This window comes from Sceloporus occidentalis, unplaced genomic scaffold (assembly GCF_023333645.1).
Source record: "Sceloporus occidentalis isolate IW3139 unplaced genomic scaffold, rSceOcc1.0.p SCAF_1, whole genome shotgun sequence".
Classification (NCBI taxonomy): Eukaryota; Metazoa; Chordata; class Lepidosauria; order Squamata; family Phrynosomatidae; genus Sceloporus; species Sceloporus occidentalis.
The window spans coordinates 222,115,561-222,403,918 of record NW_028316981.1 but is presented as its reverse complement, the minus strand read 5'-3'; the positions used below and the strand labels follow the sequence as shown (position 1 = coordinate 222,403,918).

The following is a 288,358-nucleotide window of genomic DNA, read 5'->3' as shown; positions in this document are numbered from 1 at the left end:
AAGCATGGGCTCCCTCACTCAGTTGCAACCCTTCACACAATACTGGACTGAAACCTTTAAACAAAGCTCCTCTTTCAGCTCCAGGAATAAAAACCTACCTTCAACACAAAGACCCTGACTTCTGCAGCCCCAGAAAGGCCTCTTCTGCAGCCCTTTATGGCCGGAGCTTCCCCGGGTCAGAGGCCGTCTCCTCAGCCATAAAGAAGGGTTGCTCTGAGTGCGAAGGAGGAGGAGGTCCACAGGGCTGAGGGAGGGAAGGCAATGGGGAAAAGTTCAGTGTCAATGGCCATGGAGGGCAGAAGGTAACGCCGAGGAGGAAATTCCTCTGAGTCCCAGCCCTTATAGGAATGAGTGGCAGTAGTTAGTCCAGGGGGCTGAGGGGGTCTCCTTTCCCAAAGGGGGAGGCAAGGACCGGTGGGCCCCTCCCCAGCTAGGGCCGAAAGGGAGGGTCTCTTTCCCCACCTCTCTCTCCCAGCCCCCAAAGCCCAGCCTCCCCACTGGCCCTGAGTCCCCTGCCTCCCCTTCCTCAGACCCCCACAGGCGCCTGCCTGCCTGCCTTCCTTCCTTCCTTCCTTCCTTCCTTCCTTCCTTCCTTCCTTCCTTCCTTCCAAATGGAGGGCCCGAGGCTGAAAGGACACATTTCCTTCCTTTTGGCCCAAGGAGCCTGGCCTCTTTCTCGCTCTGGAGCCTCTCAGTTCAACTCAGGAGGCCTCAGGGAAGGTTCTGGAGCATTATTCCCCAAAGTCACAAGCAGGACCACAAAATGGCCGCTTCAGCGCTTGGCAGTTGGCAGTTTGAGGCCTTCAGGGAACCCAGACTCTCTGAGAAAGTCTTTATAAATAAGTCTTTATAAATAAATAGAGCTTAAAATAATAATAATAATAATAATAATAATAATAATAATAATAATAATAATACAAGCAAGAGCTGGTTCTCCCTTTGGCTGTCCCCCAAGGCTTCTGCGCATGCCCAGGAGCCCCCTTCTCCTTCTTCTTCCCCTGCAGGACCCTCATCCTTCCTTTTGGCCCAAGGAGCCTGGCCTCCTTCTCACTCTGGAGCCTCTCAGTTAGGGTTGCCAGAACCCGTCTGCAACTGGGATTATCCCGGTTTTGGCGGCCCTGGGCCCTTCCTGTCCCAGGTGCCGCCAAAAACCGGGACAACCCTGGTTGCAGCTGGGTTGCGGCGCTTGACCGCGCTGCCCTCCTACTCCTCCACCGCGCGGAGGAGGAAGAAGGGCCACGCGGCCCAGGGCGGAGGAGGTGAAGGGGGAAGCCCCGCGCCGCCCTCCCCGCCTCCCCGCACAGCCCCGCACCACCCACCTCCTTCTCCTCTGCCTCCTCCGCCCCGCCCCCTGGCCGTGTGGCGCATGGAGGAGGGGGGAGGAGAAGAAGGAAGAGGAGGAGGCAGAGGAGGAGGAGGAGGAGGAGGGGGGGAGCAGAAGGAGGAGGTGGTGAGTGGCCAGATGTCTCAAGGTTTTTTTAATTTTATTTTGCGTGTTTTAATTGCTAACAAGTCTCCCTTGCTTTGACAATGATAGTGTGATGATGATGATGATGATGATGATGATGATGATGATGATGATGATATGAGTCAGCTTGAGAGGCATGCAGGCACTGTTTCTGAAGCCGAGAGAGTGTCACCTTCCAAAGTGTGTTTTGGATGCTTTTAATGCTAACATGTCTCCCTTGCTTTGACAGTGATAGTGTGGTGATGATGATGATGATGATGATGATGATGATGATGATGATATGAGTCAGCTTGAGAGGCATGCAGGCACTGTTTCAGAAGCCGAGAGAGTGTCACCTTCCAAAGTGCCTTTTCTGTGTGTTTTTGGTTCTGAGGCATGGTCAATGTAAATTGCTGTGATTTTTACAAACTCATGCAGTGAAGAAAAACCAAAGTCCCTTGACCAAGTACACACTTCTGAGAAGTACACTTGGTGCAAGAACTGTGAAGCCACCTTGACATCATGTTCAATATGCATAGCCATGTTAAACCATGCTAAGTGTTAAACCCAAGGGGTTTGGTTATGGAATAAGACTCTGAAATATGCAAGTGGCCATGTTAAGTAAAGCCATGTTCAATGCCCAAATGTGCTGTTGTGTGTGTTTTGGAATGGAGGTTGGGGGTGTTTGGCAAGAAAGGGAAGTACATTTCTGCCATCTGTCTAGAAATAATGCCAAAATGTCCTCCATTCTGATCATGCCTAAGAAAACCATCAAATTTTTTCACGTGCCCTACATTTGAAAATGTTGTCCTACATTTGTCCTGGTTTGGAGGTCGTGACTTATGGCAACTCTACTCTCAGTTCAACTAAGGAGGCCTCAGGGAAGGTTCTGGAACATTATTCCCCATAGACCCCAGGAATAAGGTCCATTTAAGGTCCACAATTTTTCTTAATTGTCCTACATTTTGGGCTGAGTTTTGTCCTGCAGTTGTCCTACAGTTTGGTCTAGAATTTGTTCCACATTTTGTCCCGGGTTTTAGTGGACAATTATGGCAACCCTACTAGGAACACAAAATGGCCACTTCAGTGCTTGGCAGTTGGCAGTTTGAGGCCTTCAGGGACCCATAATGGAGGATGAAAGGGCCCCAAAGTCGGAAGGGACCCCAAACAGGGTTTCCGAACCTTAACAAGACCTGAAAGTTTCCCTGATGCTTCTATTGAAAGGAGCAATCTGGTCTCCCTCCTTAATTCCAATCCACAGTGAAAGATATTTCCCCCAAGAGGCCTCCAGGAAGGGCCCCATCGTCCACAGCCAGCTCAGTCTGGGATGCTCTGGGATGCTCAGGGAGGCCAGTCCAGGTGCAGGGTGGCCCTCCGTCCGCCCTCCTTTCCTTCTGCATTCCTCCCCTTTCCCCCAGCAACAGCCCCTTTCCCAAGAAGGCTGCATCCGCACAGCAGGAATAAGGCACTTTGACACTGCTTTAACCCCTCACTGCTATGGAATCCTGGGATTTTCCCTTTGGGACACTTAGCCTTCTCTGCCAGAGAACTCTGCTGCCACAACAGACTACAAATCCCAGGATCCCACAGGATGGAGCCAGGAAAGTTAAAGCGGTTGCAAACTGGATTATTTCTTCAGTGCAGATGAATCGGTTTCAAAAGGATAGAAGCATCCAAGTAGAATTTTTACCCTCTTAAAAATGGTTTTCCTTTTAAAAAAAATAAACAGTATGTTTTTCTGTCCAATCCTTATTTTTGTTCTTGTTTGTTTCAGTCTTGGCCATGTGATTTAGGTCTGGTCTGTCAACTTCTCTCTTGCCTGAAAATCTCTTAATAAGAAAACTGGGAAGGCTTTTCAAACCTCCCAAAGGAGCTACTTTTGGCTTTGTTTGGGGGGCAAGCCTCCTCTTAGTAGCCAAAGCCCAAAGTTTGTGAAGAATAATGAGGCTTATATTAAAACTATCCTCCCCATTTCTGACCCCTTTTAAAAGGCATGTTCCCCAGAAGGAGCAGAGCTGTATAAGACACACACTTCCTTCCTTTTGGCCCAAGTAGCCTGGCCTCCTTCTCGCTCTGGAGCCTCAGGGAGAGAAAGAGGGGCCTCTTGGTTCAGTTGGGGCCTCAGAGAAGGTTCCAGGACATTATTCCCCACAGTCACAAGCAGCACAAAATGGCCACCCAGAACACAAAATGGCAGCCTCCGCCTCAGCGCTTGGCAGTTGGCAGTTTGAGGCCTCCAGGGAACCCATAATGGAGGATGAAAGGGCCACAAAGTTGGAAGGGACCCCAAGGAGGATTTCTGAATGATAACAACACCTGAATGTTTTCCTGATGCTATAACAGTGATGATGAACCTTTTACAGACCGAGTGCCCAAACTGCAACCCAGACCCCACTTATTTATTGCAAAGTGCCACGTCCCTCTGGCTTTCTAGTAAGAAACTCTGGCAAACTCTGTGCTAAGGCAGCAGCATGTGTGCCCACAGAGAGGGCTCTGAGTGCCACCTAGGTTCGCCATAGAGAGTCCCTGAGACATTCAGTGTTTGCAAGCAAAGGAGGGGGCCTTGGGAAATATAGTTCTTTCAGAGTGAGAAGGGAGTGGAAAGGAGATCTAGGCAGGGATGGGGCCTTGGGAGATATTCATTGTTCTCTTCCTAAGGAAAGGGATTTTGGCCTCAAAGGATTTGGGGCAAACTGGATCTGAAAGGCAGTAGTAGCCTTTTCTCTTGCCAATGGGATTTAAAGTTTATCTCTTGTATTTTATCTCTCAGCATCCACATGGGCAGAAAGAGGAGGGGGTGCTGCCCTGCAGCAAGGCCCCTCCAAGCCTTCTGAACTGAGAACTACAACTCCCACATCTTCACCAGACACACCGGCCATATCTTCCTTCCTACTTACCTTCCTAACTTCCTTCCTTGCTACATTCCTATCTTCCTGCCTTCCATCTGCACCATTTTCAACCCCTTCACCTGAGGGAGAAGAAGCCAGTGGTGCTTGGAAGGCTTGCAACATGTATAATGTGCCTCTTGTTTGGCCCAATGAAGGCATCCATCCCAGAGTCGAGAAGGAAAGCAACCCATGGATGTCCCGAACCCATTGCAGGGAAATACTGGAGGGGATCGCATTGAACTGCATCACCCCACTCCTACCCCCATCCAAAGCCAAAGGGGTAGATGCCAAAGCTGTGGATCCCCCCCAACAAACATTATTGTTTGTGAACAATAATGAGGATTATATTAAAATTACCCTTTCATTTCTGACCCGTTTTAAAACCGATGTTCCCCAGATGGAGCAGACCTGTATAAGTAAACCCTATCAGAAAACAGAGACACTTCCTTCCTTTTAGCCCAAGCAGCCTGGCTTTCTTCTCACTCTGAAGCCTCTCACTTCGGAGAAGGTTCTGGAACATTATTCCCACAATCACAAGCAGGAACACAAAATGGCCCCCCAGAACACAAAATGGCTTCCAGAAGACAAAAGGCCGCCTGTGCCTCAGCGCTTGGCAGTTGTCAGTTTGAGGCCTTCAGTGACCCATAATGGAGGATGAAAGGGCCCCAAAGTCAGAAGGGACCCCAAGGAGGACTTCCAAAACTTAACAGCACCTGAAACTTTCCCTAATGCTTCTATTGAAAGTAGACACCTGACCCCTCTCCCTAATTACAATCCATAGTTAAATATATTAATATTTTCTCCCCATCAAACCACTACCTTCAACTCCCAGGAAGTGCAGAATCAGAATAAAATTAGTAGATCAATATCTATGGGACTGAGAGAAGTAGATCGCCACGGTGCCAAGCCGCTTCTTCCTCCTCCCGGCTTGGGAGGAAGCCTCGGCATGCTCCCAGGCAGGGAAGGACAAGTTACTACTAAGGGTCATATAGGCCAACCCTTTTCGGCCGTGCAGGAATACATAAGATCCTAGAGCTGAAAGTTACTACTAAGGGTCATATAGGCCAATCCTCTTCGGCCGTGCAGGAATACAGATAATTCAAGACAGTGGGAAGGGAAAAGATTAACTGGGATAATTGGAGAGTTTGCAATGGAAGGAAGCTGAGGATGAAGTGGAAAAGGGAAAGAGAAACTGGTACATTATTAAAAGCAGCTGAGAAATTGGGAGGTCAGAAGGTCTGAAGAAAAAACAAAGCAAAGTGCATGAACACATAAATTACTATTTAACATAACCATTTTTTATTATAAAATAACCATACTAGAACTGTCTTTCGCCAGCCTTTTTGGACTCTGCGCTGCTGGTTTTGCCTCTTTGGCCTGCTGCTGGGCTCATCAACAGGGAGCTGGTTCATCATCATCCTCCCATTCTCTGCTGCAGATGGCAAGCAGATGGAAGGAAGGAAGGAAGGAAGGAAGGAAGGAAGGAAGGAAGGAAGGGGAAAAGGAGATTTCCCCCTGAGACTGGAGCTGCCTCCTGGACAGAGAGGAGGATGGGAGCAGAAAAAGGGCCATGCCAGTCTCATGCACCAGCAGAGACCCATCATCATCCTCTGCCTCTGGCTCCCAGAGTCTAGTTCTGGATTATTGGGAGCCCTCCTCTTTCATGGTAAGAGAGGGAGGGAGAGGGGAAGGGGAAAAGGGGAAGAAGGGAAGGAAGGAGGGGAAAGGGAAGGAGTGAAGGAAGGAGGGGAAGGGGAAGAAGGGAAGGAAGGAGGTATGGGGGAAGGAGTGAAGGAAGGAGGGGAAGGGGGAAAGAGGCACGACAGAGGGAATGAAAGAAAGACTTAAACGGAAGGAGGGGATGAAAAGGAAGGGAGGGAGGGAGAAAGGAAGGAACAAGGAAATAAAGAAAGAAGGAAGGAAAGCAAGGAAGGGAGTAAAGAAGGAGAAAAGAAAGGAGAGAGGGAGGGAGTAAAAAGGAGGAAAGGAAGGAGAGAGGGAGGGAGTAAAAAGGAGGAAAGGAAGGAGGGAGGAAGGAAGGAAGGAAGGGACTAGAACTTCTTTTTGGATGGTATGGATATCTATTTTATACTAAATTAAATTCTAAGACGCAATTAAGAGTATTGGTTGAATATTAAACCTAAATGTTGTCCATTCCTTCCGAACTGGGCATCCATAAAGGAAGCGTTTTGTAATTGGGTCTAGCTAAGCCAAGAAAAATGGGTAAGGTGTGAAGATCTGATTGATCAAAAAGGCAAAAGACATACAAATAAAGTCACAAAGCAATTGATATCACAAGGTCTTAGCTGTACCTGGTTTACTTATAGACAGATTAGGGAAAGGTTTATAATGGATGTTAAGACTTTAGCAATTGGCGAAGCGGATATGGAATGGGGAAAAATTGTTCAATAAGAAGATAATCATAGAATCAACATTTTTTATAAAATATGGGAAACTACTATTTTATAAGATTTCAGCTGGCAGAATGGTTTACACTCAGAAGTGGAAAATGAAGACAATACCTAATGTAAAGGACTGGTTGATAAAATTGTATGATGTTATAGAAACTGATGAATTAAGACATTTATTAAAGAAGAATTCAATGAATACGTTTGAAAAGCAATGGGAGCCTTTGATAAAAAATTTAAAAACAGAATGAGGAAAAGACTTTACTTTTGGACTGGAGTGATAAAAATATTTGTAAAGTAGTTAGTATACTTTAAAGCAACCACAAATAGATGGACTTTACAATCATGTATGCGATTCTAGATACTTCTTGAAAATGGAGTATGTTTACTTTTAGATTTTAAGTAATATATTTCACTGTTAATAATGTCTGGAGACCTCATTTAATACTAGAAGGCAGGAGATCTCAAGTAAAAAGAAAGAAGAGTTTGATATGGTTTAGACATATAATTAGATTTCTCTGTGGTTTGTTATGAAAGAAAATAAATTGTATGTGTGTGTTTAAATCTTATATATTATATCTATTTAAAAATGTAATACTGAATATTTTTTTAAAAAAGAAAGAAAGAAGATGATGAAGGAGAAGAGGAAAGAGGAGGAAGGAAAGCAAGAGAAGGAAGAAGAGGAAGGAAGAGGAAGGAGAGAAAAGAGGAGAAAGAAAAGAGGAGGAAGGAAATGAAGGGAAGGAAAGAGGGAGAGGAAAGAGGAAAAGGAAAGAGGGAGAGGAAAGAGGGAGAGGAAAGAGGAAAAGGAAGGAGGGAGAGGAAAGAGGGAGAGGAAAGAGGAGGAAGGGGTGGAAGGAAGGAAGGAAAGAAGAGAGAACTATATCCCCCGGCAGCCCCTGCCCACCATGCCCTTCCATCCTGCCACTGCTGGTCAGTTGGCTGGGCTCCCCTAAGCGCCAGCCAACTGACCAGCAGTGGCAGGATGGAAGGGCATAGTGGGCAGGGGCTGCTGGGAGATATAGTTCTCTCTTCCTTCCTTCCTTCCACCCCTTCCTCCTCTTCGTTACTTCCTTCTTTGGTTAAGCCGAGGTTTGAATCCAGCCAGAGCTCAAAGCACCCGGCTGTACTCTGAGAGTTAAAGGCCCACAGTTAAATCCAGGCCCGGGTTGGGGTGTTAGTGCTCCCCTTGTCTTCCCCATTGTTGCAGAGATGCGTCCCGTCACTTGAACCCGGCAAAGGTAGCTCGACCTGGATGGCACATTATAAGCCTGGGTGGAACCGATGGGATTGTCCTGCCCCAAATAGGGAAATGTCCACACCCAACGTCCGAGTGGCACAGCTTGGAAAGGTATGATGGCATCCTTCTCCTGCCACGCCCTCCTGCAGCTGCCTGGCCTCTGCTGCCTTCTGTGCCCCTGGTGGGGTTGGCGGAAGAGGGAGGGCTTGCTTCTGGCTTGGTTGCTGGTCTTCCTGAGGGCTGGAGGAGTGGCTTTTGAAGCTTCCCACTCCTCCTGCTGCTGCCTGGCCTCTGCTGCCTTCTGTGCCCCTGGTGGAGTTGGCGGAAGAGGGAGGGCTTGCTTCTGGCTTGGTTGCTGGTCTTCCTGAGGGCTGGAGGAGTGGCTTTTGAAGCTTCCCACTCCTCCTGCTGCTAACCTGGCCTCTGCTGCCTTCTGTGCCCCTGGTGGAGTTGGCGGAAGAGGGAAGGCTTGCTTTTGGCTTGGCTGCTGGTCTTCCTGAGGGCTGGAGCAGTAGCTTTTGAAGCTTCCCACTCCTGCCATGCCCTCCTGCTGCTGCCTGGCCTCTGCTGCCTTCTGTGCCCCTGGTGGAGTTGGCGGAAGAGGGAAGGCTTGCTTCTGGCTTGGCTGCTGGTCTTCCTGAGGGCTGGCTTTTGAAGCTTACCACTGCTGCCATGCCCTCCTGCTGCTGCCTGGCCTCTGCTGCCTTCTGTGCCCCTGGTGGAGTTGGGGGAAGAGGGAAGGCTTGCTTCTGGCTTGGCTACTGGTCTTCCTGAGGGCTGGAGGAGTGGCTTTTGAAGCTAACCACTGTTGCCATTCCCTCCTGCTGCTGCCTGGCCTCTGCTGCCTTCTGTGCCCCGGGTGGAGTTGGGGGAAGAGGGAAGGCTTGCTTCTGGCTTGGCTACTGGTCTTCCTGAGGGCTGGAGGAGTGGCTTTTAAAGCTTTCCAATCCTGCCATGCCCTCCTGCTGCTGCCTAGCCTATGCTGCCTTCTGTGCCACTGGTGGTGTTGAAGGAAGAGGAAAACCTTGCTTCTGGCTTGGCTGCTGGTCATCCTGAGGGCTGGAGGAGTGGCTTTTAAAGCTTTCCAATCCTGCCATGCCCTCCTGCTGCTGCCTAGCCTATGCTGCCTTCTGGATTATTGAGAGCCCTCCTTTTTCATGGGAAGGGCGGATTGAGAGGGGAAGGGGAAGAAGGTAAGGAAGGAGGGGAAGGGGAAGAAAGGAAGGAAAGAGGGGAAGGGGAAGAAGGGAAGGAAGGGGGGGAAGGGGAAGAAAGGAAGGAAAGAGGGGAAGGGGGAAGAGTGAAGGAAGGAGGGGAAGTGGGAAGGAGGGAAGGAAAAGGGATGTAGGAAAGGAAGGAAAGAAAAAAGAGGGAAAGAAGGAAGGAAGGAAGGAAGGAAGGAAGGAAGGAAGGAAGGAAGGACAGAGGGAATGAAACATATAAAGAAAAACGGAAGGAAGGAATGAAAAAGAAGGAAGGAAGTAGGAAAAAAGAAAGAAGGAAGGAAAGCATAAAAGATAGAAAGGAAACAGAGAAGAGAGGGAGGAAGTGATGAAAGGAAAGAAGAAGAAAGGGAAGGGAGGGAGGCAGGAAGGAATGAAAGAAAAAGGAAAGAGGGAAGGGATGGAGGAATAAGGGAAAGAGGGAGTGAAGGAGGCAAAGAAGGAAGAGAAGGGAAGGGAAGGAGGTCGGAGGGAGGGAGGAAGAAGAAAAGAGGTAGAAAGGAAGGAAGGAGAAAAGAAAGAAAGCGGGAGGGAGGGAAGGAAGGAAGGAAGGACAAAAGGAAGTGAGGGGGAAAGAGAGAGGGAGCAGAAAAGAAGGAAGTAGAAAAAAGAAAAGAGGGAAGGAGGTAGAAAGAAAGGGAAGGGGAGGGAAGAAAGAAGAGGAGGAAAGGGAGGGAGGAAGCAATGAAAGAAAGAAAGAAGAGAGGGAGGAAAGGAAGGAAGGAAGGAAGGAAGGAAGGGAATGGGGAAGGAAGGGAGTAAAGAAGGAGAATAGAAAGGAGAGAGGGAGGGAGTAAAAAAAGAGGAATGAGGAGGAAGGAGATGAAGGGAAGGAAAGAGGGAGAGGAAGGTGGGAGAGGAAAGAGGGAGAGGAAAGAGGAAAAGGAAGGAGGGAGAGGAAAGAGGGAGAGGAAAGAGGAGGAAGGGGTGGAAGGAAGGAAGGAAAAAAGAGAGAACTATATCTCCCAGCAGCCCCTGCCCACCATGCCCTTCCATCCTGCCACTGCTGGTCAGTTGGCTGGGCTCCCCTAAGCGCCAGCCAACTGACCAGCAGTGGCAGGATGGAAGGGCATAGTGGGCAGGGGCTGCTGGGAGATATAGTTCTCTCTTCCTTCCTTCCTTCCACCCCTTCCTCCTCTTCGTTACTTCCTTCTTTGGTTAAGCCGAGGTTTGAATCCAGCCAGAGCTCAAAGCACCCAGCTGGGATCTGAGCGTTGAAGGCCCAGAGTTCAATCCAGACCCGGGTTTGGGTGTTAGTGCTCCCCTCGTCTTCCCCATTGGTGCAGAGCTGCGTTCCGTCACTTGAACCGGGCAAAGGCAGCTCGACCTGGATGGCACATTTTAAGCCTGGGTGGAACCGGTGGGATTGTCCTGCCCCAAATGGGGAAATGTCCACACCCAACATCTGAGTGGCACAACTTGGAAAGGTATGATGGCATCCTTCTGCCATGCCCTCCTGCAGCTGCCTGGCCTCCTGCTGCCTTCTGTGCTCCTGGTGGAGTTGGCGGAAGAGGGAAGGCTTGCTTCTGGCTTGGCTGATGGTCTTCCTATGGGCTGGAGGAATGGCTTTTGGAGCTTCCCACTCCTGCCATGCCTTCCTGCTGCTTCCTGGCCTCTGCTGCCTTCTATGACCCTGGTGGAGTTGGGGAAAGAGGGAAGGCTTGCTTCTGGCTTGGCTGCGGGTCTTCCTAAGGGCTGGAGGAGTGGCTTTTGAAGCTTGCCACTCCTGCCTCGCCATCCTGCTGCTGCCTGGCGTCTGCTGCCTTCTGTGCCCCGGGTGGAGTTGGGGGAAGAGGGAAGGCTTGATTCTGGCTTGGCTGCTGGTCTTCCTGAGGGCTGGAGGAGTGGCTTTTGAAGCTGACCACTCCTGCCACGCTCTCCTTCTGCTGCCTGGCTTCTGCTGCCTTCTGTTCCTCTGTTGGAGTTGGTGGAAGAGGGAAGGCTTCCTTCTGGCTTGGCTGATGGTCTTCCTGAGGGCTGGCCTTTGAAGCTTACCCCTCCTGCCATGCCCTCCTGCTGCTGCCTGGCCTCTGCTGCCTTCTGTGCCCCTGGTGGAGTTGGGGGAAGAGGGAAGGCTTGCTTCTGGCTTGGGTGCTAGTCTTCCTGAGGGCTGGAGGAATGGCTTTTGAAGCTGACCACTCCTGCCACGCTCTCCTTCTGCTGCCTGGCTTCTGCTGCCTTCTGTTGGAGTTGGGGGAAGAGGGACGGCTTGCTTGTGGCTTGGCTGCTGGTCTTCCTGAGGGCTGTAGGAGTGGCTTTTGAAGCTTGCCACTCCTGCCATACCCTCCTGTGGCTGCCTGGCCTCTGCTGATTTCTGTGCCCCTGGTGGAGTTGGGGAAAGAGGGAAAGCTTGCTTCTGGCTTGGCTGTGGGTCTTCCTAAGGGCTGGAGGAGTGGCTTTTGAAGCTTGCCACTCCTGCCATGCCCTCCTGCTGCTGCCTGGCCTCTGCTGCCTTCTGTGCCCCTGGTGGAGTTGGGGAAAGAGGGAAGGCTTGCTTCTGGCTTGACTGCTGGTCTTCCTGAGGGCTGGAGGAGTGGCTTTTAAAGCTTACCACTCCTGCCATGCCCTCCTGCTCCTGCCTGGCCTCTGCTGCCTTCTGTGTCCATGGTGGAGTTGGGGGAAGAGGGAAGGCTTGCTTCTGGCTTGGCTGCTGGTCTTCCTGAGGGCTGGAAGAATGGCTTTTCAAGGTTGCCACTCCTCCCATGCCCTCCTGCTGCTGCCTGGCCCTCTGCTGCCTTCTCTGCCTCTGGTGGAGTTGGGGGAAGAGGGAAGGCTAGATTCTGGCTTGGCTACTGGTCTTCCTGAGGGCTGGAGGAGTGGCTTTTGAAGCTGACCACTCCTGCCATGCTCTCCTTCTGCTGCCTGCCTTCTGCTGTCTTCTGTTCCTCTGTTGGTGTTGGGGGAAGAGGCAAGGCTTGCTTCTGGCTTGGCTGATGGTCTTCCTGAGGGCTGGCTTTTGAAGCTTGCCACTCCTGCCTCGCCCTCCTGCTGCTGCCTGGCTTCTGCTGCCTTCTGTGCCCCTGGTGGAGTTGGGGAAAGAGGGAAGGCTTGATTCTGGCTTGGCTGCTGGTCTTCCTGAGGGCTGGAGGAGTGGCTTTTGAAGCTGACCACTCCTGCCACGCTCTCCTTCTGCTGCCTGGCCTCTGCTGCCTTCTGTGCCCCTGGTGGAGTTGGTGAAAGAGGGAAGGCTTGATTCTGGCTTGGCTGCTGGTCTTCCTGAGGGCTGGAGGAGTGGCTTTTGAAGCTGACCACTCCTGCCACGCTCTCCTTCTGCTGACTGCCCTCTGCTGCCTTCTGTTCCTCTGTTGGAGTTGGGGGAAGAGGGAAGGCTTGCTCCTGGCTTGGCTGTGGGTCTTCCTAAGGGCTGGCTTTTGAAGCTTGCCACTCCTGCCTTGCCCTCCTGCTGCTGCCTGGCCTCTGCTGCCTTCTGTGCCCCTGGTGGAGTTGGGGGATAGATGGAAGGCTTGCTTCTGGCTTGGCTCCTGGTCTTCCTGAGGGCTGGGGGAGTGGCTTTTGAAGCTTACCACTCCTGCCATGCCCTCCTCCTTCTGCCTGGCCTCTGCTGTCTTCTGCTCCCCCATTGCTTAACCACCCACGTCCACGAACACCAAAATCCAAATCCACAGAAAGACTCGAGGGCCCCATGGCAGATCTGTAGACGGAAAGATTCTTCTTCTGTAGTGGGGGCTTCTTGACCTCTCAGGCTGAGAACCAACAATGGCAGAACCAGGAGCTGACGCAGACTGGATCCAGCCCTGTTGGTTTCTCAAAGCCCAACTGCCCAAGTCGATGCATTCTGGAACCTTTTGAGCCACGTCGCTGAACTCCCATTGTGAGTTCTTATGACTTCAGGGTTCTGCTGTGCTGTCATCGTTGACTCAAAGATATATGCCCTTGTTACTCTGCAAAATCAGTGTCTCACAGCTCCTTTGAGACTGAAAGAGATAATTTGGCAGGAGGAGCTTTCCTAATGTCCAATTGCATGAGGCCACTATGACCACGATATGGATATCTGGTCTTATAGGATAAGACCGTAACATCTGTTTTATTCTATTGATAAAATCAGTTTCCCCTCCTTCTCCGTGGATTCTCCAAAACAAACCAACTTATTTTTATTTTTATGTGTTTATGGTATTTCTAGCCTGCTTTTCTCCTGGGTCAGGCTATTGGCTAGGAGTGGCTGATCTGAGGCAGAGAACATGGGAAACTCTCTTTCTCTGTGTCCATCACAAGTCACAAGATGGGAGCCCCTTGCCGTTTATCGGGATTTGCGGAATTAGCAAAAGCATCCTTCCTCCAGACTTTAAAGCAGAGCACTCCTTAACGCTGTATCTACATCACATGACATCCCATTATTAGATCAGTTTCATAGCAGCTGAGCCTCCATCCTATGGAATCCGGGGAGTTGCAGTTTTCTATGATATTTTAGACCTCTCTCTCAGAGAGTTCTGGTGCCACAGCAAACTACTGCACATCTCAGGATTTCAATCAGATGGAGCCAGGGCATTGTCAAGCTGCATTATTTCTACAGTGCAGACGCACCCAAAGTTAAACCTACACTGGAAACGTGGGCTGTAGCTACACTGGAAATGAATGCAGTTTGACACTGCTTCAAGCACCGTGGCTCAGCGCTACGGAAAGCCTGAGATGTGTAGTTTTTGTGAGATGGCTTTGGTGCCACAGCAAACTGGGCATCCCAGGATTTCCATATGATGGAGCCGTGGCAGTTAAAGCGGTGTCAGGCTACACTGATTCTGCAGTGTGGCAACAGCGTGGACTTGAAATGGAATTGCTGCTGTGAGGGCATTTCCCATTGTCAGCTCAGTTCCCAAAGAGGGATTCTGGCCGGCCAGAGCCGCTGGGGCTCTTAAACGGCTGGTCTGATCTGGAAGCTGAAATGGATGAAGGCACTTCAGATGTCAGGCAGAGGTTGTTCACCCCTCCCTCAGATTCAGCACGTGGCCAAGGGCCTCTTTGCACCTCTATTGTGGTTCCATCCAATTTTAGACCAAGTGCTTTGAAGTCGTTTCCAATTTATAAGGGTGCTTCCTTGGCATCTTTCTTCGGGAGGGGGGGGGGGTCTTTGCCATGGCTATTCTCTGAGAGAGTGTGCCTTGCCCAGGGTCACCCACTGGGTTTTCATGGCCGAGGCAGGATTTGAACCCTTGCCTCCCAGGAGTCTTAGTAGACCGTCAGTGTGATGCTTCAGCTAAGTCCGTGGATGCTCAAGCCCCTACTGTAATGTCACAGTAGACCCTGAGGTGAAGACGGATATTGCAAAAGTACTTAATTATGTTCTCCACACATGTAAGTACCATTACAAAGACCCAAGTCCCATGCTAGGTTGCAGCCATATTCTTAGAAACTAGGAGCAGCCATAGAGAAGGCCCTGTCCCTCATTCTGATTAAGTGTGAAGGTGGTGGGATCCAGAGTAGTTTCTCCCCTGAGGATCACAGCAGCATTGGATGTTTTATGAGATCAAAATCCTTACATCTGATCACCAGTGCTTAATATATGAGAAGAAATTTGTTAGGAAGGCCATGATACCCAAGTGACCAGATATTCTAAACAGAAAGGAGAACAGGCTCTGTGAAATATAGGGCCTTCAACATGCAAAATGCAAGCTAAAAACACTAATACGGTCAGCCCTCAATATCCAGAGATTTTTTTTTATCCACGGATTCAAGTATCCATGAATTGAAAATAGTCCAAAAATATAAATTGTTTGAGGTGCAATTGTTTGTAATCGTATTGTAATCAGCTATCATATACTGGCCTATTACCACAATAAAACATTTACTTACTTACTAGGAGACACATAAATCAAATAATTGTTTCAAGGTGTGGGGGGTTTCAGGGTTGGACTAGGATGCTGGTGGCCAGAATTCAAATCCAGCTTGGCCATGGAAACCCACTGGGTTCCTCTCAGCCTCAGAGGATGGCTGTGCCAAACCCAGTCTGAACAAATCTTGCCAAGAAAACCCCATGATACCTTTGCCTTAGGGTTGCCATAAGTCAGAAACACTTTGAAGGCACAGAACAACAATAACAAACAAGGTGACACATAAATAAAATAATTATTTCGGTAGGCATGTGTGTAGAAACCACTATTTCTGAACTCTCCAGGTGCCTGTTCCCAGGAGAAGTAAACCTAAGCTTGCAGCTGAGCCTCACCATCCTAATACTTCGATGCCAGTCCCAGCCAGTTGAAGGCAAGCACGCCTGCAGAGTGGGAAGTCAGCCCTGCTTTCTCTACATGCTTTTTGAGTGCCATAGTGGTTTGAGTGTTGGCCTATCACTCTGGAGACCAGGGTTCAGTTCCCCGCTTGGCCTTGGATTCAATGGGTGACCTTAGACAAGTCACACTCTCTCAGCCTCGGGGCAGGGCCATGGCAAACCTATTCTGAACAAATCTCATAGAAGCATAGAGCTGGAAGAGACCTCAAGGGCCATTATTACATCTAGTCCAACCCCCTGCCATGCAGGAAGACATGAACAAAGCACTCCCGACTGATGGCCATCCAACCTCTGGTTAACAAGGCTGTTAGAAAAAAGGTTACTCGCACTACCGATGATGTGGATCTTTTTAAAAAAACTCCTGCACAGACAAACACTGTGAAAATAATCCAGGAGGAATCTGAATTGAATCTCCATTGTTCGCTCGCATCCTGAACACACTAGATGAAGTTGGGCTACCATATAACCCCCTCTTTATCCAGATAATCAATATTGGGTTTCCTTCTGAGTTTTTTTTTTTCTAAAGCTCCACATCATCATTAGTGTGAATAACTGATGCAAACGGACCTGAACAGACCTGGGATGAAACTCTGCATCACTGTTTGGTGGATTGTTTGAATTTACTAGCCCTGTGAGTCATATGGATGGAGATCTTGTGGCACCATTAGAGACTGACTGAAAGAAAGCAGTGGGCAGCATGAGCTTTCCCAGGCTTTCCTTTGCATGTATTTGGTGGAGTGGAAAACCAGGGATAGGCCTATACAGCGCCGCGTGGGGGAAAGCGATGGCGTGCGTGCTCATGGCATGTGCACCGCATCAAACCGTGAGCTCACGCCCCATTGTTTTCAATGGGGCTTCAGCACACACACTTTTTCTCTTACTCAGGGGTCCAGAACAGATCCCCCACGTAAGGGAAGGACCCCTAATGATAATAACAACAACAACGGGAACTCCATTTTAACAGACCAGTCTGTTTCTGTAACAGAAAGGGTGGTAAACAAAGACAAAAACTAGTAAATAAACATGTCCTTTAAAAGTCTTCACTGATGTTAATATCCATCCATTTGTGTTTTTGGCGATGAATGACCGTTCTTATAAAAATTAAAAATTTGGTTACATCAGCAGTAGTAGTTCATTAGACCCATCAGTGCAGTTGTGGCAAATCGGATGGCTATATCAGGCCTGCACAACATACGGCCCCTAAGGGTCCTATAGGGCGGCCCTTTTCGGCCGTGCAGGAATACATAGGATCCGAGAGCTGGAAGTTACTGCTAAGGGCCATATAGGCCAACCCTCTTTGGCCGTGCAGGAATACATAGGATCCGAGAGCTGAAAGTTACTACAAAGGTTGATATAGGCCAACCCTCTTCGGCCGTGCAGAAATACATAGGATCCGAGAGCTGGAAGTTACTACGAAGGGCCATATAGGCCAACCCTCTTCGGCCGTACAGGAATACATGGGATCCGAGAGCTGGAAGTTACTGCTAAGGGCCATATAGGCCAACCCTCTTTGGCTGTGTAGGAATACATAGGGTCCGAGAACAGGAAGTTACTACTAAGGGCCATATAGGCCTAGCCTCTTTGGCTGTGCAGGAATACCTAGGATCCGAGAGCTAGAAGTTACTACTAAGGGCCATATAGGCCAAACCTCTTCGGCCGTGCAGAAATACATAGGATCCGAGAGCTGGAAGTTACTACTAAGGGCCATATAGGCCGACCCTCTTCGGCCGTGCAGAAATACATAGGATCCGAGAGCTGGAAGTTACTACTAAGGGTTATATAGGCCATCCCTCTTTGGCTGCGTAGGAATACATAGGGTCCGAGAACTGGAAGTTACTACTAAGGGCCATATAGGCCTAGCCTCTTTGGCTGTCCAGGAATACATAGGATCCGAGAGCTGGAAGTTACTACTAAGGGCCATATAGGCCAACCCTCTTCGGCCGTACAGGAATACATGGGATCCGAGAGCTGGAAGTTACTGCTAAGGGCCATATAGGCCAACCCTCTTTGGCTGTGTAGGAATACATAGGGTCCGAGAACAGGAAGTTACTACTAAGGGCCATATACGCCTAGCCTGTTTAGCTGTGCAGGATTACATAGGATCCGAGAAATGGAAGTTACTACTAAGGGCCCTATAGGCCTAGCCTGTTTAGCTGTGCAGGAATACCTAGGATCCGAGAAATGGAAGTTACTACTAAGGGCCATATAGGCTGAACCTCTTTGTCTGTGCAGAAATACATAGGATCCGAGAGCTGAAAGTTACTAGTAAGGGCCATATAGGCCTAGCCTGTTTAGCTGTGCAGGAATACATAGGATCCAAGAGCTGAAAGTTACTAGTAAGGGCCATATAGCCCTAGCCTGTTTAGCTGTGCAGGAATACATAGGATCCGAGAGGTGAAAGTTACTAGTAAGGGCCATATAGGCCTAGCCTGTTTAGCTGTGCAGGAATACATAGGATCGGAGAAATGGAAGTTACTACTAAGGGCCATATAGGCCTAGCCTGTTTAGCTGTGCAGGAATACATAGGATCCGAGAAATGGAAGTTACTACTAAGGGCCATATAGGCCTAGCCTCTTTGGCTGTGCAGGAATACATAGGATCCGAGAGCTGGAAGTTACTACTAAGGGTCATATAGGCCAACCCTTTTCGGCCGTGCAGGAATACTTATAATTCAAGACAGTGGGAAGGGAAAAGTTTAACTGGGATAATTGGAGAGTTTGCAATGGAAGGAAGCTGAGGATGAAGTGGAAAAGGGAAAGAGAAACTGGTACATTATTAAAAGCAGCTGAGAAATTGGGAGATCAGAAGGTCTGAAGAAAAAACAAAGCAAAGTGCATGAACACACAAATTACTATTTAACATAACCATTTTTTATTATAAAATAACCATACTACAACTGTCTTTCGCCAGCCTTTTTGGACTCTCTGCTGCTGGTTTTGCCTCTTTGGCCTGCTGCTGGGCTCATCAACAGGGAGCTGGTTCATCATCATCCTCCCATTCTCTGCTGCAGATGGCAAGCAGATGGAAGGAAGGAAGGAAGGAAGGAAGGAAGGGGAAAAGGAGATTTCCCCCTGAGACTGGAGCTGCCTCCTGGACAGAGAGGAGGATGGGAGCAGAAAAAGGGCCATGCCAGTCTCATGCACCAGCAGAGACCCATCATCATCCTCTGCCTCTGGCTCCCAGAGTCTAGTTCTGGATTATTGGGAGCCCTCCTCTTTCATGGTAAGAGAGGGAGGGAGAGGGGAAGGGGAAAAGGGGAAGAAGGGAAGGAAGGAGGGGAAAGGGAAGGAGGGAAGGAAGGAGGGGAAGGGGAAGAAGGGAAGGAAGGAGGTATGGGGGAAGGAGTGAAGGAAGGAGGGGAAGGGGGAAAGAGGCACGACAGAGGGAATGAAAGAAAGACTTAAACGGAAGGAGGGGATGAAAAGGAAGGGAGGGAGGGAGAAAGGGAAGGAACAAGGAAATAAAGAAAGAAGGAAGGAAAGCAAGGAACGGAGTAAAGGAGAAAAGAAAGGAGAGAGGGAGGGAGTAAAAAGGAGGAAAGGAAGGAGAGAGGGAGGAAGGAAGGAAGGAAGGAAGGAAGGAAGGAAGGAAGGGACTAGAACTTCTTTTTGGATGGTATGGATATCTATTTTATACTAAATTAAATTCTAAGACGCAATTAAGAGTATTGGTTGAATATTAAACCTAAATGTTGTCCATTCCTTCCGAACTGGGCATCCATAAAGGAAGCGTTTTGTAATTGGGTCTAGCTAAGCCAAGAAAAATGGGTAAGGTGTGAAGATCTGATTGATCAAAAAGGCAAAAGACATACAAATAAAGTCACAAAGCAATTGATATCACAAGGTCTTAGCTGTACCTGGTTTACTTATAGACAGATTAGGGAAAGGTTTATAATGGATGTTAAGACTTTAGCAATTGGCGAAGCGGATATGGAATGGGGAAAAATTGTTCAATAAGAAGATAATCATAGAATCAACATTTTTTATAAAATATGGGAAACTACTATTTTATAAGATTTCAGCTGGCAGAATGGTTTACACTCAGAAGTGGAAAATGAAGACAATACCTAATGTAAAGGACTGGTTGATAAAATTGTATGATGTTATAGAAACTGATGAATTAAGACATTTATTAAAGAAGAATTCAATGAATACGTTTGAAAAGCAATGGGAGCCTTTGATAAAAAATTTAAAAACAGAATGAGGAAAAGACTTTACTTTTGGACTGGAGTGATAAAAATATTTGTAAAGTAGTTAGTATACTTTAAAGCAACCACAAATAGATGGACTTTACAATCATGTATGCGATTCTAGATACTTCTTGAAAATGGAGTATGTTTACTTTTAGATTTTAAGTAATATATTTCACTGTTAATAATGTCTGGAGACCTCATTTAATACTAGAAGGCAGGAGATCTCAAGTAAAAAGAAAGAAGAGTTTGATATGGTTTAGACATATAATTAGATTTCTCTGTGGTTTGTTATGAAAGAAAATGAATTGTATGTGTGTGTTTAAATTTTATATATTATATCTATTTAAAAATGTAATACTGAATATTTTTTTAAAAAAGAAAGAAAGAAGATGATGAAGAAGAAGAGGAAAGAGGAGGAAGGAAAGCAAGAGAAGGAAGAAGAGGAAGGAAGAGGAAGGAGAGAAAAGAGGAGAAAGAAAAGAGGAGGAAGGAGATGAAGGGAAGGAAAGAGGGAGAGGAAAGAGGAAAAGGAAAGAGGGAGAGGAAAGAGGGAGAGGAAAGAGGAAAAGGAAGGAGGGAGAGGAAAGAGGGAGAGGAAAGAGGAGGAAGGGGTGGAAGGAAGGAAGGAAAGAAGAGAGAACTATATCCCCCGGCAGCCCCTGCCCACCATGCCCTTCCATCCTGCCACTGCTGGTCAGTTGGCTGGGCTCCCCTAAGCGCCAGCCAACTGACCAGCAGTGGCAGGATGGAAGGGCATAGTGGGCAGGGGCTGCTGGGAGATATAGTTCTCTCTTCCTTCCTTCCTTCCACCCCTTCCTCCTCTTCGTTACTTCCTTCTTTGGTTAAGCCAAGGTTTGAATCCAGCCAGAGCTCAAAGCACCCGGCTGTACTCTGAGAGTTAAAGGCCCACAGTTCAATCCAGGCCCGGGTTGGGGTGTTAGTGCTCCCCTTGTCTTCCCCATTGTTGCAGAGATGCGTCCCGTCACTTGAACCCGGCAAAGGTAGCTCGACCTGGATGGCACATTTTAAGCCTGGGTGGAACCGGTGGGATTGTCCTGCCCCAAATGGGGAAATGTCCACACCCACCGTCCGAGTGGCACAGCTTGGAAAAGTATGATGGCATCCTTCTCCTGCCACGCCCTCCTGCTGCTGCCTGGCCTCTGCTGCCTTCTGTGCCCCTGGTGGAGTTGGCGGAAGAGGGAGGGCTTGCTTCTGGCTTGGTTGCTGGTCTTCCTGAGGGCTGGAGGAGTGGCTTTTGAAGCTTCCCACTCCTCCTGCTGCTGCCTGGCCTCTGCTGCCTTCTGTGCCCCTGGTGGAGTTGGCGGAAGAGGGAAGGCTTTCTTGTGGCTTGGCTGCTGGTCTTCCTGAGGGCTGGCTTTTGAAGCTTACCACTGCTGCCATGCCCTCCTGCTGCTGCCTGGCCTCTGCTGCCTTCTGTGCCCCGGGTGGAGTTGGGGGAAGAGGGAAGGCTTGCTTCTGGCTTGGCTACTGGTCTTCCTGAGGGCTGGAGGAGTGGCTTTTGAAGCTAACCACTGTTGCCATTCCCTCCTGCTGCTGCCTGGCCTCTGCTGCCTTCTGTGCCCCGGGTGGAGTTGGGGGAAGAGGGAAGGCTTGCTTCTGGCTTGGCTACTGGTCTTCCTGAGGGCTGGAGGAGTGGCTTTTAAAGCTTTCCAATCCTGCCATGCCCTCCTGCTGCTGCCTAGCCTATGCTGCCATCTGTGCCACTGGTGGTGTTGAAGGAAGAGGGAAACCTTGCTTCTGGCTTGGCTGCTGGTCATCCTGAGGGCTGGAGGAGTGGCTTTTAAAGCTTTCCAATCCTGCCATGCCCTCCTCCTGCTCCCTAGCCTATGCTGCCTTCTGGATTATTGAGAGCCCTCCTTTTTCATGGGAAGGGCGGATTGAGAGGGGAAGGGGAAGAAGGTAAGGAAGGAGGGGAAGGGGAAGAAAGGAAGGAAAGAGGGGAAGGGGAAGAAGGGAAGGAAGGAGGGGAAGGGGAAGAAAGGAAGGAAAGAGGGGAAGGGGGAAGAGTGAAGGAAGGAGGGGAAGTGGGAAGGAGGGAAGGAAAAGGGATGTAGGAAAGGAAGGAAAGAAAAAAGAGGGAAAGAAGGAAGGAAGGAAGGAAGGACAGAGGGAATGAAACAAATAAAGAAAAACGGAAGGAAGGAATGAAAAAAAGGAAGGAGGTAGGAAAAAAAGAAGGAAGGAAGGCATAAAAGAAAGAAAGGAAACAGAGAAGAGAGGGAGGAAGTGATGAAAGGAAAGAAGAAGAAAGGGGAGGCAGGAAGGAATGAAAGAAAAAGGAAAGATGGAAGGGAGGGAGGAATAAGGGAAAGAGGGAGTGAAGGAGGCAAAGAAGGAAGAGAAGGGAAGGGAAGGAGGTCAGAGGGAGGGAGGAAGAAGAAAAGGTAGAAAGGAAGGAAGGAGAAAAGAAAGAAAGAGGGAGGGAGGGAAGGAAGGAAGGAAGGACAAAAGGAAGTGAGGGGGGAAAGAGAGAGGGAGCAGAAAAGAAGGAAGTAGAAAAAAGAAAAGAGGGAAGGAGGTAGAAAGAAAGGGAAGGGGAGGGAAGAAAGAAGAGAGGAGGAAAGGGAGGGAGGAAGCAATGAAAGAAAGAAAGAAGAGAGGGAGGAAAGGAAGAAGGAAGGAAGGAAGGGAATGGGGAAGGAAGGGAGTAAAGAAGGAGAATAGAAAGGAGAGAGGGAGGGAGTAAAAAAAGAGGAATGAGGAGGAAGGAGATGAAGGGAAGGAAAGAGGGAGAGGAAGGTGGGAGAGGAAAGAGGGAGAGGAAAGAGGAAAAGGAAGGAGGGAGAGGAAAGAGGGAGAGGAAAGAGGGAGAGGAAAGAGGAGGAAGGGGTGGAAGGAAGGAAGGAAAAAAGTGAGAACTATATCTCCCAGCAGCCCCTGCCCACCATGCCCTTCCATCCTGCCACTGCTGGTCAGTTGGCTGGCGCTTAGGGGAGCCCAGCCAACTGACCAGCAGTGGCAAAATGGAAGGGAATAGTGGGCAGCGGCTGCTGGGAGATATAGTTCTCTCTTCCTTCCTTCCTTCCACCCCTTCCTCCTCTTCGTTACTTCCTTCTTTGGTTAAGCCGAGGTTTGAATCCAGCCAGAGCTCAAAGCACCAAGCTGGAATCTGAGAGTTGAAGGCCCAGAGTTCAATCCAGACCCGGGTTTGGGTGTTAGTGCTCCCCTCGTCTTCCCCATTGGTGCAGAGCTGCGTTCTGTCACTTGAACCGGGCAAAGGCAGCTCGACCTGGATGGCACATTTTAAGCCTGGGTGGAACCGGTGGGATTGTCCTGCCCCAAATGGGGAAATGTCCACACCCAACATCTGAGTGGCACAACTTGGAAAGGTATGATGGCATCCTTCTACCATGCCCTCCTGCAGCTGCCTGGCCTCCTGCTGCCTTCTGTGCTCCTGGTGGAGTTGGCGGAAGAGGGAAGGCTTGCTTCTGGCTTGGCTGATGGTCTTCCTATGGGCTGGAGGAATGGCTTTTGGAGCTTCCCACTCCTGCCATGCCTTCCTGCTGCTTCCTGGCCTCTGCTGCCTTCTATGACCCTGGTGGAGTTGGGGAAAGAGGGAAGACTTGATTCTGGCTTGGCTGCTGGTCTTCCTGAGGGCTGGAGGAGTGGCTTTTGAAGCTGACCACTCCTGCCACGCTCTCCTTCTGCTGCCTGGCCTCTGCTGCCTTCTGTTCCTCTGTTGGAGTTGGGGGAAGAGGGAAGGCTTCCTTCTGGCTTGGCTGATGGTCTTCCTGAGGGCTGGCCTTTGAAGCTTACCCCTCCTGCCATGCCCTCCTGCTGCTGCCTGGCCTCTGCTGCCTTCTGTGCCCCTGGTGGAGTTGGGGGAAGAGGCAAGGCTTGCTTCTGGTTTCTCTCCTGGTCTTCCTGAGGGCTGGAGGACTGGCCTTTGAAGCTTGCCACTCTTACTGCTGCCTGGCCTCTGCTGCCTTCTTTGCCCCTGGTGGAGTTGGGTGAAGAGGGAAGGCTTGCTTCTGGCTTGGGTGCTAGTCTTCCTGAGGGCTGGAGGAGTGGCTTTTGAAGCTGACCACTCCTGCCACGCTCTCCTTCAGCTGCCTGGCTTCTGCTGCCTTCTGTTGGAGTTGGGGGAAGAGGGACGGCTTGCGTGTGGCTTGGCTGCTGGTCTTCCTGAGGGCTGTAGGAGTGGCTTTTGAAGCTTGCCACTCCTGCCATACCCTCCTGTGGCTGCCTGGCCTCTGCTGCCTTCTGTGCCCCTGGTGGAGTTGGGGAAAGAGGGAAAGCTTGCTTCTGGCTTGGCTGTGGGTCTTCCTAAGGGCTGGAGGAGTGGCTTTTGAAGCTTGCCACTCCTGCCTCGCCCTCCTGCTGCTGCCTGGCGTCTGCTGCCTTCTGTGCCCCTGGTGGAGTTGGGGGAAGAGGGAAGGCTTGCTTCTGGCTTGGCTGCTGGTCTTCCTGAGGGCTGGAGGAGTGGCTTTTGAAGCTGACCACTCCTGCCACGCTCTCCTTCTGCTGCCTGGCTTCTGCTGCCTTCTGTTCCTCTGTTGGAGTTGGGGGAAGAGGGAAGGCTTCCTTCTGGCTTGGCTGATGGTCTTCCTGAGGGCTGGCCTTTGAAGCTTACCCCTCCTGCCATGCCCTCCTGCTGCTGCCTGGCCTCTGCTGCCTTCTGTGCCCCTGGTGGAGTTGGGGGAAGAGGCAAGGCTTGCTTCTGGTTTCTCTCCTGGTCTTCCTGAGGGCTGGAGGACTGGCCTTTGAAGCTTGCCACTCTTACTGCTGCCTGGCCTCTACTGCCTTCTTTGCCCCTGGTGGAGTTGGGTGAAGAGGGAAGGCTTGCTTCTGGCTTGGGTGCTAGTCTTCCTGAGGGCTGGAGGAGTGGCTTTTGAAGCTGACCACTCCTGCCACGCTCTCCTTCAGCTGCCTGGCTTCTGCTGCCTTCTGTTGGAGTTGGGGGAAGAGGGACGGCTTGCATGTGGCTTGGCTGCTGGTCTTCCTGAGGGCTGTAGGAGTGGCTTTTGAAGCTTGCCACTCCTGCCATACCCTCCTGTGGCTGCCTGGCCTCTGCTGCCTTCTGTGCCCCTGGTGGAGTTGGGGAAAGAGGGAAAGCTTGCTTCTGGCTTGGCTGTGGGTCTTCCTAAGGGCTGGAGGAGTGGCTTTTGAAGCTTGCCACTCCTGCCTCGCCCTCCTGCTGCTGCCTGGCGTCTGCTGCCTTCTTTGCCCCTGGTGGAGTTGGGTGAAGAGGGAAGGCTTGCTTCTGGCTTGGGTGCTAGTCTTCCTGAGGGCTGGAGGAGTGGCTTTTGAAGCTGACCACTCCTGCCACGCTCTCCTTCAGCTGCCTGGCTTCTGCTGCCTTCTGTTGGAGTTGGGGGAAGAGGGACGGCTTGCGTGTGGCTTGGCTGCTGGTCTTCCTGAGGGCTGTAGGAGTGGCTTTTGAAGCTTGCCACTCCTGCCATACCCTCCTGTGGCTGCCTGGCCTCTGCTGCCTTCTGTGCCCCTGGTGGAGTTGGGGAAAGAGGGAAAGCTTGCTTCTGGCTTGGCTGTGGGTCTTCCTAAGGGCTGGAGGAGTGGCTTTTGAAGCTTGCCACTCCTGCCTCGCCCTCCTGCTGCTGCCTGGCGTCTGCTGCCTTCTGTGCCCCTGGTGGAGTTGGGGGAAGAGGGAAGGCTTGCTTCTGGCTTGGCTGCTGGTCTTCCTGAGGGCTGGAGGAGTGGCTTTTGAAGCTGACCACTCCTGCCACGCTCTCCTTCTGCTGCCTGGCTTCTGCTGCCTTCTGTTCCTCTGTTGGAGTTGGGGGAAGAGGGAAGGCTTCCTTCTGGCTTGGCTGATGGTCTTCCTGAGGGCTGGCCTTTGAAGCTTACCCCTCCTGCCATGCCCTCCTGCTGCTGCCTGGCCTCTGCTGCCTTCTGTGCCCCTGGTGGAGTTGGGGGAAGAGGCAAGGCTTGCTTCTGGTTTCTCTCCTGGTCTTCCTGAGGGCTGGAGGACTGGCCTTTGAAGCTTGCCACTCTTACTGCTGCCTGGCCTCTACTGCCTTCTTTGCCCCTGGTGGAGTTGGGTGAAGAGGGAAGGCTTGCTTCTGGCTTGGGTGCTAGTCTTCCTGAGGGCTGGAGGAGTGGCTTTTGAAGCTGACCACTCCTGCCACGCTCTCCTTCAGCTGCCTGGCTTCTGCTGCCTTCTGTTGGAGTTGGGGGAAGAGGGACGGCTTGCATGTGGCTTGGCTGCTGGTCTTCCTGAGGGCTGTAGGAGTGGCTTTTGAAGCTTGCCACTCCTGCCATACCCTCCTGTGGCTGCCTGGCCTCTGCTGCCTTCTGTGCCCCTGGTGGAGTTGGGGAAAGAGGGAAAGCTTGCTTCTGGCTTGGCTGTGGGTCTTCCTAAGGGCTGGAGGAGTGGCTTTTGAAGCTTGCCACTCCTGCCTCGCCCTCCTGCTGCTGCCTGGCGTCTGCTGCCTTCTTTGCCCCTGGTGGAGTTGGGTGAAGAGGGAAGGCTTGCTTCTGGCTTGGGTGCTAGTCTTCCTGAGGGCTGGAGGAGTGGCTTTTGAAGCTGACCACTCCTGCCACGCTCTCCTTCAGCTGCCTGGCTTCTGCTGCCTTCTGTTGGAGTTGGGGGAAGAGGGACGGCTTGCGTGTGGCTTGGCTGCTGGTCTTCCTGAGGGCTGTAGGAGTGGCTTTTGAAGCTTGCCACTCCTGCCATACCCTCCTGTGGCTGCCTGGCCTCTGCTGCCTTCTGTGCCCCTGGTGGAGTTGGGGAAAGAGGGAAAGCTTGCTTCTGGCTTGGCTGTGGGTCTTCCTAAGGGCTGGAGGAGTGGCTTTTGAAGCTTGCCACTCCTGCCTCGCCCTCCTGCTGCTGCCTGGCGTCTGCTGCCTTCTGTGCCCCTGGTGGAGTTGGGGGAAGAGGGAAGGCTTGCTTCTGGCTTGGCTGCTGGTCTTCCTGAGGGCTGGAGGAGTGGCTTTTGAAGCTGACCACTCCTGCCACGCTCTCCTTCTGCTGCCTGGCTTCTGCTGCCTTCTGTTCCTCTGTTGGAGTTGGGGGAAGAGGGAAGGCTTCCTTCTGGCTTGGCTGATGGTCTTCCTGAGGGCTGGCCTTTGAAGCTTACCCCTCCTGCCATGCCCTCCTGCTGCTGCCTGGCCTCTGCTGCCTTCTGTGCCCCTGGTGGAGTTGGGGGAAGAGGCAAGGCTTGCTTCTGGTTTCTCTCCTGGTCTTCCTGAGGGCTGGAGGACTGGCCTTTGAAGCTTGCCACTCTTACTGCTGCCTGGCCTCTACTGCCTTCTTTGCCCCTGGTGGAGTTGGGTGAAGAGGGAAGGCTTGCTTCTGGCTTGGGTGCTAGTCTTCCTGAGGGCTGGAGGAGTGGCTTTTGAAGCTGACCACTCCTGCCACGCTCTCCTTCAGCTGCCTGGCTTCTGCTGCCTTCTGTTGGAGTTGGGGGAAGAGGGACGGCTTGCGTGTGGCTTGGCTGCTGGTCTTCCTGAGGGCTGTAGGAGTGGCTTTTGAAGCTTGCCACTCCTGCCATACCCTCCTGTGGCTGCCTGGCCTCTGCTGCCTTCTGTGCCCCTGGTGGAGTTGGGGAAAGAGGGAAAGCTTGCTTCTGGCTTGGCTGTGGGTCTTCCTAAGGGCTGGAGGAGTGGCTTTTGAAGCTTGCCACTCCTGCCTCGCCCTCCTGCTGCTGCCTGGCGTCTGCTGCCTTCTGTGCCCCTGGTGGAGTTGGGGGAAGAGGGAAGGCTTGCTTCTGGCTTGGCTGCTGGTCTTCCTGAGGGCTGGAGGAGTGGCTTTTGAAGCTGACCACTCCTGCCACGCTCTCCTTCTGCTGCCTGGCTTCTGCTGCCTTCTGTTCCTCTGTTGGAGTTGGGGGAAGAGGGAAGGCTTCCTTCTGGCTTGGCTGATGGTCTTCCTGAGGGCTGGCCTTTGAAGCTTACCCCTCCTGCCATGCCCTCCTGCTGCTGCCTGGCCTCTGCTGCCTTCTGTGCCCCTGGTGGAGTTGGGGGAAGAGGCAAGGCTTGCTTCTGGTTTCTCTCCTGGTCTTCCTGAGGGCTGGAGGACTGGCCTTTGAAGCTTGCCACTCTTACTGCTGCCTGGCCTCTGCTGCCTTCTTTGCCCCTGGTGGAGTTGGGTGAAGAGGGAAGGCTTGCTTCTGGCTTGGGTGCTAGTCTTCCTGAGGGCTGGAGGAGTGGCTTTTGAAGCTGACCACTCCTGCCATGCTCTCCTTCAGCTGCCTGGCTTCTGCTGCCTTCTGTTGGAGTTGGGGGAAGAGGGACGGCTTGCTTGTGGCTTGGCTGCTGGTCTTCCTGAGGGCTGTAGGAGTGGCTTTTGAAGCTTGCCACTCCTGCCATACCCTCCTGTGGCTGCCTGGCCTCTGCTGCCTTCTGTGCCCCTGGTGGAGTTGGGGAAAGAGGGAAAGCTTGCTTCTGGCTTGGCTGTGGGTCTTCCTAAGGGCTGGAGGAGTGGCTTTTGAAGCTTGCCACTCCTGCCTCGCCCTCCTGCTGCTGCCTGGTGTCTGCTGCCTTCTGTGCCCCTGGTGGAGTTGGGGGAAGAGGGAAGGCTTGATTCTGGCTTGGCTGCTGGTCTTCCTGAGGGCTGGAGGAGTGGCTTTTGAAGCTGACCACTCCTGCCACGCTCTCCTTCTGCTGCCTGGCTTCTGCTGCCTTCTCTTCCTCTGTTGGAGTTGGGGGAAGAGGGAAGGCTTGCTTCTGGCTTGGCTGATGGTCTTCCTGAGGGCTGGCTTTTGAAGCTTGCCACTCCTGCCTCGCCCTCCTGCTGCTTCCTGGCCCCTGCTGCCTTCTGTGCCCCTGGTGGTGTTGGGGAAAGAGGGAAAGCTTGCTTCTGGCTTGGCTGCGGGTCTTCCTAAGGGCTGGAGGAGTGGCTTTTGAAGCTTGTCATTCCTGCCTCGCCCTCCTGCTGCTGCCTGGCGTCTGCTGCCTTCTGTGCCCCTGGTGGAGTTGGGGGAAGAGGGAAGGCTTGATTCTGGCTTGGCTGCTGGTCTTCCTGAGGGCTGGAGGAGTGGCTTTTGAAGCTGACCACTCCTGCCACGCTCTCCTTCTGCTGCCTGTCTTCTGCTGCCTTCTGTTCCTCTGTTGGAGTTGGGGGAAGAGGCAAGGCTTGCTTCTGGCTTGGCTGATGGTCTTCCTGAGGGCTGGCTTTTGAAGCTTGCCACTCCTGCCTCGCCCTCCTGCTGCTGCCTGGCCTCTGCTGCCTTCTGTGCCCCTGGTGGAGTTGGGGGGTAGATGGAAGGCTTGCTTCTGGTTTGGCTCCTGGTCTTCCTGAGGGCTGGAGGAGTGGCTTTTGAAGCTTACCACTCCTGCCATGCCCTCCTCCTTCTGCCTGGCCTCTGCTGTCTTCTGCTCCCCCATTGCTTAACCACCCACATCCACGAACACCAAAATCGAAATCCACAAAAAGACTCAAGGGCCCCATGGCAGATCTGTAGACGGAAAGATTCTTCTTCTATAGTGGGGGCTTCTTGACCTCTCAGGCTGAAGACCAACAATGGCAGAACCAGGAGCTGACGCAGACTGGATCCAGCCCTGTTGGTTTCTCAAAGCCCAACTGCCCAAGTCGATGCATTCTGGAACCTTTTGAGCCACGTCGCTGAACTCCCATTGTGAGTTCTTGTGACTTCAGGGTTCTGCTGTGCTGTCATCATTGACTCAAAGATATATGCCCTTGTTACTCTGCAAAATCAGTGTCTCACAGCTCCTTTGAGACTGAAAGAGATAATTTGGCAGGAGGAGCTTTCCTAATGTCCAATTGCATGAGGCCACTATGACCACGATGTGGATATCTGGTCTTATAGGATAAGACCGTAACATCTGTTTTATTGTATTGATAAAATCAGTTTCCCCTCCTTCTCCATGGATTCTCCAAAACAAACCAACTTATTTTTATTTTTATGTGTTTATGGTATTTCTAGCCTGCTTTTCTCCTGGGTCAGGCTATTGGCTAGGAGTGGCTGATCTGAGGCAGAGAACATGGGAAACTCTCTTTCTCTGTGTCCATCAGGGTCACAAGATGGGAGCCCCTTGCCGTTTATCGGGATTTGCGGAATTAGCAAAAGCATCCTTCCTCCAGACTTTAAAGCAGAGCACTCCTTAACGCTGTGTCTACATCACACGACATCCCATTATTAGATCAGTTTCATAGCAGCTGAGCCTCCATCCTATGGAATCCTGGGAGTTGCAGTTTTCTATGATATTTTAGACTTCTCTCTCAGAGAGTTCTGGTGCCACAGCAAACTACTGCACATCTCAGGATTTCTATCAGATGGAGCCACGGCATTGTCGAGCTGCATTATTTCTACAGTGCAGACGCACCCAAAGTTAAACCTACACTGGAAACGTGGGCTGTAGCTACACTGTGGAAATGAATGCAGTTTGACACTGCTTCAAGCACCGTGGCTCAGCGCTATGGAAAGCCTGAGATGTGTAGTTTTTGTGAGATGGCTTTGGTGCCACAGCAAACTGGGCATCCCAGGATTTCCATATGATGGAGCCGTGGCAGTTAAAGCGGTGTCAGGCTACACTGATTCTGCAGTGTGGCAACAGCGTGGACTTGAAATGGAATTGCTGCTGTGAGGGCATTTCCCATTGTCAGCTCAGTTCCCAAAGAGGGATTCTGGCCGGCCAGAGCCGCTGGGGCTCTTAAACGGCTGGTCTGATCTGGAAGCTGAAATGGATGAAGGCACTTCAGATGTCAGGCAGAGGTTGTTCACCCCTCCCTCGGATTCAGCACATGGCCAGGGGCCTCTTTGCACCTCTATTGTGGTTCCATCCAATTTTAGACCAAGTGCTTTGAAGTCGTTTCCAATTTATAAGGGTGCTTCCTTGGCATCTTTCTTCGGGAGGGGGGGGGTCTTTGCCATGGCTATTCTCTGAGACTGAGAGAGTGTGCCTTGCCCAGGGTCACCCACTGGGTTTTCATGGCCGAGGCAGGATTTGAACCCTTGCCTCCCAGGAGTCTTAGTAGACCGTCAGTGTGATGCTTCAGCTAAGAAAGCCAATGCAATTCTTGGTCGCATCAACAGAAGTGTAGTATCTAGATTGAGGCAAATGACAGTACAGTGGGCCCTTATTATCCGCTGGGGTTTGGTTCCAGGATCAACTGCAGATAACAAAGTCCGTGGATGCTCAAGCCCCTACTGTAATGTCACAGTAGCCCCTGAGGTGAAGACGGATATTGCAAAAATACTTAATTATGTTCTCCACACATGTAAGTACCATTACAAAGACCCAAGTCCCATGCCAGGTTGCAGCCATATTCTTAGAAACTAGGAGCAGCCATAGAGAAGGCCCTGTCCCTCATTCTGATTAAGTGTGAAGGTGGTGGGATCCAGAGTAGTTTCTCCCCTGAGGATCACAGCAGCATTGGATGTTTTATGAGATCAAAATCCTAACATCTGATCACCAGTGCTTAATATATGAGAAGAAATTTGTTAGGAAGGCCATGATACCCAAGTGACCAGATATTCTAAACAGAAAGGAGAACAGGCACCGTGAAATATAGGGCCTTCAACATGCAAAATGCAAGCTAAAAACACTAATACGGTCAGCCCTCAATATCCAGAGATTTTTTTTTATCCACGGATTCAAGTATCCATGGATTGAAAATAGTCCAAAAATATAAATTGTTTGAGGTGCAATTGTTTGTAATCGTATTGTAATCAGCTATCATATACTGGCCTATTACCACAATAAAACATTTACTTACTTACTAGGAGACACATAAATCAAATAATTGTTTCAAGGTGTGGGGGGTTTCAGGGTTGGACTAGGATGCTGGTGGCCAGAATTCAAATCCAGCTTGGCCATGGAAACCCACTGGGTTCCTCTCAGCCTCAGAGGATGGCTGTGCCAAACCCAGTCTGAACAAATCTTGCCAAGAAAACCCCATGATACCTTTGCCTTAGGGTTGCCATAAGTCAGAAACACTTTGAAGGCACAGAACAACAATAACAAACAAGGTGACACATAAATAAAATAATTATTTCGGTAGGCATGTGTGTAGAAACCACTATTTCTGAACTCTCCAGGTGCCTGTTCCCAGGAGAAGTAAACCTAAGCTTGCAGCTGAGCCTCACCATCCTAATACTTCGATGCCAGTCCCAGCCAGTTGAAGGCAAGCACGCCTGCAGAGTGGGAAGTCAGCCCTGCTTTCTCTACATGCTTTTTGAGTGCCATAGTGGTTTGAGTGTTGGCCTATGACTCTGGAGACCAGGGTTCATTTACCCCCTTGGCCTTGGATTCAGTGGGTGACCTTGGACAAGTCACACTCTCTCAGCCTCAGGGGAGGGCCATGGCAAACCTATTCTGAACAAATCTCATAGAAGCATAGAGCTGGAAGAGACCTCAAGGGCCATTATTACATCTAGTCCGACCCCCTGCCATGCAGGAAGACATGAACAAAGCACTCCCGACTGATGGCCATCCAACCTCTGGTTAACAAGGCTGTTAGAAAAAAGGTTACTCGCACTACCGATGATGTGGATCTTTTTAAAAAAACTCCTGCACAGACAAACACTGTGAAAATAATCCAGGAGGAATCTGAATTGAATCTCCATTGTTCGCTCGCATCCTGAACACACTAGATGAAGTTGGGCTACCATATAACCCCCTCTTTATCCAGATAATCAATATTGGGTTTCCTTCTGAGTTTTTTTTTTCTAAAGCTCCACATCACAATTAGTGTGAATAACTGATGCAAACGGACCTGAACAGACCTGGGATGAAACTCTGCATGACTGTTTGGTGGATTGTTTGAATTTACTAGCCCTGTGAGTCATATGGATGGAGATCTTGTGGCACCATTTGAGACTGACTGAAAGAAAGCAGTGGGCAGCATGAGCTTTCCCAGGCTTTCCTTTGCATGTATTTGGTGGAGTGGAAAACCAGGGATAGGCCTATACAGCGCCGCGTGGGGGAAAGCGATGGCGTGCGTGCTCATGGCATGTGCACCGCACCACACCGTGAGCTCACGCCCCATTGTTTTCAATGGGGCTTCAGCACACACACTTTTTCTCTTACTCAGGGGTCCAGAACAGATCCCCCACGTAAGGGAAGGACCCCTAATAATAACAACAACAACAACGGGAACTCCATTTTAACAAACCAGTGTGTTTCTGTAACAGAAAGGGTGGTAAACAAAGACGAAAATTAGTAAATAAACATGTCCTTTAAAAGTCTTCACTGATGTTAATATCCATCCATTTGTGTTTTTGGCGATGAATGACCGTTCTTATAAAAATTAAAAATATGGTTACATCAGCAGTAGTAGTTCATTAGACCCATCAGTGCAGTTGTGGCAAATGGGATGGCTATATCAGGCCTGCACAACATACGGCCCCTAAGGGTCCTATAGGGCGGCCCTTTTCGGCCGTGCAGGAATACATAGGATCCGAGAGCTGAAAGTTACTACTAAGGGCCATATAGGCCAACCCTCTTCGGCCGTGCAGAAATACATAGGATCCGAGAGCTGGAAGTTACTACTAAGGGTTATATAGACCATCCCTCTTTGGCTGTGTAGGAATACATAGGGTCCGAGAACTGGAAGTTACTACTAAGGGCCATATAGGCCAACCCTCTTTGTCTGTGCAGGAATACATAGGATCCGAGAGCTGAAAGTTACTACTAAGGGTCATATAGGCCAACCCTCTTCGGCCGTGCAGAAATACATAGGATCCGAGAGCTGGAAGTTACTACTAAGGGTTATAGAGGTCATCCCTCTTTGACTGCGTAGGAATACATAGGATCCGAGAGCAGAAAGTACTAAGGGCCATATAGGCCGACCCTCTTCGGCCGTGCAGAAATACATAGGATCCGAGAGCTGGAAGTTACTACTAAGGGTTATATAGGCCATCCCTCTTTGGCTGCGTAGGAATACATAGGGTCCGAGAACTGGAAGTTACTACTAAGGGCCATATAGGCCTAGCCTCTTTGGCTGTGCAGGAATACATAGGATCCGAGAACTGGAAGTTACTACTAAGGGCCATATAGGCCAACCCTCTTCGGCCGTACAGGAATACATGGGATCCGAGAGCTGGAAGTTACTGCTAAGGGCCATATAGGCCAACCCTCTTTGGCTGTGTAGGAATACATAGGGTCCGAGAACAGGAAGTTACTACTAAGGGCCATATAGGCCTAGCCTCTTTGGCTGTGCAGGAATACCTAGGATCCGAGAGCTAGAAGTTACTAATAAGGACCATATAGGCCTAGCCTCTTTGGCTGTGCAGGAATACCTAGGATCTGAGAAATGGAAGTTACTACTAAGGGCCATATAGGCCTAGCCTGTTTAGCTGTGCAGGAATACATAGGATCCGAGAAATGGAAGTTACTACTAAGGGCCATATAGGCCTAGCCTCTTTGGCTGTGCAGGAATACATAGGATCCGAGAGCTGGAAGTTACTACTAAGGGCCATATAGGCTGACCCTCTTAGGCCGTGCAGGAATGCATAAGATCCTAGAGCTGAAAGTTACTACTAAGGGTCATATAGGCCAATCCTCTTCGGCCGTGCAGGAATACAGATAATTCAAGACAGTGGGAAGGGAAAAGTTTAACTGGGATAATTGGAGAGTTTGCAATGGAAGGAAGCTGAGGATGAAGGGGAAAAGGGAAAGAGAAACTGGTACATTATTAAAAGCAGCTGAGAAATTGGGAGATCAGAAGGTCTGAAGAAAAAACAAAGCAAAGTGCATGAACACACAAATTACTATTTAACATAACCATTTTTTATTATAAAATAACCATACTAGAACTGTCTTTCGCCCGCCTTTTTGGACTCTCTGCTGCTGGTTTTGCCTCTTTGGCCTGCTGCTGGGCTCATCAACAGGGAGCTGGTTCATCATCATCCTCCCATTCTCTGCTGCAGATGGCAAGCAGATGGAAGGAAGGAAGGAAGGAAGGAAGGAAGGAAGGAAGGGGAAAAGGAGATTTCCCCCTGAGACTGGAGCTGCCTCCTGGACAGAGAGGAGGATGGGAGCAGAAAAAGGGCCATGCCAGTCTCATGCACCAGCAGAGACCCATCATCATCCTCTGCCTCTGGCTCCCAGAGTCTAGTTCTGGATTATTGGGAGCCCTCCTCTTTCATGGTAAGAGAGGGAGGGAGAGGGGAAGGGGAAAAGGGGAAGAAGGGAAGGAAGGAGGGGAAAGGGAAGGAGGGAAGGAAGGAGGGGAAGGGGAAGAAGGGAAGGAAGGAGGTATGGGGGAAGGAGTGAAGGAAGGAGGGGAAGGGGGAAAGGGACGACAGAGGGAATGAAAGAAAGACTTAAACGAAAGGAGGGGATGAAAAGGGAGGGAGGGAGAAAGGAAGGAACAAGGAAATAAAGAAAGAAGGAAGGAAAGCAAGGAAGGGAGTAAAGAAGGAGAAAAGAAAGGAGAGAGGGAGGGAGTAAAAAGGAGGAAAGGAAGGAGGGAGGGAGGGAGGGAGGGAGGAAGGAAGGGAGGAAGGGACTAGAACTTCTTTTTGGATGGTATGGATATCTATTTTATACTAAATTAAATTCTAAGACGCAATTAAGAGCATTGGTTGAATATTAAACCTAAATGTTGTCCATTCCTTCCGAACTGGGCATCCATAAAGGAAGCATTTTGTAATTGGGTCTAGCTAAGCCAAGAAAAATGGGTAAGGTGTGAAGATCTGATTGATCAAAAAGGCAAAAGACATACAAATAAAGTCACAAAGCAATTGATATCACAAGGTCTTAGCTGTACCTGGTTTACTTATAGACAGATTAGGGAAAGGTTTATAATGGATGTTAAGACTTTAGCAATTGGCGAAGCGGATATGGAATGGGGAAAAATTGTTCAATAAGAAGATAATCATAGAATCAACATTTTTTATAAAATATGGGAAACTACTATTTTATAAGATTTCAGCTGGCAGAATGGTCCATTTTCCCACCCCTTCTTCTTTCCCAGAGATGGGGGACAAGGTGTGAAGGAGCAAAGGTGTGATGGTAGATCATTCCAGCAGATGCTGTAGCTGCTGCAGTTCCACATGATGGTTTGCATGGCATGGAGGGCTGGTGCAACTATAACTCCTGTGGCCAAAACCAAAAGAAGCCAGCCGGAAAATGTGGCTGAAAATATGGCCAGATGAATGAGGGAAAGCAAGACTGCATGATGAGTCCAGGATGTCACCAGTATGGGAGAGAATCAAAAGCAGTGCACATTCATGTTATAGTGAGACACATCCCTCCTCAAAGCAAATGAAAACTCAACAAATTGAATTGTTACCTGCATTACATTAGGATGCTAATGACATAATGTTGCTAATTAGACAAGTGCACAAGAATATGTCTTGGTTATTTTGGATGTTTTGGTGTCTCATGTGAATACAGAATTAAAATGCAAGAACAGGGTTGTATAACCAGGCACAGTTAGCATTACACTCTGTTGTTCTTCTGTGCCTTCAAGTCATTACCAACCTAGGGTGAACCTATCATTGAGTTTTCTTGGCAAGATTTGTTCAGAGGGCCTTTGCCTTTGCCTTCCCCCGAGGCTGAGAGAATGTGATTTGTCCAAGGTCACCCAGTGAGTTTCATGGCTGAGCAAGGAACTGAACTCTGGTCTCCATAGTTGAAGTCCAACAAACAATTGGTGGGCGTGGGTTGAGGACGCAATTTCATTCGGACTACTACTTACTGGGAGGATGCCTTTAACACAGCCTTAGAGGATCATAGAATCATAGAATCATAGAGTTGGAAGAGACTGCAAGGGCCATCCAGTCCAACCCCCTGCCATGCAGGAAATCCAAATCAAAGCGTGCCCGACAGATGGCCATCCAACCTCTGCTTAAAGACCTCCAAAGAAGGAGACTGCACTACACTCCGAGGGAGTTTGTTCCACTGTCGAACAGCCCTTACTGTCAGGAAGTTCCTTCTGATGTTGAGGTGGAATCTCGTTTCCTGCAGCTTGGATCCACTGTTCCTGGTCCTGTTCTCTGGAGCAGCAAAAAACAAGCTTGTTCCCTCCTCAATGTGACACCCCTTCAAATATTTAAACAGGGCTATCATATCACCTCTTAATCTTCTTTTCTCCAGGCTGAACATCCCCAGCTCCCTAAGTCGTTCCTCATAGGGCATGGTTTCCAGACCCTTCACCATTTTAGTCGCCCTCCTTTGGACACGCTCCAGTTTCTAAATGTCCTTTTTGAATTGTGGTGCCCAGAACTGAACACAATATTCCAGGTGGGGCCTGACCAAAGCAGAATACAGTGGCACTATTACTTCTCTTGATCAAGACACTATACTTTTATTGATGCAGCCTAAAATTGCATTGGCCTTTTTAGCTGCCACATCGCACTGTTCACTCATGTTCATCTTGTGGTCTACTTGGACTCCAAGATCCCTTTCACATGTAGTTTCATTCAGCCAGGTGTCCCACATCCTATATCTGTGCATTTTATTTTTCTGGCCATGGCAAACCCCCTCTGAACAAATCAAAGCAAAGCTTGCCAAGAAATTCCCATTATAGGGTCACCTTAGGGTTGCCATAAATTGGAAACAACTTGAAGGCAAGCACACACACACTCACACACACACTATTTATTTACTTATTTACTATCCCACCTGTGCTGAGATGGGATTCAGAGTGGCATACAATAATTTTAAAGGGTTTACACTATAATATCCATTTTCAAAAGTTAAAAAAATAACGAAACAGCAATATTATTTTTTTAAAAACATGAGTAAAAACAGTTTCAAACGTTTAAAGCATAATTATCAGTAAAAGATTTTAAAATACAGCAGACTACGTCATGCACATACTGCTCTTCCATAATTGAAATTTAAAGACCTGCCTGAGTAAAAACATCTTCACCTGCCAGCGCAAAGAAAGTAGGATGTAAGCAGAGGGAACCTTCTGTGGGAGGGAATCTCACAGCCTTGGAGCAGCCACTGAGAAGGGTCTCTACTGAGTCCCGTCCAAATGCATGTGCAGAGGTGGTGGGACTGAGAAAAAACACTACCCTGGAGATTTTAAAACTCAAACAGACTTGCATAAGGAGCCTTTACGATGGTGTGGACCCAAGCCATGTAGGGCTTTAAAGATCAAAACCGTCACTTTGATTTCTGGAAATGGACCTGTAGCCAAAGCAGCTGTTTCAACAGGAAAGTCACACAATCCTTGTTACCAGACCTTGTCAACAGCCTAGCCACAGCATTTTGGACCTCCTGAAGTTTCCAAGCATTTTCCAAATGTAGAGTACGTTACAGTAGTACAAATAGGAGGTAATCAAGGCATGCACCATCATAACCAGTTCTGACTTCTCAAGGAACAGATAAAGTTGGCACACAACTTTTGGGAGATTATCGCATGTCATTTAATGCAACTTTTCCAAGTCACATTTAATTTTAAAGCCAGATCTTATCACACACACCAGTGGTCGGGCGAGTGCAAGCTGTATGCATCCCGGACCACAGCCGCACTTATCTGGCAGCTTTTCAAAAATGGCAGATTCCCATTTTTGAAAAGCTGCCAAATAAATGCATATGGCTTGGACTCGCCCGACCGCCAACACGTGGGGTAAGATCTGGCTTTAAAATTAAATGCGATTGGAATAAGTCTCTTTAAATGGTGTGCGATAAACTCCTAAAATAGTGTGCCAGCATCTCAATTGTTCCTTGAGGTCAGATGTGGCTATGGTGGTGCATGCCTTGATTACATGTTTGTACTACTGTACAGTTTGTACTACTGTAACATGCAAATACACTCCCCATCACTGCAGAAACCTGAGCATCCAGGCTCAAATGAGAGTCTAGGAGTATACCCAGGCAGGAAAGTTGAGATTTCAGGGAGAGTGCAACCCCATCCAGCCCTCGATGAATCCTTTTTCCCTGATCTGCTTTCCAACAGACAATCAGTCCTGTTACCAGCCCCAGCTGACAACCTGGCCACAGCATTTTGGACCTCCTGAAGTTTCCAAATATTTTCCAAATGTAGAGTATGTGTCAGTACTGTGCCATCAGCATGTGCCATCATAACTTATCAAGAAACAGATAAAGTAAGCACATTACTTTTAGATGTGCAAATACACTCCCCACCACTGCAGAAACCTGAGCATCCAGGCTCAGATGAGAGTCTAAGAATAAGCCCAGGTAGCAAAGCTGAGATTTCAGGGGGAGTGCCATCCCATCCAGCCCTAGCTCAATCCCTTTTGCATGATCTGCCTTCAGACTGACCAAGAGGATCTCTGTCTTGTCTGGATTAAGTTTCAATGTGTTGCCCCTCATCCAGTCCACACTTATACAGTCCATTACTGACAACAGACACTATGGGAGGGGATGCTTAGGAGCAATCGTTTCCCTATTTTATAGATCAGTCAAGACTTCTAAATAACAACAACAACAACAATAAATATTTACTTGTATCCCGACTCTCCCATTTGAGGATTGAGGCGGGTAACAGCAAGGAAAATTTCAAATACAAAGTCACAGAAAAAAATAATGAAACAGTCCCTGAAAAGCCCACCCTTCCACCCTCCCTCCCATCAATACAAAATACAATACAAAATAATAACAATAAAAACATTTAACTGGAATAACATCAGTTAAAACAGCTCGGCAAGAAGTGACAGCAATATGACAATAATGGGCAATATATGATTGCCTGTCAAGGCAATGCGCATTCCTCAAGAGCCTTCAGGAATCCATCTAGATCCATAAGCCTCCTGGGGTGAATCATCTTAATCATCCCCATACCCATAACTGCAGAGGCTCTGAGTTCCAGAGAGTCTAAACTGACCAGGTAAGAATCTAAAACTCGCAAAACAGCAATATCTTATTGGGCCCACAAAAATGCACATTATACATGTTGCAAGCTTTCAAAGCTCCACTGGCTTCTTCATTAGGCAAGGTTAAAAATTCATCCAAAATCCAAAAGTTTTTTAACACCTTTGCCTGCTGAAGAAGCCAGTGGAGCTCTGAAAGCTTTCAACATGGATAATGTGCATTTTGAGCCCTGGTTGCTCAGTGGTTAAATGCCAGTACTGCAACCACAACATTGTAAGTGCGATCCCAGGCAGAGCTCCAGGGTCCACTCTGCCTTCCATCCTTTCATAGGCTGGTAAAATGCTTGTTGAGGGCAATTGGCTTACAGATTGTAAACCGCTTAGGGAGTGCTAGTTCACTAATAAGCAGTACAGAAATGTACTTGCTATTGCTATTGCTATTTTGGTGGCCCAATAAAGGCATCCCTGATTATTTTGGCGGGTTACACACCACCATTAAAGTACGCGCAGAGGGTACTAGGGTTAGGGAGGCGCGGTGCTTCCGCACCGCCCTAACCCTAATACGCGCTCTGCGCGTAAAAAATGACGGCGGCCATTCCAGACGGCCGCCACCATGAGGACGTCACGGCCGCGCCGCCTCTATACGGGGCGGTGCGGACGTGACTTCCTCGCTCCGCGCCAGGGCGCCTAGTGCGCCCTTAGCGCGGACCAGGAAGGAGCTCCATTTCGGAGCTCCTTCCTGGTTTGCGGCGCCACTTTGCGTCACTGGGCGCAACCTTCAGACGGCTGCGCCCAGCGAAGCAAGGGAGAAAGGGGCCAAGCGGCCCCTTTCTCCTCCTTCCCGCCGCTGCAGGGTGTCCTTGGGGCTTGAAGCCCCAAGGACACCCCTTTTCAGGCTGCGAAGAAGCGGCATTTTGCCGCTTCCCCGCAGCCTGAAAAGCAGCGGATCGGGGCCTCAACGGCTGCCGTTCTGGCAGCTGAGGCCCCGATACACCGGGGAAAGGGGCGGGTACAGCCCGCCCCAAATGGGCGGTCTGTAACCCGCCTTAATTTTTATTTTGGATGATACTGTACTTTGCTATATGGCCAGCACAGCTACTCCTGGATATGTTTTCAGGTCCATGATGATGGAACTAGGCCCAGAGTGTGCCTTGTGGCATGGGTAACACCAGATACTACTCAGGACTGAACCACAGTTGTAATGGAGGATATGAAGCCCTGAGCTGCTCCTGACAAAGAGGCCTCTACGTGGGTGTTGAAGGCCCCTGGTAAGGCCATCTAGCCAAGGGGACTCCAACACCATTGCCGAGACCAACTCAGCCAACTCAGGAAGGGAGACCACTGACCAGCATAGTGGTTAGTACACCAATAGGATTCCTCTTCTGTCTTGGCTACCCACCTTTAAACACAGATATTCAAACCCCAGAAGTTGTGAGATGGGCATCTGGAATCCTGATAGACCATTGTAATTCCGCCTCCTCACACTCCAGGCCTCCTCTCCTGCTGCAGTAAGAGGGGCCGTTTCCACTGGGGTTTAACGTGGGTTATGAATCGAATTCAGGGAGAAGCGTGCCCATTTGAACCCGATTTAAACCTAGAACTGTTCTAGATCACCCCGCACGCGTTCCCATTAGAAATCGATTTATATCTGGCTCCTTTTTTTAAGCCGATTTAAATGCCTTTAACGCAGGATAAAAAAATAGAAGGTTCGACCCTAGTATTTTCCATTAATCCGGGATAGGAATCGATGTATTTTAAATGGGAACGATAATCCGTGATTCGGGTTACCTGTATGGGAGGAGTCAAGCGCGAGGGGGGCTGGCTCCTTGCCTTGTCCCCATCTGTCGTGGCAGTCGCCATTTCCTCATCAATCGTCCTCCTTTGTCTGCGGTTCCGAAGGTAAGATCAGTATTTTTTAATATTTTTTCTGGCTTTTTTCACATAGCGCAACTACGTCATTTGATTGACAACCACGAAACCGGTTTAAATCCTACATTATACACCGATTTATGTCTTAAATGGGAACGATCAGCAACATTAAAACCGGTTTATAGGGATGAATGGGAACGAAAAATAACCCGATTCGGAAAGCGGGGTAAATAGCGTGGTATTTTACATCGGTTTTAATACAATCGGTGTATTATATAGCGATTTAAAAGTTAAGTGGGAACACCCCCAGAATATGGCAGACAAAGCTGGAAAAAGTTCACACACATAGGCCGGTATCACACGACAAAAATTTCCAGTCCAATCACTGCCAACCTAATGCCATCCTGAGCCCAATCATGTGTATTCACATTAATTTGCAAGAGATTACCACACGTAATTACTGTCATTGCACAGTCATTCCGGGATCGGACCCATCCTAAGTCAATCCAAAAATGGGTAAATTCAGTGAACTAGCGAATTCACAAATCTTTTTCCAAGGTGAATTTGCAGCCAATCCGATGTGGTGTTGGTGTGGAATGCAAATTTGCATCGGGCCTGGTATCCCCACATATCCCATGGTGAAGTGTATAGGCTGCAGCTCTCTCCCAAATGGGTGACAGTTAACCTTTGCTTCGCTTCTCTTTCCTTCAGTTTCTTCCTGAAGGGAAGACAAACGAAGGGAAGGCCGGCTGTTACCCAAGATCCGTGGCCTATGCATCCCAGAGGGAACTCTGGGATACATTGGTGATGGTGGCTCTCTCCCAGATGGGTGACCTTCCCTTCGTTTCCCCTCCCCTTCTATTCCTTGCCAGGCGGAGAGGCCTCTCTTCCCGGCAAGGAATAGAAGGGGAAGGGAAGGTTGCCCATTTGGGAGAATGCTGCTGATGTTTCCCAGAGGGAACTCTGGGAAGCATCAGCCTCACTCTCCCAAATGAGTGACAGCCGCCTTCCCTTCGCTTCCATTCCCCTTCGGTTTCTTGCCAAGCAGGAAGAGAAGCGAAAGGAAGGTCGCCCATCTGGGAGAGAACCGCTGCCAATGTATCCCGGAGTTAAATGTGTGTGTGTGTGTGTGTGTGTGTGTGTGTGTGTGTGTGCGTGTGCTTCCACATGCCCGTACATATATGTATGGAAAGAAGAAACGCGAAGCAATCATTCACGTGAAGCTAGCATTCACGTGAAACAGGAAACAGAAAGTGGCCCCCTTCTTCACCCCGGAAGTGTACATGGTCAGAATGCGTTCTGAGCCCCACTGAGTATGCGCAAGGGTGCCAATTCGAATTGTTGAATCCACATGGTATGTACTGGTATGATAACTTATTTGGCGGTCGCTCTGCTTTGCCTTTGGAATGACCCCAATTTCGCTATTCATGTGTGATAATTAATCACGTGAATTGGCTTACTTTCGAATTGGGTCAACTTTCCCTTTCCTTCAGGATGGGGTACATTTCCTTCGTGTGATAACGGCCATACACACATTGCTTCATCCAGCCAAATCTTTGCACTACATGCCAGGATCAGGTCCTGAATCAACTGTGTTTTTCCATTTACCAACATGACAGCATTTTCAGCCCAGTGAACCTGTTGCCAAGGTTAGCCAGACTGTTTGAGGTGCTCTTGCTGGGGTGTGATCTCAGATTTGATCAGACAGGATCAATGTCATCACATGTCTTTTATGAACAAGCCACAGTAAGGGTGGAACACCCTTTGCTATCATCAGAATAGATTTAAACAGAGCTCTTCCCTTTTTCAGGCTGGTTTCCACCCTTGTGTTCTAACCATCTTTCCGGTTGTGTTACCATTGCCCCACAGCCAAAAGGAACCAACTGGGCTGCTTTCAGTGAAAGAAACCACTTGTGACTGAGTGACGTGTCTACTTTTGGTTCCTGATTCATTTCATAAGAATGTAAGAAAAGCCCTGGTTGATCTGATCAAGGATCTACCCAGCCCAAAACTGAGCTTATACTGTGATTCAGATTCAGGAGTCTATCGCATGGAATTCAAACCCTGGTTTACCTTTCCCAAATTCAGTCTTAATTCAGGAGGCAGTTGGGTGTTACTGCAAAGAAATTACTGCCAAATCACCACCCCAGTCCATCCTGGATGCAGCCTGGCTTCGGTGGCCATTTTTAGAAGCCAGAAGCTTCCAAATTCCAAAGATGGTCACCGAAGCGGCATACAGGACCTGGGCTGCCTCCATGATGAACCCGGGCAGCTATTTGGGAACAATTTCTTTGCGATAACACCCAACTGCCTCCTGAATTAGGTCTGAATTCGGGACAGGTAAGCTGGGGTTTTAACTCCATGAGATAGGGTCCGTAGCATGGACACCAGCAGGACTTGAGTATAATTGCACCCTCCATCTTCCATTCCCCAGCATGCAGCTTCTGATACTGAAGGTGATGCATAGCCATCCTGAGTTAATGACTAACATCCATGAATTTATCCCCTTTTAAAGACATCCAGGCTGGCAGCTATCCCTGCATCTTGTGGCCTCTCCCTATCCAATGGGTTGATGGAGGTTTCAACCATGAGCCATGCTAGTAGGAAACTCCAGTAAAGTACAGTAGTAGGAATGAAGCCACACTTACTTAATCTGCTATTAAGTCTTGGAAACATGGCTATTGTACATCTTTATTGTTCTTGTTAACTGTCCTTGACTCACTTCTGACCCTTGGCAATTCTGTGGATGACACATCTCCAAAACCCCCTGTCCTCTGCTCTGCTTAGGTCCTACAAATTCACAGAACCATAGAATCATAGGATCATCGAGTTGGAAGAAACCACAAGGGCTATCCAGTTCAACCCCTGCCATGCAAGAAATCACAATCAAAGCACCCCCGACAGATGGCCATGCAGCCTCTATTTAAAGACATCCAATGAAGGAGACTCCACCACCCTCCAAGGCAACGTCTTTTACTGCCAAACAGCTCTTACTGTCAGGAATTTCTTCCTAATGTTGTGCTGAAATCCCTTTTCCTCTAGTTTTCATCCAATATTCCGAGTCCTGTTCTCTGGAGCAGCAGAAAACAAGCTTGCTCCATCCTCAGTGTGACACCCCTTCAAATACTCATATCACTTCTTAACCTCAGATTGCTCAGATTGTTGTTGCTGTGTGCCTTCACGTCATTTCCAACTCGTCATCTCCCTGATTGAGTCCAGTCATCTGGCATATGGTCTTTCTCTCTTTCTGTTGCTTTCTAATTCAGCTAATTCCCTAGCTATTCTAGTTTTTTCTAGTGAGCCCTATCTTCTCATGATGTGGCCAAAGTATGGCAACCTCAGTTTGACAACCTCATCATCTTGGGTTCCAGGGAAATTTCTGGCTTGATTGTTCAAGGACCCACTTGATTGTCTTTCTGGCTGTCCATGGTATCCTCAGCACTCTTCTCCAGCACCACATCTCAAAGGAGATGATTCTCTTCGTGTCAGCATTTTTTGCTGTCCAGATCTCAAATGGTGATGGGGAACATAATGGCTACAATAATAATAATAATAATAATAATAATAATAATAATAATAACAATAATTTATTTATTTATATCCCGCCTCTTCCATTTGGGGATCGAGGCAGGTAACAACAGAGTGTATGATACAAAATATAAAAACAATAAAACCCACAAAACCCTGACTTAACCCTCTCTCCCAAACTATAAAATTAACATAAAACATGATTAAAATATATAACAATGCAATACAACATTACAAGATTATTTTATAATTTGCGCATGATGAGGAGATATAGTAGGATGGACGGATAGAATTGGTTCTGGGCGGTTATCACTCAGGGAAGGCCTGCCGGAAGAGAAGGGTTTTTGTTGCTTTTTCAAAAGCCTCCAATGAGGATAATTGGCTAATCTCTTCCGGCAGGTCATTCCAAGCTTTTGGAGCCGTAGCAGAAAAAGACCTCCAGCAGGTCACTGCCAATCTGGTCTTTTTTGGATGTAAAATATTTTTTCCGGAGGAACAGAGTGTACGGGAAGGATTATATAGGAGGAGGCGTTACTTCAAGTAGACTGGACCCAGGCCATGTAGGGCTTTGTAGGTAATAACCAACACCTTGTACTGAGTCCGGAAGCTAATATGCAGCCAGTGTAATGACTTTAGAATAGGTGTAATTCAGTCAAACCTAGATTTTCTGGTGACCAGTCTGGCTGCCATGTTTTGTATCAGTTGAAGCTTCCAGACATGGCACAAGGCTTGCCCCATGTAGAGTGCATTACAGAAATCAAGACGAGAGGTTACCAGGACATGTACAACCGTTTCTAGGTCCCGCTGCTCCAGGTAGGGGTGCAACTGGCGTATCAGCCGAAGCTGATAACAGGCACTCCTGGCTGCTGCATCAATCCGAGAGGACAGATGAAGCGACAAATCCAGGAGGACCCCCAAGCTGCGGACACAGTCCTTCAGGGGAAGTGTGACCCCATCTAGGACTGGCGAACATATCTCCAAACCTGCGTTGGGGTTACCTAGCACGAGTACCTCCGTTTTGTTTGGATTCAACTTAAACCTATTTTCCCTCATCCAATCCATTACTGACCTCAGGCAGTCATTCTGAGGAGAGATGCCCTCCCTCCTTGGTCACTGAAACAGTCCGAGACATAGAGAAATAGATTTGGGTGTCATCAGCGTACTGATAACACCCCGCCCCATGTCTCCGGATGATCTCACCCAGCGGCTTCATGTAAATGTTGAATAGCATTGGTGACAGTATCGCTCCTTGAGGGACGCCCGAACTGAGCTCCCTTTTGGCTGAACAACTGTCACCAAGCGACACCATCTGGAACCTGCCCCAGAGATAGGAATGGAACCACTGCAAAGCAGTGCCTCCAATTCCTAGTTCCCTCAAGTGCTCCAGAAGGATACCATGGTCTATGGTATTGAAAGCCGCTGAGAGGTCCAAGAGCACCAACTGGGCCACACTTCCCCTATCGATGCACAGACGGAGATCATCGACCAAGGCGACCAGGGCAGTCTCAACTCCATATCCTGATCTGAAGCCAGTTTGAAATAGATCAAGATAATCAGTGTCATCCAAGACTGCTTGGAGCTGGTTTGCAACCGCCCTCTCAATCACCTTACCCAGAAAGGGGAGTAGAGATACTGGTTGGTAATTGTTTTTGTCCAGGGGATCTAGGGAAGGTTTCTTTAGAATGGATTTTACCACTGCTAATTTTAGACTAGATGGAAAACAACCTTCCCTGAAGGAGGCATTAGTTATAAATTGTAACAACTTCAGAGTTGCCTCACCTCCCTGGATGGCCAGACAAGATGGACAGGGATCGAGAGGGCAGGTGGCCTTTTTTGCCTTACCAAGCAGCTTGTCTGCGTCATCAGTACTCATAGACTGAAACTGATCCAAGATAACCTCATTAACGGAGTCACTAGACACCTCTCTCGTTGACTGTGTACTAATACCAGTGTCTAAGTCGGCCCTTATCTGAGAGATTTTATCTGCAAAATGGTCGTTAAAACCATCACAGCAGGCTCTCGTGGATTGAAAAAGAGGATTCAAGGTGGAAGGAGTTTGAGTCAACTTCTTAACCACCTTGAAAAACTCTGCTGGACGAGACTTTGCAGACGCAATAGATGCAGAGTAGAAAGACTTCTTTGCTGCAGCTATTGCTACTCAATAGGCTTTAAGAAAAATCCTATGACGTGTCTTGTCAGATAAACGTCGAGTCTTCCGCCAGCAATGCTCTAGTAGTTTTCCAGCCCGCTTCATCCTTTTAAGATCTTCAGTGTACCAAGGATTACAATTTGGAGTGGGCTGGAAGGGATGCTTGGAGCGATTGTGTCGATAGCCTTGGAAAGATCTTTATTCCAAGTACTTACCAAGGTTTCGACAGAGTCGCTGATATTGCCATCTATTAAACCCTCTAGTGCTTCTTGGAACCTTTTAGGTTCCATCAGCCTTCGAGGGCGGACCGTTCTAATAGGTCCACCACCCGCAAGGAGAATAGGGATAGCTGCCTTCAGTCCAATCTTGACCAGGAAATGATCCATCCATGGCAGAGCGGAAGTAGAAATCATTTCCGCCCACGGATATTCCTGATTCAGTACAAACATTTATGTTAACATCTAAGCTATTAAACCTTTCTTGGGAGTGGAGTTTTACTGTTCAGCATTTTGGATAGCTCTTTTAAAGTTTAGTCAAAATGCCAGAGTGGATTCACTGCCCCACTGACATGGTGCCATCCAAGCAACCAATTCACTACTGATACCCTAGTGCGGAATTTCTGGTTCCTCAAGATAACAACCACAGACCTCAAGACCTCTGTCATAGCTGAAATCTTGGCTTCTCAGAGCTGGGTGTGGCAAGTGAGTTTTATGATGCTAGTATCACAGAGTTTCACTTGATACACACAAGGTACTTTCTCAAGAATAGAAACTGAAATCAGAAAACTCCATATAAAAGCTGTAACCCATCAAGATGCTGAGAGTACGACAGAATGGATTCACAATCTTCATCAGATAAAGGTAAAAATCCAATTCTGTTGGTGGGGATTGATGGGCAAAAAGGAGGCAGCTATAATTCATTGGGAAAATTGGCTGCCTGAATACAGCCCGGGTCCATCCCTGCTTCCAGAGCCGCTCCACCGGCCATTTTTTAATGTCAGAAAACAGCCTGATCCAAAAAGCGCCGGGAAGAGCAGCTCAAGAAGCAGTGATGAACCGGGGCTGTATTAGGGTGGCAAAAAACATCTGATAACATCAGGATGCCACTTGAATTCAGCTTTAAAATGGATAGAGGTAAATAAATTTAATAACCTATGCAATAAGCCTCTGGGTATGTTTAGCTAGGAGATGAGGAGACTAAGAGGTGACATGGTAGATATCTTTAACTATCTGAAGGGATGTCATTTGAAGGGATGTCATGGAGCCAGGGTGCTTTCTGCTGCTGCGAACTGTAGAACACAAACATTCAAATTACAAGAGAGATTCAACCTAAATATTAAGAACTTCTTACTAGAAGAGTTGTTCAACAGTGGAATAGATTGCCTTGGAGAGTGATGGACTCTTTTTCTTCGGAAGTCTTTAAACAGAGGTTGGATAGGCATCTTTCAAGAGTGCTTTACTTGTGTATTCTTGCATAACAGGGCGTTTGATTAACTAGCCCTTGTGCTCCCTTTCAGTTCTAAGATTTTATGATTCTATTATTCTAAGAACTAGCCATCTTCTTCTCCTGATGTTAATAGAGGCAGCTTGGCCTGCTAATTCTTGCTGCTGTTGTGGCCACAGAGTTTTCATAGAATCATAGAATCGTAGAGTTGGAAGAGACCACAAGGGCCATCCAGTCCAACCCCTGCCATGCAGGAAATCTCAATCAAAGCATCCCCATCCAGCTTCTGTTTAAAGACCTCCAATGAAGGAGACTCCAATACACTCCGAGGGAGTTTGTTCCACTGTCAAATAGCCATTACTGTCAGGAAGGTTCTCCTAATGTTGAGGTGGAATCTCTTTTCCTGGAGCTTGCATCCATTGCTCTGGGTCCTAGTCTCTGGAGCAGCAGAAAACAAGCTTGTTCCCTCCTCAATATGACATCCCTTCAAGTATTTAAACAGGGCTATCATATCACCCCTTAACCTTCTCTTCTCCAGGCTAAACATCCCCAGCTCCCTAAGTCTTTCCTCATAGGGCATGGTTTTCAGACCCTTCACCATTTTAGTCGCTCCCCCTTTGGACACGCTCCAGTTTCTCAACATCCTTTTTAAATTGTGGTGCCCAGAACCAGGGACATAGCCAAGGGGGGGATCTTGGGGTCTGGACCCCCCCTTCCATTAGAAAAATGAATGGTGTTTGCTGCTGCGCCGCTGCAACCAAGCCTCATTATAATGGTGGCACTTAGTCTGGATCCCCCCCCCTTCCTAAAATCCTGGCTACGTCCCTGCCAGAACTAGACACAATATTCCAGGTGGGGCCTGACCAAAGCAGAATAGAGTGGCACTATTACTTCCCTTGACCTAGACACTATACTTTTATTGATGCAACCTAAAATTGCATTGGCTTTTTTAGCTGCTGCATCACACTGTTATGTTCAACCTGTTTCTTCCACTGGGCTCCCAGCTTCATCCACTGGGCTGCTGAAGAAACCAGTGTAGTTTTGCTGGTGTAGACCCATTATCTGGATTCCAGCCAATATGCTAAGTCTATATTCAGTCACATTTAGAGTGGGATAAATTAGGTGTGGCTTACTATTATTTAGTTCAATTAAACCTTACGGTGACTCATTGAGAGGGTTTTCTTGGCAAGATTTATTCAGAGGAACTTTAAGAATCACTTGCCCAATATCATCAAGAGGGTTTCCATGGCAGTTGTGTTGTGTGCCTTCAAGTCAAAACCCTATCATGGGGTTTTCTTGGCAAGTTTTATCAGAGGGGAATTAGCATTACTATCCTCTGAGCCTGATACTTGCCAGTGGGTTTTTATATCCAAGCAGGAATTTGAACCCTGCTCTCCAGAGTCCTAGTCCAATGCTCAAACCACTACACCATGAATGATTCTGGTCTCACAGAATCCTAGTCCAGCACTCAGACCACCCCATTGTGATCTTTTTTAAAAATATGTACAGTCGGCCCTTCTTATACACAGATTTGTTATACATGGATTCAAGCATACACGGTTTGAAAATGTTCCAAAAAAGTATAAATTTCAAATATCAAACCTTGATTTTCCATTTTTTATAAGGGACACCATTTTGCTATGTATTATATGTAATCGGACTTGAGCATACACGGATTTAGTTATGCACAGGGGATCTTGGAACCAAACCCCAGCGTATAACAAGGGTCCATTGTATTTCCTCAGGAAGTCTGTTCAAAATGGATTCATTTTTTCCAACAGGTCCATCAGGCAGAGGAGCCAACCAAGGGTAAGAAACAAGACTTCATATTTTATTGCCCTTAAACACAAATAACTAGTGGGCTAAAGGGAAGTGTAGGAAACTCTCGGACACTACGGAGTTTATCAGACAAGGGAAATTGGAAGTATAATCAAATGGCAATCTGAACGCAATCATGGGGTTTAACGTTATTGCAAATTTGGGCAATGGGAAGTCAGTCCGAAGGCAATCATGTGGTTTCACATTATTGCGTGATAGACTGCCACATGCAAATTGGGGCAATGGCATGTTATTTTGGGGCAATGGGAAGCCAGTTCAAACGCAATGTGCATTCACATAATTGCGCTAAACTAGCGCCGTTAAGTGAATGCGTTCTGGCCCAACTTTCTTTTCATTCGAATTTAAGAGAAATTCCTCCCGTTTGATAAACTCCTAGGGAGAAGTGATACCATTCCCTTTCATCTCTGTCCAATTTCACCCTGGGTTGATGGGTTGCTTTGCTCCAAGGCTAGCTGCCCTTGATTGTATCCAAGCTGAGAATGTGTTCAGCCTACAGGAAGGGTTGGGCCATTTTCAGGGGTGATGCTGTTGGCAAATGAGAATCCTCTGTAGAGCTTGGGGAGTGAATAATTCAGGCATGTAATAGCCAAAACAAAAACAATAAGACTTCCACGCTCTGTGTTGGGTTGGCAAGGAGGTTGCTTGCTTGCTTGCTTGCTTGCTGTTCCTTTCTAGAAACATTTCAGAAGCAAATCTTTCTGAGCAGCAGCCCAGAATCCATCCAGAAACTCTCTCATTATTACTTGGGGTTCAGGGGTCTAGAGCAGGGCTTCTTGAGGTAGTGGTCCATGGCTAGTGCTAGTTTGCAAGCTGCCAATTTATGGAGAGTTTCCAGAGAAGAAGAAAGGGTGGTAGTCAATGGACATAAATAGGATACCTGACACATTATTTTTTTGGGGGGGGGGAACGGTTGCCATTCCCCCACATCAAATAGCATGAGAGGCGCTTTCTACAAAGGTAGATTAGAAAAAGAAACAGCAGAATTGGAGTTCATCCACAAACTACAGCCTCTCAGCAATGGATTAAACAAGGATAATGGCTTCCTGGCTCACTAGACACATTTCAACACTATCTGACCCCATCCTCAGCACCTACAGGCTAGTTTCCAAAGCCAAACTAGTTTTGCCACTTCATTTCCATACACACTGGCTAGTTCCCAATGTATTTGTTCACTGACTACCATAGTTAAAACTGGACTTGCTACTTCATTTCCACACACAAAAGATTTTGAATTTGAATTGACATTCTTACATACCAATGGCATATATATGTCTGTCCCTGGTTTTCACGCCACTAAATGCATCATTAGTGTGCCGCAAGAAGAAGCTGCATTTTGCAGCTTCTTTTTGCTGCGCGGAGGAGCCACGCGGTTTGGCCAATGAGGCTCCTCCACGCAGCAAATGAAGGCGCTTTTCAGACCGCCCTTTTGGGCGGTCTGTAAAGCACCATAGAATCATAGAGTTGGAAGAGACCATAAGGGCCATCGAGTCCAACCCCCTGCCATGCAGGAACTCTCAATCAAAGCATCCATGGCAGATGACCATCCAGCCTCTGTTTAAAGACCTCTAAGGAAGGACATCTGAATGGCACAGCAGTTAAAATCCCATCCCTTATTTTTGCATAGGATTCAGACCTTGAGGCATCAGCATGTCCAGAATGGAGAAAAGTGGAAGTGTGAAATACTTTTTGTTTAGAGTGAAAATCTATCCCAGAGCTGCACAACATGACAGTAGGAAGGGGCCAATATTAAAATAGGTTACCTTCTTCAGGCTGCAGATAGGATTTAATTAAATATTAATTAATAAATTATTAATTGATAATAATTAATATTAATTCTATCCTCATCTGCCTGGCCCTTTCTTCAAGAGAAAGCCGAGCAGCAGAGGAGCATTGCAAGTGTTCACTGCAGTTCCATTATCAAATTTGTTCTTAAGGTGGAAAATAGAACCAGAGAAGCTTCAGAGGAATTACACTCCCACACGACCGCCAGAGGTTACACATCTACTGTATGAAATCCAATGGAAGAAAAATCTCAAGACCTGGAAAAACTGGTGTACAAGCAATCCTTACCAGCATGCTGAAATCAATTTTTTAGAAAATGCATGGAAGGAGATAAGACGGAAGACCAGACCATGCTCTATCACGTGGTTTCTGTCTTGGAGTCCTTGTCATGCATGTAGTCAACGTATAATTGAGTTCTTGGAAACACATCCTAAGGTGACCCTAGAGATAAGAGCCGCTCAGCTGTTCAAGCATCAAGAGGAGTGTAACCAGAATGGCCTCAGGGATTTAGCTAATTTTGGGGTTAAGATCTCCATCATGCATCTGCCTGGTGAGTTCAAGTCTTTATATGTTCAACAAGATGGTGGACCAGGGGAGTGGACTGAGCTCCTGTCATGTCCTCCCTGCAGACAGGGTGACTAGATGTCACAACTGCAAAGGAGGACAAGGCACCACAAAATGTAGAACAATCAAGAAAAATGTAGGACGGTGCAAAATAAAAGCTAGAAATACTAATATAAATATAATTTCATGTGGTTTGTTTACAGCTATATTACTTATATTATTTTTTTATTATGAACTCAGTTATATTTTTCTGATCAACTTGTTAAAATGTCTTGTTGGCTTGCAATATACTTACAGAACTCTGAGCAAAACATATACTTAAAATTGTACTTTGCTAGCAACAATCCCTTAACTCAGGGGTAGGCAACCTGCGGCCCGCGGGCCGGATGCGGCCCAGCGAGGCCTTGGGACCGGCCCCAGCCCAGTCCTGCCGCCGATTGCCACCGGGGCCTTTGGGGGGCAATTGTCTATAGAAGCCTCAGAAACATGTATTTATATTAACATTTTTTAAAAAATCAGCAAATTTTTTCGCGTGTCCTCCATTTTTTTTAAAAAAGTGTCTTCCATTTGAAAATTTTGTCCTACATTTGTCCTGGTTTATTTATATATTTAATTTTTTTAAAAAAATATTTAATTATTTATTTTTTGGCTTCGGCCCCCCCAGTTGTCTGAGGGACAGCAACCCGGCCCCCGGCTCAAAAAGATTGCCTACCCCTGCCTTAACTGGATCTATAGTTGTCTATTGTGCTGGAATTAAGGGAAAACCCCTTCAGCGTTTGCATTGTGTCCTTAGGCAGCCCATTACCTAACATGTTTGCTGTCCTTTTCCCCTTCAAGAAACAAATGTGCCCTGTGCTCTGGGTGTGAATCTTTGAAGTTTATCGCACAGGCCCTAAAACAGGCCTGGCACGTTACAAAAGGGGTCAGGATGGGAATGGAGGTGGCATAGAATGCATCTTAATGCACAGGAGAATGCCGCCGCTGCCGCCGGAATTTCCCATTCCGTTTTGGATGCGTTCCCCAGGAGGCGATTTTCAGGAGTGCTTCTAAACAGTCCCTGAAAATCGCCTCTTGGGGCACACATCCGAAACAGAATGGGACTTTCCGGAGGCGGCGGGGGTGTTCTCCTGTGCGGTAAGATGCATTCTATGCCGCCTCCCTTTCCCATCCCGCCCCCTTTTGTAATGCTTCAGGCCCGTCCGAGGGCCTGTGCGACAAACTATAATGTTGCTGATTCTAAGGCAGTGGTTCCCAACCCGTTGGTCGGGACCCTTTTGGGGGTCGAAGGACCCTTTCATGGGGGTCGCCTAAGACCATTGGAAAACACCTATTTAATTACAGTTATGAAGTCGCAAGGAAAATAATTTCATGGTTGGGGGTCACCACAACATAAGGAACTGTATTAAAGGGTCATGGCATTAGGAAGATTGGGAACCACTGTTCTAAGGAGTTTATCACAGTAGCGAGATCCTGCGGGAGTTAAATGCAATTTAACGTGAAGAAAACCCGGAAATGCCTGAAGTTTGCCACACAACGTTGCAGTTAACATGAAATAACGTGAAGTTAAACTGCAGTTATTAAAGTGGAGAAAACTGGCAGCTTTTTACTTTTGGAACATCCTGAAAGTAAAAAGCTGCCAGTGTTCTCCACTTTAACTGCGGTTTAACTTGACGTTACTTCATTTTAGAAGCAATTCAGTGTACAAACAGAAATGTTAAGAAGCCCCCTAAAAAAATGGCTACTCCTTTAAAGAGTTTGCAAGAGTGTAATACACTGCCAGTGAAGCAAGAAGAACAAAAAGGTGAGAAAAAAGAACAAGGAGGTGCAGATTCAGGAACAGGAGTAAAAGCAGGAATGATGGACTGTGAACAAATGATGAATAAACTCACACAAATTATGAAACAGGAAAATGATATGAGGTTTAAGGAGATGAACCATCTTCTGGAAAGACAGAAAAATGAAATAGTCCAAGCAAGAGTAGCGGAAAAGCAATGTTATTTGACAGCAATTCAGAATGAAAGAGAGACTATGACAAAGCAATTTCAATTACGAATGCAACTTGAAAGGAAAAATTCAGATGAAAAGTTTATGGAAATACAAAGAAATATAAAACAAATACAAGAAGAAGTGCAAACATTAAAAATAGACAGTAAAGTGTTAAAGCATATTTGGGTATGAAGAAAAGTGTAACCATTTGTATTGTAAAATTTAAAAATATTAATAGTAAAAAGAAGCAATTCAGTGTGATAAACTCCCCGAATTTGCAAGTTTTGTTTAAATTCAAATGTACTTTAAATCACGTTTAACTCCCATTTGCCCATGGGATCTCTCTAATAAAAAAGACTTTAGAAAGATTCATTCTAATCCCCCTATTTGCAGCAAGGACAGGCTGCTGAGCAGACACATTTCTTCAAGAGGAACAGCAAACATGGTGTTAGTCAATGAATGTCATGCTCAAAATGGAGAACATTTTGGAATTTCTCCTGGACAGGAGGTTGAAATGTAGAATATGTCCTGGGAAAGGTGGACATTTGGTCACCCTTCCTGAAGATAATACAATGTGGTGGCCATGGTGGAACACTGAAGGAGAAAACCACCTTTGCAACATCCCTAGTAGCCGCCACCACCCACAATTAATGTAATAATTACTTCCCACCATCACCATATACTTAAGCCTGCCAATTCCCTTTTGGTGGCTTGGCACAAGTATAGAACAAACACTTTAGCAGTCCACTCTAGGTGAAAGTAAATAAATATATATTGCTTCATTATTTATCAATTTAAGATAAATCTTCAAGTATACCTTATACGTCTTTGAACGCTATTAAATAATGCTAAACATTATTTTAAGTCCCTTTAATAATACTTCAGAGAACTCTATTTCCATTCCTTTATTCAATCATATTATTATGATGATGATTTTATAATGTTGATGTTGTATGTATCTATTTTATTATTGTTTTTATTACTGTAATTTTATACTGTTGTAACCCGCTTCCTGTAAGCACAATGGCTTGCACACTTAGGTTCCATCAACATTATGTAGGATCCTGGCCTTAAATTGTTTGGGGCTTGAGTAAGGTTCAATGTAACCTTTCTTGCTTTGCCTGCCTTACTGAATTAGAAACAAATTCTATCAGCCCCTATTGTGAAGCCATAGGCCAATTTCCCAACTATCTTCTAACACATTCATACTTACGGACATTTATTTCATCAGATTATCGATATTGTTGGAGAACATTTGTGGTTCCTCAAGAGCATGGTGAAGAGTACTGGCCGTGGCATTTTTTCCCCAGGATAATTTCTTGTTCCCAGAGTCTCTGTTCAATTCTTATGGTAAGAGGCTATTTAAAAAATTAAACAGTAACTAAATCCAACTCTGGGGAAGGAGACATCTTTTGACATACAAATGAGAGAAAGTGCCTGGGATTGCTTTGGATACTGCAGTGTCTTCTAGAAGGGCATCATGCTCTCATATAAACACATTTCATGCACATTGTTGCAGCAAAAGCATGGCAAGGTTTCCCCCTCTTATCTATCAATGGGCACAAGCAGGTTTGCCCCCCCCCCATTGTAATGACCTGATTATTTTTCCTTTCAGAAATAAATGGCATCTTGTTCTAGTGACCCCAAAGCCTAGTTTTGCCACCCGTATGTATATCTCACACTGTAGCCTATTACTTTGCACCATAATTTAATTAATGTATTAATTATTTTATTTATGTTTTTAAGCAGCTGAGTAATGTGATGGCTAAACCATAATGGCTGCATCTTGCTCATAATGGCTGGGTCAGATGCTGTTGGAGTGCAACTTCCATCAGTCCTAGCCAGTGTAGCCAATGGTGAAGAATGCAGGGAGTTGCAGCCCAAAACATCTGGAGGGTCTTACTTTGTCCATCGCTGCCCTAGGTCCTCCATGAAAGTGAATAGCAACTGTTCCTTCTGTCCCTAAGCCCTTTTATTCAGTCCCATCATGCCTTGTTCCATTTTCTTTATGTACCCTGATTTCTCCCAAGCAGTTCTTTCTCCTATGCTCCATGTCACAAGGTCCCTTCTAACATTAACATCTGCTAAGTTTCTTCAGAACCCACCCCGATTTCCCTCTTCTTCTTGCTGCAGTTCCCTGTTTCTTTTGCCTTTCCCCCATTAAAGCTTCTTTTCCTTTAGCTACTTCTTCTCAGTCCCTTACCTACTCTGGATATTTCAGACACTTTCTTTTGGACTCATTACTTCTCCTCATGCCCAACTCTCCCTTTCTTCTCCCTGCCTTTGATTCAGAGTGAGGTTTTGATCCAAAACTGACCACCTTTCCACTCATAAAACTAGACTACAACATATTTATTTCTTAAGGAGCTGAATATCATGAACTCATGCCACAGGCACCCTTATCAATGTTAACTGCGAGACTGAGGATAAGGCTTGGCCATACTGAGGTCATGCCTGGTAATAATTTTCAGATCATTGTGAACTATTTCTGCTGGGAGAAATCATTCGCAGACATGGGGCAGGGTGTTATCAGTACACTGATGACACCCAAATATACTTCTCCATGTCCCAGTCAGCAGCTATGATGACAGATGGCATTTCTCCCCTCAATCAGTGTCTTGAAGCGGTAATGGGCTAGATGAGGAAAAACAAACTCAGGCTGAATCCAGACAAAATGGAGGTACTTACAGTAGGGGCCTCCAAACCAGGTATAGGGTTGCAACCTCCAGTCCTAGATGGGGCCACGCTCTCCACAAAGGACCGTGTTCACAGTCTGGGGGTGCTCCTAGATCCGTCACTTCACATGACGAACCAAGCGAATGCAACGATCAGGAGCACCTGTTATCAGCTCCGGCTGATACGCCAGCTGCGCCCTTTCCTGGAAGTAAAGGATCTAGAAACTGTTGTACATTCACTGGTAACCTCACAACTTGATTTCTGTAATGCGCTCTACATGGGGCTACCCTTGTGCCTAGTCCAGAAACTTCAACTAGTGCAAAATATGGCAGCCAGGCTGGTCGCAGGAAAAACTAGGAGTGACCGAATAACACCCATTCTAAAATATAATCCGCCCCGCACCCTCAGGTCCTCTGGGAGGAATCTATTGCAGCCTTTAAAAACCAGACTAACTGCTACCTCCCAGAGGGCCTTCTCTGCCATTGCTCCCAAACTATGGAACGGTCTGCCGGACGAGATCCGACAAATTGCCAGCTTAGACAGCTTTAAAAAAGCTGTCAAGACGGATCTCTTCCGGCAGGCCTTTCCTGAATAAAGTTCCCGGCCACGGAATGACTGCCCCTCACATCATGTATCAGCCCACTGCTCTGTCCTCGTTATAGATATATATTTAATTCTGTTTTAATAGATATTTTAATTGTAACATGTTTAATCCTGTTTTAAGGGGGGGGGGAATTTGGGACACAATGTTGTAAATGTGGATTTTAATGTGTTGTGAGCCGCTTTGATTGTCTCGTCACAGAAAAGCGGGATACAAATAAAAGTTTTATTTTATTTATTTATTTATTTATTTACTATGTGGTCTTTTACTATATTACTTGCTAATACTTTGTATCTCTGCAGGATCTGTGCTCTGGCCCATAATTCCCTTTGCTACAAGGTCTTCCTTCCTGGCTGCCATACTGCCAAGTTGAATTTCAGATAAACCATTGTAAAATCCTTTCCTTAAAACCAACATGTATTTTTCTAATTCTCTCAATAAAGTATCTATGTTTTGAATGTCAGTTTTGAAGACAGTCTAGCTTGTGTAACGATAATTATTTTCAAATTCAGAAAGTCTACTTATATTTAACACCATCATGGGAATCACCAGCTGAAGGAGCCAGTCCAAAGGGTCCAGAGACAGTGCATGATTTGGAAGGAAAGCCCAGAGGAAAGGGGCTCCCAGTGGACACAACAGTGAGCAAATGGGAAAGCTTGTAAAGCAATAGAAACTGTGAGGAAGCTGGAAGGGGATGGAGTCAGAGAACACAGCATGGCTGGGATAGGAATTGTGTGGCCATCCATAGTCTGTTAAACTTATTTTTGCTGCTCCAGAGGCTAGGGCACTCCACAATGGATTCAAATTATAAGAAAAGAGGCTCCATCTAAATATTAGGAAGAACTTTCAGATTGTAAGATCTATTTGTCAGTGGAACAGTGTAGCTTGGAGGTGATGGACTCTACTTCTTTGGTCTTCAAACAGAGGTTGGTTGCCCACCTCTCCAGAGTGCTTTAGCTGTGGATTAATGTCCTGGTAGGAAGCTGAATCAGATGGCCCTTGAGTTCCCTTCTAACTCTTTAATTCCACGATAAACTCCCAGCATTTCTTGCCATTCCTCAATCATTCAAATAACTGGCTCTGCCTCTGTATCAAGCCGCTCATGTCCAGTCTATTTAGTAACAAGTGCAGAAAAGGGGCACAAATGGAAGACCAGATCTAGGTTCTGTTAAGAGGAGCTTTCCAGAACTACTTCTCCCAAACTAAAATAAACTGTAGGTTTGGATTTTCATCCACACAGGTCTCTACTGAGTAGTCTGAATAACGATGTTTAGAAAATGAAATATGTCTCAGCCTGCTTTGCCACAGAGGAGATCATGGAAGCTTCAACCACACGTCTTCCCATACCTGGGAGATATGATAGCCCTGTTTAAATACTTGAAGGGGTGTCATACTGAGGAGGGAGCAAGCTTGTTTTCTGCTGTTCCAGAGACTAGGACCCTGAGCAATGGATGCAAACTGCAGGAAAAGAGATTCCGCCTCAACATTAGGACCTTTCTGACAGCAAGAGCTGTTCGACAGTGGAACACTCTTCCTCAGAGTGTAGTGGAGTCTCCTTCCTTAGCGGTCTTTAAGCAGAGGCTGGATGGCCATCTGTTGGGGATGCTTTGATTGAGAGTTCCTGCATGCTAGGGGGGGTTGGACTGGATGGCTCTTGTGGTCTCTTCCAGCGCTATGATTCTATGATTCTAAAACGGTCAATCAGTCTGTCTCTGTTTTTCCACCCAGCCCCAGTCAATAATGCACATCACCATAAACTATTCTCATTCAAAAGTCCCCATGGCTGGAGAGCTGAGAAGCTGGGTAAGGGGATGGAGGGGTGCCAGTATAATGGAAGGCCAAGTATTGCGAGTCTTTAGAAAACATAGAATTAGTTCCTTAGGGGTTATGCAACCAGCCTTTCAAATACTACAAGTAAATAACTTATTTACTGACTCCATTTCTAAGCCTCCTCAGAGTTGTTTGTGTGTGTGCGTGCATTGTTTGCCTTCAAGTTGCTTCTGACCTACAGTGACCCTTTAATGGGGTTTTGTTGGCATGTTTCTTCGGAGTGGGTTTGCCATTGTCTTCCTCTGAGGCTGAGAGTATGTGACTCGCTCAAGGTCACACAGTAGATTTTCATGGCCAAACCAAGTTTTGAACCTTCACTTCCAGAGTCATAGCCCAACGCTCAAACCATTATGCCACATTGGCTCACCATTAAAAGTTAGTTTGACACAAAAACTGTCACCCATCACTGCCATAAGACAAGCTTTAATTCCATACACATTGGCCAGAGGCAAATCAATGCAACAGGTGTTCTACAGCTAATACGCTCCAGCTAATACGCTCCAGCTTCGCCTTGCAGCAAGTGGGAGAACTGGGCCACTAAACAACAAATTCTATTCAGACTAACCCAGGCGCCAATAGGGGACTTTTCTCATGTCTCCTTGGCTGGATGAAGAATCCCCATGTTGAGGGTGCATCTCTTCCCCCACCACATGTGGTAACAGGAAGATGGATCCTTGCAGTAATATAGGACAAAGAAAGGAAAATGAACTGTGCAGGTGCAACCCAGCCTAACAGAAATTGGAACAAAACAAGCACATTGATTTTCCTGGTCTGTCCCCTGCTACTGATATACCCTTGATCAGCCATGGTAAACTATTTAGCAGAGTTTACTGTGCACAAAATAAACTTTTTTAATGCTACTGAACCCATCTGGGAGGAACCCACATCCATCATGCTTCACTTTAAAAAAAAAAAGTTAAAGTTCCAAAAGCACTGTGACTATTTGTGTGTCTGTATGTGAGAAGCAGTAATGTGCTACTCATCATGAGTATTAATCCTATAGACACATTTCAATTGTAGCTATACTAGTTGCTATTCAAGGGGCTAGTTCTACCTTTTCAGGGCGTTTCATACAACAAACACTAAAATATATAAAGCCAGTTTGGCCATAGACCAATCTCAGATCAGAAAAATTAACACAGGTATGCTTGTCAATGACAGCAATGCAATCTCACGGTTTTCTTGTATACCAGGGGGAAAGATTTCTTTAGGCACATACCCCTCTTTTGCATCCTCCAGAAAAGTACTTCAGAGGAGTAAGGCAATCATGGGGGCAACCTGTGATGCAATATGAGGTGGGGTGATAAAGGCAGGCAGAAGGGGAAAGTCAATGAGCTCCATATCCACATGGAGGAGTTCTTTCTATTTGTGTATGGGAAACATTGGAAACAAGGCATACTCCATACACAGGCCAAAACATCACTTCCAAACAACAGGCATAAGATGGCAATCTTCTCCAGCAACTTCAACCATCACTGCATGTTTTAGGTATGGAGCTACTGGTGGTCTTTCTTTCCGCTCTCTGTGGAAGGAATACAAATAAGATGAGCTTTTCTAACAAAACAAAACAAAAACAGATCAGTGTTAAACTGAGAGACAGTGAAGCAGTCAATGCAAGAAAGCTATGACTACAATTAGTAAGACAGAGCAGCCTTTGAGATAGAACCAGCTAACTAATTAGTAACACAGAAAAAATGCCTTCCATTATCACTATAAAACACCCCCTCCGACATTTATAGTTGTGTGTGTGTGTGTGTAAGAGGAAACAGAGGCGGGATACAGACCGCCGCTTTGCGACGGTCTCCCGCCGGCGCCATTTGCTCCACGCGGGAGCTGCAGCAGCCAAACTGCGCGGCTCCCGCGCGGAGCAAAAAAGAAGCTCCATTTCGGAGCTTCTTTCTGCGGCGCACTGATGACATCGCGAAACGCCAAGGGCGCATTCGTGACGTCATTAGCGCCGCGACACGTCTGGACGCTATGCGTCCAGTACGTAAAGATGGCGGCGCCCATGTGGAAAGGGCGCCGCCATCTTGTATGTATTCTATACGTACTAGGGTTAGGGGGGTGCGGAAGCACCGCCCCTTCCTAACCCTAGTACATATAGAATACGTACTATATGGCGGTTTGTAACCCCCCCGAGAGATATAAGAAAGAGCAGAGGGCTAAACATTACCAAATCCAGTTACATTAGCTTTTCGTTACAAATGAGAATAAAGACTAGAGGCAACGAAGCAAGGGTGTTATGGATAAGATGCATTTAGGGACTAACCGAAAGAAAAAAAAGTTGGCAGCATGACTTTTCATAGACTGCAATCTACTTCCTCAGATGCATTTAGTGGAGTGGAAACCAGGGGCAGACATATATATGCAACTGGTATGTAAGAATGACAATGCAAATCAAAATCCGTTGTGTGTGGACATCAAGTAGCAAGCCCAGTTTTAATGTTGGTCATTAGTGAACAAAGACATTCTGGCCAATGTGTATGGAAATGAAGAGCCACAACCAGTTTGACTTTGGAAATTAGCCTGAAGGTGAAGAGAATAGATGAATGTAGGACGCCCCCCTGAGGATGGGGTCAGATAGTGTTGAAATGTGTGTAGTGAGCCAGGAAGCTGTTGTCCCTGTTCAATCCATTGCTGAGGGACTGTAGTTTATGGACGAACTCCAGTTCTGCTGTTTCTCTTTCCAATCTATCCTTGTAGTTCTTTTGTTCAAGAACTGTTGCTCTGAGGTCTGAAATGGAATGCCTAGGGAGCATGAAATGTTCTGCCACTGGTATTTTGGGAATACACAACACTATCTGAACCCATTCTCAGGGGACATCCAGGGACGTAGCCAGGATTTTGGGAAGGGGGGGGGTCCAGACTAAGTGCCACCATTATAATGGGGCTTGGGTGAGGCGGCGCAGCAGCACACACCATTCATTTTTCTAACGAAAGGGGGGGTCCGGACCCCAAGACCCCCCCCCCTTGGCTACATCCCTGGGACATCCTACACTCATCTGTTCTTCCCATCTACAGGCTAGTTCCCAATATCTTTGTTCACTAACAGCCATCGTTCTAACTGGGCTTGCTGCTTCATTTCCATACACAAAGGATTTTGAAATTGAATTGACAATCTCACATACCAATGTCTGTCCCTGGTTTCCACTCCACTAAATGCATCTGAAGAAGTAGGCTGTAGTCCACGAAAGCTCATGCTGCTAACTTCTTTCTTTCAGTTAGTCTCAAAGGTGCTACAAGATCTCTCTACATACTTATTCTACAGACTAACACAGCTATATCTTTGAATGCATTTAGGGAGAGTATTAGAAGACGGAAATGTTCTTCCTGCTTCCTATGCTTTCACATGAGGATGTTGGAAAAGCACAAGGAACTGAAAGTGCACATCAAACATCTGAATTTTTTTTCATGGCCTTGGAGACTTTGATGGAAAAGCTGATTACATCTCTTTTAATAAATTAAAGGTTCTATACACACAGAGAGACCAGTCAAATCCAAAAGGACACATACAAAGTTCTAATTGCAATGGTACATTTGGACTGAATAGATACCTACACACTTCTGTCCATTCATACAAGATAAATAAGCTTGGCTTAATCTGGGCTACTGCAGTATCTGCTTCTCTTTCACTTTATGCTGCCAGAGGGGCAGGCACATTGGACAGACAATTTCCTATCCCAATCTTCTATCCTCTTGTGGGGGAAAAGATGAGGTATGTTAGCACCAACAATGGACCTGAGGCTTATGTTCCCAAAAGCATTCTACCTATTAATGGTCCCCTCCTTGGAAGACCAGAAGAAATTATCTAAGGCAAAATGCTGGGGTCCTATTCAGCCACTATGCTAAAACAACAGTCCGTTAGGTTATGTTTTTCTGAACAACAGCAACAGCAGGAGAAGGAATGGCATAGTTGGAAGGGGCCCTTGGAGGTTGCCTGGCTTTCGGAGGGTCCATGTAGCCAAGGTAATATAGTGTGTGTGTGTGTGTGTGTGTGTGTGTGTGTTCTTGGACAATAGCTTGTGCCACAGAGCAACTGACTGTTTAAGCCAGCCCCCCTTTACTGCCTTGGCTACATTGATCCCTTGTAAGACAAGCATTCAAGGAACAGCACCAAGAAGCCAGAAGCCTTGTTCCAATGCTGTTGCACCCTACTTTTTTTCTTCTTACTGTTATCATCTCACCATCACCACTACCCTCACCTCTGCTGTTGATGATCTTGGTAAAAGCAAGCAAGCATAACACTTGTCCAAAACATTTCCTTAAAAAAACCCAACAACTTGCTTGTAGGACAACATCGGATTCATCATTTTCATGTTAGAACAGCTGTTAAGCAAATCAATGACATGAAAAGAAAAATGACAGAACAACCCTTGAGCTATTCAGTGGTGGTTGTGAAGTTCTCAGGTCCCTTTCAACCTTCTGGAATATAATCAAGAGTAACCCCATCCCATCCTTACCTGTGCTGCAGGGAGCATTATATTCTACAATTGCATAGTCCTCTATGCGAGAGAGAAAGAGAGAAGAGGAATTAAGATTGTGAGAGAGCACAGACTGTGAAATGAAGACAAGACTGTAGTATCATTTTCTTTCCAAGCTCTGTCAACATTCATTTCTCTTGGACAATCCTAGAGGTTGCAGGTACCAATCAGCCATACTGATTTGGGTGGATTTTCAGGAGAAAGTGCACTTAAAAACACTTTCCCAGAGAGGAAAATAGTTTAATACTCTAGACTTTTAAGTGTCAAATATGATTTTGAATTCACACACACCCCTGCTATAATTCTATGATTTATTATAGTTTTGTTAAATATTTTTAGACTTGCCATTTAATGTTGATTATTGAGGGGGGGTTAATTAACTTGTTGGAAGCCACCTTCATTGAAGGGCAATACAAAAGTAGCTGAATACATAAATGAGTAAATCCTTTTGAATTAAAGTGACTTTGATAAGTACACCACTGATAATTTTCATTCTGGAGTTTCAAAGAGAAGTAGCTGGCAGAGGAACTGAATTCATTCATTCCTTTAGAGAATCTGGGAGCCAAAAAGGCTCCCAGAGTGCCTTGATGTTGTTGTGTGCCTTTAAAGTTTATTCAGAGAAGCTTTGGCTTTTGCCTTTGCCATCCTCTGAAGCTGCATGCAACTTGCCTGAGATCATCCAATGGATTTCTATGGTCAAACAGGAGTTCAAATTCTGGTCTCCAGAGTCATAGTGCAATGCTCAAGCTACTATACCATGCTAGCTCTCCCCAGAGCAGCTTACAAATGGTTAATTTGACATTTCCCTGCCCTCAGGTTTACAATCTGAATAAGACACATGTGAGATATAGACTCTGCTAATCCTGCCTATAATAATAATAATAATAATAATAATTATTATTATTATTATTATTATTATTATTTATACCCCGCTCAATGAGAGCGGCTTACAAATTGTTATTTAGACATTTCCTTGGCCTCAGGCTTATAATCTAAAGAGACAAGACACAAAAGGAGAAGGGAATGGCAAGTGGGGAAGTGGAAAAATCCAGCAGATCTTCTCTCCCTCTGGTGCCTGGACCACGTAAGATGGACTGGAGGGAGGGCCCTTCTTCTTACTCTGGTTAGGCCCAATGGAGCTGGCCTGCCTTTCTCCCCATCTGGATGATGGATGGAGGGAGGGCCTTCTTCTTTCAGGCAAGCCCTGATGGAGCTGGGTTGCCTATCTCTCCCTCTGCCTATTTTTTCATCAGTTCCATCCCTTTGCTCACGTAAAGAATCTCAAGAGGAAAGCTTGTGCTAGACATGGAAGGTATCTCAGAGGCCTCCATGTCAGGTTCCCTATGTTTTCAGTAAAACCTGAACACATGAAGAGTGCTTATGTGCCTGTCTACAAATGAGGTTGGTGAGGAGAAATGATACACACTGCAGAAGCATGAGATGCTTACCTGGTTGATAATAATCATAGACTTTCACTGTTGCTGCCTTCAGGTCCAACACTTCAATTTCTTGCTTCAGGGAGAAAGTGTAGTTTTGGACTTCATTATCCAGCTGGAGGGATGAGATAGCAAGACAGAAATTTCACATAGCTGTCTTGGTGCATTAGACAAAAAAATAAAAATAAAATAAAATTCCAAAATTAATGACTGAGTAATTTCTTTATCTGAATAGATGAAAATAGAAAGTTTTAGAGTTCCTGATAATTCTTCTTCTGGCTGGATGGTAAGTAAATTAAAAAAAAAAAAAGACAGAAGTCTCACTGCTAGACCAGCTTTCTCCTATGGATAACAATTCTAGATCCCCATGCCCAATTTTCCTGAGGCCCAGACCAACCATCACCTTGAATAAATACTCTCTGTCTGATAAGAGATCTGCAGAACTCTCACCTGATCAAGGTAGATGACGATCTTGTCATTCTCAAATTCCACTTTTTTAACAAGGGGCTCTATTAGCAACTATCAGAAAACAAGGAAGAAAAAGTGCATTTAATAAACTCCATAGTGGCCAAGATACCAATAGTGGCTATTAAAAGTCACTGGGATCTGAGAGGTTCTGGGACTACAAAAACACACCCCTCAAAAACAGGAATTTCTTTAAGCAGCATTTCATAAATTGTTATGGCTGGTCTGCAGAAAATGAATAAAGGCTATGTAAGGTTTCAAGAATAAAACTTATTTTAAATGATAAGAGAGAGAGAAAAGACATTGAAGAGTTAGTTTTCTAGTTATTTTCTAGTTTTTCTAGTTATTTTCTAGTAGAGAGAACTGGGACACTGTTGAAAAAGTGGCACTCCACAGCCAAAAAATGGGAAGAATCTAGTTCAGGGCCAGTGTCAGGAGAGGGCGGATAAAAGGTCCATACCCAACCCACTTTGAGTGTCATTTCCCAGTTGGACCCAGAAAGAGGACATTAGAAGTTTGTGGGAATGAAATCCCTCCATTAAAAAGGACACCTACACATTTTAAAACTCATATATCTTGGCTCTGTGTATGATTTATGGATAATTCTGTGCATTGACCATTGGCATGTGAGTGTGTTAGGGCATCTGCTCTGAAATTCTTTTCTGACTATCTTGCTGACAGCAGATTAGCAGACAGGAGTCTCAGGCTGCCTCCACACTCCAAAAAAAATAATCTAGTTTGACAACATTATAACTGTCATGGCTCAATGCTATGGATTTCTCCGATATGTAGTTTTGTGAGACATTTTGCTTTCTCTGTCAGAGAACTCTGGTACCACAACAAACTATAACTCCCAGAATCCCATAGCATTGAGCCAAGTAATTAAAGTGGTGTCAAACTGGATTATTTGTGCAGATGAAGCCTCAGTCTTCTTACTGGTTGCACAGCACACTCATGATAGACATCCCTTCTGTTCCTATTCTTCTGTTTTGGCATGATGGTGAAAGCCTCTCCATGGCAGCAGGCATCCATGATCAGCAGCTGGACTGTTCAAATTTTCACTGAAAACATGCTGCTACCAGGTGAAGCTGTTTTAGGATATTTTATTTTTGGCTATTAACATTTGTTTTTAATTTTCTTTTTTATGGCAGATTTTAGATCACACCAGCCAGGCTCTGTGTCACAACATAATAGGATAAATAAGGCATTAAATGTATGTGTGTGATAAACAATCAAACCTATTTTACCTTTTTCAAAGTTTTCTTTCCAGGGACACAGCCAGACAACATATTCACCTCTATAAGGGCCATGTTACTTGCCTCTCGTTGCCCTGTGTAGCTAGAAATAGCAAGGAAATATGTTCAGTAAAGACAGTGGCTGTCAAAACTGTGAGAAAGGTAAGACTTCAACTACAGCCATTGCCTCCCAGTGGAGAGCAAGATGAAAGTAGCAGAGAAGTGCCAAGCTCTGTTCTTGCTGGTGCTCCCATGTCCACTCTCCCTGCTCTCCACTGGGAAGGCAAGAGTCATATTCAGAGGGAATTGCTGGGGCTGAAAGTTAGTTTGAAGGGTAAGAGAAGACAGGGATCTGTGTTCAGTCTGACAGCGTTTTATGGTACCTTGTCTGACTTCTCAATCTGTCTGGTTTTAAAGTTACAAGAGCCCCGTCCCATATTTCTTCTGGCAACTCTGTTGTTGTTGTCAAATGTCCTAGAGTTGTCCCTGAACCATGGTGATCCTGTGTATGACACATCTCAAAGACCCCCTATTTGCCACTGCTCTATTCAGTTCATGCAATTTCATGCCTATGACCTCCCTGATTGAGTCTATCCATCTGGCACGTGGTCTTCCTCTCTTTCTACTGCCTTTTATCCTTCCCAGCATAATAGGAATGCATTTCCAAGACAAAATAACCAGGTCAGTCTTCAAGGAAGTTGTCCCAAGACTCTTCCTCTTTTTCCATTATGACATTTAACCTAGACAAGGCCAGTGTTTCTGAGCTATTACTATTGCTAACACCTTGTAGGTGAGAAGGCTACACAAGAGAGACACAGAGGAAATCCAGCACAGGATGGGGCAGTGTTTAATCTGGCAGCAAGCCACATTCCCAAAGCCATATAAATTACCTCCCTACAACTGTGATTCCTGACTCTCTCAGGAAAAGAATAGTACAGTACCTCACTTCTATGTTGAGATCAAAATGTCTTCGGGAATCCTCGTTGCATTCCTCTGGTGATGTCCTCACACTCAAAGCAAAAGCTTCAGGCTTTGGAGGTTGGCTGTTATATTGGAGAGCAGTCTAGGCGGGAGAAGAAAACTGATGAATTCTCAGGACATACTATTGCTAACACCTTGTAGGTGAGAAGGCTATACAAGAGACTCTATGAGTTACCTTCATTGCCTAGAGTTCCCAGGGCTCACCTGCACATATGCACAGCCATTCCCTGATACCTCAACCTTGTATTGAGCTGGGACTTCTGGGAGAGAGGCATGCTGCAGCACTAGCTGGTTCATCTTGTTCACATGGAATTCATGCTGGAAACCCTCACCAGATTTCACCACCACCTTGAGGTCTTCTATCTCCTGGTAAGCAAGGGCTGCATACTTGGCCAAAGCCTGTGTGCTAAGCACAATGCGCTGGGGAAAAGGAAACAATAAAATTGGGAACGGTAAGTGTGCACAGCTCCTCTTTGGAATCACAAAACAATCGTTAACATATTTTGAGATTTTGTCATTGAATATTTTCAGGTATAATGCAAGACCAGGGATGGCTGTTACCAGGGCTTATTCACATGCTCCATTTCCCTCATCAACCCAAATATGAGGGTTCCTGCTTGACTCAATGGTAGATAAGCTTTGGAGTCTTATGAAGCTATCTCCCATCCCCTGTGCTGCTTAACATCTATATGAAACCATTGCATTTATTAATCTTTTTCTATTTTTACACAAAAAGGTGTTTTGTAGAACTTACCATCTTTTAGTATAAAAACACAATTTTAATGCCAGAATTTATTTATTTATTTGGGCTGTTGCTGCTATTGATGAAAAAACCACTGGTCTTTTCATTCTCATACAGTGGAGGGAGATCTCACTAAGGTTTTTTGTGGGTTTTTCGGTCTATGTGGCCATGTTCTAGAAGATTTTCTTCCTGACGTTTCACCAGCATCTGTGGCTGGCATCTTCAGAGAAGATGCTGGCGAAACGTCAGGAAGAAAATCTTCTAGAACATGACCACATAGCCCAAAAAACCCACAAAAAAACATGGATGCCAGCCATGAAAGCCTTCGACTTCAGATCTCACTAAAAAAAATTCACAACAGGATAGCTCAATTTATCAAGACATCCTTTCTCATCAATGTTAAGATAATTTCCAATTATTTTTGCATCCCTATTATTAGGGTTTCCATACCCCACTTCCTCAAATCTGAAATACCTATTGGACTATGGTACACTCTTTGATTAAGAAAATGTTTAATTTAACTGTAAGGGCAGAACCAAAGATGTATCTATTAAATATGATAGATGATGAACAATTGGAAAGAAAACATGGTAAGCTACTATTCTACCCGATAAGCACAGCTAGACTATTTTATGCCTCTCTCTGGAAAGATCATGAAATCCCAGATCTAGATTCTTGGTTATTGAAAATATATGATTTTATGGAGATGGATAGATTAACTCCTATAATACACAAAAGACCACTTGAAGATTTCAACCAAAATGGGGATCCCTTCCTAAAATTTTTGAATGAAGAGAAAGGGAGTTATATAGGTATAATTTTTGACTGCTCTTTATTGATAATATATGAATGGAATGTTAAATACAATTTGCTTGGCCATCTGTACTAAGAAACAATATAAAAAGAACCAGAAGATTTTAAGGATTTAAATAAGATTATCACATAGAGATTTTTATTTTTGATAATTTTACTAGAAAGTTTGGTTTAGTATTTTATAGTTCCAAATGAATTGAGAGAACCTGTACAGGGTATGTTTAAAGTTCTGGACTTGGATCAGGTGATCCAAGTTCAAAGCTCTCCTTCCTAATTGAACTAATTATGTGACAATGAGTGATTACACACATACACACTCTCTCTGTGTATGTGCCTTCAAGTTGCCTGTCAACTTATGGTGACCCCAAGAATTTCATAGTTTCCTTAGGCAAAAATTACTGAGAGATGGTTTATGCCAGATCCTTCCTCCAAAATATAGCCTACAGCATCTGGCATTTGTTGGTGGCTTCTCATCAAAGTATTAACCAGGGCTGAGCCTGTGTGGCTTGCAAGATTGCAGTTGGGTGCCTTTAGGGTATTTAGCCCTCTCAATAAGCCTATGTTACATGTTTGCTGAAATGATTAAGAGAGAGGGAAACCATGTAAAGTGGCCATCTCCATTCCTAGTGAAGGACCAATAACAGAACAACAATAATATTAACATTTTGCCATGAACAGATCCTTCCAGTTATGTTCCCATGGCAGGTTTTCTTGGCTAGATTTATTCAGAGCGAATCTGCCTTTGCTTTCTTTTACAGTGAAAGAGTGTGACTTGTCCAAGGTTACCCACTGAGTTTCCATGGCCCAGACAGGATTCAAACCCTGGTCTCCCACAGCCATAGTCCAACATTCAAACTACTACACCATGCTGGCTCTCCCTTCAAGACTTTAGGCCTCATTATTTAAGGATAACCTCTTCTTATATGTAGTGACCTGCACTGCAAAGTAATTTATCTGAGCCCCTTCCTTTATGTCTATCCACGAAATAAGAGCAGCAGGTGGTTATGTGTAAAAGGGTATTTTCAGTATCAAACTCTCAGCTGCAGAACGCCTACACTAGGCATATTTATCATTTTCTCACACTTTTAAATTTATACAGTGTTTCTCTGTCACCTCTCCAAAAACTTGGAATGACCTGCCAGAAGAGATTCACTAATTATCCTCGCTCAAGGCTTTTTAAAAGGCGACAAAAACCTTTCTCTTCCGGCAGGCCTTCCCCGATTGATAATGTCCAGAACCAACTGAATCCCCCACCTTTTCTTATTTTTCTTATTTGTGGTTTGTTTATTATGTGTATAATAAACATTATACACATGTGTATACCGGACAACAAGTCAGTTCGTCACTGAACATAATGAAGATGATGGGTTTCTTGATGGTAAGAATTCATATCTTATCTAAATACCAACCTGTGCAAGAAAGTGCATCCAAAGACCCACAGCCAGAAAGTGTTCCATGAATTAACAGGCTTTCCTCTCAAATAATTCCCAATCCACAGCCAGTTTTTAGTCACATTATATTCAGATTCTATATACCATAAATGAAACCTATGGTTTTCCAGATGGGGGGAGGGGGGGCTTCACATGTATTATGAGTCCAATAGTTTTTGGAATCATGGGAATTGCAGTTTAGGGTATTTACAGTTTTTAGCCTGGGAACTCTTTTGGTGCCTCTGACCAAATTACAAAACTGAGGTTTCCATAGCATATAGCTCTGGCAGTTAAAGTGGAATCATGGTGCTATAAAGGTCAGTGTGAAAAAGCCCATGGGTTTTGCCATCCCTTTGAACTCGCCAGATTAGTGCTTCTACGGCCACCTACACAATGCATCTGCATACCTACAGCTATCACCTTCTTCCATTAAATAGTTGGTGTTACCTGTGTGGAATCAAATAACCCTAATTCACTCTCCCACATGGCAAGGGTTTTTGTCAGTTTAGAGACATGGCTGATGTCATCTGGAGATACTGATGGCCCAGAGAGATAGGCCAAGATTAAAAAGGCTGTAGATTCAATCGTTGACAATAAGAAAACTGGTCCTACACACAAAGAGAGAGAGAGAGAATGGAATGGGATGTAATGTTTTATACAGTAAGAAACCATCATGGAAAGTTCAGACCAATTTTTAGACCAGGAACTGCTAGTAATTCTAAGCCTTTTGTGTTACCTGGCAGCCTTTTGTTGAATTCAAGGATTCCATACCTTTCAATACAATATATATGCCATGTGCCAAGTAAATGTAGCTTTCCAGATGATTTGAAACCATTGGCAAGTGCTAAATAACTGGAAAACTGATACAGTCTTAGTATTTCTGGAGGAGTCATTTGGCTCATAGACAGGGAAACTCCTGAACTGAGTTGTCAGGTTGTTAACAGGCTAACAAAGAAACAACATTACCCCATAATCATCATCATCATCATCATCATCATCATCAAATCATAGAGTTGGAAGAGACCGCAAGGGCCATCCAGTCCAAACCCCTGCCATGCAGGAACTCTCAATCAAAGCATCCCCAACAGAAGGCCATCCAGCCTCTGCTTAAAGATCTCTAAGGAAGGAGACTCCACTACACTTCAAGGGAGTGTGTTCCACTGTCCAACAGCCCTTACAGTCAGGAAGTTCCTCCTAATGTTGAGCTGGAATCTCTTTTCCTGTATCCATACTGTAGTTTGTACTGTGCCCGGAAACTAATGGGCAGCCAGTGAAGAGATTTTAGAATTGGTGTTATATTAGTCATCTCTAGCTTCCCAGTGACTAATCTGGCCGCCATATTTTGAACTAATTGAAGTTTCCGGACTAGGCACAAGAGTAGCCCTATGCAGAGCGTGTTACAGAAGTCAAATCGTAAGGTTGCCAGGTTACCTGGCTCCAGGAAACGATGCAGCTGGCGTATCAGCCGAAGTTGATAACAAGCACTCCTGGCCATCATGTCTATCTGAGTTGGCATCTGAAGCGACAAATCCAAGAGCACCCCCAAGCTGTGAACACAGTCCTTTAGGGGAAGTGTGACCCCATCCAGGACTGGTTGATGTATCTCAATTCCTGGGTCAGAGGATCTGACAACAACTACCTCCATTTGATCTGGATTCAGTTTCAGTCTGTTTTTCTTCACCCACTTTTTATTACCGCTTTAAGACATTCATTCAGAGGAGAGATGCTATCCTTAGTCAAAGATGTAATCCGAGGCATGGAGAAATATATCTGGGTGTCATCAGCATACTGATAACACCCCACCCCATGCCTCCAGATGGCTTCATGTATATATTAAATAGCATTGGGAACAGAATGGCACCTTGTGGGACGCTGAATTTAAGCTCCCTTTTTGAGGAGCAACTGTCCTCAAGCATCACCATCTGGAGTCAGCCTGAGAGAAAGGATTGGAACCACTGCAATGCAGTGCTCCCAATTCCTAACTCTCCCAGGCATTCCAGAAGGATACCATGGTCGATGGTATCAAAAGCTGCTGAGAGGTCCAGAAGTACCAACAGGGTCACACTTCTCCTGTTGATACCCAGATGAAGATCATCCACCAAGGCAACCATGGCAGTCTCAACTCCATATCCTACCCTAAAGCCAGTTTGAAATGGATCCAGATAATCAGTTTCGTCCAAGACTCCTTGGAGCTGAAGGGCAACAGCCCTTTCAGTCACTTTGCTCAAAAACGGAAGATGTGAGACTGATCTATAATTATTCGTATCCAAAGGATCAAAGGAAGGCTTTTTCAGAGCAGCCTTACTATCGCTTTCTTTAAGCAGGATGGAAACTGGCCTTCCTGAAGAGATGCATTCATAATGCATTTTAGGTACTGTAAATCATTATAGCATCTCCACCTTGGACAACCAGCCACAAAGGGCAAGGACTGAGCGGGCATATTGTCTTCTTCACATTACCAAGGAGCTTGTCCATATCCTCAGTATTCACAGACTCAAATTGACCCAGTATAATCTTATTCACAGAGTTGCTGGACACCTTGCAGAAGATGCTCTTCCTCTTCCCTGCTGGCCTGCTGCCATAGCTCTCCCCTGTGAATTTCTGCCTAAGACTCCTCTCACTTCGGAATTAGGTGGAAAACTTGGGGGAGCTCTGACTGAACATGGGCATAGGAGCTATATTCTGAGACATTCTTCTCTGCTACCAATGCATCTGCACAGTGTTGTCCAGCTGAGTTATCATGAGGGGGTCATGCGTCTCATGTTATTGTGATGTGTATCCTATTACACTCTACCCACAAAAGCAGAACATTATTATTATGTTTCAACTGCCTTTTTTTTACCTATTTTAAATTAATGTTTTTAACATGATTGTTTATATGATTGATCTTTAAACAGTGACATTGTTAAAACCAACTGTAATTGGTTTTAACTTACATTGTGAGCAACCTCAGGCCCCAGGCCAGGAGAAAAACACCACGTGTCACCTTAAAGGAGGGTGATACCACTGCTCCTCCAACATCTGTATTTAAGGGAAAATAGTCTGTAGCATTTGTCTGTATCTCTTTAAAATGCTAAATAGATGGTGTGAGTGGGGTGAGGGTAGTGGGAAGAGAAAGGAGAGCGCCCAGGTTTTTTAAAAAAATTAAAGGTAAATTTAAAAAAATAAATTTATTTTTTTAACATTTTCTTTAAAAACATCACATTTTACCAAATTTTTCACTTTAATCACCTGAAACTATGTATATGTAATCACATTTATTCTGTGCATATGATATTGTAATTTAAAGATCATTTTAATTTTATATCACAACAATTACCATTAGATTCCGTGATATATGGGAATTACGATTTATGAGTAAATTAATATAAAAAACATTACTAAGGATTCTGTCTGGGTGTAATATGGGAGGAAGTCAATGAGGGGGTGACACCATGAGTTACTGCACCGGGTGACATCAACCCTAGTGATCCCACTAGAGAAAAGTACAATATAAATTAAATAAATACGTGCATTGGAAGAAAGGCAGTCAGTGAGGCATTCAGAATTCAACCCATCATCCTATCGTCCTGAGTGGAAAAGGCTATTTCTTACTCTAACAAGCAGCCTAAGAACAAAGTATGTAGTCTGTGAAAGAATTCCTTTTACCTCTTTTTTCAGTCTTTTCATCTAATTCTCTAAGGAGCTGTTCCCGTGTTTCTAAGTCGCCAGCCAATGTGAACACATAAGCTGACAAGGCCTTGGTGAAGATATTCATAGAACTCAAGTTTCCCTTTAGGCAGAGCAAGGCATCATCTACAACGGTACCCTGTAAGACAGGAGCAACAATAATAAAGGTTGCTAATCCATTAGTTACCAGTCAGTTATCAGGTAATAATATCTATTAGTGGAGTGTCTCTCATTCTTACTTCTGACTCTCATTGCTGATTCTTACAGGTATCTCCTAGCTTATATCTTACATATTTTAAACATCTTTTTAAGGTTTGTGTTTCTAGCAGTTCTTTGCAAATGGTAAATTGTAATTACTGCACAAACTCCAGTGCATCACTGAAGCCAATTTATTATATTATTATCAGTTTCACAGTCTACCAGATGCTACTGAAGGTAATTATGCTATTGTGATACTATTCATAGCAATTTGATTCAGATGTTTTGTCAGTCCATTTGAAATTGTTCCTAGAGTATCTGTCACTACTGCAACCACTGTATTTTTCTTTCTTTTTGATGTGAATTATTATTAAGTTATTATATTTCTGAAGACAGGATATGACCAATTTTACAACCAATAAAGTTACATAAAATCAATAAAACAAATGCCAGAAATTCTAATGAAGGTGAGGAGAATAGATATACTTGACCACATGTGGCTGTACTGTCCTCCAGAAAACACATGCCAACCAAAGAATACAGCCTTGTACTGATACTGTCAGCTTATGACTCAGTCATCCTCAGTGCATCAAGAATTGAAACTGTGAAAGCCTGGAAAGATTTCCAGGACCTGGAAATGATTACAATTTGGATATTGGCCCACATGGAATAAATGACTTAGAGTTTGTAAGCCAAGAGGAGAGATTATAGTTCAACTTTCATATGCCTGCTCACACGCTCCTTTGTATTGTCCAGCTGACAGTTCTGCCCTGAATTAAGGCTTTCTGGAAACTAGATTTCAGGAATAATAAAGGACTTCTGGGAGACCACAAAACTTGGCAGAAAAGCCAGAGTCAGACTTACATTCTTCTCCAGGTGGAGTTCCAACAGTGAGGCAGTAACATAAGCAGTCAGTGAGAGACCATCATCTACACCACCCTGGAAATGAAAAGAAAAGATAGGACATAAAGCCACAAGAGCACAATTCATCACAGTTTGGAAGGCATTCTCAAATAAACAATGTGCCCAGGGGCCATTTCTGCAGGCAAACAATTGCCTTGTATTAACTAACTTGTCCTTCTTTCTTAGCAAACCTGTTGTTATTTGCCATCAAGATGACTTATGGCAACCCTTTGAAAGCCCTCCAAGAGTCTTGCTCAAATCTTGCAAACTCAAGGCTGTGGCTTCCTTGATGAGTTATGAGGCTGTACAGATTGCCCCTAGGGGGTGACATGCAGCCGCGCCTTTATTGGCCAGATCAGGGCCGTAGCAACCTCATTTCGTGGCACCAATCTGGCCTTTGGGGAGTGCAAAAAGGAGCCACAAAAAAGCAGCTGCTTTTGCACTCTCCAAGGGGTGCCACAGCTGTAGCATCGCGGCTTTATGACGCCTCTTCGACGTTACATTATGTGGATGCAATGGTGGAGTCGCGCCATGATGGTGCACGCCGTGTGGACTGGCACACGCCAAAATGGAGCAATGGAGGCAGAGTTATGGCATCCAGTGATTCCACCCACAGGCCAGCACAAAGTGCCAGTATGTATAGGCTCTTATATTATGTTATGTTACATTATGTCAATCATGATATATTATGAAGGTTGTGTGTGAAGGAGAGGATGTGTGCGAATTCTGCTGCCTGTAATAATAAGATTTATTTATATTTCCCGCCTTTCCCTGTGGATCGAGGCGGCAGTACAACACAAAATAAAATTACAAATACAACAATAATAATGTTACACTGTCCCCTTAGACCCTCTCACCATTACATAATAATAGCATTCAATAACAATTAAAATAGTTAAATCCTAAAACAATTTAAAAGAAGTACGATGGAATGGACAACTAATACTGCTCCCCGATCTTCCAGAAGCCTTCTCCAGCCAAAAACAAAAAATATTTTCCCAGTGGTAAAAAGTAATAAGAATAAATTTAAATTTAAAGATCTGCTCTTCCTGAAGCACAAACTTTGCCTTCAAGTAAGTTATGGGATCCCTACAGGTTGTTTTCCCCCACAAAGAAAACAAAAACAAATAAAAGAGTGCACAGCCACTTCTGGGCGCTTGTGTGTGTATGCCCATGAACAAGTGTGTGTTTTTCTGGGGCTGATGAATACTCCTACTGTAGACTAATCTTAGAAAGCACTTGATTACCAGAATACAGCCAGTAATCTTACATTATATACTACCCCCACATTAAAAAACAATGAAATGATTCACCCATATAAAATTATGTACCATTCTGCTCTACAGTGAACTCTTCCCATCCATAGGAGTTCATTTCCATCTTGAAAGAGCCATTTTAAGAAACACTCTATTAATGAAGAGTGAATAAAAGATGCAAGATATCTGACCAAATATGTATGAAATAAGAATAACCTCCATACAAACTGTAGAATAGTCTCTGTATTGTAGATGAACATTTGCCCCTCCACAATTACTTCCCAAAGAGTAAAGCAGAAACAGGGATCTGGTTTGAATCAGAAATGTGGTGGGACATGTAGGGGAGAAAAAAAGAGTTAAAGATCTTGGTCTGTCTTCCTCCCCAGGGTCTCAGTCTTGATCAGGGGTATGCGCACATTTGCTTTTTAAAAGCTTTTACACAAGAACCAGTTGCATAAATGACATCATGCCACAATGTCTAACAGGAAACAGAGCTGTTCTACCTTGTCCACATTAATTCACAATGTCCTTACCTTCAGGGCATTGTTGAAGATTCTTCCCACACTTTGAAAGCAGCCACTGGGAAGCTGGTGCTGCCCCAGCCAGTGAACAGCATCATGAATGTGCTTTTCATCCACATAAATATAGGGTTTTGCCTGGTGAAAAGTCTTAGCCACAAAAGCTGTCAGCCTGCAGGATTAAAAAAATCAAATGAGGTGAAAATGCAACTCAGAATCACAGACATACCTCATTTATTTTTCATCTAGGGCCTCATTCCCACTACCTTTTAAACCAGAGCGCAAATCGATTTGAACCGGTTTAAATGACCATGGTTAGCACTTGAACCAAATCACTGAAGCAATTCTGAGAGGGAGGCCATGCACCAGACCCATTTAACCTGCATGTTTTAGACGCTGATTTTTTCTGTGTTTTTTTGGATGAATCAATTCCACGCAAGTGTGAACCAGATATGGATCAGAATCGATTTAAATTTGCCCTTCAGCCAGCTGGAGAGGATCCATTTTGAATCGATTCATTCGTCAATGTGAACCACAAGTGGGTTATTTTATTTTATTTTGCAACAAGAAAATGCCATTGGGGCAAATGTAGTGTGAACCATGCTCCACTGCCGAATCGATCCATCGATTCGAATTGCAAAGTGATTTATTTCTAAGTGGAAATATGGCCTAGGTTTTCTCTCCTCCTCCTCCCATATCCCGCTCTCTTCCTGGCTTACTCCAGTTGCTACAAAATAGTTTGCACTCAATTAACTCAGCAGAGGGAAGAAGTTAGAAAGGGGCAGAATCTTGCCTTCCCAAGTAAGTTCAGACAAAAGCAAACTGCTGCATTCTCCTGGCTTCTCTGTCCTTATTAACACCTTTAGTCATCTGGACCACACTCTGATGATGCTTGGTCCTGGTTTTTATCTATGAAATGTTGCAGGGTAGGGAATCTGCTTACTCACCAGGTATTTCCCTCAGTATCCCGTTTCCCAAAAGCACTGTAGGAACCATCATCATGTTTGTAGAGCAGCTCACGCTGGTACCCTGCAGAAAATGAGGAGGGATGTAATCCCAGCAACTTTTATCTGTACACTCACTTAATGTGTTATTTCATTTTATTGGATTCATCCCTTATTGTTCAGTTAGAAACATCCTAGAGTGGCCAGCGTAGTCAGATCAGTGAAATAATAAATACAGACAGCTGTATAAAATTGTAGCCCAGGGGAAGGCAAAGCAATAGCAATAGCAAGTACATTTCTATACAGCTTATCAGTGCACTTAAGGACTCCCTATGCGGTTTACAAAGTGTAAGCTAATTGCCCCCAACAATCTGGGTACTCATTTTAGCGACCTTGGAAGGATGCAAGCCTGAGTCGAACTTGAGCCCTTTCACTGGTATTGAACTCGAAACCTTATGGTTTGTGAGTGAGCGGCTGCAGTACAGGCACTTAACCACTGCGCCGCCAGGGCTCCTAAGCACATCCTGTAGGCATTGTGTGGCCCCCATTTTGCAGCCCTGCCAGGGTCTCCAGTCCCCTTCTGACCCACCCAGATGGGGTTGTTACTACTAACTGCTCAACGGAACCTCCAAAAGTTTTGGGAGAGATTGTGCTAGCCTCTTTGGTGGTCCCTTATCTTTATCTACCCAGTTAGGCCTCTCATTTTGCCCATATGAGCCTTTTCAAAATAGGATGCAACAAGACCACAGGGGTCAAAATATCCCAGGATAGCACTTCCTGAAGCCCTATTTGGAGTGGGAAATTAATTCCCCCCCCCCAAAAAATGGGGGGATGGGACATGGAAAGTTTCAGACTTTTAGGGTTCCCTGGCAGTTGTCCATCAACCCGATGTACTACAACTCTGGGTACCAGGATTCAGTTCCCAGCTTGGCTATGAAACCCAGTGGGTGACATTGGACAGGTTGCATGCTCTCAGCCTCAGGGTAATAGCAATAGCAGCTTCATTTATATATTATTTATTATTATTAACCTTTATTTATAAAGCACTGTAAATTTACACAGCGCTGTACATACAATCTTTTTAATTGGACGGTTCCCTGCCCTCAGGCTTACAATCTAAAAAGACACGACACAAAGGGAGAGGTGGTGGGGAAGGGGCCTCTCTAGTAGGATAATATGCCACTTCATACCACACTAAGCTGTCTCTTAAGGCATTTACAACTGTAAGCTAATTGCCTCCAACAAGCTGGGTACTCATTTTAGCAACCTCAGAAGGATGCAAGGCTGAGTTGACCCTGAGCCCTGGCTGGGACTGAACTCACAACCTTGTGGTTTGTGAGTGAGTGGCTGCAGTACTGGTGTTTTTAACCACTGTGCCACCAGGGCAAATGCTTTGATTGTGTATTCCTGCCTGGCAGCGGGTTGGATTTGATGGCCCTTGTAGTCTTTTCCAACTCTGTAAGTCTGAGATTCTGTGAAGGCAACGACAAACCTCCTCTGAACAAGTCTTGCCAAAAAAAAAAACCCACGATAAGGTCACTTGTTGCTGCTGTTTGCCTTCAAGTCAGTTAATAAAGTCCAGCAGTTCAAAGAGGAATTCTCCCATCGCATTTTTTTCATGGGGCTTTCCTGTGAATAGAATGTGACACTAGAATTCCTCTTTATTCACAAAATAATGATATGATTATCATGATGTCGCACAATGTCATTTGATAATCTTCACACAATTGCGCAATAGTGATGGTAGCATCCCACTATGCCCCCGTCATTTTTGCCACTGTGAAAATCTCCTATGACTCTGGAGACCATGATCAATTCCCACTTGGCAATGAAACCTACTCAGTGACCCTGGGCAAGTCACACTCTCTCAGCCTCAGAGGAAGGCAATGGCAAACAAATATGGCCAAGAAAACCCCATGATAGGTTCACCGTAGGGTTGCCATAAGTTGGAAACAACTTGAAGGCACACAACACATACACACACACCTAGGTAGGCATCAGTGGCAAGCAGTAGCAGCTGCCTTTTTTTAACAGTAGTTCATACTTTTAACACACACATATCTTGTTTTGTGTTTTAAAAAATCAATGATTTCCGGGGGAAATAAAAATGGTGCAATATAACATATTCCTTTGCAACATTTCTGTTTGAGGGATAAACAAATAGGGGTTCTATTCAAATGAGGCAATAGTGTTTCCTTTCCTCACAGACACAATGCTGTACCTTCTACAGTAAGCTTTGCAATCAGTATACATGACTGCAATGGAAAATCTATGAAAATGTGAAAAGCTGTATTGCCTTCAGCCTGTGTCTCAATTTCAAAGGTCTAATCCCAATTTCTAATAACAAAAGCAATACTTAATAAACAGAGCAATCCTAAATAGATTCCACCAGTAAAAATCACAACTCTTGCTTCACAATGTCTAGTGCATTCTCAAGGCCACCTTGAATGCATAGTTATGCACAGAATAGCTCCCCTGTTCCTCTTCCAGTGAGCCTGTGGTCCTCAGCAGGCGGTTATGTTCTTGCAGCCTCTTCCTAGCCATTCAGTTCTTGTCAGTGGACACCTGAACCCCTGCATTCCAAGAAGAAGGGGAAACACTACTCACCACTCTTCATGAATTCTGTTGCTTTCTTTTTGAACTCAGGGGTTGCACGGTTGGTCTTCTCCAAATACTGAAGTATAAAAATGTTGGGCGCAAACTTGACCATGTTTTGTTCACCACAGCCAATGGGCAGCATAATGAGATGGCCTATATTTTGTGTTGTCAGGCCCAAAATATCCCCTGAAGGAGAAAGAATGGAGGATGAAAATGTTAAGTCAACTTCACAACATCCTTCTTCCCAACTCTTGAGGAAACTCTGCAAATAATCCCCTCTTTTAGTGACCGGAGTAATAAAACAATCTGTAACAATAATTATAAAATTAACAATAAGAGACAAACATGCTTATTACACCACAGTATGATAACATGTGAGAGTTCAAATGTGATGTTAGCTTATCTGTTCATCCACCTATCCCTTTCACAGAGGAAAAACAGAGACAGTCTTGTGTATTTTGAGCATCTCTGTTCTGCCTCCAGGACTCACTCTATCTTCCCTCACCCCATAACAAGATACTGCTGAATGCTCTCTTTTCCTGCTGTACACAGTGTTGCCAATGTTTTAATTAGCCTTTTCAGGGTGTTTTTAGATATGGCAAAGAATGCACATTTTTCCCTCACCAATGACAGAGACAGTGGCTCGGCCAGAATCCTTCACGACATCTTCAGGCAGCTGCAGGGATACTTCTTGCACAACTGGATCTCCTGCAGGAAAATAAAGTCCCAAAACTAGTATCATACTGTGTTTGAACCAAGAGGCAGCAACACAACTGTATAATGCTTTTCCCAAATGCTTAGGGGAATCCACCTTTATTTATTTTCCTGTCAAGGAGGACAGTACAGTTATCTCATGGTGTCAAGAGGAAGCAATAACGTTGAGAGAGCTGCCCCAGTGGGGCATAACTTGCTCGACTGCATCTCTTTCCCTCAGCAGATTTGTGCCTCATGCATGCTAAGTGCCCTGGAGAAGACAGACACCTCAGTCCAACAAGAAAGACACCATGTTCTTTCTGAGCTGTATTCCTTAGGAACCTGGGGAAAGCCTTGCTGAACAGAGATACAGCCAGACCACACATGACCTAAGAAAGGGATGCCATCCAGACATACCTGAACTACACAGGAATGCATTGTAGGTCTTTTCTTCAGGGACACCTTCTGCCTATGAGAAGAAAAGGGAGCCATGAGTTCTTCTGAGGCTGCTCTCTCAGGTGAATTTCCCTCTGATTCTCAGCCCTCCTCCTTACATATGTCTCTCAATGCCAGTCAGGCCTTTTGACAGAACATAGTTCTATTTCAGTGAAAGACGAGGATCTCTCTCCCTGGCTGATCTGGCCTTAGTTCCAGAAACACAGGGACAAATGCCATGGAACTCTCCATCCCAGGCTTCAGGCACTGAAACACATTGGAGATACAAGCCCTTCCTCGGAGATCCTCATCCCACACTTTGGAAGCACTTACTAGCACCTGACGGCCTTGAGCATACTTTGATTCAGATGCTGGTGACCTCACTGACCTTGACAAGCACGGATTTTATCACTGTGTCTGACCGTCCTTGCGTAGGTGTCACAGAGATCCGGTTGCCACACAGTTCTTGGGTCTCCTCAGTCTCAGCAGTAATGGAGAAGTTGACACGCCCTACCAGAAGATAGAATAGTAGAAATCACTAAAGGCCAGGCTTTCAGCCAGAGGTCTGATGTGAGTGTGAATCGCCACTTATGTCTGGTAGAATCCCTCTGGCATCACTCTTGGCAATGTGTGTGAAATTATCAAGGAAGGCCAATGCTGTTCATTTTTACAGGACTCATGGGACAGACCCAGGTCAGAGCACAGAGGGAGGGGTGCTTCTGGAATGGATATGGACCACAACACATGCACACATGTGCCTGTACCAGCCCCAAATCTGCAGTGCAAACCCACTGGCGTGAGCAATAGCTCAAACTTACGGCTTTGGCTGGCAAGAAACTCACCCATACTATCATTGTCAATAACCTTACCACACATGGAGAAGTCTTTAGGGAAAACCAGGACATACACTGTGAAGCCCTAGGACTCCGGGTTCCCTGTGCCCTTCCCACTCCCAGCCTCCAGCCTCACCCAGCTGGGTAGCTGTCACGTTCCAGGAGAAGGTTTTGGCCTCATCAGCGCAGAGGCAGGTGGTAAACTGGCAGGCTGGGCATGGCTTCACCTCCGCTTCTTGCGTCTCTAGCAGGTTTACTGTCAACTGGACAAGGCAAAAAGGGAAGACAAATGAGTTGGTGGTCTGGGCAAGTGGTAACCATTCAAGAGAACTGATCTTGTATGTGTCAGGCCCCTTCACCATAAGGTGGGTGCCCCTCCCCATAGAGACAGGAGGCTGGATAACATTTTACCTGAGTTTAGTAAAAAATTGAGCAGGAAGGCTTTCCATTTGTTCTGAAAAACATATTTGGGCAGAAAGGAATTTCTCCCCAAGTTAGACTAGAAATAATCCTCTGGGGGAATTTGTTTTGGAAGTGGGCAGTTTGGTTTTTTCCACACAAATTCCTCTCACAAACCCTATTGCTCTGGGAGTATGCTGTGTACTTGTTTTATCCATTTCTTGTGACACACTCTGGCCTAGATTCTGTGAAGTAATCTGTGAGGAAAAGGAGTGGGGCCAGTAGACTGATGTCATATACCTGGGCAAGGGATTAGACAAGGTGGCTTCCTAAAGTGTTCTATGCTCTTCTGAACATCATCTGATTTTGCAAAGATGGGGCTGTCTTGCCCTTTATATCCTTGTGGCACATCTAAAAGCTGCATTTCTGCTCCTTCCTCCAATGCAAACTAGGCAAACTTGTTGTGGCCTGTGTGCTGCGCCCATAACCCTTGTTGGGACCTATGGAAATGATGCGCAGTGTCCACCACGACCACCTGCAGAGTTCAACCACGTCGACAGGACGCCAAGAAGAAGGAATCTGTGAAGATGTCTCCAACTAATAATGACTCTTACAAGGCTTCACTCTAAACGAGGGCTTTAATTTTCCTTTGCAGTATTTACAACTTAGATATACACAGTGTATTGGACATCCGTCTCTAATACACACTATTACACCAACCAACAATAACACAACCTCTGAGGCAGGCACATTAACACACAACCATCTCACTGCCTCTCAGTAACAGACACAGCCCACTCTGAGGCACCAACTGTCTCACTCTCCCTCAGTGACAGATGAGAACTGACAGTTGACAGTTGCATCAACATTCCGATGATGCACTGTTTGAATGCTGACACATTAGCTGCCACTGGAGCTGTAAATTATCTGCACAACAGCTCCCACTAGTGGCCACACTAATCTCATTTCTCATGTCATGCCCTCAAACACTGAAATTTGGCATTATTCCATCTTAGAAGTGCAAACATAGGAAGAACAGGACACTTGATGTTCAAGTTGCTGGGCCTCCATCTCCATTTCATCCAAAGAGGATCACAAATTTTTCTCTAGCCTGGCTTTCTGGGTTTATATGTAAGAGAAGGATTTTTGTCTAAAATGTGCACTCACCTGGATGCAGTCCTTGAGGTAATTGAAAACAATGGCCTTTAGTTCAAAAGTCTCTCCACGGACCACAGAATATGGTAATATGGGATCAACAAAGAAGGGCTGGAAGACTCTGAGTGTAGCTTGTTGGGAGAGTCCAAAGCCAATGTCCGCCACACAGAAAGCATGAGCGTTCCACTCTGTGATGGTGTCTGGAACAGTGAGGGGGTGGGTTGCTTTCCCTTCTTCACTAGAAAACAGAAATAGGGGTGTTCATAATTCCAGATGCTTCCACAGGAAGCTTCTATTGTACAAAGGGTCTGCCTCAAATAATACATTTTATGGGGGGTGCATTCATTGTGTTATATAATTTGTAAGCTTCAGACATTCCTCACTACTTCTTGTCTTTTTTCTTGTCACAAAAAGATCAGCTAAGGTGGGAAATATGGAATAACACTACAGTTCCTTCTAGCATTAGGTGACATTCCTCTTGAAGCACCCTACATAAAATTGCAGACCAATTTTTGAAAAGTTATTGGAGTTACATATCCAAGGAAACCCCAGGCTCTAGACATAGTATATGAGAGACTAACACCGAAGACCACCCAACTGATATTGGAGATAAGATGAGTGGAGTTTAATTCTGAATAAAATATTCTTAACATGTGGGCCAGAGCGGCAGTGTCGTATAATGGTTGGAGCATTGGGTCTCCGACTGTGGGAGACCAGGGTTCAGCTCTCCTCTTGGTCATGGAAAACTGCTGAGTGATCTTTGGCAAGTCATACTCACTCAGCCTCAGAAGAAGGCAAAGAAAAAACCTCTTTGAATAAATCTTGCATAAATTATTATTATTATTATTATTATTATTATTATTATTATTCACCTTTATTTATATAGCGCTGTAAATTTACACAGCGCAGGGACGACTTGGAGGCCAAAATGGAACCCCTCATTTCTAGAATTCTAGTCTCCACAGAGATCTTCAAGCTTATTTATGTTGCCAAAGAAAAATATCATAGACTACTTTACTCAGTGTGATCACATTGTACAGTGTGAACCTGAGTTGACATGTCTCTTGGGTTTTCTTCCCGTGAAAAATTAACACATGATAACTACATAACAGCCTAACAAAGGGAACAGGAAAGAAGGAGTGGGGCAAAGGAAAATGGATGTAAGTCTAGGAAATATGTCCAAATCTAACTGCTAAGAGACTGCTTAGAACTGGGAAACCACCACTCCTCTCTCTGTAGTTTGGGTGCTTAAAGGCTTGTCAGATTTAGCCATACAAGAACTCCTAGTGGAAAGAAAATGAAAAGGGTGAACAATAACTATCCAGAGTATATGGACAGCACTTTGGGATACTTTCACTAATGAATTTAGCACAAGGGATGTCTGACTCTTTCTTACTTAAACCTCCAATTGGAGGTTAAATGACCAAACCACACTAGTTGAATAAGTGCCCCAATAAAGGGACAGAGACAAAAATGGAGTAACACCAGACATTTATTCTTCTGAGTTTCCTATGTATAACCCAGCATGTTCTCTGAAACATGATAGGGACAGTCAATAAACACTGGTATCTAGCCATGTCCAGACAATATTTGTGGGAAACAATTCTGCCTGTTCCTTAAACTGAACAAGAGTTTGCACTTCTTTTTAATCTTTGTACTGGCAAAGATTAAAACACCTTGCCAATGACACCCAAAACAGATGTTTCATTTGATTTCATTCATATCCCAATTTTCTCCCAATATAGCAGGCCACAAGAAGATGACACCATAACCATTACAATCTGTTTTTAATCTCCCAGCAAAATCTGAGATGCACTAACCTGACAGGTACTAAATCCCAGATCCAGGTTTCTGGAAAGCGTGTCCTAGGTTTGTCTTTCTTGTCTTTCTTCTTTTCTGTAGAATCAAAAGCCTGGGAATCTTTTTCTACAACATTAGATTCATGATGTGAGGCACCTAAGTGGAACAGAGAAAGGAGCAAAAATGTTAAGTTTATTATTAAAAATGAATCCTAAAAAATATGGCCCATTTCAGAGCCTCATGATAATCTGGCAACAGACTCATCAAAAATTAACAATCAGCAATCGAACTGCTGACTCAAATGACAGAATGTCTTCCTGACAGGAGACAGACATCATGAGAAATAAAGATTGTTAATGCTAGGGAAAATAACTCAACATTAGTTCCACCTACAGAAGAGCTACTAAAATTAGTGAGGTATCTATTTTCTTTGGGGCTAAATCTAACATTAATCTTACCTGGAATTACCTGGAATAGTCACCTATTTATTCCAGGTAAGATTAAAGTAAGATTTAGCCCCAAGAAAATGTATTAGTGAGACACCAACTGTTCTCTTCTGCTTTTATTGGATGTGGTCCTATTTACAGACTTCAGCAAGCATTAGCCTAATTTGATCCTCCAGAAACAAATGGAAGAATTAGGGCTTGGGAAATGAACTTCTTTAAAATATAAAAAAAGATGTAAAGAAGAGTCCATCCTTACATCTGAATAGATGTAAAATTAATAGCACCAAACATTTCACATGCCACAAAAAGACTATTAATTTAAACATTCCTGTTTAAGCAAACTTTTTAATGCTTAAACACAGAAAGTTTTTAATGCACATGTATGTTTTATCTTATCTTGTATGTGTTGTATGTATGTTTTATCTTTATTTTTTATGTTTTTATAGTCAGTTTTATAGTGTTTTAATGTGGTGTTTTTAAAGTTTGTCTTGAACCTTTTGGAAACGTTTTTAATGTGTTATGGAAGCCGCCTTGGGTCCTGGCCTGGGAGAAAGGTGGCATATAAACAAAGTAAATAAAAATATATAAATAAGTAAATGGACAAAAAGCATAATAATGACTGCTTTCACCATTCCTAGATTGATTGATTGATTAAGATATTTATATCCTGCTTTTTCTGGTGAGATCTCATGTACAATAAACTATTTACAATACTTCCAGATTAAAACCATAAATCAATTAAACAAGATTAAAAATACACTAAACAAGACAACAGCTCAAACAAGTTTAAAAGCTACATCAGTTTAAAAACCATGTATGTGTACATTTCAAAGTACTATATATACTAATGTATAAGTCTAGAAATGTTAGTAAAAAATGACCCCAGAAACCTGAGTCGACTTATCCACAGGTCAATGTTAGTACTGTATTTTAACTCTTATTTGAAAAAAGAAACCATCCCCTCTTGAAAAGCAAGAGTATAATCTGTCCTGGAAGCACTGACACAACTCATCCATCCAGCCTTTAATGTGAGCACAAACAGCTATGCCTGCTGGAATTTTCTAAGATCATTGGCATTGTTTTCCTTTGCTTCTTCCTTTATTACATGGCCCTAAGTTTTATACTCGACATATCCACAGGTCATATCAAAAACCCATCATTTTGGCCCCAAAACCTGCCCTCCATTTATACATGAGTTTGACTTATAGTCAAGTATATATGGTACATTAGTCCCCAAAAGCTTTAACAAAAATCCATATTTTGGCTTGGCACCAGAAATAAACCAAAATTGGGGTCAGCCAGAGCTGCAAGGAGAAGGCATTCCACAATTGGAGCATCACAACTGAGAAATGCCACCCCCATGCCCCCCCCCATTTGTCCCTGCTGGAGGGATACACAGTTGGGCTCATCCTGCAGACCTGACTGGAACTCACCTTTTTGCCCAGTACCTCTGAAAGGTGATACCTCTCTTTGTGGTAGATCACAGGAAACAGGCTTTTTAACTTGTGTGTTGGTTAAAACTTTCAGTCTCAGGAGCTGTAGAGGAATCCAAGGAGTAGAAGAGGAAGAAGTAGAATCATCAAGCCAGGCCCAGCAGCACCAGGTGACGTTAATGAAATAATAATAATAATAATAATAATAATAATAATAATAATAATAGCAACAACAACAGCAGCAACAAACAACAGCAACGGCAACAATAATACTTATTTCTTACTGCCTCTCCCCGTGGATCAAGGTGGGGAAGGACAAATTAACAACATAAGTTAAAAGACATTACCAGTAATTAAAACATGCAACAGTTTAAAACAACAAATAAGACAAACACATTTTAAAACAGTCTACATTTAAAATTCAATATCATAATTCACAACTTAGTTCTGTAGTTCCTGCTACAGAAAGGAAGAGGAGAGAGGTAGCTGGGCAGCCATTTTGAGTGGGGGTTTTTTTAGGAGGAAGCCCACAGTCCTGTTCCAGTAATTTCCTAATACTTTTCAGTATGGACACTGACGGAACCACTGCAGTCACATGCAACACTTGTGGGATGTTTGTCTTCTTGCCTACAGAAGTGGAGAACTTCACATGCCCCAAGTGCAAGTTGGTAGCACTCTTGGAGGAGAAAGTACAGCAGCTGGAGTTCAGAGTAGCTACACTTCAGCATATTAGGAAGCAAGAGGATTTCCTGGACAGAATGGAACGAAGGATCTTGGACGAGTACCACACAGAGGAAGTTGCTGGGATAGAGGAGGTCACTTCCCATACACAGGAGGAAGACAGCTGGAGGAATGTCACACAGAGAAGTAGGCCAAGAAGGGATTGTTCTGGGAGCTTGCAGCTAGAAAATCAATTTGAAGCTCTTTCCCTTATCAAGGAGGACGAGGAAGAGCAGCATGGACAGACTTCAGGGACAGAGCAAGGGAGCCTGAGAGTCCCACCAGAGGGAACAGTCGCTGCTAAGCCTCGGAGGAGGCGTGTGGTCATAGTGGGGGACTCCTTGCTGAGGGGTACAGAAGCAGTGATTTGTAGGCCTGACAAGATGTCTTGAGAGGTGTGTTGTCTCCCCAGGGCAAAGATCCGTGATGTGACAGAGAGGCTGACAAGACTGGTCAAGCCTACTGACCAATACCCCTTCCTTTTGGTCCACGTGGGAACCAATGATATTGCAAGACACAGCCTTCAGAACATCAAAAGGGATTACGAGGCGCTTGGTAGGAAGCTGAAAGGAATGGATGCACAGGTTGTCATCTCATCTCTTCTGCCAGTTGAAGGGCATGGTCCAAGAAGGGAGAGGAAAATAGCGGATGTGAACAACTGGCTCTGCAGATGGTGCCACCAAGAATGATTTGGATTCTTCAATCATGGGCTGCAGTTCCATGAGGAGGGACTTCTTGCAATGGATGGGTTGCATCTCACACCAGTTGGAAGAAATGTTTTTGCCAACAGTCTCAAGAACTTGATCAGGAGGGCTTTAAACTGAGTTTCATGGGGGAGGGAGACAATATTAAGGAAGGCGAAAGGGATGGCGAAAATAGTCAAACGGATATAGAGGAAACAAGAAAAAAAGTGCAAGGACCCAACACTGGGAGGCAAAAAAAACTTGCACATGCAGCAAGTAAAGGGGACCCATGGTCTGCGATGTCTCTACACTAATGCACAAAGCATGGGAAATAAGCAAGATGAACTTCAACTCCTAGTACAACAAAGCAAATATGATATAATAGGCATCACTGAAATCTGGTGGGATGAGTCTCATAATTGGAATGTGGAAATAGAGGGGTATAACCTTTTTAAGATAAATAGACCAAACAGGAAAGAAGGAGGAATAGCACTATATGCCAGACACCTTTACACCAGTGAAGAGATCCAGGACACCAATCATGAAAGCCAAGTGGAGAGCATCTGGATAAAAATTAAAGGGGAGCGAAACAACAAGGACGTTATGGTGGGAGTCTACTACAGACCCCCCAGTCAGATGGAGGAAATGGATGATATCTTTCTAGAACAGATGACAACACAGTCAGAAAAGAGAGATGTAGTAGTGATGGGGGACTTCAACTATCCTGATATTTGCTGGAAGTCAAACTCAGCAAAATCTTCAAGGTCTAGTAAATTCCTCATTTGCCTCAAAGATAATTTCATTGTCCAAAAGGTGGAAGAGGCAACAAGGAAGTCAGCTATTTTAGATCTGATCCTAACCAACAAGGATGACTTGGTTAATGAAGTGCAAGTGGTGGGATCCTTAGGTGGAAGTGATCATGCATTCCTAGAGTTTGTTATACAATGGAAAGGAGAAGGCAGGCATAGTCAGACACACATTCTACACTTTAGGAGAGTGGATTTCAGTAAACTTAGAGAAGCATTGAGGGTGATCCCGTGGTCAGAAATACTAAAAGATAAGGGAGTTCAGGACAGATAGGAGTTTTTAAAAAGGGAGATACTGAAGGCGCAATTTCAAACAGTTCAGTGAGAAAGAAAAACGGGAGGTGTCTCAAGAAACCAGGATGGATGACTAAGGAACTTTCAACTGAGCTAAAATTTAAAGGGAACGTGTATAAGAAATGGAACAAGGAGGAAATCACGAAAAAGGAATTCAAAGAAATAGCAGGCATGTGTAGGGGTAAAGTCAGAAAAGCTAAAGCACAGAATGAACTCAGGCTTGCTACAGTGGTTAAAAACAATAAAAAGGGCTTTTTTGGATATGTCCACAGCAAAAGGAAGAAGAAGGAAACGGTAGGGCCACTGTGTGGAGAAGATGGCAAAATGCTAACAGGGGAGAGAGAAAAGGCAGAATTGCACAACACCTTCTTTGCCCCAGTCTTCTCAGAAAAGGCAAAGGGTGCTCAACCTGAGGATAATGGAGCAGAGGACAGAATAGGGTTTCAGGCCTAGTTATGGCCTGAAAGACAGATTGTGAGGCCACAAAAATGTGGAAACACATTTTCCAAGTTATCAAAGAGGAGACTGTATACAACACCTAATGGTCAATATAGAAATCAAATAGATTACATAATCTGAAGCAAAAAATGGAGAAACTCTAGTCTCTCTGCAAAAACAAGACTAGGAACAAATTGTAGCACAGACCATGAACTGCTGACATCAAACATTAGTTAAAGTTAAAGAACAATACTAAAGCAATCAAAATATTGTGCCAAAATACAACCTGAAGAATGTTCCCATAGAATTTAATGATAGTGTAAAAATAGATTTGCACTATTGAGCCTAATTGATTGGCTGTCAGAAGAATTGTCAGAAGAATTCTGGATTGAAGCCAGGGTTTGATTCCCAGCTCTGCCATTAAACTCACTGGGTGACCTTGGGCAGGACACTCTCTTTCAATGTCAGTGGAAGGCACTGGCAAACCTCCAAACTTGCCAAGAAAACCCCATGATAGGTTTTCCTTAGGGTCGCCATGAATCAGAAATGACTTGACACACAACAAGAACAACAACAATGCAAAAAAACAAAAGATGACAACAAAAAGTGCAAAAGAAGGAGAAAGTTCTATGCAAGCCAGGCTCAGGAGCAGGAGGTACTCACCTTCAACAAACTATAAACATCAGCCTCAGACTGATACCAAGGGGCTACTCTCACCGAGCGCTTCTGCCTTTGGCTAGCTCCCCATGGAGCCATACAGGGATATGGTTCAAAGTCTTCCAAACGATAGGGGAATCCTCTTCCAGTGATTAGTTCACTCTCATCAGGTCCAGAACTAAATAGCTGGAAAATAAATTGCTGAAAAGTAACAAAGGTCTAAAAACACAACTGCAATCATTACTAAGGAGGTCACACTGATGGCCCAGCTAGTTCATACCACAGCCTTCCTCATCCCCTCCCGCAACAAAGTTTTGACCTACAGTTCCCATTATCCCTGGCCATGCTGCCTAGAACTAATAGGATGTGTAAGAGAGTACTAGGTTGGGGAAGGCTATTGTAGTTGTCCTGCAGAGAAGTCTGCCTCCTGGCTATAGATGTGCTAATTCTTAGGGCCTGTTCACATTATATAATAAACCGGTTTAAAAGGGAGTCATTCACACTTGCGCTGGTTTTTCCCGACCTGAATTCAAGGGGGGGGGGTGATGCAAATCCCCCTTAACCTGGTTCTTTCAAGATTGAGTTTTCCCCCATTTCTTTTCCAAAACACTGGGTTGTATCAGGGTGCCACCAATGGTAACTTGCTCCCAATCCCATTTGAGGCAACTAGGAGGGAGGGGTTAATGTACAGGGGGCAGATCATGCCCACCCCTTTGCTCTCTCCCTGCCAGCCAAGCAGCATTGTTTTTCCCTCTTGGCACTTGGTTGTAGGAGTGAAAAAAGCAGCTCCAGAAATGCAGTGGATTCAAACTTCCCGCACTTTGGAATTGTATTATTATATTATTATATGGCTAAGAGAGTTTGACTCCCCCCAAGGCTAACCTATCCCCCAGGGTTTCCTGCTAAGAGTTGTTCTGAGAGGCTTGCCACTGTCATCCTCTGAGGTTGACTGGGGGGGGGGGGAGAGGGTTGGTCAAACAGTGTGATGTAGATGTACATCATTTTTTAAAAAAAACCCGAGAATGATCAAAATGGCAGCTCCATCTTAAATTGATACAAATCGTAATGTGAACTTCATCAGGGTTAAATTGCCACTGAGAGATTCAATCGGGGTAAACTTTGATATGGTATTGCATTATCAAATCTCTCCGGATCTACTCATCAGAAAAACGCAAATGTGAACGGGCCCTTAGTTAGCAATTGGGATTGCTAATACCCAGGAGCAAAACATCATCAACTGCTCATTCAGGTAAAAGAATGAAATGGCAGCAAGGACCTTAAAACAACAGAGATGAGTAAGGGAAAGATAGCAATAGCAAATACATTTCTACATTCTAATCAGTGAACTAGCACTGCCTAAGCAGTTTACAATCTGTAAACCAATTGCCCCCAACAAGCTGGGTACTCATTTTACCGACCTACAGAAGGATGGAAGGCTGAGTGGACCTTGGGGCCCTCCTCTAGGATCGAACTTATAACCTTGTGGCTGCAGTAATAGCATTTAACTACTGTGGTGAAGGAAAGGTGGAGGGAATGGTAAAATGCCACAATGACTGAGGGGCTGAAGGAATCCAGGAGCAAGATGTCTGCTCTGATAACTGAAAAGAAGATGGAGACTGGATGGCAGAATCAATCCACCCAACAATGGAAGAAATGTAGTAGTAATATCCCACTTTCCCCCAAAAATTGGGACTCAGAGCAGCTTACAATCTGAAAGCACAGTACAATTAAACAAAGCATTGTATGTAGCTGGTAGAGTACAAGAGAGAAGTAGCAACAGAATTCATTGATCCAATTCAGAAAGATGAGGATCCTTACTTTTTCTGGTGTCAGAGTTTCATCCTTCTTCAGGAGGACACTCTTGTCCACAGCATGGACAGAACACAGTGCACCTGGAGCAGCTTCTAGTTTGAGATTAACCCTTGACCCTGGAAGCTCTTCTTCTTCTGAGAAATCCAGTATCACCTGTAGTGGGAGGTACACAGGAGGCTGCTTATCAAGTAGAAAACCTACCACAGAAGCTGTTAAATAGATAACTCCATGGCAGCAAGATAAACATAATGTAAAAGTAAGACTGGAAACTTGTCAGTGTATGTATGTATGTACATAGAGTTGGCCTTCAGTATCTGCAGGGGATCCATTCCAGAACCCCCACAGATACCATAATCCATGGATACTTGAGCTGCCATTGGGGACAACGCGACTTTGCCGTCCACAGATAATTGAATCTGTGGATAGGAATTCTATGGCTATAGAGGGTGGACTGTACATTACTAGGCCTAGAATTTCACAGGACAGAATATGGCAGCTTGTTGAAGAAATGGATGATGCAACATTTGGGAAGGTTGCACCATGGTGACAGACATGGAGTGTCATCGCCATACCACTTGGAAGATACGCCCAAGATGACTCAATAGGCATGGTGCAAGAGGCTGGTGCAAGTGGACAACTGCAGCCCCCTGTGTGAAGAGATCATTCCCATGGACAATATGTATAAATATGGCTGAGACCTATGGACAGTGTGGGTTATTGTTAGTAGTGGATGGTTGGCTGGAGAGTCGTTGTTATGTACATACTGCTGTACATATACTTTGGAGTAAAGTTCTGTAAAGAGAACTTGGCAACTCTGGGTATTTCTTTAGCATCTTGTACAGTTTAGGTACAGGCAGCACTGTGCAGTCCAGCAGAGAAGGCCCAGAAGTACTGTAGTGCATTGGAAACAATGGAAAGAATCCACTATTTACAGGACATAAGGGTTTTCCCCATGGTCCCTGCACCCCAGTTTCCCACAGACCTGATGCCTGAAGCACATGTCTACATCGAATGTTTCCATATCAGCTGCCACCTCGCCATCCGCAAATACAGCATACAGCAGCAGCATGGCCTTGGGTGCCATGTCAGAACTTGTGGACAGGATGAGAGAGAAGGTGCCTTTCAGGGCTGGGGCAGAGGAAAGAAAAGATGGAAGGAAGCGAGAGGATTTATATCTACACTGTGACACAAACAACTCCATAGATCTCATGCACTTCTACTAGATGGCAAGAGGGCAAAAGAGAGTCAAACCCACTCTGTCTCCTTGCTTGTGCATTGCAGAAGGATTCTGACTGCCATGTTTTGAAATTAAAAACTGGTTTCACATTAGAACAATTAGGTTTTTTTCAGTTTTTATTAAAGTAAACATAACAAACACAGATATCATAAAAAGTATACATCTTCTTAGTTCTTTATGTTTACTTCCCCTCCAGTTTTGTCAATGATTGGCTTTAAGATAAAACTTCAGAAAAAATTAAGAAAGAATGGAAACCAGTATTAAATTTATGGATAAAACAATGGACGAGTCTATATGAACTATATGAATAATAGGAGAAAGGATCAAAAGGGTAATAGAGACAATAATGAAGATAAAAGAGAATAAGAGGAGTTTCAAGAAAGAGTATAGAAGACAACAGGAAAAAATAATTAAATAAACAAGTAAAAGTGTTAAAATAGAATGAACAATTATTTTTGTAAATAGGACATGGAGAAACGGTAGTTATGGAGGAACAAATTGGTACTGAAATTCAGAACAATTTATTTTTATACAGAAATTTTAACCTTAAAAAGTCTATTTAAATCTATCCAGTCCAACCTATGAGTCCACTGGAATAATTCAACTCTTGTGGTGGTGATGTGCCCTTAAGTCACTTCTGAACTAACACAAAATTTGCAATTTCATTTTTATAAACACTATGGCATTTTTCTTTTTTCTTCTTATTGAGACTGCAATACTAGATTTACTTGTATGGGAGCCATTTTCACTGAATGCAATGTGGTATATTGGAGTACATAGGTATATGAAAACATAGTTAATGTACCTTATTAATGTTATGTTGTGTGCCTTAAAGTCATTTCTGATTTATGGCAATCCTAATGCAAGCCTATCACAGGACTTTAGGGGCAAGATTTGTTCAGAGGAGGTGTGATTTATACAAGCCCATTCAGTGGGTTTTCATGGCCAAGCATGAATTCAAACTCTAGTATCCAAAATCACAGGCGAACACTCACTAAAACCACTATACCACATTGTCTCCCTCACTTATACTTTTATATTTCCTAAATATGCCACAGATTACAATTATATATGCAAAGTGAGTTGCTCTGTGGTAATAATAATAATAATAATAATAATAATAATAATGGATTTATTTATATGCCGCCCAATCACTGGGAATCTGGGCGGCTTACAACAGAGGGGATAATAGACGGTTCCCTGCCCTCAGGCTTACAATCTAGGGAGTATATCACACGGAGCTTTTTGGTGGTGTTGTGGCTCAGTTCCAGCTCACTTCCGAAGTGACTGCACTTCCAACAATGCAGTTTCATGTCATAAAGTGACTGTTTTATCAGACACCATTGATTTCTATGGGAGCTGCTTGCAAATTGCTTCAGCAGCGTTTCTGAAGTCACCCCTCATTTTGGTAAAAATGGGAAAAAAGTGACTTCAGAGAATTCGCATCCAGGCTCCCTTCGATTGCACTGCGATTTGGTCTGGTGTGGAAAAGCACTCCGATGCCACCCCCCTTGGCCCCTGCGTCCTGCACCGTCATTCCCCTCCTCCTCCTTCATGCCATCTCCTCCTCTCTGCCAACCAGCCGATCCCATCATCCCCTGCATCCCCTGCATCCCCTGCGTCCTCCTAGACCCCGATCTGCTCCCCTCCTTCAGCCTCCCACCAATCCCATCATCCCCTGCCTTCTCCTTGACCCTAATCTGCTCCCCTCCTTCAGCCTCCCACCAATCCCATCATCCCCTGCCTTCTCCTAGCCCCTGATCTGCTCCCCTCCTTCAGCCTCCCACCAATCCCATCATCCCCTGCCTTCTCCTAGACCCTGATCTGCTCCCCTCCTTCAGCCTCCCACCAATCCCATCATCCTCTGACTGCTCCTGCATCCTGATCCTGGCCCCAGGGGCCCCCAGCAAGCTATCCCATCATCCCCTGACTGCTCCTGCATCCCGATCCTGGCCCCAGGGACCCCCAGCGACCTATCCCATCATCCCCTGACTGCTCCTGCATCCCGATCCTGGCCCCAGGGACCCCCAGTGACCTATCCCATCATCCCCTGACTGCTCCTGCATCCCAATCCTGGCCCCAGGGACCCCCAGCGACCTATCCCATCATCCCCTGCCTTCTCCTAGACCCCGATGAAGGATGACAGCTAAGGAGGAGGCAGGGAAGGAGGACAGTGTCCAGAGCCCCACTGAGCATGTGCAAGGGTGCCGATTCGAATCGTTGAACCCTCAAAGTATGCTCTGGTGTGGTAATACAATGTGCTCTCACTCCCCTTTGCTTGAGTCCGCATCACGTGACTTGCTTGGAATCGAACTGACTTCGCTTGCCCCTCACTTCGGAAGGACAACAGAAAGGCAACCAGGTGTGGAAAAACATCATGTTTTAACCTCAATCTGCATTGCTAGAGAGGAGTGCCTCTGGATCTGGTGTGGAAAAACACCACACTTTGCATTGCTAGAACAGGAGCGACTGCAGATCTGAGCTGCAACCCCCCCCCCCCCCACATGTGTGATAAGGTCCTAGAAAGACACAACACAAAAGAAGAAGGGAATGGTGAGGGGGGGATGAGATCAGATCCAGCATTCTTCTCTCCCTCTGAGGCCTGGACCAAGGCAGATGGACCGGAGGGAGGGCTCTTCTTCTTCAGGCTAGCCCTGATGGAGCTGGGCCAGCCTATTCTCTCCCTCACCGGCCGACAGATGACAGTTAAGGAGGGAGGAGTCTCTTTCTTCGGGTAGTATGCAGCAGTATGCAGTAATTTCACTTTCCCCTAAATTTCTGCTTTGGGAGTAAGTTTAGGGGGGAAACCTTTTTTCTTGTGGTTTCAAAATTTCTGGAAATATTACATTTTATTCAGTGGCATCTAGAATTTCAGCTGAGTATCCTCTCCTTAAGGTAAGCAACCTATAGAATTCTAGGAGATCCCATTGCCTTATTAACCAGAGTGGGACTTTAAAAAAATGTTGGGAGATTTTAGGAAGACTAGCATTCCTCAGACTCTGCTTTACAAGATCATACATCCCTTTCTCACACATGGTTATAATTGTATTCAGTTTTTATGCCAACTATTCTGCAGGCAAAACCGTGCCTGAAGGGGAAGTTAAAAATGGGATAACTAACATGAAATAAACACAAGAGACAGAAAAGGCTTGTTGCCTCAGTCACCCCTCTTCAACCCTTGATATCAAATGAATATCAAAAAGGGATGTTTTAGGCAGGTAGCCAAAAGGGGGCTCACCAGCACAGGAAACCAGCCACAGTACTGTATATGAGGAAATCTGAATGGCTCTACATGAGAGAAGCCAAGGCATGGGATCTCTCAAGATCAGAAACAGCATAATCCCTTCACTAAGAAATGTGATGGTGAGAGCTGGACCCAGAAATTGCTAACATACTACAGATAAAAGAAGTTTCCTTCTGGGAGTGAAACTCTTTTTAAGGACATTCATGCCGATTGCCCGGTCATTCTTGCATATCTCACTCCATTCTTCTCCCCTTTTAACTCCTGAAAAACTGCTAGAATCCATTTCTTGCTACAAATGCATATGCCTAAATAACAGTCTAGTTGCAAACAGGCAGAAACTCTGGGGCTGTATATACAGGCGGTGGGACGTCCACACTTTTTGCCTCGAAAAGGGGCTTCTTTTTCGCTCCCTGTAACGGGCGTCATAGCTGCAACGGGGCAGCATGATAATGCCCCTTCCGCAGTGCATGTAGAAGGGTGCATGGTGTCATGGCATGAAGGGGTGGAATCACAGCGTCCAGTATGTGGACACTACGCAGTGACTCTGCCCACAGGCCAGCACAAAGTGCGTCTGTATTCCCTCTCTGTCAGATTCAAGACCCTTCATTACTGCTGTCTGTGCCACACAGCAAGCACACATTCAACTGCCAGCTTTCTCCCAGATTGGAGCCTGGCTTCTGGAACTGGCAAGCATTGCCCACTGTAATCCTTTAATTTGCTATCCACTACCACCTTTTATATATCTTATTTGTTAGAGTGTTTGTGTGTGCATGTGAGAGAGTGCTTAGCATGTGTGTTGTTTCCCCCTTTAATAAATAAAATAAACTAATTGGGAACCTTCTCCTAGAGTTCATTGGGTTTGGAACTGGTATACAGTTAGTTAATGCACAAATTTGACTCCTTCTACTTACTCTCATCTTTGCCAACTGGCACTTCCTGCTGTCCACTAGAGACGATCCTCCCTTTTGATATAACCTGCAGGGAGAAAACATGTTAGTACTGAAAAAAGAAAAGTCCACCTCTCTCTCCATCCACTAGAACAGCTGAAAGCTAGAATATTCAAGGAAAAGAATGCAGAGGGATGGGACATGAAGAAAATAGAAGAGTGTGAAGAATTTTGCTCATGCAATATTAAGAAGGATATAAGGTGTGGTAATACCATATATGAATAAGCAAGCAAGTGGCAGCAAAGAGCAAGGCAACCTTTCCAACTAAAGCCAGTCAGCGATGTACGTTTTGCAGAAAAAGAACAATTAAATTATGCTACCTGATTTAGCACATTTGATTTAAATATTAGTCAAACTCATTTAAAGTTTTATGTGAAAATTCTTTTATCATAAAACTTGTAATAATGTAAAGAGAATGGTATATACTCCCTTTATATTTAATAAAAAATAACTACATCTGAAAGAACCTTTTTGAAAAAAACACATACCTAGAGAGAGATGTATCTAATATGTCTTCTGTCAATAGCATAATTTTCTTTTGCTGAGGTATAACAATAATATCTTCAGCTTCTCTCACTCATTCTCTGCTCTGCTTGTCAATTGCATGTCATATTGAGAAAAATCTGATTTATTACAATTGTTGTTGTTGTTGTGTACCTTCAAGTCATTTCCAACTTATGGTGAGCCTAAGGTAAATCTTTCATGGGGCTTTCTTGGCAAGATTTGTTCAGAGGGGATTTGCCATAGACCTCCTCTGAGGCTGAGAGAGTCTGACTTGGACAAGGTCACCCAGTAGGTTTGCATGGTGGAGAAGAGATTTAAACCCTGGTTTCCAGAGTTAGTCCACCACTGAAACTACTGCACCACACTGCTTCAACATTATAGTTTCACTAAAGGATGAATGTGAGCTTTGTGGGCAGAGGCAAGATTTCACTTTTTTTTCCCCTTGAAAAGCAAGAGATTTTGTGAAATAGGAACAAGCTAGCAATGTATTCATTTGTTAGTCTGCCAATGCTTGTCTCCTGAAAAGAATTACTAGTTCATCTCCTATATTTATCTAATATGATTGATTGAAGTACTATGGAGATATGGAGATACGAAGAAACCTCTGTGTGTGTGTACTTTCTTAGAGTAATGTTTTCTTAGAGTGATTAACAAATAGAACGCTATACATGACCCAACAAAATATTTTGGCTTCTGCCTTCTCGAGTTGTTAAAATCAAAGTGATCTTGGATGGCTGTTAAGCATGAACGTACACTTGAAACAAGACAGCTGGATCCATATAAGACGCAACTTGCTTTATTATATAAAAAAGACAACAAATAAAGAGCACTTCTGACAAGTTTGTTGTGGATCCCAGAAGGATGCAGTTAATCACTAATAATGCATATGTCTTAGTGTGATTAACTAACAGAACTCTATACATATTTAAGTCGAAGGGCATGGTCCAGGATGGGAGAGGAAAATAGCACAGGTGAATAACTGGCTCCGCAGATGGTGCCACCAAAAACGATTTGGATTTTTGGATCATGGGCTGAGGTTCCATGAGGAGGGACTTCTGGCAAAGGATGGGTTGCATCTCACGGCAGTTGACAAAAATTTTTTGCCAATAGTCTCAAGAATTTGATCAGGAAGGCTTTAAACTGAGTTATGTGGGGGAGGGGGACAGTATTCTGGAAGGCATAAGGGCTGGAGAAAATAGTCAAATTGTCATAGAGGGAACAAGGCAAACAGTGCAAGGACCCAACAGTGGGAGACAAAAAAACTTGCACAGGCAGCAGGTCAAAGGGACACATGGTCTTCAATGTCTCTACACTAATGCACACAGCACAGAAAATAAGCAAGATGAACTTAAACTCTTAGTACAACAAAGCAAATAGGATATAATAGGCATCACTGAAACCTGGTGGGATGAATCTCATGATTGGAATGTAGGAATACAGGGGTATAACCTTTTCAAGAGAAATAGGCCAAACAGGAAAGGGGGAGGAATAGCATTATATGTCAGGGATACACAAATTGAACATGGGTCAACAGTGAGATGCGGCAGCTAACAAGGCCAATGCAATTTTAGGCTGCCTCAACAGAAGTATAGTGTCTAGATCAAGGGAAGTAATAGCGCCACTATATTCTGCTTTGGTCAGGCCCCACCTGGAATATTGTGTCCAGTTCTGGGCGCCACAATTCAAAAAGGACATTGAGAAACTGGAGCGTGTCCAAAGGAGGGCAACTAAAATGGTGAAAGGTCTGGAAACCATTCCCTATGAGGATCGAATGAGGGAGCTGGGGATGTTTAGCCTGGAGAAGAGAAGGTTAAGAGGTGATATGACAGCCCTGTTTAAATATTTGAAGGGATGTCATATTGAAGAGGGAGCAAACTTATTTTCTGCTGCTCCAGAGACTAGGACCCGGAACAATAGATGCAAGCTCCAGGAAAAGAGATTCCACCTCAACTTTAGGAGGAACTTCCTGACAGTAAGGGCTGTTCGACAGTGGAACACACTTCCTCGGAGTGTAGTGGAGTCTCCTTCCTTAGAGGTCTTTAAACAGAGGCTGGATGGCCATCTGTTGGGGATGTTTTGATTGAGATTTCCTGCATGGTAGGGGGTTGGACCAGCTGGCCCTTGCGGTCTCTTCCAACTCTATGATTGTATGATCCTGTGTGTGTGTCATATCTCTGGCCACAGTTGCTGCTGTGAAGTGAATGCAAGTGAAGAGAAGGAATGGGAAAGCCTGTCATTTCATTCATTGGGCATAACACCTTTCACTCCTGTCCTTCACTTTCTTCTGAAAACCCACCAAAGCCCTCCACCCAATGAACTCTACTAAGGTTGATATATCTCAGCTCAACTACTATTGTGCTTTTGATGACGTCCAATCATCCTTACACATATAGAAAGGACAAATTTCACCACAATAGTTCTGCTACTGGGATCTAACTCAATGTGGTTATATATATAAGCCACCAGCAGAAGAAACCGAACAGTTATAGTCCAAGAAAGATACAATTGGTCCTCCGTATCCTCAGATTCTTTATCCATGGATTCAAAGTATTCAAAACAAATATAAACTTCTTAAAGGAAACTGATTTTGCCATTTTATATAGGAGATGTCACTTTACTATATGATTGCATGTAATGGGCTTGAACATCCATGGATTTTGCTGTCCATAAGGAATCCTGGAACTATGCCCCAGTGGATACCAAGGGCCAACTGTACATAGATTTTAGTTCTTCTTAAGCATTTAGAGTTTTTCCTTTCCTTTCCCCTTTTTTTCTTTCTCACCCACTGCTTTGCCTTTTGCAAAAGCTCACCAAAAAATAGAAATCTAGATGGTCAGCCTCTGGGTCCAGTTCATTATGGTCAAGGATGTAATCAACTAGTATTTCTTGAGCCTTGCCACAGGGCAGAGCTTCATCCACATGTTGGATCTCAAGGAAACTGTTACTTTCTGAGTAGAACGGCTTTAGCCAGATTAAATCTTCATGGCGGGCTCTCCAAGCTGCCTCCACTTGGGTGACATTCTCAATGGAATACCTGGCCTGTAGAGCAAAACAACATAGTCAGAAGTAATCCATCCATCTAAGGTCTCTTGGAGCAGCATGTGGAACTGATTAGCTAGACGGTTACTATGATGCATTAATTTAATATTAATTTAATCTTATCCACGGTACAGATTTAAAGCTGCTTTCAAAACTATCTAATAGTTATATGTCACTCAAAATCTCAGTCACTAATGTGCACATTTTGCATTTTTGTTGGCATCACCCCAGCATGTTGGTTGAAGTATTTATTTTGTTCAATAAAAATGCCCAAGAACAAGAAAGGCAGTAGAAAGAAGAATGACAGTGGGACAACTAACATTGAATAAAGGAGGAAAGTCCAGTTTATGGAGGCTAGGAGTGCTCCCCACCCCCATATGACCTTGGAGAGCTATTTCTTCCATGGTATATGCACTTACATACACATACTTCAAATTTTTGCCCCCAGATGAGTTCTACAGAATGTGGGGACACTTTCATCATAGGGGGGCTCTGGCCCATTTTAAGCCCAGGAGAGGCCTCTTTTCAAAAACCCCAAAAACAAAAAGTGATTCAGAAATCACTTGCTACTGAAGTCCTGATTAAAGGAGGGGGAGGTTATTATGAAGCTAAAATAGCCTAGGTGGACCAAAAACATGGTAAAAATGCCCCCTACAACTCCTAGAATGTACCTGGGGGTGGTGGGAGTACAAATGAACAATTGTGCTGGAGAGGCCCTGAGACACACTTTATCCATCCCTCTAATAAAGAATATTCTGAGATTTTACTGTAAACTACTTTGAGGGTTTCTTTTAGAATGACTTGGTCTACTTATATGCATGGACCAAAGGCTTGTCCAGAAGGACTTTCATACACTGAACAATTCATGGCCAATGAGTATGGAGAAACCCTACGGTTTGCAGAAGTACAGACAACTTAGCAGAGAGGAAATCCTAAGGTGGATTGTCCACCTGACATTGCTCAGTAGCCACAGTGTTGTTCGAGGAGTGGAGGACAAAATAGAAAACTCAATATTCCTGGAAAAAGGCGTGCCTGGCTGACTGAAATCTAAACAGGAACTCATATAAGTGCAACCTTTTGTGTTTTTATTATTATATAGCTTACAAAATGTAAATTGAAAATTCATCAGTTTGGTACCCCTCTTCAGAACTGCTATTACATTTGCAAGCTAATGGCTACATCAACATATAGAGCCTACTACTGTGGCTATACTGTGTAGTGATGATGGCCCTGTATACATTGGAACGAACATCACATTTTATCCCTTCACTGCAAATTTCTTTGCAGATGCAGACACAAATTTTACTCACCCACAGAGATACCAAGGTATCCTTCCAGTCTGTTGTATCTAGAGAGAAGCTAACTATACCATCTTCATCTGTGACAAATGGAATGTGGGTCTGTATGTCATTAACATCAACAGTGACATAGACAGTCTGGTTCTGGACAGGTTCTTCAAAGATTGTAGCCAGCAACTGCAGGAATAAGATGTCCATTACCAATCAGCCTGAGAGAGCTTTTACAGACCACTGCTCTTAAATGCAATAAATGAGATGGGGTTACTTGTTTCATATGGGATCCAACCAGATTTGTCTTGCTCCAAATATAGTTGGCCCTCCACATTTGTGCCTTGGACTTTTGTGAATTTGATTATTCATGGATTTGATTAATATGTTCTCCCTAGGAATCTCTAGGTCCTCCAGCACAATTCTGTGATCAACATTCGCCCACTAGACGACCTAGAGATTCCTAGAGAGAACACTTATCTAGGCATCTGAATGTCCTCCAGAGCAATTCTATGGTCAAATTCTAGCAGATGTTGACCACAGAGTTGTGCCAGAGGATCTAGAGATACCTTAGAGTGGTGTGCCTCTCAGGTAAAAAAAATAGTGGTTTTTATTTCAGAGGGGTCTTGTACCCCTAACCTCAGCGAATGTGGAGGGCCCACTGTAGAGCCATCCATTGCAGGGCAGTATGCTTTTCCTAGAATTTAGGCTGCAAAATTTTGCAAAATTATTATGGTTTTAACTGTGTTGGTAGCATAGTTAAAATGCATGAATGTCATGGATTTGTACTGAATAGAACTTGTAACATCACAGTATCTTTTCTTCATGGCAGCATCCAAACTTCTGAAAAGTTTTATGTTAAATTACATTTCCCTTTTCTGGGTGGCTAGAGGACCCACAATCCAAGATACCCAAGTCAGTGAAGAATTCATTTGCTCAAAGAAGTCTCTGAAAGCCTGAGGTTTTGTTCCTGTATAAACCAATTTTATTTCATAGATGCATATGAAGTTTTCTTCATCCCAAAATATTTCCTGGGAACTCCTGGCGTTATACCAAGGATCATTCCCACCTCCCAGTTCAATTTAAATCAACACAGCACTTTCCAAAATTAAAAAAAATATCTCTATTTGGCTGTCTGTTTATATTATCCAGAACTAACTAAGATGGCCACCACCAGTAAACACAGCTATTGTTTCTAGTATACAGATTCTACAGATATCAAGCAAGATCACCAGGGAATTCCACAAGGAAATCAGCATGTGCTTTATAGACTACAGCAAAGCTTTTGACCATATACACTTTTTAAAGGAGTTGTAAAATCTGACTTTATCACTTTTCACACAGTACTGTTAGTGTAGCAAATAGGTTTCCCTTCATGAAAATCTAAAATCTTAATTCATTAGAGAAGATACTCCTCTTTGGCCTCATTCCCACTGGCTTATAACGTGGATCAAGAATTGAATTAGCGGTGCATCATTCCCATTTGAGCGTGCGTTCGATCCTCATTGCGCCAATTTCGTTCCCATTGAAATCTGGATCTGATCCCCATGTATTTCATTTTCCCCCGGAAAACCCGAATCAGTGGACGATAAACTGGTGTAAAAAGAGTGCACATTTTTAGAGGTTTTTCCTGCACCTCCTGAGTCCGATTCAGGGCAAATGAATGGGAACGACAAGGGTGTCTGATTCAGGAACTTGGGGATGGGAGGAGCAGTGCTCAAGGGGCTGGCCTGGGGGTGTCACCCACTTGTTCTCTTTCCTGCATTACCGGCGCCATTTTCCCCCATTCGCAGTCTTTTCCACGGTGTAGTGGGAAGCAGGGTAAGGCGATCGCGCTACATTGACCTCCAAACACAGTAAACAGATTACGCCCCCTGCAACCTTCCCCCCTGCTCCACATTCATAGACCGACGTGTGAGGAGACCCATTGAACACCATTTTTTAACTATTCTTTCTTTCTTTCTTTCTTTCTTTTTTTGCCTATGCCTGAGCGCCTGAGCAGCAGATTGGCTTTGCATTACATGCCTGCTTGATCGCCCCCCCCAGACAGCCCAGGGAGCAATGGGGGAGGCAAATGTATTTGGGGTGAATAGAGGCTCCTTCTCTCTTTCCCAGAGGGACTATGGGAAGATGCAGAAGAGCCTGGGACCCAAAGGGATTTAGGGTGAATAGTTTCCTCTCTTTCCCAGAGGAACTATAGGAAGACACAGAAGAGCCTGGGACCCAAAGGGATTTGGGGGGAATAGAGGCTCCTTCTCTGTTTCCCAGAGGAACTATGAGAAGACACAGAAGAGCCTGGAATGCAAAGGGATTTGGGGGAATAGAGGCTCCTTCTCTCTTCCAGAGGGACTGGGAAGACACAGAAGAGCCTGGATGCAAAGGGATTTGGGGCGAATAGAGGCTCCTTTTCCCCTTTCCCGGAGGGGAAAAGCACCTAAGCAACTGATTGGCTGTGACATCAAGCGCTTAGGCGCTTGATTGACAGCTGCTTTAAAAAAAGTTCTGGAAGGGCAATGGGAACGGGGAGCAAAATAACCTGCTTCAAATTACCACAGGGAAAATACCAATGGGGACGAAAACAGGGGTAAAAAAAACCCCGGGTCTGTTTGCACCCGTTTTTAATGGGAACGATTTCGATTATGACTCGGAAAAAAAATCCGAGTCAGAATCGCAGCAATATAAGCCACTTTTTTGCCCAGTGGGAATGGGGCCTTTATGTATTTTTCTGAGAAGATAAACCTTTCAAATAAGAGCTGTCTACAGGTTAATAACTTTAATGTCTTCCACTTGAAAGGGTGGGCTAGGATTACCTTTCCAGAGTATGGGAAGCCTTTCTTGTAGAAGCGATTGGGTGCAAAAAATGCCACGCTCATCTCCTTGACAGCAATAGAGATGTCACTCTTTCCTGTGTTTGTCAGTCCTATACAGCGAGATAACATGTTGGTTTAGCACAGCAGTGTGAAAACAAAAAGTGTAAGGTAAAGATCACATCCTTCCTTATTTCAAAAGCCCATTATATCATCTGAAGATGTGCAACCAAACATAAAGTTAATGAAACTTCTTTTTTTATTTTAAAATTTATTTTCAAAAATTATAAAGTTAAAAACAGTACAAATAAACAGAAAAATATATATTAAAAAACCAGAAATCTAAAGAGAAAAAAGGAAAAGAGAAAAAAAGAAAGAAAGACAGATAAGAAAACAAAAAGGAAAGAAAATAGGCGAGGAAAAGAAAAATATATATAGAGAGAAGAAAAAGATTGAGAAAGGGGAAAAAATGGGGAAAGGAGGGTGAGGAGAAGAAAAAATATAATAATAAAAAAATGTAAAAATTCTTCCATTCCCAACATAGTCTTGGTATTTCTTCATAAATCTATCTGATATTTCATTGTTAGATATTCAATGGATCCCATCTTAAATCACCAAATATTTCATATTTTTAAACATTATTTTCCATATATAATTACTATAAATGCATATCAAATATTTAATCACTGTCAATCTTTAAAGACCATCATCATTATCTCTCCCCATTCTTTGCTAATATATTTCATCACCTGTTCCCAGCGTTGTATGAATTTCTCTAACTTATTATCCTTAATAAGACATGTCAATTTGTCCAACTCAGCTATTTCCAATAATTTTACTATCCAGTCCTGTATAGTTGGCAAATTTTAATTTTTCCAATTTTTAGTGTATTCTAGTCTGGCTGCTAATATCATTATACTATAGCATTCTTTCCTTTTATTTGTTTAAATCATCATCCATCATAGTTAATAAATATAATTCTGGGGACATTTTTACTTTTATATCCAATATTTTTTCAATTTTTTAATGTATTAAACTCCAATTTTTTTTTTTGGCTTTTTTACATGACCGTTGGTGGTAGAAAGAACCTTTTTCTTCTGAACATTTCCAACATAGAGGATTTACATGGGTATACATTTCTGATAACTTTTCCGGGGTCATATACCACCTATAGTGCATTTTAAGTACGTTTTCTTTTATATTTTGAGCCAATGGAATTTTAATTGTTTTTTTCCAAATGTTTTCCCATTTATTTAATTCTATGTCGTGTCCAACATTTCTAGCCCATTTAATCATCGAACCTTTAATGAATTCTTCCTCAGTTTCCCATTTTAATCATAAATGAAACTTCTAAAACAACATGGATCCATGTTGATCAATCAGATTTTCTTCCAGGCAGGCTGATAAAAGATAATATTTGAACAATGATTAATTTGATAGCACACCATGAAAAAATATAAAACAAAAAAAATGGGTTTGATTTTTATAGTCGCCAAAAAGGCCTTTGATAATGTAAACTGGAAATTTATGAATGCAATATGAAGGGAAATGGCACTGGGCTATAATATGATTAGATGGGTAGATGAAATATATATATATGAAGACCAAGATGAAAAATTGATTATTAATGATGAATTAAGCAGCTCATTTAAGATTCAAAAAGGAACCAGATAGGGTTGCCCTCTCTCACCCCTATTGTTCATTATTACATTAGAAATGTTAAATAATAATATAAGAGATAATGAATTGATTCAGGGAATTAGAATGAAGGGAGAAGAATATAAATTAAAGGCCTATAACAATGATTTGGTTTTATTCTTGTCCAATCCAACAGAAGATATTAATTTAGTGTTAGAAACTTCAAATTCAGAATGGTTTCAGGCTTCAAAATAAACAGAGAAAAACTGAAATGTTAACTATGAACATGGATTAATGTGATAAACAAGACTTGATGGAGAAGTCGGGTTTTAAAATGCAAAATACAAAATATCTATTCTATGAGAAATTAAATGTCAATAAAGATTTAAATAATCATATGGTGAGAAAATCATTATTGAGGATATGGCTAAGCTTGAAAAAGCAATGGGGTAATAAAATTCCAAAGTGGGCATCACCTAATGAAGCCTTTTTCAAGAGAAATCAATTAATAATAAATGGATAACCTATGAAGATTTGATTAAATCTGATAATCAGATACAGTAGAGTCCCAATTACCTGACATAAATGGGCCGACTGATCGTCGGATAACCGAAAATGTTGAATAATTCAATGATGGCACAAGCACACACACAAATGCGACACCATTTGTGTATATATATACACACACACAAAAATATACAAAAATCAACAAGCCAAAATCATAATCAATGGCAAAAAAAAACAAATGTAATAAAAATACAAAGGGGCACAAGACAAGGATGTCCCCTTTCACTACTATTGTTTTTAATGTGTGATTGAGATCTTTATTGATATGATTAAAAAGGATTTGGACATTAAAGGCTTGAAAATTAGGAAAGATTAATTCAAAATTAGGGCATTTGCTGAAATATCGCATTGACTCTAGAGGAAACATTAGAATGTATAACAAAAGTTAAGACTATATTAAGAGATTTTAGTTTAATATCAGGATTGGAAGTAAATGCAGATAAAACAAAAATGATAGTTAAAAACAGGACTAAAAAGAAGAAAAAGAATTAAGTGAAAAATCTGAATTTGAAATTGGGAAAAAAGTGAAATATTTAGTTATTGTAACAACTAAAAATAATTTGGATTTATTTAATAACAATTATGTAAAAATCTGGAATGAAATTAAAAAGGATCTATTAAAATGGAAAGACTTAAATTTGTCAATATTGGGAAAAATAGCCTCCATAAAGATGAGTGTGTTACCCAAATTCTTGTTTCTGTATCAGATAATTCCAATAATTCATAACGAAATAGTCTTTAAGGCATAAAGAAATATCAAAGTATATATGGGCTGGGAGAAAGCCAAAGAAAGGGGAAGTCTAGGTCTTCCAAATCTCAAATTGTATTATTGGGCAATTTGTTTGGTATGGATCAGGGACTAGATATTGCTACAAAATACTAGTCTATTAAATTTAGAGGGAGAAGAAATTAAATTTGGGTGGCATACTTATCTTTGGTTTAATAAAGAGAAGGTAAACAAAGCAATAATCATTATATCAGAAGATCCTTGTTGAAAGTTTGGAAAATATATAAGGAAAGGTATTCCCCTCATACACCTCTCTGGATCTTACCACTCAAGGCTTTTTATAAAAGGGGAAATATAGTAAAAGATAGATGGATTACTCATGGAGATCTAATTAGATTTGAGGGGAAAGAATATAAAATAAAAACACAAGAAAAACTAAAAGTTGATGGTATTTCATGTCACTGGCTCCTTTATAGGCAATTAAAAGAGAAAATAAAGATACAAATAAAGAATTACAGTATCGAGAAAGAATTTTCAAAATTAAAAAAACTCTATTGAAAGAAAATCAAAAGATATTATCTAAATTTTATAAAACATTATAAAATTGTTCTGGGAAACAGAAGATGAAAGGATTAAGATCTCAATGGCTTAATGGCCACAAAATGTGGGTCATGTAATTGAATTGGAAAATTGGGAAAAGTATGGAATAGAACAATGAAACTTTCTATGTCTCAAAATATTAAAGAGAATTTATATAAGATACATTATAGCTGGCATCTTATCCCCCCCCCCCAAAGACTATGTAAAATGTATAAACATTTTAACAACAAATACAAAAAAGAAATAGGGACTTATTACCATCAGTGATGGACATGTGTCAAAATTAAGAAATTTTGGAGTCATATTCATCAAATAATTGAAAAATCCTACAGATAAAATTTCAAATGAAGCCGGAAACTTATCTATTAAGGATGGTGGATAATCAAATTGAGAAAAGGAATGCATGACTGATTTACTATCTATCAGCAGTGGCTAGATTACTGATAGCACAGAAGTGGAAAGAGGGTGAAACACCAAGTATAGAAGACTGTAAAGTCGAAGGCTTTCATGGCCGGCATCCATAGTTTTTTGTGGGTTTTTCAGGCTATGTGGCCATGTTCTAGCAGAGTTTCTTTCTGACGTTTCGCCAGCATCTGTGGCTGGCATCTTCAAGAGAGTGCTTTGCCTGGAAAAATTGGGTGTGTATATGCTGTGTGAGCCTGGGAATGCAGGAGTGATTTGCATGTGTATTGTTCTGTGTTGATGGCTGGCCTCAGCCTGGGAGCATAATGCAAATGAGGATTAATGTCTGCTAATTGGTGATCAATTATCTGCTGGGAAAGCCCCTGACTCTGAATGGTTTCCCATTTGCATTTGCTGAGTCCTTATTTTGCTATTCTTCAGGAGTGGTAGCCAAATTTTATTCACTTTAAGGGTTTCTTCTTTCCGGTTGAAATTATCCAGATGTTTGTGGATCTCAATGGCTTCCCTGTGCATAGAAGACTGGTTATTAAAAGTAATGAATATGGCAATATTGGATTAACATGTCTTCTAAAAGGCGACATACTGGATGGGAACAGACAACAGAACTTTTAAGTGATCAATAGGATACATTGACAAAATCAGATGTGTAGAATTACTGAAAATGTTAATATATAGGTATTATAGGTAGATAAATAACACATGTATACCTGAGGATATAGTAGAACAAGAGGCTATTTTTATTTATGATTAATTAAGAACAGTTGGGTTAAAAAAGCTTAGTATTAACATGTAGCTCTACTATCTTAGGAAGTTAATTGTTGAGTAAAGAGACAGAAAAGGAAAGTACCTATGGAAGATTCTTAATGCAACAGAAAATAGATTTAAAAATTAAAAATTGTATATTTATATACGATTATAGGTAGAACATGGGCATACCTAATAGATCTAGAAAAACATGTATTTTCGTTTTCTGCTTTGTTCAGTTATCATGACTTGTTTTTTAAATATAATTTGTCCAATAGTCATTTTTATGTATGTTTTATGTTTTTAATTAATAAACAAAAATTTAAAATTTAAAAAATGATGTGCACCAGGTGTCACACTTGCCAAGTATGCCAATGAGAATGTCTGTTGACATGCAAAGATGTTGTGACTGGAAAGTTTAGCTATAATATAGGAGAAATTATATTCATGTGGAAGCAATATCCTATGGCCTAAAGTTTAAAATGTTTGACTGGAATAACAAGAAGAGAGAGGCAATCAATGAAAACATCACCAGATAAGCTGAAAACTATGTTTCCTTTCTTTTCATTTCCTTCATACCTGTTCCTTGCTCCTCCATTTCTGCACTAAGCGTGATGTATTTCTCATAGCCTTTCTGAAGCAGATGAATATCAGTTCCCTCAATAGTAAAAGTGGTGCAACCAGTCTTGTCTGTCTGAGGATACAAACACAAGGCTAGTAAAGCTATCCTCTGTACAGATGGATGATGAGTCTGTTTCCCTGCTACAATAGTTAATATGCTAACAGTTAACAGCTAATATGCTACTGACACTTGGTGGAAAAGGGATGTTGTTAATAGCTCTTCCTGGTTTTGTACATCTGGACTGAAAGTCACCAAGGAGAAGATGGCAAGAGACAATCAATTATGTATCTACCTTTGGTGTGTCCTCCTCACCATGCAGAGATTGTCATTGTTGTTAATTGCCCTCTTGTCGACATCAAATCAATTCAGATGTCATCATACCAAAATATGATCTGAACAACATCTCAGCAGAATTTACAGACAATATAAGAACCAGGTTTGGACTATTAAGCATAATCAACAGGGAACCAGAAGAACTTTGGTCAGAAGTCAGGGACATAATAAGGGAAGAAAGCAGCAAGACACTTAAAGTTCCAAAAGGAAAAAACAGACACAATAGCAATAACAATAGCAAGTACAAAAGTGACACAAGAACAGAATCAGAACCATGAATGCAACTGTTCAGGGACTAGTGCTCAAGGATAAAGAGGACTACTATAACAATAAATGCAAAAAGAAAATAGAAGAAAAGAACAAAAAAAGAAAGAATGTTCAATAAGACAAGGATGTTTAAACCAAAAATCGGAATGCTGTATGACAAGAACATATTACAAGACCAAGAAGAAATAAAAAGACATTGATTGCAATACACAGAAGAGCTACATAAAAGAGATTAAAAGATAAATGACATATGGAATGAAGAAGCATACAAAGATGAACCTCACATTTTAGAATACAAGGTGGAAGCTGCATTAAGAGAAATTAAGAAAAAGAAATCACCAGGAACAGATAATATTCCAGTTGAACTGCTACAATCCACATATACAGAATAAACTGTATGAATGAACTGTTTAGTGTTATCTAAAATATGGTCCAAAGCACCCTGCAGAAATAATCTAGTTTGAGACCACTTTAACTTAACCACACCATTAAGGTGCTCCTTTGGTGCTGCATCATGTGGACGCAGTACCAGAGGAGTGTTGTGATGCCGTTCCCCATGTGGAGTGGCATACGGCATCACAGCACCAAGGGGGCAGAGTCAGGGCATGCATCATGTGGACGCCACGCCACAACTTCACTCCCAGGCTGGCCTTAATGACCGGTCTGCACAGGCTAAGAGTAACCACTGGCGGGTACAGCAGTTTCAATTCTGCATTCCTCCATGGCAGAATGGGTTTGAACTGGATGGTCCTTGAGATCTCTTCCAATTCTAGGATTCTATTTTAAATTGTTTTAACCAGTTTAAATTGACCTTTATTTAACTGGTGAATTGTTTTTACTATCTTTTACTGTACTTTAGGTGTTTTGTATATTTTTAGTCTCGTTATTGTTATTATGCATTCTTTTAAAATGATTTTATTGTAAGCCACCCTGAGATCTTTGGATCTCCCTCACTTCATCTTTTTTTGGCTGAAGTGAGAAATGCGGAGTAAGAACCACAGAACAAGTCTTCCAGTTCCTGAACTCTTCCCACTCTTTCATTTACCTAAAGATAAGCCCTTCCCAACTACCTTACCTGGCCTATGTAGGTGTTCTCAATATCAGTCAATGTTTCATTGACAGCCTCTTCAAAAATATATGATATAGACCTTTTCAAGGCAAGTTTTACATTTCCTTGCACAGGTTTCCCATAGATGTACCTGTGGCCAAAGACAAAGGGGGAAAAACAGAAGAAGTATACTTCAGTTTATAGCAATGGCTTTCACAATGTGTCCAACAGAAACTTCAGAGAGATCACTCACAATGGTTGACAAGCTATCTTGTAAAGAGTTTATTCTTCATTGCTGATTATCACAGAGGAGGACTGGATGTACAGTTATTCAGCATCCGCACTATGGAAATAATCAGATCTGACACCACTTAACCATCGCTCAATGCTATTAAATTCTGTGAATGATGGTTTGTTGTGTCTGCTTTTATGCCACACCAAACTACCATTCCCAGAATTCTATAGAACTGAACCATGGCAGTTAAAGTAGTGTCAAACAGGATTATTTCTGCAGTGCTGATGCAGACTTTGACAGTTATTCCCAACCTCAGGTTTGCAGACATTGGATGACAAACCCAAGAAGGCCCAGTCAGCAAAGTAAGGGATTCTGGGAATTGTAGTCCAACAGATCTGGAGGACCATAGATTGGGAACCACTCTGTTCGTGCAGAGTGAAAATGAGTGAATACAGCACACCATGTGAGCTACAGCCATGCCTAGAACATCTTCTAGAATCTTATTAAATATATGGGATATATTTCAAAGGTAAGTCAATGTGCAAAATGTACAAATTAACATGTAGGATGTTTGGAACTACCCAGGAAATGCACAGGTCAGGGGTAGGAATTGTGTGGCCCTCCAGATGTTGCTGAAATGTAGTTCCCACCATTCCTCGCCATTGGCTAGCCTGCTAGAACAGCTGGGAGTTGCAGTCCGCCAACAACTGGAGGGCTGTGTGATTCTTCTCCCTGGCATAAAGGGAAATGAGAAACTCCCTCCATAAAAAGGATAAAGAAAGGTCTAACAACCACTTTATTCCTAGAAAAATATCTTGAGCATGATGGATCTATTCGATCCTGAAAGAAGAAGAGATGATATAGTACTAAAGTCATTTGTGAGAAAGAGATTTTTTTTCTCAGTATATATATCAGCATAGTCTTTATTCAAGATCTGGAAATGCCACATAGGATGGGCTATATTTGTGATTCCATACCATTTTAAATTCGTAGAAAGATAGGGCAGTTGGGCAAAAAGTAATAAGAGTGTAAGTACATCTAGAGTACAAATTTATGCTTGTTATAATCTTGTTTACCAATATCTCTTCTACAGCTCAAAAATAAATAAATAAATAAATAAATAAACAAACCCTGGATTTTATAATATGGAATGAATGCAAAAAAAATCCTCTTAGGCTGCATCCACATGACAGGAATAATTTAGTTTGACACCACATTAACTGCCGTAATGCTATGGAATTCTGGGGACTGTAGTTTGTTGTGGCACCAGAGCTTTACAAATCCCAGAATTATAAAGCACTGAGCCATGGCATTTATGTCAAACTATTATTTCTGCAGGGTGGATGCAGCCAAAGGCATGTTTTACTTCTAAGCTCTGGTTTTTGCTCTGAAAAAATTGAAACTATAAATAAGTCAGTGGAAATATAATTTATCACAAAGTTGACATACTTGCCACATACTGTGACGTTAAATTTTGCATCTGAAGTGGTGATCACTGATGGGACATCAAACAACACTTCAAATTTATTCAGCTCTGTAATGAAAGAAAAAGATGGAAAGAGAAGAAAGTCAGCAGATCAGATGATTCAAGTATGCCTGAAACCATTATGCAAAGCCATGGCTACATCCACACTGCAGAAATAATTCGGTTTGACACCACTTTAACTGTAGCTGGTTGTTCTGGGGATTGTAATTGTCCTTCACTCTGGTGCCACAACCAACTACAGTTCCCAGAATTCCATAGCATTGAACCATGGCAGTCAAAGCAGTGGGACTATTCAGATGTAGCTGCCAATGGCATTGATCACAATGTGTTGTTTTTTTCCATTTGAGCATACTGGTGCACTCCACAATGTGAATGTATAACAAAGATGGCAGGTCAGCAATAATGCAATGGATATCAATGGAGGGCATAGAGTGAACAGGGAGAGTGGGCATGTACAGAGGGCCTTCATGATTGTGCTTTGCCAATGTGTCACTCAGTGCAGTGATGCACTGCATGGATGGTGTATCACTCGTGCGACTGTGTGGCTGGTCGCATGGGGCATGCAATGGGATGGCAGCTGGGTGGCAAGAAGGTACCATATACACTATGTCGAGAAATTTATGCCCCAAAATTGACCCTACGCTAATACTGCTTAGAAAGGTCCTAAAAGAGGCACCACCTGATGTGTCTCTGCAGTGATTTCTGAAAGAGCTGCCAGGCCTGAGTGAGAGTGTCTGCGTGTGAAAGAGGCGATTCCCTTCTCAATCCGATGTTAAAACCTTCTCTCCCCATCTTCATCCTCCTCCAGATATCTCTCCCCATCAAACAAATACCCCATCATGCCCCCCCATTCCTTCCCTTCTCAATCCCATGTTAAAACCGTCTCTCCCCATCAAACAAACATTCCATTTCCCTCCAGTTCCTTCCCTTTTCAATCTGATGTTATGTTAACTTTCTCTGCCCATCAAACACCCCATTTAACTCCAGTTCCTTCCCTTCTCAATCCGATGTTAAAATCTTCTCCTCTTATCAGCAGGGAAGTGGTGTTAGGTGGTCGGAATAGGTCCAGAGAAGGAAAAGGAGAAGGAGAAGGAGGGACAGAAGTGGTGTCTTTCCCTTTATATTCTTTGGCCCATAAATTTTACCCTCGACTAATCCACAGCTCATATCAAAATCCATGATTTTGGCCCTAAAACTTTCCTTCAACTTACACATGAGGTCCACTTGTACACAAGTATATATAGTAATTGTCAGTCTCAAGTGGGGGTGCTCATTTAATAATAATAATAATAATAATAATAATAATAATAATAATAATAGGATTTATTTATATACCACCCAATCACTGGGAATCCGAGCGGTTTACAACGGAGGGGATAATAGACGGTTTAATTTAATGGTGTGCATGCATGGGGAGGCAAAACAATGACAAGAAGAGATGTGGCTTGACGCTGTGTGATGTGGGGTGCCTATGGGTATCCCACCCCCCTTGGAGCCAGCCATGTGGACAGCGTGGTTTCCAACCAGTATGGCAAAAACCAGAATCAATCTGCTTTTCCCTGTCCATCTTCTCTTCCCCCCTTTTAATCCAAGCAACACTGCTGCCATTTCTTCCTGCCCTGCTCCTTTTCAGCCTAGAACATGACATAATGTCACTTCCAGTTTCAATTTTTGACCAAAAACAAAGCAGCTTTTCTTCATCATTCAAGAGCCTTGGGTATTTGAAGAAGAGGAGCCAGGGAACCCAAACCAGAGGACCCAAATTGCCACATTTTTGTGTCAGTTTGGGTGGATATCACCCCTCATGCACACATTTTGGGTGAAATTAAAAATAATTGGCAATTAAAAATTATTTTTATGTCATGGGGCTTCATGGGGACACAAAAAGGGAGCCCAGGAACCATATTCAGCTTGTACTGACCCAAAAGAAAGAAAGGGGGAAGGGAGAAACAATTAGAATTCAGCAATTTGCATTGCTTTTACTCTTAGGCTGCATCCGCACTGCAGAAATAGTCTGGTTTGACACCACTTTAGCTACCATGGCTCAATGCTATGGAACTGTGGGAATTGTAACAACAAAAGACAACATGGCAACCCCAAACTACATTTCTCATCATTCCATAGCATTGAGCCATAGCAGTTAAAGTGGTGTTAAAGTGAATTATTTCTGCACTGTGGATGCAACCTCAAAGAGTTCTCTTGATACCTAAAGGGTTTTTTCTTTGAAATATTACCATATTCTTCCACTGTGAAAGTTTTCGTATCAACTGCGTTGTTCCCCACCATGATGTTATAGTCTCCCAACTCCAGTTCAGAGGCCAGAGGGAAAGATAGATCTGCAATGCCATGATGAGTTTGCACATCCAACCACTGGCCAATTCGGTCTCCCATAGGATCCTGTGAATAGGAATAAAACCAGCAAAATCATAATGCTTGGCTGCTTCACTATCAGGCACACTGAAATTCACATTTTAAAAAATCTAAATGTATATGTATGTGTCTACCCACAACAGAAAACTTGTTTTAGCTGGAAATAGAGAATCAATTTAGTAGTTTGAGTAGTCTCAGAGGAAGGCAATGGTGGCGAACCCCTTCTGATTAAATTTGCCAAGAAAAACCCTAGGATTAGGATAGCCATATGTCAGAGACAATGTGAAGACACATAACAACAATTGTTATGTGCAAGGGAAATGCCAGGTCAGTATGGGAAGGATGTAGCCCCCTGAGGTTGGGAAGGGAGACACATATGTTGGTTCCTTTCTCTCTTGAGAAAGCCCATTTGATGTTGTTGTGGGCCTTCAAGTCATTTTCAACGTATGTTGTCGCCATCATGAGGTTTTCTTGGCATGGTTTGCCATGGCCTTCCCCTGAGGCTGAGAGAGTGACTTGCCAAGGTCACCAGGGGGTTTCATGGCCAAATTGGGAATCAAACCCTGGTCTCTAGATTCACAATGCAGCACTCAATGCAGCACTATACCACATTGGCTCTGAGAAGACTCATATGGGTCCGTCCCCCCCACTCTCCTTGGTTGGAAATTGGCAGACTTTCAGCTCCATAAATGAATGGTGAAGACTGCTGGGAGTTGCAATGCAATAAGATCTAGAGGGCCATATGATTCTAATCTCTGCTCCTCGGGTGACATATCAATGCCATGTCACATTAAATCAAAGGACAGGTCAGAAAAATTGAATTTTCTCATTAAATTAATCTTTTTCTTCTCTTTTTCTTTTTCTTTTTCGTTTTCATTTTTTCTTTTGTCCTTTTCTATTCTTTTTTCTATATTGCATTATTTTCATACAAAGTCAGCCTGGCATAGTGGTTTGAATATTGAGTGTACTCTTATTAAAGTCACCCAACTCATACATAAAAATCACCATACAGAGAGTCTGCAGACCACCAATGGCAAAAGCCCACATGTGCGCATGTACAAAGCAATGCTAGGAAAACGGCCCATTCAAACAAACAATTGCTGAAATGAAGAAAACAAAACTGAGTTTGTTGTGTTAGCAACAAAGGCAGAGAAGATGAAGTCGGATTGGTACCAAAGGGCTCTCATTCTGGCACCAAGTGAAAACAAGATTGTTCACTAAGCCTTTCGTGTTCTAATTGGTTGTACCCAAATCTTTCCACGTTCCCTTTGAAACCATTTGAAACTATTTTAACAGTTTTAAGCTGTCCCTTTAAATTGTTTAATATTAACCTTTTAAAATCAGTACAACATTAAAATATATAAATATAAAATTTAAAGAACAATTTTGAAAGTTAAAACAGTTATGAATTAAAATGTAACATGTTAAAAATATAAACCTTAAAATTTAAAATGTTAAGGCAACCCTATCACGGGGGTTTCCTGGCAAGTTTCTTCAGAGAGGATTTGCTATGGCTATCCTCTGAGGCTGAAAGCGAGTGACCTGCCCAAGGTCACCCAGTGGGTTTTCATGTCCAAGCTGGGATTCAAACCCTGCTCTCCAGAGTCCTAGGGGCCATTCAGACTACATTTTACCCCGGATCAGAAATCGATTCTTTCACGTGAAGTTCATATTAGCCTCGAATCTCCCACAAGCGAATCAGAGGCATGCACAAGCGTTTCGTGTCAAATGCCCCTTAGCGTGGGTCATTTGCAATTGGGGCAAAAGCCGTCTCTTTTGAAAAAAGCCAGGTTCTACCAAATATGAACTTGCCCCCGATCATGATCGGGTCAAGTTCAGGGGAGGGATTTAGGGCAGAGGGAGGGCAGAGGGCGAGCATTCCCTCCCCTCATTGGGGCGAAAAAGGAGGAGGAGGAGGAAAGAGTCGTAGGAAGGATGGAAAAAAAGGGGAATCTGACAGGAGGCAAAGGGTGACAGGAGGCAAAAAGGGGGAATCGGGGTGACTGACGGGCGCTGCAGAGGGCAGTCAAAGGGAGGGCAGAGGGGGGAACTGGAGAAAGTGACAGAGGAGGAGGAGGATGAATGAGCCGGGGGGAAGAAGGGGGCCATGGAGGGCATTCTATAATGGAGCAGGAGGAGGCGAAGGAAGAGGCAGGAGGAAGGGTCAATTCAGGGCATGTCAGAGGGACAGAGCAAGCCAAGCCTCTGCTCTCCAGCAGGGACCATTCCCTTTTGATATTTGATTTTTTAAAATTATTTTTGGCAGTCTATGCGCATGGTTTTTGCTTCAGGTAGATATATATTAGATAGAATGTGGCTAGCTGCTTGTTCACTTTCCCTTTCATTTCCTCGCTTCCAGCAAAGGGGAAATGCTGAAAGGAGCACTATGTAAGAGGCTTTTTTCCTTTGCGAATGAATGCTACAATGCGAATGTTACAACGTTTCTCTTTCCAATTTGGCAAATTGGCAAATTGATACACAGAATGCTTTTGCTACTGTCTCTAAGGAATTCAGGGGTAGCCTAGGGAAAGCAAAGAAAGCATGGCATCGCATCCTTTTCTGGCATTCCAAGGTGAGGAATTTATTATTATTATTATTATTATTATTATTATTATTATTACATGTGTATGAGGCATTCTGGGGTGGCAAGGAGGGGGGACGCTGGATGCAGAGATGGCATTAGCTTGCATTTTGGGGTTGAAAACGGGGCCAAGGGCAGATCATAACCTGCACTGACCCAAATACCCACAACACACACACACACACACACACACACACACACACACAAGGTTTTTAAATTTGACAAAATGTGTGCTTACTGGTGCCTGGTTCTTTTTTAAAAAGGAGGGGGGAAGCACACTTCCGATGAGCCAATGAGTGCTGGAAACGTCACCTATGACGATCACGGAACTAAATTTGATTGACAGCCAGGCACCTTCATTTTAAATCTGATTTCTACAAGAGGGCATTCAGGGTTAAAATACCCCTGATTGGTAGTCAGTACTTGCTTCCAGACGGATTCGGGGAGGAGGAAACTGAAGCTTTCCAGTTCCTTCCAGCGCAAAAGTGCCCGTCTGGGCATCGACAGGGGAAATGTGACCCTGCTGGTGCTCTTGGACCTCTCAGTGGCCTTCGATACCATCAACCATGGTATCCTTCTAGAACGCCTGAGAGAGTTGGGTATTGGAGGCACTGCATTGCAGTGGTTCCAGACCTACCTCTCGGGCAGGTTCCAGATGGTGTTGCTTGGGGACAGTTGTTTGGCCAAGAGGGAGCTCTAATTGGGCATCCCTCAAGGTGCAATTCTGTCCCCAATGCTGTTTAACATTTACATGAAGCCGCTGGGTGAGACCATCCAGAGACATGGGGCGGGGTGTTATCAGTATGCTGATGACACCCAAATATACTTCTCTATGTCTCGGACTGAAGCAGTGACTAAGGATGGCATCTCTCCTCTGAATGCCTGTCTTGGGGCGGTAATGGACTGGATGAGGGAAAACTGACTCAAGCTGAATCCAGGTAAGACGGAGGTACTTGCTATAGGAACCCCGAATCCAGGAATGGAGTTGTGTCAGCCAGTTCTGGATGGGGTCACACTTCCCCTGAAGGATTCTGTTCGCAGCTTGGGGGTCCTCCTTGACTCGTCACTCCAACTGACAGCTCAGGTGGATGCGACAGTCAAGAGTGCCTGCTATCAGCTTCGTCTGATACGCCAACTGCGTCCCTTCTTGGAGCCGAGGGACCTTGAAACAGTAGTACATGTACTGGTAACCTCTTGATTGGACTTCTGTAATGCACTCTACTTGGGGCTACCCTTGTGCCAAGTTTGGAAACTTTAGTTGGTACAAAATATGGCAGCCAGATTGATCACGGGAACTTCTAGGAATGACCATATAACACCGGTCTTGAAGTCCCTGCACTGGCTGCCTATTCGTTTCCGGGAAAAGTACAAGGTGTTGGTGATCACCTTTAAAGCCCTATGTGGCTTGGGCCCAGAGTACTTGAGGGAATGCCTTCTTCCCTATTGTCCGTCCCGCACACTAAGGTCCTCGGGAAGAAATCTACTACAGCCAAAAAGATCTAGGCTAACATCAGTCTCCCAGAGGGCCTTTTCTACTACTGCTCCAAAAACTATTTTAAATCCAGAGAATTTACCAAGCTCCTGATCTTCCAATTCCGACATATTTTTAGTTAGGATTGATGTTTTATCTACATTAATTTTAAAGCCGGAGACATCACCCTAATCTTGAATCACTTTTTACCAGATGTTTTATAGATTTTTGGGGGTCTTCCAGAAAAAAAATTAAGTCGTCTGCAAATGCCTTAAGCTTAATATTTAACTTATTGATTTGTACACCTTCTATCTCACCATCACTCCTTATCTTATTATTAAGCACCTCTAGAACCAAGATAAATAACAGGGGTGACAAGGGACACCCCTGCCTGGTTCCTCTTTCAATTGTTATACACTCTGTTATTTCTTGATTGATTAAAATTTGAGCTTTTTGATCTTCGTAAATTGCAGATATCCATCTTATAAACATCTCTCCCATTTCCATCTTTTTAAATGTTTCTATCATGAAGATCCAATCCACTCTGTCAAATGCTTTTTCAGCATCAACCATGATAATAGCAAATTTACGTTCATTTTATGTTCAATTTATGTTCATTTTATTCAATAATTGGACTAGTGGTTTACATTTCTGTCTTTTGATCATTATTTGAAGATGAATGTCTTTAAAAAATTTTAGTTCCATATCTTCTATTATCAAGGTCTTCTCGTAATTTTTTTTTTAATTATCAAATCTTTAAGCCCTGGTGGCGCAGTGGTTAAATGCCTGTACTGCAGCCATTCACTCGAAACCACAAGGTTGCGAGTTCAAGACCAGCAAAAGGGCCCAAGCTCGACTCAGGCTTGCATCCTTCCGAGGTCACTAAAATGAGTACCCAGACTGTTGGGGGCAAATTAGCTTACTTGCTAATTAGCTTACTAGTTGTTCACTGCTATGATCTTTGGAATAGCGGTATATAAATAAAACAAATTATTATTATTAAATCTTGTCCTCACAAAACAAATTGCTATGTCTCTTGGTAACTTCCTGTCTTTTATTTGTTGTGAATTGATCTGAAAAAATTTATCAACCTCTAGTTCCATTAATTCTGTTTCAATTCCCATAAATTCCACCAAGGCAGGAATTACTCTTGTACCGAAATCTTCATTCATTGTTTCCTTTAATCCTCTTATTTTAATACATCTCTCTATATATCTTAATTCATTAGCCCATTCCAATGATTATTGTAAGCCTTGTGTTTTCAATGTCTCTATAGATGTATTTTCCATAACTGAAATCTTTTCTTTCAGTTTTTCTATTTCTTTTTGGTTTTTGTTTACATCCTGGGATATTTTCTCCATTCTTTTTCCCATATTGTCTAATTCTTTTTTATATCCTTTCTTATTTCCAATCTTCCCTCTTTTATTTCTTCTCTTATTTCTCTATTAGATTCTTTTAGATCTTCTTTCAACTCCAGTCTGTTTTCCTTCATTTCTTGTCTAATGCTTTTTACTTCTCCTAGTAAGGACATAATAGGGTCTATAATTCTTATTGAGTCTTCTCCTGATTCTCTTCTTTGTGATTGGAACTGCTGTGGTATATAACCTTTTTTAACTGCACCCAAGTTAAAAGTTTCTCCTCTTTTTCAACCTTTTTCCTCCAACTCCTTGTTTCCATTAATATTAAAATTAAAAAAAGAGAAAGCAACAATCTATCTTTCTTTCTAAATTGCAGTTTGCAGCACTAGAAACATGCTACTCTTAATATTAACTAGTTTAGAATGTCTTATATGTTTCACACTCTTTCCATATTTCTTTTAGTTACCAAAAATAAATCAATTCTCTTAAAGCTTACAAGATTTTTCTTCTAATTACAACAGGTTCACCATTAGAATAGGAAAACACTATATCCTCTTACCAGAGTGCAAACGAAGAAAAAAAACTATATTCACACAGAAGACATATTCACATGATATCCATGGATAACTTTGCTTTTGGGCTCTTCAAATCTTCTCTAATATAAATTAGTTCTTTTTAATTGTATGCGAGTCCACCTAACATCCCCCAAAGGGAGAGACAACAGGGGAAGGCAGGCTTCAACAACCTGGGTTGTTCTCCTTAAACAGGGAGAATCCCCAACAAACAAAGGACTAAATACAGCCGCTCCCCGAATCCCTAAGATAACCTCTCTTAACAGAGAAGGTTAAGGACGGGTAGTTCACAACCCCATTCCTCCAAGAACCCCCTTTGCAAAGTAAGCAGCTAGTAACCATTAACTGCCATTTACTTCCGTGACTCCAACATACAGGAAGCCAAAAATTACAGATTCAAAAGAAACTTGACTTATCAAAGAATGCTTAAATGCACTAAATTGTTGCGTTGCACAGGAATCTAGATGGTCCGGGAGGGGGGGAACATGCCCACAGACTCCTCTGTGCCACCCGTGGGGAAGGTGACCCAGAGCTGGGCTAAATAGCCTCGCCCAACGCTCCCAATGCTCCGCCTGAAGAGTAAGATGGTCCAGGGGGAAACACGCCCACACACTCCTCTGCGCCGCCCTTCCTTAGAGGTCTTTAAACAGAGGCTGGATGGCCATCTGTTGGGAATGCTTTGATTGAGAGTTCCTGCATGGCAGGGGGGTTGGACTGGATGGCCCTTGTGGTCTCTTCCAACTCTATAATTCTATGATTTTTATGAAAATCCAGTTTTGATTTGGAGTGGGGTAGTGGTTTGAGTGTTGCACTATGACTCTGGAGACCAGGGTTCGATTTCCACCTCAACTATGAAACCCACTGGGTGAGCTTGGGCAAGTCACACTCTCTCAGCCTCAGGGGAAGGCAAATGCAAACCTCCTCAGAACAAGTATGTAGAGAGATCTTGTAGCATCTTTGTAACTACCTGGAAGAAAGAAGTTGGCAGCATGAATTTTTGTACACTTCAGTCTACTTCCTCAGATGCATTTAGTGGAGTGGAAACCAGGGACAGACAGACAGACAGACAGACAGACATATATATATATATATATATATATATATGCCATTGGTATGTGAGAATGTCAATTTGAATTCAAAATCCTTTGTGTAAGGAAATGAAGTAGCAAGTCTAGTTATAATGATGGTCAATAGTGAACAAAGCCAGGAAGCCATAATCTTTGTTCAATCCATTTCTGAGGGGCTGTCGTTTGTGGATGAGCTCCAATTCTGCTGTTTTCTTTTCTCATCTGCCTTTGTAGTTCTTTTGCATTAGGCCCCATCTTTTTTTTAAAGGGCACATGTCACAAAATAGACAATTTGTGGCACGTAAAGAACAAGCTTGCCAGCCCTCAAATAAGGGACATCCCTGAATATAAGAGTCAATTCTATAAGGCAAGAATCCTGTAAAGCAACCCTATAAGGGACAAGGTTTCAAGCCCTTAACTAGAGAACATCCCTTATAGTAAGGAATATCTGACAGCCTTATTCTGGATAAAGGGTAAAATCTATTTTAATAAAATGCATCAATAAAATATGTTAATAAATTAAAATAAATAAAATAAAATAAAACATTCCCTTTGTTCCTAACACAGCAACTACTCAGACAAGTAAAGGGAAGGGTCATTGGGCAATTCTTAATACAGGTGTTCAAGGATATAGGATGAAGAAATGGGGGATGGGGGGGGACCAGATGCCCTCCTTTTCCAGGACATGTCCTACATTTCAACTTTCTGTCTAGGTGGAATTGCAAAATGTCCTCCACGAGCATGAAGAAGAAGCATGAATTAACATTGATCTTAGTATTTGGAATTGTTCTACATTTATTGTGTATCACCTACATTTTGCAGTGCTTTGTCATCCTTTGTGATTATGATCTCCGGTCACACAGGGCAGGACTGGTTCTGGAGCTGCACAAGTCTTAAGGAATTTATTTTGAGCAATTATTTAAGCAATACATGGAATATGAGAGAGCTGCTGCCAACTTCAAGAGCAAGACTGGAATTGTGCAGAGGGCTACTGGTTCTCTTCCTCCCATTATTAAAATAGCCAGGTTCTAACCATCATCATAGAGTCACAGATTTGGAAAAGACCCCCAAGGGCCATTCAGGAAGACACGGTTAAAGCACCCCTGGCAGATAGCCATCCAGCATCCATTTTAAAAACTTCCAAAGAAGGAGACTCCACCACTCTCCAGAGTACTGTTTCCCACTATCGAACAGCTCTTAACATGATTGAGGAGTGATAAAATTTGAGGTCCACTGTTCATTGAGTCTAAGGTCCAAAACACACTGCAGAAATAATCCAGTTTGAGACCACTTTAACTGCAATGGCTCAGTAGAATCCTGAACATTTGTAGTTTATTGAGGCACCAGAGCTAAATAAACTACATAAATATGGATATGTGTCTCACAAAACCACAACTCCCAGAATTCCCTAGCCTCGGCAGTTAAAGCGGTCTCAAATTTTCTGCAGTGTGTTTTGGAGCTAAATCCACACCACACATTAAAACCTGTTTCAAAGCTCTTTAAGGTTTAAACAGCATCCAGCTAGGAACCATTAGAACTATTGTTCCGCACAGGGGCTTTTGACATCTGTTCCCAACACCATCACAATACTACCAGGTTTACAAAGTATACAGTTGGAATTCGTCCCATTTACTTGAGTTTTTACACAAAGGATAAGATGCAGCAGAATGTTAAGAATTGCTTACCGTCAGTTGCACCAGAGGGATCTGGAAAAAATAAGTGAGACAGAGTCCAAAATCAGTATCGTGAGAAACAAGAAAATTGGCTTTCCAAAGCCAATCAAGCAATCTGCTGTGAAATTAACCTGCCAGGCTCACTTGTTCTTGATACCCTTCAGACTTCCTACATAAGTTTATATCTGACAGTATAACAAATTGACACAGGTGATTTTTCTTAGAAACTACAGTCAGCCCGCCTTATCTACAGATACAAGCATCCCTGGCTTGAAAATATTAAATAAATAAATAAATAAATAAATAAATAAATAAATAAATATAAATATAAATCAAGGTTTGCTTTTTTGAATATTATATATATATATATATATATATATATATATAAAATTCAAAAAAGCAAACCTTGATTTTGCCTTGTTATATACAGGACACCATTTCGCTATCCATTGTACATAATGAGATTTCAGCATCCATGGATTTTGATATCCACAGGGTGCAATTTCATTTTTTTTAAAAAATAGAAGCAATGGACCTGCTAAGTCATAGGTGAAAAAAGTGCAATGAATCTGTTTTTGTGATCTAAAAGGTAAAGGTAAAGATTTCCCCTTTGACAAGATTGTCTAGTCATGTCCAGCTGTGGGGAACGTCACTCATCTCCATTACTAAGCCGAAGAGCCAGCGTTGTCAAAGGCAACTCTGTGTTCATGTGGCCAGCATGACTGCACAGAATGCTGTTACCTTCCCACCGAAGTGGTACCTATTTATCTACTTGCACTTTTACATACTTTAGAACTGATAGGTTGGCAGAAGCTGGGACTAGTGACAGGAGCTCACTCTGTCACGTGGTACTTGGGCCTCGAAATCCCAACCTGCCGACCTTGCGATTGTCAGAGTCGGCATCTTAATTGCTGAGCCACCGTGTCCCCTTTTTGTGATCTACCACCCCTCGAAAGAAAGAAAGAAATCGCCTCTGTAGGCTGAATCCTGAGACCATATGAGTAATTTAATGATTTATCTAAAACTTTAAATCAAGATTTCCAAGTTCCTTTTAGCTGGGGTCAGACTAGATTTTTTTTTATATTTCCAGAAGCTTCCAGAGAAAGAAAATGGGGTTCCCAAAACCACTGCAGTTGCCCACTCCTGTATTATTGAAAGGACCTCCTGATTATGGTTGTCAGATTGAAAACTGGAGAGGTCTCCTGTCCCTTTAATGGTTTTGTAGAAGAGGAAAATTTCAGTAGATGTGGCTTGTTAGCCAGTTCTGTAACAAGCAACACCTACTGAAATTCCCTCTTCTGCACAACCGTTAAAGGAACAAGAGCCATCTCCAGTTATCAGTGTGATACTATTCAGTGAAATCTGGACTATGGTCAATCCTTCCTGTAATAATACATGTTGCAAGCTTTTGAAACTCCACTGGCTTGATCAGGCAAAGGGGTTAAAAATGATAAGAAAGAAAGAAAGAAAGAAAGAAAGAAAGAAAGAAAGAAAGAAAGTTGACAAAGTTAGTCAAAGCCCTGCGTTTTGTCATGATGTTGTGGTTGTTGTCCTCAGCTCACACGGTATGGGAAAGTATTCATATAGGTGGGCCTCTCTGCCTTCTGGCCATGTGAGTGCAGATTCATCCCAAGAAATCAACTTTAAATTTCATTAGCAAGACAAAAAGCTACCGCCGTAGAGATCCAGTTTGTCTCAAATATATTTTTCTTTTCTTTTCTTACTTTCTCCTGCATAATTTTTAATACCTTTGCCTGATGAGGAAACCAGTGGGACTTTTAAAGCTTGCAACATGTATATTGTGCATTTTGGTAGGCCCGGTAAAGGCATCCCTGTTTTGTGGTTTCTGGATGATAGTGTACTTTGCTGTGTGGCCAACATGAGTACTCCTAGGTATGTTTCATGTAATAAGGAAGTCATACTCACTGGTTTGTTAATTGCCTTCAGTTCTGCATCAAGCCTCACTATACGAAACCTGACTGAAAAGATAAAATAGAAATATATTTCTCCAGTAAACTTACTCTTTTTATTGTTATTTTTTAACTTTTCCACACAAAACAAGACATTACACACATTACAGATTGGACAATCAACCACCCCCATACCCAGACTTCAATATTAAAACTACATATAACATAAATTGAGCTTCCTAATACTACTTGAGATTTGTTTTGAAGTTTTCTTCCATCTTGTTTTATCTTTAAGTGTTCTTCTTCTTAGTTCCTTCATCTGGATCTGCCCTTATGTTGTGTTGAATCCAAAAATCTGTCATTGTTGATATTCGTCCCTTTACCTGGAAATATACTTCTATAGAGTAGCTCTATACCATGTACTATCTTTCCTATACATAACATTCTGCCATCAAGAACTTAAAATATTTAAGTAGAAGAGTTTTATGTAATCAATAGTTAAGCACTATTATATAATTCCAATCCATTTATGTCTTTTTTACTATCAATACCTTATTCCATCTTATCTCTAGAAACTTGTAGAATTTTTCCCATTCTTGATATACACAATCTTCAGTTTTATCTCTCATCCAACATGTTAGCTTATCCATCTCGGCCATTTCATATAATTTACAAAGCCATTTATCTATAGATGGAGCTTGTGGTTTTTTCCCAAAGTTTTGCATATACTATTCTAGCACAAGAGAAACAGTAAAAGAGAAATTTACCATGTTGCTTTTCTAGTATATCGTCTAACATGCCCAAAAGAAAGATTTCTGGTGAAAAGGGCACTTTTATATTCATGTTTACATTTTAAATTTTGTGGATCTCTAGCCAAATTTTTTTTTTTGAAATCTCACATTTCCACCATATGTGGAAATAAGAACCAACATTATCCAAACATTTCCAACAATAGGGATTGCTATTCTTGTGCATGAATGACAATTTTTGTGGCGACAAATGCCACCTGTAAATCATCTTGTAGACATTCTCTTTGAGCTCCTGGCAAACTGTGGCGGGATACAAACGGGCAGGGGAAGACGTCTTGGAGGTGTATTCTGCTGAATACGGAGCCTCCAGACCGCCTGCCCTGGGGGCGTGGCTCAGGAGATGGGGCTTCCACATGGGGGGCAGTGAAGACGCCTCACCTGGGGCCGTTTCAGACCCGGAGTTCCCAAACCGCCGCCTCGGAGGACGCTGCAAAGAGAGAGGCAGCTTCCTCACGGGCGGCCAAAAACGGGGCTTTTTTTTTCTTTTGCCGGCTGGCGGATGCGCAGCTGCGCAGCTGCAGCGCTAAGCAGCGGCGGCAGAAAGCCTATGGGCACATTTAAAGTGCCCAAGCCCCTTTAAAACTTTTTCCCCCGCTCTGCCCAAGAACAATGGTGGTCTCCTGCCAGCTGGTGATCAGCTGGTGTTGGCATCCTTGTCCGCTTGCACTTGCCAGTGTCACCAGCATCATAGATGCCTCCTCTCCTTTGGTCCCCGCGCTCTTGCTGAATCTGCAATGCACAGCCACAGCTGTCTCCACTGCCACCGCTGTCCCCCTGCCGTCCCCCATCACCTCCCTTGTACATATGTAAATATTTACAGTTTTAGCGTTTTTTATTGTTAGGTGAAAATGGCACAGGAATGTGTGTAGGGGTACACTTTAAAGGCCAAACTTTCCCCAATTCTAGCAGCGCATGCGTACATGTTGCTCTAGGGTTAGGGTTAGGGTTAGGGTTAGGGTTAGGGTTAGGGTTAGGGTTAGGGTTACGAGTCTTAAAATGCGCTGCAGCTGTGCTGCAGCTTCCACACCTGCATGGCAGCTGACGCTGCAATTAAAGCCTGACTGCAAACTGCGCATGTTCCAGGACCCCGACTCATTATGCGACGCAGCAGACACGGAGCTTTTAAATGGGCAACTTAAACTAGCGGCGTAGCAATTCTGGCGTACCGGTGCAGCAGCTTACAGACGGAGCTGCGCATCAAACGGAAAAGAAGCGGAGAAAAGCAGCACCTTTTTAATGCCGCTTCTTCCCACTTGGGGCGTGCGGGGGGCGTGTTCATGGCGGCATTCAGGTAAGGGCTGTCTGAAGGCTCTACCTTCATGACGTCATGAATACACCCCTTTTTGCCCGTCTGTATCCCGCCAGTGTGTTTTTACGCTTCTTGTCCAAATGTTCTCCCATTTTTTATATTCCAAATTATGCCCTATGTTTTGAGCCCATCTCACCACTGAATGTCTGATTATTTCATCTTCTGTTTCCAAGTCCATTATCATCTTGTAATACCTTGAAATTAGTTTCTTTTTCCCTTTTACAGTATTTTCTTCCCAGTCTGATCGTTTCTTTTGAATTCCCACCAGTTTCTTATCCATTCTCCACCTTTCCCTCAATTGTCTAAATAAATACCAATGACAATAGATTCCTGAGTCCTTAAGTTCTTCCTGAGACTTCATTTCTATATCATCCTGTGTTTCTTTTCTTAAATCCGAGTAGCGTATTGTTATTTGTCAATAACAACAAATCAGCACACAGTTCTTGTCCAATGTTTTATAAGTAAAACAGAACAGCAAACCTCCCACCCACTGTTTTAATGACTACATCACTTGTAAAGAACAATGTACTTTTGTTGAATTAGCTTTCATGGATCATTTGGTGCTACTTCGAGGAAGGCTCTTGCAAGGACCTTTGCTTTGGCTTTAGCATCTTATCCTTCTGTGTATCTGTTTTATACAGTGATATCAAATAAAGAATTAAAATCGACAGTGGAACACAATCCCTCAGAGTGTAGTGGAGTCTCCTTCCTTAGAGGTCTTTAAACAGAGGCTGGATGGCCATCTGTTGGGGATGCTTTGATTGAGAGTTCCTGCATGGCAGAATGGGGTTGGACTGGAAGGCCCTTGTCTCTTTTAACTCTATTAAGTTTATCGCATGGGGCATAAACCGTTCCCCAGCGCGTTCTAACGGGGGCGAGCGTGGGCGCGCACGGAGCGCGATGGGCACCGGATGGGGCCCAAAACGCGACTTTATCGCATGGGGGGACGCCACCGACACCACCGCGCGTTCTCATCGCGTCCCAATTCGGTTCCAGAGGGCGCCATTTCTGGGAACTGTTTCCAAGCGTCCCCAGAAATGGCGCCCTCTGGAACCGAATTGGGACGCGATGGGAACGTGCGGCGGCGGCGGCCCCCCCGTGCGATAAAGTCGCGTTTTGGGCCCCATCCGGTGCCCATCGCGCTCCGTGCGCGCCCACGCTCGCCCCCGTTAGAACGCGCTGGGGAACGGTTTATGCCCCATGCGATAAACTTATATGATTGTATGATTCTATAACTCCCATTTCTCCATGTTGTTCTATTTACAACAGTAGTTGTTTGTTTTATTTTAACCCTTTTACTAGTTTATTTAATTATTTAAATCTATTGTCTTCTATACTTTTCTATACTCTTTTTTACTCCTCTCAATCTTCCCCATCCTTATTACTCTCTTTTTACTAGTCTATTAATCTATTGGTCTCTTTACTTATCATTCATATACTGTAGTTCACATTATTCCTTTTAAACTTGTCCATTGTTCTTTTCATAAGTTTAGTACTGGGTTCCATCCTTTGTCAATTTTTTCTGAAGATTTATCTGTGAGTCAGTGAGTCTGTCCATTTCTATTATATCTCCTAATTTGATTAGCTATTGTTCTGTCAGAGGTGGGTCCTGCATTTTCCATTTTGGGGCATATACAATCCTTGCCACTGTAATCATGCCCAGGATTATTCTCCAAGCTTCTTTTTCCAAATTCCTTTCAATTTTATCTGTCACAGGCCTGTTAAAGACTGCCAAAATAAAGCTGCTTCGGGTCTCTTTGGAAGTATGCTATTTAAATGATGCATGGGTCCTAAGAGTTCGGAGGTCGCGCCAAAGCCACACTCCATTCCTAAGCACTGTTTGGAAATAATTTATGGTGACCAAAGGGAATCCTATTATGGGGTTTTCTTGGCAAAATTTGTTCAGAGGAGCATTGCCATGGCCTTCCCCTGAGGCTGAGAGCATGTGACTTGCCCAAGGTCACCCAATGGGTTTCATAGCCAAGCGGCAATCGAACCCTGGTCTCCAGAATTGTAGTCAATGCTCAAACCACCACACCATGCTGACCCTAAGGATTTTATACATGCTTTTAAACTTAAACTTAAATAGCAATATAGCACACATGTAATGGTTAAAATTTTACCACTTTGAACATAAATGTATTTAAATTTTATTTAATGTATTAACTATTAACTAAATGCATGAATTCATCTCATCTGTCTTTCCTATCTGTGGTTTTTTTTCAAGTAAATTTACAGGGCTTTATAAATAAAGGTTAATAATAATAATATTAATAATAATAAGTTTATTTTTTTAAATTATATTGCATGCATGGAAGAGAAACTAATAAACAAACAAATAAAGTCTATAGAGAAACATATAAACATACAAATACATAGACGTATAACTATATAAGCAATTCTAACATATTTTTGTAGTTATTTTCTAACTATTCTTGGCTTGGATTAAACCTAACTTTAAATAAACCTATCCACACCACTTATAGTCCCACAGTTTTCCAATCTGCTTCCATTTTTTTCATATTGCTGGGATGTCTTTCCTTCAATGTACATAAATAATCTGTCCACAATTGCAAAATCATTCACTTTAATTTTCCATTCCTCAATGGACGGTATTATATTGGTTTTATCCAATATTTAACGTATAACATGCTTCCATTGTCATATATATAATTACATTTTTCTCATCCAGATTTAATTCAACATATTTAGAATCTATTATATTTAACAAAAATAACTTGGGATAGAGCAGAATATTTTGTTGTAATGTTACCTGAATCTCTTTATGTATTCTTTTCCTATCTGTGGTTTTATAACACACCATCACACACATTATGGCAAAGCAGGGACAGCAGGTGCCATCCTTTTCTGGATTCCACTGGCATCAGAGCCTACCTGTCTCTCCAGGCTTGTAAAATGGCTTGTCTGTTTCTATGACATCCTTTGGATAACTCTTCTGCACCAGCACCTTCTTCCGGCCCTCATACCTCACATTGCCATCTTTTTGAATTAGGACGTAGATATAGGCCAATGCTTCTTCCTGTCCCTTCAAAGGGCAAAGGAAGAAAATGGCGTCAATACCAAGGAAGACTGAGAACAGAAAAGCATTTTGCAGGTTGAGGGGACATTTGGGAATTCATCAGTCACCCCCAAAACACTCAGGCCTCTTTCCTTTATTCTCTCCCCCAGGAAATGGGGAATCAAGAAAGCACACACAGACATGTTTATTACCATTACCAGTTCTCGTCCTCCTCCTTCCACATCTTCATCTTCCTCTCTCTTCCCAAGCCTGTCTTCGTTTGCTCCTTCACCTTGTCTTTTCCTTTTCTCCTTTTCACACTACACCATTATACCACTATCATTCCACTTTCACTACCATATACTGTATATACTCACGTATATGCCTAGAAATTTTAGTCAAAAAAATTGACCCCAAAAACCTGAGTTGACTTAGCCATGGGTCAATATAAATACCATAGTCTAACTCTTACCCAAAAAACAATAAAAATAAAAATAAAGGAATCAGCCTCTGATGAAAGGCAAGAGCTTAATCTGTCATAGAAGCACTAATTTCTCTCTATTCTTTCATCTATCCAGCCTTTAATGTGAGCACAAACAGTGATGTCTGCTTGAATTTTGTAAGTTGTTTGGCATCATTTCCCTTTGCTTCATTCTTTGCATCCTTTTTTACATGCCTCTAAGACTTATTCACGGATCATAACAAAAGCCATAATTTTGGCCCCAAAATCTGTCCTTGATTTATACATGAGGTAGATTTATAGTTCAGTATATATGGTAGATCCATCCTCTGGGGTTTGCAGCTGAAGGGAATCTAGAATTTTCAGAGAGGGCTGTAGTGCCATTGACCAAACTACAAACCCCTAGATTCCATAGGATGAAGCCATGGCAATTAACAGTAGTATCATAGTGCTATGACTTTCTAGTGTGAAAGGGCCCTTAATCCTTTCTTCTTCCTCCTAAACCAGTGGTTCCCAACCTGTGGGTCGGGACCCCTTTGGGAGCCAAATGACCCTTTCACATGGGTCACTTAAGACCACTGGAAAACACATATTTGCATGTAGCAATGAAAATAATGTTATGGTTGGGGGTCACCACAATGTGATAAACTGTATTAAAGGGTTGCGGAATTAGGAAGGTTGGGAACCACTGTCCTAAACACTTCAAAAAAGCTCCTCTAGACAGTTGCATCCCTTCTCTACCATGTCCACCTATAATTGACCCATAATCTGAGAAGATAAGAAATGGTTCAAAAATATAATACTTACAGGCAAGGTCATTTTGCTGGTAACAAAGGCTGGGACCTGAAGAAAGGAAAGGGGTGGAAAGAGAAATGGAAATAAAAACTATGTTTAGTCACACATCATTGAATCAGAGAATAGAATCACAGAATTATAGAGTTGGAAGAAACCTTGAGGGCCATCCACTCCAACCCCTTTCTGTCATGCAAGAAGTCAAAAGCATTTCCAACAGATGGCTATCTGTTTAAAAACTTCCAAAGAAGGAGACTCCACCACATTCAAAGGCAGCATCTTCCCTTGTCAAACATCTCTTACTGTCAGGAAGTTCTTCCTAATGTTGAGGTGGAATCGCTTTTCCTGTAGACTGCATCCATTGCTCCAGGTTCTATGCTCTGGAGCAGCAGAAAACAAGCTTGCTCCCATCCTCAATATGACACTCCTTCAAATATTTAAACAGGGCTATCATATCACCCCTTAACCATCTCTTCTCCAGGCTAAACATACCCAGCTCCCATTTTGGTCACCCTCCTCTGGACATGCTCCAGCTTGTCAACATCCTTTTTGAATTGTGGTGCCTAGAACTGGGCCAGTGTTGCCAATTTCTGGGGAATTCCCTAGAATCTGGGGGATTTAATTAATTTCTTTCTGGGGATTTTGACTGAATAATAATAAATATTGGGAAATTCCGGGGATTTTGAAATTTGGTAAAACATTCTGGGGAATATCTTCGAGGCTTGTTGGCAACACTGAACTGGACACAGTATTCCAGGTGAGGCCTGACCAAAGCAGAATAGAGTAGTACTATTACTTTCCTTGATCTAGCTACTATGCTTCTATTGATGCAGCCTAGAATCACATTGGCTTTTTTAGCTGTGTGTATGATGTATGATCTAATCTTGATACATTTCTTGGAATTGTTGGTTTTTAAAAATGTGTATATGGTTCTTTCAGCAATTCCAAGAACATTAAGATGGGTTCAGAGTAAACTGTGAAACCCAGAAACATATAATAGGCGCCTGAATAGACATTCCAATCACCTATTGGCTTAGAATTCATTCTTCAATATAAATTATTATCAGTACAGGTTCTGAAACATGGTTTCAGTTGAGATTTCAACTGCATCATTCCTATCTAAACATATATGACTGATAATTTTGTCCCAATGGCTTTTGTGCATGGGCATAATACTGGGGCATAAAGGTAAGTTTAAATATAATACCAGAAGGACTTTACTTCTAAAATATTGTTCTCAAATTTCTCTAACTCATTCCACTATTTGGAGAATCCATTCTTTTTATAAAGAGGCTGTTCTAGCCCTGTTCTGTTCTTTTCCACCTTTCCTGCTGTCCCTCCATAAACAGCTTACAGAGCATAGAAAAAGTGTGTAAACTTGAGCTTTGAAGTAAATATCTTCATACTAACAACTTGGAACGAAGCAAAACATTCCTATCAGATGTTTTCCTTTGTTTCCCAAGTAATGCAACAAAAGCTGGTCAGGACTCAGAAATCACCTTCCTGGTATTTCTGTTGGTTGTGGCTAGGGTTGCCATAACTGTGTACCTCCAAACCGTGACTGTAAAAAAATGTAGGACAAAATTTAGCCCCAAATGTAGGACATATTTTGTAAATGGAGGACAACAACTAAAAAAACGAAACATTAATAAATTTTAAAAAACATTACTATACATGCATGCTTCTTTAAACTCGGGCAGGGACCATCCCAGGGCCCCAAATCCGGGATTGTCTCAGGTAAAACCGGGATATGGCAAGCCTAGTGGTTGCCCCCGTGAGATTGTTCAGTTGGATCCATTTCCCTTTCAGCACAGCTATTCCACTGGCCTCTCTGATATATGATCCATGGCAAAAGTTGTTAATTGCCCTCAAGTCAGCCTTGACACATAGTGACCCTGGGAATGAGATATCTCCATTCGTCCCTATCCTCAACCACTCTGCTTTGGTTCAGGCCTGTCACCTCTCTGATTGAGTCTATCCATCTGGCATGTGGTCTTCCTCTGTTTCTGCTTTCCTCCACCCTTCCTAACATTATTGTCTTTTCCAATGACTTGTGCCTTCTCATGATCTGTCTGAAGTACAACAGCCTCAGTTTTGTCATCTTTGCTTCCAGGAAGAGGCCTGGCTTGATCTGTTCAAGGACCCATTTGTTTGTCTTTTTGGCTGTCCACGGTATTCAGCACGCTTCTCCAGCACCACATCTCAGAATTGATTTTCTTTCTGTCAGTTTTCTTCACTGTCCAGCTCTCATAATTAAAACAAAACAAACAGCTTCATTTATATATCGCTTCATACTGAACTAACAGTGTCTACGCAGTTACAACTGTAAGCTATTTGTATTGTACATGATGATGGGAAATACAGTGGCTTGGATGATTCTGACTTTAGTTGAGTTGTAGATCTTTACACTTTAGGATTTCATCTACTTCTTTCATGGCTGCCCTTTCCATTCCTAGCCTTTTTCCATTTCTTGACTGCAGTCTCCGTTCCGACCAGTGTTTAATCCCAGGTATGGAAAGGCTTTAACTATTTTGATTTCCTCATTATCTAGGTTAAATTTATGTAGATCACCCATGGTCATTATTTTTGTTTCTTTACATTCAGCTGTAAGCCTGCTTTTGAACTTTCTTCTTTGACCTTCCTTAGTCATTGTTCCAAGTCCATGATATTTTCCGTGAGTAGGATGGTGTTATCTGCATATCTTAGACTGTTAATGTTCCTTCCTTCTATCTTCACTCCTCCTTTTTCTGAGTCTAAACCTGCTCTTCAACTGATATTTTCTACATATAGAGCTTTATCGCATGGGGGTTAAACCGTTCCCCAGCACGTTCTAATGGGGGCGAGCGGGGGCGTGCACGGAACGCTTTGAAACAGTTCCCAGAAATGGCGTCCTCTGGAACCGAACTGGGACGCGATGGGAACGCCCGGCGGCGGCGGCGGCCCCCCGTGCGATAAAGTCGCGTTCTGGGCCCCATCCGGTGCCCATCGCGTTCCATGCACGCCCCCGCTCGCCCCCGTTAGAACGCGCTGGGGAACGGTTTAAACCCCATGCGATAAAGCTCATAGTTTGAACAAATAGGGTGACAGAATGCAGCCTAATTGGGAACCATTCTGTTTCTCCATATTCTGAAGGGAGTATAACCCCTGTTTATTCTTTTTGGAACCTCTCAATACCACTTATGAGGTTTGACACAGACAGTTCAAGGCCTGGAATTGGGGCCACAAAACTTAGGGGTTCCATGTTTTCCTAGAGAGCTGATTCCTAAAAGGTGGTGATAAAAACTGTTTTCCAGTTCAGTAGCATTTGCACTGGGAGAGGGTCGCCCCAAATCAAACTATTTAGCATGACAATGCTGGGTAAAATCATCCAGAGGATTTGCATTAAGGTGTCACCAGTATGAAGGCACTCCTTCTTTTCTTCCCCCCCTCCTTTTTCTTTTCTTTTCTTTTCTTTTCTCATTCAGGCAAGGCAACAAAAGTGCTTAAGAAATGTCCAAGGTCACTGATAGCCTAAATAAGAAACAGAAGCTGAACAACAACAACATAATGTTGTATTCTGTTACTTTCCATACATACTTATGTATGAAATTATATTCAGAAATATATTATATTCCTCCTGTAATCTATTATATAAGTTATCACCTTGATTTCAGATTTAAGTATACACAGTTTTCTTTTGTAGTCTCTAAGGTTTATTCAGCCTAATTTAACTTATTTTGACCAAGCATTGTTAGGCTTGTCTATTTGTTTATTTGTTCCTGCAGCATTTTCCTTTTGGTGGCTAAGAAAGGCAAGGACCTTCTATTCAGCAACTTGTAGTCAAGAAACCTACCTGGAAGTTGATGCACTCAAAGGTCCCTGGCTGCTCCACATCCTTCTCTACTAAGGTGTGGTTTTGAGCTTCCAACTCCAATTTTACTGATAGATGGACATTCTCTGGGAGAGCACTTATAAGTATACAGACTTTTTCTGTATTGGGATGATGAATGATGGCTGGGAAAACTACCATATAATGACTGGAAGAGAAGAGAGAAAAGAGGGCATTGCATGTGGATCCTTTTCCAGAAAAGTTTTGGAGTTATTATTATTATTATTAACTTTTATTTATAAAGCACTGTAAATTTACACAGCGCTGTACATACAATCTTTTAGTTAGATGGTTCCCTGCCCTCAGGCTTACAATCTAAGAAGACATGACACAAAAGGAGAGGGGAGTGGTGGTGGGGAATGGGATCAGGTCCAAGCAGTTCTTCTCCACTTCCGAGGCCTGGACCAAGGCAGATCGACTGGAGGAAGGGCTTGGCTTCTTGATGGATGGTTAAAATTATTGATTTTATTGAGCAATTATTGATGTTGTTGTTGTGTGCCTTCAAGTCATTTCTGATTTATAGCGACCCAAATATTACTGTCTGGTAAGATTATGCGTTGTCACTCTCCAGTTTTGTGCACTTTCTTAAAGTCAACTTTTGAGGACTAAATTCCGTTGTTAGTCCTAACGAAAGCCAGTCATTGAATTAAGGAGAACTTGACAAATCAGCACTCATGTAATTTCCACTAACACAGCTCATATAGTCTATTTGGGATTAAGAACCAGATTTAGAGCAACATGATCTTCTCTACAGTGGCAGCTCTTAAGTGTCAGCTCTTAAAAATGGCAGCAAATTCCTGAAAGACAGAAACATCCCTCTCACTTGTTTTGCTATTTTATGGATATTTGTTATTGCTGCTGTTATTGTGAGCCTTCAAGTTGTTTCTGACGTATGACAATGCTAAAGTGAACCTATCATGGGGATTTCTTGGCAAGATTTCTTCCTATGGAGGTTTGCTTTTGTCTTGCTCTGAGGCTGAGAGTGTAACATGCTCAAAGCCACCTAGTGGGTTTCATGGCCAAGCAGGGAATTGAACGCTGCCTTTTGATATTGATCTGAGGGTGAATTGTACCATCGTTTTCCCCAGCAGCATGTTATGCCTTCTAACTGAAGTGTTCTCCATTGATGGTAAAGTATTTTTTAAATTAACTGATTTGATGACTATGAATAAATGAGCAGACTTGTGCAGGGTGACGAGATGTCCTCCTTTTCCAAGACATGTTCTACATTTCAGCTTTCTGTCCAGGAGGAATTCCAAAATGTCCTCCCTTTTGGGCATGACTAAGAAGCATGAATTTAGAATTATATGAGTGTCATGTCCCCTATTTTTCTTGAATATACTACATTTTGTGGTGCTTTGTCCTCCTTTGTGGTGATGACTTCTGGTCACCCTGGACCTGAGAAAAACAGTTTCTTAAGGGTTATAAAAGTTTCCTGATTGCACAGTGTTCCTGCACACATGGGTTTGAGTCCAGATCACACAAATCATGCTGTAACGGATTGCCCCTAACAGTTGAAATGGGCAAAAAAAAGAGAACAAACATGAAAGGGAGGGAAGGAAAGCTTATACAGTCGGCCCTTCTTATACACGGATTTTTTATGCACGGATTTAAGCATACACGGTTTTAAAATGTTCCAAAAAAGTATAAATTTACCTTGATGTTCCATTTTTTATTAGGGACACCATTTTGCTATGTCATTATACTTAATGGGACTTGAGCATACACAGATTTTCTTATACACGGGGGATCTTGGAACCAAACCCCAGCGTTGGATCCACTGTATGAAGTTAACTAAAACTCCATCATCAAGCCTCAGGAGATGCCCAAATTGCTTTGGGGAGCATGTTCTGCCTGCGAAAGAAGTACTACATGTTTCTTTCCACTTGAGGTCAGTTTGTACATTTCTTTTATACTTAGGGCCCGAACAGACAGGCCAAAATAAAGCTGTTTCGGGTCACTTTGGAGGTAAGCTGTTTAAATGCTGCATGCGTCCCAAGAGGCCGGAAGCCACGCCAAAGCCATGCTCCAGACTTAAGGACTGGAGCGCCGCTTTGGTGCAACTTCTGGCCTCTTACGATGCATGTGTCATTTAAAAAGCATGCCTCCAAAGTGACTGGCCCAAAACCAGTTTTTGGAGTGGAGAGGCAGCGTGGTATAACGGTTTCAGTGTTGGATTTTGACTGCAATATTTGGGATCTTTTCCTAGCAGTATTGCAGCCTCCAGTACCTTTTCACAAGCAAGATTTTCCAGCCAGTTCTTTTTTGCTGAAAAGAAAGGCTGGCCACGAGTGCTTTTGGGCAGTCCATTCCTTTTTGAGCCCGCTCAAAGACCAAAAACAGCTCATTCCAACTGTCTCCTTTAAACAAACAATAGTTTATGGTATGAATGAATTTGATTGGTATATGTTTTTTAAAAAAACTTAATAAAATTATATTTAAAAAATAAACAAACAATAGTTTATAGTTACAAATACTGTATATAGACAATGCCTTCTTGTGCTGCACAACCAATAGGTCCAACAATCACTTCAAAACATTGAAAGGTCTCTAAAATTATTTGGAAATGTGTCTGAATTTCCACTTCTTTTACATTAGAACATTCCTAAACAAGAGATCAGGCAACCAGGGTTAGATTCCCAGCTTGGCCATGAAACCCACTGGGTGGCCTTGGGCAATTCACACTCTCTCAACCTCAGGATAAGACAGTAGCAAATCTCTTCTGGAATAAATCTTGCCAAGAAAATTCCAGGATAGGGTCACCTTATGGTCATCCTAAGTCAGAAACAGGCCTGTAGCTAGGCTGGGGCAACCAGGGCACTGCCGGGGGGGGGGGCAGCCAAAAGGGCCCCCAAAGAGAATACAAGAAATATATATATTGGGGCCCCGAATGTTCTTTCTGCCCCAGGGGCCCTAAAGGCCTAGATATGGGCCTGGTCGGAAAGGACTTGAAGGCACACAACAAAGAGTATTTGCAAAGGGAACATAAGCCTCCAGTCTTTGGAGAATGGCAGGCTACAATCATTTATTCAGGAGCAAACTCCCTTTAACTTAATGAGCCTTACTTCTGAGAAGGCATGCATGGCATTGGCCTGCATCTCTGGAACTGAAGCTATTCTTCCCACAATGTGATATATCTTCATCATCATCATCATTATCATCATCATGTATTTATATATAAAGCACTATCAGGGTGCACAGAGCTTTACGAGGAAAAGAACAACAACAAACAAACAAAAACAAAAACAGCTAGTCCTGCCAAAGACATACAATATCACAGACAAAGACACTGAGGAAGGCAAGAGTAATACAGATTTAAGGTAGGAGGAAGACAGATTTAAAAACCACACAGTACAACTGTAAGATGAAGTACTAAGACAGAAATGCAAAAAAAAAAATGTAATGTAATGCAAAGCAAAGGGAGATATACATATAACCAAAATATGCATGATTATAAAACAGTATTAAACTAGCATTCTTTGGAAAGCAAGCTTTGGAAAACAAGAATGTTTGTAATTGAGATTTAAACACAATGAGGGAAGTAGCAGTCTGCAGATATTCAAGGAGGGAATTCCAGAAGTTATGGAGTAGCAAGTTAAAAATAAAGTAGTAGAGCCAAGGAAAAGAAAACTTTCTTGGTGGAGAAAGAAGGCTAACATTTCGAAGATGCAAATTCTGAACTGGGTGGTCAAAAGAAACAAAGACTGAAATATAGGGTGGAATTAGGCTGGAATAGGGTGGAATTAAAGATTAGAACAAGAAGTTTGTACTGGATCCTAAAATGAATTGTCAACCAATGAAGAGATATCCAAAGTGGGGTAACATGACCAAAACAATGGGCTGAAAAAAGATAATTTTAGCATCATAATGTTGACTAGAAACCAGAAGGCTAAAATGAAATAAATGGAATGCCAGTCAAAAAAAAAGATCACAATATTCAAAGTAGTGAATGACTAAATGCATGAACTAGTCTTTGCAGAGAAGACGGATAGCAAAGGTCTGATTTTGGCAATGTTATAAAGAAAAAGTTGACATGACACCACTACAGCTCCAACATGAGGAACAAAATATGAAGAAGGGAGAAAAATACAATCATGGCTGCATCTCACTGCAGAAATAATCTGGTTTGACACCACTTGAACTGGCATGGCTCAATGCTATGGAATTCTGGAAAGAGTTCTGGTGCTACAACAAACTACAGTTCCCAGAATTTGAGCCATGCCAGTTCAAGAGGTGTCACACCAGATTATTTCTGCAGTGCAGATGCTGTCAAAGATGATGTGCTTCCTTCACAGGATAAATTGTGTGTTGAAGAGAACTTCAGGCAACACTTCCACCATCCACACACCAAGTGCTCTGCTGAATGGGCTTCCCTTCCTCTCATGTGCCCATTTGCTATCATATTCCTCCATGAAATGGAGCACAGAGAAATAAAAAATGAGAAACTTACGCATCTGAAGTGACCAATGCTGGGAGTGAGAAGAGAGCCAGCGTCCAGAGGAACCCAGCGGACCCCATAGTTTCAGCAGAGACTGGATCAACACTGGAGCTCTGAACACACAGCCCTGGAGTACAAAGACCTAAATAGCCCTGCTACAAAGATCCGTCTGTTCCAAAGAACACAGGCACTGTGAAGTGTGTGGGTCAATGACCACTGTGTTTACTTTCTTCCCCCTCTCATGCTGAATAAGCAGTACAAGTCCCATTCTCTTCCTGCAAGCTGTGGGCTAGGAGATGACTGTGGCAATTTCAGGTCTTCAGATCTATTGGAGCAGAATTAGTGAAGGGGCAACTTTATAATATTAATTTGCACAACTGTATGGTCAGAAATCGTCCAAGCCATGGTAGTCTCCATCACTATGCAAGAGCGGGACAGTAAAGAAAGCTGACAGAAAACACCAACTTCTTTGAGATGAGGTGCTGGAGAAGAGTACTGAGGATACCATGAACAGTAAAAAAACAACAAATGAGTCCTTGAACAGATCAAGACTGAAATTTCCTTGGAAGCCAATACGACTAAGGTCCAAAACACACTGCAGAAATAATCCAGTTTAACTGCCCAGGCTCAGTGGTAGGGAATCCTGGGAATTGTAGTCTATTGTGGCACCAGCACTCTCTGACACAGAAGGCCTCACAGAACTACAGAATTCCCTAGCATTAAGGCAGGGCTATTAAAACAGTCTCAAACTGGATTATTTCTGCAGTGTGTTTTGGACCTAAACTGAGGCTATTGTACTTTGGCCACACCATGAGAAGGCATGACTAACTGGAAAAGACAATAATGCTGGGAAAGCAAGAAGAAGTATTGGAAAAAGGTGATGTTAAATGTCAATGTTTTTTTTCCTTAGGCACCTTAGGGGCTGTTCAGACAAGCCATTAAGGCCATCGCGTCCCCATGGCACTCCTTTGGCATTGTGTCCATATGATGCAGCGCCAAAGGAGTGTCTTCAAGCCATGGCGCTGTGGCTATTACACTGCTTTTCGCGGGCGTTTTTTGTGCCCTGGAAAGGTCAGATCAGGGCCACGGTGTGCGGTTGCCACAGCCCTGACCCGGCTAGGAAAGGGGCAACGTCATGCCGCCCCTTAGGGGCTGTACACACAGCCACTTAAAGAAAGAACAAAAATAGATCTCATACTAAAAGGCGTTACAAATGTTAAAACTGAGCTTGATGAGATTTTATGGACCAATAAAAAAGCCACCATATCCAAGGTATATAAATTGCTATTAAAAAGAGAAACAGAGACGGAAATCGTTAAAGAACACCTTGTAATATGGGTGCAAGATATTGGCCATTCAATACAGATGGATAAATGGGAGAGTGCATGGGGAAAAAGACTTGAGATTTACTCTTAGCATGGATATTAAAGAAAATTTCTATAAAATGTTATACCAATGGTACTTGACCACAAGTAAATTAGCGAAAATATTGAAAAACAGAAATTGAACATGTTGGAAATGGGATAGATGTGAAGGTACTTTTTACCACATTTGATGGACATGTGCTAAAATAGAAAAGTTCTGCATTGAGGTTCATAAAATATCACGAGAGTTTTTTGAAATTACAATTAAGCTAGAAGAACTCTTCCTTCTTAATACAGTGGAGGGTAAGGAGGAAAGAAACATCTAAAATGTACATTATATTTAATAACAGCTGCAATAATTACTATTGCACAAAAATAGAAAGACTCTGAATTCCCAACAATTGATTAATGGCTTTTGAAAACATTGGATGTGTTACAATTAGTAACATATTAATAATAATAATGTTAATTAGAGAAAAACCAACAGAGAAATGGGAAAGAGATTGGGAGGCAGTCTTCAAATATTATAAGAAAAAATGGTCTATTTAAATGTATATGGGCAAGAAAAGAACAAACAGACATGGTGGTATATGGGTAGGAAATACAATATGTAAGCAAAATTTACATATTAATGATTAACAGATAAGTAGAGAGTAAGTACAGAATTCATACAGAAAAGGAAAAAGGTAAAAAGAGGTGATTTATTATTTGTGGGGTGAATTGATTTGGTATTGTATTTGCTAAAATAGATGAAATAATGCACAATGTGGTTGAAAAATTAGGTGATTGTCATTTGTATATGGTTTGTAATGGAACAGGAGGATAAATGTAGTCAATGTAAAATGGATCCAATTGGACTTGATTACAAAATTAATGTACAACAGTACATTATGTACAGTACATAATGTACAAAAGTACAACAGCCTCAGTTTGATCATCATGGCTTCCACAAAGAGTTCAGGCTTGATCTGTTCTAGGACCCATTTGTTTGTTATACAGGACTTTTAAAAAGAAAATCAGACTGGACAGCTCTTCAAATCAAATACACTTTCATATAGGACACTGTCCTTTGTTAGGTGGCTTATTGTTGTTGTTATTCGTGATCAAGTGAAGTTCAATTTCTGGATAGCCTTTTCCAATGTGTCATGTCATCTCATGGTATAGGAAACACTCTAATTTACAGTCTAATATCCTACAGTCAGTACATTCCGCTTTCATCCACACTGCAGAAATACTCCAGTTTGACACCACTTTAACTGCCATGGCTCAGTGCTGTGGAATTCTGGGAAGTGTACTTTTGTAAATCATTTATCCTTCTTTGTCAGAGAGCTCGAATGCCACAACAAACTACAGTTCCCAGAATTTCATAGCATTGTGCCATAACGGTTAAAGTGGTGTTAGACCAGGTTATTTCTGCAGTGTGGATGCCATCCTAGTTAGCTGAGCTCTAGACCCAAAAGATCTAAAAGATCTCCATCTAAATGCTAACCCCATTTCCAGTTTTAGGCTCAGAGTGCCAAAGCAGAAGGCTGGAACACAATGAGAATAGTACAGTGCTGGAGAACCCAAAACAGAGATAATTTTTGGGTGTTCTACATCTCTTTCCATGTACAAGGGTCCTGGATACAACAAATAAAATTTCCAGCTGACCGTCATCAAAATAAATACTGGCACCAGGTCAGTTTACTCTGAATCTCCTGTTTGTTGAAGATTATATAAAGCTACCAGCTATATATTATTGTAGATACGTGTGATTAGACATGTTGTGGAACAGATGGAAAATGAACTTTCTACTTGCTGTGAAGGCCAGTCAAACACAGCAGAAGACAGCACTGTGGGTCACTGACCACAAAGACCATGTTTATCAAGGTGGACATCTATCTGAGTAAAAGATGCGAGCCTTTAGGCTTCATCAAACCAAACAACTGAAACAGTTTGGCTAAGTCCCCCACTAAAGGGTCATATGAAAACTCAAGTGTTCATAATATGAAGCCCAACCACTGCTTCAATCAAAGATTAGACTACAATGAACTATCAGTCCAATCCTGTCTTCTTCACCCTGTTTATCACCCTGAAAATACAGAAGGGGGGCTTAGAGAGAATAATCATTTGCATGATGATGATGATTTCCCATGGATCGAGGCAGGGCACAACAATAGACAAAAGAAATATGTGTCAGTTAAAACACAACTTCAGTTAAAACATATATCAATTTAAGAGAACAAACAAGACACATACATATTAAAACAATCTACATTTAAAGTTCATCATTTGTATATATTTGTATATAAAACATATGTCTATATATTTTATATGTGTGTGTGTGTGTCTGTTTAATATATAAATGGTGTGTGTGTACACACATATACATATATAGTATATAAAATACGATATTTGCATATAAAGCAAATAATTAAAATGTTTATGCTGTCTGACTAGATTCACTTTTTAAATAAGAAATACCTTTCAATCTGATGAGTGTGTAGTATTTGCAGCATCAAATGATCCCAGTCTTTTTGGGCCTGAAAATTCAGTCTTTCCTCACTCCCTTCACTAGCAACAATATGTAATTCAAAACCTGTTCGTAGTTTTACTAAGACAACATTTGAACTGAAGTTTACCAAGCTTAAGCTGGGAAAAGTTACTTTTTGACTACATTGTCCATGCTAAAATTGAGATTCTGGGAGCTGTAATCTAAAGAGTAACTTTTCCAATCAAAAGACACTAGCAGCAAATACATGATCCACCCTGTGAGCAAAAGGATGCTTTAGCATAATGAAGGCTAAATGTGACAATATTCAGCAGAGTTGTAAATCTGAAGCATAACACCCCTGTGCCTCTTGTGTTACAGTACAAAATACATGACAAAATGAGTAAAGCACCATGCAGTGCAGAAGCGCAATGCATTGTGCAGGAGGGAAATGACTAACTTTTTAAATTTGTTTAAAATGAACTGCTACTGTATGCCACAGCCACTTTCTTTACTTCAAACGTAAAAAAAATTGAATTTTAAATGATAAATGTTAGATGTGGATTATTTTAATATGTGCACATCTTGTTTGCTATTTTAAACTGATTTTTGTTTTAACTTATGTTGGTTTGTTTGTTAATTGTTGTTGTGCCCGCCTCAATTCATGGGGAGAGGCTGGTAAGAAACAAATATTATCGTTGTTGTTGTTCTTGTTCTTGTTGTTCTTGTTACAGTGGGCCCTTGGTATCCACTGGGGTTTGCTTCCAGGATCCCCCATGGATAACAAAATCCATGGATGTTTACGTGCCATAAAATACAATGGATGTCGATGTCCCTTATATAAAATGGCAAAATCAAGGTTTGCTTTTTGGAAATTATATATATATATATATATTCAAGCTATGGATAGTTGCATCCATGGATAAAGAATCTGGGGATATGGAGGGCTGACTTTATTAGAATTATTATTATCATGATCAGCTAGGTCACAGGTTAGACATTTTCCTTTCTTGGACTAAATCTCCCTGAATCCCACAGCAAACCCGGCTTTTGGGAGATTCTGGGAATAGTTGTCCACAAAATAACTTCTCCAAACAATAAGGTAACTTTGAAAAAATCTCATACAATGATTTATATGTTGTACCACTATAATTAAAACAGAGAACCAGATCCTGACAATTCATCCCTTCTCACCCCAGAGGGCAGGATTGAGCAAGACTAGAACAGGGAATTATTGCATCCCTTTATATTAACCAGTCCATTTGTTTGCCCAACATTGTGAGTGTGTATGTGGGTGTGTATTTTCAAGTCACCTGTCGCTTATGGCGACCTCATAGGTTTGTCTTAGACAAGGAATACTCAAAGTGGTTTTGCAGATCCCTTCCGCTGAAATACAGCCTACAGCACCTGACATCTGTCGGGGATGCTTTGATTGTGATTTCCTGCATGGCAGGGGGTTGGACTGGATGGCCCTTGTGGTCTCTTCCAACTCTATGATTCTATGATTCTATTCATTGGCAGTCCCCCACCCAGGTACTAACCAGGGCTGACCCTGCTTAGCTTCCATAATCAGACGGGATATGGTGCCTTTAGGATATTTAAGCCTTATCCCAACATTATACCACTTTTAAAAATCCCATCATGACTTTCTTGCCAAGAAGCTTGATTTTGGGACAAGTTAGAGCATGTGTTCAGTCCATGTAAGATTGGCTCAGTATGATGGACATTGCTGTTGCCACACAAATTAAGACAATATGACCACAACAAGTTATCACTCTTCAGTGCAGGAAATCGTAGTAATCAAACTATTTTTCAAGGAGGTTTGCCCTCATAGAAGGGACTTCTGTCAACCTTCCAAAGACCTCTGACTAATGCTGCAGATTCTTTTGCTTGCCTGCTTCGTTTCAGGTACTGGCCCTATCTATTGCTGCTGCTCCTGTTGTTGTTGTTGTTGTTGTTGTTATGGTCCCTTGGATCTGCTGGAGTTTGGTTCCAAGACCCCCAATGGATACCAAAAACCATGGATGCCCAATTCCCATTGGATATAATGGCAGAGTAAAATGGTGTCTTTTATATAAAATGGCAAAATCAAGACTTGCTTTTTGGTATGTGTGTGTGTATAATATTTTCAAGCTGTGGATGCTTGAATCCATGGATAAAGAATCTGTGGATACAGAGGGCCAATTGTACTACTAAAAGGTACACATTTTCTTATTTATCTACAGTCCCAGCAAAGTACATGACACTTTATGAAGAAACAGAGTAGAAGACACAACTAAGGTTTTGTTCTAAAGGTTCAGTCTAACATTGCAATACTATCATTGCAAGAGAGAGCAAAGGGAGACTCAATAAGATTTTTCTTCCCTTTAAAAGTACGTAGCTAAATGTACACAAACCAAGCAAGGGGAAATTATCCTGGCACAGAAATGAAATTGTGGGGAAAGCCTTCCTAGTCATGTCTGTACAGGTTGGTGCAACTGTTAAAAGCACAAGAGCTGTGTGTGTGCACATGCCTCCTAGTCATCTGTCGATTTATGATGAGCCCAGCCAGGGTGATACAGTAGTTTGACTAGGACTATGGAGACCAGGGTTTGATTCCCAGCTCGGCTATGAAACCCTCTGCCTGGCCTTGGGCAAGTCACCCTCTCTCCGCCTCAGGGGAAAGCAATGGCAAACCTCCTCTGGACACATCTTGCCAAGAAAACACTATGATAGGGTTGCCATATGTTGGAAATGAGTTAAAGGCACACAGCAACAATAACAACAACATTAATCTTGTAAAGTTTTCTTCTTGTTGTGGTGTGCTTTCAAGTCATTTCTGACTTATAGCAACACTAAGGCCCTATCACGGGGGTTTTGTGGCAGAATTTGTTGAGAGGGAGGTTTGGCTTTTGCCTTCCTCTGAGGCTGAGAGGGTGTGACTTGCCCAATGTCACCCTGCGGGCTTCCATGTCTGAGCAGGGATTTGAACTCTGGTCTCCAGAGTCATAGCCCAATGTTCACACCACTACATCACGCTGGCTGTAGGGTTTTCTTAGGCAAGGAAATACTCAGGTGCCTTCACCAGTTCTGTCCTCTGAAACATAGCCTATATTACCTGGGAACCTGTTATTTGTTGGCAGTCTCCCATCCAATTACTAACCAGGCTGACCCAGCTTAGCTTCCCAGAGCAGAGGTGATCTGGTACCTTTAGGGTATATAAGAACAGCAGCAGTACGGAGAACAAAAGCATGGCAACTCCTAGAAATCATAGTTTTCTGTGAGTTTTTCAGGCTATGTGGCTGCATTCTGAAAGAATCTATTCCTGGCATTTCACCTGCATCTATGGCTGGCATCTTCAGAGGTGCCTTCAAAGAAGATGCCAGCCACAGATGCAGGGGAAACTTCAGGAATAAATTCTTCCAGAATGTGGCCACAGAATCCCCCAAACCCACAGAAAACTATGGATACCCTTTTTGTTCTTTCCCTTGAGTCTGCCTCCCTCCACTTTTCGCCTACCTGACAACTAGTCGAACAAAAGGAAATAAATGGCCTTCTTCCCCAGCCCCAGACATTCACCTGTCACTTCCATTCCACAGTCTACCTTAGAATTGAAATGCTCCAGGGGGGCTCTCCCCCCCCCCAAAAAAAAATAGCTCCTATTCATTTAAATTTTAGATGGAAAGCAGCTATAAGGCTAAGGGCCCTGGGACTGAAGTATTTGCTAATCACCTATGAATGCCCAAGATGTGTGGTTCCTTGAAATGGAGGAATCAGTATTCTGTGCCTGTTTGATCATAGAAGCATAAGAGTTGGAAGAGACCCCAGTGGGGTGCCACAGAGTTCTGTCCTGGGCCCAGTGCTATTCAACATCTATATCAATTACTTGGATGAAGAAATACAGGGCATGCTTATCAAATTTGCAGATGACACCAAATTAGGAGGAGTAGCTAATACCCCAGAGGACAGGATCAAAATACAAAATGACCGTAATAGATTAGAAAGCTGGGCCAAAACTAACAAAATGAACTGTAACAGGGAGAAATGTAAAATGTGAAATGGTGAAGGGCCTGGAAACCATAAAGCCCTATGAGGAAAGACTTAGGGAGCTGAGTATGTTTAGCCTGGAAAAGAGACGGATAAGAGGTGATACGATAGCCCTGTTTAAGTATTTGAAGGGCCAACATACTGAGGATAGAGCAAGCTTGTTTTTTTGCTGCTCCAAAGACTAGAACACGGAACAATGGATGCAATCTACAGGAAAAGAGATTCCACCTCAACGTTAGGAGGAACCTTCTGACAGTAAGTGCTGTTTGACAGTGGAACACACTCCCTCGGAGTGTGGTAGACTCCCTTTTTTGAAGGTCTTTACATGGGGGCTGAATGGCCATCTGTCGGGGATCCTTTGATTGTGAGTTCCTGCATGGCAGGGGGTTGGACTACATGGCCTTTGGGGTCTATTCCAACTCTATGATTCTATGGGGCATTACAGACCATCCCTTTCAAGGTGGTCTGTAAGTGCCCGTTTTTGGTCTGCAACACTGCTGTAGCAACCAAACTGCCCGGCAACACTGTGGACCAAAAAAGGAGCCGCCTAGAGCGGCTCATTTTGGGGATGTTGTAGGGGCTGCAACGCAGCCCTTATAACGTCTCTTCCTTTGCATGACCTGTGGGTGCTGTGACGTCCACACTTCATGCACACGCCCCCGTGTGGGTGGGGTGGTGCTGTAATGGTGCCGCCCACATGTAGTAGGGCTCAAGACCATGCAGTTGGTGCAGGGTCCTGAGCCCTACCATCGCCTCCAGGATGTCGCATCCTAGCGGTGAGTAGGCCAATGATTCTAAAAAATGAAATGGTGCTCCTATTGTCCAGAGTGCAGAATTGCTAAGTACCCACCTGGTCTTAGCTTCTTCAGCTTAGGAACAGAGAATAAGTAGGGGGACAACCCAATACCAAGATGGTAAACAGAACAACCCCAATTCCCATTCTTCACTCCTAGGTAGGTTATCGCTTATAGACTTGGAACATCAGTATAAAAATCAAGGCACAAGGTCTCTGCTTTGAACCACATGTTGGAAAAGTGCCATGGTGGGACAGGGCTCTCCATCTCTTGACCACTAGCTTCCAGCCAGGTTATATGACCACCTTTCACTCTTTTTTCACATTTGAATGGTGTTGTTGTTGTTGTTGTTGTTGTTGTGTGCCTTCACGTCATTTCTGGTAGGCCTAAAGTGAACCTATCCTGGGGTTTTCTTGGCAATCTTTGTTCAGAGGAGGTTGACCATTGCTATCCCCTGAGGCTGAGAGCATGTGACTTGTCCAAGGTCACCCATTCGGTTTCATTGCCAAGCAGGAATCAAACCCTGGTCTTAGCCCAACACTGAAACCACTACACCACATTAGCTTCCATTGGAGTGCATATTTACCTTCACATTGCCAGTGGACCTATGGTGAACCCATGACTTTTCTTAGGCAAGTATCAATGGTTCTGACATTTTCAAGTCATCAGAAGTAGAAGATTTCAATGAGAGAGGAAACCTTGCCCTTACTATGACCTCCTTCACCTGGTTTCAGCCCCCAGGCAAACAGGAAACAAATGTTCATATGAATGAAGACCTAATTCTTACAAGGTACTGGGCAGGTGAAAGGAGAGCAGAGAATGGAATGGAACAAAAGAATGAATTGCCACAGGGCAGAGATATTAAAATCAAAAACAAATAGCATGCTAGGAATTCTATTTTTCCAGGATAGGGCTGGTTTCTTCAAAAAAGCAGATATTTTTTAAAATCCTTTATATCATTTTGCTATTTGGAACCATAAAATATGGTAGAGCTTTAAAAGTGTGTGATGAAATTCTAGTGATCCTGCCCATAACCCAGCTTGTTAAGATTCTCTTGGTTTCTCAACTCCAGGGAGTCCTGGATGAGGCAATTCATCTTGATCTATTTCAGTCTGGTTTCAGACCAGGTTATGGGGCACAAATAGCTTTGGTTGCATTGGTAGGTGACCTATGCAGAGAACTGGACAGGGGGAGTGTGTTCCTGTTGGTTCTGCTGGATCTCTCAGCAACTTTTGATACCACTAACCATGGTCTCCTTCTGGGTCACCTCTCTGGCATGAGGCTTGGAGGCACTGTTCTGCAGTGGCTCTGTTCTTTCCTGGAGGGACAGTTTCATAGGTTGGTGATGTGGGCCACGGAAGGCCCCCAACTTGTCACTTCATCACCATATTCTCAAGGTTTGCATTTCTATTACTATTCACACATACAATCAATTCATTCATAGCTATAAAGCTATGTTCCTAGGCACCTCACTCCATTCATCTGATAAAATAGACTTAAGAATAAAAAAAATATTATGCTATAAACTTCTTTTTCTAAATTACTCTCAAAAATGCCACATTATCCTTTTGCATACTGAACAAGACTAACACGGCTATTTCTTTGAATGCTATTGTCACTGTCAATCACCATCAATGACAATGACTTGTAGGTATTTCTCTGGATGATATTGTTTATCCTAGCTCAAAGGTTTATCAGCTTTTGTAAATGTGAATGTAGATAATGTCTCTTTAAATTTCGTATTCCATATCTTTCTTGGGACTATTTTAAGTACATAGTACCTTAACCTGTAAGTGCTGCCTTGGAAAATATTATGAAATTGTGTTGTTAACAATGTGGTGGGCTCATATAGTAAATTTAATAGCAGCTATTTTTTGTTGTTCTTAGAACAGAATATGGAGAAACAGAATGGCTTCCAATTGGGAAAGTGGTCAGGCATTTTATCATCCTCTTTCTTCAACTTGTATACAGAAAATATCATAAGAGCAGGTTTAGACTCAGAAGAATAAGGAGTGAAGATAGGAGGCAGGAACATTGTAAATTTACAGCGCTTTATAAATGAAGGTTAATAATAATAATAATAATAATAATAATAATAATAATAATAATAACATCAGCAGTCTAAGCTATGTGGATAACACCATACTACTACTAGAAAACATCATAGACATGGAACAATTACTAAGGAAAGTTAAAGGAGAAAGTGTAAAGCCAGGCTTACTGCTGAACATGAAAAAATAAAAATAATTATTGGAGAGGACGTACATCAATTCAACATAGATAATGAGGAAATCAAAATGGTTAAAAGATTTCCCATACCTTGGATCAAACATTGATCAGAATGGAGACTACAGTTGAAAAATTAGAAGAAGACCAGAATTAGGAAGGGCAGCTATGAAAGAACTAGAAAAGATCCTAAAGAATAAAGATATACAACTGAGCATTAAAGTTAGAATTTCCCAAGCCACTGTATTCCCCATCACCTTGTACGGATGTGAGAGCCGGACAGTGAAGGAAGTGGAGAAAATAAAACAAACTCATTTGAGGTGTGGTGCTGGAAAAGAGCACAGAGAATACCATGGAGAGCCAGGAAGGCAAACAATTGGGTCGTAGAATAGATCAGGCCTGAACTCTCCCTGGAAGCCAAGATGATGAAACTGAGGCTGTTGTACTTTGACTATATCATGAGAAGACAGGACTCTTTAGAAAAGACAATAATGCTAGGAAAAGTGGAAGGCAGTAGAAAGAGAGCAAAACGTCACATCAGATGAATGGACTCAATGAGGGTAGTCATCGGTTTGAATCTGCAGGACCTAAGTAGAGTAGTGGAGGACAGGGGGGCTTGGAGATGTCACCATGAGATGAGGTCAACTGGTGTGCTGTTAACAACATTTTGTATTACATTTTTAGTTGTATTAGTATTCCAGATGTTATCTGTATCATTAGTAAATTTTTTATGTAATTGCAGCCACTGAGAACTAGCATGATCATCACTGAAAATTATTCTACTGAAGAAGACCATCAAAATGGCTCCAATTACCTTTTGAAAGTTCACCAGCATAAGCATCTTTTAAAATTTCTGCCAGGAGTCATAGACTGCATTTGTATGGATCTGATTTCATTATGTGTTCCTTAAGACCACATTATGAGGAGACAGAATTATTTTTCATGTGTGTTTGCTGTCTATGGCCTGTTACAGACTGCCAAAATAAAGCTGCTTCAGGTCTCTTTGGAGGTATGCTTTTTAAATGATGCATGCATCCAAAGAATCCGGAAGCTGCACCAAAGCTGCACTCCAGTGCTTAGGAATGGAGTGTGGCTTTGGCGCGACCTCCAGACTCTTAGGACCCATGCATCATTTAAATAGTATGCCTCCAAAGAGACCCAAAGCAGCTTTATTTTGGCAGTCTGTAACAGGCCTATGTGATGATAAGGTGGAATTCTATTTAGACTGGTATCTCTGTGATTGTTGACCACTGTTTATTTGTTGTCCACAAGACATGTCTGAGTATCTTCTGAAATTCTGTTAGCATTCAGACTGTCCAGAATCAGAATTGAGCTACAGGTGTTCTCACAGATTATATTGTTACCTGTGTGTTTCTGCAAGAGAGCCAATGTGGTGTAGAGGTTTGAGCATTGGACCAGGAGACCAGGGTTCGAATCCTGGCTCAGCCATGTTAACCCACAGGTACATCACACAGCCTCAGAGGATGGCAATGGCAAACCCCTCTGAAGAATCTTGCAAAGAAAATCCCAGGATAGTTTCACTTTAGGGTCACCATAAGTCAGAAATGACTTCAAGCCACACAACAACGTTTCTACAGTATTATAACTAGGTGCTAATCTACTATATGTCTGCAATTTTGTGATTGTTTACTATTTGTGTATACATTTTCAAGTTGTTGATGTCACAGAAGGCTATTTTTTCATGCATGCATTATATATTACATACTGTTTCAATCATTTGTAATAGGTATTTTCATTAGTCCTCCTGGGCCTTATCTGCATAGTCCAAAAGGCCCATTCTCCTCACCTGCTATCCTGGTGTTGCTTCTTTGGATGATGCACATCCCAAATCCCAATTATCATGCAAGCAGTCTGGATTACATCCTGCACATTCTGCACCAAAACTAGGGTTTAACCGCCTTAAACCATGTTTTAAAGTTACCTGATTATTTGAATCTTCCAGGAATTCCCACTGTGGCAGCTGTCTACATGGGTGTCCTGTTGAGCTGCCCAGTGCATCCGCCACCACTGTGAATCACCCATAGGGATGTCAGAACAATGATCCCAGCAATAATCCCGGAAACAGTTGCAAGACTGGGCACCTCATTCTGGCCTCAGAGATGAGTGACCCATGGTGGCAGTGGTCACACTGAAGGGCTCAGTGGGGATAACCATGGAGACAGCTGCTACAAGGCAGGAATGGATTGCAAAATAGCAGGGGCAGGTCAGGGCAGCTGTATGTCCAGGATACTCAAGGCTGCCCCCAGAGTATTCTGGCCAGTGCAGACAAGGCAATAGTCTTCTTTGGGATGGATGTTTGTCTTTGAGACCATTCTCTTTTGCATTTGTTGGAATCAGTGGTGTGAGCCTTCATTCATTGACTAACACACTCGAAAACAGGACTGTGGCATAGTGGTCTGAGTGCTGAACTATGACTCTGCAGACCAGGGTTTGAGTCCTGGATTGGCCATGAAACCTTCTGGGTGACCTTGGGCAAGTCACACTTTCTCAGACTCAGGGAAAGGCAATGGCAAACCTTTTCTGAACAAGTCTTGCCAAGAAAACCCCATGATAGGTTTGCCTTAGGGTCGCCATGAGTCGGAAATGACTTGAAGGCACACAACAATAACAATAAAGGTTCCCCCTCCCCCAGAAAACAGCTGGATAGAGGGTCACTGCACATTTTGCCCCATAGCTCTATTCCTACTAGGTCTAGAGATTTGCTTTTTTTAAAAATAAATAAAAGTTTAGATTCAAGGCCAGATTATGACTAGACACCAGATGGAGCCTGGCCAACAAAATGGCATGGCAAGCCTATCTTGAGGTCTTTCTATAGTCATTTATATGGACGCCTTGGAATTTAGCCCTGGCTTGGAAGTTTCCACAATGTATTATAAAGTTCTCTAAATATATATATATATATATATATATATATATATATATATATTGTGTATGTGTGTAATATTTATATTAACTTTATGATTGTATTTAAACTGCTTTGAACACAATGGACCTCAATCCTATTGTTAGTCATAACTTGAGTAGACCCAGTGAATCAGTGAGATTTATCTATGTGTTGACTCACTATTCAATTGACTTGCTGCAACTAACTCCTATTTTAACTGAATTATAATTCAGTCATTAATGTTGTATTGTAATGCAGGAATGGGAAGGCTCCAGGTCAATGAAACTCTCAAAGGGGGTATTTCCCCTCTAAAAATCTTCCAAGCATCATCTATCCATCAGTGATTGGGGATAACATGTTTAATGGAGGGTGAGAATCATGCAGCTTTGCAGATTTTGTTGGCTCCCTATACTGAATAAGGGTGCTGGGATTTGCAGTCCAGTAGCTGCATGGCTGCATGATTCTCAGTTTGACCTAAAGCCTGGAAGCTGTACTATAGAATAAATCAAAGGGCCCTACTTGTTTTTTGCAAAACAACTGGACAGAACAGAAACTGCACCTTTTGCCCTATCACTCCTCTCTTAAAGGAGGTAGAAACTTGCTTTTTCATGTAAATGAAAGGATGGGATCAGGGCTAGATGATGGTCAAAACAGAAACAGGCACCCGGCCAACCAGGTAGTATGGCAACCCTAACTTGGGGTTTTTCCATTGTCTTTTATGTGGAGTCCTTGACAACTAACTCTGGAAGTGTGTTCATCCCGCAATTTTGTTTTACTTGATTGTATCATCCTTGCCTGCAACTTAGTAAAATCATTGACTACTAACACCTTTGTGTGTGTGTAGTTAGTGCCTTCAAATACTCTAAAGAACCTTTGCCTCTTAGGAAGATATCACGCATTGCTCACCAACGCCAATATGATACAGGAATATATATACTATACACACACATACCATGTTTCCTCAAAAATAAAACACTCTCTTATATTTATTTTTCCTCAAGAAGACACACTATGGCTTATTTTCAGGGGATGTCTTATTTTTATTAAGTATGGTACAACAATCTACATTTATTCAAATATAGTTAAGTCTTCTTCTTTTGAAACATCGTCATAACTCTCCAAAACCAGAATTCGATCCTAAATTTCTTGCGACTCCATTTCCTTTAGAACCATTTGCCCCAATCTTTCTGCTCCCTTCCTGCCCCCTTCCATTCTGCGTTGGTCCTATCACTATGTCTTATTTTCGGGGTATGGCTTATATTGCGCTCATGCTTAGAAATCCCGCTACGGCTTATTTTATGGGTATGTCTTGTTTTCGGGGAAACAGGGTGTGTATACACACACACACTGTATGTGTATGTGTGGGTATGTGTATATATACACACACATACACATACAGTAATTATATATAATTACAATGTTAGTTACAGACTTGCATCTTCTCAAGGTGTTATTGGTGTTCTTTGGAGGGATATTTATGCAAGTGGGTCACAATACCTTGAGAAAATTCAAGCCTGTGACTAACAATTATCATTTTATTGTTATTTTTTCTCCTGTATGATTCTCAACACCTTTGCCTGAGGACAAAGCCAGCGGAGCCTTGAAAGCTTGAATTGTGCATTTTGTGCATTTTGGTTGGACAATTAAAGATATCACTGTTGTGTGTATTTGAAGTATTATTGTATAGTTAATAAAGTGGACTCTAATAAACAAAAGCCCAGAAGCAGTTAATTGCTAAAAACCCTATTGCTGCAGCAGCTGACTAACACTGCTAAGCCTCTGGATGTTGGTTCTAAATAGCTCTGGCCTGTTACAGACAGCCAAAATAAAGCTGCTTCGAGTCACAGTGGAGGTATTGTGTTTCAATGATGCATGTGTCCTACGAGTCCAGAAGCCACACCAAAGCCACGCTCCAGTCCTTAGCTTTATTTTGGCTGTCTGTAACAGGCCTCTAACTGCTTTATCACACTAGGGGCAAACAGGATTTAAATGAGAGTTAAACTAGAGAAAACCAGAAAATGCCTGATGTCTATCACACAACATTTTCTGGTTTTCTCTAGTTTAACTCTCGTTTAAATCCTGTTTGCTCCTAGTGTGATAAAGCAGTATGTAATTCTTTCCACCAGTAGTTTCAAGGCTACTACAAGCACTGGTACACTCATCCCTCCAGATTCACTGTAGGGGCACAGGTACCCTGTGAATGTGGGAAAATCACAAATAACATTATGTTTTTTCCTGAGATCTCTAGGTCTTCTAGTGTAACTCTATGGTCAACATCTGCCAGACATTGGCTATAGAATTACGCCTAGTGGAGTGTTCTCCCTAGGAATCTCTAGTCCTTCAGTGCAACTTTTGGTTAAAGTTGACCATAGAGTTGTGCTGGAGGAACTAGGTATTCCTCGAGAGAACACATTAATCAAATCCGTGAATAGTCAAATCCGCAAATGTCAAAGCCGCAAATGTGGAGGGATGAGTGTATTTATAAAAGGTTATTGAGAGTAGAGTTTGAGAGTATTAACGACCGATTCAGCCCTTAGGGGAGAGAGCAAGTAACTTCAGGCAGCAGACTTCAAATGTCAGAAAAGAAGAGCAAATTCTTAGATATTTTATTAATACTATATATTTGCTCCCAGGAACTGTGGGTTTTTCTGTGTCTGGTGCTGCACTAATTGAATTGGCTTTGTGTGTACAATGCATCTTGACATAGATGACTGCAAGGCATCCTTTGCTGGTCTGGTCTATTTCTTCTTGTTCTTGTAGTATCTTTCTCTTCTTATCATAGAGCACCCCAGCCCTTGGTATGTATCAAGTCACTTTTGACTTATGGCGACCCCATGAATGAGAAACCTGCAAGTCAATCTACCCTCAGCTGACCTGCTCAGGCCTTGCAGACTCATGGCCCTGACTTTCTTGATTAACTCTATCCACCTGGAATGAGGTCTTCCTCTTTTCCTACTGCCTTCCACCTTACCAAGCATTATTGTCCTTTCTAGACTTCTAGTGAGTCCTGTCTTCTCATGATGTATCCAAAATACAACAGTCTTGGGTTTGTCATCTTGGCTTCTAGGGAGAGTTAATTACTTGTTTCCATTCTTTAAAACAAAATGATGCCATAAAAATAGGTGGGAAATAATCATGAGAGATAATCAGTAAACTCAAATCTTCCTGCCCCATGGGCACAAACTGACAAAGGAGTGAACAAGAAAGGCTATAGAAGGAGTAATTAGTATAGGCATGCCTTATCTATAAAGCGCCAGCATGGCATAGTGTTTTGAGTGCTGAACTATAACTCTTGAGACCTGGGTTCGACTCCCTGCTTGGCCATAAAACCCACTGGATGACCCTGGGCAAGTCACATGCTCTCAGCCTCAGGGGAAGGCAATGACAAACCACCTCTGAACAAATCTTGCAAAGAAAACCTCATGATTAAGGTCACCATAAGTTGGAAACAACTTGAAAGCACGCAACAACAACAATCCATCTATATAAGGAGGCAGTAGAACAGGTTCAGTCAATAAATGGGAAATGTTGAAAGAGCCGGTGTGGTGTAATTTATTTAGTTAGTTATATCCCACTCAGAGCGGCTTCACAGCATTAAAAATAGTGCAATTAAAAACATTAAAAAGAAATAAATAACGTTCTGATTTCCCTGGGCAGGGAGTTCCAGAGTCTAGGGGCAGCCACCGACAAGGCCATCTCTCACGTCCCACCAACCGTGTTTGTGATGGTGTTGGAATGGAGAATAATAATAATAATAATAATAATAATAACGGAGTAATAGTTTGGGCTATGAGTACAAATCTGATGATCAGGGTTCAAATCCCCACTCAGCCATGGAAATCCACTGGGCAAGTCAAACTCTCTCAGCCTCAGAAGGAGGCAAAGAGAAATTGCTCAGTACATCTTACCAAGAAAACCCTGACCATAGATTGGAAATGATTTGAAGGAACACAACCGCAACGACAAACCTTTAGTAAGGCTCAAGAGCAGTTGTTGAAACTTGAAAGGCTAGGGCTGGAACTGCATTTTATTGTAAAAAGAAGAAAAAAGGCACAAATTAAGTCTGGAAATAATAACAGTACAGATATGACCAGGAGCCCTGGTGGCGCAGTGGTTAAATGCCTGTACTGTCAGCCACTCACTCACAAACCATAAGGTTGTGAGTTCAATGCTCAAGATCAACTCAGGGCTCAAGGTCAACTCAGGCTTGCATCCTTCCAAGGTCACTAAAATGAGTACCCAGATTGTTGGGGGTAATTAACTTACAGTTTGTAAACCGCTTAGAGAGTACTTAAGTCCACTTATAAGCGATATAGAAATGTACTTGCTATTGCTATAACAGAGGGTTATAACAACCTAAAACAACTTTTTCATCCTGGAGAGAAGTGACCAGTGGGGTCCCACAGGATTCTGTCCTGGGGCCAGTTCTATTAAGCGTCTTTATCAATGACTTGGATGACAGAATTGGGGGCATACTTATCAAATTTGCAGATGACACTAAATTAAGAGGAATAGCTAATACTCCAGAAGACAGGACCAAGATTCAAAATGACCTGAATAGACTAGAAAGCTGGGCCAAAGCTAACAAAATGAATTTCAACATGGAGAAATGTAAGGTACTGCACTTAGGGCAGAAAAATAAAATGCACAGATATAGGATGGGGGACACCTGGCTGAATGAAACTACGTGTGAAAGGGATCTGGGAGTCCAAGTAGACCACAAATTGAACATGAGTCAACAGTGCGATGCGGCAGCTAAAAAGGCCAATGCAATTTTAGGCTGTATCAATAAAAGTATAATGTCTAGATCAAGGGAAGTAATAGTGCCACTGTATTCTGCTTTGGTCAGGCCCCACCTGGAATATTGTGTCCAGTTCTGGGCACCACAATTTAAAAAGGACATTGAGAAACTGGAGCGTGTCCAAAGAAGGGTGACTAAAATGGTGAAGGGTCTGAAAACCATGCCCTATGAGGAACAACTTAGGGAACTTGGGGTGTTTAGCCTGGAGAAGAGAAGGTTAAGAGGTGATATGATAGCCCCGTTTAAATACTTGAAGGGATGTCATATTGAGGAGAGAGCAAACTTTTCTGCTGCTCCAGAGACTAGGACCCAGAGCAATGGACGCAAGCTCCAGGAAAAGAGATTCCACCACAACATTAGGAGGAACTTCCTGACAGTGAGGGCTGTTCAACAGTGGAACACACTCCCTCAGATTGTAGTGGAGTCTCCTTCCTTGGAGATCTTTAAACAGAGGCTGGATGGCCATCTGTCGGGGATGCTTAGATTGAGAGTTCCTGCATGGCAGAGGGGTTGGACTGGATGGCCCTTGCGGTCTCTTACAACTCTATGATTCTATGATGTTCTTTCCTTCTATCTTCACTCCTCCTCCTTCTGAGTCTAGTCTTGCTCTTTGTATGATATTTTCTTCATACAAATTGAACTAATGGGTTGATAACATGAAGCCTTGCCTGACTCCTCTGCCTATACCACAAGCTTCTATCTTTCAAGTTAAAGGTGCTACAGATCCCTTTGCAGACTGATTTTCCAAACTAACACGTCTAGGTCTTTGAAAGATACTGACAGTACTTCCACTTAACTAGGGAAATCGCACTACGATTTGGGGAGTTTAGGCCTCAAGTCCCAAGCTTGGCATAGTGGTTTGAGTGCTGGATTATGACTCTCGAGACACTCAGCCATGGAAACCCACTGGATGACCATTGACAAGTTACACTCTCTCCGCCTCAGAGGAAGACAATGGCAAACCCCTTCTGAAGAAACTTGCCAAAACCCCCCAAAAAACCCATGATAGGGTCAGAAAGGACTAGAAAGCACATAGCCACAATTGTCTTTTCTAATGTGTCATGTTGTATCGTCATGTTGTCTCTCTATATGCCCCAAGTACAATAGCCTCAGTTGAGTCATTTTGGCTTCTAGGGAGAACAGGCTTGATTTGTTCTTTCACCTTTTTATTCGTATTTTGGCACTTCACACAGTATCCACAGAGCTCTTTCCAGAAAAGGAGATGATTTTTTTCTTCTCAGTTTATTGGGTCATGTTCTCCATTTGGTGCCTTGTCCTCCTTGGCAGTTATGACATCTGGTCACCCTGGTCCAGGAGGAATTCCAAAATATCCTAAGAAGCATGAATTTATACATATTTTCATTCTGCAGTTTCCATAATCATGTACATGGTAAATGTACAGGTCAGACATTACAGGGGACCCCCACTGGATTAAGACTTCAACATGAAAACCCACTGGGTGACTTTGGGCAAGTCACACTCTCTCATCCTCAGGGGATGGCCATGGCGAAACCCTTCTGAAGAAGCTTGCCAAGAAACCCCCATGATAAGTCAAAAATGATTTAAAAGCACAGAACAGAGAGCAGTGTGGTGTAGTGTTTTGAGTGCTGGACTAGGACTCTGGAGACCAGGGTTCAAATCCCTGCTTGACCATAAAGACCTGTTAGATGACCTTGGGCAATTCACCCTCTCTCAGCCTCAGGGGGTGGTAAAGCCCTTCCGAAGAAACTTGCCAACAGTACCCCTTGATAGGTTCACCTTAGGGTCACCATAAATTGAAAAATGACTTGGAGGCACACAACAACAACAACCACATGCAGGTTGACAAGATATCCTCCTAAACACAAAGGAGGACAAGGCAGCTTACAATGTAGGGCCATCCAGAAAAATGGAGAGGGCACTACTAAATAAGAGCTAAAAATACTCATAGGCCTGTTCCGGATGGGCATAAAGTACGTGCCAAGCACGTACTAGGGTTAGAAAGGGGAATCCTTTCCAGATGCCCCTAACCCTAGTACACACTTGGTGTGTACAAAATGGCGGCGCCCGTTCTACACGGGCGCCGCTATCTTGACGTCGTGGACACATAGCATCCGCACGTCCCACAACAGAAGTGCTGTCGCAAATGCACCATTGGCCACTTGCGGCGCCACTTCCAGGGCGCAAAAAGAAGCCGCTTTTTGCGGCTTCTTTTTGTTGCGTCCGGGAATCATGCGGTTTGACTGCTGCGGTTCCCGAACACAGCAATCGGCAGCGCCAGCAGAGCGCCGTTTTTGGGCGCTCACTCTGTAACGCGCCATAGAAATATAAATTCATGCTTTTTAGCCATGGTCAAAATTGGGGACTTTTAGGAATTCCTTCTGGACCAGGATGAGCAGATGTCATAACTGCAAAAGACAAAGGCTCTGCAAAATGTAGGACCTTCTGGGGAAATGGAGGACAAAATGAAAGCTAAAATGGCTTCCATAAATATAAATTCACACTTCTTAGTAATGCTAAAAATGGAAGACATATTGGAATTCCTCCTGGACAGAAGGTTGAAAAGGAGGACACATCCTGCAAAAGGGGACCCAGGGTGACCTGATGTCCTCCTAACCACAAGGGAGAACAAGGCACTGCCAGATGGAGGACATTCAAGGAAAATGTAGGGCGTGATCAAACAAATGCTCAAAACACGCCCAGAAATATAAATTCCTGCTTCTTAGTTCTGCTCCAAAGGGAGGATATTTTGGAATTCCTCCTGGACAGAAGAAGCCTGGAATGCAGGACGCGTCCTGGAAAAGGAGGACACCTGGTCAACCTGAATGGGAGGCCTTTGGGAATTCCTCCTGGGACAGAAGGCTGAAATGTGAAACATGTCCTGGAAAAGGAGGGCACCTGGTCACTTTGAATGGGAGGCCTTTGGGAATTCCTCCTGGACAGGAGGCTGAAATGTGAAACATGTCCTGGAAAAGGAGGGCACCTGGTCACTTTGAATGGGAGGCCTTTGGGAATTCCTCCTGGACAGGAGGCTGAAATGTGAAACATGTCCTGGAAAAGGAGGACACCTGGTCACTTTGAATGGGAGGCCTTTGGGAATTCCTCCTGGACAGAAGGCGGAAATGTGAAACAAGTCCTGGAAAAGGAGGACACCTGGTCAATCTGAATGGGAGGCCTTTGGGAATTCCTCCTGGACAGGAGGCTGAAATGTAAAACATGTCCTGGAAAAGGAGGACACCTGGTCACTTTGAATGGGAGGCCTTTGGGAATTCCTCCTGGACAGGAGGCCGAAATGTGAAACATGTCCTGGAAAAGGAGGACATCTGGTCAATCTGAATGGGAGGCCTTTGGGAATTCCTCCTGGACAGAAGGCGGAAATGTGAAACATGTCCTGGAAAAGGAGGACACCTGGTCAATCTGAATGGGAGGCCTTTGGGAATTCCTCCTGGACAGGAGGCTGAAATGTGAAACATGTCCTGGAAAAGGAGGGCACCTGGTCAATCTGAATGGGAGGCCTTTGGGAATTCCTCCTGGACAGGAGGCTGAAATGTGAAACATGTCCTGGAAAAGGAGGGCACCTGGTCACTTTGAATGGGAGGCCTTTGGGAATTCCTCCTGGACAGGAGGCGGAAATGTGAAACAAGTCCTGGAAAAGGAGGACACCTGGTCAATCTGAATGGGAGGCCTTTGGGAATTCCTCCTGGACAGAAGGCGGAAATGTGAAACATGTCCTGGAAAAGGAGGACACCTGGTCACTTTGAATGGGAGGCCTTTGGGAATTCCTCCTGGAGAGGAGGCTGGAATGGAGGGCCATGGGGCTGCTCCCAGTGGCCAGTGCCAGCAAGTGCCCTTGCTCTGGTGGCTCTTCATTCTCCCACAGGAGGGTGGCTTGGTTTCTTTTTGCCCTCCTTCTGCCTGGGAGGGCTTCCTTTGAACATGGCCAAAGGCCTGGTCCAGAGGGGCTCTCCTCAGTCAGGAGGCAGGGCCAGGGGTCAATGGCTCCTCCTGGGAAGGAGCTCCGCCCCTGGAAGCCTCTCTGGCCATAAAGGGCCTTGGGCAGCCCTTGCCCTGCTACTGCTTCCCCTCCCTCCTTCTCCTATTCCTCAGCCACCTTGGAGGCCACCATGGGCTTTGAGGAGTACTATGGCTATCCTTCTGAGGAGGAGCACAGGGGTCCAGAGGGGTTCCCCCCTCAGCAGGGCTTAGGGGGGATAGAGGAGGACAAGGAGGCCCAGCAAAGCTCAGGTAGGTCAGCCTCCTGGTCATCCTCAGGAGGGCAACCACAAGCCCAGCTGGGGGTTAGGGGTGCTCTTGTGGTGGGGCTTCAAGGTCCTGCTGAGAAGACATCAAATTGTTTCTCCCTTAGGTCAAACTTGAGGTGATCCTTTTATATGGGGTCATGCAGGGGTAGCTGCTGTTGGCCAGTTAGCAACTTCAAATAAAAACCCACCAAACTTTATTGGCCAACCAGAATGCACCATATACTTGCTGCAAGCTTTCGAAGCTCCATGGGCTTCTTCATCAGGCAAGAGGTTACAAACCAAATAGGAGAAAAACAACTGGAGATGTCAGATGCCTGCAACAAAATAAACAAATTTTTAAACAAAATTTTAAACAAAAATCAGAAACAACAAAATGCAGGCATCTTACTAACATCTCCATTTGTTTCCCCCCCCCTCCTGTGTGCTTTATAACTTCTTGGCCTGATGAAGAAGCCCATGGAGCTTCGAAAGCTTGCGACGAGTAATATTGTGCATTTTGGATGGCCGATAAAGGTATATCACTTTTATGGGGTTTTCCTGGCAAGGTTGGGTCAGAGGGAAGTTTGCCATGGCTTTCCTCTCAAGGCAAGTCACACGCTCTCAGCCTCAGGGAAGGCAAAAAACACCCTCTGAAGAAACTTGGCAAGAAAGCCCCTAAGTGGTTTCGAATTAGGGCAGTTTTGAGGTGGACCTTTCATGGGGTTTTAATGGTTTGTTCAGAGGGTTTTGTTGTTGGTTTTGGGTTGTTGGTTTGTTTGTGTGTTGCCATTTCTGTCTGAGGCTGAGAGAGTGTGCTCGCCCAAGCCCACCCAGGGGATTCGAACCCTGGCCTCCAGAGTCTTACTTCAACACTCAGAGCACCAGGTGAACCTCTCATGGGGGTTTTCTTGGCAAGGTTTCTTCAGAGATGGTTTCTAACATGACTTGGAGAAGAAAATCTATATAGTCCAGAAAACACATTGGTTTGAAGTTCTTCAGCCCTGATTTGCAGACAGATTCTCCTAATTTACTAAGCATAACACCAGATCTCCTTAAATGATATGTGTGACAATGAACAAAAGTACTATGTATGCCAACAAACCACTTCACCTGCAGCATAAGTATGCAATTATAGTTTTTCTTAGTGGTATTCCATTGCTCTGTTATTTGGGATACTGTAATTGAGGTGGGGGCTGGGGGTTTTTAAATTCACTTGAAAACCTTCTATTTTGTCAGCCACTTGTATGTTTTAAATCAAGGGTTGGAATTAGTGACTGCAAATTTGGCTGGACTGCAAGTCTGAGCAGCCTAGCAAATGGTAAGGAATGCTGGGTGTTGTCATCCCTAAAACATCTAGAAGGGGTGCATGATGCTTCTTTTAAATGCAGGTATTTTACCTTGTGGCTGTATTTTTAAGATGGAAGGGGCAAGAGAAACCTGCCATTTAAAATAATGTATTCCAAACTCAAGGCCACTAATCAACACTAAGAATTTTTAATAGAACATTTATTTGAAGACTAAAGATCTACTTCAGAAGTAAAACTTGGCAATGATTTATTCTGGGATTTATTGTTTTATTCTGGGATTTATTCTCCCAGCTAAGTGGATACAGGATTGGAGCCAAGGCCTTTAAAACAAAAAGGTTGTAAAGAAGGTCCTGGGTTTGGTGTATTCTTTCAATGTGTATGGTTTTAAATGCATTTGTCTTTTTAACTGTATACTATTTAAAGCAAATGATCTAGTTTTAACATTGAAATGGTTTAATGCCATTTTAATTGTCATTTTTGTACATTTTAAATTGTACTGTATTTTTAGACTAAGCTGCTTTGGATCCCAATTCTGGGAGAAAAGCGCAATAATAATAATAATAATAATAATAATAATAATATCATCATCATCATCATCAACAGCAATAATATCACTTTTTTAATGGGAACCTCCAGTGGAGATATTAAATTCAAGTTCAGTTTTTTTGCACAGTGGAACTTAAAGTCACGTTTAATGGATCATATCCTAACAATTATTTTCAGTAAGTGTTAGACAGATACCTAAATATCTATGGAACTTCAACAGTCCTTAGTTTTGGGTTGCAATACAACACTCCAAACCAGTCTTTTAAAAACATTCTTGCATAAGGTTTTAACCTGCCGGAGGAAAGTCAATAAGGGTGGGACCATTTTGGCCTCCCTGAGAAGGGAGTTCCAGAGTCTAAGGGCAGCCACATTCTTTCGTGTCCCCACCAACCGCACTTGTGATGTTGGTGGGACAGAGAGAAGGGCCTCTTCAGAGAATCTCAGAGCCAGGTTCATAGAGGGAGATACACAGTCTGCCAAATAGCCTGGACCTAAGCCATATAGGGCTTTATAAGTTATAACCAGCACTTTGAATTGTGCCCGGAAACAAACTGGCAACCAGTGGAGCTGTTTCAGTGGGGGCATTACGTGGTCTCTGCAGTTTGCCCTAGTCTAGCTGCAGCTCTTTGGACCAGTTTCCAAACACACTTCAAAGGCAGACCCAAGTAGAGCATGTTACAGTAATCCCAACAGGATGTAACCAAGGCCTGTACCACTGACCATATCGGATGTCTCAAGGAACAAGTGGAGTTGGCACACAAGCTTAAATGTGCAAAAGCACTACTGGTCATAGGTGAGACCTTGGCCTCCAGGTTCAAAGCTGAGTTCAGGAGTACCCTCCAAACTGTGGACCTGCAAGAGCCCTGGTGGTGCAGTGATTAAATGCCAGTACTGTAGCTACAGTAGTGTAAATTCGATCCTCGAGGAGGGCTCCAAGGTCCACTTAGCCTTCCATCTTTTCATAGGTCGATAACGTGTACCCAGCTTGTTGGGGGCAATTGGCTTATACATTGTAAACTAGATAGGGAGTGCTAGTTCACTGAAAAGCAGTATAGAAATGTACTTGCTCTTGCTTCAGGGGGATTGTAACCCATCTAACACAAGTTGGATGCCTATTCCTGGATCTGCCTTCCAGCTGTCTAGGAGCATCTCTGGATTAAGTTACAATTTGTTTTCCTTCATCCAGTCCATTGCTGATGACAGACACTGGTTTAGGACCAGGACAGCCTCCTTGGATTGAGCTTGTAAGGAGTAGTAGAGTTGAGTGTTATCCATGTATTGATGGCACCTCACCCTGAAACTCCAAACAACCTCTCCCAGTGGTCTCATGTAAATGTTAAATAGCATAGGGGACAACACTGAACCCTGAAGGACCCCAAAGGCCAATGGCCGGGGGTCAAGCAGGAGTCCCCCAGCACCACCTTCTGTGTTTGCCTCTCTGGGAAAGAACAGAGCCACTGTAAAACAATACCTCCAAGCCCCATCCCAGAGAGGCAGACCAGAAGGATACCATGGTCAATGGTATCAAAAGCTGCTGAGAGGTCCAGGGGACACACTCCCCCTGTCCAGTTCCCTACGTTGGTTCATCCACCAAGGCAACCAAGGCTGTCCCTGTTCCATAGCCAGGCCTGAAACCAGATTGAAATGGATCTAGATAATCCATTTCCTCCACAAACCCCTGGAGTTGGAAAGCCACCACACGTTCCAATACCTTGCCCACAAATGGTAGATTGGACACTGGCCAATGATTATTAATTATAGTGGGATTCAGGGATGGCATTTTCAGCAAAGGCCTCACAACTGCCTCCTTTAGGAACTTTAGTAAATTGGAACACTGCCTTGTTGTAGGGAAACATAGACTACCCCTTTCAGCCAGCCACTCAGCCAGTCCCCCTCTGCCCTGTTTAAAAAGCCAAGTAAGACAACGGTCTAAGACACATGTGGCTTTCACCTCTCCAAGGATCCTGTACATATTATCAGGTGCACAAATTGAAAAGTATCCATTAACACTGGACAGACAGGTGCAAAAGTTACATCCACTGGCACTATCAACTACAGCATCCAAGTTTGAGCAGATCTGAACAACTTTGTCTTCAAAGTGCCTTGCATCCTTAAGTATGCATCCTTAGGTATGCCATCTCTGTTTGAACCCTAGACAGCTCTGGCATACATACTCTTTATACTCCGGACTCTGCCACCAGTCCTGATGGACCCCCTTCCCCGCAGTCAACTTCTCAGAAACTCAAGGAGGAAAGTGCTGGAGGGAAAAAGGTCAAGACCAGGACAGCATTCTCTCAAAAGCAGCTCCAGATCCTGCACCATAGATTCCAGAACCAAAAGTACCTCAGTCCGCAGCAGATCCGAGAATTGGCCTCAGCCTTGGAACTCACCTACAAGCAGGTAAGGTCTTAATTGATTAGCCCTAAGGTGCAAGAACTAAAGATGGTGGGTCACTGCCCTGAGGAAATGTTAATGACTTTCCAGTGTGCTAGAATAACTAGTCTCCCCTGGCCTAGTGTCCTCCATGCATTGGCCAATGTCAGTTTGGGATGCTTGGAATTATAGTCAAAAACAGCTGGAGAAAATACAGTACCTGAATTGGGGAGGGCTGTGAGGTTGACTGCATAGAATCAGAATTCCAGTATTCTGACTGCTGGTTCTTCAAAATCTTTTCTGGATATGATTAGAACAGGGATGGGAATCATGGGGCTTCCCATCTGCTCTTATGAGCCAAGTGTGGTGTAGTGGTTTGAGTGCTGAACTCTGAAAAAACAGGGTTTGAATCCCCACTCAGCCATGGAAATCCATTGCATGAACTTGAGCAGATCACATTCTCTCAATCTCCTAAAAAAATCATGCCAGGGAAACCCCATGATAGGTTTTCCTTAGGGTTGCCATAAGTAAGAAATGACTCAACAACTGCCAGATGTTCTTTGAGTCCAGCTTCCAGTGGTCCTAGCTAGTGTAGCCAATGTTGACATATACTAGGAGTTGTAATTCAATAGTATTTGGAGAGCAACACAATTCCCACTCCTGTTTTAAGCGGGCCTGCTGTTAACACCACAGTGGGAGTGAAGTAGCTTCTAACTTTTTACCATAGTACTCTGTTCTTTACTTTGTTCCCTTTTTCCTTTCTGTAGCCTCTCCTATCATTTCTTTGTGGGCATATCTAAACTGTAAATGATACCTGTCTATACACTTTCAATATATCTCGTGTGTGTGTGTGTGTGTGTGTGTTATGTGCCTTCAAGTCATTTCTGAATTATGGCAACCCTAAGATGGACTTATCTCAGAGTTTTCTTAGCAAGGTTTATCAGAGAGTGTTTGCCATTGCCATCATCTGAGGCTGAGAGCATATTACTTTCCCAAGGGCACCCAGTGAGCTTACATGGCTGAGCTGGGATTCAAACCCTGCTCTCCAGAGTCATAGTCCAATGCTCATACAACCACATCACTCTGTCTCTCACTACATCTCATAGCTTTGCCCCAAGAATTTTCAGAGTTGCAATAAGTGCATGCTGAAATGCCCAATAGAGATCTTTTGAAGAGAGACCTGCAACAAGATGAGTATTTTGCTCTTAATAATATTTGTCATATTTAACAACTTTATATAATACAAACTTCAAGAAAAGTAATAATTGGCATGATATAACATTAAATAAACATCTGAGGAATAAGCCCAGAAAGCATTCATCCTATAGAGAGCAAGAGTTAATATTTTATAATAATAAATCCTTTCACACACCTAAATGAGATTGTGAGGGTGAACACGTCTGTCTCTTAGTATTTACAAATTAAATAAAAGGATAGCATGTTGTATAAAAGGAGAGCCAACATGGTGTAATGGTATGAGCATTGGACTATAACTTTGAATTCTGGCTCTGCCATGAAAACCCAGTGAGTGACCCTAGGAAAGTCACACTCTCAGCTTCAGGAAAGGGCACTGGTAAAAAACCGCTCTGAAGAAACTTGCCTTAGGGTTGGAAATAAGTCAGAAATAACTTGAAGGTACACAACAACAGCACATGTTGTATAAAACTCAAGGGTTTCTTAATTCCTACACATGACAGGTAAGTTTTTCCATTAAAACTAAGGACCATAACCTTCCTCACACCTCACCCCATTGCAACAATGATAAATGGTCTGCTGCTTTCCGGGACAGAAAATTGTAAAGTGGTGTGATGCTGTTCCCAGTAATCCCTACCTTGCTTTTGTTCCACTTCTTTCTGCATCTCAGTCATTGGCTAGTATTATACATGACCATTGAGCACTGGTCTTCACTGGGCTGGCTTTTTTCTTCTTTTTGTTCTGCTTTCCCCTTGCCTTAGGTGGAGGATTTGCAATCCAAGAACATCTGGAAGTCATTTTATATGTACGGTGGAGCCCTCCACATTCACCGGCATTAGGAGCACAGGACCTTTGTGAAAGTGGAAAACCTGCAAAAACACTCCACTATTTCTTTAACCTGAGAGAGAACACCTTTCTAGGAATCTAGGTCTTCCAGTGCCAGTGGCGTCCCTACCCAGGGTGTCGCCCAGTGTGGGGAGGTGGGGCCAAAGGGGCACTCCTCCCACCATACTGCCAAGGTGCATAGAATAGCTCCACTGCAGCAAGGTTAGGGGTGTGCTTGGCCCTCTCAGTAGCACCCCCCAGCCTTCTGAGTCTCGCAGGACCATTGCCACACGGGATCCAGAAGATAGCCACCTCCCCCCTGGGTGTACTACCCTTCTGGGGTGTCACCCGGTGTGATCCACACCACCACATACTCCCAGTGATGCCACTGTCCAGTGCAATTCTGTGGTCACCATCTGCCAGAAGTTGTCCGTGGAATTGCACTGATGGGCATGCAAATTCCTAGAGTAGTGTTCTCTCTGGGAATCTCTATGTCCTCTAATGCAACTTCTGGCAGACATTGACCACAGAGTTGTGCTGGAGGATCTAGCAATTCCTAGAGAGAATGTCTTAATCAAATCAGTCAAAGTAAAAATCACAAATGTGGAGGGCTGACTGTATATCATAAAAAAACCCTGACCACTGTGTCATTTTGCATGCCTACCTGATATTAAGAAGAATGAAAATAAGATTAAATTAATTGTAAGGGATGCAAAAATGCTTTTTATTGGCTTGATTACATAATCAATTTACATATTCTGATTGAGCAATTTCTTGTTCTGTTGTAGATAAAAACATGGTTTCAGAATCAACGGATGAAGTTCAAACGAACCCAGAAGGAAAGTCTGTGGATGAGAAAAGGGATGTACCCACCTCAGGTAATTGGAACCATTACTGTGATGGAGCAAAAGTTCTCAGATCTTCTAAATGACTGAGAATATACTTGAGTGGGAAATCATTATAGTGGATCCTTGGCCAAAGTATGATGAAAGGTCAGTGGGTAGAGTGCTTGCTTTGCATGCAGAGGGTTCCAGGTTTAGTTGTTGGCATCTGAAGACCCCTACTTGAAACTCTGTAGTTCTTTTTCCAATCAGTGTCTTGGGCAACTGTGGTCCCTGAAAGTGCCATAATCCCACATATTTGGTTGTGCTCTTAAGGTTTATGGGAGTTGGGCCACAGTTTCCCACTCCTGTTGTAGACAGTACTGGGCCAGATGGAGCAACAGGACTATATATATACATGAGGATTCCTGAGTGTTCTAACCTTTATCCTAAAAGAACTGAGAGTAATAAATAGCCATTCGAGTTAGAGCTGTGAAACATTTGTTGGTTTTGCAATCACACTACAAATAAAACAAAGGTGCCTTTTATATTTGTAAAAGAGAAGATTTAAAATAAAGCTGAGACAGTTACTTCTTTGAATATCCCAAGATGGCTTTCTAGGTGGTCTTAGGCCATATTGCTCTCTCAAGGGAGACTTTATTTATCCTGCCTTTCTGCCACTAATGGGACTCAAGGCATCTAACAACATATTTAAAACAATACAAATTAAAAACAATACAAAAGCATTGATAAAAGTATAAATGTAAGATTTAAAAAACAATTTATGAAGTTAAAACATTAAGCATTTAAAAATGTTAAAGTGCATTCAAAGACTACATACAAACCTTAAAAACAGACAATCCACACTGACCAAATCTACAAAGCTGTTGTAACAACTGAGACAAGGAATGTGATGTCCTCTGAACACAGTTTCTGGTGCTTAGTATTCCTCTCCTTACTGACATATTAAAACCATTGTGTAGCACAACCAGTTCTCAGTCCGGGAACTATTTGATAAACAAAGAAGATGAGCTTCATCCTCGTGGACTCCCATTACTCTCAGAGTATAGTTGCAAACAAGGAAAATATCTTTTCCTAGCTACCCCCCTTTTTAAAATTAGTATTGCCTGAGAACCATGAAAAAGTAGCTTTAACACTGGAAACTTGCAAAAATAGCTTGGTCACATAAGCACCCCCAAACCCCATATTTCCCTCTGTTTTCCTCTATTCCTTCTGCCATTTTGAGGGAGACTGCAGAGGAAAATTGATTTTGGAGCTTGCTTTGGGGTGGTATATATTCCATAGGGAATGTGGGGTGGGGAAATGGGCTCCTGACTCCTCCAGTCTCCCACTGTTACTGTAGATACTGTCCTGATGAGGGCATGCATTTAAAGATTATCACTACACAGCTGTTGTTGAAATATTACTTAATTCTATTTCCAGGGTGGTTACCTGGATATGAATCCGAATTATCACCAAGGTTACAGCATCGGTGAAGCTAGAAACATCCATGCATTGGCTGGCATGCATGAGAACTTTGCCAGCAGCCAACCTTTTCTCAGCAACCAAAACTACAACAGTGATCACCAGCTCTATGGTAACCCCCAGAATTTCTATCAGATTGTGAGTGGTGAGGATGCCAGCTTCTTTGGGAAAACTCCTGGGGCCTCCTACAGCCAACAGGCACTGGGCTACATCAGCCAACAAAAGATAAACTTTTACCATGGCTTCCCTGCAGGTATGGAATATACAGCTGTGAAGACAGAGGATGGTTATCCCTTCCCAAATGTCTCAACCACTGAAGCAGTAACATTCCCAGGCACCTCTGCCCTCCAGCAGTACCAGTCACCCCTGCAAACTCAAGGGGCACAAACTAACTGTACCCCCTAAGGTTCCTGCTTTCCCCCTTCTGTGGCCTCTCCCTTCCTGCTTTCTTCAGCCTAGTTCCTACCCCCATCCCTTGGTCAACCATTTTTCTCACATGTAAAGTGATACACCTGAAGAGAAGACTTTGTTGACATGGCAGCTCTGCATTCAGCTTCTGTACCAGCTGTAAGTTTTCCTTTTCAAACAAATATGCTGGTTTCTTCCATGGGAGGAAAACAACAACCAGCGTAGGCAAAGTCAGGACTTTGTTGAAGAAAGTGGGATGATCAATACCTAACCTGGATTTTCCTTAAGACTCTTCACTTTGAAGGATGCAGTTCCACTTCAATCTTATCACCTCCTCCAGCTCCAGCTGATATGAGCAAAGATACTTTATGAAAAGGCTCAGGGTATGCATAGCCCCTTTCTTCTACCTCAGTGTAGAAGGTTCTCAAGGTTCTACCTTCTACCTCTTTGTGCACGTATATGTTTCTCAATTTGGCTTTCAACAGATTACCCTAGCTGGCTCCAGGGGAATACTGTATGTGATAGAAGATATCTTTTTTTTAATGATGGGAACGTGTGAAAGATAGAATCAGTCATGTGCCACTGACCTCTACATTACCTGCTGTGTAAGCAATTTTCAAATGTTCAGAAACCCAAGGTTCTATCCAACCCAACTAGAAAGGTTCTCTCTTTCCCTCTTCTAGTCTTGTTTTGGCCTTCTATGGTTTGATTCTGCACCTATTTGATGTCCTGCACCTATTTGATCTTCAGTGAAAAGGTTGGTTCCTCAAGTAACAAAGACCTTGGTAAATTTGGATTCTGCAATCAATTTCAGTGCTTCCATAATTACCTCTTGTTGCTAATCTTCGACTGCATGCCTGTTAATAGTACAGTGACCTGAGACAGAAGAAGACAGGACTCTGGCTGGAAACATTTAATAGCTATATATCACAGAACATTTCATCCTTGGCTGTTTTTCTTATCTCTGTATGGACTCACTGAAGCTATTAGAACTGTCATCGTTAGCATCTGCTGAAAACACCAAAAACCTAGACAGACCCATGTATCATCCAGGAAGTGATATTGCTCTGGTGTAGGCAAGTGTGGAGAAAGGGGGAAGAAGGGAAGGTGACAAACGAACAGGAAGCTGCCTCTTTAGAGAGACCTTCCCAATGCTTTATAGCAAAGGTGGAAATCATGTGGATCTGCAGATGTGGATTGCAATTTCTAACAGTCTTTGCCAGTCTATATAGTGAGGAAAGGTGGGAGATGCAGTCCAGTGGGAAGTCCTCATGATTCCCGTCTCTGTTCTACAGCATGATTTCTGTCCCCTGTTCCTCTGCATCATGGACAAACAATTGTGACCTTCCAGATGTGTTTTCCTCCATCTCCCATCCATCATTAGCAGCATAGCATAGTGATTGTAATCCAAAAATATCTGGAGGTCGAACATCTGCACACATAGTGTTTTATAGGTGTGTAAATATCTGTTTTTAAGTGCTATCAGAGTTGATATTCCGTTCCTCTCTTCACAACACCTAAAGCATTCCTGTCCTCATCTTACTGTAAACCACTCCACAGCCATTTTGTGCTTTGTGGTGAGAAGGCAGGATCAGAGATGTATCTGATTATCTTCCATGAGCAGACTCGAAATGATTACATCAGCGCTGAGATCTGTGGGGATCTTCTGGGGGCTTCAGTGCTTCTGTAATAATTGAACATCTGGCTATAGAGAGGTATTCAGACTGTTCTCTGATCCTGCCTGTTTGTTGAGAAGCAGAGATTGGGCTGTGCAGGGCAACTTGAAGGGTTTTACAGTATGCCAAGGAGGAAGTATATGGCTCAGTGCAGAATAGGTCTCCATGTGGACATTTATGCTAGGCTGAGAGGATGTTGGAATGCAGCCATGATGTGTTATAATAAAAGGAATGCTGCATTAGTTTTCTTGGGAAACCTTGGAAGGCCACAAAACACACACACCCCATATTGGGGGGCTTTAGTAGATTTTGGACATGTGCAAATATATATGGTGCATGTTTGAGAAGAATATTTTTTGTGTTATGTGAAACTGTGGGGCACTTTTTTCTTCTGAGGCACTTTCCCCCCTTCTGATTAGTATTATTCTGGTATGTCTTGCTCTGAGTAATGTGCCAAAAGTGGAAGAGGAGAGACAGCACCTTGCTCTGGCAGTTCTGCAAAACTATCTGCTGTAGTATCTTATGTGGAAAAGAGACCACATTAGACTGATTTTCCTGATTGGGGGGTGGGGGGTGGGGTGAAAGGACATAGCTGATAGAACCTGGAACATAGAAGGTAACACCTAGAGTTATTGATTTGTGAACATACTGTTTTTATTAGTATAAACTGTCATAGGAAGTATGTGTATACAACATAGCATGCTCAAGCCTTATACAATATAGCCTGCACCCATTCACATTTTACCATATTGTTGTCTTCATTTTAATTTGAATAAGAGATGTGTGCTACTTCATTAGTAAAAAAAAAAAGCAAACCAATAACTGTTGTATATTAATCGGTTTGGTTTTTTGTTGTTGTTGTTGTCAATTAAAACTTGCTGAAAGTATACATTTTACGGCCCTGTGAATTCTGCTAGACCACCTGTTCACCATGCAAGCTAACCAATTTTAGTTATTTATGAAGGAAAAGGAAACTTGTCCATACTTGGTTGCTGAAGCACCCCTGCCTCCCCACAGACAAAAGCTGTGGTGAAGCCACATGGTTATTTTCTATGTACAGTAAGGAAGGTCTTTTGGAACATATAGGGAACTCTTGTCTGATTTGTTAAATGGTGCAGTAACATTATTGTTAAAAATGTGCCCATGGCACTTTATGACCCGGCCTTCCATCCTTTTGTAGGCCAGTAAAATGTGTACCGAACTTGGCTAACACATTGTAAATTGCTTATAGAGTGCTTAGTTCATTATGAAGTGGTGTAGAAATGTAACATGTTAAAGTGCTATTGCTTTATAAAAGTAGAAATCAAAACATATTTATCACACAAAATGTACAGTTCACAGACTCAACCCACTGTGGATACCTTCCAAGCAGCAGGGTTCCTTCACAAGGCGGAGGCAGTTGGGTAGGGCTTGCCATGGCACTTCCTGTGTCTTTTTTTTTCATGCACATCGGTGCAGCAAATAATCCATGAATAATCAAATGCACAAACATCAAACCTGAAAATGTGGAGAGTGGACTGTATACAAACATGGGGAAAGAAGGCATCATAGAATCATAGAGTTGGAAGAGACCGCAAGGGCCATCCAATCCAACTCCATGCCATGCAGGAACTCTCAATCAAAGCATCCCTGACAGATGGCCAGTCAGCCTCTGTTTAAAAACCTCTAAGGAAGGAGACTCAACTACACGCCAAGGGAGTGTGTTCCACTGTCAAACAGCCCTTACTGTCAGAAAATTCCTTCTAATGTTGAGGTGGAATCTCTTTTCCTGTAGCTTGCGAGTCCTAGTCTCTGGAGCAGCAGAAAACAAGCTTGTTTCCTCCTCAACATGACATCCCTTCAAGTATTTATCGCCCCTTAACCTTCTCTTCTCAAGGCTAAATATCCCCAGCTCCCTAAGGCGTTCCTCATAAAACATGGTTTCCAGACCCTTCACCATTTTGGTCGCCCTCCTTTGGACACACTCCAGTTTCCCGATGTCCTTTTTAAATTGTGGTGCCCAGAATTGGACACAATATTTCAGGCGGGGCCTAATCAGAGCAGAATAGAGTGGGACTATTACTTCCCTTGATCTAGACACTATAGTTTTATTGATGCAGCCTAAAATTGCATTGGCTTTGTTAGCTGCTGCATCGCACTGTTAACTCATGTTCAATTTGTGGTCTACTTGGACTCCCAGATCCCTTTCACACGTAGTTTCATTCAGCCAGGTGTCCCCCATCCTATATCTGTGCATTTCACTTTTCCACCCTAAGTACAGTACAGTACCTTACATTTCTGTGCTGAAATTCATTTTGTTAGCTTTGGCCCAGATTTCTAGTCTGTTCAGGTCATTTTGAATTTCGATCCTGTCCTCTGGGGTATTAGCTACTCCACCTCATTTGGTGTCATCTGCAAATTTGATAAATATACTCCCAATTCTTTCATCCAAGTCATTGATAAAGATGTTGAATAGCACTGGGCCCAGGACAGAGCCCTGTGGGACCCCACTGGTCACTTCTCTCCAGGATGAAAAGGAGCCGTTATCGAGCACCCTTTGGGTTCAGCTGGTCAACCAATTACAAATCCATGTAACAGTTATGTTGTCTATCCCACATTTTACAAGTTTGTTTGCAAGAATGTCATGGGGAACCCTGTCAAAAGCCTTACTGAAATCAAGATGTACTATATCCACAGCATTCCCTTCATCTAACAAGCTAGTAATTTTATCAAAAAAAGAGATTAGTTTTGTCTGGCATGACTGGACTCTTGATATCTGCGTGGATATCCAGAACCATTTAGCTGACTTTTGCTTCTGGGTGACTTCAATGTACTACTGGAGACCGGCCTGTCAGGTGCAGTGCAGGTCCATGACACACATGGCCTATTCCAGTTGGTTTGAGGACCTATACATTTAGCATTTACCCTTGATGCAGTTTTCAGCTGTCGGCGGAAGTGACTAATAGCTTTGAGTTGTCACAGACAGATGATTTTCTTGTCAGGGCTATCATCACAGCTACAACCTGCCCCTGCAGGGGTGGAGGACCTATTAAAATGTTCCACCCTCAAAAGCTAATGGATCTATTGAGATCCCAAGAGGCTTTGGAGGGTTATGCAGCTGATATCAATAACGATCCTATTGATAAATGGAACCAAAACCTAACCTGGGCTATTTGACACAGTCAACCCAAATGTCCATTGCAACCTGTTTCTAAACAAGCTCCTTGGTATACAGAGGCCCTCAGGGAACTGAAACAGGAAGGATGACGAGTAAAGCATAGATGGCAGAAAACTCGACTTTATAGAGAACATAAACACCATCAATGGAGTGGAAGTCAATAATGAGGTGTCCAGTGACTTTGAGTGGAATTACACTAGATCATTTTCAATTGGCAAGTACAGTACCACTGATGTGGACAAGCTGATGGGGCAAGTAAGGAAGACAACTTGCTTTCTTGATTCTTGTCCCTTTTGGTTGGTCCTCCAGGGAGGAGGTGCATTTAGGCTTCAAATAAAAAATACAGTGCACAAGTGCCATACGCAGGTGCACTAGATGCGGCTTTCAGCTTACACTGAAGCCGCGCAGCAAAACAGAGAATGGCGTGCATGCACAGCTGCACCACAAGCCCCATTATATCCAGTGGGGCTCAAGTACACATGTGGTGGGAGGGTTCTGGAACGGATCCTCCACATAAGGCAAGGGGCCACTGTATCATCAATGCCTCTCTTGGGGCATTGTCTAATTAACAAATTGTAAGCTGCTCTGATAGCCTTTTGGGTGAAGAGCGGGGTATAAATAAATATTATTATATTATATTTTCCATCCTGTTTAAAAGGGAATGGTTAGAGCACTGCTGAAAAAAGGCCTTCCTTGGATCCTGAGGACCTGAATAATTACTGACCACTATAAAATCTTCCATTTTTGGGCAAGGTGACTGAGAAGGCGGGAAAACCATACCAGAAGTGGGGAAAGGACCTTGAAACCCCCCAAATAAAAGCACCACTACCCCACAGCTGGGCTTGTGGTTGCCCCCCTGAGGAAGACTGACCTACCTGTGCTCTGCTGGGCCTCCTTGTCCTCCTCTATCCCCCCTAAGCCCTCCTGAGGGTGGAAGCCACCTGGACCTCTCTGCTCCTCCTTGGAAGGGGAAGCCCATGCTGCCCTCTTAAGTGGCTAAGGAGGACAAGGAGAAGGAGTAGGAGAGCTGTTACATGGCGTACAACAAGGTGCCATCCTATCCCCAGTGCTATTCAACATCGACATGAAACAACAGAGAGAGATCATCCACAGGCATTGGGTGGGTTGCTATCAGTATGCTGATGACACCCAAATATGTATACTTCTCCATCCCTTCAAAAATAGTATCAGCTAAGGATATTATGTCTCCTCTGAATGAGTGCCTGGAGGAAGTAATTGGCTGGATGAAGAAAAACAAATTGAAACTGTATCCAGACAAGACAGGTGCTTAATAATAATGATAATATTTATTTATTTATACTCTGCTCTTCAGCCAAACAATTTGTTAATTAAACATTTCCCTGCCTCAGGCGTACAATCTAAAGGTTACCATCAAGAGTCCTAATCTAGGGCAGGAGGTGTGTGCTCCTGGATCCATCCCTCCGAATGTCAGCTCAGACAGATGCAACAGTCTAGAGTTCCTGTGATCAGCTTCATCTGGTATGCCAACTGCTCCACTTCCTAGAACTGGAGGCCCTAAAGATGATAGTGCACATGCTGGTAACCTCAAGGCTGGAATTCTGCAACGCACTTTATTTTGAGCTGCCTTTGTACCACATCTAGAAATTCCAACTGGTTCAGAATATGACAGCTGGCTTATTACTGGGACATCCAGGAGTGGTCGCATTATGCCAATCTTAAAATCATTCCACTGGCTGCTAATTAGTTTCCAGGCAAAGTACAAAGTGTTGCTTATTACCTTTAAAGCCTACAGGTTTGGGTCCAGGTTACCTACACAGTATCGCCTTCTCCCATGCAATCCAACCAATATGCTCTGGTCCTTTGGGAAATATTTCCTTCATCCAGCCAGGACTATACTGGCAATGGTTTCCCAGAGGACCTTTTTGTCTGCTGCCCCCAGATTGTAGAATGATCCACTGGAAGAGATTCAACAACTGAGTACGCCAACTGCATTTAAAACAATATTAAAGACATATCTCTTCTGGCAGATCTACACAGTCAATTTTAAATCATGACTTTCTAATTGGTGTATCTTAAAGACAGGCCTGCTACAGACTGCCAAAATAAAGCTGCTTCGGGTCTCTTTGGAGGTATGCTATTTAAATCAAGCCTGTCCTTATAGTAATTCCTTAAATGCCTGTTTGAACAGGTAGGTCTTCACCTGCTGCTGGAAGGCCATCAAGAAGGGAGCCGTTCTGATCTCCTTGGGCAGGGAGTTCCAGAGTCTAGGGGCAGCCACTGAGAAGGCCCTCTCTCATATCCCCACCAACCGTGTTTGTGATGGTGTGGGGATGGAGAGAAGGGCTTCTCCAGAGGATCTCAGAATCCGAGCCAGTTCATACCAGGAGAAACAGTCTGGCAAATAGTGTGGACCTGAGCCATGTAGGGCTTTGTAGGTAATAACTAATACCTTGAATTGTGCCCGGAAACAAACTGGCAGCCAATGAAGCTGTTTCAACAGGGGCGTTGTACGGTCTCTGTAATCTGCCCCTGTTAACAGCCTGACAGCGGCTCTTTGAACCAGTTGAATTTTCCAAACACTTTTCAAAGGCAGTCCTATGTAAAGCCCATTACAGTAGTCCAAACGGGATGCAACCAAGGCATGTACCACCGTGGCCAGATCTGGCTTCTCAAGGAACTGGCGCAGTTGTCGCACAAGTTTTAATGTGCAAAAGCACTCCTGGTCACAGCAGAGACCTGGGCCTCCAAGTTCAAAGCTGAGTCCAAGATTAATAATAATAATAGGATTTATTTATATGCTGCCCAATCCTATTATTATTATTATTATTATTATTATTATTATTATTATTATTATTATATGTTCTGGCTTGTGCATTATGAGTTGCTGAGGTAGGAACAAGGTTGAATGGGAAATGTGTGTTTTTTAGACTTTAGAGAAGAGGAAAGGATTTTTTTTTAGCGTACAGGTTTTCTTTTGAGAAATAAGAGCAAATAACTGTTTCATAGAAGTTGGAGAAACTGAAAATAAGAGAACTACTTTTAATTAATTAACTAATTATTCTCCTGCTTTTCTCTCAGTCTGAGACCCAGGGTAACATACAACAATTAAAACAAAATACAGCTAAAATCTTCAATTCAATTCTAACTTCTTTAAAGTTAAAACACCTTTCCAACACATTAAACATTTTGTTTTTACAAAAGCATGCTTTTAACATTTTAATTCTAACACCAACTTTTAAAATCAGTCTTGGTACTATTCTAGTAACTGACTTATTATTATTTCTTTAAATAAACTTTTACAATATGAAGATTGCAGGGCCTTAAACAACTAAGCAGTTTATTGCCTCCTGAGGTTAAATGAGCTGGAGGAAAAATCTCCACACTTCTAGGGCTCAACACCTTTCCACAATGTCTTGCATATAGGAAGACACAGAAAGAACTTCTGAAATAGATTCCTGCTAAAAATAAATGTTTATTTTCTGTATAAATACATCCCCTTCAGAAGACACCATGCAGTTTGTTGAAACACATAGGAATGCAAGAAGGAAGAGCTTGGCAAATGAAATATTATCTCCCTTTCCAATTTTTCCCCACTTCTCCAAGACTAAGCCTTTTGGTGAGGGGAGGAAATTTTGCAATTCATCCCCCTGAGCTCAAGAAAGGACCCTGCACCCCTGGGGCATTTGTCTGCTCTTTCAGGAAACTCCAGACTGAGGATGTGGATTGAAGGAATTGCCAGTCTCAACAGATGCAGGTTGGGACAGGGTGACACTTTCCTGACCTGACCCAGAACAGGAAGGCATTTTGCATAAGAAGCCACAGAAAGGAAAGGAACTAAAGCTTGAGGACAGGATTTCAAGAGGACACCCATCATGGGGAGGGCTTTTGCATGGCACCTAAATAGCTCTAGGCATCTCTCACCAGGTGTCCATAGACAAAATCTCTGTTCTCTTTCACTCACAATAGTATTGCACATTTATTGTAGGGATTACCAAGATTATGTATGCAAGGCCATTGGAGCACTAGCCAAATTCTGTGGGGTTTCAGGAAAATACTACAAGACCTATTCATAGGCAGGTTTAAGGGCTAACCTGGGTATATTTTTAAATGGTTTTATTAAGATAAAATTTCAGTTCAGTCTTACATCATATTTTGGTAGTCATGTTACACTGATATAATTTCATACTTGACTCCCATATGGTCCATCCTTCTATATAGAATGGTCTTCTTTAGTTACTTCTCCCTCAGTGACTATAGTTCATACTGTTTCCTTTGTTATTCAATTGAATGCAAACAGCATTATGTATATAAAAAAAGGTTAATGTTAACTTATTGGCTCTCCGTCGCACAATGTATAATTAAGAAATTTTTAAATCCATATGTTAAATCTTTTATTTGCTAGATCAAAATTTGTTAAAGCAACCAGTTTTTCTATATTTCATTGCTTGTTTTTTATTGTTCCTACCTACCAATATATTACTTCCTTTTCTTTTTTTGTGATTTAATTGAATTGTTATTATACTAAACCTCTGATTTTGAAAAATACTTTTGTTTATTTCCCATACTTCCTTCCAATATTCCAGGACTGGCAACGAGTCCTTTTTTACTTTCTGAGTTGATCTGTTGTTCACCATGAATGTTAGTCTGTCCATCTCTCTCAATTTGCTAACATTTTGTATCTACTCTTCAATCATTTGTGGAGCTTCCAGCTTCCATTTTTAAGCTAATTTTAAGCTGTAATTAACTACAATATTATTCTCCAATGCTTATCTTTATCTTCCTTGAATAAGACAGAAGCCATGTTAAGCAAATATAGGCCTCTTACAGACTGCCAAAATAAAGCTGCTTCGGGTCTCTTTGGAGGTATGCTATTTAAATGATGCATGGGTCCTAAGAGTCCGGAGGTCGCGCCAAAGCCATACTCCATTCCTAAGCACTGGAGTGCAGCTTTGGTGCAGCTTCCAGATTCTTAGGATGCATGCATAATTTAAACAGCATACCTCCAAAGAGACGAAGCAGCTTTATTTTGGCAGTCTGTAACAGGCCACAGTCTGTAACTTGGGTATTACTTCAAAGCCAACGTTTTAACATCTTTCCACTTGCAAAGGAGGGGTTTGTTGCACCAAGACCAAAATAAAATAAAACATATCTAGAGAATTAGTATGATGTGGTCTAGTGGTTTGGGTGCTGGACTCTGGAGACCAAGATTTGAATCCCAGCTTGGCCATGGAAACCCACTGGGTGACCTTGGGCAAGTCATACTCTCTCAGCCTCGTGGGAAGGCATTCGCAAACCACCGTGGAAGAAACTTAACAAGTAAACCCCATGTTTGGTTTGTCTTAGGGTCACCATAAATCAGAAATCACTTGAAGGTGCACAACAACAACAATGCGCACACACACACACAACATATGACATACAACATAGGTTTTCATGGACTACCGATGATGTGAGCTTCTGTCAGCTAGTAAGGTGCCACAATGTTTTCTAATTCTTAACATCTGCTTTTTAAAAAGTGGGAACCCCTTCCCATCCTTCAAGACCACTTTCAAGACCTGAAGTGGTGGCTTCAACATCCAGTTGACAATAATTGTGTTTCTGAGGAACAGGGGACAGAAAGTAGGTAAACAGTAATTTTCTGTTGGATTAATTTGTTGTTGTTGTTGTTGTTGTTTGTCTTCAAGTCATTTCCAACTTATGGCAACTCTAAGGCGAACTTATGGGGTTTTCTCGGCAAGGTTTGTTCAGAGGAGGTTTGCCATGATCTTCCCCTGAGGCTGAGAGAGTGTGACCTGTCCAATGTCACCCAGAGGGTTTGCCATTACCATCCTCTGCAGCTGAGAGAGTGTGCCTTGCCCAAGGTCAGGTGGGATTTGTGGCCAAGCTGGGATTTGAACCCTGGTCTCCAGAGTCCTAGTCCAACTCTTAAACCAATATGGGGCTGTACAAGACCACCCTGTAGCTGCCTCCATCTTCGCCAGACCAGTGCCACAGCAACTGCATGCTGCGGCCTTGATCTGTCCTTTTTGTGTCTTGGAAAGGGTGCCATAGCCTCCAGCACTGCAGCATTACAGCACTCCTTTAGCACTGCAGATGCAGCATCTGAAGAGTGCTATGACGCTGCACACTGTGTGGTGCAGCGCACAGCATCATGCCAGCGTGGGTTGGAGCCGGGAAGTGTGTCATGTGAATGCCATGCGCCGACTCCGCGCCAAGCTGGCCTTTCCTGCTGGTCCGCACAGCCCCTCAGCCACACTAATTTCTAGGATTATGAAAACATGCAGTCTTCTTAACTTCATAGAATTCAGTCTTACAGAATGGAGAGGTCTGGACAGGTTAACCAAGCTGGGTCAAAAGAAAGTGACCATAATTAGTATTGTTAACAAACTACTTAAAGTGGGTGGCAAATCTTACACCTACAAGAACTGGGATTGTCAGCTCTTTTCTGGCCTCTCCCTGTGCTTGTAATAGCAGACTGACTTTCACCTGTTAAGTAGGTGATGCTTATCTTGACATAGAAATAAAATGATGATAAAATGACCACCCAGTTCATTTCTGCACATCAGGCACCAGACTAGGGCTGGAAAAGAGTTAATGACTTTAAGAAAAAACAAAGGAGGAATGTGTGAGGGAAAGAGATGTTCCACATTTCTCTGCTTGTTCTCCAGATCAGTAAGGTTAATTTCTGCTATGCTATATCTCCATGTTAGGAATCAAACACCCTCGCCATCCCTTGAGGCTGAGTGAGTGTGACTTACCCAAGGTCACCCAGTCGGTTTCATGACTGAGCAGGAATTGAACCCTAGGCTCCAGAATCATAGTCCAACACTCAAACCGCTACACTATGCTAGCTCTTCAATTTGGCTGTTGACTTAAGGCAACCTCATGAATTACTTAGGCAGGGAATACCCAGAGGTAATTCTGTCAGCTCCTTCCTCTCAAATAGAGCCTACAGCAACGAATATTCATTGGTGGTCTCCCATCCAAATATTAACCAGGGCTGATACTGTTTATCTTCCAAGATCAGACAGGATCTAGTGCCTTTAGGGTATCTGCCTCCTTTAGAAAGAATGTTACATTATTTACTGCTAACTCTCTCCTTCTGTGAATGTTTACTGTGATATGCAGAGCTTGGAAACTACTGAAAAGTAATTAATTACTATTATAATTCTAAGCCCCTAAGTAGTCTCCATTATAATTCAAAATAAGGAAAATCATTAGCTTTAAAACACAAATAAATTTTTCCTGAATGCTACAAACCTGGCCTTTTATGAAGCACATTCTCCTCCTGTCATTCCTTCAGTAACCACAAACACTGAACTTTTGAAATGATGTCTTCCCAATTTAACAAGGCCACATGCCCCCAAGCATAAAGTTAATTACAGTTATACAACAAAAAGATCCAAAATTCACAAACGAGTAATACTTTTATTGGCCCACCCAAAATACACATTATACACTTTGCAAGTTTTCAAAGCTCTACTGGCTTCCATCGGGCAAAGGAAAATTTAGCCTCACAAAGAATTGGAGACAAACTGGATCTCAAAGGCAGCTGCGTTTTGTCTTGTTAATGAAATTTAAAGGTTTTTTCCTGGACTGCATCTCCCAGTACCCACATGGCCAGAAGGAAGAAGGGCACACCTGTATGAATCCCCTTCCATATCATCCAAAATGAGGACAAGAACCACAACATCTGGACTAAATATAGGACTAGGACTAACATCATCGATTTCTTTTTCTTTCCTTCTCCTGTATCATGTTTAACACCTTTGTCTGATGAAGAAGCCAGTGAAGCTTTGAAAGCTTGCAAGATGTATATTGGGCATTTTGGCTTGCCCAGTTAAAGGATTATTGTTTTGTGGATTTGGGATGATATTGTACTTTGTTATATGGGCAACATGGTCACCCTGTGAACATCTAGAAGGCAATTCCATAATCACACACACACACACACACACAAATCAACATGGGTTTCAGAGAAACAAGTCATGCCAAACAAAGCTTAGCTCTTTCTTTGATAAAAATTACCAGCTTGGTAGATGAAGGGAATGCTGTGGATATAGTATATCTTGATTGCAGTAAGGCCTTTGACAAAGTTTCCCATGACATTGTTGCAAACAAGCTTGTAAAATGTGGGCTAGACGAGGTAACTGTTACATGGATTTGTAATTGGTTGAGTGGCCGAACCCAAAGGGTGCTCAACAATGGCTTCTTTTCATCCTGGAGAGAAGTGACCAGTGGGGTCCCACAGGGCTCTGTCCTGGGCCCAGTGCTATTCAACATCTTTATCAATGACTTGGATGACAGAATTGGGGGCATACTTATCACATTTGCAGATGACACCAAATTAGGAGGAGTAGCTAATACCCCAGAGGACAGGATCAAGATTCAAAATGACCTGAACAGACTAGAAAACTGGGCCAAAGCTAACAAAATGAAATTCAACACAGAGAAATGTAAGGTACTGCACTTAGGGCAGAAAAATGAAATGCACAGATATAGGATGGGGAACACCTGGCTGAATGAAACTACATGTGAAAGGGAACTGGGAGTCCAAGTAGACCACAAGTTGAACATGAGTCACCAGTGTGATGTGGCAGCTAAAAAGGCCAGTGCAATTTTAGGCTGCATCAATAAAACTATAGTGTCTTGATCAAGGGAAGTAATAGTGCCACTATACTGTATTCTGCTTTGGTCAGGCCCCACCTGGAATATTGTGTCCAGTTCTGGGCACCACAATTCAGAAAATACATTGAGAAACTGGAGCGTGTCCAAAGGAGGGTGACTAAAATGGTGAAGGCATCTGGAAACCATGCCCTGTGAGGAATGACTTAGGGAGCTGGGGATGTTTAGCCTGGAGAAGAGAAGGTTAAGAGGTGATATGATAGCCCTGTTTAAATATTTGAAGGGATGTCATATTGAGGAGGGAACAAGCTTGATTTCTGCTGCTCCAGAAACTAGGACCCGGAGCAATGGATGCAAGCTCCAGGAAAAGAGATTCCACCTCAACATTAGGAGGAACTTCCTGACAGTAAGGGCTACCACTGGACCTCATCCCCTTTCCCTCCATCATTCCCTTCTCCTTTTGTTTCCTGTCTTTTAGATTGTAAGCCTGAGGGCAGGGAACTGTCTGATTAAAAATAATATTGTAAGCCACCCTGAGAGCCATTAGGGCTGAAGGGCGGAATATAAATACCTAAATAAATAAATAAATAAATATTTGACAGTGGAACACACTCCATTGAGAGTGGTATAGTCTCCTTCATTGGAGGTCTTTAGATAGAGGCTGGATGGCCATGCTTTGATTGTGATTTCCTGCATGGCAGGGGGTTGGACTGGATGGCCCTTGTGGTCTCTTCCAACTCTACGATTCTATGATTCTATAATTTCTGAGTTATACCAACCCAAAGGTGAACCTATCATGGGGTTTTCTTGGCAAGATTTGTTCAGAGGAGGTTTGCCATGGCCTTCTCTTGAGGCTGAGAGAATATGACATGCCCAAGGTCACCAAATGGGTTTAATGGCTGAAGTGGGGATCAAACCTGGTCTCCAGAGTCATAGTCCAACACTCAAACCACTACACCATACATTTACTCTGCATGCCTTCCAAATGCAGATGTCTCATCACAGAGGGTTTTTAAAAAGTATTCCATAGAAAAATGGGTGTGACAGTACTACTGTCATGTAGTCTGCATGTTGTTCTGAGAGGAGATGTCTCAGTAGCCAGCTATCAAGGTGAGCTCATAGGCCATCATGAACCCAGAGTGAACAACAACGGCACTCTGCTTCTGCCATCTGATGGCCAAATTCTGCTATTCCAGCAGCTATTTCATCCCGTTTCTTACCACCTGGTGGACAAAATTATAAAACTATGAAAAGTTTTATGTTCTGTGCCTTAGTTTCCAACTGATGGCAACCCGAAGACAAACCTGGAAAATGATTAACCATCCATTATGAAGCCAAGCCCTCCCTCCAGTCCATCTGCCTTGGTCCAGGCCTTGGAGGTAGAGAGGAACTGCTGGACCTCATCCCCTTCCCCACCACCTTTCCCTTCTCCTTTTGTGTCATGTCTTTTTAGATTGTAAGCCCGAGGGCAGGGATCTGTCTAACTAAAAAGATTGCATGTACAGCGCTGTGTAAATTTACAGCGCTTCATAAATAAAGGTTAATAATAATAAACCTATCATGGGTTTTCCTTGGCATGTTTCTTCAGAGGAGGTTTGCCATCCACTGAGGCTGAGAGAGTGTGACTTGCCCAAAGTCACCCAGTGGGTTTACATGACCAACCTGGGGTTCAAACTTTGGTTTTCAGAGTCCTAGTCCAATGCTCAAACTACGTCATGCTAGTTCTCATAAATATCAGAAAGTATTTCAAGGCTTCTCTTTCTTTTTCTCTTGGGGAGAAAATATGTAATTCACTCCTGCTCACTTTCCAAGCTCCCTTTTTCTCTTTTCCCTTTAGGCTAATGGATTTAAGAGCCAGTGTGGTGTAGTAGTTTGAGCATTGAATTATGACTTTGGAGACCAGGGTTTGATTCCCCGCTGAGCCATAGAAACCCACTGGGTGACCTTGGGCAAGTCACATACTCTCAGCCCCAGAAAACCTTGTGATATCTATACATAGGGTCAACCTATTATGGGATTTTCTTGACAGGTTTCTTGGGGTGAGGGGGTTGCCATTGTCATCCTTGGAGGCTGAGAGAGTGTTACTTGATCAAAATCACCCAATGAGTTTCCATGCTGCAGTCTTAATCCAGTGTGAATCCCCCGTATTGGCTGGCCTGTATATTTACCATGCACTTGGTTATGGAAGCTGCACAGTGAAGAAAAGCTGAGAGGAAGAAAATCACCCCCTTTGCTGGAGAGAGCTCTATGGATACTGTGAACTTCCAAAAATACAAATAAAAGGGCAGAAAGAACAAATCTTTGCATATTGATTTTCCAGATTAACATGGCTAAGTCTTTGAATTATAAATGATGGGGGTTTTGTGTCACATGGCATGTTCCCTTAACAGACTTGTGACAATTAGACCTGAAACTACCAAAGAAAGATCAGATCAGAATGCTGATTCAAAACTTTATCTTGAACACAAGCAGTTTTACTTTTGGGGGGAAAAAGGGGGGGCTCACACTAGAGGATTTATAGGCAGAAGTGGAACCACACCATTAACTGGATCAATAGTTCAACCCAACAGAACTGTTGATCCAATGAATAGTATGGCTCCATTTCTCCCTATAAATCCTCAAGTGTGAGTCCGTTTTTACAAAAAGCATCAGCTTTCTGAGGGAAGCAGGCTAGATTTATGAGACCAGATATCAAACTCACTGGTTACCTAGTTTATTGACTACTGTTGGCATGGAGATAGTCTAGAGATGGAAACACAAATATGGCATTCTGATGTTGTGTATGATGTCACAAGCAGGATATGCTCCTCCAGGTCTTGGATGGTTAGCAGCCAGACTCAGGCTTTAAAAAGTCCATGAATATGGATCTTCATGCTAGGTGATTTTAAAAAAAGTTTATTTTAGAGTTTCGTTAACTTCATTTCTATATTTGGCGCCCTTCGTGTATAATATCTTGCTTGTTTTAGTTTGTAATTGCATAAAGGTGCTAGTTTGTCAGAGGTATATCCCAGCTTTCCTCCCATCCCATGAAGGTGATACATAATTTTCTTTGTGTCTATTTCATACCTTTTACATCACTGTGGTCAGGTTAAGACAGCACACCTAACCCAAGATTACCAAGTGAGATTCATGGATCATTGGGGATTTGATTTGAGTCCCGGTGAGGTAGCCTATCTATTTTAATTTCTACTAATATCAAATATACTCAAATACCTATTGCCTCTTTGGCAGATTTGGCTATTTCCATGTTAATTAAATTGAACAACATCTGGTTATTAATCATAAATGTTTATATCCCTCCCATACGGCATAAAAAAACACTGAAGGACACATGGACTAGCTTGGAAAATTATATAGCGAAATTAATAGCTCTGTACCCCAAAGCCTCTTTGATCTTAGCAGGGGATTGCAATGCAAGAACAGGCCTAAATGAGAAAGATATCTATACACACTTTCATCTTATTCAACCTGATTTAGGAGCAGACCTAGAACTGCCATCTCGACAATCCAAAGACAGGGGATGTAATCGGGCTGGCCTTTATCTCACCCAATTGGCACACAAACTGAACTTAGGCCTGTTACAGACTGCCAAAATAAAGCTGCTTCGGGTCTCTTTGGAGGTATGCTGTTTAAAGGATGTATGCATCCGAAGAATCCGGAAGCTGCACCAAAGCTGCACTCCAGTGCTTAGGAATGGAGTGTGGCTTTGGCGCGACCTCCGGACTCTTAGGACCCATGCATCATTTAAATAGCATACGTCCAAAGAGACCCCAAGCAGCTTTATTTTGGCAGTCTGTAACAGGCCTTAGTTATTTTAAATGGAGCTGTTGAAGGGGATATTGAAGGTGAATATACATTCATGTCAAACCGAGGGTCTTCTACAATTGATTGTATTGTTGTGTCATACGATATACTTTCCCTGATGCCTAGATGTGTGGTTGAGAAGTGTGTAGAAAGCGACCACTTGCCTATAACACTGTCCTTAAATTCTGTCACACAAACCCATTTTTTGGAAGGTACTATTTACCGTCTGGGAATCTAGAGATGAGCTCATGCGGCATTAAATGGTCTCTTAAGGCTGAAAACAATGTAAAAACGATTTTGAACTCAAAAGAATGTCATAGTATGATATTAACAACCAAATCCTCAGATATTGTTATCGAATCCTTTCAAAAGTTAAGTTTAACAATTAAGAATTTACTGACTCAACAAGCAATGCCTAGCTTAAATTCATATTTGTTACATAGATGAAAAAGTTGGTTCGATCAGGACTGTATTAACATGAAACAGGCATTATTAAAAAAAATACAGGGAATACAGATCTAGTAAGCTTCAAAAAATTCCACCTGAATGGTTTGAACTAAAGAAGAACTATGAGATTGATAAAAAAATAAAAATAATTCAGGCCCAAAAAGATTTATGGGCAAACTTGATTAAAGCAGTTAAAGCCGATGATCCAATTCTATTTTGGAAAATGGTATCTAGTGGATGGCCAAACTCTTTAAGCTGCATAAAATATTATATCCCTGCAAACAACTGGGAACAGTATTTCACCAAACTATATTACCAAGATCAGGGTTATCTCGGGCCCTCTTACATCAATGCCGAAAAGCTCCCAGAATGGCCACCAGTTTGAACTCTGGAAGTTAAAAATCTGATCTCCAAACTTAAAACTGGCAAAGCTCCTGGAAATTACAACATTCCTGCTGAAGTGTTTAAAAGCAACACAGATTGGTGGATCCCGGTAATTGCTGCTTTATTTACCACCATAGATCGAACAACCTGCATTCCAGATGATTGGGGGCTTGCTATTGTTGTGCCCATTTATAAGAAAGGAGAAAAAACGGACCCTAGAAACTATAGGCCCATTAGTCTAGTGAACATTATATGCAAACTTTATGCACTACTCCTATTGGAGAAGCTTCAAAATTGGTTGGAAGAAGAGGATATTATTAAAGATGAACAAGCTGGATTCAGAAACAATCGTTCCACAATCGACCATGCCCTTGATTCTTAAACATCTTACCAAGAAATATATATCTACAGCTAGAGGCAATCTGTTCACTGCTTTTGTTGACTTCAAATCAGCATTTGACCTCATCCCAAGAAACAAGCTGTAGGAAAAGCTAGAAGCTACCAACATAGATAGGCGCCTGTTAACCTTGATTCGAAAACTGCACAAAGATTCCCACCTAGTAGTAAGATGCAACAACCAGGGAAATACAACAAGATCCATCCCTACTTTTAATGGTGCAAGGCAAGGATGTGTATTAGCACCAACTCTCTTTAATTTTTATATAAATGCTGTGATTACGAGTACATCAGCTATACTATCGCATCACCCAACTCTGTCAAACAGACCCATATCAATTCTTGTGTACGCTGATGATGTTGTGCTTATGTCACTCACTAAAATAGGACTAAATAGACTTCTGAGAGCCCTTGCAAACCATCGTAAGGAAGATTCATTAAAAATTAACTATAGCAAATCTAAAATAATGGTTTTCTCGAAACGGCGATTACATTATAAATAGTCAATAGATAACAGTAATATTGAACAAGTGTCATCCTATAAATATCTGGGCATAGTTTTCCATGAAAGGGGTTCTGCAAATCTCCATCAAAAGAATGCGATAACAAATGTCCAAAGAAGCATCAGGGATCTTTGCTCATTTTTTTATAACAAGGGTGGCCAATATATACCTGCAGCCGTTCAAGTTTTTGTTATTAAGATCCTAGCGCAACTCTTGTATGGCTCAGAGATCTGTCCTTCTAATAATACTGCTTCCTTTGAGGTTGTTCAAAGGAATGAGTTTCGGAGTTCCAAACTGTGTGCCAAATGTTATTCTTCGTTTAGAATCTGGCCTCCTATCAATTGAGGCGCACATCTGGATTTGCAAATTTAACCTTTGGCTAAAAATGCCATTTGTTCCAGTTGGTTTGGCTCCATTAACGTTAACAGACTCTTTTACTTCGGCTTGGAAGAAATCTTTATTTCTTCTTCGTGGTCTCTGCGAATCATACAAATGGGTTTTACTGCGCCTGCGCAGTGCTGCTCGGAACTTCTAGAATCTCTGGGCAAAGTACACTTTGCAACTTAAAGGCAACTTTTTGGCGGTAACTCTGCTTACCCTTTATAAGGCCCCTGCCTTCCCGCTCTTTCCCCAGTTCCTTTTTTCCGCCGCCAAGTGCTATTGGAACTTCGCTCTCTATCTCTCTCGTTTTGGATCTCTGGCTTCAATTTGGACTGTTTTTCGACTTTGCTGACTTCTCCTTCGCTTGACCTACGGACTGTTTTTGGATTACGCTTTGCTCTTCCCTTCGGATCTGTTCGCTTCGGCTCCTGATGTCGCCTACGTTCAAGAAGTGCGACGTTTGCGGGGGCAAGGTCCCAGTACAAGAGCCACACTCATCCTGCCTGCTGTGTCTTGGAAAGGATCATGATGTGAAGTCATGCTCTCTCTGCCGTTCCATGACTTCACAAGCGAGGAAAAATCGTGAGTCCAGACTTACCTCAGCTATCGCGCAGGGCAAGGTTCGGGGGAACGATTCACGACCGGCCTCGGCTCCGTCGGCCTCCGTTTCTGGGGCGGCTCCTGTGGCTCGGGACAGCTCAGCGAGTGCTTCCTCGGCTCCCCCGGCTGTTCAAGGTTCAGCTTCCCATGTGGCCCGTGACCCAGACCGGTCCAGAGCCACCGACAAGTCCTCCAAGCGCCCTCGCAAACCGTCAGGGACCGAGGACTCTGGTTTGATGGAGCAAACCAAGATGCCGCCAGTCGATCCGACTTCATCTTCGAAGTCTAAATCGTCAGACCCTCCGGCGACTTCGGGCTCGAAGCCGCCCAAGACATCTAAGAGGGCCGACAAGGAATCGAAGTCCAAGGACATGAGGCCGAGGACTGTTTCCAACATGGCGCCGGCTGAGCTGAGGGCTTCGACCTCAAAATCTGTTCCCTCCACTCCCGCAAGGGGCGATGGCTCATTCACCGGCACCACTTCCGGAGTGACCTCCATCACTGACCTTCAGGTCAACCCCTTCTTTCCTCCGGACTCACCATTGCCGCCGAGGAAGAAGCCCAAGACTCCTGAGGTACCCAAGCCCAAGTCATCCAAGGTGCAGGACTCCTCTTCTCTGAAGAAAGGTTCCAAGCACCGTGATAAGTCCTCAACTTCGAAGAGGCACCGATCGCCCGACCATCAGGCGTCGAAACCGGCCAAAAAGAGGCAATCACCGGACCGGGATGACGTTCCTTTACCGGACCCGAGTTTGGAAGACCTCTCTACCGTCTCTGTGGGGACCCAAGGGCGCGATCGTTCACCGGACCGACATCGCTCCCCAGCTCGACATCGTTCTCCTACTCCAATGCCAGTCCAACCGTTGGAGATTCCCTCAGAGGACGAGAGGGTCGAAGAAGATTTTTTCTACGACTCCGAGTCTGGTAACTACTACGTGGCAGTTTCCAAGGAGGTTGCCTTCAAAAGATTCAAAGCCAAGCGTCATGCTCAAACAACTTGCCCCCAGGTCGCCGAGGTACCAAGATCTCCCGGACCGAGACGGTCGGATCCGAAGCCGGGGCCCTCCGATACTACGCCTACAGTGATGGTGACTGCTCCACCGCGCCAGCCTAGGCCCAGGGATCACCCAAAAAGACCTCCATCTTGTGACCATTCGGTTTCGGAGTCGGAGCCGGACATAGTTCCTTCCTCGGAGGAATTCTCGGATGACGACTTGTCCCCACAAGACTCACCCCAGGACATGCACCGTCCCGAGCCGGCTTCCCCAACCGACGATCTGAGGACTTTCAATGAACACATCATTAAGATGTCCAGGGCCCTGGACATCGAGTTGCAGTATCTGGAGGACACCGCAAGAGACCCTGTGGAGCGTCGGGTCCATGGTCAAGTCCCAACTCCTCCTTCGATTCCACTCCTCCCGTCTTTGGAGACTCTTATAAAGAGGTCCTGGGATGCTCCAACCTCATTGGCGAGCTCCTCCAGGAAGATTGAGACCCTGTATAGGGTTTCCCCAGCAAGCTGTCCTTGGCTCTCCAACCATCCTCGCCAAAATTCGGCTATTGTGGAGGGAGCTCAACTCAACGTCGCCCACAAACAGGCTACATCTCCCATAAACCGAGAAGCACGCAAGGTAGATGGCCTGGCTAAAAAGGCATACTCTGCTGCTGCTTTGGCGGTGAAAGCTATAAACTACACCGCATGCATGGGAGCCTACGTCCAGGCCCTCATGGAAGACGTCTCCCCCCTAATCCCTGAGGTCCCGGATGACACCCAAAGGAGACTCGTGGAGATTAGGGACGAGGCCCACTCCATAGGGGGCTGGTTAATCACGGCCTCACGAAACGTGGCCGAGTGTGCAGGCAGGGCGATGTCAGCTTCCTTGGCCCTCCGACGCCACGCCTGGCTCCGCGGGACCGATCTGACGCCTGGAGTAAAGACGGCAATTGAGGACATGCCTTTAGATGGGTCTGGCTTGTTCCATACCGAGACAGACGATCGTCTCAACAGGAAATTCAAGCTTAAGGCGGCCGCCAAAAAGTACGGTATGTCCTCGTCATCCACCCCTCAATATCGCAAGAGACACCAATGGCGACCTCAGGGCCAACAATTCAGACCCTTTCAGCAGGACCGACAAGGTCAACATCAGGGCTCCCAACGCCCTAGATACCCGTCTCAATCTTCATCCTCATCTGGCAGGCGGGGCCCCCCGGGCCGGTATCGAAAACAACACCGACAGGGAACCGACCAGGCTAAAAAAGCCTCCTGAAGTGAAACCGCGCACTTCGTCGCTCCCTGCTTTTTGAACAGACTGAGGCCCTTTATTAACACCTGGGCCTCGATAACAACTGACTCTTGGGCGCTTACCATCATCCGTAGGGGTTATGCCCTAGAGTTTCAGGACCTTCCCCCCACGGGGACCTTCCTCCCTACCCCACCCTCGGACACCCTTCTCGACGAAGCGCGCACCTTACTCCAAAAGGGTGCAATTTCCCCCCTAGACCGGATTCAATGGCCAAAAGCCTTTTTCTCCAGATACTTTATAGTGCCGAAACCGGATGGGGGAGTTCGGCCCATACTAGACTTAAGGAGGCTCAACCTCTTCCTCCAATACAAAGGTTTCCGTATGGTGACCTTACCTTCCATCTTGCCTCTTCTCCACCAGGGCCTCTGGTTTGCGACGATCAATCTCAAGGACGCATATTTCCACATAGGAATTCGGGAGTCCCACAGGAGATTCCTCGCCTTCGCCGTCGGCTCCAACGCTTATCACTACAACGTCCTGCTCTTCGGTCTGGCGACGGCCCCAAGAATTTTTACCAAGTGCCTGGCTCCAGTGGTGTCTTACCTTCACTAGAAGGGATTCAGGGTGTTCCCCTACTTGGATGATTGGCTCCTGGCGGCTCCGTCACAAGAGGAACTCCTCCAGTCCATCAATTTCACGCTCACACTCCTCCAGTCTCTTGGGTTGGTGATCAACCTCGACAAATCGCACCTGACCCCGACAAAACAGGTCAGGTTCATCGGAGCTCTCCTGGACTCAGACTCTTGCATAGCATCACTCCCTCGGGACCGCTTCCAGGCCCTATCCGTCGCCCTCCAGCCGTTCCTCAGATTCAGAAGGGTGAGGGCCAGGGAGGTCCAGGTGGCACTGGGCCACATGGCCTCTACGACCTTTGTGACACCGTGGTCAAGGCTTCGGCTACGTCCACTCCAAAGATGGTACTTGTCTGTCTTCGACCCGGTGGTGGATGCTCCGCTCAAGTGGCTCACCGTCCCGAGGCCGGTTGCTTCCTCCCTACAGTGGTGGCGCGAACCCGAAAACGTCTGCATCGGATTACCTTTCGTCCCGCCCCAGCCACAGTTGACACTCACTACAGATGCATCCCTGGACAGCTGGGGCGCCCACCTCCTCGAGTTGGTGGTCAAAGGGAAGTAGTCGCCGGCTGAACAACAACTCCACATCAATGCCCTCGAGATGCTCGCGGTGGAGAAATCATTGAGGGCATTCGAGTCGGTGTTGAGAGACAAGGTGGTACTTCTCAGGACAGACAACACGACGGTGCTGTTCTACATAAACAAGCAAGGAGGTACCAAGTCCCTAACCCTACTCGACATCACAATGCGAATATGGGACTGGTGCATTCCGAGGAGAATCCACCTCCAGGCCATTCACCTCCCAGGGGAGGACAACGACCTGGCAGACAGACTCAGCAGGGAGACGTCTGTATCCCACGAATGGAGATTACACCCGGACTCAATAGCACAGATATTTCGGCGATGGGGGACTCCCCAAATCGACCTTTTTGCAACTGGGTCCAACACTCACTGTCCCCAGTTCTGTTCCAGAACGCGTTGCGAAGGATCCCTCGGAGACGCGTTCGGTTTCGATTGGACCGAATGCCTGCTGTATGCCTTCCCTCCGTTCCCGTTAATTGTCCGAGTGGTGTCCAAGATGACATCGGACCGATCGAATGCGATCCTCATCACCCCATGGTGGCCCAGACAGACGTGGTTCCCATCCCTCCTGCACCTTTCAGGAGAGACGTTTCTTCGGATCGATCCTCGTCCGGACCTGCTGACGATCCAGAACGGCCAGGTTCGCCATCCCGACATCAACAGTTTGCCCCTGGTAGCGTGGAGGCTCCGTCCCTAGCATCGCTACCTGACTCGGTACGGATGGTGATCCAGGCTGCCCATAAACCCTCCACCCAAAGGTCCTATGCTTCCAAATGGAGGAGGTTTTCCAGGTTCCTGTCCGACAGGGATATCGGGCCGGACCAGATCTCCACCCTGGTGGTGTTGCAGTTTCTGATGGCACTATTGCAGGAGGGCCTTACCCTCACCTCTGTTAAGTGCTATCTTTCGGCCATTTGTTCCCATTTTCAGTTTGCAAACAAACCTTCTTTTTTCAGGGACCCTTTGGTCAAGGCTTTCCTTAAGGGTTGTGCTAACCTATACCCGTCAGTGTCGGTACCAACCCCGGCTTGGAATCTGGACGCTGTATTATCAGTTTTACAATCCAAGCCCTTTGAACCCATGGCCACTATGGACTTGAGACTATTGACTTGGAAAACTGCTTTCCTAGTGGCCATTACCTCTGCCCGCCGTGCGGGCGAACTTTGTGCTTTGCGGAGAGACCAGCCCTATTTGAGGTTTCATAAGGACAAGGTGGTTCTCCGTACCGATATCACCTTCTTGCCTAAGGTGGTATCGACCTTCCATATGTGTCAAGATATTGTTCTACCTACCCTGGCCTCGAACCCGACCACTGAGGTCGAACGGACTTTGCATACCTTAGATGTTAGGAGGGCTCTGGCCTTCTACTTGGACAGAACGTCGGGTTCGAGTCGGTCCGAGAGACTGTTCCAATGTTACTCGGAACCGAAAAAGGGTCTACCGGTGTCACCGCAGAGGTTTTCCAAATGGGTGGCCGCGACCATCCACCTCTGTTATGAACTTTTGGGTAGACCTCTCCCTACCAGGGTACGGTCGCATGCAACAAGGGCGGTTGCAGCATCCTCCGCTTTTCTGTCTGGGGTCCCTTTGGAGGATGTTTGCAAGGCTGCTGTCTGGTCCCAGCCTATGACATTTATTAAACATTACAGACTGGATACAAGGGCCAGATGGGATGCAGCTTTTGGTAGAGCTGTGTTAATTTCTGGGTTGCATTGATTAGTATTTATCCATGTTGTGTGGATGGGGTGCCCAGAGCGTGCTCAAACTGTGTTCATGCCATTTCTTTATGCTAAACCACTGCATGTGTAAACTGTGTTCATGCCATTTCTTTATGCTAAACCACTGCATACATGATTGGGTTATTGCTTGCAGGAGTTGCATCTCCTTCTGTCATACCTATGGTTTAAGTACAAATGACTGACAGTGGGGGTGGTTTTTGGTGAGTTTATTGTTAATAATAAACAACATTGGTTCACTTCACTTGCTGTCCGGACACTCCCTCCGCCGCTTACGTAAGCTTGTCAGTCTAAACCCATCTGTATGATTCGCAGAGACCACGAAGAAGAAGGACAGGTTGCTTACCTGTAACAGTATTTCTTCGAGTGGTCATCTGCGAATACATACAAATCCCGCCCATCCTCCCCTCAGTGTCCTGCTCTTGATTGGCTCATTCTTCGCTTACACAGCGGAAAAAGTTGGAACTGGGGAAAGAGCGGGAAGGCAGGGGCCTTATAAAGGGTGGGCAGAGTTACCGCCAAAAAGTTGCCTTTAAGTTGCAAAGTGTACTTTGCCCAGAGATTCTAGAAGTTCCGAGCAGCACTGCGCAGGCGCAGTAAAACCCATTTGTATGTATTCGCAGATGACCACTCGAAGAAATATTGTTACAGGTAAGCAACCTGTCCTTACGAAACTTTCTTATATTGGGTTGTCATTGCCATATGTAATCTCGCTGGGTTATAACAAGGCAAAAATTGCCGTCATCCAGCGAATTAAGGATATTGATTTACAACATCATAAAAGCCAATCGGTTTTATATCCCATCTTCAGGGAAGCTGGAATAACCTACAAGCATGCTAGATACCTTGATTACTTGAAAACTCCCAAGTTAAGAAGGGCCTTTATGCTTGCAAGATTAAATATCCTTCCGTCTGCCATATTGGAAGGCAGATTTAAAAGGATACCATACCAATGCCGGCTCTGCCCTTGTGGCTCTGAAGGAATTGAATCTATAGTCATATTCTCCTTTGTTGCTCCCTTTATTCTGAACAGCATGCCCACCTTATAACCCCATTTATTCAACTTGGCCCATTACAGACGGGCCTTTTAGTACGGAGTCAGTCCGTATTAGGGTTAGGAAGGTGCGGTGCTTCCGCACCCCCCTAACCCTAGTACGGACTGAGTCCGTACAAAATGGCGGCGCCCCATCTACATGGGGGCTGCCATGACGACGTCACGACTGTGCCGCCTCTATACAGGGCGGCACGGACGTGACGTTGTCGCTCCGCGCCAGGGCGCTTAGTGCACCCTTTGCGCGGAGCAGGAAGGAGCTCCGTTTTGGAGCTCCTTCCTGGTTTGCGCCGCTGGGTGCAGCCTTCACACAAGCGGCCCCTTTCTCCTCTTCCCCGCCGCTGCGGGGTGTCCTTGGGGCTTGAAGCCCCAAGGACACCCCTTTCCAGGCTGCGGGGAAGCGGCCTTTTGCCGCTTCCCCGCAGCCTGGAAAGCGGCAGATCGGGGCCTCAGCGGCTGCCATTCTCACCACTAAGGCCCCAATACCCCAGGAAAAGGGGCGGGTACAGGCCGCCTCAAAGGGGCGGTCTGTAACGCGCCCTAGTTTCCTGGCAGGCAGGAGGAATTTTATGTGGACTATCTTAATGCAGACAGCAGTGAATATGTAACTATCAGAGTTGCTAAATTCTTTGCAGCTGCTATTATTTGCCATAAAAAATTTTTAAAACAGATGCAGGAAATTACTATATAACTTCTTCTGGAGATATTTTGATAGCTAGATAGTCAATTATCTCTGTTATACCCTTAGTTTTAGTATACGGTTAAATCCATTTAGATGCATGTCTCTGGATTTTATTCTTGACATTTATATGTATGTATGTATTCATATGAAACACTAGAATACAATGTTTCCGATGGATGCAATGCAACATAATTTCTGCAAAACATTTTATTATTTTGTGCTGGTCATGTGCCGTAATAAATTATTCGAAAGAGGTAGAGTAGTTGTTAAAGAATGTGCTTGCTTGTTAAAGTTGGAATGTGGGGGAGTTACCCTTCCAGCAGAGGCTTGGTCTTCAAAGAGCTAGAGACTGGTCTCTGTGGTGGGAGGAGGAACATAGCTATGTGGTGCTATGATGTTATTTTTGTGTTGGGGATAATGGGGTTTGATATTATACTTAAACATATATGCTGTTAAGTTTTGATATTTATTAACTCAGTTGTGAATCTAAGATTTGTGACTCAAGGCCACAGATGCATTAGGAAAGATAAGATGCCTGAAAACATAATTGTTTTGAAGAACTTGCCAGAATCCGGATGGGCAGTAAAAGGCAGGAGAACATCCCTGTGCGTTAATGAGATATCCTACTAATTTGCTTTATTGATTAACGGGGTGGGGTTACTTTATGAGGTTATAAAAACAATGTGTTTATGCTTTCCCTCATTCCTGACAAAAAAGTCACTTCTATTGCATGTATCTTCTTCTTCAATAAAAGCTGTTCCTTTTTCAAAGTACAGTGCGCCCGCGCCATACGCGGGCGCACCATATGTGGCCTTGAGCATACGCACTCAAGCCGCGGCACGCGCGCGGGGCGGAAGGGGTGGCGCGTCCCATTCTATTGAATGGGTGCGCGCGCCCGTTGTGCCCCGTGCGCGCCCGCGCCGCCGCGCACGAGCCCCATTGTTTCCAATGGGGCTTGAGCATAGGCGGAATTTGCTTTACGCGGAGGGATCCGGAACGGATCCCCCGCGTAAGGCGAGGACAGACTGTACTGCCTTTTGTGTTGCATGAGGGGCTGCAATTCCAACTGCCACTGCGTTGCCGACAGAGAGAGAGAGAGAGAGAGGAGTCAGGTACAGCTAGGGTTACCATATCCCTCTTCCTCCAAACCGGGATGGGGTGGATGTCCCGTCCTTTCCCATCCTCACAACCAATCAGAGAGGCTTCTGGGGGCGGGACTTCAGGTCACAAAGGCCTCTGGGGCTAGTAGTCAACAGTAGAAACCCACTGCAACTACAAGCCCCAGCGGCCTTTGCAACTGGACGTCCAGCCCCCAGAAGCCTCTCTGTTTGGTTACGAAGCTGGGAAAGGGCGGTTCCTTCTGCAACTACAGGCCCCAGTGGCCTTTGCGGCCAGAGGTCTGCCCCTTCCTCCAGCCATACGCCTCTCTGATTGATTGTGAGGCCAGGAAGGGGACTGTAACGAGCGGACTGCAAACCAGCCAATCAGAGGCCAGAGGCCCTAAGCCAATCAGGTGCTGGCTTGGGAATTTGAAGATCCCATTTGGCAGTTGGGCTGAGTCAGTTGGGGCTAGAACGTTGAGAGATGAGGTTGGATTTTTAGAATCCTGAGGGTTGAAGCGGGAGTTGAGTTGAGGAGACAGTGAGAGGAAGAGTCTGTTCCAGAGGGGAACTTGGTTATAGTCTAGAGAGAGGGACTTTTAACCAGTTAGAGACTCTAATTGAAGGAAGGATTAGAGTAAGCCTGCGAGGCAATACTGTAGTGTTAAAACTTAGGAGAGTAGGCAATAAGGACGGTGTCAGTGTCCTTAACAGCTGGTCATAGAAATACTCTGTAGCAAGTTGAATTGTGGTAATATAGTAACCAGTAAGAAGTAACACGTGCCTGAACTAACAGTTGTTTAAAATCATTTAGTTCAAGAAATATCTGTTCAAACCTTTTATTAAATAAAGTTCATATTTTGTTTTATCCAAAGGCTGGTCTGCCATAGATATTTTATCCATGCTACTATATTATATCATACTGGGAACCTGCCACATAAGAAAGGGCGTTTGTTACATAAATTGGGTGGCAGCAGAGTGAAAAAGAAAACCCCATAGGACTGCCATAAGGTGAAGGAGTGTTGTTTGTTGCCGTTACATAATTTGGTGGCAGCGGTGGGATAATAAAAGTCCCAGGCGCCTGCCACAATAGGAAGGAACTTTGTTACAGGGACGTCCGGCTGTACTTCCTAGGGCCAGGGAAGAGGACCGAAGAAGGAGAAGCAGAGTGAGCTGTAGGACAAGGGCAGCAGCCTGGAGGACTGGAGGCCAAAACTCAGGAATGTGCCGCCTAAAATCAGGGCATGGCAAGCTTAGGTACAGGTCTACCAAGCCTGGCCCTCAGGGAGAGGTTACTCCCTCCTTTCCAACTGCCACTGTCCAGCCCTTGGACAGACAAGTGAGGCAGGTACAGCTCTACCAAGCCTAAGCCTGGTGGAGAAGGTCCTCCCTCAGTTCCAACTATCCCTGCCCTGCCCTCCCTCCATTCCAACTGCCACAGCCCTGCCCTCGGAGGGAGAGATGAGGAAGGTACAATCCTAGCCAAGGGAGAGGCCCTCCATTGCAACTGCCACTGCCCTGCCCTTTGAGAGAGAGACGAGGCAGGTACAGCTCCACCATGCCTAGCCCAATGACACATCCATTCCAACTGCCACCACACTGCCCTCAAAGGGAGAGATGAGGCAGGTACAACACATCCATTCCAACTGCCACCACACTGCCCTCAAAGGGAGAGATGAGGCAGGTACAACTCTACCAAGCCTAGTGGTGGAGGAGGTCTTCCTTCCATCCCAACTGCCACAGCCCTGCCCTCGGAAGGAGAGACGAGGCTGGTACAGGTCTGCTAAGCTGAGCGCTGGTTGAGAAGGCCCTCCCTCCATCCCAACTGCCACAGCCCTGGCCTTGGAGAGAACAGCCGCCTAAGGCCTAGCCCAAGGACAAATAAACTGCCCATCACCATACAACTGCCACCGCCCTGGCCTCAAATGGAGAAATGAGGCAGGCAGATCCATGATGCCTACCCTAGGGACAGATGACTGGCCCTCACTCCATTCTAACCTCTACAGTCCTGTCCCCAGAAGGAGAGAGGCCATAGGCACAGCTCCACAATGCCTAGCCGAGAGAAGTCTTTCCCCCCATTCTAACTGGCACTACCCTGGCCTCAGAAGGAGAGGAGTGGCAATGTGTAGGAACACCACGCCCAGGTACAGCTGGTTTTCCCTCCATTCCAACTACCACCACCCTGGCCTCAGCGGTGGAGAAGAGTCAGGCACACTCCACAATGCCTAGGTCAAGGACAGACAAACAGCCCTCCCTCCATTCCAGCTGCCACAAACCCAGCTTTGGAGGAAGAGAAGAGAAAGGCACAGGTCCACCATGCCTAGCCCAAAGACAAATAAAATGCCCATCTTCCATACAATTGCCACTGCCCTGACCTCAGATGGAGAGAAGCAGGAGGCAGATCCACCATGCCTAACCAAGGGACAAATAAAGGCCCTCCCTCCATTCCCTAGCATCAGAGGGAGAAAATAACTCGCAGTATGTGCTGGAAGCTATATATTAAATGGGACAGTGTTGGAAAATGTTTAATTTGACAAATTAAGGAATATATAAAAATAAATTAAGGAATATTTAATGTTTTTTGTATCAGGGGTACAACAGTGGAACAAACTCCCTCGGAGAGTGGTGGAGTCTCCCTCCTTGGAGGTCTTTAAACAGAGGCTGGATGGCCGTCTGTCGGGGATGCTTTGATTGAGAGTTCCTGCATGGCAGGGGGTTGGACTGGATGGCCCTTGCGGTCTCTTCCAACTCTATGATTCTAGAGAGGAAGGAAGTCAGATGTGTATGTATATTTGAGTGATATGTAAGACTGAGTAGAAATTTGGATAGGTAGATAAGGAGTTAGGTCTAGGTGGTAAAGGTAGTAAGAAGATGTAAAATATTAATGTGTGTAAGGTTTTTTTAGAGCATTTAGGAGGGGATTGTATGAATTGAATTGTTAAGCTTTAAGTGTGGTACTGGGTGGTTTGTGTTGTTATTGTGTTTGCTAAATTTTGTTATGAATAAAATTATTTTTTTAAAAAGGTTGTAAGCCTGAGGAAACCTCCTCTGAGACCTTTTGGGGCCAAAGTATGGGGCATCCATACTTTAAATTAAATGGGAGAAGAAAAATATTAGGAAATATAAGAAACAGCAGGACCCTTTATTCAATTTTATGTATTTATTTGTCCATATTTTAGTATGCCCATAAATAATATGAGTGTCAGGTTCCTACAAGACAACATACAGTTCATAGCTAATCTTTATGGAGATAGCAAAGGACAACCCCTAGGGAAGCCAGTGTCCCTAACTCTCCCTTTCACCTTCCTGGATTTGCTCCTTGTTCAGAATAACCTGCTTGTATTTCTCCTCAGTTTCTTGTTGGCTTACAAGAGCAAGTGGTGGAAAGAGACCGTCCAGAGATGCATCCCCACATTGGGTAACGATGAAAAGAAACACCGGGACACTTTGTGCCTATTTTTAGGTAGTATTTATTTGCTTATACCTATGTCCATAAGAGGAACAGAATGAGCCTCAGTTTCCTAGAAGAAAAGAGACAATTCATAGCAGTTCTTTACAGAGAGAGCAAAGGCCACCACTAGGAAAGTTGGGATCCTTTACTCTCCCTTTTGGCTTCCTGGATTTGCTCCTCTTTCAGGATAATAGGTTTGCACTTCTCTTGAAAGAGTTTCTCATTGGCCTCCGGGAGCAAGTGGTGGAAAGAGACCATTCAGAGGTGCTGATCCTCATTGATGTTGGTGTCCCTATATCAGAAAAGATGAAAACAAACACCAGGACACTTTGTGCCTTTTTTAGGTAGCTCTTATTTGCCTATACCTAAGTATGTCCATGAACAGAATGAGCTTTAAGTTCCTAGAAGAAAAGCGACAATTCATAGCAGTTCTTTATGGAGAGAGCAAAGGCCCCTTGCTAGGAAAGCCGGGGCCCCCTACTCTCCCTTTCGGCTTCCTGGATTTGCTCCTCCGTCAGGACAACGGGCTTGTACTTCTCCTCAAAGAGTTTCTCATTGGCCTCGGAGTGCAGGTGGTGGAAGGTGACGATCCTGAGGCGCTCGGGGAGGTGGCTGAACTCTTCCTCGTTGATGTCGGCGTCCTTCATCCTGGCCCTGAGGACCCACCACTGGCCCCAGAAGCCGACATCGAGGAGGCGCCTGGGGAGCTCGGCCCACCGGGGCTGGAGGTGGGGGCAGCGGGCCAGGTAGAGGTCGGCGCCGGCGTCGAAGGGTGCCTCGTAGACCACGGAGAGCAAGAGGAGGCTCTGGAAGCGGAGCCGGCCCTGGTCGCGCAGCTCCAGCAGGCGGCGGAGGTGGGCCTTGGCGGTGCTGCTGCGGGTCCCCGGCGAGAGGAGGAGGAGAGCGCCAGAGGCCTCCAGCAGCCCGGCCTCGAAAGAAGCCTCGCCGGGGCTCCGCAGGCCGCAGCCTAATGCCCCGGACAGCACCACAGCCCAGAGCCCGGCCAGGCCTGGCCGCCGACGGACGCCCCGCACCGCCTCAGCGAAGGCCTCTGCGTAGTCCTGAAGGAGGCTGCTCCACCACGACGCTGGAAAACAAACAGCTTCATTTAGATACCGCTTCATACTGAGATGACAGTGCCTAAGTGGTTCACAACTGCAAGCTAATTGCCCTTGAAAAGCTGGGGACCCATTTTAGTTGACCATAGAGTTGCGCTGGAGGACCTAGACATTCCTAGAGAGAACATAGTAATCCAAGCCGCAAATACAGGGGGGATGAGTGTATAAGCTCACTGCCCCAACGGAAAGGAGGGCTGGACGGATGCAGCTCCCAAACCTCCACCGGGGATTAGAACCCCGCTCCCTCCGCTGCCGCCTCGGGCCCTCCCGCTCACCCAGGCGCCCGCCGCGTAGCCGTTGCCACGGAGACCGCTTCTCGCCCGCCTTGCCCTCCTCGCTCTGGGGAGCCGCCATGGCAAGTGCGCGCGGACCCGGAAGTATTTCCGGCCGGACCGCAAAGAGCAACGGACTTCCGCCGCCGGAAGAAAGCCGCCTCTGCCCCGCGAGTAGAGATAGGAACTTGAAGAGTGATACACAGGCAGAGAGTGCGGCGGTATTGTGGGCCTTCGAGGTTTGTTCAGAGGGGCTGGCCTTTTTGCCATCCTCTGGGGCTGAGAGAGAGTGACTTGCCTAGGGTCACATACACATGTGCCTCACGCACACACACGCATGCATATAAATAAGGCGGGATGAGTGTATATGTGTGTTATACACAGTATCTACGCACATGCACACAGAGCCACTGGGTGACCTTGGGCGAGTCACATGCTCTCAGCCTCAGAGGAAGGCCATGTTCCGCACGCAGATCTCCCCAAACGGTGCCCTTTAAGGGCTTTTGGACTCCATCTCCCAGAATCCCATGCTATTGGCCCATATGGCCGAGGCTTCTGGGAAGTGAAGTCCAAAACCTCTTGGAGGCTGGGGCTGTGGCAGAGACTGGAGCTGCTTTGCTTGCTAGAGGTTTAGGTCTACTTTCGGAGGCGGAGGCGTTGGCTGCTTCTGTGGCAGACGGAGCCGCCGCCATTCTCTCTCCCTGGGTACTGCTGCTGGCTCCCTTTCCTCCACTCAGGTCTTCTTTCAACCCCGAGGCAGCTCCCAGGCCCTCTGAGCATACGCAGAGTGTTTCTCATCAGCTTCGTGGGGGTTTCCTTGGGTCTCTTTAGAGCAGGGGCGGGTGGGTCGGTGGGTTTGCCTTCCTCTGAGGCTGAGAGGGTGTGACTTGCCTCAGCTCACTCAGGGGCATCATGGCCACACACAGCAAGAGGTGTGTGTGTGTGTGTGTCTGTGTGTGTTGTGTGCCTTCAAGTCTTTTCCAACTTATGACAATCCTAGGGTCTATCTTCAGAGGGATTGCCATCCTGTGAGGCTGAGAGAGTGTGACTTGCACAAGGCCACACACACGTTATACACACCCATGTTGTTGTTGTTGTGTTGTTTCTGAGTTATGGCTACCCTAGAGCAAAAGTATCATGGGTTTTTCTTGGCAGGTTCCTTCAGAAGAGGTTTGTCATGGCCTTCCCCTGAGGCTGAGAGAGTGTGACTCACCCAAGGTCACCCAGTGGGTTCATGGCTGAGCTGGGAATCCAGCCTTGGTTTCCAGAGTCATAGCACAACATCCAAGCCACGACTACGCCATGCTGGCTCTCATCTGGGTTTTTTTTTAGGTGTAGCTCTTTTTAAAACCGCACTATCTCTTTCTCTTCCCAGGATAATCCAGCTTCAGCATGGCTGCTTCCGAGGAGCTCAAGTTCCATGGTGAGTTTTTATTTTAAATGCCTTTGGATCCTGGTCTTAAAAAAACTGCCTTTTCTTGTGTGTGTGTTTAACAAGAAGGGTTGTTGTTGTTGTTGTTGTTGTTGTTGTGTGTCTTCAGGCCAGGCGACCAGATGTCATTAAACCACAGCCGAGGACAGCATACTATAAAATGTAGGGCATTATAAAATAAAAGCTATAAAGACTCTAATATAAATAGAAATTCATGCTTCTTAGTCATGCTCAACAGGGAGGACATTTTGGAATTCCTCCTGGGAAGAAGGCTGGAATGGAGGACATGTCAGGGGAAAGGAGGACGTCTGGTCACCCTGTGTGTCTTCACGATGGCCTGTTACAGACTGCCAAAATAAAGCTGCTTTGGGTCTCTTTGGAGCTATGCTATTTAAATTATGCATGCATCCTAAGAATCCGGAAGCTGCACCAAAGCTGCACTCCAGTGCTTAGGAATGGAGTGTGGCTTTGGCGCGACCTCCGGACTCTTAGGACGCATGCATCATTTAAACAGCATACCTCCAAAGAGACCCAAAGCAGCTTTGTTTTGGCAGTCTTTAACAGGCCATTGTTTCTGACTTATGGAAAACCTGAGAAAAACCTATCATGGGATTTTCTTGGCAAAGTTTGTTCAGAGGTGAAGTGGAAGGCTTTCACAGCCGGCATCCATAGTTTTTTGTGGGATTTTCGGGCTATGTGGCCATGTTCTAGAAGAGTTTATTCCTGATGTTTCGCCAGCAGCTGTAGCTGGCATTTTCAGCATTCTCTAAAGATGCCAGCCACAGATGCCGATGAAATGCTAGGAATAAACTCTTCTAGAACACAGCCACATAGCCCAAAAAACCCTAAAAAAACTATTTGTTCAGAGAGTTTTTTGCCTTTGCCTTCCTCTGAGGCTGAGAGAGTGTGACTTGACTGAGGTCACCCAATAGGTTTCCGTGGCCAAGCTGGGTATCCAATCCTGGTCTCCAGAGTCATAATCCAGCACTGAAACCACTATTGCCCCCAAATAAGAATCCTCTCCCTACAAAATGAAATTAAACTTTAGCCCCTGGAGCTGTAGTTTTGTGAGATTTCTCTGAAGATGCCAACCACAGATGCTGGCAAACCGTCAGGAAGAAACTCTTCTAGAACATGGCCACATACCCTGAAAAACCCACAAAAAACTATGGATGCTGGCCATGAACGCCTTCGACTTCACATGCATATTTGGCTTAACAGTTGTTTTTTTCCAGACAAGTAGCTTGCCAAGTGTGCAGTAGGCCGAAGCGCTCTTCATTTATTTTGGCCCTGCTTTTGCATAACTGCGAGACTGTTTTTATTTGGTGCCCTATTTGCAGAGGTCCCTTTGGGGCTAAGCTGACATGCCATTCCTGATGACCTGATGTTTTTAATGCAGAATTCAATGAGGCCATGGATTTGCTTTCGGTGAATGCCAGTGCCACCACCACTCCTAGTGTTAGTGAGCAGCAAGGCTACACCACCCTGAATATGTCTTCTGGCTATAATGAAGAACCTGAGCCAGAGGAAGAGGATGATAAAACTGAGGTGAGTCTGCCACATACTATCCTGGCTACTGGTGAATGACTATTATTATTATTATTGTTATTGTTATTGTTATTGTTATTGTTATTGTTATTGTTATTAACCTTTCTTTATAAAGCGCTGTAAATTTACACAGCGCTGTACATAAATTTTTTAGACAGTTCCCTGCCCTCAGGCTTACAATCTAAAAGACACGACACAAAAGGAGAAGGGAGTGATGGTGGGGAATAGGATCAGGTCCAGCAGATCTTCTCCACCTCCAAGGCCTGGACCAAGGCAGATGGACTGGAGGAAGGGCTTGGCTTCTTGATGGATGGTTAAAAGGAGGCTTCCTGGGTCAGAGAGGGGCTCACCTCTGGGAATGCTTCTCTAAACAATATAGTCTTTAATTCAATTTTGAAACTGGGTAGAGAAGTGATGAGGTGTGCATGTGGGGGAAGAAGGTTCCAGGATTAAGGGGCAGCAAGCGAGAAGGGACGAATTCGGGAGGGGGCAGTGGTAGTCCTACACTGTGACAGGAGACCCTGACTACCAGAACGGAGGGTGCGAGTAGGAATGTAAGGAGAAAGAAGGTCAGATAAGTAAGGAGGGGCCAACCCATGGAGGGCTTTGAAAGTCAGTAACAAAAGCTTGTACCGGATGCGGAAGGGGAAGGGGAGCCAATGAAGGGAGGATAAAAGAGGAGAGATATGGTCAAAGCGGTGAGCGGATGTGACAATACGGGCAGCTGAATACTGGACAGAGATTAAAGGATGGAGGTGTGAAAGAGGAAGCCCTGTTAGAAGGAGGTTACAATAATCTAGTCGCGAAACCACTAGGGCATGGACCAGAGTCTTGGCAGTAGAGATTGATTGTTTCTGTGATGTGGGATAAAAAAACAATTCCATCAGGGGGCCTAATTTCCTGGGTGTGAAGGATAGTGCGATATGATGTGAAATTTGATGGCCGGAAGGTATACAAAAAACATGGTCAAGGAAACTCATCTTGGAATGGACTCTTTCCTAACAACCCAGAAGAATTCAGAAAATCTCATATTTGATGCCCAGTGAGAGCTAATGTGGTATAATGGTTTGCGTGTTGGACTAAGACTCTGGGAGTCCAGGCTTCAAATCCATTTGGTGATCTTGGCAAAGTCACACTCTCTCAGCTTTAGAGGATAGCAGTGGCAAATTTTCTCTAATAAACTTTGACCAAAAAAACCCCAACCTGTGAGAGAGTTGCCATACATTGGAGTCATACTGAAGGTCTGTAACAACAACACATGGAAAAAGAGCTAGCTTTGAGGACAAAATGGAAGCAAATGTTCTGCATACTCCTGCTGGGATCTGTAGACCTAGGGCCCAGTTTTCACAGAATGGGTGTGAGCCCAAATCTGATGTGTGCCATAAAACTGAGTGTTTCTGCTTATAAAAATTTCTACTTATAGTACAGTGACAGGGAGAAAAGATTCTAGGTTAACCTTCCTGCTATGCACAATTCATTTGAACTGTAAGCAACAGAAGCCCTCCATCTGAAGGCACCCATCCCCTTTCCTGTGTACAAAATACATGAATTACCATAAAAACAACTTGTTTTCTTAGGAATTGCCATCCTTCCTTTACTGAAGCCTGCCCATAACATACAGCTATAGTCTACAGGGGATGGGGAACAGAAGAGGCAGTCCAGCAAAGCAAAAGAGCTCTTTCACTTTGCTGATAGTTTGATGTGCACCCACATTGCCCTATTATGGCTAGTGACAATTGCCAGGATGACTGTTTTCAAAAGTGATCCAAGTCCTGCTTGTGCTCACTACACTCTTTTCTGTCCACTCTTATGTCAGTAACATCCACTCTTATCTTTGCAGCTGCTGAGTTTCCAGAAGAAACAGTCCAGTTTCTGGACCTTTGAATATTACCAAACATTCTTTGATGTTGACACATATCAGGTAACAGAATTTCTGTAGCTCTGATTTCATAGATAAAGACAAGATCTAAACATACTTGGTGAAAAGAGATAGTGTAGTAATGGAGCGTGCAAATACACACTTAGATGTTTAGCATGCATTTGAGAGAGGTTCTAAATTTATCTGCCATGTGGGTTGAGATTCCAGTAGATCAGAGTGGGCAAAGTAAAGTCCATGAGACCCTCCTTGCTGTTTTTGCATCTCCAGAATCCCACAAAGCACCGAGATGCTAGGACAATAGTTTTTTATTTTTATTTTTTTAACTATAAAAAGGTTTCTCGAACTGTTGGAGATCTTCAACTGTTGCATGGAGGAGGGATCAAGAACCTCACTCAAGTTCCAAAAATTGCAATGTCAAAAACTGAACTGGCTGTTCAGTCATTTCAAGTATTATTTTGTTTTCTAGCTGTTTCCATTTCTAGGTGTGATATAGTCTGTAATAAACAATTGGTGTGCATCTTGTGGAAGGTTGCCCATTCCTGGACTAATTGATCAACAGTCTCTTTCAGTCTAAGGCCCACTAAAAGCAGTCATGTTTCATGATGGGTGGTGCAGCCTCATGGCAGACGTGTTAGCATTGTGTTCTGAATCTGTTGCTTATTTATTTATTCAGCCAAAAAGATTTCTAGAGCAGCTCACAAGTGGTTTATTTGATAGTTCCCTGACCTCAGGCATACACTCTCAAAAGACATGAAACACAACGAAAAGGAGATGGCACTGAGGAGTGGATTGCATCCAGCAAATGCTGGTGGCCATTCTCTCCTTTAGAGGCCAGAGCAATGGCAGGTGGGATGCAGGGAGGGCATTTCCTCAGCCACTGGAATCCAAGCATGATGATGCTGTGCCCACCTGTTGTTTTCTTCATAGGCCAGAGCAATGGCGGTTGGATTTATTTATTTATTTATATTATTTATACCCCACTCTTCAGCCACAAAGGCTCTCAGAGCGGGCCCTCAGGCTTACAATCTAAAAAGACATCAAATAAAAGGACAAGGGAATGGCAGTGGGGAAGGGTATCAGGTCCAGCAGTTCTTCTTTCCCTCTGAGGCCTGGACCATGGCAGGTAGACTGGAGGGAGTGCTCTGCTATGGAACTGGGCCTGCATCTCTCCCTCCAAGGCCGGATGGTATCAGATGGATTGGAGGGAGGGCTCCACTTCTTAATCTAGGCCAGACCCAGTGGAACTGGGCATGCATCCCAAATAAAGGGAGAGCCTTTTCTCAACCGCTGAAATAGGTTTCAGTTATGCTGTCAGCATTTCGTGAGGACTCATCATTTTAGTGGTGATACCTTTGTTGTATATGGATGATGTTGTATATGGATGATGCACATTTTTAATCAGATTTCTCACTTTGAGATTAGAATAGAACACTACAACTGAGTTAAACCTGTCCTGTGTCTTGCTATCATCAGTGCAGTTCTTTAACCAGAATGCTAAACTGAAACCAATACTATGATTCCCCGCTAATGTGAATTGGCTGGGTGGCCTTACACAAGCCATGCTATTGATATCTTTTCCATGCCTGAACAACCTTGTCTAGCGCAAGACATGGAAGATGGATTCATAGCTCCCAGTAGTCCTTCTGTCCATTGAAATGAAAACCAGGGGGCTCTGGATCCATGACTGTAAGTCACACTGTTCTTGGGAGCTTTTTTTGCTGACGCTCACTGTTACATGGATTTGTAATTGGTTGACTGGCTGAAACCAAAGGGTGCTCAGCAATGGCTCCCTTTCATCCTGGAGAGAAGAGACCAGTGGGGTCCCACAGGGGTCTGTCGTGGGCCCAGTACTATTCAACATCTTTATCAATGACTTGGATGAAACAATAGGGGGCATGCTTATCAGATTTGCAGATTAGGAGGAGTAGTTCATACCCCAGAGGAGGGGATCAAAATTACCTCAATAGATTATAAAGCTTGACCAAAGCTAACAAAACAAATTTAAACACAGAGAAATGTAAGGTATTGAGCAGAAAAATGAAATGCATAGATGCATAGATGGGGGACACCTGGCTTAAGGAGACTTACTTGTGAAAGGGATCTAGGAGTCCTAGTAGTCCACAAGGTGACCATAAGCAGAGGATTCTCTTGGAAAAAGGGAAGGCGCTTCCTCGGAGTGTAGTGGAGTCTCCCTCCTTGGAGGTCTTTAAACAGAGGCTGGATGGCCATCTGTCGGGGATGTTTTGATTGAGATTTCCTGCATGGCAGTGGGTTGGACTGGATGGCCCTTGCGGTCTCTTCCAACTCTATGATTCTATGATTGAATATGAGTCAACAGTGTGATACAGCAGCTAAAAGGGCCAATATGATCGTAGGCTGCATTAATAGCAATGGCAAATACATTTCTATACCGCTTACCAGTGCACTTAAGCATCCCCTAAGCGGTTTACAATGTGTGGTAAGATAATTACCCCCAATAAGCTGGATACTGATTTTAGTGACCTCAGGAGGATACAAGCCTGAGTTGAGTTTGAGCCCTTGGCTGATATTGAACTTCCAACCTTGCAGTTTGTGAGTGAGTGGCAGCAGAACAGGCATCAATAGAATTATAGTGTCTAGTAAGGGAAGTAATAGTGCCACTGTATTCTGCTTTGGTCAGCCCTCACCTGGAATATTGTGTCCAGTTCTGGGCACCACAGTTCAAAAAGGATGTTGAGAAACTGGAGTGTCCAAAGGAGGGTGACTAAAATGGTGAAGGATTTGGAAACCATGACCTATGAGGAACGCCTTAGGGAGCTGGAGATGTTTAGTGTGGAGAAGAGAAGGTTAAGAGGTGATATGATGGCCCTGTTTAAATATTTGAAGGGATGCCATATTGAGGGGGGAACAGACTTGTTTTCTGCTGCTTCAGAGAACCCGGAACAATGGATGCAAGCTCCAAGAAAAGAGATTCCGCCTCAACATTAGGAGAAACTTCCTGATAGCAAGAGCTGTTTGACAGTGGAATACACTCCCTTGGGGATTGGTGGAGTCTCCTACTTTGGAGGTCTTAAACAGAGGCTGGATAGCCATCTGTCGGGGATGCTTTGATTGTGATTTCCTGCATGGTAGGGGTTTGCACTGGATGGCTTTGGGGTCTCTTACAACTCTATGAACCTATGATTCTATGAATAAAGCACTCTTCCAATTTATCAGGTGCTGGACAGGATAAAGGGCTCAATTTTTCCAGTGCCAGGGAAGAATTTTATATGGCATCGCTTGCGGAACAACCCTGACCTGTATGGTGAGTACATAGAAGTTCTTACCTTAGCAGAGCATTGTAAAGGCAGAGTTGACTTTCAGCTGTAGGGCAGCATAAGGGCCCAAGATAGGTTGGCCCTTACTCAAACTGTGCAGCATGTCAGCATCCTGAGCTGTTAGAAAAGAAGAAAGCAAGAAAACCTAGCAGAGCCTCTTAATGAACTTCTTTCCCTTTTATTTGCTTCATAACTAGCCTAGCTCAGTTTCTGTCCCCAAGATCTCATTAGAGAATCTGTACAAACAGGCCATGGGTATCTGCTGCCATTAAGGGCAGACAGCATAGGGCGGATGAGCTAATGTTCTGATACTATGGAATGGCTTCATCTTTAAAAGTCCAGTGCTTGGAGAATCTGGATTTCCCTCCAGGATGACACCCAAAGTGTATGTTGAAATTTCTCCCCTTGTTCTTTATCAGCTTTCATTTTGTCTGGACTTGTGGCTACAATCTGTACCCCATGTTGACACAGGAAGGCTTTGTGGGGAAAACTTTCTCCTTCTCTTTTTGATCTTCTGATGTTGCAGTTCTGTCCCTTACAGGACCCTTCTGGATTTGTGCCACCTTGGTCTTCACTCTGGCAATCAGTGGCAATTTATCTAACTTCCTGGAAAAAATGGGCAGCCCTTCCTTCCATTACAGCCCCCAGTTCCATAAAGGTAAGTTTTTGTAATGGAAATGTATCTTACTACTTGCACGTTGTAAATAGTCTTAGCTTAATGGCAGTTTTAGCCTTTATAATATTCAGAATTCTAGACATGTTAGGCACAGATGTAACTGAGATGTGAAAAATAAGCAAGCTCCATGTTGTTGGACAAACCTTTTAAGAAAGCTGACGAGCACATCCCATATAGAACAGAAAATCATAATAGCAGTTATACTTGATTTTTTCTCTGGGATATGTGAGAGAGGAATATCAGATGGCATTCCAACTGCAGAAGTCCTGGCTTCCAATGCCTGTATTTCATTTCCACAGAGATAGAACACTCTTCTGTTCTAACTGAGGACTACTTTAAAAGTTACTCCATATTCTATGGAAGTGGTTTTAGGGAATGCCTATTCCTGCCTCCACCTACAGGTTGTGGAAGGTCATAATAAAGTATTCTTGTAATACATAGTTTACTTTTTACCCATTAGTGCTATTGTAGTGAATGCTGACTTCAGAAGTAACAGCTTCCTTTTTCTGCAGTGACTATTGCAGCAGTGGTTATCTACTGCTATGCCTGGCTTGTTCCCCTTGGCCTGTGGGGCTGTCTGCAGTGGCGGAGGGGAACTCACATCCACACAGACTCCTACACACTCTTGGAGATGGTGTGCATCTATGGCTACTCCCTGTTTGTGTACATTCCCACTGCGGTGAGTAGGAAATTGAGTATGGTAAAGGTACATGGTTTGATGTACTTACTATGTTTTGATGTACTTACTTCAAACTTCCACTTTTCTGTTGAGTATTAATTCCTGTGAGGTACAATTTCCTTTTAAAATGTATTGCGGCACGTCTGAAGATGTGGGGATGTGAGATTGTAGAAGTATGTGGAAGAAGTTCGTATGATTAGTGTAATAATATGTATGATTAGAATAATAAATGAAGGATGTTGATATAATTAAATTGTTAGTAGTGAGGTATTGAAGTATATTGAAGATTGTATCATATTTAAGTTAGGGAAGGTTATGTAGTCATGTGTTGTGGTCTATATGTTTTATGTATATTTGTTCATTGTCTTAATAAAGTATTTTTTCAAAAAAAATGTATTGCGGCAGAGAGTTTCTCCATTCAAACTGACAGTATCTCCACAGGTCCTATGGTTGATCCCAGTGCCATGGTTGCAGTGGCTCCTCATCATATTTGCAATGGGGCTGTCTGGCTCAGTTCTGGTCCTCACTTTCTGGCCAATTATCCGCTCAGACACCAAGCTTGCTGCCTGTGCCATACTGGCTATCATTATTTCGCTCCATATCCTCCTGGCTATTGGCTGCAAGGTAGGCTTTCTTTTATTGCATCTGTGTTGGGGTGTGCAACTGTCAGGCTCAGAGACCACTTTGGACCTCCAGCGGTTCCACACTTGCTGAAAAAAATATTGAATTTTGTACCCCCAGGTGGTCCCATAGAGGGAATGGGAGGAAGTTTTGCCACATTGTTGGTCCTTTTTTGGCCATTGTACCCCAAGAGAGGCCTTTTTCCAAAAGGAAGTGATCCAGAAGTCCATTTCTCTTCTTGACCTAAAACAGTCCAGTGAAGGGTCAGAAGTGGCAAAATTGTTTCCTACATATCTTAGGGGCCTTTGGGATGCATAGAATGTTTTTTCAGACTTAAATTTGAGCCTGGAGGCCACATGCAGCCTGTTCTTTCTTCACCCATAATCAAGGGTAAAATTAGAGAGTGAAATGCTGCTGACAACTGGTCACTTTGCTCCACTTGGTGTGTCACAGAGAGTATAAAGGCAGCTGCATGTGCATTTCTCAGTGTCAGCTGAGGAGGAGAGTGGCTGTTTAAAAACAAGTTTGCAGGGATGCTCTTCAGCAGAGTAGTGGCAAAAATGCTCCCATTTTATGAATAAGGCAGCGTTTCTAAAGATTTAGACCATCTTTAATATAAATTAGCCTGTAATATAAATTAGGATGTAAAATAAGGACCAGAATTTCAGGGACTCAGTGGCCATTTAGAGTTATGCGTGGCTTTACACTTAAAATAACGATTAATTTAAAAGGCATTTATAGTTTTATATAAATAAATATCTTAGAAACTGTAGGATATCATACAAATTTTAAATAGTCATAGTGTGGACAAAGCAATATCGGATAGATATACTAATGGTGGTTGTGCCCAGAAATGCAAAAGGAAGCAAAATTAATCTGATTAAATTAGAAATTGAGGTAGAGGAGGATGGCCTTGGAGAGAAGGTGGCCTGGGTGCATTGCCTGTCCCACTGACCAGGCAGTTGTCAAGGGCATGCTTCCTAGTGCCTTGCTTCAAAAGACACCCCTCCACTGGCTTATTTTTTAAATTCTCATTCCACCTGCAGGCAACTTTCCCCTCTCCTTTGCAATTGTGCCAACAGCCTTTTTCTTTCTGGCATGACTGCTCTTTTAGCCTTTACTGGCACAGTTACCCAAGAGGATGTCTGTCTACATCATTGCCAACTAAGCCAGGCAGACTAAAGATTTCCAATTGAACATTGAGAACACCACATTGGTTACTTACTGTGAGAGAGGTAGCACTGGCAGATCCAGAAACCATGGCCTTCTGGGCTGAAACCTGGTGTAGAACCTCAGTAGTTTGTGACTAGATGTTGAGCCTATTCAGATCTTACCAGCTAGAGAGGCACCCAGATCATGGTCCTTCATAATGGCTATCAAACACATTCTTAAAGGGGGGGATCCCAAAGTTGTAGGGAGCTTGGACAAAATAGGTACAAAATCAGACCATTTCTCCTGTGTGGGACCAGAGTCTGACTACTACTCCTCAGACCATCAGTGTTAACCAAGGTATCCCTGCAGTCATGTATTCCAACATCTCATTTGCAGAAGCCTTTGAAGAGTGTGGGGAAGGAGGGGGCCTTCCTGTTACTAATGGGAGCTTGAAGATGTGGAGATCAATCTGATAATGATTTAGAATTCTGAGCATTGGCATGAGATTCAGAAGTTTGTGGCTGCAGATTTAGAAATTGCAGCCTTAGGGACCAAACTCAGACTCTTAACACAGCCCAATGTGGCCAGCCCTGCTTTTGGTCTCCTGCTCAAAAATTACCTTTTCTTGTTATTGTTAACCACCCTTGTCTATCTTGACCCATGGTGACAATGATGATGAGACATTTCCAAGACCCCCTCTCCTCCACTGTTCTTCCCAGCTCCTGCAAACTCATACTTGTGAACCTTAGCTGCAGTAAAAGAGCTTGAGCTACTGTCTTCATTGAGCAGGCTCAGATATTAGAAACTAGTATTAGCTCTAGAAGTGATTGGAACTACTGCAGCTGTGAATTGGAATTACTGCAGCACTGGCAAGGACGGAAGGAAAGGTTTTGAGTGGCAGCACTGGCGGCTGTGCTGAGCATTACCATCCTGACTAAAATTGGTGGAAATAGCAGCAGAATCATTAGCCATAAATGCATAAAAGTTGGAAAGGCTGCCAATAAGGCTTCATTTTCTTTCTGGCTATATGCTAGTCATGAAACAGGTGGAGCCCACTCGCCCAGATTCAAAATAGCAGCTGCAGCCATCATGCTCAGAACTATGGGCACTGCACTCACAACTGTAATGTTGGCCATCCTCACTCAGTAATATTGAGAAAAGCACAAGAAATTGAATGTGACCCAGAGATGGCAGAGGAGAGTGGAATGGGACATATGGAAATGAGGTAGTGGAACAGGAACTCCCGCCAGGTGCTAACCCCCAGGAAACTTAAAAAAAAACCTGCATTGACGTCTCCTTGAGGATCAGATCTGGTGGTTCCTCCAGTGAGGACATGGTTGCCCCCACCATTTCATCTATAGGCACCACCACATCTGTTAGAAGAATGGCTTTAGACATGGTGTCCAAGGCCCTATACAGACAGCCAAAATAAAGCTGCTTCGGGTCACTTTGGAGGTATCGTGTTTCAATGATGCATGCGTCCTAAGAGTCTGGAAGTTGCACCAAAGCTGCACTCCAGTCCTTAGGACTGGATCGTGGCTTTGGTGTGGCTTCTGGACTCTTAGGACGCATGTATCATTGAAACACCATACCTCCAAAGTGACTCAAAGCAGCTTTATTTTGGCTGTCTGTATCAGGCCCAAGACAGCCTTTTGAAGTTGTTTCAAGTAGATGATGAGCCTTTTCAGAAGCCAAGCTCACTTGCACCATCAGAACACTGAGAACTGGCATGACCCACTTTCACACGATTGGAAGCTGAGCGATCTGAGGAATATTTTTTCTTAAAGATTACATTGCCCTTTTCACCAACTGGAGCCATAGTGGGGGTGGGCGAGTAACAAGAAAAGGAAGAAAGAACAAATAGTGAAGGAAAGAAAGTTTTCCCTCCACCCTTAAATTAAATATAAGCAGGCGAGACAATAGGTATTTCTCCATAAAATGGTCATACTTGACCATCCTTTCAGAACTGAAGCAGGTTGCGGAATTCAGAATGTTGGCACTGAACTACCCCTTCCTTTCCATTAACTTTATATTAAGTTTATTGGAAGAGAAAACATCAAAGAGTAAAATCCCATAGCCTGTTCATGACTCTTAATATGGGAATCTATTTTAGAATGCTTGAAGGACAGACATTTTCCAAAGGCCTGTATCACATATTCAGTGTTAGAAGTGCAGATTTTGGTTTGTGTGTGTTTGAGTTTTATCTTAAATCTTGATTTGTAAAAATCTGACTTTGTTCTGGGATGGATGGGTGTCTGATTCTTGCTTCAACTCTAGCTAATACTGTTTTCTTGCAGCTATATTTCTTCCAGAAACCAATCGCCGCCACCACTCCCCCCCCTGTCCTCCATACAACAGCAGTCCAGCATAGCAGAAGCACACACCCTCACCAGACCAACAGCTCAGCCAATCTGTCAATGTGAAGGAGGATGCTGGCAAAGGACTCAGTACAGTAGGTTCTGAAAATGCTGTGGCTCTCAAACACTGTCTTCTCTGAAGACCCCACCACCCTACTGATGAAAATAGTGGAACCAGGGTAAAGGGGTTATTCCTCACATCCTCCCCCTAGCATCTGTCCAATGTTGAGGCAAAGCTTCTACGCACCCTTCTCTCCTTCTATTCCAGATTTTGATTATGAATGTCTTGTCTCAGGAAAGCCCAGGGACAGAGGAGAGTGCACAAATGCAAAAGTAATCCAGCTCAAGAGGCAACACCTGGCCTGGGACAAGGAGGCTGCAGTGGGCCAACCTATATCCCACCACCATTTCAATATTTGCCAGTCAGGGCAGCAAGGTGTCAAATTCAGAAATCAGTGAAGAGGGCTGGCAGCTCAGATCATGAAGTGCTGCGTTTTGCTCCCTCACAGCAGGATGGGACTGCAGCAGTGACATGAGACTGAAGAAAGGAGCTGTGTGGAGCATTGACTGTTATGTCCCTTCTAGGTAAACCTCAGATTTTTATATGTTTTGTCTGTAACAGTAGGGAAAGATGTGAAAATAAGTCAGATGAATTTGTGCACATCCTGCTGTCTGTTGAGGAATGGCAGATTATCAATTGTAGAAGTATCAGTATGTCACTGGGTGGACGGGAAGGAGGGTTAAGGACTACTTTGATACAATGTGTTGATTTTGTTTTCTATGCAAATCTAATATAAATTAAACTGTCTTCTAAAAGTAGAAGGGCGTTTTCCTAACTTCTTCAATCAGCACATAACAGAACTTAGGACTCAGCAGTAGTACCCATTTAAAATATTGTCTGTGGAAGAAGATGACTTAAAATGTAGTTGAAAACTCTTTCACCCCGTACACCTCCAGTATACATGTTGGTCCTGTGCAATGAGTGGAAGAAAAAGGAGCTTTATGCTGTTCCGTCCAATCTTGGGAGTGGGGGAAACCAGCCACCGCAAACGAGTCTTCAAAACCCTCCCAGTTTTATTCAATAGTCACAAATTCAATTATCAGTCAGACCCAACAATTGGCTGTGTGTAGGCTCCATAAGTGAACCATCATGGAACCTTTCCACCATGTCCCTCCCGCCTCCCACCAGATTCAGCCCAGCAACTCCATGTTGGGAGCCAAAGGAAATTGCCTAAGTAAAACACACTTTTTTATATCCATAAAATGGGTCCCTGCCAAGTCCTTTAAAAAATGCCAGCTCATGGCTCTTCAAAGGGGAGGGGGGAGAAGAAATACCATAAATGGTTACAGATTACACATACAAATACAAAGGGGCTTCCATAACAGATGCCAGAACCATCTACACTAAAGTCCCTGGTGGCGACTGCAGAGCGCAGGCAAGTCTACATACTAAGCCACCTGGCACCCAGTTCCCACTGCCTACCCAGGTGAGGGACTAGAGACAGCAGCAACAGCCTAGAGAACACAGAGTTGCGAACGGGGCTAGGACTGGGCACAGCCATCAAGATGAGTAACAGGAAACCAATACACAAACTGTTCACTTTTAGCCAGCAACCTTTTTTTTTCTTTTTCTTTTTTGGTACATTCATGTTTCAAATTTTTCAACCCTTTGATGCTACATCAAGATTTCCCAAAAGACAGTCAGTCATCAGACCTGCTGATAAGATGCTTGTGGCACAACAGTCCGTCTTGTCTCAGATGTTCTTCCAAAGGCTCCAGACTTCAAGATGCTGGAGCTCTCCAAACAGCCAGGAGGGACTGGGCATTCTTTTTCCCCTCACAATAAGAGCAGAACCTCCTAAGTCTTAGAAAAGAAATAATCACATGCCCAGAAGCTGGAGTGGGTGAGCAATCAACACGGGCATGAAGGATTTGCTGCTGGATTTATTTTCCCCACCTGTGCCCACTCTACAGCCAGCTGCAGTGCCTTTTAAAACACTGAGAGCAGGGATGATGGCTCCAGTTGCTGTTGCTGGTCTGCCCAGAGCATGCTAGCAGCCCTGTGGCAGTTCTGCTCTACAGCCTGTGCCTAATGCCGATCAGTCATGGAAGATTGGAGAGTGATACCATTAGCGACATGATTGGTTGTAAGACACAATGAGCGCAGGAACTCAGTCATGGTTGCGCAAGTTGAAATTTCCAACATTTCTATAAAAAAAGTATACAAGTCTGCTATCAAAGAACCAATGGGGGTGGTCTTCTATGGTACAAGGGCTGGAACATCTCTGGCAAGCCAAATTGGGGCAGGTAGGTTGAAGAGATCCAGAGAAGCGATTGCCAGACTGTTGAGGTGCAGCAGGCAGATGGGGAAGGAGGAACTTTTCTTCATTTGGTTTCCTGGTGCTGTCAGTTCAGGCATGGGAGTCTCTTAGCTCCCATAATGCATTGTGTTGGTGGTGATGGACATGGGGGATGCCATGGAAATGGCCGGCCCTCCCATAGTGAACTGACTGTTGACAGGGTAGTGAGTGCTTGATGTTCCTCCACTCTGACCACTAGATGAGCCTGTAAAGGAGAGAAAAGGTAGTTAAATTCATTTTCCAATCAGCAGTCAGTCATCAAAACAAGCACAAAGAGAGGCTTAAATAAATAACACATTTTGAAGTGCTACCTGGAAACAGGATGTTCAATGCCATTTTTATTTGCAGGGAACCCCAATTAAATTAAACTGAAAGGGACTAAAAAGCTGTTAGGGAATTGAAACTGCCTTGATAAACAGCATGAGCATCTTTTCTTTGTCCACTTTGTGCATCAGAGACAGTAACGCTTCTGTGTATGGAAAACTCATACATAGTAAGCCAGTCACCCTCACACACTCACCTGCTAAAAGGCAAACAAGAATCTAGACCGTCACAACGCAAACTAGTCTGTGTGCTGTTGCAGATACTTAATGCTCACATAGAATCATACAAGTTGGAAGAGACCCCAAGGCAGGAATACACAAAGTATCCCCGAGCCATCCAGCCTTGTTTAAAAACCTCCAAAGAAGGAGATGTACAGCATCCAAAGCACATCATCTGTACTTTTGGGATTTCAAATTTAACTTTGGCTTGAACCACAAAACCAGAATTGCATGTGAACCCAAACCACCTCAAAAGTTAAGCAGTTCAACATAAAGGAATAATACAAGGTTCAAAAGATTAAATTAGCAGTTTTGCGCCCTTCCTCAGTTAATTAGGTGCCTGCTACTGCCCCAGCAAAACAACGCAAAACCCAAAGGTGAAGAAAAGCGCACAGACTCAACACCCACAAAAGATGGAGTAAATTTACCTTGGACAATTCCTGTGCTCATGATGGATCCCATCCGGGAATGGGTGTGATTGACAATCCCAGTGTTGGCTGCTTGGGAGGAAAATAAAATAATATTCAGATAAGCCTAATATCTCCAAAAGGCTACTCATCTTCAAAATCTGTCAAAGTGCTTACTATATTTTAACTCCTCCACTGCCTAAGGATATACTTCTGATAACACTGTTCCTAACAGCAGCTCAAAAACAGACCACATACAAGGATAATATCTCCCTTTGCATATAGGTGGTATGGTAGCAATTTTCTAGAGGCAAAAGACATGGACCAAATAAAATTTCAGTCAGCTGAACTGAAGCACCAGTTCAGAGGTGCTTTGAAAAGAAACCCAGAATCACACATGAATCCAACCACCAGAAATAAATAACCAGTTCATAATAAATGTTGGAATGATCAGTGAGAAAAGGTCTCATACATACATACAGAAGTAGGCCAAGAAAGACCACACTTCCCAGGAGGCCATCAACCACATCTGTCACTGGATAGGGAAACTTCATTTAGTTATTCTTAGACTAAAAGACATGTTTTACAGAAGCATATTGAAAGTGTTTTTTCTTCTTCTTAGAACATTTCCAATATATTTTGCAAAACATCTTTTTAAAAAAATGCTTTCTAAGGGATTCACAGGATACCACATGATACAGTAATGGGTATGAGATTAGACTCAACTGTGTATTTGGTTCTGTCCTAAACCTACAGCCAGTAATTGTCACTGAGTGATATGCAGGTCCACAAATGTGTCTCCTAGATGGTCAGCAAACTTAAACCTTGTTGGCAATTGTGTTCCTAGATGTCTACATGGGAGTTCCACACACGATATGTTGTGTGAGTGACTGTCACTCACAGGTGCAGTTTGTTGACTGTCACTTCACAGGTGCAGTTTGTTGCTGTGTGCCTTCTAGTCATTTCCTAATTATGACAACTCTATGGCGAACCTATCATGGGGTTTTCTAGGCAAGCTTCTACAGCTGGGCAGCTACAATACCATTTATCAATATGTTCTCTAAGCAAAAATGGACTTGACTCACCTACTTTCCAAGAAGTCTGCAGTTAAAGCAACAGGAATGAGAAATGAACTTTTGGCTTGAAGTCCATTTGTTCTCACAGAATTTTTTCACTCACAGCTTCCTAGCACTCAATAGGACTTTCTGATGCTTGCCCAGGGTAGTTAGTGTATATTCATGTTTCCCTACATGTTCCTTGGAAATGCACACTGTTACAATGCACACTGATCAACTGCTTGTTGAGAGTCATCCCCTCCTCCTTTTCATTTGGATGACAGAATTCAATAAAAGGCTACACATGGCTCGTGGTATATCAGTAAGCCATCTACTTAAGTTTAACATTGTCACAGCTGACAGGCAAGCCATTCAAATCTGTGACAACTGGCAGCTTAAAACAATTTTCCTGACAGCTTGCATGCCAGCCTAGTTTAGTCTGCATTGTATCCTACTGAATGACTTTTTTCTTTTAAATGCATAAGGTGTTCCACCCAGATCTAACTTTTCTTCACTAGCTGGTCTCAGAATTCCAGCTCAAGATACATTCCTTTGGTTCTTATTCTTGATACCTGTACAGCATTTACAAAGGAACTGAGCAGGAATACTGAGTGTGTAGTTTAGGTTTGCGACATGGGGACAAGGAGTGGGCATCAGTTCCTGTGTTAGACCTCCAAAACATGCCAAAAGGTGATGCTGCACAGGTTCATGTGCACATTACTGTATAGATGAAACGTGAAGGGACATCAGGTGTAAGCAAGCACTTTTACTCCCTCTGTTTCTTGAGCCTTCTACAGTGTAAAACAAAAGACATTTGATAAATGTGGGTGATCCACTCGCAACTAAGGGAATGGGCTAGCCATGTCCCACCACATCACTGTTTTCCTCACATGAAAATGATCTGGGTTTTCAAGATTGTGTGGATGCAACAGGCAGGCCACTTTTGCCTGAGGAAGGTCACAACAGAGTTGATGAGGTGAGCAGTTCCTTTCCTTACCAGTGAAGTGCACATGGCTACCAATAGCCAGAACAGGCTCTCCTCAAACTGCTGAGGAGGACTTGAGGGGCAGGCCTGAGGCAGCCAAATATTATTTCCTGCCATGACCAATATTTACAGGTCAAGCTTTTCTTCACACAACCTTTTTTGGTCAAATTATATAAACTTAACAGACTGCTTAAAAAAACCAAACCCTCAACTGATTTATGGCTATATTCTGATCAACCTTTCTTGTGAAAGAAATCCTGTTTTGGATCATGTTCTGCAAACTGATCTTTGGGATATAATCTGATCAGCTCAAATGTGTTAATCCAAGGTTCATGTGTCAAGAAAGAGAAAAGGTCTATACCATTTGCAATTTTATATGCAAATTCCTGAAATGATTGCTTTCAGGAAAATAAAACAAGAAAGATTTGCTGAGAACTGAGATTCTTCCCCAACCCCCTTTTTAAAAAGATTTTTGTTCCTTTTGATTATGTCTAGATGAGCTAGAAATTTCTGGGAACTAGCTTGCAAGATGGCTGTATCTTCTAGACCTGGTTATTTCATTTTGATATGAGCTGATTGGAATTGTATATAGTTTGAGTTGCCACATCAGCCTATAAAAAGCATCTTGGTAGTATCACTATATCTCCTCCATCACAGGTCAAACATGACAAGAGTTCTCAGGGACAGGGCAGTGATGCCTATGAGTAGAAAGTGTGGAACAATTTCCCAGTGATTCATTTCAACAATTTTCCAATGAGTCAATGATTCATTGTATTTTTTTTTAAAAAAAGAGGAATTACTTTACTTAAATGAACAATGTTTATAGTTAACAACTGAACCAGAGGGTTTAGGAAAATTAGTACACTGAAACTATCAATTTTTAAACTTTTGAACTTTCCACTTATCAGGTAGGACACCCTTCTCTCACAATTAGGCTGAACATGGCTAATAAACTCAAGGAAAAGGCACAAGGAAGAAGATTCAGTCACCAAGGGCACAACAACTGCACCAAGCACTCAGCACTCAGCCACTTGGATGAAGCAAAAGACTCTTTCAAAGGCCGTCTTCTGATCCCTAACCAATTGGAAGGTACAGCCCCAAAGACTGGATGCTCAGATGAACAGGGCCTTCATCTCAACAGAGAAGACTATGCTTCCCATGATTTTCCCATTGTGATACAACTGTTCCACACTGCAAACTGACCTAGAGGAATAAGGTTGTTGTGGCCAACATTGGTGCCACCAGCAATCACACTGCTGAGATCATAGGCTGTGGGCATTCCTGCAAGACAAGAGAAAGGAAGGAAGGAGAAAGGAAGAGTATGAGAAACAAGGAAGATTATCCAAGACACATGCCCCTACTGAACCCTGCCCAGTCCCTCTGTGGCAAGAGAAGGAGTTTCTCTAAAGGAGCAGTTTGTCCCATGTTACTTATATTCAGTACAGGAAGACTAAGATGGGCTGGTTTGCACAGATGCTCTCCTATCAGCTGCTGCTGTGAACCCTGGCCACAATCTGGTTCTTATGCAAGAGTAGTGGAGGTGCTTCTTCAGTTTTCCCCACATCAATTTTCCTCCACTGAAGGCTGGCAAGATTTTAAGTCAAAGATCACAGGACATTTAGATCGGTGGGAACGAAAGAGGGGCACAGGATCATCTTTAAGCTACTCCCTGTCCAGAGTCCTGGAGATCTGGTGCAGGATTGCAGTATTAATTTTATTACACTTCTGTTTCACATTTCCTTCAGAAAGTCCAGGGCACCTTGGTCAAGAAGGCTCCCAGTTATCAGACCCCATGTTCTTAATGTCTTAAGTTTCACCAGTGTGTTTGGATCAGATGCTCCCTGGTTCCATTCACTGAAGTGGGGCAAAATAGCAAGATGGCTGCTGAGAAGCTGCATACAATGCACACAAGCAGCAGCCTTCAGAATGTGGGCAAGGCAGGGGGCAATGACTCTCAGTATTACTCCAGGAGAACCTATGCCCCAATAAAAGGGAGTGAGCAGCCCAGATAATATCCTAATGTTGAAAACCAGGGCAGAGAGGTTACATTAAGAATAAATACAGTGGAAAGAATTCACAGGAAAAGTAGTGGTAGTACCAGTGCAACAGGGGCTCCTTGGTCTCAATGTCACAATCAACACAATGTGAGTAGAAGTCACTGTCAACTGGAGGAGGGAGACCTACTCCACTGATGCATGAGTGAGACCACTTTCATAGGTGTGCTTGGGACAAGCAAAACCTGTTTTCTGCTTTGGCTTGTAACCTTGATCAGAAGTGAGGTGAACATGCTCCATGACATGACACACAGCCACTAGCAAAGAAACACACAAGGCTTTTTCAAGGGTGACAGTTAAGTAAAATTGTGATATTCCACTTCATATCTGCACCCACTCTGCAAAGACAGAGAAAATTATGCTGCCATGTTTGAAATAAAACTAGTGTTACTGAAAGGGATAGCTTGAACCCTTCTGAGGAGGAGCACAGGGGTCCAGAGGGGTTCCCCCTCAGCAGGGCTTAGGGGGGATGGAGGAGGACAAGGAGGCCCAGCAGAGCTCAGGTAGGTCAGCCTTCTGGTCTTCCTCAGGAGGGCAACCACAAGTCCAGCTGGGGGCTACGGGTGCTCTTGTTGTGGGGCTTCAAGGTCCTTTCCCCACTTCTGTTATGGGGTTTTTCATGGCAAGGTTGGTGCTGAGGGAGGTTTGCCATGACTTTCCTCTCAAGGCAGGGGGCTGGACTTGGATTGCCCTTGTGGTCTCTTCCAGCTCTATGATTCTGTGATTCTGAGACCACATGGTTCCTTGGAGGAGGAATAGCTTCTCTATGAGGCCAGAATGGTGTGCAGGAGCTGCTCACATATGGACTCTGAGACAAATAAAGCTCTCCCTCCCATAGCAAGATGATCATGCAGCCGCCACTGTGGCTATCCCTGGAGAATGCCTAATTCAGATATTCTCCTGGCACCCTGCAGTAAGGAATTCAACCTTGCTTGCCATAGGCCACCATTTCACCCACAAGGAAAACTCCAATTAAACCATTCAGTGAACTTTGAAGCAGAGAGTGAAACTCAAATCTCTGGGCCTTTGAGGCTCCCAGTTGACATTAACTGTTCATATCCCAAACCCCAAAGAGGCTGACAAAGGGGAGAGCCCACGAGATTAAACCAGGAGTGACAAAAGAAGAAGATACAGTACCACCAACGGCCATCCCTGTACTCATATTATAGGTGCCACCTGCATTCCACATATTCTCTGAAGGAGAGGTGTAGTGTGAGCCTGGTGGAGGTGACGGAGTTGTACCTGTGTACCTAGAAAGCAGATACACACAAAAAAAATTAAGCACCAATCACAAAAACAATATAATGGCAAGTACAACCCCAAGAAAAATATCCTGTCATTACCCAGATGAAATGCCACAAAAGGGTCTGGTGGTACCATGGCCACTAGGATAAAATTTTTATTTCAGATCCATGAAGGAGACCACACAAAGGTAGAGGGAGAAAAAAACTAACCACATGCAGCTTAAAAGCCATTAATACAATTAATTCTATTGGTGATATTTCTGCATAACGTTCTGGGTTCTAGGATCAAAACCTCTCCAGTCTAAGTACAAATTCATACACCAGTGTGAGAGTACAAATTCATAGCACAGAAATTATACATTAGAGCAGAGAAGAGACAAAGCACAGCCCATGGGTGAAGAACTCTTGTGTGCTTATGTTACAAGACATTTGGCCACTACTTGATAAAGGTTCATGAGTCATACTGCCAAGTTCAGTGTACTACTCAACTGCTACTCAGGCTTCAGAGGGCTACTTCCACCTTTTACAGGGTAAAGTATTATGGATATCTGAATAAGTAGGATTGGCGGAGGGCGGGGGGATCCCACAGACCAAAATATTACTGTCAACATAAAGCCAGGGAAAGAAGCCCTGTATAATACTCCAAATCTCTAGCCAAGCTGAGCACTCACTGCGGAGAGGAGAAAGAGTATGTGCATAAAGCCAGGGAAAGAAGCCCTGTATAATACTCCAAATCTCTAGCCAAGCTGAGCACTCACTGCGGAGAGGAGAAAGAGTATGTGCATATCTTATGTGTGCTTTACACACAGAGACCTCATCGACTGAAAAAGTGCAACCACTTAGCTCACCGCCATTTTAAAGGTTGCTCTGGCCTCAATACACAACCCAGAGAGGCAACAACCATGCTACTGCCTTTCCAAGGCACCACCTGCCACTAGATAGCTGCCACTTGTTGTGTGCCTTCAAGTTGTTTCTCACTTATGGCACCCCTATCATGGGTTTTTCTTAGCAAATTTTATTCAGATGAGCTTTGTCATTGCCTTCTTCTGAGGCTGAAAGAGAGTGGGAATTCAGATCCTGGTCTCCTAAGGTTCTAGTCCAACACTCAAATCAATACAATGCACTGGCTCTTTCACAGCCACTAGCATTTAAATATTTTACCCTGCCCTTTCCCACCCACTCTTGGTAGTTCATGACATAAATGAAAATTATGTCTAACTGCAACAAAACAATAACTACAAAGTATACAGATAATATAATCTTACAGCAGTAAATCCTGTGCTGCAGCAAACTAAGACCAAGATGATACACTTCTCCTGATTTAGCCAAAGGCCATTCCCAAGAAGGAAGAAAAGGAAAGGAAAGGAAAAGGAAAAGAAAAAGGAAAGGAAAGGACAACAGACAAAAGCAGGAGGGAGCAACTATGGAGAATGTCTTGGGAGGAGACTGGATAAGATTCTGGATTCAGTAATGGAGCACAGTAAGTAGGCCTGGGGCAAATTCAGCATACAGGATGTATGTTGACTCTCAACAACTTAACTGTAAATACCGATTGTGTTTATTTCAAAATGGAAAAAAGATTGTTGATATTCCCAGTGCAAACAGCCTAAGGGTAGGGTTTGGATGACTGGCCCTTTGTATTTGCACTGGCAGTAAGTACAAATACAACTGCCTACAGGTCTCTTGAGACTGCCTACAGATTAGGAGAGACAGCTCAGGCAAGTCGGAGTGCTCTGCAAAGCTGTCTGTTGGGTTTCTAAAAACCTTGGATAGTTACCAACATTCACTATTCCACAGAAGTCCAGAAAACCAGGGTCAATTTTGGAAGGTATGGTGTAAGAACATAAGAAGATTCTCTTATCATTTTTACCTTCAGGCATCCTACAGAGAACTCCGGCACAGTTCAGGAACTCTTTCACCTCATTAACTCTTACAGTCTGGACCTTACAGTTTTGGTACTTCAAGTGAGCCAGTATGGTTGAGTGGCTTCAATATTGGACCATGACTCTGGAGATCAGGGTTAGAATACCTGTTCAGCTATGGAAATCCACTTAGTAACCCTGGGCAAGTCACACTCTCTCAGCCTCAAAGGCTCGTTCAGACTCTGAACAAGAAAATCCCATGATAGAGTCACCTTAGAGTCACCACAAATCAGAAAGAACTTAAAGGCTCACAACAATAAACAGTTGCAGCTAGGGTCATGCTGTTTCACATGAACTACAATAGCGTCTCACCCTGCATCACTCATGCACTCCAATTTCTTGCTGCAGGCCTGGGGAAAAGCTCACACTGACATACCTGAAAAATGGGTTTTTCAGGTCAAGGAGGTTGCTGGACTTGGAGCCTGTCTGATCCACTTGAGCAACAATACTGATGTCATAACTCTGCCTGAAAGAGAAGGATAAGAGATACCAGTAAACAGCCATTCATTCTTTTTGACAGCTCAGAATGTCCTTTCCAAACCAGGTGCAGCAGACATTTAGTAATTCCAGTAACATTACTCCTCCCACCTACACACACCACAGTGTTGCAGCCAGTTCAGCTTCTGCTGTGCCAGCAACATCTGGACGAGAAGGATGCTTATTTCATAGGCATGGGAATGTGTTTTTTTTTAATTTGGTAAACGTCTTTTAACCAATATTCAAGGTGGATTGCAATTTTTTTTAAAAACCAATATGTTACAGCCACAGTAATAAAAGAGAGCAGACACTGAAATATTTTTTTTATAACTGATTCTGGAGTTTCAGGGCCATTTGGTGGTAGCCATCAGTATAACTGGACCATAAAGCTTCTGCAGTCACACTACCTGAATATTAACTCTAGCCCTTGCATGGTCCCACTTCCTCAGCATATTTCAGCATATTAGGGAGCAAGTGCAATTCTAGAGCAGATCATTAAACAGAGAGTCTGTGAACATTTAGAAGGTAATTCCATAATCACAAAGAGTCAACATGGGAAGTCGAAGGCTTTCATGGTCGACATCCATGGTTTTTTGTGGGTTTTACAGGCTATGTGGCCATGTTCTAGAAAATGTTCTTCCTGACCTTTCGCCACAGATGCTGGCGAAACGTCAGGAAGAAAATTTTCTAGAATATGGCCACATAGCCTGTAAAACCCACAAAAAAAGTCAACATGGGTTTCAAAAAAACAAGTCATGCCAGACAAATCTTATATCTTTCTTTGATAAAATTACCAGCTTGGTAGATGAAGGGAATGCTGTGGAAGTATATCTTGATTTCATTAAGGCGTTTGACAAGGTTTCCCATTACATTCTTGCAAACAAGCTTGTAAAATGTGGGCTAGACAAGGTAACTGTTACATGGATTTGTAATTGGTTGACTGGCAGAACCCAAAGGGTGCTGAACAATGGCTTCTTTTCATCCTGGAGAGAAGTGACCAGTGGGGTCCCACAGGGCTCTGTCCTGGGCCCAGTGCTGTTCAACATCTTTATCAATGACTTGGATGACAGAATTGGGGGTATACTCATCAAATTTGCAGATGACACCAAATTAGGAGGAATAGCTTATACTCCAGAGGACAGGATCGGAATTCAAAATGACCTGAATAGACTAGAATGCTGGGCCAAAGCTAATAAAATGAAGTTCAACATGGAGAAATGTAAGGTACTGCACTTAGGGCAGAAAAATGAAATGCAAAGATGTAGGATGGGGGACACCTGGCTGAACGAGACTACTTGCAAAAGGGATCTAGAAATCCAAGTAGACCACAAGTGGAACATGAGTCAACAGAGTGATGCGGCAGCTAAAAAGTTTGTGAGTGAGTGGCAGTAGAATAGGCATCAATAGAAGTATAGTGTCTAGTAAGGGAAGTAATAGTGCCACTGTATTCTGCTTTGGTCAGGCCCCCCCTGGAATATTGTGTCCAGTTCTGGGCACCACAATTCAAAAAGGACTTTGAGCGTGTCCAAAGGAGGGTGACTAAAATAGTGAAGGGTCTGGAAACCATGTCCTATGAGGAATGATTTAGGGAGCTGGCAATGTTTATCCTGAAGAAGAGAAGGTTAAGAGGTGATATGATAGCCCTGTTTAAATATCTGAAGGGATGTCATATTGAGGAAGAAACAAGCTTGTTTTCTGCTGCTCCAGAGAACAAGACTCGGAACAATGGATGCAAGCTACAGGAAAAGAGATTCCACCTCAACATTAGGAGGAACTACCTGACAGTAAGGGCTGTTCGACAGTGGAACACACTTCCTAGGTGTGTGGTGGAGTCTCCTTCCCTGGAGGTCTTTAAACAGAAGCTGGATGGCCACCTGTCGGGGATGCTTTGATTGAGAGTTCCTGCATGGCAGAGTTGAACTGGATGGCCCTTGTGGTCTCTTCCAACTCTACGATTCTATGATTCTAGGGAAGTGAGCTCTAGTAAGGTCCCTAACTCAAAGGAAGATGATCATAGGAGATAACCCCCCAAATGTTGGGTGTGTATGGATTCTGAAAAGTTGCACTACATATTACAAAGGCACTTGTGACCAAAGTAGGCTGGGCAAAAGGAACAGGCTAGTACTGTTCATAATACTGCCTGAAGCGATAAAGAATAGCCAATGTATTTTTGAGATGAAAAAATTGGGCCTGGATTCTAATTATATATGCCTTGAACAAAGTTACATCCTCTTGACAGGTAGGTAAACAAATACTCCCAATTTACAGATGAACACAGGCTGAAATAACAGTTTGACTACGGAGCCCATGACTACCATATATATTAGAATATAAGTCAATCTCATTTATAAGTTGAGGGCAGGTTTCGGGGCCCAAAATTACAGATTTTAATTAAATTAAATTAAATCCTTTAATTTCTGTCCAACATTTAGCTGCACGCATTATCACATCCACCCACCGCTCTGACCACATCTCTCCTGTGTTGGCATCCCTTCACTGGCTCCCCCTCCCTTTCCACATTCAGTATAAGCTCCTGCTGTCAACGTTTAAAGCCCTCCATGGGCTGGCCCCTCCTTACTTATCAGACCTTCTTTCTCCTCACCTTCCCACTAGGGCCCTCCGTTCTGGTAGTCAAGGTCTGCTGTCTCAGCCCAGGATTTCCTCTGCCCCATCTAGGATTCACCCCTTTTCACTTGCTGCCCCTCACTCCTGGAACCTTCCCCCCCCCCCCCGAACAAGAGCCATCACTTCTTTAACCAGCTTCAAAACAGAGTTGAAGACCATCATGTTCAGAGAAGGGTTCCCAGGCATTGCATAACTATCACTTGCTATTTGATGTTCTTTTGTTGTCTGTTTTATTGAATCATTTCCTGTATTGCTATGTATTTTATATGTAATATCCTACTAGAAAGGCCCCTTCCCCACCACCACTCCCTTCTCCTTTTGTGTTGTGTCTTTTTAGATTGTAAGCCTGAGGGCAGGGAACCGTCCAATTAAAAAGATTGTATGTACAGCACTGTGTAAATTTACAGCGCTTTATAAATAAAGGTTAATAATAATAATAATAATAATAATAATAATAATTTTGATATGAATGTGGATAAGTCAAGAGTCAAAGGATGTAGAGGACAAAGCAAAGGAAAACGATGCTAAAGAAGGACAGGTTGCTTACCTATAACTGTAGTTCTTCAAGTAATAAGTAATAATAATTATAGTAATAATATTACTTATATATTTAATAAGTTACTTATATATTTTACTATATATATATATATATATTACTTATATATATATATATTATATATATATTACATATATTACATATATTACTTATATATTTAATAATATAAGTAATAATATTACTTATATTATTATAGTAATAATAATAAGTAGTCATCTGCGAAACCACACAAATGGGTAATTCTGCGCCTGTGCAGCATTTCCGGATCCTACTGGAATCGCTAGGGAAGACTTTTTGGCGGTAGCTCCACCCACCCTCTATATAGGCAGGAGGTCTTCCCGCCCTTTCTCAGTTCCAAAAAAGGCCCGCCGTAAGAGCAGACAAGGAAGAGAGAAGGACACGACAGAGGGGAGGATGGGTGGGATTTGTGTGGATTCACAGATGACCACTCAAAGAACTACAGTTACAGGTAAGCAACCTGTCTTTCGTCTTCGTGGTCTCTGCGAAGCACACAAACGGGTTAGACTGGCAAGCTTCTCCCATTGTGGAGGAGGGAGTGTCCTGGCAATAAACAACTATTAAACCAGAAACAGTGTGAGTGTCATGTTTGACAGGTGCCAACTAACCTTAGTGCATTGTGGAAAGGAGAACAGCTCTGCCAAAGGCTGCTTCATGTCGGTGTCTGGTATCAAGTCTATAGTGCTTGATAAAGGTCAGAGGTTGTGACCATACCACAACCTTGCAAATGTCCTCCAAGGGAATTTCGGAGAGGAAGGCTGAAGATGAAACTATTGCCCTGGTGGAGTGGGCTCAAATTCGAGCAGGCGGAGTCTTCCCAAAAATCTCGTAACAGAGAAGGATTGTGAAAGTCACCGATTTGGAGAAACGTTGAGGTGTGACTGGAAGCCTCATTTTGGGGTTGGAATAGCAGACGAAAAGTCTGGAGGAAGAACGAGAGGATGTAGTCCTATCAAGGTAGAAGGCTAGCGCCCGCCTGATATCAAAGGAGTGGAGTTGGCACTCAGTGTCGGTGGTCAAGTTCGGTGCTAGCGTCGGCAGGATGATATCCTGGCTGAGATGAAAAGCAGACACAACTTTGGGTAGAAAGGAAATGTCTGGACGGAGGACAACATTGTCCTTAAAAAATTTCAGGTACAGATAATCCATGCGGAGGGCACAGAGTTCACTGACACGACGTGCCGAGGTGATGGCTACCAAAAAGGCTGTCTTCCAGGTGAGGAGCCTGAGGTCACAGGAAGCCAGAGGCTCGAATGGTGAGGTTGCGAGTGCTGCTAAGACAAGCTGGAGGTCCCCAGTTGGGATAGGGATCACTGCCAGCGGTCTTAGGTTGGCAAGGCCTTTTAAAAATGTCTTCACAAGTGGGTCAGCGAAGAAGGATGGGCAGCCGGAAAATTGAAAGTGTGCACAAATGGCCACGAGGTAGCATTTCAAGGATGAGATGGAGAGTCCAGATGCTGAGAGGTGGTGGAGGAAGTCCAAAACAACAGAGAAGGTGACCTCTGAAGAGGTGAGTCCCACTGAGGACAGACAGGCCGAAATTTTTTCCCACTTGAAGGCGTAGGAGCACTGAGTGGAAGGCTTTCGGGAAGCCAAAATGATTTCTCGGACTGGTACCGAGAGCCTGGTCAGGGTAGGATCCTCCATGCCACCAGACGGAAAGTGTCCACATTGGGGTGGCGAACCTAACCGTCGTGGAGGATGAGAACATCGGGACAGAGAGGCAGAGGCCAGAAGTGGTTCTGAGAGAGGTGGAGAAGCGAGGCAAGCCACGGCTGTCTTGGCCACCATGGGGTGATCAGGATCGCATCTGATCTGTCTGTTTGTAGATTGGCTACCACTCTGGTGATGAGAGGAAATGGGGGAAAGACGTAGAACATTTTGCCGAACCAAGAGGAAGGCATCCCCTCAGGACCGAGGTGAAGGGATTCTGGAACAGAAGTGGTTGCATTGAGCGTTGAGATGTGAGGCAAAAAGGTTGACGTCTGGGGTTCCCCACAGAGAAAACAGGAAAATGGCGACTTGAGGATTCAGTTGCCACTCATGACAAGAGTCTGGAGCTCTGCTCAATTTGTCTGCCAGTTTGTTCTCCTTTCCGGGGAGATGTATGGCTTGCAAGGTGATCCGCCTTTGGATGCACCAGTTCCAGATTTGAAGGGTGAGGCCGAGAAGGGTGGTCGACGTGGTACCGCCTTGCTTGTTGATGTAATACATCACGGTCGAAGGCTTTGAGTGCCTTTTGAACTGCTAGCATCTTGAGCGCATTGATGCGTATTTGGTGCTCTTTTGAGGACCATCTGCCGTGGACAGAGAGGTCGTTGAGATGGGCTCCCCAGCCCGTGTTTGGGGAATCGGTGGTCAGTGAAGACTGAGGTTGTGGCAGGAGGAAGGGGATGCCCATTATGTGGACTGAGCCACCAGCTAATGGAACGGGTGACAGGCCTTGGCACAGTGAGCCACTTCCGTGGGCCGTCAAAGGCAAGGTTGAACACTGAGAGGAGCCAGGACTGTAAAGGATGCATGCGGAGACGGGCCCAGGGTGTGATGTATGTGGCGGACGCCATATGGCTGAGGGCAACCTGAGCTGTTCGGGCAGTAATGTGCTGGGAGAGACGACAACGACAGATTGCAGACCTGAGATTGAGGAACCTGTCGTAAGGGAGGTATGCTCTGCAGGTCTTTGTGTCCAAGGCGGCTCCTATGAAGCGCACCCGCTGGTCTGGGCAGAGGGTGGGCTTCTCTTTGTTGATCATGAGTCCCAAGTGCTGAAGGAGGGAGAGTGCCGAGTCAAGATGGGAGAGGAGCATCCATCTGGATGGGGCCACAAACAACCAGTCATCCAAGTAGGGGAAGACAATGATATTTTGTTGGCAAAGGTATGCGGTTACGATCACCATGCACTTTGTGAAAACCCTCGATGCGGAGAAGAGTCCGAAGGGCAGCACTCGGTATCGAACACAGTCGGGGCCAACAGAGAAGGCAAGGAAGTCCCGGTGGTCTTCTCGGATGCTGATGTTGAAATAGGCATCCCGAAGTTCCAAGGTGGCAAACCAGTCTGACTCCTGTAGAAGAAGCAAGATGGAAGCCAAGGTTACCATACGGAAACACTTGTAGGCCATGAAAGAGTTCAAAAAATGCAAGTCCAAGATGGGACGGAGGCCACCTGAAGCCTTAGAGACAATGAAATATCTGGAAAATAGACAATGTCAGGTCCAGGATGGGGAGACGGCTCAATGGCCTATTTTTGCAACAGAGAGCGCACTTCATCGAGAATGGTGTTTGAGAGGAGGGTGGTGAGGATGGTACCTTGGAGGGGGGCATTGCAACTCCAAGGCATAACCCCTACAGATAATTGAAAGCACACAGGAATCAGATGTTATGGAGGCCCAAGCGTGGTGGAAGTGGGCCAAGCGATCCCCGAAGGGGGTTGACGGAACAGAGTGCGCTGCAGAAACTTCAGAAGCGGCGTTTGCCTTGCTCTGAGTTTTCCTTCTTGTGGAAGGGCTGCTTGTACTTTTGTTTTTGTTGTCGCTTCCCTTGTTGTTGGGAAGGGAAGTGTTGTTGTTGGTAGTCCGAGGACTGGTTGGATCTACCCTGGTTGGGGGGGGGGGGGGTAGGTGGGTCTTTGCCATCCCAAACGACATTGAGAGAAAGGCGAACTAGAAGTGGAGGAAGACACACCGTATTTACGGGCTGTATTCTTCATTTTGTTTTTGAAATCTAACTTTTCATCAGTTTCCTTATGAAAGAGTCCCATGGTATCGAAGGGGAGCTCTTCAATAGCCTGTATGGCTTGAGGCGTGAGATCCAAAGATCTTAGCCACGCATGGTGTTGGAGGGCCAAGGAGCTCGAAAGCTGTCGGGAGGCACTGTCAGCAGAGTGTCAGGCCGCTGAAATCTGGTGTAAGGCCAAAGCAGGGAGGTCTTCATAAAGGGGAAGAGCTTTTTCCCAAAGTTGTTGCTGGTAGGCAGCCATACATGCTGAGTAGTTCTGGATTTTGAGATCCAAGACTGCAGAGGCGTAGGACTTTTGTGCCGTGGAGTCAAGCTTGCGACCCTCTTTGTCATTCGTAATCAGAACTGTCTTTGGAGCCAAGAGGACTGGGGAGGCTTCCACGATTGCCGAGTTAGGGCGAGGGTGTTCAAAAAGCCAAATCTCTTCCGAGGGTGAAATCCAGTAGAGAATGTCCAATTTTCTGATGGATGTCTGGGCCATAAACAGAGTGGGCCAGAAACTCTTTGCAATTCTGGACAGGGAAGGCAGGAATGCAATAGAGGTCGGCGTTGGAAGCTTGTTGCAAACCCTTTCATCAATAGGGTCAAGAGCTTGAGAGTCTGCATGGAGGACCTCAATGTTCAAAGCTTTGCCCATCCAGATCATCTGCTCGGAAAATGAGAAGATGTCATCCGAGAAGGAGGGAGTCTCAAGGAACGCCAAGGAGCGTGGCTGGAGAGGTTGGGTATAATCTGAGACGGAGTGGTCTGCGAATTCAGTGGAGAGTGACCTGATCCTGGTCCGGGCCGAGAGGGCCTGAGAGCCTATCGGTACCGGGAGCAAAGGGCAGATTTGCAAGGAGACAGCAGAGGTCGACTGCACGGGACGGGATGGTTCTGCTCGGGAGACGGAGGAGAGGTGAGACCGAGGAATGGATCCAGCAGCTGACCTTGGTGGAGGCAAGGTGGGTTCAACCGGATGGAAGGTTGAGACAAACCGGCCACCACGCACTTCAGACAGATCAAGAGGCAGGATGTAAGAGCCCGTAGCTTGATCAAAGATGACATCCTGTCTAGGGGGTTCAGCAATGACAGAGGATGCATCGCAGTCTTATCCTTGAAATCAACTACCTCCAAAATCTGAGAGAGTTGGTCTGGAATCACCGCATGGATGAAAGGAGAAGCTTCCTCTTCACCCTCCAAGAGTTGGTCAGGATCGGTGAGGGAATGCAAGAAGGTGGTCGTTTCAGGCCGGGCCTGAGAGTCGGGACCGGGAGATGTCTTGGTCAGAGGTGCTGGTTGGGCACATGGTACCAAAGCCAGGTCGGTGTTGGCTGGCTGGGGTGGAACGTCGGTGTGGGACCAGTGATCGGTGTCGGAGTCCGCAGAAAGACGAGGCTTTTTTGCGGAGTGATGGGATGAGTTCCTGGACTTGTCCGGTTTGGAGGACTCAGAAGACTTACTCCTCTTCGATGAGGATGGGTGGCCAGTCACATCCTGGCCCGTGGACCTTGGTTTGTCTGGGGTTTGGGACCCAGAGACATCAATATGGGGTTTGCCCTCAGCTGTGGTAGCTTTGGCAGGGACCCTTGGAGGAGATAAAGGGGTAGTGCCCTCGACTGCAACAGCCTTGGCATGTACCCCAGAAGCCAGAGATGAGGGCTTGCCCTTAGCAGCGGTGGCCTTGGCAGAGGCTCTAGAGGAGGAGGGAGGCCTCAAAATTTGCACGTACAGCATGGATCTCAAGTGCATCTCTCTGTTCTATCTGGCCCATGGAGTGAAGGCCATGCAATGAGGGCAGGATGCAGGGACGTGGCCCTCGCCCAGGCAGAGGAGACACAAAGAGTGTCCATCAAGTGCCGGGATGTTGATCCTACAACTGGAGTACTTCTTAAAGCAGTGCGCAGACATTTTCAACAAAGCCAAAGGACGAAGAGAGAGAAGGGTCAAGGAGTCCGAGTTGTTACCATTAGTCAGATTCCAAGACCAAATCCAAATCACAATCCAAAAGAGTTGTCAAGGCAAAACGAAGTCAGAGCAAACGCACTAGACAAAAGCGAAAGCTAAGGAAGGAGTGATTCCCGAGTGAGGTTCCTAAGCTGCTCATGCGGCGGACAAAAGGAACTGAGAAAGGGCGGAAAGACAGCCTGCCTATATAGAGGGTGGGCGGAGCTACCGCCAAAAAGTCTTCCCTAATGATTCCAGTAGGATCCAGAAATGCTGTGCAGGTACAGAATAACACATTTGTGTGCTTCACAGAGACCACGACAAAGAACTTACAAAATTCCGGCAGGCATAATTGTTTGTACTCACTCTAAAGGCTGGATGGAGGAGAAGGGAACTATGGTAAATCATGGTTGTGCAATGTGAGTGAGTGGCCAGGAAGACACCAAGCACACATGCCAAAAAAGGATGAAAAGGCAAAGCAAATGGCAATTACATTAGCAGTGATTATAACCTTTAACTTTAATGTGCTATCTTGGCCTGATTTTAACCGAAAAGCTGACATACACAAATGTCTAATTCAAAGCCCAATTCCACTCCTTGGAAGCGAAGTGTGAAAGAGCTGCCACTGCTGCCATTTTCCTGTCCAGACATTCAAAAAGTTCAGAAGCAGCACCATGGTGGATAGAGTAGAGGGGGCTCATGCTTTTCTTAGATGCTCCGAGTATGGACTAAGCTCTCACCTTTCATCAGTCTTCTCAGAGAAGGAAATGGTTCCTTTTTCGATAAGAGTTAAACTATAATACTTACTATGGCCCATAGAAAAATTAACTGAGGTTTTGGGGGTCAATTTTTTTACTAACATTTCTAGACTTATACCTGAGTATATACAGTAATATATCCCAGCTCATCATTTTCTGGTGGAAGCACAATCTGCTGGAAGACCCAGGTTCCAGCAGAATTTGGCCTGGCTGCTTTGAGAGAAACTTGTTCCATGTAGACAAGAATCAAAACAGTCTCTCTGATCTTACCTCTTGTTGGCAATAAGCAGGCATGTCCCTGAGAGGGTGTCACCAGCCTTAGCAAAAAGTGGAGATTGAAAGAGGCACCGAACCTGGTACCAGTGAGTAAGAGGTTCTGTGGGAGCAGTCGAAAGCCAAACGGTCATTCTAAAAGGAGGAGAGAGGCAACAAAGTTATGTTCAGCAACAGGAAGAGATCTGACTTCACAAATCTACAAGCCATCCCTCTAGGGTAGTCTTGTCTCTATGCATCTTCAACTACATATCCTGGCAGTGGCAGGTTTCATGTGTCATATGCTGCTTTCACTCTCAGTGGAGCTATCGACATTCCTGCTTTTCTCTTTTAAGCAAACATCAATGATACCACTCTATATGAATGCTCCGTGTATTGGCAATATCATAGTTTGGAAGAGTCTATGAGGTCTTCTTGTTTGCACTTTTTTTTACTGGTAGGAGTTAGTACAGTAATTTTAATTAATTTTTATCAGGTCTGCCTTTAAATGGTTTAAATGAGAAATCTGATGTTAAAGCTTCAGTTAGTTAATGGGCAAGGTGCAACTTTAACTGGCGAGGCAAGGATTAAATGCATACTTATTATTCTTTGATATAATATGTTACAATAACAGGAATTTAATTAATTTATTTTTTATTTATTAAAAGTTTATTATTAAAAACACAGTCAGGATTGTTCATATCTCCCAAAAAATACATACATAGTCTTCTCCATCCCTTCCCCCTTTGTACTTGATATCCAAACAAAATTAATATATTTATGCATTTAGCTAACATTCTTTCTTCCTCATCATACTCCTGTTATACTTTCCACATCTTGCAATTTCTCCTGATGCTTTGCGTTTATCATTGAAAAGTGTGAATTACTATCACAAGGAAGCTTTTACAAAGTGTTATTTACTATCAGACTAAATATTCACATCTCCATTTCTGTTGTGACTCATTTTCTCCCACGAGCTTATACAGACCACTTTAACTTAATTGAAGAGCAAATATCAATGCTTAGCATTCCCTTATTCAATTTTTCCATCTTTCTGAGCAGTAGACAAATATCGGATCCCAGATCTGTTTCTCAATATCATTGTCTGTTATCATCTCTTAGATACATTGTAAGCTTATCCATTTCAGCGATATCCAAGGCCTTTTTTAACCAACTATCTATTTCAGGCACCTTTCCCCCTTTCCAGTGTTCGGCAATTGTAATACGAGCTGTGGATATTAAATATAAGATCAGTTTCATGTACTTCCTGTCTATTGTCTTGTCTATCATATTCAGGAGACATGCCTCCGGTTCTAACCTTATTTTAATCTTATAAATCTCTTGAATTGTTTTGTGGACCTGTTTCTAATATTCTTTTATCTCCTTGCATGACCACCACATATGATAGTAAGAACCGATCTGTTGCATACATCTCCAACATGTACCATCGCTCTTTTTGTATATTTTGACTATATTTTGTAATCTAGGTTGAGTAAAGAAATGGGCCTATAATTTTGTGGGAGTGTTCCATCTTTTTTTCCCTTTTGGTATCAGCAGTATATGTGCTTCTTTCCACGTGTCTGGAATTCTGTCTCAAATTATTTCGTTGAAGGTTTTCTTTAAGGGTTTAGCCAATTCTTCTTTAAATACTTTATAATATGTAGCTGAGAATCCACCTGGCCCAGGAGCTTTCCTGGCTTTGGTTCTGTCTATTGTCCCTTTAATTTCTGTCTCTGTAATGTCCTTATTTAACATTTCTTTTGTCTCCTCTCTTAGCTCTAGACCTTTTACATTTTCCAAATAGTTTTTAATTTTCCCTTCCATTTGCTTTTTGTTGGTGGCGTCATTGTATAGGTTTCTGTAATATCTCTGGACAACCTTCCTTATATTGTTTTGGTCCGTATATTTTCTTCCTGCTTCCTGTAGTTCCAGTATTAGACTTTTTTCTTTCTTTCTCCTTACTTTATAGGCTAGAAATTTCCCAGCCTTGTTTCCAAATTCAAAATGTCTTTGTTTAATATATTTCAACTTGTTGCTTATTTCTTCTGTCAATCTTAAATCTATTTTTTTCTTTAATAGGCTCAATTCATTTTTCCTACTTTTGTTTCGTGGATCTTTCATTATTTCTTTCTCTCTCTTTTTTTAATCTCTTCTGAAATCTCCTGAATTTCCTTCTTTTCTTTTCTTCTTTTTTCAGATCCTTTTTTCATCAATATACCTCATATGACCGATTTCGAAGCGTCCCAGATTATTTTCATTTTTGTATCTTCTTCCTTGTTTTCCACAAAATACCTTCGTATGTCTTGTTTTATCTGTATTTTGATTTTCTCATCCTTGATTATGTTGTCATTTAATTTCCATGAATATTCCTGATTATATTGTCTAATCTCCATTATTATTTGATTGTGGTCTGAGACATTGGCGCGTTACAGACGCGCCTATACTGCGTACTAGGTTAGGAAGGGGAGTATTAGGGTTAGAAAGGGGCATCACTTCCTGATGCCCCTAACCCTAGTACGGACTGAGTCCGTACAAAATGGTGGCGCCCGATGCACACGGGCACCGCCATGGGGACGTCACCACCGCGCCACCTCCAAATGGGGCAGCGCAGAAGTGACATCCTCGCACCGTGCGAGGGCGCCTGGGACGCTCTTTCGGCGGCCCCAGAAGGGGATCCATTTCGGAGCTCCTTCCACGATTTGCGTCACTGACACAGCCTCTGCACGGCTGCGCCAGCGACGCAAATCAGAAAGGGGCCGAGTGGCCCCTTTCTCTGCATCCCCGCCACCGCCAGGTGTCCTAGGGGCATGAAGCCCCAAGGACACCCCTTTCCAGGCCACGGGGAAGTGGCCTTTTGCGGATCGGGGCCGAAAAGGCTGCCGCTGTGGCAGCTGAGGTCCCAATCTGGCGGGGAAAGGGCCGGATACAGGCCGCCCCAAACGGGCGGTTTGTAACGTGCCTTTGTTAACTTTTATTTGAACATCCTTAATTTCTTTTAGTAGTTGTTTTGAGATTTGGAACATATCAATCCTTGAGGCAGAGTTGTGCGGAATCGAATAAAATGTATAATCTTTTACCCCTTGATTTCTTTGCCTCCATGGGTCGATTAGTGAAAGATGTTCCTGCAGCTCAGAAAAGTTTTTCTGGTAATTTCCCTTGATTACTTTTTATCTTTTTCTTTGAAAATCTATCTAATTTGGGATCTAGTACACCGTTCCAATCCCCCATGAAGATGTAATAATCATAATTCAGATTATCCAGATTCTTCATTAAAAATTTTTGTAGAATTTACTCTTCCTCTCTGTCGGCCCATAGATTCCAAGCACTAGAGTCCTCTTCCCTTGTACTGTTATTTCAATTCCAATGTATCTTCCTTCGTTATCATTAATGATTTCTTTTGCTGGTATTAAATTGCTGACATATACTGCCACTCCACTTTTCTTTTTCCCACCTGCACTTATAAACGCCTGTCCTAATTTAGGATTTTTAAGGTATTTTATCTCCTGTTTCCTAATTCGAGTTTCTTGTATACTGATTATTTCTAATTTCCCTTTCTTTAAAATATGAAATATTTGCTTCCTTTTATAACATATAAAGACTGAAGTCAGAAGAGAACTAGTTATGTTGAATCAGAGTGATAAATGAGTTATTTTACACAATCCAAGCACTGATAGGAAGAGCATTTACACCACCACTTACATTGAACCGATGAAGGCTACATCAAACCAGAAAGCCAATCCATGGACTAGACCTGAATGCAGCATGTGGAATTTGAACGGGATTTCTATCCTAAAAAAACAAGAGAAAATATAAGCCACAAAATCATGTTCTTCCTTAGTTATATAGTTTCCCCAAAGCCAGTATACAATATTAGCTATATAACTGGACATCTAAACAGCCCCATCAGACAAAATGTGACTAACAGAAGTATGTAATCTTCCATCGGTTGCATCATATTAACTACACCCAACACTTTAGACTCACTTTTGCTCCAATTGCCATTGTGACTCAGGTTTGTTGACGGTAGAGGTTGGTTCTGGCTTTAGGTCCTTTTACAGGAAGTGACTAACACTAGTCTCAGCAGATGAGCAATGAAAACATAATGAGCACAACGATGCGTTGTGGCAAACTCTACTATGCAGCTACTCTGGCAACACTATTAATGATGTAATAAGATCATCTACAACATCAGGGAATCATGCAATTGCTCATCTTTCAGTAAAGTATATACTGGAGGGGGAGGAATAGCATGGCACCAAGGAACATGGCCATATTAATATGAAACCTCCCTGAAATTCCCACTTTTAAAGGTGTTTTTTTTAAATGGTAAGAAAACAAATTTAATGCACACCCCTGATCTGAGGAATGAAATATGTTATATACTGCCATGTGACAGTAATGACCCCCTCCCTTAATTCTACATAGGACAAACGGTCCTTACTTTATGTGAAAGAAAAGAATTAGCACAAATCAAAAATCGAAAATGCAAATATTATGAAAATTTATGGATGAACTTATGGTGGCCACCCTTGTGAGGTGAAGGACTTCAAAGACAGATTCCAATGGGAAAATAATTGTCTAAGAATTCACCCAAAAGTACAATTTGATCTCTCGTGGCTTGAGGATGGACAACACAGCTCATTGCTTGTTCTGACTGAGTAGAAATACACTCATTGCATATATTCATTAGCTCATCAATGGAGAGTTTCTGTTACCTCACAATTGCTGTTTGCTAATGACTTCTATTAAGATAATGATCTGTTTGTCACATCTGCATTTCAATTCCACCTCTGCTGAGGACATATCTCAACAGTTCACAAAGCATGTGGTGTATAATCTGCCAAGTGCATCAACACTCCATGCACTTGATGAACAAGGCTACAGTCCATAAAACACACACAAAAAAAACCCCTAAATAAATAAAACACAAAATCACTGTTTTGTGGGAAATAGAAGTTGTTAGTCTTCAAGGTGTCATGAGACTCTTCATGGCCTTTAATGCAGACATGATTGCAAGTACACTAAAGAAAGGAAACAAAGCATTTGGCTCCTACTGACACACAGGCCAGGAATTGAGATATAGTCATCCCTCCATATTTGCGGCTTTGATATTTGCAGATTTGATTATTCACAGACTTCATTAATATGTTCTCTCTAGGACTGTCTAGGTCCTCCAGTGCAACTCTGTGGTGAACTTTAACTGAAAGTTGCATTGAAAGACCATTTGTAGCTATTCCAGTACCATTCTATGGTCAGTGTATGTTGGACATTGACCACAGAGTTGCACTGGAGGACCAAGAGATTCCTAGAGAGGTATCCTCTCAGGGAAAAACATGGTGTTTTTGTTATTTGTGTTTTTTCCATATTCATGGGGGTCTTGTTCCTCTAACCCTAGCAAATATGGAAAGACAACTGTATAATGTTTCTCCCCTCCCCTACTATTTTAGCCAACAGAGAAAGGTGTTACCTGTGCAAATCCGCTTCTTTGGCGTCTAAGAAGTTCACTGTATATTTAACAGATTTGGCCATTAGAATCCTAATATCAAAGGTATCCTAGGACCAAAAAAAAAGCAGACCATTTAAGACTTTTGCCTGCTGCAGGATACCTAAAACTGGAGCTGAGCTACCACCAACATATCTCTTACCTCCAAACAAATGTAAGGAAAGAAGCAATGCATTGTTGACTTGGTTATATACCATATACACGCTAGAGAAAGCAAGATTATGCCTTTCTTCCTTGCTCCCAGCTACACCCAGATGGAAACAGAGAGGGACATCATGTTCCACACAGAATACACCTCACTGCTGTGTTTCCAGATACCTATTACCCCCCCCCCCCCGACAGTAGCAGCAATACCAAGGAACAGGTGTCTTATGGACAGTTGTTTTATGGCTCTCTCCATACTGAGAAGCTAGAGCAGAGAAATGTTTTGAGACAAACTACCCATGTCTCAATGGCTGAAAGTAAAATGCAGTGTGAACATGCCAAAACTGGTTTTCAAACATAATTTCACCTTGGCACAAGAGGGGTTTGACAAGGAGTTTATACAAGTGATTAACAGGAAACATCCTCAACATCCTAATCCCTTTATAGAAATCTATGGTGCTACTACATAATTTCAAGTTGTTTATCTTAGATAAACTGGTAAATAAGTGTAGGATATACTTGTATAAAATTATGCACGCTATGAAGAAACTGGTTTTTCTCCCCTTCTCCTTATACTATAAAACCTCAGGTCATGCAATGCAGCTGAAGGGTGAGAGATTTCAGACAGAAGGCCACCCACTTGGTTGCATTAAGGGAGGATTAGACAAGTTCATAGCTTAATTCTCAAACAATGGCTACCAGTCAGGGTGGCTCTGTATTACTTCCAATATCAGTGGCAGCATGCTTCTCCCTTTCATGTGGGAAACCCAAGCGGGAGACTGCTGCTCCACTCATGCTTTGCTGCAGGTTTGCTATGAGGATTGGCATGATAGAGGTGGGAGGTTGAATTTTCTGTTCAACCATGAATCATTTGTTGTTGTGTGCCTTCAAGTCATTTCCAATTTATGGCGATCCTAAGGCAACACTCTCATGGGATCTTCTTGGCAAATTTGTTCAGAGGTGGCTTCCTCTGAGGCTGGGAGAATGTGGTTTGCACCAATGAGTTTTTATGGCAGAGCAGGAATTTGAACTCTGGTCTCCCGGGCAATAGTCCAATGTTGAAACTACTACACCACATTGGTTCTCTGTGAATTAGATCTCTATTAATCCTAAGATCTCAAAGAAGGACAACCAGCCATTGGTATTTTAAGATAAGAAGAATACATGGAGAGCCATACCATTACCAAAGAACAAAGCTAGGACCAAATGCTGCAAATGCAGTTCTGATGCTTGGTGCTGGGGTGGGTGAAAGGATGCAATCAATACCAGATGAAAAGGGCTGTACACTAATGCTAATGGCTAATGCTAGAACCAAAACACCCATACTTATTCCATCAAAAATGGCATAGAGCTAATTCTAGCCTGCATGGGATTGCCAGAGTGCTAAACTAGATAGGCAGATCTTCCATCCAGCCTCAGCACAGCTATCCATTCCCTTCATATTGTTCAATCACATTTCACTCCTTCCTCTTTCTGTACCCTTGTCACCACACCAAATAATATCAATTTCTGCCAAAAAATGATGCGAGTTCTATGGAAAAAGTTACCACAACAGGCTGCCTGAAATATTCATCTACTGCTGCTCCTCGAAGTGCCGACAAATCTACTCCATGGAAGGACGGTTGATACCTACAAGACAAGACAGAGGAGGCTGGATGACCTGAGGTGGCATGAAGAGGAGATGTCTCAAAAGGCACTGGTGCAGCATTTAACTAGTGACACCATGGCCTCAGGAAAATCAGTTCTGTCTCCCCCCCCCCCAAAAAAAAGCCATTTTGGAAAACAACAATGGCATTACAGATGATTATGATGTATGTTCTTATTGCTTTCTAACCGGAAAAGATGCACATTGCACAAAAAGATGTGGCTGCTGAGGTTTAACCAAGCCTGAGCCTCTTTTTCATAAAGCAACAATGGAATTTGCTTTCCCTGGGATATACTGCAACTGTTAAACATCTAATCTCAGTGTCCTAAGTTCATGGGTGAAGAGACTCACCAAAAGTTAGCTTTTGTGAACTGTTCCATGTAAAGCTGTTCATCTGTGAATGGTGCTAGGTGGACATCTCCAATTGTTGGAAACATATTTCCTGATATGGAAAGGAAGGTGGAGACAGTATTTTTATTAACAGAAAGAAGCTTGGCCCACTTTTTCATTTAAATAATAAAAAACAAGGATTTTTTAAAAAAACAAGTCAGTACAAAAATTAAACAACTGAACACACTGAAAACCAGGCAGTAAGCAAGTAGGTAAGACTGCTCAGAATTCAGACATTTTGAGGACAGTAAATTAAAAATAAGAGAAACCAGACAAGAATACTGATAAAAGTATACTTACAACCCCCTATCCCAGATAAGCTATTTCTTGAATCACTGTTAAATGATTTCATTGTGTATTTATTAGTGAGTGTTATCAAACCTTTAATTTCCTTCCAAGTTCTGTGCTTTGACTCACCGAGGCAAAATCACTCTCATAGTGGAGGACTTTGAATCCTGACTCACCAAACATCCTGTAGAAATCTGTATTCTAAATTATGTTTCCCATTGTATATCTTTCATCTTCTTTGGGTCACCTCCTCATTATCAATAATTCTTAATTTGCTTAACTATTATGGAAAAGTGCAATTTGGTGATGGAGTGTTACCCAAGAGATAAACACCATCTTTTGGTCTACAAAACTACTAATGAGCATAAGCACTCATATAATGCACAAGGGTGGTTTTATAGTTAGGTGCAACTATCTTCAAATCAGAAAAAACTGGCTTGGGCAGTGGCACACATTCACAAGCCCAAATTCCTCAAATCTGCATCACCATACTAAAGGAAAGCAAGCAGCAGGCTCTTTCTCCCCAAATGGGCTTTGGCAGCACAAAGGATCAAATGTAAGTTCTTCCCTCACTGACATCTAAGACAATATGGGCGAGTCAAAAGAGAGCAAATGGACCTATCCTTCTGTGCCTGGAAAGACTGTTGCCACATAAAAACATTCTCTTCCTACTTTAAGCTACCCAAGGCCATCTGCTTACAAAGTTCCCAACATCATCTTGGCTTTGGATGCCAGAAGACCACAATCATAAGCAAATGATTGACCACAATCATAAGCAAATGTTACTTACCACTAGGTTTTAAATATTTCTTGGCATGCAAGTAACTCTCCAGCATACGTTCATTGAAAAGCATGTAACCCATTGGCTCAGAAATAATGATGTCCACCTGTTCTGGAAGTGACACTTCCTCTACCTTCCCAGGAATGACCACGATCCGATCAGTGAGGTTGTTACTTTTCACTAAAACCTGCCCAAGAAGTGGAAAAGGCCAAAAACAGGTTAGCAGCCCCAAACATTCCTACTCATTCTTCAGATATCTAACAATCTGAAAAGGATTGCTGTTTTAAACTAAAGAGTTCATAGTAGTTCAATCACCAACTAAGGCAGTTCATATTCTGAAGATAACTAATAAATTGCCAGTGCAGAATCAGGAGCTTTATTGGTTTCTGTCACTGGATCCCTGCTGTGCTGGTAGCTGCAGTACAGTCAGCCCTCCCCAGATTCTTTATCCACGGAGTCAAGAATCCACAGCTTAATATATATTCTATACAATGGTAGAATAAAATTGTGTCCTTTATATAAAATGGCAAAATCAAGGTTTGCTTTTGGAATTCTTTATCCACAGATTCAAGAACCCACGGCTTAATACACACACACACACACACAGCCATGGATTCTTGAATCCGTGGATAAAGAATTCCAAAAGCAAACCTTGATTTTGCCATTTTATATAAAGGACACCATTATATTCTACCATTGTATTTAATGGGAATTGAGAGCATCCATGGATTTTGGTATCCACAGGGGTTCCTGGAACCAAACCCCAGCAGATACCAAGGGCCCACAGTACCGCCTTTTGGATATTGGTAGCAGTGGCGCTGTCATGCCAGCAAGCTGCCTCACATGGGAGTAAGATAGCTGGACCACAGGGCTCGTGTCCTCAGTTCAAGAAACCTGGGAGCTTGCTTTATATTGGACAGCAATATCCCAAGTGCAAAACAGATACACAATGTGTCAGTTTAAGGATGCAGTGTGTAGAATTTGCCACCTTGTTGCTGTTATTATTTATTCATTTATATCCCACCTTTCTTTCCCAAATACAGGGACCACATTTTCCTCTAAAATAAAAGTAGCAAGGAAAGTAACTTCTATTTACACATGTTAAATACAAGAAATATTAACTGATAAAATAGTTCAGTTAACCATCCTAGAAGGATCTGAGTATCTTTTAAGTCATAGAATGAGCTACTACAAACTTGCCACCAAGAACCAAGCTGCTCAGGAGACTTTTGAGGCACAGCCATTTTAACATATGCAGATTCAAGGTGCAAAACAATGTAACTATAAGGTAGTTATATAGCATCCTATCCTAGGTGGCTGGCAGGACAGATACTATTCATTGTCTTGTCTCCACATCATTTACACATACTGAAGTCTCCCAACAGAATCTTTACAATCACTCTGAGAGTGAACAACTGGTTCAAAGAAAGCTCCAAACTGTACAGAAATTCTAAGACTCAATACTCTTTCAGTGTACCAGATTTTTCCCCATCCTGAACTTTAAGAATACTCTGTCCCAGAGTAGTATATGCTATCTACACAAGCACAATAACCAGTTGGGTCAATGGATACCAATCCTAGCCTTGAAATAAAGTCCAGTTTCTTTTTCGTACCTGAACTGATGGCACCTTTATTTTATAGACAGAAAAGCTTAAGTCAGAGAAGAAAAAGAATCCAACTGGCTATAGAATCTAACATTTGTGTCTCACTGAAGGCTGGACCCTTACAGATTACTTCATCAGTCCTGGAATCTCACTGACCTCTGCATGCTGAGCCATCGTGCTGGCTTCCACTGCATAGATTTTTCTTGCTCCAGCCTGGGCAGCAAAGAATGACAGGATGCCAGAACCACAGCCAACATCTAATACAATCTGGAGGCAAAGTGACGAGACAAAAAAAATCAGCTAAGTTTGTCACAAACACAATAAACGAATAAACTAAATCTCACACTTACCACTTATATATTAAATAATTAATCATTTATAGTTTTCTGTGGGTCTTCTGGGCTATGTGGTTGTGCTGTGGAAGAATTTATTCCTGATGTTTCACCTGTTTCTGTGGCTGGCATCTTCAGAGGGGGTTGTGTGTAAATTTAACTGTACTTTTTTCAGTATTCTTTTCTGGTTTCATTTGTTTTTAATTTACTGTCATTAAAACATCTCAATTCTGAGCAGTCTTACCTGACTGCTTGCTTGCCATTCTGTACGGTTTTCAGTATGTTTTAGATGCCAGCTGCAGATGTAGGCGAAATGTCAGGAATAAATTCTTCCAGAATATGGCCACATAGCCCAGAAAGCCCACAGAAAACTATGGACACTGGCCGTGAAAGCCTTCAACTTCACAATTATAATCAAGTCATCTTTATAGCCAAACTGCAATATACTGCAGAGTGTAACTCTTCCATTCTTGAAATATGCAGTTGCAGCACCCACAAGTTCTTATTTAGATATGTAAAGGTACTTATATACCTCAGTTCTAGACAACGAGTCTGCTCAAGGCAGTTTACAAAATTAAAAGAAAAATGGTTGGTATCCTATTCAGTATTTACGATCTCATAAGACTTATATATTTTTGAATTCATGTTTAGTCACTGCAACTCTGCAGTGGCCAAGAGTCCCCCCCAAAATGCACCTAAGAAGCCAGGTGGTGCTACCAACATAGGGATTTCCAAGGCACTGAGCAGTGGGGCGGTGTGTGAAGAAGTGGCCATCCATCTCAACACCAACAAAGTGCTTTGCAACAAGCAGTTGCAAAGTCCCCATGGCTGCCTGTCAGCAAATGCCTTGCTGCCAGGAGAGGAGTAGATACTTTTCACTGCTTCACTCTCAAGGGCTTGAGAAATCCCTATGCCTCACTTCTTCAAATTCTTCGCCTACAAATCAGTCAATTACAAAGTCATTTCAATTAAACATAGGTTCAGCCAGGCCTTATGACCCTATTTAAAAACACCTGAGGGAGAAAGACACGATTCTGAAGTTTCACAATAATGTATTCACAACAATGAAGGTCCCATCTCCTTTGCTCATTAATGTAACAGACCTCACTGGTGGATAAATAACAGCCTTCATAGCCAATCATAAAGCCCAGGTAGGTTCATACAGGTGTACATAGATCTTCAAACAAACAATCCTAGGCTATTTAAAGGGAAAAAGCACAACTTCAAATTGAGTTCAGAAATGCATCAACAAGCCTGGGTATACAATCAGCGTTAAATACGCTGAATACTTGGTTCCCACAAGCAACTGGACATCTGCATTCTTTATTTCCAAGAGCTTACAAACTGTCTTCAAAAACTGCCTCATGAAGAAGGGATTATCATGGCCCAGTTCTGAAGTAATGAACAAGCGTGGCAGGGTCTGTCCTTTCTGTATAGGAAAATTAGTGGTGAAAGAGTTGAAACACATAAAAGCCAGCCACTTTAATCACTTGTGCTTCCACAGACAGGACCAGGAGAATCTGCAAACAGTGCAACTGGCCTTATGTGGAAGTGCACTTTCATCCAAGATCAGCTGCACAGCTACTTCTAAATCAGGTTACTCTACCCACAGAACCTCCACCTTATCTGGATTAAGCTTTAGTTTCCTCATATCCATCCCTAAACTGGCTCCTAAGTGACACTGAACTCTTGTTCCTCAGATCAGAGAACATGATGCACAAGTATAAGACATCACCCTATGATCAACTCTGATCTACTACCATTCTTTGCTGGTCATCCTAAATTTCTTCTTTGGCCAGAACATGGCAGTATTACAGAGGTAACATTTCTTAGTATCCAATTTAAAATCCCTCCTGGATCCAGAAGAGCTTATGTGCAATTGTATACCAGGGACATATGTACATTGTGCCAACATAAAAAACCCTTAAGTTTGTAGATTTCTACTAAATTTGACTGGTTTTATTGATCGTACTTGATCTCATCCATATTTATCGTTGCAAATTATTTTTTTCAAACGTAAGCAGTACTCCTTTTCAAATATTCTACATAAATTTATTTTGAGCATAGAGGGGAGCCTAGGCATGAAGCTTACACACACATTTTCAGCGAGTAAGTTCAGCTTTGGCAAAAACAAACTGTGGCTCCTTAGGCGGAGTCACTACCATTAAGGTTCACTTACTTCACAAACACAGAATATACTCAAAAAGGATCATTAGATTCCACTCCCTTACCTTATCTTTAAAGTCACTATGGTTCTGCAGGATCGCTCTCTGGTATGTGCCTGTTCTGACATAATCCTGCATCATATTTTGCTGCTGGGACAAGTATCCATAAAACTGAAAGGTAAAACATAAAACCTCTGCTAAAGCCCAGGCTACTTCAAAAAAGGTAGCAGCATAAACCAACATTCTTAAGTATCACTAATACTCACAAAGTCTGTGAATATTCTGCTCTTACTAATGCACATTCTCTCTACAGCATGGTGGGATTCACTTGGAAATATTAAATTATAATGTGGTACTTTGCCTCAGAGCTTCTACGAATTATCAAGGCATGCATCTAAAAACCTGTACAGCTCCCATTAAAGCACATGATCTCTTGGTTTCACAGAAAGCTTTCCATGCATCTTGAGGTTTCAGGTACAGCTCATCAAAGATCTACTTGGGATTTCAAGAGATACAGATCCAGTCCCTAAAATATTATTACTACTACCCTCTGTTTTCCAGAATGTAAATTCTCGTCCATCTAATGCTCCAACCTCTAATGGTAGGGAATAGCATTATATAGTGATATATTATTTCTGTAGAAGGAAGTGCAGGCAGCAAGCCTTTACATTGATCTCATGCCTGTGTATGTCTTTTTTTGGTTGCTTTGGAGACTGATATTCCCTTCCTCTCTCAAATGTACCCCAACTCCTCTGGACCTACCATAGACCCACTGAAGTTCCCACCTTTATAGCCATTCTGTGTCTCAGGGGAGATCACAGTAGCAATTTAGCTATGTCCCCATAACCAGACATGAAGCAATTACATCTGGCTATGATCCCTGGAGAACCCAGTGGATGATGTAATTTATTTATTATTTATTTTATTTATGGTATTTATACCAGGCCCTTCAGCCCTAAAGGCTATCAGAGCAGCTTACAATTATTATTTTTAATTAGACAATTCCCTGCCCTCAGGCTTACAATCTAAAAGACATGACACTAAAGGAGAAGGGAATGGTGGCGGGAAAAGGGATGGGGTCCAGTGGTTATTCTCTCCCTCTGAGGCATGATGGACTGGAGGGTGGGCTCTTCTTCTTCAGGCTAGCCCTGATGGAGCTGGGCCTGCCTGTTCACTCCCTCACAGGCCGAAGAATGACAGTTATCATGGAGGGAGGGCTCCATGGTGAAGCTGGGCCTGCCTGTTCACTCCCTCACAGGCCAAAGGATGACAGTTATAATGGAGGGAGGGCTCTCTATCTTCAGGCTAGCCCTGGTGGAGCTGCCTGTTCACTCCCTCGCAGGCCGAAGAATGACAGTTATCATGGAGGGAGGGCTCTCTATCTTCAGGCTAGCCCTGGTGAAGCTGGGCCTGCCTGTTCACTCCCTCACAGGCCAAAGGATGACAGTTATAATGGAGGGAGGGCTCTCTATCTTCAGGCTAGCCCTGGTGGAGCTGCCTGTTCACTCCCTTGCAGGCCGAAGGATGACAGTTATCACGGAGGGAGGGCTCTCTATCTTCAGGCTAGCCCTGGTGAAGCTGGGCCTGCCTGTTCACTCCCTCACAGGCCGAAGGATGACAGTTATCATGGAAGGAGGGCTCCATGGTGAAGCTGGGCCTGCCTGTTCACTCCCTCGCAGGCCGAAGTATGACAGTTATCATGGAGGGAGGGCTCTCTTTCTTCAGGCTAGCCTTAGTGTCTAAGTGTCACTTAGTGTCTGGCTATAGATACTATCCAGACACTCCACAGCAAGCACAGAACGGACATGGGTAGGCAGGGGCTTCAGTGGATTTACAGTAGGTTGCACAGTGGTAAATGGCTCAAGACAGGAGTAGTGCAGAACAATTACATTAGGCTGAGCTATGCAGAATTCCAACCACAATCTGCAAAACACAATTTTAACAATCTGGAGCTTTTCAAAATCTGAGAGATAATATAGCCTAGGCAGTGAGCACAAGGGGGCGGGGGGGGGGGGTTTATACAGTAACTCCATTCCCCTTACCCACCTCCAGGGACAACCCTCAACAGTGAGCTCACCTACCTGGAAGTACTGCACAGCAGAGGATTCTTCTGTGCGCTCACTGAACACTGACTGCTCCACGTTGTGGCCCCGGCAGTTTTTCAAGATATTATAAAATGAGCAGAAATCTAAAAGTAAAGCCAAGCATTGCCCCTTTAGCATTCAAATGTCTTTGTTCAGAGCCAACCCAAAAGGAAGAGGAAACACAGTGTATATGTGAGTAGCAAGCAATATTCTTTAGGGTTGTGAGAGACTGGAGCAGAAGAAAGATAAGAATTAAACCATTCCATTTTAACCAGTGCTGTATGTATTCCAATGTCCTGGACAGGGGATGGACTACTTTTTTTTTACTCCCACCTTTTAACCCATGAGACCTATTAACAGAGTATTGAGCCCTCAGGGATGCACAGTTTTCCACAGCCTCAGCAACAACTGTGTCAGAAAGAACCAGTTCCAGGCCATGCAGCAACCCAAAGAGCCGTGGCCAAGGCATTTCATTTATATCCCACCTACTCTCAGTAGGTTTTCATGGCCAAACAGGGATTCAAACTCTTTTCTCCAGAGAGCTAGTCCAACACCAATAAACAATGAAACTAAAAATTCTATTTGAAGCCTGACATTATACCCATTTAAATGTAATTTAAAAAGACTTAAGTGCTGCACAACCACATCAGAACACCCTTTAGCCATATGACTTAAGAGCTACAGGCCTGCCTAAATAAAAACGTATTTGCCTGCCTGCAGGAATACAGCAGAATGGAGGCCAACCAAATCTCATATGGAAGGGAGTTGCATAGTCTGGAAGCATCCACTGAGATGACTCTCATCCATGTCTTCACTATCATTTAAGTCAGAAGGCTGTCTTCATCAACCCAGCCTTTGCTTCCAAGCTCTTTCTAGGCTAAAATAAGCTAGAACTCGACAGCATCTTATTTTCAGCCTGAAATTTGTTTAGTTCATTTAGTACTCAGACACTTTTATTCAAATGAATTATCCCCCAGACTTCTTCATCCAATGTATGCAAAATGTTATCATATGACCCTCAACATCCTCAATTTTATAATCTTTGCTCATCGGCCTAATTCTGCTGTTGAATCCATCTAGCTGTTTGTTTCACCCTTTCCTATCCTATTCCACTGATTCATTTTGAATATAGTTACCCAGGCAAGAAAGTTGAGAAAGAAACAAATGGGAAATATATGAAGCTTCTTAAGTGCTATGTTATTTTACTAGTTTTGTATGTAGAGGGGAATTTTTATTTACTTTTTTCCTTTTAATATAGGAGTGCTTCTAATCCTACAGCTACAGTGGGGATGGGAAGCATAGAGCTCTCCAAAAGTTGTTGGACTGCAGTGTTCATCATCCTTTACTATTAGCTATGCTAGCTAGGGCTGCAAGGACTTGAAGTCCAACAACAGCTTGAAATGTACATTTGTCCAACCTCAATATACGGTCTAAAGGACAGACCAAAACAAACATTATGTGGCGTGAGCACAGCTTTGTCTCTTTCAACATCAGTACAAAGGAGACATGTGTGCATCTGTTTTTAAAGCCTATCCAATAGAGTTAGTAAGGGCCTTTCCTCTGGAATCTTACAAATCAACACAAATCTGTTTCCTCATCCCACAGTGGGGTCTGCAGTATTAAAATATGTTCATATTCATTTTACATGACTGTTGTGTTAAATAAATAAATACAGAATGTGAATACTGGAACAGAATTTGCACCATGGAAACCTGTTTTAATTTAAATATCTAGTCCTCAATATAGCACAGAAGCTAAAGGATGGAATGGCTGGAATCTGCAGTGCCCTGAACATGTTCAAAGTTTTTAGTAGAACTGCCATCTCTTCCATTTCCCAAAACATCTAGGAAGGTGCCAGATTAAGGAGAAGGGGGAAAGGTTCCTAAACAACCTAGTTAAGTTTCCTCCACAATAAACATATTCATCGACAAGTCCTGTCAAAAAAAGCGAAGACCAAGAGTGTGAGTAATTTTTTAACCAACCTCATAAAACATTAGTTTCATAATGTCCAATTAATTGCATTATTATAGGGACTGTTCCTCTGAGATTTTTCTCTAGAAAAGTTTCACAAGTTGATCTGCGATAATTACTTTCAAGCCTACATAATGTGATCTTGCTGCGTATCAAAGTTTTGATGCTTACTGTTTTCAACTCATCACCAGCAGCACCAACCCTAATTAGCTGGCAAAGCTGTTTCCAGCACCATATTGAATATATGTACCCATTTCAATTAGTATTATAGCAGTATATCTTTTTACATCACAAACATAACAAGACAAACATGCAATACGTGTGTGTGTGACAGACGTTAGGCTTAGTGTGTTCAGTGGGGTATACTCATAAGAATACAGCCTGAAGTTTTACATAAAATGTTTGATATTTTTAAAAATCAAGAAACTTTTACTTGTTATTTTTTCAATAACTTAAGCTGAACATTATATAACTGCTAACTCCAACAGCTGTTTAAATGACACACGACACTGAAAAATCTCTGAGCAGAACTGCAAGGGATGTAGTAGGCACAAGTGGTGATCAGACCTGGGAAATGGATTATTTAAGTAGAAGGTTCTCCAATTTGAAAATGCTATGTACTGGTAGGGCAGTTATCTCTATCTGCCCAAGCAATGCATTTGGTTTCCAGCACATTCAGGATCATAGCAGTGCAAACCAAACACAAATCTTTTGGTACTTACCACTTGGCGTTGCAAATTGTATAAGGACACTATTACATCCCAGCGTGATAATGAAGGACTGTTTGCCCACTCGACTGCATTCTGTCTCCTTTGATACAGAACACTTGAATACACAAACATCATCTTCTGTGGAAGGAAAAGGAAGAAAGGGAAGCACATCAATGACTCAATCAAAGCTACGAAAGCTCATGCCACTAACTTCTTTTTTTCAGGTACTCTCAAAGGTGATACAAGATCTCTCTACATACTGATTCTACAGACTAACATGGCTATATCTTTGAATTCAATCAAGGCTTGCGATTCTGAGATTTTTCTTTTTTTACAGGTGTGACGGATAGTACGTTTTCTCCCAAAGGCAGACAGGCAGCCAAGTCTATGGCAGCACAATACACAACAGGACAATGAATTGTAAACAAATCCAGCATCAGTGTGTTGAAAAGTTCTGGAGAGAAGGGAATCAATATTCATGATGGAGATAGTTTATATTGATCAGAGGGCAAGTCCATCTACTCAAGTATCCTCTAGGCCAACATCCACCTCCTGCTGGCTTCTCAGGCATTGGAATTCAGATGCATATTACTTGAGTACCAGGAGACAATATAAAGCCATTATGACTTAAGTAGAGGCCTATATACCACCCTGGGTACCTACCATCAGTCAGGTTGAGCTTGTTATACTTATCTGGCAGCTAGGTTAGTGACCTCTGCAAGACCACAAGGAATTTTCAGCAATTCCCTAATCCTCAAGCATGCTCACATATTTGACATTATTAATATTTCCTTTTATTCTTATTTTTGGATAGTTAAGTAGGCAAATGTCCACCTGCTATGTAGAATACCAGTCTGCAACTTATTGTCACCATTCCCCTCTACTTCCTAAGAAGTTCTCAGGCTGCTTTTTTGTTAAATTCAAAGAGATATTGGAGGGATTCCTTTCCCATCTCTCAGTGGTTACCTTCCACACACTGTGCCAGAACCACATGTCTGAAATGTATCTAAAGCTCTTAAATGACATTAGTGTATGCCTACAGTATTCTATGCCATGTTGTTGTGTGCCTTCAAGTCATTTCCGACTTATGGCAATCCTAAGGCAAACCTATCATGGGGTTTTGTTGGCAAGGTTTATTCAGAGGTGGTTTACCATTGCATTCCCCTTAGGCTGAGAGAGTGTGACTTGCCCAAAGTCACCCAGTGGATTTCATGGCTTAGCAGGGGAACGGAACCCTGGTCTCTAGTCATCATTCAACACTCAAACCACTATGCATTGTTCGTTGACTTTCTACTCAATACCATATAGCCACCTAAGCAAAAAGAGGTATTTTCATTTCTTGTTCTCTCCAACTGCTTGTCCTTTATTATCTTTTCTTCTTACCCACCTCTATTTTGATCTCAAGGTTAGACAGCCTTCTTTTCAGATATCAAACCTGGAGAACATTGTTTCACTGACATCCAGAGTTTAAGCCAGTAATTCCCAACCGGTGTGCTAGGGTATATTAGGACACCATGAGAGAATTGCATGTGTACCATGAGACAGAAGAGTACAGCTATGAGCCTAGAATACTAATCAAAAGAACCTGCTGGATGATTCACAGATCTAGCTGTGTCACCTCCTATTAGCCTACGCACAATGGAGTCAACACTCTTCTGACATCTGCTCTCAGCCTTCTCTTAACAAAGAGGTTTCATCTATACATCAGAACTAAGAACTATGACAGACATAACCTACATATATGTTCCTTTGTTTTTATTAAAAAGCCGGCAACCAACTTTAAACATTGTGAAAATGAATCCTCTAAAGAGTGGGCATTATCTTAAATACTTCCATGTTTACTGGAAGTTTCATAGGATGAGTCCAGGTTATAAGGCTTTATTGGTAAAAGAAAAAAGCCCAAATGTCCAATATCTATTGCAACGTCAAGGATTATGCTCTACATTAGGGCCATCACGGAACTAACAAATGGAAGGGCAGTTTTTAGAAAGGGTATGGCTTTTTGAGTGTCTCTTTGTGACACTCTATGTCCTTTCCATCAGTCATCTTTGTCCTATCTTGTTTTCATGGTTTGTCTCCACTCAGGAAATAAATCCCATGGCTTGACAGAAATTTATAATTGAAATACAGACTAGGATCAGAAGGAGAACTTGACAAGAACTTGATATTTGATCTTTTTAATTGGTGGTCTGCTTTTTTATCTAATTCTATCTTGTATTTATTATCTATTTTTAATATGTATTTTGTAGAATGTATGCCATTGGCAGATTTCATTTTTATCGATTTTACTGCTTGTATGTACAGCACTGTGTAAATCTACAGCACTATATAAATAAAGTATAATAACAACAACGACAACAACAAGCAACATGTTAAGTAGAGTCTAGATCATCTAACAGGAAAAACAATGCATTCAGACCTATGGGAGTAGCCACCATACTATATAAAAAGGCCAGAACAAACTGGCCACAGTGCAAGGATTCCTAGAAAATTAAGTACCAATAATTGCTTCCACAATACGTAGAATGATCATAGCTCTATAGTTCTGGTGCCCATTACAGCACCAAGATGTTGCCATCTTCATGAGAAAAGCATACTTATTCTTGCTTGTGGACTGTTGCTTGGTTTCTTCTGTTGACCCTTGTTGTAAGCTTAGAAGAAACAATCACAATAGAAGCAAGAACACTACGGTTGCTGTCTCCAATTAATGTGCCATATAATATGTATGGTAATAATACACCATTGTGGAGTTCAACATATTCCATGTTGGACTAGAATTTATAAGCTGCTGGCCTAGTTTTGTGTCTGTATGGGAGCATTTCTGTCCATATAAAGTACTTTATTTTATTACGAAAACTTATCATTTCTGGCCTAATTTTTTTCTTACTTCTCAGATGGCAAACGATATACTTCATATTCACAATTTTTTAATCAATGGATTCAAGCAACCACAGCTTGAAAACATTCAAAAAATATATAAAATTCCAAAAGCAAAACTTATTTTTGTCATTTTATATAAGGGACAACATTTTACTATGCCACTGTATTTAATGGGACTCAAGCTTCCACGGATTTTGATATCCACGGGGGTCCTGGAACCAATCCTCAATGAATACTAAGGGCTCAGTATATATGCGTAAGTCGCACACATCGGGTAGCAGTGTGCAGCTCTCTCTGAGTATTGTTTGCCTCCAGGTTGTTTCCAACTTACAGCAACTTTAAGGCAAACCCATCACAGGATTTTCTTGGCAAGTTTCTTTAGAAGGAATTTGCCATTGCCTTCCTCTGAGGCTGAGAGTGTGCAACTTGCCCAAGGTCACCCAGTGGCTTTCCATGGCTGAGCCAGGATTCAAACCCTGGTCTCCAGAATCATAGTCCGACACTCAAACCACTACACCATGCTTGCTTATACAAAACTAAGACTTTTACATTTTTAAAAATTCATAAATACACCTGATAGTACCCATACATATGCTAAATTATGAATGAAGCTTTTTTTAGGTTGGAGTAAAACAGTAAATTAAGTTTAGGTTTAATATAAAAAATAAGTGGTATATTTATTTTAAACCCCCCCCCCCAAAAAAAAAATCTGTTTTTCTTTCCCAAAGATCCTGGAAAAGTCTGAATTTCTATAAATTATGCTGATGGAAGAAAAGATGGAATAGCGGTATATAAATAAAACAAATTATTATTATTATTATTATTTAGAAAGAGGTGATTTCCTTTCCTATGCCTTGCCCACAAGAAGATTTCCTCCTCTCCTTCAACACATATTGTACTGAATTCAGATAAAACGTTTGAACCATGCTGTTTTTAAACAGACAATATAAGTAAGGGATCTGGTGTTCAAAATAATTTTTATCTACTCATACAAGAGCTTAAAAAGGACAAAAAGGCAGGATTGCCATGACCTTACATAAACAAACCTGGGCAACAGAAATTGTCTGATGAATAGCTAGTAACAGATACCCCCCACCCACCCACCCCTCTCTCTCTGTGCGTGTGTTGTGTGTGTGTGTTGCATACCTTCAAGTCCTTTGTGACTTATGGCAAGCCTATCATGGTGCTTTCGTGGTAAGATTTATTTAGAGGAGGTTTGCCATTGCCTTCCCCTGAGGCTGAGAGCATGAAGGTATTTTCAACGGATTAATTACAAAGTATACTTGACTGATACTTTGAAATCTGCACGACTCCTATATTAAAGTAGCCTAGTTAGTTTAAGAAGGCTTAGCCAAAATTACCAGTACCAACCCTCTCTCAGCTTGAGCTGGACAGGCCATAAAACGAAATAGGAACAACTCCAGGCAATTAAAGTGTTACTGCAAGAACTATTTGAAGTGAAAAGTCATCCTCACCAGAAACAGACTGCTGATGCCATGACTCTGGTCCTCCTCCTGGACCATCTTCTACCTATATTGCACTTTTGCCATATGACTGTCAGCCTACCCACTTCCCCTCCCTGTCCCACAAACACAAAGATATGGACAGCTTAATGCGACGCAGCACTGTTGACATTTTTTCAGGTGAAACAGGGCATGGAAAACTCTGTGCATCCTATGTTGTCAAATGAATTACAGTACTGTATATGGAAGTAAGCATGTAAAGAAAAATATCACCATTACTGGTGCAGGTGCAATTAACCTTGGTAGTGGATTACTGCACAGTCATCTGTGTAGAACTCCATCTGAGGATGGTACAGAAGCTGCAGAGTACAGGAGGCAGCTGCAGACCTTGCCTCATTGGCCGCTCTGTATCACAGAATCATAGAGTTGGGAGAGACCCCCCCAAGGGCCGTCCAACACCCTTCTGTCATGCAGGAATTCACAATCAAAGCACCTACTGTGAAAGATGGCCATCCAACTTGTTAAAAAACCTCTAAAGAAGGGAAACTCCACCACACTCCGAGGGAAGCTATTCCACTGCTGAACAGCTCTTACTGTCAAGTTTGAATCCATTGTTCTGGGTCCTATTCTCAGGAGCTGCAGAAAAGAAACTTGCTCCATCCCTCAACATGACACCCCTTCAAATATTTCATAAGGTTGAAATTTCATGGGTGGAAATATTTCAACCAATATTACAATATCACCTCTTAACTGTCTCTTCTTCAGGCTAAACATACCCAGTTCCCTAAGTCGCTCCTCATAAGGCCTGGTTTCCAGACCCTTCACCATTTTTGTCGCCTTCCTCTGGACACGCTCCAGCTTCTCAACATCCTGGACAAAGGATTATTCCAGATGAGGCCTGACCAAAGTAGAATAGAGTGGGACTATTATTTCCCTTGATCTAGACACTATACTTCTATTGAGGTAGCCTAGAATTGCATTGGCTTTTTAGCTGCCACTTCACACTGTTGACTCATGTTCAACTTGTGGTTTACTATGGCCTGTTACAGACTGCCAAAATAAAACTGCTTTGGGTCTCTTTGGAGTTATGCTATTTAAATGATGCATGGGTCCTAAGAGTCCAGAGGTCGTGCCAAAGCCACACTCCATTCCTAAGCACTGGAGTGCAGATTTGGTGCAACTTCCGGATTCTTAGGATGCATGCATCATTTAAACAGCATACCTCCAAAGAGACCCGAAGCAGCTTTATTTTGGCAGTCTGTAACAGGCCTATGAGTCCAAGATCCCTTTCACGTGTAGTCTTGTTCAGCCAGTTATCCCCCATCCTATATCTGTGCATTTCATTTTTTTTTTTGCCCTAAATGCAGTACCTTACATTCCCTCCCCTACCCCTTGAAATTCATTTTGTTAGTTTTGGCCCAGCCTTTTAATCTATTAAGGTCATCAGCACATAACTCTTTTGTTCAAGGCTCTGCATTAAGTATCTATTTGGTACCAGACCAGATTCAAGGTTCTGTTACTAGCATACAAATCTCTAGGACTAAGACATCTGAGAATACGTCTTCTCCCTTATCATCCTGCCTAATCAGTTCTCAGGCAGTAACCCTATTGGGTCCACAGAGGGCTGAGATTCACACAGAGTCCATCAAGAGAAGGGTCTTTAGTGTATTGGTTCTCATCCTATGGAACACCTTCCCAATCAATGTTAGACGCACATCTGCTCTTCTTTGCTTTCAATTTCACTTTTTTCCAGACCAGTATCTGCTGAATAATAAATGTGATTTACTTTTTAAATTAATGTATTCAATGTTTATTGTACCTATTCTACTCACTTGTTTTAATCTACTGGTCACCCCTCTGAAATCTCTAACACAGAGCAGCCTATGAGTCTGAAGGAGGGGAGAAAGTTTCTTCAGATTTACAGGGAAATATACACACTGAGAAAAATATAGAAGGATTTAAACTCTTAACTCACAGAATCTTAGCAGCATAGAGTTGGAAGGACTCCTGTGGGACATCAGGCAAGGTCTGCAGCTACAGCATCCCTAGCAGGTAGCTGCCCGGCCTCTTTTTGAAGATGTCCAAAAAATGAGACTAATCTAGGCAATTGGTTCCATTGACGAACTACTCTTACTGTCAAGACATTCCTTATGTTCAATCGAAATTCACTCACATGTAACTTTAAACCATTAGACCTGGCCCTACTCTTTGGAGAAGCGGAGGACAGACCTGCCATCCCGTCTATGTGACAGTCCTTGAGATACAGTATTTGAAGGGTGCGGTCATGTCGCTCCTCAGTATTGTCTTCAACAATATGAACACTTTCAGCTCCTTCAATCTTTCCTCATATGTTTTGTTCTCCATACCTCTTATCATCCTTGTTACCCTTCTCTGAACCCACTCCAAATTGTCTATATCCTTCTTGAGAATATAGGCACCCCAAAATGAACATATGTATATACTCAACTATAAGTCAACCTCATCTACAAGTCGAGGGCAGGTTTTGGGACCAAAATTAGGGATTTTGCCATGACCCGTGGATAGGTCGAGAGTAAAACTTCTGAGGCTCCTGTAGTGTGTGTATGTGTGCCGGTGGCATGAGGGACACTAATTGAGGCTTTTTGCTTCAGCGTTTCAGCTTTCATTTCAGCCTTCATGCCCCACACAGCATCAGTGGCGTGGGTGGGAGAGGGTTTGTTTAACAGCAATTAATCATCCAGGAGTGTTTCTGCTTCGCTCAAGAATAAAGAAACTCTCTCCCAACTGCATAAATGTGAAAGAGCTGCTATCACTTTACCATACTGACCTGTAAATAAGTCGACCTAGGATTTTGGGGTAAATTTTTAGGCATACATTTATAGACTTATAGACGAGTATATACAATACTCCAGATGACGCCTGATCAGAACAGAATATCGTTGGACTATTACTTCCTTGTCTTGGAAATTATGCTTCTATGAATGAAGGCTTAGATAGTACTTGCCTTCTTTGCTACACCATCTCACTGCTGGTTCATATTCAACTTATGATCAACAATAATTCCAAGGCCCTTTTCACATGTAGTACTATTAAGCCAAGTATCCCCCCCACCCCATCCTATACCATGCATTTGGTTTCTGTGACCTAGATGTAGAATTTCACATTTGTCTCTGTTGAATTCCATTTTATTAATTTCAGCCCAATTTTCTCATCCTTTTCTAGACCCTTTCAAGGTCATTTTGAATTCTGTTCCTATCTTCCAATATGTTAGCTACCCCTCCCAGTTTTGTATCACCTGCAAATTTGATAAGGATTCCCTCCACCCCATCATCTAAATCATATACAAAAACATTGAAGAGTGTCAGCACCAGGGCAGGACATAACCCTGAAGAGCTCTACTTGAGGATTCCTTCCAATATGAAGGACAACCACTGATGACAACTCTTTGAGCAGTTTCCCAACCAATTATGGATCCATCTGATGGAGTTTTCATCTATTCCATATTTAATCGTAGTCCATATTTAGTACTCTCTGGAACTAAAGATTAAGCTTCCCAAGAGTGGGGCTTGCATACAGGAGCATGTGTGTGCATTAAAGTAGTTAGATAAAAGTAAAGAGAAATCACAAAAGTTTCTCGTCAAGCATTCTCTTCATGGTCTCAAGTAGGCTATCAGTTTGAACCATCAAAACGATGCCTCTATCTTTGATCATCCCCCTCACAAGCAGCTCTTCCCCTCATCCAACACAGATCAGATCTGTCTGTTGGCTGGGATGTTCTAGAAAGGAATCTGCTGGATCTCTATTTTCTTGCTTTATCTAATATCCAAAATAAATGATTCGAACATTGCTGAAGATACTATCAGAAGTATAAAATTCTATGCAGATTCCCACATGGAGACCTTGTTCCCAGTACTTTTCTATCTTCCTGCCTACAGCATCTTCCTACACCCATATAACCTTTGCACCTGCCATTTACCCATTCTTCTTCTCCACGTAGCACATAGGAACGCTAATAATAAAGCATGTAAAAACCTGTACCTAAACAAGCAAGCTAAATTAGACCAGCAAAACATATTGTTCCACGAGTTCTCCCTTCAAGTATCCCAATGCACACATCACACTAGGGCTCTTATTCTGAATGCTGAATGGTGCTCTGAACATTGAAAGAAAGACAGAAGCAAGCTCTTCTCTTGTGTTTTACCTCTCTCCCACCCAGTTTCTCCTGAAAAGAGAGGGAAAGGAACTCACTGATGATCCTGAACATCTATGCCAATTTTCATTCCAACATTTCAGTGCTCACCTGAATTCAGGAATTCAACTTGTACACCATAAAAAGTCCAGAATCCCATCCTGAGAAGTTTGGAAGAGAAACCTCCTCTATTCTTCCAACTAAGAGACATATTGAACCTTTACTCAAATACTAAGAATAAACACAGTGTCTGTCGCCTTCCTTATAAAGCAAGGTTTCAATTTTTTGAATTCCAAAGAAACAAAAAGGCTAGCACAAAAATGCAGAGCGCAGGGAGCCTTTTTTCTCTGTTATTTCAGAGAAAATAGGGAGGGAGATTTTTTCCCCCAGACCATTGTATCTTGAGGCCTCCTTAATAATTTAATTCTGGGTTTCGCTCAGCTTTTGTCTTTTCCTTTGGAGTTGAGACAGGAAATAAGAGCATATTATATAATAATGATGATGGAGAAAAAATCTATTCAAAGAATATGTAGAACCTCTGTATCATAAACCAGTAACAGGATAGATTACGTAATAAAAGGTTGCAATTGCCAAGAATGGGCAGTTCAAGGAAGTAATGAATGGGTTATGTTTGGTAGATGTTTGTAAATATAGGACTTGTGTGATTGTGTTTGTTATGAAAGAGATGTTGAATTTCAAACTGTTCTTTTGTTTTGAATTTTTTTTTACTGTAAAAAGGAAATAAAAAGATAGATAGATAGATAGATAGATAGATAGATAGATAGATAGATAGATTGATTCTGGGCGTCCAGAGATCTGTCATTCTGCAATACAAAAGCAAGCATCCACATGCACTCATCATTTTCTCTCCTGGTATGGAAGAAATTCTATGGGTATTCCAGCCAAATACAAAATCCCAGGTGGTCTCCCCACTAGACAAGAATTCAAAATGTAAGCACAGTATCGTCACAGGTCAGTCTAAGAGGGGCGCTCCAAAGAAGAGATACAAGGACTCCCTGAAATAACATTTCAGGCTTGGCCAAATCAAGCACCAACAATGGTCCGCCCTGGCCTCGCATCCGGAGGCATGGAGACGCACTATCTACGATGCTGCAGCCTTTTTTGAAAACTCACGCCAAACGAATGTCGAAGAGAAACGACAACGCAGAAAGAACCACAACCCGGAAACATCACCCAAGGAGACTTTCTGCTGTGCTTTCTGCAACCGGACTTGTTTATCTCAGATTGGCCTTTTTAGTCATCAACGCACTTGTAGAAAGCGCAGGATGAGTCCTTCCTGAATCTTCATTCGCAAAGAAAAGCCAGAGCGATAGCAATGTTCCCAGCTTCGTCATCCAACATATTATGAGGGCAAAGTGTAAAACCGCCTTTTTTTAAACACAAAAATGTGAATACAAAAACTACTTCAAACTGTTTGCAGTTGAACTGCAGAAGCACAATATAACTTTGTGCAACAAGAATTATAAGATGGGCCCAGTAATTTTGATCTTTAACTTTAAAAAATATAAATCTCTAGCTCCAATCCACTTTTCCCTTGGACAGACATGACGCATTGTACAAGGTGCAGAGATCTAGAGGGCATGACGGAGAAGATCAAAAGTTCCATCCAGCAATTTCCGTGCTCACCAAGAGCTGGCAATTCAATGATGGGTCAGAGACAAGGCCATGAGCCCAGCAGGAGTCATTTTACTACAGAAAATTAACACAATGGGTCTTTGTCTCCTGAAGACACAAGCAGCTGGGACAGGAGGTGAACAATGCCGAGACAGAATTTGATTGGAAAGGCAAGGGTTAGCCTAAGACCAGGAGGGGATAAAAAAAATCCCAAAGCATTTGCAAATAACAATTCAGAACCTAGAAAAGAGAGCCCTGCCTTTTCAAGATACTGCTTTTGAAAGCTATTCAATGCAAATGTCTCCCATGCACATTAATTAGACTGTCAAGCTGGGCCTCCAGAGTCCTTTGTAAGCAATAAAAGGGACAGCAGATGTGCCCTGGCCTTCCATACACACAGTACAAAAGGGCTGAATGCCTAGTGAATTCAAGGGATTCAAAAAAGCCGCCAGAGGAGCGTTGTCACATCAGAGCTGATTTCATGAGCTGAGAGAGCCTGCTCTCCATTCCCTAGAGTTCAACTATTTCAAACGTCTGACTACTACCTCATCTACCAAAGAATACTTTCCTAGACGGGCAAGTAAGGTTCACCATTAATGGTATAAAAGGCACTGCAAAAGGGGAACATCCTCTTTGTCATATTTTCTTTATCCATTTAATTACCACTCAAAATATTTCACAGAAGACTTAACCCTCATGCACTACGATGGGACAGAGTATTGCCTCCTACACAACTATAAGCAGAAAACAAGTTTGTTCCCTCCTCAATATGACATCCCTTCAAATATTTAAACAGGACTATCATATCACCTCTTAACCTTCTCTTCTCCAGGCTAAACATGCCCAGCTCCCTAAGTCATTCCTCATAGGATATGGTTTCCAGACCCGTCACCATTTTAGTCGCCCTCCTTTGGACACGCTCCAGTTTCTGAATGTCCTTTTTGAATTGTGGAGCCCAGAACTGGACACAATAATCCAGGTGGGGCCTGACCGAAGCAGAATACAGTGGCGCTATTACTTCTCTTGATCTAGACACTATACTTTTATTGATGCAGCTGAAATTGCATTGGCCTTTTTAGCTGTCGCATCACACTGTTCACTCATGTTCAACTTGTGGTCTACTTGGATTCCTAGATCCCTTTCGCACGTAGTCTCGTTCAGCCTGGTGTCGCCCATCCTATATCTGTGCATTTCATTTTTTCATCCTAAGTGCATTTACATTTCTCGGTGTTGAATTTCATTTTATTAGCTTTGGCCCAGCTTTCTAGTCTATTCAGGTTGTTTTGAATTTCGATCCTGTCCTCTGGGGTATTAGCTATTCATCCTAATTTGGTGTCATCTGCAAATTTGATAAGTATGCCCCCAATTTTGTCCTCCAAGCCATTGATAAAGATGTTTAATAGCACTGGCCCCAGGACAGAGCCCTGTGGGACCCCACTGGTCACTTCTCTCCAGGATGAAAAGGTGCCATTGTTGAGCACCCTTTGGGTTCATCCGGTCAACCAATTACAGATCCATATAACAGTTACTTTGTCTAGCCCACATTTTACAAGCTTGTTTGCAAGAATGTCATGGGAAACCTTGTCAAAGGCCTTACTGAAATCAAGATATACTATATCCACAGCATTCCCTTCATCTAACAAGCTGATAATTTTATCAAAGAAAGAGATAAGATTTATCTTCTTTCTCTGAAACCCATGTTGACTCTTTGTGATTATGGAATCTCAAAGATTATTGCCAATGGCTCCGATATTACATTTGCCAGTTCTTTTAATACTCTTGGTTGTAGTTTATCTGATCCTGGAGATTTATATTCATTTAGATTAACCAGGTATTCCTGTATTATCTCTTTGCTTATTCTGTGCTGAAATTCCCCTATTCTGTCCTCTGCTCCAATATCCTCAGGTTGAGCACCTTTTTCCTTTTCTGAGAACACTGAGGCAAAGAAGGTGTTGAATAATTCTGCCTTTTCTCTGTCCCATTAGCACTTTGCCATCTTCTCCATGCAGTGGCCCTACCATTTCCTTATTTTTCCTTTTGCTGTGGACATATCCAAAAAAGCCCTTTTTGTTGTTCTTAATCTCTCTAGCAAGCCTGAGTTCATTCTGCGCTTTAGCTTTTCTGACTTTACCCCTACACAGGCTAGCTATTTGTTTGAATTCCTTTTTGGTGATTTCCCCCTTTTTCCATTTCTTATACATGTTCCATTTAAAAGCTCAGTTGAAAGTTCTTTAGTCATCCATCCTGGTTTCTTGAGACACCTCCCATTTTAATTCCTCACTAGAACAGTTTGAAATTGTGCCTTCAGTATCTCCCTTTTGAGAAGCTCCCATCCATTCTGAACTTCCTTCTCTTTTAGTATTCCTGACTATGGGATCACCCCCATGATCAGGAATACTAAAAGAGAAGGGAGTCCCTTGTCTCAGGGGAGAAGCTTCTCTCTTGCACCTCGTCACTCTGGGAATAACAACTGAGCAGCAAGCAAGAGGCCCCTTGTCTGCACTGCCCTTTGCTGTAAGGCTTGCAGGGGTGAGTGGCCTCTCAGTCGCTGCTCAGTTGCTTTTCCCAGGATGACAGGGCACAAATGGAGCATCAAGTGAGCAGCTATGTCAAACAGCAACCAAGAAGCCTCTCACCTGTGTTGGCCTTAGCTGACACAAGCAAAAAGCTTCTTGGTCACTGCTCAGCCAGCTGCCTTGTTGCTGCTCCCAAAATGACTGGGTGCAAAGGGAGCAGCAACCAAGACTGGTTGTTTTGAATTTGCAATAGTAAAGGTAAAGATTTTCACTTGACAAGATTGTCTAGTTGTGTTCAACTGTAGGGGATGGTGCTCATCTCCATTACTAAGCCAAGAGAGCCAGTGTTGTCAGAAACGATTCTGTGGTCATGTGGCCAGAATGACTACAGAGAACAGCAGACCTAATATCAAAAATATGCACTGGGGGGTAGGAGGCGCTAGGGTTATCACTAAAAAGGAAAGGGGCTAGTAGCCTGAAAAAGTTAGGAGACCACTGTACTAGACAAAGAGGGGAGCCTTATGCTCTCGTCACCCTCAAACCTACCTACCACCCCCAAATCTCATTGTGTCATACATACAAATCATTCCACTTAGCAGTACTCTGGCGGGGGGGGGGACGGGACATTACACCAAAGCATCAAAAAGTATGTGTTCTGACAATAGGTTATGCATGCAGACAAAACACACAAACTTCAATCAGCATGGCTTATATAGGCCCTGTCCAGATGGGCCCTTTGCGGCGTATCCATGACGTGCTAGGGTTGCCTTGGGGCAGCACACGCCCCGCAAACCTAGCACATCATGCATGCGCTGCCGTTACGCAGTGCCTTACAGACAGCGCGCGTAACGGTTACAATGGGGCTGCGCAGCTGTGACGTAACTGTGCCGTCTTTGCTCTTTGCAGCACCACAAAAAGGAACCGCTTTTTTAGCTCTTTTTTTCCTGCGCAGCAGCGCTGCACAATTTATATACTGCGGTGCTCCTGCGCAGGAAAAAAAAGGCGCCAAGGAGGTGCCTCTTTTTGGCAGTCTGTATCCTGCCATACAGACACTTTTTAGATGTGTTGTTTGAAATACACATTATCCTACACAAGCATTCAGAAGTGTGATGTCATAGCACAGAATCATGGGGTTTTCTCAACAAAGAATACTAAGCTAATGCTATGAAGCAGTAGAATCAGATACTAGTCAACTGACTGTCTCTGGCGAAATTAACAACAACTGAATGAAAGTCAAAAGTGCTTCCTTGGGTGGCAGATTGCCCATTCAATAGCATCATAGGATCATCTAAATTTAAATGGTTAGGAGAAAGCATTCCTTGCTCCTCACCCATATAGAACTTTGGCTACCTTGCTGACCTCATAAAACAGCCAAAATAAAATAATTAATGAATGGTAACATACTTTATAGAGCTGGTGGGAGACTATAAAATGGAGGAAAAACAAATGTCAGTAGCTCCACAAAAGAGTGAGATACAGATATAATCACTGGATTATCTATTTCATCTATCTGTATATTGTTCCATTTATTTTAGGCTAATTAATTGAAATGTTGTTGACTTTGTTTTATTATATAATAATTTTAAAAGAATTACATCCACAGCTTCTGCACTAACAAACATGCATCTATGTTTCAACACTAAACTGGTCAATGGTTTGGGCAAAATTTGTTCAGAAGGGGTTTGCCATTGCCTTTCTCTAAGACTGAAAGAATGTGACAAGCACATTATAAATATGTTTTCTTTTGTAATTCTTACAGCTACTCTGAAACATAGGTCAGTATCAACGGTATATTTCAAGCGGGCAGGCAAATGGACAGCCATCCCCAGCTGAGAAAGTATAGTTTGTCTAAGGCTACCTAATGAGTTCGATGGAATACACCCATTATGATTCCGGGAGGAGGCAACATTCACACCAAGATTTACCACTTCACTACTCAGTCTCGGGTCAGCTCTCTCAAACATAAAGGAGCAAGACATAAACAGATTAATCCATACTCAGCAGCATCTGGCTACATAGGTCATACATCCCAATATCTACATAAGCTTTTTAACAAGAGTGTTAAGAATACAACAACAACAATAATAATAATAATAATAATAATAATAATAATAATAGACCCACAGATTTGTTAAGTCTTCTTTTTTTGAACCTTTACATATCATAGTGGACAAACTGCATTAGATCTGGCACCCAAGTCAACGCTTATGTACGTTCAACTGATTTAAAAGGTCTACTCTAGTTTGGACAACCAAGTGATTGGGAAAGATACCCTTTTCTGAGTTTTTTCTTAGGCATTTATGATTTATCCAGATCAATTATTTTCACAATGAACATCTGTTCAACTCCCCATGCAAGCAATTCTCTATTCTTTTAAGGTAAGAACTCGTTGTTTATACATGTAGCAACTTATCTGGAAACCTACATCTATCAAATGTCTGCCAGAATATTTACTGTGTTGAATTTCTGCTGGGGAAAATATCATGTTTACATTCCTCCTTCAATTATAACAATCTGTCTTCTTGATATAAAACTTAGAAAAGTTTATATTATGATGACTGAAATCACACAGGCAGAAAAGGAATGTCTGTTATATGTTAGGCTTCCATAACCCTGCTCATGAATGGTGGCATTCACCTTATATAGGTGCAACAGGAACTCCCATTTATTATTTTTTCATTTTAGAAATTCCATGGTACATAAAGGAGGGAAGGAATCAATTTATGAACTATTTTAACAGTCTTTGGCCCCATACAGACAGGCCAAAATAAATCTGCTTCGGGTCACTTTGGAGGTATGCTGTTTGCATGATGTATGCGTCCTAAGAATCCAGAAACTGCGCCAAAGCTGCGCTCTAGTCCTTAGGACTGGATCGTGGCTTTAGCGCGGCTTCCGGACTCTTAGGACACATGGATCATTTAAACAGCATACCTCCAAAGTGACCTGAAGCAGCTTTATTTTGGCCTGTCTGTATGGGGCCTTTGTTTATTTGTTCTGAAACTGGGGTAGATTGCTAACTTGACCAGCAGTTTCTGCCATACCAAATGTCATCTCGAGGAGACTAATAATGCTTTAAAAAGGTTAATGCCAGCAGCAGTCACACCTAAATTATACAACTGCTCTCTCATTTGTATTGTCTGTGAATTGCTGAGTACCGTTAAACTGGCTGCTACTTGACTTCAAAGCAATACCCCACCTTTTCCCCAATAGAGGGACTCAAAGCTGCTACCAACCAATTTAAAATAGTACAAACTGAATGAACGAGTGATTTATCGAATTAGTCAACAGACCATTTCAAACTGTTGCAAATTTGCCTTAAAAAACAATTAAAATGACATGTTAAAATAACAGAGGACCAGACTAAAACTATACAAATTAGGCACACTCTCCTCTTTGAACCACATTTTTCCTTAAGTTGGCAACTCTGGATGCCGAAAGAGCCACCTTCTGAGACACAGAATTAGTAGAGTCACTCAATACGAAAGTAACTTTTTTTAACACAGGCCAGTTGCTCATACTGGACAGAAAGGGGCCCAGATAATGTTCCCTACAGCTTGACTAAAGATGGCACTCAAGTATATAATGTGCTAGGTCTTCTATTACTTGGGCACCACATATACACATAGCTTACAGTATATATCTTATCTTGTATTTTATCAGATTTGCTTTACTTAACTTTTTGTGCTTTTATGAGTTCAAGGAGTGGTGAGTTTTATCTTTGTATGTAACTTGATATTATGTATTTTATTCTTGATATGGTCAGTTGACTAATCAATAAACTTGTTGTTGTTGGAAGTGGAACACCTTTAAATCTTCCCTGGAGGAGCACTGAATCCATCACTTCAAACCAGATATAAGTGAAAGCAATGCGTTGGCACCTTCTCATATCAAGGAACAGATATTTCTCCCCTTTTGAATTATGTAATACAAATTTTAAAAAGATACAAAAGCATTGCAGAGTATAAAGTTTAAAAATGATTAAACAATTTAAAAAGTTAGAACCTTACATATTAAAAATATTAAAATGTGTTAAAAACAACAGTACAAACCCTGACATCTAAATGCAAAGCTTTTCAAAGCCAAACTCTCGGTCAGTTTGGAAAAGCCTGAGGGCACAAAATATATTTACCGGACGTCAATAGGAGAGCAGGGATGATTTGAACATTAGTTCAAATGTTGAAGCACAGCATCCTTATACATGGTGCCATGACCCCAATTTTTGTTAGCAAATGAAAACTTCGTGTGAATAAGAAGCATTAGGGAAAACTTCCCAGAGCAAAAGTAAGGCCTGTTACAGACTGCCAAAATAAAGCTGCTTGGGGTCTCTTTGGAGATATGCTGTTTAAATGATGCATGCATCCTAAGAATCCGGAAGTTGCACCAAATCTGCCCTCCAGTGCTTAGGAATGGAGTGTGGCTTTGGCGCGACCTCCGGACTCTTAGGACCCATGCATCATTTAAATAGCATACCTCCAAAGAGACCCCAAGCAGCTTTATTTTGGCAGTCTGTAACAGGCCTAAGTCTACATCATTACTGCAAATAATTTGTTTCTTTTATAAAACATTAGCTACAAAAGCACCAGACTAATGGACCTCAGATAGCCAGTTTTAACATTCCAGACTTGACCTCTTCTGGCTGACAAGAAGGCCTCAAACAGCTCAGCTGTCATCCAACCTCAACCCAAGAAAGTGAAGAGAAAAGCAAATGATATCTATTATTTATAATAGCTAGCTGGATTGAGCCTCTGAACCAATTTTATTTAGCCAACGCTGGCTGTCATATTTTAAACAAAACGTGATTTTAAAGAACTCTCAAGAGTTTCAATTGTAAGTAATATAAAATTGTTTCCAAAGTGTGAGAGATATTCCACACTTTAAAGTTAAGTTTCTTTTTTAAACTTTCCATGCAATTACCTTGGCTATGACCAAGTACGGGTGGTAAAGTACTGTCAAGCAGGATTGATCAAAACTGAAACTCAAACTATTATTTGATTTAAATTAGATTACATATTCTTAACTTGTTTAAAAAACTGAGAGTGCCTATGTTAAAAGTATCATCATAAATACTAAGTATAAAACTCCTAACTATTTCCTATGATGATGTTAAAAACAGTGTGTGGCAATGGAAGACAATCTGGTCAGTCTTACTTCCCAGGCTGTGTTCATGATGTGCGTATCTGCTATCTCTCAAGATCCTGCCTTTCTTTAAGTGCAAATATTGGGAAGGTCAATGAATACAGAATATGTAATGATGGGAATAGATTTGAGCAAGGAGAAGTGTGGATATAAATGGAAGGGATTCTATTTGTTGCTTAACTGAAAATTAATCTGAAAACAATGCAGAGTAATTGCTTAGTAGCTACCAACTTTCTAATGAAGCCTATATTTCTGAACAGATATTAAAGTGGCATGAAACAATAATGGGTTTCTACTAAAAGTGATCTTTGAATGTAATCTTCCTCACTACTGAGAGAAACTATGGTTTAAACAATTAAAATCTAGTCCTTCAGATAACAAATTTAAAACTTATTTAATACTGTATTAACTCAAACCATCTTTGCTATTAAGCACTTCCTGCTTGGTGATGCTAGACATATTAGGGAATCGGATCATCAGCAAAAAGATCAATCTGTACATCAAAATATACTTATGGCCCACAAGTTCACGTGCTGAGAAGAAGAGTTGTCCATCTTCTGGAAACAAGTATGCCAAGACAGGGGTTTGTGATCAAATGGACATTGCACCTGTATGGTCTTGGCCATGGTCTTCCCTGGAACTTAACCTTCAGAATATCTTCTCCACAAATTAAAACCTTCACAAGCACTCCTCAAAGAAGTAAGACACTCACTACAGAAGGGAAAAGCAAGCATTTTCTAACAGCTTTCTGGCGATCTGCAACACAAACTAAAGCAGGGCTGGGGAAAACGAGGCTTGTGGGCTGCAGGTACCCTACCTCCATGGCCATTTTTGTGGCTCCCAAAGCTTCTCAGGATACAACAGAATTGATGTCCAAGTAATTTCCTCTGCTAAAAAAGACCCCCAGCCCAAAACCATGACAAAATTGCCCCAGTCCTCCTAAAGGGTATCTGGAAGACAACAACTATGAGGGTGGTGCAGTCCTCCAAGGTTTGGGAGGGCAAAGTGACCCCCTAATTCCCAAGAATTGCCCTAATGTATGTAATTTTTTGTGGTACCGTTCACATTTTTTTAAAAAAAATGATGTCATGATTTATTGTTTATGCATTTAATGCATTTTTCAATGAATATAAGATGTTGTGGTTGAAGATGAGATATAAATGACTAAATGAATAAGCAAAGACAATCAACAGCATAGTACAAGATTTGCAAGGTTCAATGGTAACTGCCCTAAAGATCTACTAGCAAAAAAGAAAAGATGGGGTAGGAAATGATACAGACTTGACTTTTAAAGAAAAGCATCTATATTGGTTTTAGGTTCTTTTTGTCAATGTCCTTCAAGAAGGGTACTGACAAGCAAAAAGAACCCTGAAATATTATCAAGACACCAGAAAGGTCTGACTACATTCACCCCACAGAAAACATCAAGATATACACTGCTAGTTCTCAAATATAGTAAAAATGTACTGTTTTTCTGTAGATCCCCTGAATTAATAAATGATTTTAAGTTGTCTGTCATATAAAGACAGAGTGCACACTACTCATATTTGAATAAACCAACCACAGTTTTTCTAAAGAATAAAATACTCTTGGTTATTCTCAGCCATGGTTTAATATACTAGATTGTGTCCAGGGAATTTTACAACTCCTTAAGGTGGACTGAGTACTCTACTAAAAGAGGACAGAACGCTGGATGGTCAGCTTATGGAAATTTTCCAGAGACTCTGCGTCACTATAGTACGTGCTGAAAGGGAGACACTTATTTCCATTCATATACCTTTAAAAGACTGGATCTTCCAAATATATATCACTGCAGCACAGACATAAACACATGCATGGGTATTGTGCATGTATGTGCAGATGGACATGCTTCACACATTAGCTTAGTATCCTCTTGCATTTTCCTGAAACTCAAAAATGCAACTTGTTAGCTTAATGGAGAATTGTGGTTCAATTTCTATTCCACATTTTCCCAAACACTGAGGCAGTTAACAGACTGGCTGACTTGGGCATTGTAATCTTCCATGCCACCCCCAGTGTGTGCATCAAAATTTCTCACAACCAGCTTTCACATCACTTTTGAGAACAGCTCAACCAGTCTGAGCAAGGTGTCTGTTGTTAAGCAGACAGTTAAGTTATACACCAGTTGAAACCCTGCTATCTTAGGCCTCCAACTTCAAGAACGCACTTTCTGTAGGGGATAGCTGCACCCATTATGATGGGCAAGTCTAATAATAGTTTCACGCCTCCAAGAATGAGTAGAATTTAAGTGAAAACAGCAAGGAGAGGTTGGTTCTCTTTTATTCCAACCTTTACTTCAAATTTCACCTAAACCATGGACTCACTAGAACAACAAGGATTTATATCTCAATAGCACAGAGATAACATTGACTACACTGTCAATAAAGTTTGGAGTTTTGAGAATCTGTGTAGCCCAGCAAGGCTGGCAAGGGGTCCTGATACCTATGCTGATGAATCACCATGTAAGTAGCACAAGAGGTTACAACACACTTGGTATCAAATGACTTACACTGCAGTGCTCGCATTATAAAGCCACTGGCTCCTCTCCATGTTTACCATAAATAGCTATAAGCACAATAAGTATTAGCTAAAGTCTCCCCACAACTATCTCAATGACAGCAATCAGCACCAAGCAAGAGGGGAAGCCAGAGCTACACATGTTTATGTGTGAACCAGAGTCCCCAATAATACCAAGGCTGTCAGCTACAGAATATAAATGTAAATGAGCATTTACTTCACTGATACAAGCCTACCCTCACTGATACTAGCACCACATGAAAGACCTTTGAAAGACACAGCTTTTCCTCTTTTGTGCCATGTGCCCCAGTTTGCTTTCACTTTCTCAGTTTCTATGCAGTGCTAGGAAGCTTCTCTTGTCAGCAACCACAGACCCATGGAACATAGTACATTGGAGAAATGTTCTTCTGTCTCAGAAGCTAAAAGCCATTGCATTGCCTCGCCCTTTATGACTAACCAACCCAGGTGTCTGGTGCTACCATAAAGTCTCTTTGAACTGGATAGTGCTCACTAAACATGCATAAATTCAGGCTGGACAAGAAATCCTACTGGATCTACCAGTGGTATAGCAGAGCAGCTTAAAGTGGGAGCTTGTGAGTTATGAAGATCTAGTTCAGATCTCACTGAACTGATCTCATCTCCTCTGAGTCTCAGTCTCAGCTTCTGAGTCCCAGCGATAATAGGATCCTAGCTTACTGTATTGGTAACACCTAAAGCACCATGTAGCTCAGTGCAGTTACTACTACTACTACTACTACAGGAGTAGGAGTACTCCCTTGGTAGTTCCAGCACTAATCTCTAGCATAAACATATATAAATCATTTCATAGCTAGGACAAAAAGAGTCTTGGTACACATCACGATTTTCCTGTCTAAAAATGTGTTTGCAGTATCTTTTTTTCAATATTCAAGAAAATTCAGATTAGTCCCAAATTTCATTTCACATTTCTTTTTAAAATGTACCATTCCAGTTTCCATCTCATTTCTTTACTGCGATCATCCTAGTGTTCTACGATCATTTTTATTCTATTATTATCAACTTTCCTTAGAATTACCTATCTACTCCAATCCATTTCGATACAGTTGTGCTGTCTTTTCTTCTAGAATTACAACAGGCATTCCTATCCAGCTTTCACAACTATGGACTTCAAACCTTTTAGTAACCAATTATTGATGTGATAAATGTGGGGGGGGGGGGATACAGGGCGGGGTCCTTAGGGATGAACACCTAGTAGTTTCCATTTATGGTACTTCAGATGTTTAGCATCAGAACACATGAGATCTTGGGATTTCTCCCCACACATGCACACATCTTCTTAATAGTATGAACTACTTGGGGACAAAAACTGGTCATCAGTTTAACACAAAACAGAGGCAATTAACTTGTTAGCTTGTCAAACAAACGGCAACAGTAACTTTACTATACGAGGAGATCAATTTTAAATTCCATTAGCAAGGCAAAAAGCTACTGCCTTTCTCAAAAGTAGCTTTCTGTCTAAAACTGGATCTCAAAGACAGTCGGGGTGGGATGTTTTCTTACTAAAGGAATTTAAAGTCTGTTTCCTGGGCTGAATCTCCCAGCAGCCCTATGGCCAGAAGGCAGAGCGGCCCATCTGCATGAAGACCCTTCCATACCATACCACAAAATCTTGACCAAATGCAGGGCTAGGACTAACATTGGCCTGATACAGACAGGCCAAAATAAAGCTGCATCGAGTCACTTTGGAGGTACTGTATGCTGTTTAAATGATACATGCATCCTAAGAGTCCAGAAGCCGCAACAAAGCCATGCTCTAGTCCTAAGGACTGAAGTGCAGCTTTGGTGCAGCTTCCAGACTTTTAGGACGCATGCATCATTGAAACACCATACCCCCAAAGTGACCTGAAGCAGCTTTATTTTGGCCTGTCTGTATAGGGCCGTTGTCTTCTTCTTTTCCTTTCTTTCTCCTGTATCGTTTTAACACATGTGCCTGATGAAAAAGCCAGTGGAGTTTCAATAGCATGTACGTTGTGCATTTTGTTGACCCCATAAAGGTATCCCTGTGGATGAGACTGTACTTTGCAACATGGCTACCCCTGGATCTAACTACATATCTTGTCATGCTGTCAGTCTTCTTCTAGATTCGCTGAAACAGTCGCACCCCACGCTTCCAGGTAACTACTTGAATCCATTTCCGTCCTTTCCCTTTCAAGCAAGCCTCATCATTGGTAAGTACCGTCATTAGCAAGGCCTCAATCTGTTCACCTCTCACGCCTATGATTTCTTAGCTCTTGTGTCTGTGTGAACGTATATCAGTGGTTCTCAACCTTCCTAATGCCAGGACCCTTTAATACAGTTCCTCATGTTGTGGTGACCCCCAACCATACAATTATTTTCATTGCTACATGCAAATATGTGTTTTCCGATGGTCTTAGGCGACCCCTGTGAAAGGGTCGTTCGACCCCCAAAGGGGTCCCGACCCACAGGTTGGGAACCATTGATGTATATGTTTTTGTGTGTATGTTGTATATCCCCTTAAATAAACTACAACTAATTTGGATCTGCCTCTGTGTGATTTGGGCACGGTATACCATTGGGTTGCTATCCCTGGCTGCCTGTTACCACAGCCGTATCACAACTCTCATTTGAGCTATTATTTAAATCCCCCTATAAACACATTAATTTGTGGCCAAATTGGGCTAATGATTGCAAGAGTGAAAAGAGAGGCCATAAAGAAGAGCCTTCTTCAGACAAGACCCTTAAAGAGGAGGGGGCACCTTCCCTTTAAGGCAAGGTTCCAGCCCACATTGGGATGCCCCAAAGACGGGAGACGTTTTGCAAGGGAACAAGTGGTGCAAAGGGACCACCCCCAACTTCTCCTTCCTGGGGTCAGGGAGACCGGTGGTCCCCCTTTTCCAGGACATGTCCTCCGTTTCAACCTTCTGTCCAGGAGACATTCCCAAATGGTTCCCCATAGCCTTTTATTTTGGGATATCCTCCATTTTTCTTTGAACGGCTTACATTTTGCAACGCCTTGTCCTCCTTCGTGGTCAAGACACCTAGCCAGCCTCAGGGGCAGGGTGACCAGATGTCCTCCTTCCCCCCCCCCCCCCCAGAACCTGACCTCCATCTCAGCCTTCTGTCTAGGAGGAATCCCAAAATGCCCTCCATTTTGAGCAAGACTAAGAAGCGCTATATTTTGCTTTTTCTTTCGAAGCATCCTCCGCTTTCCTTGAAGGTCCTCTTTGTCAGTCAGGGTCTCATCCTGTACGAAGTGAGTTTATATTCCTAGGGCTGTTTTGAACTTTGACTGGGCCACGTCCTCCATTCCAAGCATGGCTGTGAAGCAGGAACGTACATTCCTATGGGGTGCCTTGAGTTTTTCTGGGGCCACGTCCTCCATTTGACTTGAACGCCCTCCACTGGCCTTGCCTTCCTTTGTGGCCAACCCTGCATGAAGTGGATATACATTTCTAGGAGCGCCTTGAGCTTTCCTGGGGCCACGTCCCCCATTTTGAGCATGGCTATGAAGCAGGGATGTACCTTTCTAGGGGTGCCTTGAGCTTTCCTGGGGCCATGTCCCCCATTTTGAGCATGGCCATGAAGCAGGGATGTACCTTTCTAGGGGTGCCTTGAGCTTTCCTGGGGCCATGTCCCCCATTTTGAGCATGGCCATGAAGCAGGGATGTACCTTTCTAGGGATGCTTTCAGCTTTCCTGGGGCCATGTCCCCCATTTTGAACATGGCCATGAAGCAGGGATGTACCTTTCTAGGGGTGCCTTGAGCTTTCCTGGGGCTACGTCCCCCATTTTGAGCATGGCTATGAAGCAGGGATGTACCTTTCTAGGGGTGCCTTGAGCTTTCCTGGGGCCATGTCCCCATTTTGAACATGGCCATGAAGCAGGGATGTACCTTTCTAGGGGTGCCTTGAGCTTTCCTGGGGCCACGTCCCCCATTTTGAGCATGGCCATGAAGCAGGGATGTACCTTTCTAGGGGTGCTTTCAGCTTTCCTGGGGCCATGTCCCCCATTTTGAGCATGGCTATGAAGCAGGGATGTACCTTTCTAGGGGTGCCTTGAGCTTTCCTGGGGCCACGTCCCCCATTTTGAGCATGGCCATGAAGCAGGGATGTACCTTTCTAGGGGTGCTTTCAGCTTTCCTGGGGCCATGTCCCCCATTTTGAGCATGGCTATGAAGCAGGGATGTACCTTTCTAGGGGTGCCTTGAGCTTTCCTGGGGCCACGTCCCCCATTTTGAGCATGGCCATGAAGCAGGGATGTACCTTTCTAGGGGTGCCTTGAGCTTTCCTGGGGCCACGTCCCCCATTTTGAGCATGGCCATGAAGCAGGGATGTACCTTTCTAGGGGTGCCTTGAGCTTTCCTGGGGCCACGTCCCCCATTTTGAGCATGGCCATGAAGCACGGATGTACCCTTCTAGGGGTGCCTTGAGCTTTCCTGGGGCCACGTCCCCCATTTTGAACATGGCCATGAAGCAGGGATGTACCTTTCTAGGGATGCTTTCAGCTTTCCTGGGGCCATGTCCCCCATTTTGAACATGGCCATGAAGCAGGGATGTACCTTTCTAGGGATGCTTTCAGCTTTCCTGGGGCCATGTCCCCGATTTTGAACATGGCCATGAAGCAGGGATGTACCTTTCTAGGGGTGCCTTGAGCTTTCCTGGGGCCATGTCCCCCATTTTGAACATGGCCATGAAGCAGGGATGTACCTTTCTAGGGATGCTTTCAGCTTTCCTGGGGCCATGTCCCCCATTTTGAACATGGCCATGAAGCAGGGATGTACCTTTCTAGGGATGCTTTCAGCTTTCCTGGGGCCATGTCCCCCATTTTGAACATGGCCATGAAGCAGGGATGTACCTTTCTAGGGATGCTTTCAGCTTTCCTGGGGCCATGTCCCCGATTTTGAACATGGCCATGAAGCAGGGATGTACCTTTCTAGGGGTGCCTTGAGCTTTCCTGGGGCCATGTCCCCCATTTTGAGCATGGCTATGAAGCAGGGATGTACCTTTCTAGGGGTGCCTTGAGCTTTCCTGGGGCCATGTCCCCCATTTTGAGCATGGCCATGAAGCAGGGATGTACCTTTCTAGGGGTGCCTTGAGCTTTCCTGGGGCCATGTCCCCCATTTTGAGCATGGCCATGAAGCAGGGATGTACCTTTCTAGGGATGCTTTCAGCTTTCCTGGGGCCATGTCCCCCATTTTGAACATGGCCATGAAGCAGGGATGTACCTTTCTAGGGATGCTTTCAGCTTTCCTGGGGCCATGTCCCCCATTTTGAACATGGCCATGAAGCAGGGATGTACCTTTCTAGGGGTGCCTTGAGCTTTCCTGGGGCCATGTCCCCCATTTTGAACATGGCCATGAAGCAGGGATGTACCTTTCTAGGGGTGCTTTCAGCTTTCCTGGGGCCATGTCCCCCATTTTGAGCATGGCTATGAAGCAGGGATGTACCTTTCTAGGGGTGCCTTGAGCTTTCCTGGGGCCATGTCCCCCATTTTGAGCATGGCTATGAAGCAGGGATGTACCTTTCTAGGGGTGCTTTCAGCTTTCCTGGGGCCATGTCCCCCATTTTGAGCATGGCTATGAAGCAGGGATGTACCTTTCTAGGGGTGCTTTCAGCTTTCCTGGGGCCATGTCCCCCATTTTGAGCATGGCTATGAAGCAGGGATGTACCTTTCTAGGGGTGCCTTGAGCTTTCCTGGGGCCATGTCCCCCATTTTGAGCATGGCTATGAAGCAGGGATGTACCTTTCTAGGGGTGCCTTGAGCTTTCCTGGGGCCATGTCCCCCATTTTGAGCATGGCCATGAAGCAGGGATGTACCTTTCTAGGGGTGCCTTGAGCTTTCCTGGGGCCATGTCCCCCATTTTGAACATGGCCATGAAGCAGGGATGTACCTTTCTAGGGGTGCCTTGAGCTTTCCTGGGGCCATGTCCCCCATTTTGAACATGGCTATGAAGCAGGGATGTACCTTTCTAGGGGTGCTTTCAGCTTTCCTGGGGCCATGTCCCCCATTTTGAACATGGCCATGAAGCAGGGATGTACCTTTCTAGGGGTGCCTTGAGCTTTCCTGGGGCTACGTCCCCCATTTTGAGCATGGCCATGAAGCAGGGATGTACCTTTCTAGGGGTGCCTTGAGCTTTCCTGGGGCCATGTCCCCCATTTTGAACATGGCTATGAAGCAGGGATGTACCTTTCTAGGGGTGCTTTCAGCTTTCCTGGGGCCATGTCCCCCATTTTGAACATGGCCATGAAGCAGGGATGTACCTTTCTAGGGGTGCCTTGAGCTTTCCTGGGGCTACGTCCCCCATTTTGAGCATGGCCATGAAGCAGGGATGTACCTTTCTAGGGGTGCCTTGAGCTTTCCTGGGGCCATGTTCCCCATTTTGAATATGGCTATGAAGCAGGGATGTACCTTTCTAGGGGTGCCTTGAGCTTTGTTTGGGCCACGTCCTCCATTTCCTATGAATGTCCTACATTTGGCCATGCCTTGTCTCCCTGCATGAAGTGAATGAGCTTTGGTTGGGTCACCTCCTCCCTGACTATGATGACGATGATGATGATGATCACCCCGGAATGCCCTCCATTAGGCGCCCCCCGGCCCCCCTGCCCCACTCACGGCTATAGAGGGCGAGGCAGGCGGCGTCGGGCCCCGTGCGGGCCTCGAGGCGGAGGGCCTGCTGCTCCTGGTGCCGCTGGATCTCGCCGTTGGCGTCGCCGATGGTCAGGAGCCGCACGCCGGGGAAGACCGACACCGCCGCCGCCATCTTGGCATCCCAGGCGGCGGCGGCAACACACACAGGCGCCAGCGCCAGCGAGAGCAGAGGAGAGGCAGGAAGTGCCGGGAGGGAGCGGCCGGAAGCGCCTCCTCCCCGACCGCGCCGCCTTGGGGGAACTACAGCACCACCTGCCGGCCGGAGGGGGAAACGCACCAAGGCAGGGAGGAAAGAGAAAAGGAATACAAGGCTGACCACAGAGCGCCCCCTGCCGCTGGTCGGAGGAAAGGCGGCCAGTAGTGTGTAGAAATAACCCAGTTTGAGACCGCGCTTAGAATCATAGATCATAGAATCATAGAGTTGGAAGAGACCCCAAGGGCCATCCAGTCCAACCCCATCCTGCCATGCAGGAACTCTCAGTCAAAAGAGACCCCAAGGGCCATCCAGTCCAACCCCATCCTGCCATGCAGGAACTCTCAGTCAAAAGAGACCCCAAGGGCCATCCAGTCCAACCCCATCCTGCCATGCAGGAACTCTCAGTCAAAAGAGACCCCAAGGGCCATCCAGTCCAACCCCATCCTGCCATGCAGGAACTCTCAGTCAAAAGAGACCCCAAGGGCCATCCAGTCCAACCCCATCCTGCCATGCAGGAACTCTCAGTCAAAAGAGACCCCAAGGGCCATCCAGTCCAACCCCATTCTGCCATGCAGGAACTCTCAGTCAAAAGAGACCCCAAGGGCCATCCAGTCCAACCCCATCCTGCCATGCAGGAACTCTCAGTCAAAAGAGATCCCAAGGGCCATCCAGTCCAACCCCATCCTGCCATGCAGGAACTCTCAGTCAAAAGAGACCCCAAGGGCCATCCAGTCCAACCCCATCCTGCCATGCAGGAACTCTCAGTCAAAAGAGACCCCAAGGGCCATCCAGTCCAACCCCATCCTGCCATGCAGGAACTCTCAGTCAAAAGAGACCCCAAGGGCCATCCAGTCCAACCCCATTCTGCCATGCAGGAACTCTCAGTCAAAAGAGACCCCAAGGGCCATCCAGTCCAACCCCATCCTGCCATGCAGGAACTCTCAGTCAAAAGAGACCCCAAGGGCCATCCAGTCCAACCCCATTCTGCCATGCAGGAACTCTCAGTCAAAAGAGACCCCAAGGGCCATCCAGTCCAACCCCATCCTGCCATGCAGGAACTCTCAATCAAAAGAGACCCCAAGGGCCATGCAGTCCAACCCCATCCTGCCACGCAGGAAC

The 288,358-nt window shown here is 43.6% G+C and overlaps 6 protein-coding genes across 22 annotated transcripts; 3 read left to right on the top strand and 3 right to left on the bottom strand.

The window, feature by feature from the left end:
• The first annotated feature begins 47,677 nt into the window (after positions 1 to 47,677).
• Positions 47,678 to 58,739, top strand: LOC149323529 (C->U-editing enzyme APOBEC-1-like). Its single transcript, XM_089489148.1, has 5 exons — positions 47,678 to 47,715; positions 50,080 to 50,107; positions 52,072 to 52,469; positions 55,701 to 55,819; positions 58,049 to 58,739. The coding sequence occupies exons 1-5, from the start codon at positions 47,688 to 47,690 to the stop codon at positions 58,067 to 58,069; spliced, it is 594 nt and encodes a 197-aa protein (XP_089345274.1). The 5' UTR covers positions 47,678 to 47,687; the 3' UTR covers positions 58,070 to 58,739.
• A 1,290-nt stretch (positions 58,740 to 60,029) lies between these two features.
• LOC149323528 (alpha-2-macroglobulin-like protein 1) lies at positions 60,030 to 143,432 on the bottom strand. Of its 11 annotated transcripts, XR_016276857.1 has the most exons (38): positions 143,313 to 143,421; positions 138,827 to 139,010; positions 135,010 to 135,045; positions 133,619 to 133,769; positions 128,622 to 128,674; positions 126,708 to 126,728; positions 117,838 to 118,000; positions 115,567 to 115,651; positions 113,910 to 114,033; positions 112,192 to 112,306; positions 106,917 to 107,026; positions 104,131 to 104,295; positions 102,593 to 102,820; positions 99,242 to 99,305; positions 94,832 to 94,977; positions 93,856 to 94,002; positions 92,044 to 92,223; positions 88,440 to 88,542; positions 86,581 to 86,716; positions 84,773 to 84,998; positions 83,343 to 83,469; positions 82,762 to 82,883; positions 82,356 to 82,407; positions 81,870 to 81,953; positions 81,255 to 81,431; positions 78,651 to 78,732; positions 77,719 to 77,875; positions 75,891 to 75,965; positions 74,808 to 74,967; positions 71,607 to 71,767; positions 68,379 to 68,594; positions 68,135 to 68,256; positions 67,206 to 67,296; positions 65,944 to 66,012; positions 65,506 to 65,608; positions 64,037 to 64,078; positions 63,779 to 63,902; positions 60,030 to 61,098 (listed from the first exon to the last, which is right to left on the bottom strand). XR_016276857.1 is itself a non-coding variant. In XM_089489138.1 (37 exons), the coding sequence occupies exons 1-37, from the start codon at positions 143,378 to 143,380 to the stop codon at positions 61,073 to 61,075; spliced, it is 4,371 nt and encodes a 1,456-aa protein (XP_089345264.1). In that variant the 5' UTR covers positions 143,381 to 143,419; the 3' UTR covers positions 60,031 to 61,072. The 11 variants fall into 11 exon arrangements, 8 of the variants coding, with proteins under 8 accessions (XP_089345266.1, XP_089345264.1, XP_089345265.1 ...); XM_089489138.1 differs by lacking the exon at positions 63,779 to 63,902 and having other exon boundaries at positions 60,031 to 61,098; positions 143,313 to 143,419; XM_089489140.1 differs by lacking the exons at positions 63,779 to 63,902; positions 65,944 to 66,012 and having other exon boundaries at positions 143,313 to 143,422.
• Positions 143,433 to 144,141: 709 nt separating this feature from the next.
• LOC149323527 (homeobox protein NANOG-like) lies at positions 144,142 to 177,270 on the top strand. The gene is made up of 4 exons (XM_089489147.1): positions 144,142 to 144,177; positions 170,115 to 170,359; positions 173,140 to 173,229; positions 174,616 to 177,270. The coding sequence occupies exons 1-4, from the start codon at positions 144,144 to 144,146 to the stop codon at positions 175,060 to 175,062; spliced, it is 816 nt and encodes a 271-aa protein (XP_089345273.1). The 5' UTR covers positions 144,142 to 144,143; the 3' UTR covers positions 175,063 to 177,270.
• A 29,555-nt stretch (positions 177,271 to 206,825) lies between these two features.
• TIMM29 (translocase of inner mitochondrial membrane 29) lies at positions 206,826 to 207,997 on the bottom strand. The gene is made up of 2 exons (XM_089489137.1): positions 207,891 to 207,997; positions 206,826 to 207,584 (listed from the first exon to the last, which is right to left on the bottom strand). The coding sequence occupies exons 1-2, from the start codon at positions 207,967 to 207,969 to the stop codon at positions 206,956 to 206,958; spliced, it is 708 nt and encodes a 235-aa protein (XP_089345263.1). The 5' UTR covers positions 207,970 to 207,997; the 3' UTR covers positions 206,826 to 206,955.
• A 56-nt stretch (positions 207,998 to 208,053) lies between these two features.
• YIPF2 (Yip1 domain family member 2) lies at positions 208,054 to 222,349 on the top strand. 4 transcript variants are annotated; one of them, XM_089489134.1, is made up of 10 exons: positions 208,054 to 208,126; positions 209,263 to 209,310; positions 210,719 to 210,867; positions 212,708 to 212,788; positions 215,942 to 216,029; positions 216,584 to 216,700; positions 217,231 to 217,397; positions 217,839 to 218,021; positions 221,468 to 221,622; positions 221,796 to 222,349. In XM_089489134.1, the coding sequence occupies exons 2-9, from the start codon at positions 209,280 to 209,282 to the stop codon at positions 221,591 to 221,593; spliced, it is 942 nt and encodes a 313-aa protein (XP_089345260.1). In that variant the 5' UTR covers positions 208,054 to 208,126; positions 209,263 to 209,279; the 3' UTR covers positions 221,594 to 221,622; positions 221,796 to 222,349. The 4 variants fall into 4 exon arrangements, with proteins under 4 accessions (XP_089345260.1, XP_089345259.1, XP_089345261.1 ...); XM_089489133.1 differs by lacking the exon at positions 208,054 to 208,126 and adding an exon at positions 208,359 to 208,592; XM_089489135.1 differs by lacking the exon at positions 208,054 to 208,126 and adding an exon at positions 208,804 to 208,819.
• Positions 222,350 to 223,123: 774 nt separating this feature from the next.
• CARM1 (coactivator associated arginine methyltransferase 1) lies at positions 223,124 to 287,204 on the bottom strand. 4 transcript variants are annotated; one of them, XM_089489127.1, is made up of 16 exons: positions 287,008 to 287,203; positions 260,073 to 260,198; positions 257,377 to 257,483; positions 255,362 to 255,466; positions 252,955 to 253,065; positions 251,204 to 251,381; positions 250,087 to 250,177; positions 249,638 to 249,719; positions 247,911 to 247,996; positions 246,143 to 246,232; positions 242,462 to 242,599; positions 232,473 to 232,562; positions 230,068 to 230,180; positions 228,080 to 228,157; positions 224,858 to 224,929; positions 223,124 to 224,092 (listed from the first exon to the last, which is right to left on the bottom strand). In XM_089489127.1, the coding sequence occupies exons 1-16, from the start codon at positions 287,153 to 287,155 to the stop codon at positions 223,956 to 223,958; spliced, it is 1,752 nt and encodes a 583-aa protein (XP_089345253.1). In that variant the 5' UTR covers positions 287,156 to 287,203; the 3' UTR covers positions 223,124 to 223,955. The 4 variants fall into 4 exon arrangements, with proteins under 4 accessions (XP_089345253.1, XP_089345256.1, XP_089345257.1 ...); XM_089489130.1 differs by having other exon boundaries at positions 224,858 to 224,926; positions 287,008 to 287,202; XM_089489131.1 differs by lacking the exon at positions 287,008 to 287,203 and adding an exon at positions 279,636 to 279,741.
• Between the last annotated feature and the right edge of the window lie 1,154 nt (positions 287,205 to 288,358).

What these genes read in the sequence shown, in the direction of transcription:
- LOC149323527 (XM_089489147.1), top strand. Translation starts at nt 144,144, where the DNA reads ATGCTGGGAAAGCAAGAAGAAGTATTGGAAAAAG. An exon ending in AGAAGAAGTATTGGAAAAAG is followed by an intron (nt 144,178 to 170,114) that starts GTGATGTTAAAT and finishes TTTGAACCCTAG; the next exon opens with ACAGCTCTGGCATACATACT. An exon ending in TGGAACTCACCTACAAGCAG is followed by an intron (nt 170,360 to 173,139) that starts GTAAGGTCTTAA and finishes GTTCTGTTGTAG; the next exon opens with ATAAAAACATGGTTTCAGAA.
- YIPF2 (XM_089489134.1), top strand. Translation starts at nt 209,280, where the DNA reads ATGGCTGCTTCCGAGGAGCTCAAGTTCCATG. An exon ending in CGAGGAGCTCAAGTTCCATG is followed by an intron (nt 209,311 to 210,718) that starts GTGAGTTTTTAT and finishes TTTTTAATGCAG; the next exon opens with AATTCAATGAGGCCATGGAT. An exon ending in TTGATGTTGACACATATCAG is followed by an intron (nt 212,789 to 215,941) that starts GTAACAGAATTT and finishes CCAATTTATCAG; the next exon opens with GTGCTGGACAGGATAAAGGG.
- TIMM29 (XM_089489137.1), bottom strand. Translation starts at nt 207,969, where the DNA reads ATGGCGGCTCCCCAGAGCGAGGAGGGCAAGGCGGGCGAGAAGCGGTCT. An exon ending in GCTACGCGGCGGGCGCCTGG is followed by an intron (nt 207,585 to 207,890) that starts GTGAGCGGGAGG and finishes TTTGTTTTCCAG; the next exon opens with CGTCGTGGTGGAGCAGCCTC.
- LOC149323529 (XM_089489148.1), top strand. Translation starts at nt 47,688, where the DNA reads ATGGATTCACAATCTTCATCAGATAAAG. An exon ending in ACAATCTTCATCAGATAAAG is followed by an intron (nt 47,716 to 50,079) that starts GTAAAAATCCAA and finishes TTTTTCCAACAG; the next exon opens with GTCCATCAGGCAGAGGAGCC. An exon ending in GTCTCTGTTCAATTCTTATG is followed by an intron (nt 55,820 to 58,048) that starts GTAAGAGGCTAT and finishes GTATCTCTGCAG; the next exon opens with GATCTGTGCTCTGGCCCATA.
- LOC149323528 (XM_089489138.1), bottom strand. Translation starts at nt 143,380, where the DNA reads ATGGGGTCCGCTGGGTTCCTCTGGACGCTGGCTCTCTTCTCACTCCCA. An exon ending in GATACTGAGGGAAATACCTG is followed by an intron (nt 77,876 to 78,650) that starts GTGAGTAAGCAG and finishes TTAATCCTGCAG; the next exon opens with GCTGACAGCTTTTGTGGCTA. An exon ending in AACTCCACCTGGAGAAGAAT is followed by an intron (nt 74,968 to 75,890) that starts GTAAGTCTGACT and finishes CCTGTCTTACAG; the next exon opens with GGTACCGTTGTAGATGATGC.
- CARM1 (XM_089489127.1), bottom strand. Translation starts at nt 287,155, where the DNA reads ATGGCGGCGGCGGTGTCGGTCTTCCCCGGCGTGCGGCTCCTGACCATC. An exon ending in CTGCTGTGCAGTACTTCCAG is followed by an intron (nt 255,467 to 257,376) that starts GTAGGTGAGCTC and finishes TTTACCTTTCAG; the next exon opens with TTTTATGGATACTTGTCCCA. An exon ending in GTAGCCTTCATCGGTTCAAT is followed by an intron (nt 242,600 to 246,142) that starts GTAAGTGGTGGT and finishes TCCTCCTTTTAG; the next exon opens with AATGACCGTTTGGCTTTCGA.